At 41.7% G+C, this 288358-nt stretch overlaps 1 protein-coding gene across 1 annotated transcript; it reads right to left on the bottom strand.

The window, feature by feature from the left end:
* Positions 1–172485: 172485 nt before the first annotated feature.
* Positions 172486–276141, bottom strand: FUT8 (fucosyltransferase 8). The gene is made up of 10 exons (XM_063117539.1): positions 275805–276141; positions 252696–253089; positions 239246–239361; positions 238958–239123; positions 226795–226909; positions 211706–211943; positions 185478–185724; positions 183391–183567; positions 180943–181093; positions 172486–173937 (listed from the first exon to the last, which is right to left on the bottom strand). The coding sequence occupies exons 2-10, from the start codon at positions 252896–252898 to the stop codon at positions 173620–173622; spliced, it is 1731 nt and encodes a 576-aa protein (XP_062973609.1). The 5' UTR covers positions 252899–253089; positions 275805–276141; the 3' UTR covers positions 172486–173619.
* Between the last annotated feature and the right edge of the window lie 12217 nt (positions 276142–288358).

Below are 288358 nucleotides of genomic sequence, written 5' to 3'. Positions count from 1 at the left end.
TAAAGTTAAAGGTCAGGGAGGGGAGAGAATTCCAATTTCTTGGGTGAATTACACATCCAAAGGGCAGAGCAAAGAGAATTTTAATTTTGCACTGTGTGGTGTTGCTGCATAGATATGGGTATATGTTCCATTGCTGCTGAGGAAATCTGTGAAGGTGAAGCTATGGAAATAATGCTTTAAAAGAGTCTTCCTTGGCCCGGTCCCCCCTCCCAGATGTTTCAAATTGCTGGCACTGACTGTCATAAATAGCTTAGGCTCTGTACACTTAACTCCCCCCCCACTATTGCCTCCCATATGCCTTACTTTCCAGACTCTTATCGATTAGCTCAAACATCTTCTGAAACCATTCACATGCAGTACTTTCTCATTAGCTTAACATCAAAGCTTAGTATTGGTATTTATTGCTGTTATTAGTTTTATTCATTTTCACTGCTGAAAATTCGCAGCAAAACTTATTTGGTGTAAAGCAATAAAACACAGCTCTATTATATACTTTGCTCTATGTAGGATCATGGCTATAGCCTCACAGTATTGCTGATTGACTTAAAAAAAGGGAATTGAAAATAAAATGAATAAAATGAATAAAATGATGTAGGAAATCCATATATAATAACAGAGGTTTTATGAATGACATTGCCAAGAACATATTCATAATCAATACAGATGATGCATTCACAGCTATGTGCTTTTTAAATGACCAAATGCACCCAGAGTCTCAGACACCGCAGTGATGCTGAGTTCGGCTTCCTTACAGACCATGGATGAATCTATTAAAACATCCAATCCATCAAGCACAGTTTTTCCTTAATCCGGCAAACTTGAATATAGTAGTGCTCTAGGTTATTTTACAGCCAGATTCTACAAGTCTATTTCAGTTTATTTATTTTTTATTGTATTTCCATACTGCCCAATAGCCGAAGCTCTATGTGCCAGCAGGTTTTTGTGACACTTGGGCCTTTGCTAGACCTACCTGGAAATCCGGTCGTGGGGAGGGGCGAGGCCGTGCTACAACTATCGTGGGCTGTCGCCCTAGTCTTCATGTCAGACACAACAGGCTAAAGGAAAGCCTCATCGGTCCGCCATTTTTTAAAAAAAAAATTAAAGGGCCGGGTGTGCAGGAGAGCACAAAGGAGAAAAGCTAATGTTTTTGTTTTTTTTAAATGATTTCCCCGCTCCACCCCATCCTGCCCCCGATGGGCACAGTGCTCCTGGGGAGCGCTGTGGATTGTGTGTGGCTTCTCCCGACTCCTCACGTGTAATCGCTGAAGCTGGGAGAAGCTGCGGAACAGGCCACACACTTGCGGTCTCAGGCTCAGCCCGAGACTGCGGGAAATATCGGGCTACAAGTGGTGCCTGTTATCCTGTGGCAAGGGAGGGTTCATCCCTGCCTGAGCCTGGGATCCCCTGTGTGTCATCTGGATGCACAGGGGCAATCCCGGGTATCAGCCTGGGATAACCCTTCGTCTAGCTAAGGCCTTGGTCTAACTTGATATTCTGAGCTAGGCGGTGGCATAGTCACAGCATTGTGCTCTCCCTTGCTCCTGAAAACTTGTACAATGCCCCAGACTGGAAGGAATCCTGATTCCACAGTCCATACAGGGTCACTTGAATGATTCTCAAGAGCCCATGCCATGGTACCACCCCCATCCAGCCCTGTCTTAACTTCTAACCCACTGGCACAGCTAAACTAAGCCTCCTAGACAGTGGCTAAGAGAGCTTGGAGCAATACACAGGTGCATTGGCAATGGGCTTTAATGGAGTGGTTGTCCAAGGCTGTCCATCACTCAACACAGATGTTCTTCCAACTTCCCAGGGGAGTCACAAGTCTAACATGACCTCATGCCTTCTCCTCTGTTTCATTGATCTCCTGTGGTGTCTGACGAGCATAGAAAAAAGCAGTCAAATAGTCGAGTGTCTCAAAAGTTTCTCTTAGAGTGTTTCATAATAAAGCAAAAGCTTGAGCTAAAAAAACAAAAACTATCCTTTACTAGATGGTCATAGCATTTTCCTATTGGACAGACAAAAAACACAACAGGATCTAAAGGATCTAGCTTTCCCTAAAGAACGGATTTCCATACTTAAGCCAACAAGAACCACTCTTGAAAAAACAAACACTGCTACACACACATTTTTGGCACATCGTCATCTGCAGGGTTACTTGGGCCTCAGTTCTATTGCAGTTTATTTTTTAAAACATGAGATTCTGACTGCTTTCGGAATCAGTGAATGAGTGGGCTTGATTTGAAGATAGAATAACAATCATGCTAACACAAGTTCTTTTGGAATATCCATGTATATAACATTCTTCCCTTTCTAATGTAATGTCAAACTGCAAATCCATGGTACATTTCCAGTTCTGTATTTACAAATTCGGGCTGTTGCATACAGTCACACCCATGTGTTCTTGGGGTTCAAATAATGTAAGATGGAGACATGTGATGTAGGATGTACCTAATGAGTGTTTTTTTTTAATGTACAGAGGCAGTTGTGGGCTGAATGTAGAGTAGGGCTGTGCACCGCCTTGGCCCAAATCCCTGAATTTCAGCTGAGGCAGGCTGATTTGGCCCACCTTGGCCTGAATCCAAGGTGGTTCTAGGTTGGCCCAAGGCACCCTGAGAATGAAATGGGTTGGCACTGAAGCCTCAAAGTCCTTCAGGCTGATTTGAGGCAGTGCTGGGCTGCTCTCCTCACCTGTCTGCCCGGAAAAGCTGGCACAAGGTTGGCCATGAGTTCAGCTGAGTCCATTGGACTTATTGGAATCACGTCCCTCTCCTTCCCCACTCACCATGGTCACCTCCTACCTCCTGCTGCTGCCACTGGGACTTAACTTCATGCACGTCCTCCTCAGAGCCAAGCCACAATTTAAAGGAAGATCGCAGGGACTCTCTCTTTTGAGTAGCTCTATGGCCGCAACCTACAGTGGTCGTAAAGGGCCATTTCTGGTATTTTGTGGCCATAGAGCTATTCAAAATAGAGAGCCCCCATGATCTTCCTTTTAATTGCAGCTCAGCTCTGAAGGGGACACATGTGAAGGTAAACCCCAGTGGCAGTTCCAGGTTCAGGGGAGGGACAGAAGGAGCAGGAGCAGGCAGATAGGGAGTCGGGAGTCCAATGGACTTTCCTGGTTGGTCCACTGTGGTTACGTGGCCACCACCCAAGAACTTTGGAAAGGCTGAATTGCCTTGGGCGCCCAAATCCTGTCTTGAAGTGAGGTGTGCAAGCCCCGAGGCCACCCAAGGTGAATTGGGGCTGTTTTAGAGCCTCCAAAACAGCTGTAATGTAGAGGCTAGGCTTGATGGTGCCAACACAGACATTTGCCTTTGAATGCTGGTGCATTTAGCATAGAAACTTGATGCAATCAAGTCAGAATGCTCATTCAAGTAAGTACAGTGAGCATTGTACTGCAGTGATCTTGAGCATCAAATATTGATACTTAGATGTAACCCAGCTGTCCTTAAATTATTCAGAACCAACAAGCAGCAAACAGAGAAGGAGAAAAGTCAGACACGTTTCAAAATGCCCTTTCAATTCTCTTGTAAGATATAAAAGTTGAGAGAAACCCAATACAGACTTTTCTTTTGTCTCTCCAAAATGAATCTATTTAAATACCCACCAGTAAATATAATCATAATTATTTCCTAAGCTCTTAAAGGCAATTATGTTTCAGACTGTTTCTGTCAATCCGTTTTTTGGTAAGGGAGAGACGTTTCTTCCTCATTTGTTTTCTTAAGAAATATATGTATATATTTCTTCTTCTTTTACACCTTCAATCAATACCAATCAATAATCCCTGGAAATTGGAGGAAAGACTGAGGGGAACTTAACAAATGAATGTTAAGTGCAAACTGTCATTCTCATGAAAATGTAGCCTAAAATTTGACCTCAATCTGAAAAATTCAGATCCCCTAAAATCTGTTAGATTTAGGGCCAAACTAGAGGTGATGACAATGCATCCATCCTTTTGTGAATAACATGTAAGGATCCCTCATTCTGAGGGCAATCCATGCCAGGGCCCCAATTTGGCTCTGGCCTCCCCCACCCACCAGCTGTTTGTTAAACACAAATCACCTGTGCAAGGCCAAACACTATATGACAAACATCACTCCTAACTGAGGTTTTCTAGTCTGGCCATAACTGTGCCAGATTGGCATTAGAGACATCAGTGTTCAGGAATTTATTATTTATTTATTTCATTTATATCCCATCTTTTCCCCTCCAAGGGGCCCAAGGTGGCAAACATAATCCTCCTCCTCTCCATTTTATCCTCACAACAACAACCCTGTGAGGTAGGGTGGGCTGAGAGTCTGTGACTAGCCCAAAGTTACCCAGTGGGTTTCCATGGCCGAGTGGGGACTAGAACTTGGATCTCCCGACTCCCAGGCCAACACCTTAGCCACTACACCACACTGGAATATTGCAGGCATGGCCAGTGGGTGTGGTCCTACTGCCCAATCATGCATTCACTGAACACATGAGGACATTCAGGTGAACAGGGCTTGTGATCAGATCGATAGGCCTCTGAATCCCAGAGCCCGTCTACACTTGTCTAGATGAAACGTAACAAGTTGGCAGAGATGACATCAGCAGTCACGTGATGCTGTTGTTGTTACGTTTCTTCTGACTTTTAAAACCGTTCCACTTTCTGTTAAAATGGTTTTAAAACTAACAATGTGCCCCAACCTTTTGTTGTATTAAATGCCGTCTTTCAAAGTCATGTCTCGTGACCATGGTCTTTGCTTCCTGATTAGGACAAGTGAGGGCTTTTCTAGGGGAGGGAGAGCTGGCACAACGCGACGAGGGGGAGGGGGAGGGGGAGGGAGGGCGGTGAAGGAGGGGACAGAGGCTTAATTTTTTTAAAAAAACTGCTTATCTTTCGGGGCGCACGTGGCCCCTTTAAGACGCTGCAGGGCTTCCCTTGTCCCTACGCGTCGCCCTGCCTCCCTGCCAGCTTATCCGGGCAGGTCTAGCTCAGAGTCACCGGAAGAAGGAGGTTTACTTCAGAGCCGGTATGAGCATAATGAAGAACATTCTAAAGAAGAGTGTGCCGGGGTAAAACGATAGAAGAAAAGGTATTTCGATTGACTGGGCTCAAGTTGCATTTTGTAACGTAGCAAGGGAGGACGCAACAATGCACTTAAACAACGGTGTAATGAATAGTGTAGATCCTGCCCCAGTTACTATGGGCAAACAGTGGGAGTGGACTGTTGCCTTCATTTTTTCTATTTTAAAGAAATAATTCTGCTTTTCCTAAAATATAAAACCAAATCCACAGGATGCATTAAACAACTCTCAGAAAATGCCAATATCACAAAAACCCCAAATTTCTAAAAACAACAAAACCTACAACCTCTCCCCCCACCAAAACAAAGAAATAAGTAAACTAACAGAAACAGACATTTGTGAAGAAAGGAAGGGTGTTGCCCTAGCTCCCAGCAGCAAAGCCAGGGACAAAAGGCAGGAACACCAATCCTTCAAGGTAGGCTGACACCATCCATTACATTCAACTCAGCCTGAGCCAGGGAAACAATAGGACACCCCTAAAGCTTATGACATAGGGGACAAACTAGCACCTCCTATTTCCAAGGCTGGAACTTTAAACAGTAGCAATAGCCAAGAAGACTCAGAATTTAGTACTGAGGAAATTTAGAATGAAGCACAAAGACATCCAGCTTTTAGAGGTAGTAAGTTTATTGGGAAAAGGGAAAGGGGAATAAAAGATACATGAGAACTAGTGTACATTGGGAAACAATACTTCAAGGGGAAAAATACAGAGCTACCTAAACTTATCTATATGTATCTAGGCATGGGTATTCAAATTGGACAGGAATACTTGGAGTCCAAAGCAACGGCAAGACGAAGATGAAGACACTGTATGCTCGAGCCCCTGCCAACTCTAAGGTTATCCCTGTTAGCCAATCACAGGCTGGCTGGAATAGTTTTCTCAGGCCCCTAAAGGGGGTGAGAGTCCCCACAGCAATGCAGCTGAGATCACTCAGTCCAGTTAACTGGGCCTTGTTCTGACCTTGCTGCTAGAGACATTATACCCACTATGTGCAGCCCCAGCACTTGCAAAATGGGAGATTGCAAACTGCTAGGACACAGAAAAAGAGTTCTTCATAATATTCATAATGAGAAAAGTTTTTCAGCTGAAACCCTTCCTAAACATTTAGGGGTTTTGTTTTGTTTTGCCAAATGCTTAAAACCATAAATTTATGCATGAATGTTGTAGTTTGCCAAATCAGAACTGGGAGAGTTTTCCACAGAGTGGATGCCACCATCAAAAAGGCCCTCCTGGTTGTTGCTACCTGCCAACCATAAGATGGAGAGGATTCTAGAACCTCAGATAATGAGCAAAGTATGTGGGGTGGAACATATGGAAGCCGACTACCCTTACGTTCCTATCTATGGTCTTATTATCTCAAGAAACCACCCAAATGTGTGGACACTTTTGCATTCAGCTGGCAGAAGCACTAGACTATCAAGTCCAAAGAGGAAGTTGTGATTTGCATTTGACAAGTTTGCACCATCAGCTGAATGGGGAAGTGACCACACAATTGTCTAGCTGCATCTGATTGTCATGTCGGAAGACAAGCTCAGGATTATGCTATTCCCAACACCCTGGCTTGTCCATTTTGTGTTAGGTCATAGTTCCCAAGCTACTTTACTTGTTGAAATTTGCAAGTGAGCATGATACCCAGGCAGAGAGTGCAAAATAGCTATTGTGCTGGTTTCTGGAGCTAGAAGTATTTATTTATTTAAAATATTTTTATGCTACCTTTTAAGGCAAACTCTCCTTAAATCGATTCCCAAAGTAACATTTAAAAAGATTCAACTAAAATACCAGCATAAAGCAGGGTCAGACTTGGATGGGCAGACGCGTGTTCAAATCCTCACTCAGCTATGAATTTCACAGGGTGAGTTTCAGCCAGTCACCAGCTCTCAGCCTAAACTGCTTTTTTCAGCTTCCGTATGTGAAGCTGAAGAAATCTATGGCAGTCCAATTAGTAGGGAAAGTTCTATATTATGTTTCAAAGTGTTCTATAGCAAATCTGCAAAATGCTGATAGTTTTATTGGAGAATGAAACCCCATAGGCGCAAGGCTGTGGCTTCCCTTCAGTTCTCAGCTTCCCCTGGTTTGATCATTTGGGAAAGGTGGTTGTTGTTGTTGTTGTTGTTGTTGTTGTTGTTGTTGTTGTTATTCAAAAAGAGCCCAGAGCTATTTGAGAAGTTTCCTTTAGTCTTGCCAAGTCCATGCTCACAAAAGCTAGTCCGTTACTTCTGTCGGATTTAAGTTTTGTTTTTCTGTGCTGCAAACCACTTCGTTAAGAGGCTTATGTTTACTTGGGATTGCTTCTTTAAGTCAATTGATATTGGAACTCATAGTTGCTTTGGGCCTTTGGAAGAACAGATATGGGGGGAGAAAGAAAATTAAAACTGAACAAGAGACTGTCATGTCTGAGTTGGCACATCTTAGCAAATTTCCAAAGATTACTTTATCCAAGTCCCCAAAATACCTTCTTCTTCTTCTTCTTCTTCTTCTTCTTCTTCTTCTTCTTCTTCTTCTTCTTCTTCTTCTTCTTCTTCTTCTTCTTCTTCTTCTTCTTCTTCTTCTTCTTCCTCTTCTTCTTCCTCCTCTTCCTCCTCCTCCTCCTCCTATCACCCAACAACAACAGCCCTGTCCTAGATTTGGGTGGTTTGTGGCAGTGTGTCAAAAGTGAAATTTAGAGTGTGAAAGAGCATGCACTGAAATGGTTATAAGAACAGTATGCTGGCATACTGTTCATTTCGGGTTTCTATATTTGACGAATGAGGTAGTAGTAGAGAGAGTTCAAAGGAGAGCCACACAAATCATCTAAAGACTAGAAAATAGCCAATGTGACAGTGATGGGAGCTTGTTGAGAAATATGACGGGTTACTGTGAAGTGCTCTATAGATGAGACATACAGTGTGTGGATTCCTGCATAGCAAAAACCATCTCATAAAAGTGTTCCTCTCTGAACTAGGGAAATTATCACCTGAACAGGACATATTTTTCTTGCTGCCACTAGTTTGGTAACATTTAATAATCAGGTATTAAGGATTCTGGATTCATGCCCACATTAGCTATTCAGCTGCTGTAAATCTAAAGAAACCTTGCCCAACTTCATCATCCAGGCAGCCTTATGTTTTATTGGGATTACCCTCTTCTTGGGTCCAGGCCAATCTACTAAATGCTTTCAGCATTGGAACATCCTTCAATGTTGTAATTTCTGGAGGCACTATACAGAAAAATAACTAACGCTTGCAGCTTCAGAAAAAACTTGGTTCAGTCTGTCACAGGTCTCCTCAGGGGGAAATGGTTGTAGTGGGATGACTGGCCTATCTATAGTTCTGTGGTATGGTAACTCAATGAAACCTCTGTGATGGAAGGGGACATAACTCTGATGATCAGAAGCTGGCCATCTGAAGTACATGGTGGGGCATCTATTCATCCTTACACCAACCAATGTTCGTTCTCACAGCCATTTTCTGTCATTTTGCCTTTTGAGCCAAGGCTGAGTATACATGTTCAAGAAAAATCTGTGGTTTTTGGTTTTAAGACTACCAATACTGCAACACTAAGCAAAATATGTGTGTGCAGGAAGCTGAACATATACGTTCAAGACTATCAACCCTATGAGTCAGTGTGACCACAAATGAAAAGGCATGCATGGCATCACCTAAGATATCGACGTATTTGTATTATTCAGAAAGCAATGGAAAGCACACACACAGGAGCTGGACCATTTCTTTTCAGCCAATGGCTTTTCCAGAGCAATCTGTGGAGGGAATTGTCAATGGAAGCTCTCCTGTAGGTTTTGCATCTGGCAAGCACCCAGGCTGTATAATTATTTTTGAAAAATCAGGATGAACCTAAAGAATAATAGTTAGGATGCATTGCCTGGGTGTTTGTTTGTTTTTTACTATCTTATATAACATTTCCAATCACTTGCCCAGCGTGAAATAAGAGCCAGCATTTCTAGCTGTAAAGAAAAGTAAATCAAGCTCAGTTAACGCTGCTTCCATCCAGCAAAAAGGAGTCTTTTTGTCGATTGGCTAGCTAGTAATTATGGCAGTTCTTCTGAACTAAGGGAACAAACAGGATATGGTTCCTTTCAATACCTGGAAGATCTTAGAAGGTTACTATTAGCAGAGCTCAGACTTCTTTAAGCATGAAGGATTAACAATAGCCTACTAATAAGAGGAAGGCATTGAAGCTAGGTTTTTTTTAAAAAACGAATCTTCTTCTATATCCTTGTGAGAATTCTTCTCTTAACTATAATGGATCAATGGCCAGTAACCAGTGCCATTTACAGGAAAAGAATATAGAACTGCTAAGAAAAAGAATGTCTCGATCCTATAAGGTGAGACACATACACTTAACCAGGGACTATATGGCATCAAGTGAATACTACTTTATATTCTGTTTCTGAACTTTTAAGGAGAATGCCTGCCATTATGTGGCCAAAACAGCAGTGTCCACGCACAAGAGGGAAATACCAGCAGACTCAGGGGGAACTCTGAGGTTTTTAGATGTACAAAAACAACTAGCAAAACCAAGATAGCCACATTGGTCCATGGGAATGCAGGTAAGGATATAATATGTTTGGATGTTTTTCCATGACAAATACATTCTGGATATGGACAGTTAACATGGCTTTCTACTGGGCCTTCTATTACTAGTAGTCCTGATGGCTATATGTCACCTCAAGCATCAGAGGCAGTATGCCTGTATACACCAGTTTCTGGGGAACATGAGCAGGAGGGTGCTGTTGCATTCATGTCCTGTTAGGGTTTCCTGTGGGCCACTGTATGAACAGAGTGCTGGACTAGATGGACCCTTGGTCTGATTCAGCATGGCTCTTCTTATGTTCTTCTCGATGTTACAGTGTTCCACATCCATACACTGTGTCTTTGCTTCTAGCCTTAAGTGCACTGATATTCTGAAACCTTTCTTCATTGTATACTCCTAATATTCATTGTATACTCCTAATATTCATTGTATACTCCTAATATTCATTGTATACTCCTAATATTCATAAATTGTAAGGCAGACACCTTTACTGGCATCTTTTACTCCCCCCCCCAGGCTAGTGATTATATTTATTTATTTATTTACAATATTTCTATACCATTCCCTATCCGATGATTTCAGAGTGATGAACAAATGAGGTAAAAGAATAAAAATAGAATAAAAACATGATCAAAAATACATTTCAAAAGAACTATAGTATTAGTAAACTATCCTTGTTTTGATAGTCCGTACTAGAGAACTCAAAAGGTTATTCCCAATAAAAATATGACCATACTAAGCTTTTAGATTTTTCTTCTTCCAATGGGCCAACACAACTACTTAGAGATTTTCTATCATCTAATATTTCTCTTTAGTCCTATTTGTTGATGGAATATTAAAATGGTGGGGAATACATTTCAGAAGAATTGAGACCAAAGCTTGAAAATCTAATTGTTGAAATACATCATATTTGTACTCAGGGCATGCTTGTTTTTCTGTAACTTTCTTTTGCCTTGGATTTCAAACTTCTCTTATCCTTTAATCCATCATTAGGGGCTCACGTGGCTATGGTGCCAGAGAACAGCATCTTTCATCTCCACCTTGTGATGCTGTTTTGTCAGAATTCTCTTTCTTAAACCAGGTTCAGGCTGGGTTAATACTGTGATCTGAGATCGACAGGGGAAGCACAGAGGGTTGCAGGAAATAGCCTGGTGATTTAATCCGCCGTGCTTTCCCTTCTCATCAGCACCAAAACGATCCAGAATTGATTAGAAGGCAGAGTGGGGGGGGGGGGGTTGGATGTGCCCTCTTTCATCCGAGATGTGAAATTCAGTCCCACGGTTTGGGCCCATTAAAGATCACAAGCTGTACAAGACTCTACACAAAACAGGGCGTAAGAGATTGAAACGGCAAAGTGCCAAGGAGCTCACTAGTCTTGCTGCATGTGGAGCCTGAGCACAGCTGTAGCTTGAAGTAGTTGAGTCCCATTCATGTCAATTGGGTAAGGTTAGGAGCCGCACAGATTTAGACTTTCTTGTATAAGATGAGCAACCTTTTCCCTTTCTTTGCAAGTGCCAAGCCTGAGCCCTTAAACCAGCCTTCATCTGGCTGGGGATGATGGGGCATGTAGTCCAACACATCTGGAGGACACCTGATTAAGGAAGGCTGGCTTATGCCCTGACATAATTTGAAGTGGCAGAGATATTGATGGCCTTTCCCCCCTATTTCATCTGGACGTACTTTCCCTTTCTTTTCGCCCCCCCCCCCCTCCAGCTATTGCTGCTCTTCATTGTGACAGAAAAATCCTTTTTATGGAGTGTAATTTTGATTCTTGTCTTCTAGCAATCCATTCTGACTCCCAGGATGCCATCAGAGCAGGCTGACAGCATTACACGCACAGCCTGCTTTGTTTTGCAAACATGCCCTCCTCAGTGACAATTTTAGCAAACGTGGATTTCAAAGTAATTATTACCAACTGTCCTCTTGTCTAGTAGACGTCACTCCTTCCTGTTGCTTATCAAATGTGAATGGCCTTCTCTGGCTGATCCTTTACCCTTTGTCTTATTTTAATGACCCATTTCTCTGTGGTAAATTGACAACTGGAGTGTTTTAATTTCATGTGGAATCTGCTGGGGAGCCCTGCGTAACAGCTATTAACATATTAAGGGAATCTGAGCTTCAAATGAAGCATTGTCACTGACAGAGGAAGTATTGCCACGTCTGGACCCTGGGAGTCTTGATTATGTAGACCTCGTTTGCACAATCACAGGATGGCTAATAACTTATAAGCCACAGACCCTGTTCAGACGTCACGCTTAAGTATTTTAAGCTAAACGTTATGGCTTAGCATGTCATATGAACCATGATTTGGCGTGTCGTGTGAACTGTTCCTAACCACGGTGGCTACATAGCCATGGTTTAAACATGCTCACTAACCATTTGCTGCAAAAGGGTTAGCGGCCTAACCATGGCTTAGTGTGTTGTCTGAACAGGCCTGTGTGCTGGTTGCGTGCCAGCCAGATTTACATACTTACCATTGCCGGTGTGGCCTGTCATGACGTCCAAACATGGCGGGGTGGCTGATTTGAGTAGTTATCAAACCACCCAGAACCCATGGCCTGCTTTAGGTTTCTGGGTGGTTTATTAACCACCCCAGCCATGTTCAGACATCCCAACAAGCTCTGCCAGTGAGGGTAATTATGTAAATCAGGCTGGCATGCGACTGGCACACACAGGGTGATTATTCAACCACTGGGGTTTATTATCCACCTTGCAATCATTTGAACTGGCCCATTGGCTGATCCCAGGGGTGCTTTCAGATGGAGGCTCCTAGTGGTACCAATTAGAAGGCCTTGCCCAGCTATTCCATCTTGTTCTCTTTAATGGATTTTCTGTGGTAAGAAAAAAGATAAAAGAGGCAATGGGGAAACATGAGAGGATTATCAATGGAAGACAACAACATCAGATGACGGTGCAGAAAGATGGTGCAATTAAGCCTTGTTTGGAAGCAGTACGAGTTAGCATCTTAAAGTCACTCAAACCACCTGGGCATTGGTTGGCCCATGAGCCCAGTAGCTAACATCTTCCTTCCCTAATATCCTCACTGAAAAGAAGCTTTTGTGCCTAAGGGAAAAAGTCAGATTTCACCCACATAGAACCATAGAATAATAGAATAGCAGAGTTGGAAGGGGCCTACAAGGCCATCGAGTCCAACCCCCTGCTTTATGCAGGAATCCGCACTAAAGCATCCCTGACAGATGGTTGTCCAGCTGTCTCTTGAATGCCTCTAGTGTGGGAGAGCCCACAACCTCCCTAGGTAACTGATTCCATTGTCGTACTGCTCTATCAGTCAGGAAGTTTTTCCTGATGTCCAGCTGGAATCTGGCTTCCTTTAACTTGAGCCCATTATTCCGTGTCCTGCACTCTGGGAGTGCACTCTGGGATTGGATAGCTGTTCCTCATAAAGAACCTGAACCCAGTAATTTTGGCAGCAGCTCACACAATTAGGGTAAGCAAAGCACTGTTCACAGTGGTTCATCCCATTCCTGCTCATGAACATTCAAGTAGGAATGTTTGCCCATGCTTGCAACCCCCCTCCCCAATTTGGTGCCCTCTATATGTGTTGGACTACAACTCGCAGAATGCCCCAGCCTGCCATCTTTCTAATACATCTAGAGGGCACCAGGTTGGGGAAGGATGCTCTAGTATGATCACCTTTCTCGTTGTCAGATTCAGGAGGCGAATGCTGGGAATAGGTTCTGCTGCGGTGTGTTTTGGCTCTCCCTGTTGCTTTTGAAGGCCCAGGAGCTGAGGTGGCTGGTGAGGCGATTGGCTGTTGTGAGGCAATTGGGATGGGTGGGAGGAGAAAGCTTGTCATTACTGGACATGAGGCAGCAGTAGAGGCAGGGTGTGTGTGTTTCAGCCAGCTCAGTGCAAGGAGCTCATGATACTAGTACCCCCCACTATAGGTGTGGCATTTTGACATCTGTGAAGGCTGCTAGCCAGGCTACAATCCATAGAGGCTGGTGGCTCTGATGTCAGTGGGGCGGTGAATCTGCTCTGGGTTTCAGTCAGAACCAGTAAGGACCCTGAAGGAGCTATCCAAGGTGCTGAAAGCTCCTTTAGAGTTCTTGCTTAACTCCATAAGTTAAGCAAGTCACCGAACTTTTTAAGCTTAGAAAAAGGCAAATAAGGAGGGACATGATAGAGGTATATAAAATTATGCATGGTATGGAGAAAGGGGATCGGGAGACATTTTTTGCCCTCTCTGAAAATACTAGAACCTGTTGTCATTGCACAGAGCTGATTAGTGGGAGATTCAGGACACATAAAAGGAAATACTACTTCACACAGTGCATAGGTAAACTATGGAATTCGCTACCACAAAATGTAGTGATGGCCATCAACTTGGATAGCTTGGAAAGGAGATTTGACAAATTCATGCAGGATAAGGCTATCAACGGCTACTACTCATAATGGCTATATGCAATCTCCAGGATCTGAGGCACTATGCCTCTCAATATACCTGTTACTTGGAAACATGAACAGGAAGGTGTTATTGCATTCATGTCCTGCTTGTGGGCTTCCAGTTGGGTCATCTAGTTGGCCACAGTGGGAATGGAATGCTGAACTAGATATGCCTTTAGTCTGATGAAGCATGACTCTTCTTATGTTCTTAAGATCTAAAAGAGGATCTATCAAAATTCCTGTCTGACAAGTTGCTTAGATCAGGGATGGGCAGAAAGTAGACAGCAATGTTTTGGACCTCAACTCCCAGCATTCCTGACAATTGATCTTGTTGACAGGGGCTTCTGGGAGTTGAAGTCCAAAACATCTAGAGACCTAGCTTCTGCCCATCTCTGGCTTAGATAACCAGTGAGTGAAAGATAGGAAGTTGTGTGCTGTGAAGTGGTTGCTGTACATGGTTCGACCTGAACGCAGGTTCAGATAGTGCAAGCTGTCCCTTGGGTGGAGTGACTGTAATTCCCTGTCTTGCTTCAGAGGATTCATGAATTGTAGCACCACTTGTGACTTGGTGATGCACAGAGTAAGACTCTCTGGCTTCTTCTGTGGGAATCACAGTTCAAGCTCTGCGATGCCTGACAAATACAAGATAGTTGCTTTTCCTGTCATATATCTGGCAGGTTTAGGACATAGCCTAGTCATCAAAAGGATTTTTAAAACAAAAATCAGGACACAATAGCAATTTTCTGAACTTTCCTGGCCACAGTCAGGAAGGCTAGACAAAAAATCCTTTAAAAACAACCCTTTTCAGTCAGAAGGTCTTGGCCTTTATTGAAAATGTGCTCTCTTACTAAACATGACATCGTAGTTTCAGTGAGCCTTTCTACAAAACTAACAAGTAAACAGAATTTATAGCACTATTTATAAAATTGCTCTCTGGGCTGACGGCCAATATTTTAACTGATTGGAAGACAGTTTCTGCCACTATTGGATTCTCCCCCATGCCATGCACTGAGATATGGCTCCTATTTGTCTTCATTATGTCCAGAAGGACTGAGCATTCTCCACTGCAAGAAAAATGCGGCAACTGGCATTTCCTTCTAGGATATACCTGTATTTTTCACCTGTGGGGCTAATAGCAGCTTTGGGAAGGGGTGTGCGTGATTTAGATTGTGGAAGGATGACACACCTCTTCTTTTGAAGGTTAAGCACCTCCTTTTAAAGTTTTAAAAATATATCCTGTAGAGTGAAAACCTTGAGATTACATGGTGATTTCAAGGAACAAGCCTCCATGCAGGACAAGAATTGCCTATCCTTTCGGCTAGGTGGGAGGCAGTGAGTGTCTGTAGTCACTAGCTTAGCCAAAGGAATGATCTAGCATCAGTTGTTGGCACAGGATGTATACCTGCTAAGTGTGGACATGAAGTGTGAACATTTATTCATGATGTTTAAAATAAATAATGCATAGCATGCATGCATCTAATTTAAGCATATCCATAAACCCCAGTGGTCCAGATGATGGAGGCTGCCCCAAACTCACACATCATGTAGTCAATTTCTCAGTCCGTTACCTCCTCTTGTTAAGATTCTATAAAGGATACAATTTGAAACTCACTAAATTCATTTTGGTTATTCTTGGTACAGCTGTTTGGAACTGGTTAGGCCTCTTCTTGGGTACTGTGTCCAGTTCTGGGCACCACACTTCAAGAAGGATGCAGGCAAGCTGGAAGGGGTTCAGAGGAGGGCAACGAGGATGATCAGGGGCCTGGAAACAAAGCTCTATGAGGAGATACTGAAAGAACTGGGCATGTTTAGTCTGGAAAAGGCTGAGGGGAGACATGATAGCACTGTTTAAGTACTTGAAAGGTTGCCACACAGAGGAGAGCCAGGATCTCTTCTTGATCTTCCGGAGTGCAAGACACAAAATAATATACTCAAGCTACAGGAAGCCAGGTTCCAGCTGAACATCAGAAAAAAACTTCCTGACTGCTAGAGCAGTATGACAATGGAGCCAATTACCTAGGGAGGTTGTGGGTTCTCCCACACTAGAGTCCTTCAAGAGGCAGCTGGACAGCCAACTGTCAGGGATGCTTTAAGGTGGATTCCTGCATTGAGCAGGGGGTTGGGCTCGATGGCCTTATAGGCCCCTTTCAACTCTACTATTCTATGAATATTACAGAAAAATTGGAAGAAATCATCAGGACCCAGATACAACATAGATGAAAGAAAAGAAAAACATTCTTCCAGAGCTTCATGGAAAAGAGGTGCAGCAGTTATGCAGCATAATGCTCAAATGCCTCCTTCAGCACTTTATTTTGCTTGTTCACATTTTACCCCATTTTATCCACAGGGTAACAGTACTTTGAAGACCTCTACAGCATGAGATAAATCAGTTGCAATCTGAAGTGGAAACCATCCAATGCCTGCTTCATTCCAAGTATTTGAAAGACTGCACAGCAACTAAGAAAGGGTTTGGTGGAAACAGGTTTGAGGGCTTTGAAGCACGGTACAGCCTTTGTGCCTTACATAATCAGCAGGACTTTCTTGATTGGTCTTGATATTGTGATGGGATGTAGAAAGTCGCCTAATAGGTTCAAGTCACTTGAACTCTTGAAGTAATCCCCACCTGAACCAAAACTGCACAGAGGCAATTCTGCCTGGCAAACGGGTTGTGTGGAGTGAGTGGCACACTTTACCATCTCAGCTACTTCAACCACACTAAGCAAAACATCAGAAAAAAGAAGAGTAATGTGGCAGGATTGAAATCACTTGATCCATGTGGTGGTGGTGATCTACTCCACATAAACTATTTGCCATATGAAGTCTCATCCTCGTGGTTGTATTTCAAGGGGCAAGAATTATATTGCTATATGCACTGAATAATTTGTCCTTCAGTAAGTTATGTCTTTTTTTTGCCTGGAAGGCTACAGTCCAGGATTCTGTTCTAAAAGTTGTAGGTCAATATTGGTTCCCCCTGGTATATTCACAAAAACATTGGAGTATGCCTTTTGTGTTGTTGCCTTTGGAACAGATGCTTCGTATTCCTTTTCTTCATAGGAGTGAAAGTAGGGATTCAGCGGTGTTCCACTCTTTGCAGGTCTGCTATCGCTGGCCTCTTGCTCCAGATTGTCTAGCTTGGGTGTACCCTTGTCCTTTTTTAGATCTAACCCTGGTTTCAGAAATGATGGACATGCTGGGACTGCCTCAATCTGTCACTTTACATTGGACTTTCTAGGCAAGAATGCCACTTGTCTGAGGACAGGCACAATAATTTGTGACAGTTCATTAAGTCAGCAAGCTGCTGATTCAGGCATTGAGCTCCAAAGAAGCACTTTGTTCAAGCTCTTTAAAGGCATCTCCTCTTTATCCTCTGGGGGCACATGGGATGAGAGCCTGGGGAGAAAGTTCAGAAAATTGAAGAAAGCTGGTGGATGCCAGTTTGAATGAAAATTAAACCTGGAAATAAGTGTCATGAGTAAAATTCAGATGGGTTTTAAACTACATGCGCAAGAGGACAAAAATAATGAGGACTGGCCCCAACGTCTTGGATAATCATCAACTTGGGCACTTACTAACACAGGATCCAGGTATTTTCTCGGTCTCCTGAAATGGGAGATTCTAAGAGATTAAGGAAAGAGTTTGCCCAACTTTGGCCAGGATGGGAAATATCTTTTTAGAAAGCCAGTAAAAGAAATTGCTGGGTAAGTAGCATGGGAAGGTTTAATCACACCCCCTTCACAATATTAGACCTGGGGTCATCCCATGAAGCTGAGTGATGGGAGATTGAGAACAGACAGAAGGAGGGACTGTGGTGTTACACCCCACAAGTCAGTTCCCTAATGTATGTCTGTATTGGTAAGTCTGTGGTGAGTTTAGAATGTTGACCTGAGTGGGTGGGATTAGGATGTCTTGGGAGGGGGAGGAGTGATATATAAGGGAATGACTGAGGAGATTGTTAGCACTCTCTGTGTGTTAGCTCTTGGTGTTTAGAGTACTTATAGGGTGACCATATGGAAAGGAGGACAGGGCTCCTGTATCTTTAAAGTTGTATAGAAAAGGGAATCTCAGCAAGTGTCATTTGAATGCATGTAGCACCTGGTAAAATTCTGTCTCCATCATAACAGTTAAAGCTGCAGGAGTCCTGCCCTCTTGACCAGATACAAAAGAGAGGAGTGCACTTGCAGCTTTAACTATTGCGATGAATAGGGAATTTCACCAGATACTGTATGCATACAAACAACACCTGCTGGAAATCCCTTTTCTCTACAACTGTTAAAGATACAGGAGCCCTGTCCTCCTTTTCCTATGGTCACCCTAAGTACTTGGGTTCTGGAGAATTTGAGGTTCATTGTAGAGAGTGGTGTCTTTGGAGTGTGGTGTGCACATAGTTGATGAATATTAAACAATACTGATAATAAAGAAAGCTCAAGAGTGATTGTGTGAGAGAAAGGAAAGTGTGTATGTGAATGGGTGAAAGGATTGGATGAAAGGTTTCAAAAAGGTTTTTAAATGTCTTATTTTGAAACAAAGCTTGTGAACTTTTAAAATAAATTTTAATTATTTTGTTTTTAACTACCACAAAAATCCCACGTGTCTGTTTGGCATTTATCATCTGAAGTTGATACATTTAGCATCCACTCTGACAATAATTCACCTCAGCACATATAACTCACAGTGTATTATTTTATATATTGAAATCCTTCTCCATTTAACCCCTTTCTCCACATAGTTTGGAGAAAAGTGGTGTTTGTCCCTCGCCTCAGGCATATCAAGCGGTAGTGCTTGGCTTGAGCAGGGAGTAGCTGTGGCCAGGTCTGTTGTTCAGAGCCTGTGTGGCAGGGACTTCTTCATATAGCATGTAATTAAACTATGAAATCTGCTACTGCAAGATGTAATGATGGTCTCCAACATGGATGGCTTTGAAAGGGGATTAGACAAATTCATGGAGGAGAAGGCTATCAATGTCTACTAATTATAACGACCATATGCTATTGCTAGCAACTGAGGCAGCAGGCCTCTCTGAAGACCAATTTGTGGGAGACAATCATGGTAGAGGGCTATTGCCCTCATGCCCTGCTTGTGGGTTTCCCAGAGGCCTCTGGTTGCCCACTGAGGAAAAACAAGATCCTGGACTAGAAGATAGACTTTTTGGCTGTTGTCCTATGTGTGGCAGCCCACAATGTTGTAGTTTCAGGCACATCTAAATTTTATAATTAAAATGTTCAAGTGGCTATAATCATATGACAAAGATATTGGAACACCCCCAGGTCAAAAGCAAATGTCATCCTGCACATCGTGACATTTCAGCTCAAGCCCTGGAATGTGGGCATTTATAGAAAGTCCATTTGGCCTACCAAAAAGAATAAAATTGACATAATAGAGAAACTTCCAATCCAGGAAAATGTCTCACATTCGAAGTGGAAGTTTGGCACGCTGCCACAAAGCTTGGCAGAGGAAGGCCCTCAGAAACAGTGACAAGAGAATGCAGCTAATCAGGCCCAACAATTCACATGCAGCCAGTTAACCTCGCAAGCTGAGGTTGTGTGATAACACCTGAGCTGGAGAAAACGTTCAGAAAATGATCCGGGGAATCGCATGAGAGACCGGTGGCTGTTATAGCTGGCTGGTCCAAGAAGTCCAGGCAAGAACCTGGATGGGAAACCCTCAAAGAAAGAATAAAGAGAGAAATTCTGAAAACTGTAAAGGTGTATTTCTTCCGTTGGAAAAAATGGTCTCGACTGCAGCTCTCTTCACAGTCCATCTATGTGAAGGTCAAAGGGTAATGGGTCTGCCATGTTGGCTCTGCCCTCAATGTTGTGCCCACTTGCATGGCCTGAACTCTATGCATTGAGTGAAGGTCAGAAGGGGCAGGTGCCTAGACACATGGAGGCAGGTACAACCTCAAAAGGTAAATGGGTTCGATGAGTAGCAACATTTCTCATAAGGGTTTAAGAAGGAAGATTTAGCTGTACAGCCCATGCTACAATTTAAGTGATGGATTTTGTCTGAAGGAAATGGTTTTGCTCATGTACTCTTGTTCAATCAACTATTTGCCTTGCATATCAGTATTCATCAAGGGGAGAACATCAAAGCATCTCTGCAATTTGTAGTTGGAAAGGGAGTGAGGGTGAAATATCTCCCAGGTTCTTGTTGGTCCAGTGGCTAGGTAACATTGCGATAGTCATATGGAATATGCAATTCAACGTCTTTACCAGGTAAATTTCCAGCACAACTTTACTAAACCAATTTCTTTCCTTGAACTACAAGAGAATCAGCAAAGAAAATAAGAAAGAGATTTGAATCTCCAGTTTCCATGAAAACAAACAACTAACACTGAGTACCCAGAACAGTATTTTTTATGGGGAAAGTGTTCACAGATTGAAGAATAGACTTTACTCTTCAGCAGGGTTGATAAGATGTGAGGAATCAAAATTGACTCAACTGTAGAGTGCTGAGGATCACTATAAAAGCTGTATTCCTATTAAACCGTACAGCAAATGCCACTCTAGGCTGGAAAGGGCTCTAGCCTAATGCGATTCTAATAACTGTATCCTTAATAGGAGTGTTCAGTTCTGCTATCCACTTCTCCCAGAAAGTGGAAGGCCGGGCAGAAGCAAGTTCTTGACAAACGGAGAGGGAAGCGCAAGATTGCTATCCGATGACCACTGCAAGGAATTTGCCACCTCATTTGTAGCAAAAATGATTTATATATTTCACTTGTATATTGCAAGGTACTTGTTTAAATACAGAGTCAGGACCAATTCGTGAGTTAGAAATGTGTTTAATTTGTGTGCCTTTAATTGCTCAGGCAAGTGGTCTCCCCATATGGGCTGGGGTAAGAAATGAGATAGAAACAGTAGTTTCTTCTGAGAGCAAAGTATAGTTGTGAATGGAAAATCCTCCATGGTTGCAGTGCTTAAATTAGAGGGGCGGTGCGATGGGGGGAGGTAATGAATTCTATAAGGGCCATCTATTGACTTTGCCCCCACCCCCAATTTTTGACCCAATCATGCTCCCCCATAGCCTTCTAAAAATCATAGTTAACATGGCCACCTGTCCAGCCCCCCTTCTGGCTTCCTTCTGGCTGCAATTATGTTTCTGAGCCTGATTCAAGGTGCTGGTCTTAACTTATAAAGCCTTACATGGCTCAGGACCACAGTACTTGATGGAAAGCCCCTCCAAGGGAGGTTTGGAAAGTGGCAACAAGGGCTCCTCCATGGTGGCCCCACAATTAGGGAATGAGCTCCTCACTGAGGCCCACCTGCCACTGGACTGTCATCTTTTCAGCACCGTGACCAGGTAAAGACCACCCTCTACAACCAGGCAGTACATTGAAGGTGCTATATAAATAAATAATAATAATAATAATAATATGAGACACCTATGTCTGCTGTTTTAGAACAAGCATATTAGGAAAAAAGCATTGCTTATTTAATTTTTTTAGCTGTTTACATTGTTTTAATTTTTCTATGTTGAAAAATAGACTATTTTTATGTCGTATTTTGTATTTTTTTATGAATTGTTATGAACTACCCAGAGAGCTTCAGCTATGGGATGGTATAGAAATAGGAGAAGGAAAAGGAAATGGAGAAGTACTGCTGTTTGGTGACATTTAAGGCAGCTGAGATCAAGGCTTGCCAATCTAATAACTTCTATGCTTATTTTATTCCTTTGTATTTGACTCTTCCAAAATACCTGGTAGATTTACCAAATATTAAAATGAGGGTAGCTTTCACTCAGGCAAGATTAAATGTTCTCCCATTGGCAAATTGGGTGGGTTGGCAAAAGGGGGTTCCTAAGAAGGACAGCATACGCAGTTGCAATTTTGTATCAATTGAAGAAATTATTGGTGTATTGCTAGAATGCTCTATCTATAATGATCTTAGAACCAAATATATTCGCCTATTGTTAAGATTGTTAACATTCTGATTAACAAACTAGCTAAAAATGGACTAGATGGAACAACTATTAGGTGGATTCACAGTTGGCTACAGAATCGGACTCAAAGAGTACTTATCAATGGAACCTTCTCAAACTGGGGGTAGGTAACAAGCAGGGTACCGCAGGGCTCAGTCCTGGGCCCAGTGCTCTTCAACATTTTTATTAATGATTTGGACGAGGAGATGCAGGGAACACTTATCAAATTTGCCGATGACACAAAATTGGGTGGGATAGCTAATACCCTGGAAGACAGAAACAAACTTCAAAGTGATCTTGATAGGCTGCAGTGCTGGGCTGAAAACAACAGAATGAAATTTAATAGGGATAAATGCCAAGTTCTACATCTAGGAAATAGAAACCAAATGCACAGTTACAAGATGGGGGGTATTTGGCTCAGCAGTACTACAAACGAGAAGGATCTTGGAATTGTTGTAGATCACAAGCTGAATATGAACCAACAGTGTGATATGGCTGCAAGAAAGGCAAATGCTATTTTGGGCTGCATTAATAGAAGCAAAGCTTCCAAATCACGTGAGGTACTGGTTCCTCTCTATTCGGCCCTGGTTAGGCCTCATCTAGAGTATTGCGTCCAGTTCTGGGCTCCACAATTCAAGAAGGACGCAGACAAGCTGAAGCGTGTTCAGAGGAGGGCAACCAGGAAGATCAGGGGTCTGGAAACAAAGCCCTATGAAGAGAGACTGAAAGAACTGGGCATGTTCAGCCTAGAGAAGAGAAGATTGAGGGGACACATGATAGCAGTCTTTTTTTTTAAAAAAATACTATTTTTATTTATTTTCAATTTAGGACAAATACAATAAATACACAGAGTAAAAGAAAACACTCAACAACAATATAGATGTTCCCATAGCACCACTACAAAAAAGCATGGGTGTTCATTCCTTCAATAAACACTTGGTACAGAAAAAGATGCAGGTTAAGTTAGAACCTCTGACCAAAAGGATTCCTGAGTCATTGGGGGTCTAGGTTCGCCAGGATTCATATTAATAAATGTGAAAAAGTCCAACCAGTTTTCCACAAATGTGTTTGATGTTATTTCTCCTCTTGCTAATCTGCTATGTTGTGTCAATTTATCATTTAAAGCTAGTTTCCAAATCTTATCAAACCAGCGTTGATGGTCAAAAGGTCTGTCACTTTTCCAGAATTGGGCAATTTCCCACCTGGCTGCAACCAGCAAATGGGTGACCAAGGCTTTGGGAATAATGTTTCTATTGGCATTCCTAAAAATAGAAAGTAGAGCCAGTGCTGGGTCAGTTTCTATTTCAACATTAATAATGTTTGTAATGGTTTGGAAAACCCTTGACCAAAAAGTTTTGACCTGTTGACATTCCCACCAAAGATGAATATAAGTGCCAGGAACGGAGCAACCACGCCAACAGTGCAGGGATATATATAGCACTAATATGGTGCAGTCTAACAGGGGTGATATACCACCTGTGAGTGATTTTCAGAGTGAGCTCTTTAACTTTTGCTGATATTGTTTTATAGGGTGCTGATTGCCACAAGCTTTAGCAGTCTTCAAATACTTAAAAGGTTGTCACACAGAGGAGGGCCAGGATTTCTTCTCGATCCTCCCAGAGTGCAGGACACAGAATAACGGGCTCAAATTAAAGGAAGCCAGATTCCAGCTGGGCATCAGAAAAAACTTCCTGACTGTTAGAGCAGTATGACAATAGAATCAGTTGCCTGGTGAGGTTGTGGGCTCTCCCACACTAGAGGCCTTCAAGAGGCAGCTGGACAACCATCTGTCAGGGATGCTTTAGGGTGGATTCCTGCATTGAGCAGGGGGTTGGACTCGATGGCCTTGTAGGTCCCTTCCAACTCTGCTATTCTATGATCCTATGATTCTATGATTGCTGAAGGGAAGGCCATCTCTTGTAAAGGTTTGTTTCTATTGTCTAATGCTGACAAACCCGTATCTTTCAGTACATCTAAATTTCTTTATAAAATTTAAAGGCTGTATGAAAAATTATTCAACTTTTGATGGTCTGTTACTAGAGTTTTAAATTGTATAATGGGTTTTCACTCTAATTGTGTATATTGGCAATTTGTTAAGATACAACCGACTTTGCTTTACTTTTTCTTGGATTCTTTGGTGGCTGAGGTTATCTTCATTCTCTTAGGAGGGGTAAGATATTCAATGGCATTCAAGTTGCATTCATTCTTACCCTTATAAATAAAAAAGGGGGGAGAATCATAATCTGGATTCTGATTTTCCTTACCCCAGCTATTTCCTATCCAATTTACAACTGTATGTTATTAGTTGAGGATGCCGTAGGAGCTGTTGCCCTGTGCAGCTTTGGCACTTTTAGATACCACTTGGTGAATATTTGTTCATCTCTGTTTTGCTTGGCATGAAATTGACACTGAATATGTGGCCTTGTCGGGTAGGTACCTCTGTCTATACGTTAAGGCATTGTACTCTTCTGATCCTATTTGATCGGGGTGGGCAACTTCAGGAAGTCTGGGGCCAATTCCATTCCCACCCTGGACTTGCCATCCCCCCACCCCTACCCACCATTGCTGCGCTGCAATAAAATGGGAGGGAAGAGTTGCAGTTTGCCATTGCATTGCAGCAATGGAGTGTGACTTTCCCCTCTTTTTTTCTAGGTAAAAAGAAATAAGCAGGCCTGGCATGTGGCCCGCATGTGTGTTTCCCACCCTGTGTTAGATCCTTTTCTGTTGCCATTGATACTAGTGATCATCACATGGTGTTGATAACGGGACCAGGATATCTGAGAGAGTACTTTCTCCCTTACCAACCTGCCAGGTCTCTGATGTGATCTGAGAGCATGTCAGTGGTGGTTCCACATGGACCTATGATCCGATTGGAGTCCACCAGGAGAAGAGCCTTCAGTGTGGTGACCCCCTTCCCATGGAATTCCCTGCCATTGGAGGTCAGGCAGGTACCAACGTTGTGTTGTTTCTGCCTCCTCCTGAAAATGTCATTATTTCAGGAAGCTTTCCTTGAGCCACAGTTATACTAGAACACTGGTTTTATCAGAAATCTGTTCTTTTAAAAATAGTAATTTTAATATTGTGTTTCCATTCTTTTATTCTATCTGCTATTCACTGCTCTGAAATCTTTTGAGATGTGGAGCAGTATATAAATATTGTAAATAAAAATAAATAAATAATGCAACAACAGACCAGGAATGCTTTCACAAGACTGCTTTGGAGTAGTGATGGGTGAACTTACCCCAGGTGAATTTGTTATTTCCTTGGATAATAATAAACTCACCCATGTAACCTTGGACAAGAGTTCTGACTTAAAACGGGAGAGCTTGGAAGGCTCCTTTAGAGTTCTGCCTGGTTCTGACTGAAATGCAGTGGATTCACAGCCCCACTGATAACGGAACCACCAGCCTCCACTGGATTGAAACACCTTCAGCAGCAAATGGGTTTGTTCATAATTAGCACAATTGGCAATCTTATTTAGAAGATTTATGGTGGCCTAGATAATGGTCACAGATGTGCAGAGTTGACCTTGATTTAGAAACAAATAATTGTGGTACGAAATTTTGAGTGCCATTTAAAAAACAAAAACAAAACACACACACACACAACTATAATAAATAAATAAACCTAGAAACATCTTACTGTTTGAAATCTGAATCTAAGCCTGGAGCTGAGCAGCAGCACGTGGGTGGAAAAAAAAGCATGCATTTTTTTTTAAAAAAGAAGAATTTAGCATGAACATGTGCTGACACTGTGCATTAGATGACGTTCCTAAACCATATCTCCATATATTAAATATATATACTCAAATCCCATCGCCACAATCCTCATTTCTTTGGGTCCAGAATCAAAGGGATTGAAACTTATAATTAAGACACCAGAGGAAGGAATGATCGGTTATGCTAGTGCAAATTAGTTCAGCCACAGTTCTGTTTGCTGGTTAGGGAACCCCATTGGTTTAATCTGATTTGGGAGAAAAATCATTTCCCTGAGACAAAGAACTAATATAAACTTCAGGAGGGAAGGGAAAGAGAAGAAGCCTAGTGTGCCTTAGCTGTAAATACAAAATGTAACACAACAGCAAAATGCAACACCATAGCAAAATAAGTAAGAGCCAAGTGAGAAGAAAAACACATCAGGCAAAATAGTAGAAATGATGCCACATTTATTCCTAATGATATGGATAGTATCACTTAATGGAGAATGTTCTGCATGTATGCAGAAAACGTTGGGAGATGCGATTTGTTGAGAAAAATGACAAACTGAAGCCTCTCAGCATCCCCTTGAGAAATCAAGATAATTGTCGCCTCGCCCACCCCGCCCCCATCCTAACCTTTTGCCATTCGGAGGCAGGAGAAAATACATTTCGTTGACGTCTTTCTATCCAAACTAGCTTCATTCCTTTCATTTTCCACAAAGGACAAGAACATCCTAATCTAATATTATTGTACCAGCCATCTCTCTTTACAGTCCATCAATAAGTTAGTGAATGGTTTCAACAGAGAGCAGTCATTTTGGGAGCTTGGCTTATGGCCCTTTGATAGGGACCTGCTCTTTGCAAGGTGAACAATCTCCACTTTGGGAACTGATCGCCTTTACAGAATCTGTCGAGTAAGAGCTTAACTACATTTATATGGCCCACTTGCACCTTTAAGCATCCAAAATAGAATTTTAAGACAATTTTGCTCCAATTGTGACATAACATAAAATGATACTGTTGGAAAGATATGATGAGATTTAGGGGAGACAAGATGATTTCTCTGCTATGTAATAGCCAAGCTTTACAGGTCGAAAACAGCACTTTTATAGTGCTCAGAAAGCTCTAGAGTGCCAGCAATGATGTATTGGTTCAATGTGTGCTTAGTAGTTCACACAGAAAGCTACCTTATACCAGCTCAGAGAACTTGTCTGTCTAGGCCACTATTATCTACTCCAGGGGAAAGCAATTTGTGGTCTTCCAGATGTTGGTCTACAGCTCCCAAATGAGCCAGCATGGCCAACAGTGCGGGATTATGGGAATTGCAATTCAACAACATGGAGGTCAACATGGCTGTGGCTCTGCAGCATCTCAGACAAAGGCCCTTCACATTGCTGCCTATTAGTTTTTTAACTGGAGATGCCAAGGATCCTTCTGCATGGCCAGCATGTGTTCCTCCACTGAACTATGATCCCTCCCTCCTTATTACTAGGAGGACAGGCTGCCATGAATGTCAGCTTTTGAAAGATCCGCCGCAGCAGCCCATGGATAACACTGTATTTCTCATTATTTACTTATGATAGTTTTAGGGTGCCTTTTAGGGTCAAACCCTTGCAGGGCCAACATCCAACTTGTAAAAATACAGCCAACACCAAGAAGGATATAACACTTTTAAAATGGTATGAAAACAGTATATGTAATGTCCTGGGCCTGAACACTTCTCATAACCCTTATAAACCGTTATAAGCAGTAGTGTAGATCCTGCCACTCAAATTTAACCCAAAGTCAAACCCACAAATGATAGTCTGGATTTGAAGGTATTGAGGACATTCACAGTCGATAAAAATTAAGGCTCAAATCTGAGTTAGTGCCCCATGCTGGGATATCAAAACTAGGACATCCAGCTGGCAAAACAAATTACATAGCCTGGCCCTTTCCCATACATTTCAAACGCTGCAAATAAAATCGGCTTAGGATGCAAAAACAACAGGGCATGATTCTCTTGGAGAAAAATAAATACACTTGCAGCATATTGAAATGATGTCTGAGAAAGATCTTCTAGACTGGATGTTGTTTGAGGTTCTCATAGGAAAACGAGAGAGTCTTCCTGTATATATATGTCTACCTGTATGGTGCTGATGGGGGAATATATTGATAGGGACTTCACTCATGTCATTTAATCATTGCCAACTCGGACTTTCCCCAATAAATTTGTTTTCTTGGCCTCCAGCTTTTGGGCTATCAATCTAAAAACTACTAATTGGCGGAATGCATTCTTGGGAATACTGTGATCTTCCTTGAAGTAACACAGTAGAAGAAGCGCATACTAAAAGTGTTTCTCATCCTTGCAAGGAGAGAGAAAAGCAAATCACGTTGTTGACAGTCTTCAATCAATCTAAAAAATCATCAACAAGCTGAACCAGTCCTATCAGAAGTGTTCGCACAGCAATGGGCATGAAATGTATGAAGTTCATGACTGCTATTAGTAAAAGGTATAATAATGCCATCTGTCAATTAAATATTAAAGTTGCTGCTCCATCACTATCCACACATTTGTTTCCTCCAAATAACAGGAATGCACAAGGAATAATAGCTTGCAAATAAATCGAGTTATGTCCTGGGGCAATGTCATTTCTGACATATATCGAAAAACACCATCAAATTGAAGCCTCAAAAATGGGACAGAGTATGCACAGTTGTTTTTTTGCTGTGTGTGTTTAACATTGACGTTATTATTTCAATAATAATTGCAATTATTATTTCAGAACACTGGCTACTGAAAATGAAAGATTTCCTTGCCAATTATATATGTTTTGCCAAAGATTTCATATATGATTATCCAATATAATGATTGTTTGGATATAATGATTATCCAAACTTAAGATGAGAAGACCATGAGACTTGCAAACACAATCAATCAAGGCCAAATAGGTGTACATACAATCTAACATAGTAGAACATATGGATCTACACTAATGCTATCTCTACATAAGAAAAGTACCATGTTTTGAACTCACTTTGAAAAGCTTGCGTTGTTTGCCCACTCAGAAGGGTTGCGTTTTGGTTATGGAAGAAAATGCCCTTTTAGAATTCTCAGTCCCTTATGGATATTTTTTTTAAAAAAAACTTTAAAATGTAGTGAATTGCAATACAGTCTTTAATATTCATGCATTTGCGGGGGGAGAAGAAACAAGATCTTCTTCATTTTCATAGGCTCCCCATTTTCATAGGCTCCCCATTCACAAGAGCTTAAATGAGCAATCCTAACCCCAGATCCACTGCCTGGAGGGGTTCAGGGTAGCGCAGGGGTGCCTCCCCACCAATAAAGAATAACTCTGCCAATGGAGGACTTTCACCATGGAGGCCCCAGTTATGCCCATGGAAGCTCTGTGGCTATAGATTTGCTGTTGGTGGCATTTCTTCCAGTGTCAGGCCCCAAAACGGGGCTTTCTGGGGGTGAGGTTGGGGTGGCCTTAGATCTTCTGGATTAAAAGAACTGCTGGATCCCTTAATTGCTCTGAGAAATCCCAGATTGGGCCCCTCCATATGTCAGTCTGGAGTTGGCATAGTGATAGATCTATCTGCCACTTCACTCTCCCATCTTGGCTAGGACTGCTCTGCCCATGTATGATGGGCCAATTACATACAGGCATCTGGATGTGGGGCAGAGAAGCAAATTGCGGACTTGCTTCCCCTAGTACTCTGCTAGGGATGGGGAAGAATTTTATTTTTGATAAGAATTTGCCAAAACACATTTCTACATTTTTGAGATAAGAACGTTATCTTTGAACAAAAAATAAAAAAATAAAATTCGAATGCCTTGACTCTTAAAAACTGGTTTTGAGTCCTTGAGACTTAAAAATAAAAATAAATAAAAACTGAATGCAGGCAAAAGCAAAACAGACAGATTCGTCTACCCCTACATTGTGCACAGGCTTTTGCAAGCCCCAAGTTTTCAGTAAACCTTTATACAAGGGCTCTGACAGCCTCTCCATTCATTCATTTTATTTGGGGAGGGGGGAAGGGTTGCATATGAATCATGTAAGGAGAGCATGCTCAGTTATGAATGCAGGCAACCATCAGTCATAGAAAGCCTTCTGTGGGTGCGGCACTGCGGCAGCTTCTCTCTCGCACCATGTTGACCATTAAGAAAAACTGCATGTACCCTGGGCAGGATCTAAACTTTGAAGAGTGCTGACAACTGTTGGGGCCCTTTGACACTTTCCATATACTGTTTTCAAACCACTTTCAAAGTGTTATGTCCTGCTTGGTGAAGAACTAGCCCTGGATAGAGTTCATTATTCTCTTGTTATAACTCAGGGAAGTCGGTTCTGGACCAAAGTAATAGGAATATTTGTTTTCAGGATAGCAATCAGCATCTGAAAGTGTTGGGTTTAATACAATGCCTAAGGAGAAGGGCAGAGATTACTTCCAGCTGACTCCATTCATTTCCAAGCTACCCAAAGGTTTTCTGCTAAGTAAGCCAAAAATCATGCAATGTTTTATGAAACGGGGTGACGTAATGGGGAACACCATGGATATGTGGCTCAGCTAAGGCTCCATGTTGTGTTAGGGCAGATGGGTCTGGGTCAAGGAAGATGTGTCTGAAGGCACCTTTGAAGTTCAAAACTAGGGTGACCATATGACCGGATTTGCCCGAGTTTTTGATGGCAAATCCGGGAGGGGGAGGGGAAATCCGGATATTTTTTTTAAAAGAGCAGATCTAATGGGAATTAACAAAAATGCTCATAACTCCATCGTTTTTTAAGATAAAGACATGAAACTTGGCACAATGGTAGCTCTTAGGAAGGGCTTTAGTCATACCAAATTTGAAACAGATCCGTTCATCCATTGATTTTTTAGGAATTTTTTAAAAATTGAGGTTTTAAAATTATTATTTTTAAAATTGTCATTTTAAAAGATAAAGAGATGAAACTTTGCACCATGATAGGATTTAGGTAGAGCTTTAGCCACACTAAGTTTGAAACAGATCTGTTCATCCATTGATTTTTTAGGAATTTTGTAAAAAATGAGGTTTTAAAATTATTATTTTTAAACTGTCATTTTTAAACATAAAGAGCTGAAAGTTGGCACCATGATAGCTTTTAGGTAGAGCTTTAGCCGTACCAAATTTGAAACAGATCTGGGGCCAGTAGCAAACCCTGTTAACAACAACAGCAGCTTGCAATGAGTGAAGATACAGTCAGAAAAGATATTTGAGGGAAGGGGAGAATGTAACACACAGAGTATAGCAAAAGCTTCAAAGTACAGCAAAACCTACAAAAGTAGGAGTGAGTGAAGTTAATTTCAGATACAGTGAATCTCTCACTTCTTCTTTATTACAGTGATTTTAACATTAAGATGTTATGTAGAACAGATTTGTCTTAAATGTGTGCTGTAAAATCAGACACGTAACCAAGGCTATGTTTGGGTGGGCACGCCCCCTTGGTACTGGACACGCCCCCTTGGGGGCGAGCATGTTGTCCTCCTTTTTGGTTTCCAAAATATGGTCACCCTACTAAATGCCCAAAACAGTAACATGTGATCAGAATAGCCATAGAGCAGCCTTCAAGCTGGCACTCCCCAGGTATCTTGAGTACAGCTCCCATTATCCCCAGCCAAGAGCCATTCGCAATGCTGGCCGAAGGTGATAGGATTTGTAGTTCAACACATCTAGCCAGTGTCAGGTTGGTTTGACATCCCTCTAGATGTGTTGGTCAGGTTTGATACCTGATCATCTGATTCACAGGTCATGGTCTGTAAATTCCCCCTTTTATTTCTGCGAATGGAGCGAATGTTGATCTTGATATATGACAATCTAATATTTTTGAGCTGACCTTTTGCTTAGAGATACTGGCTTGTAAAAATTCCCCAATGTAATGTGTTTGGGGTTTTTTTCCCCTTCAAAACTCTCGATCTGGAAGTATCAAGGTCATTGCAAGCGTAAGCCAGCTGTGTTCATTCTGCCTAGTCCTGAAGCCATCAAAAGTCAGGTTACACAAAGTTCTGAGCTGAGCAGATGCTCATCCCTGTTCACAATGATTTCTAAAGTGCCCCAACTTTAATCACATGGCAGCTTCCTCAACTCTACGAATAGCTTTTGTACCTCATTTATCTAGGGAGCTATTTTACAACTTTGATTTTAGACTTCTGTAAACGGAATAGAATGCCTAAAGAAAGCTTCTGAATCAAAGTCTCCAATGATAGGAAGAAAGTAGGTAAAAACTGGAGTTTAAATATCAGTGCACTGGAGTTTTAATTGTTTGGGTCTCAGGTGGGCTAATTTTAGCACATTACATCCCAGTAAGCTACCTAAGGGATGTACCGTTAGTTTAGTAGGCAAACGTTCTGAGCCATGGGCACATTTGGCAATTTGAGAAACTGTCCTGGCCACATCCACAAAATGGCTGCCATGGAAGGTATGGCGAAGGAGGTGGGGCTTGAGCCCCAAGACACGAAGCAACTCCTTTGAAATCACAGTTTTCAACACCAACAGTAATCTTTTTCTCAGCAATCCCAGCTGCTGGTAAGAAAATGTGATTGTTTGTTTTTTAAGTTAGAGGAGTAGAACCATCTTGGCAGGCATCAAGAAAATTTCTGAGGGTGTATTGGTGCCTATGGGACCTCAATTGTCTACCCCAATTTAGTCTATAAGGCAGGTTGAATTCACTTGTACGAGAGCCATCTGATAGTACCTTAGAAACATAAGCCTTGTTTAGACATTCACCCCCACATGTTCTCAGATTGCTTGAGGGGAGGAGTGCAGCTGTGCCTGCTAGCCCTGCTTCCACCCCACAGCTGCAGCCTCAAACTTTCAAAATCTCACACAATCATTAAGCCTTCCGGATTCAGGTTCGCATTGCATAGAGGATTCTAAGTGTGTTCTGGTGAACGTGCAGAGATCCCCCCTTCAGTTCCTCTGCCCAATGTGCAAAGGTCTGATGCTGCAGCTGGCATGGATGGCGGCATTGGTGTGTGTGTGAAATCCATCTCGTGTGCTTCGGGGATTGTGTGGTGTCATTCTTTCCAGTGTCCGTTCACAGGCAGATTCAGGTTTTTCCCTCGCTCTGTGGAGAAATATCCAAACAATTCTGTAAGAAAATCACATTTTCAAAAATGTTTTTAGCCTTTATGGCTGCAAAAGTAGGTTTGACAGTATTGGAGCAAAACCTGGTGAAATCTCCAAGTCCAGAGGGAAGGCTGAATGAGGTTTCTAATGGTCAGAGGGATGGGGCTTCAACATTGTGCCTCTATTTATCCCTTCCATGGCTTGCAGAAGTAGAATGATGTGAAATAAGCAAGTAGGCTTATAAATGAATGAATGAATGAATGAATGAATGAATGAATGAATGAATGCAGTCTGCCAGGTAGTTTTCTACTATCTGGGCAAAATCTGGCCTATCAGGTCATATGACAATCCTAACAAAAAGGGATAAAGAATTTGGACAGCCTTGTTACAGGGTAAAAATAGCTCTGCCTGAGAGATATTTTTCTATTCTGCCATAAACATGACAACAGCAACATGTGACGTTTGTCCCTGTTTAGGGATTTTATGAGATGGGATTTTTGTATTTAGCTTGATTATGGACCAGCAGTTAACGTATTCCACTCCATTTCCCAAGAACGAAGTGCCATGAGGGAAATGGTAGATTTATGGAACTCTTGAGATCAGGCATGTCTTTTCATCTTTTACTTCAGAGCCCTAATTAATCTTTACATGAACACAAAACATGATATGAGTGCACAGACCATATACAAAAAATGCTGTTCTTGCACACATTTCAAAAAGCTTTTAAAAGAATTGTTTCAGGATCATGCCTTTCTTAAAAAGATTAAAATGTCTTACCCACAGGACATTTCTGAGCTGTAGCAAAAGGAATATAGAGGTCAAGATGAGGACACATGTCTTCATCTTGAAGTCTCTCTGCTTTGTCTCTTATATTTAAATGATTTCTTACAAGCTACTTATGTGATGTTTTAGAAAGAACAGAACGTAAGCTTAGTACACTTTAATAATTAGCTAATTTTTTCCAGCCAGGATTTGATTTCATATTCTTGTCAGCACTGCTGAGAATAACACATTTGCTTCGGTTCTCCAAAAAGGATGCTTGATGCTAAGCCATAACTGCATCCCCCCACCCTCCTGCAGGTTCTTTTGTCTTTGCTAGGTTACCTCTGAAATGTTTCTTTCTAGTTCTAGTCAATTTCCAAAAATGTATCATATCATCTTTACTCATTTACATTATAAGTAGAACATATGAACAACACTATTTTAATACTTCCTTCAAACTCCTCATCTGTAGCATATGTTGCTTTTTCCTAAATTTAGGTGGGAAATGTTTTTCCCACCTTATTTTTCTCACCTTGTTTTTTCCAAGTTACCCAAATTAAAAAATAACAGACTCAGAAGTCAGTGAAAAGTTACAGCATCTCAGTGTGAGTGCTTCTGCTAGAATCAAATTGATTCAGTCTTAATATGGGGATATATTTTAATATTTCATATGCTCCTTTATGAGAGTGGTAGAGACCAATATATATTTCTCTAGGATGAATATTTGCAAGGTCACCCATTATGCAGACTGGTGAAAGAGTCAGGCAAGATGCTTAAACTGGAATGCAAAGACTTCTGGGCAACTATTTGGCACAAACTACTACCACTTCAAATTATTATTATTATTATTATTATTATTATTATTATTATTATTATTCAAGAGAAAACATGGGCAAAATACAAGAACATTGCTGTGGAATCTTAAAGGTTAACAGATCTATGGCCATTCTAGAAAAAAACCCTGCTGTCTTTAAAGTGCCACAGGACTTGTTTTTGTGTCTGCTGCAACACAGCTACTCCTCCGGAAACTGCAATATTTTTTCTCGTTGAGTGAGTGAGGTTGATTATATCAACTTGGGATAATAGTACAAGGGTAGAAAGATAAGAAGAAGATAGATGAGAAATGTTATGTATAGACAGAGTTGATGTTGCTCAGCTTCATTTCTCTACCACCCAGCTTTTCCCCCCTTCCCTGCTCTTTTAGGAGCAATTTTCCTGCTTCCAGAAACATCTACTATGTTGAACACACAAAAGTTACTGTGAAGCAGAACCAGAGGCGGGTGGGGTAATGACCAGTTACTGACAACCACAAAAGCTTCATTTTTCAAGAGTATAGGTTTACAAATCGATATATCTGTTTGTGAGATGTGTCAGCTTTCACAATCTAAGACCCCCCTGAGCTCCTCTTTTCAGACAGGAAAGATAAATAGTTACTAGGGGTGTGCACGGACCCCCCGCTCCGCTTCACTTGCAGATCCGCCATTTTTCGGAGCGGGTCGCTCCGCCCCGCCCCCGCTCCGCCCACTTCCGCTCCGCTCCGCTCGGAGCTCCGGATCCGGATCCGGAGCTCCGTTTTTGCCCCCCCATAGGGTTGCATTGAAAGCTAAAAAAGTAAACAACTTTTTTTCCGTTGAAGTTAGAAACCTCACGTTTGGCACCATGACACCTCATGGGCGTATACACACACACGCCAAGTTTCAAGGCAATCCCATCATCCCCTGATTTTTGGCGAATTTTTGAAAATCGGGCACCCCACACACAACATCCCTGCGAGGTGGGCAGGGGAGGAGGGAGGGAAGGCAGGCAGGCATGCAGCTGGCATTTCTGGGGGCATAAGGAAGGGAGCCAAGGATAAGCCAGTAATGCATATAAAATGGAATAAATCAATCAATAAACAAAGGAGGGGTGGAATTAAAAGCAGCAGTGTTGCTCAATAAACAGCAAGAAGAATTAAAAAAAAAAGGCTATATCTGTCTTTTACCAGCAATAGGGGGACGTGCCCGGGGGAGGGGGAAGTAGCTGCCAGTTCAAGACAGCCACCAACAGCTCTGAGAAGAAGTAAAACGCTCACTTCAACTCATAACAGGCATTGCTCCACCACTGAAAAGTGACCATTCACTTCAACTCATGATAGGCATTGCTCCACCGTTTTACTCTCTTTGGAAGGCTCTATGGCCTTCCAGTGCAGGAGAGAGTGGGGGCACGTCCACGATGAGATGCCCTAGGGGAGCTCATCCCCTTGCACCACATCGATTCAGTTGTTCACCAAGGTTAGGGTGGGGAGCAGTGCTGTGTTTTCTATCTCTTATTCTTGGCTTAGTATATGATTTCAGGTTGTGTTTGTGCATTTGGTGGGGCTACTGTGTTAAAAAACACGGGGAAAAGCCCGTTCAGATGAAGAAAGAGAAGTTTCCCAGAATCCCAAGTTACCTGTTTTGCCTATGCCCTCCTCCAACTTTGGGATCATCATGACCGGGAGCTGACTCTGCCCCTCAGCCCTTTGAAAAAGGTATTTTTCCCGCCGATTTTTAAAAAACTTCTAGCCCGCGACCCGTACGATGCAGAAAGTTGAGAGTGGTCTCAAAATGACCCCCATCCACGACTCTCTGTGCACAAGAATTTTCAGAACGATAGCTTAAACCCCCCCCCAGTTATCCCCGATTCTTTCCCTCAATGCAATCCTATGGGCGAAAAGCCGAAACGCCGTTTGAGCCCCGCGGTTGACCCGATTTTTAAAAAACTTCTAGCCCGCGACCCGTACGATGCAGAAAGTTGAGAGTGGTCTCAAAATGACCCCCATCCACGACTCTCTGTGCACAAGAATTTTCAGAACGATAGCTTAAACCCCCCCCCAGTTATCCCCGATTCTTTCCCTCAATGCAATCCTATGGGCGAAAAGCCGAAACGCCGTTTGAGCCCCGCGGTTGACCCGATTTTTAAAAAATTATTGCACGTGAACCACAGCACGCAGAGAGGTGAGAGTGGTCTCAAAATGACCCCCATCCACGACTCTCTGTGCACAAGAATTTCCAGAACGATAGCTTCAAAAACAATGTAGTTATGCGCGATTATTTGCCGCAATGCAATCCTATGGCGAAATGTTTTCAAGATGGCGACCGGAGCGCTCCGACTGAACTCGGAGCTCCGAAAAATGGTCGCTTCTCTTCGCCTTGCTTCTAGGGGGTCCGCGGTCCGCTCCTACTCCGCCTCTGGGTAAGGCGGAGCAGGCCAATCCGCTACTGCTTCTACGCTCCTAATCGGAGCGGAGCACATCCCTAATAGTTACATAGGTTTCTGAGTAAAGAGGAGAGCAGCTTTACAGGACTTCCAGGGATAGGAGCACAAATCCTGCTGGCAAGCACATGCACTGTCTTCCATTTTTATCAGACGAAATTGATTTTAGAAGGGATTCTGGTAACATTCTCCAGTAAATAGGAGCAAGCCAATCCCCATCATCAACACCACCACCACCTGCCATTTGATTGGCTAATGAAGAGTGCAATCCTATGCACGTTTACTTGGAAATAAGACCCACTTAATGAGGCTTTCTCCCAGATTTCAACCAAAATAGCCCAAATGTTTGTTGTTGTAACTGTTAGTAGAGTGCTAACAGATCCACACCAAGCAGGATATGACACCAAGCAGGATATGACACTGAAAATGGTTTGAAAACTGTATATATAGTGTGTCCTGGGCCCCAACGATTGTCACTACTGTTATAAACTATTTAAAGCACTAGTGTAGATCCATGGAGGATAAGGCTATTAATGGGTACCAGTCATGATAACTCTATTATGAGCCTGTTCAGTCAACATGCTAAGCTATGGTTAGGCCTCTAACCTTTTTGCAGCAAATAGTTAGTGAGCATGTTTAAACCATGGTTATGTAGCCACCATGGTTAGGAATGGTTCACACAACACACTAAGGGCCTTGCTAGATGACAGAGTAGCCCGGTGCAAGCCCCGGCCCAGGCCCTGTGTGTCCAGATGACGCACAGGGGATCCCGGGCTCAGGTAGGGTTAACCCTCCCTTGGCCCAGGATAACTGGCACCGTTTGTGGCCCGGTATTTCCCGCAGTCTTGGGCTGAGTCTGAGACCACAGGCGTGTAGCCCATTCTGCTGCTTTCCCCGGCTACCACATTTACTTGTGAGTAGCTGGGAAAAGTGGGTGATGTGTAGCGCACTGGGAACCACTCATAGAGCTTTGGCTATTGGGCGGTATAAAAATGTAATAAATAAATAAATAAATAAATAAACAATAAAATTAGGGCAGGGTGGGGAGATGGTGGGAAACCGGAGCGGGGGGGGATGGGGGGAATCGGAGATCACGTGGGATGGGGGGATCAGAGATCGCAGGGGATGGGGGGATCTCGGGTGGGGGGAAATTGGGGACAGAGGGAGGGGAGATTTTTTTTAAAAAAAAACACACACACCCTACCTACCTGCCGTCGCTGGAGCGCTCCTGCACTGCTGGCCGCTTTAAAACTTTTTTAAAAATGGCAGGTGCTACAGCTCTCCTCCAGAGCTAGTGACGCCTCACGTGTGAATGAGGGTGAGATCCTGCGATAGTTGCATCACGGGATCTCCCCTCCTCTAGCCCGGATTTACAGGTAGGTCTAGCTAAGGCCTGTCATGGTTCACATAACATGCTAAGCGATAATGTTTAGCTCAAAATGCTTAACCACTGTAGCTTAGTGTGTCATCTGAACAGGGCCAATATCTCCACTATCAGAGGCAGTACACCTCTGTATGCCAGTTTCTGGGGAACACGAGTGAGAAAGTTCCTTTCCATTCATGTCCTGAGTGTGGGTTTCCTATAGGCTAGGGTGACCATATGACCGGGGTTTTGATGACAAATCCAGGAGGGGGAGGGGAAATCCGGATTTCCCCCCCAAAGAGCAGCTCTAATGGGAATTAACAAAAATGCTTATAACTCTGTCATTTTTTAAGATAAAGACATGAAACTTGGCACAATGGTAGCTCATAGAAAGGGCTTTAGTCATACCAAATTTGAAACAGATCCGTTCATCCATTGATTTTTAAAGAATTTTTTAAAAATTGAGGTTTTAAAATTATTAATTTTTAAATCGTCATTTTTAAAGATAAAGAGATGAAACTTTGCACCATGAAAGGATTTAAGTAGAGCTTTAGCCACACCAAATTTGAAACAGATCTGTTCATCCATTGATTTTTTAGGAATTTTTTAAAAATTGAGGTTTTAAAATTATTATTTTTAAAATCGTCATTTTTAAATATAAAGAATGAAACTTTGTATCATGATAAGATTTAGGTAGAGCTTTAGCCACACCAAATTTGAAACAGATCTGTTCATCCATTGATTTTTTTAGGATTTTTTTAAAAAATGAGGTTTTAAAATTATTATTTTTAAAACTGTCATTTTTAAAGATAAAGAGCTGAAAGTTGGCACCATCATAGCTTTTAGGTAGAGCTTTAGCCATACCAAATTTGAAACAGATCTGGGGCCAGTAACAAACCCTGTTAACAACAACAGCAGCTTGCAATGAGTGAAGATGCAGTCAGAAAAGATATCTGAGGGAAGGGGAGAATGTAACACACAGAGTATAGCAAAAGCTTCAAAGCACAGCAAAACCTACAAAAGTAGGAGTGAGTGAAGTTAATTTCAGATACATTGAATCTCTCACTTGTTCTTTATTTCAGTGATTTTAACATTAAGATGTTATGTAGATCAGATTTGTCTTAAATGTGTGCTGTAAAATCAGACATGTGACCAAGGCTATGTTCGGGTGGGCACGCCCCCTTGGTTCTGGACACGCCCCCTTGGGGCCGACCATGTTGTTCTCCTTTTTGGTTTCCAAAATATGGTCACCCTACTATAGGCATCTGGTTGGCAACTGTTGGAACAGAACGCTGGACTAGATATGCCTTTGGTCTGTCTGGTCCAGCAGGGCTCTTCTTATGCTCTTATGGGTTATCTATTGCTAGGAAAATCAGTCAGCTTCACACACAGCAGTGTGTATGAAGGACTGCATTCAGGAAACCTTTCCCGCATCACACTGCAAGCAGCATTACAAAGCTTAACTTCAACAGAAAAAAAAACAGGAACAGAAAAGTAGAGAAGAAAGTTTCTTGCATATGAAGAAAGAAAAACAAACAAGCTCTAATGAAAGAACAAGATAGGTTACAACTCCATCTACGGTTGAAGCAGACCAATTGCACCCTTATTAATGCATTGAACTGAACGATCTACACATGTTTTCAAGTCTCTAATATTAAGGTCTGTTTCTCCTCCCCAGAAAACTCAGACAGAGAATTTAAATTTGTTGCCTATTTTAGGAATGGATATGAGAGAACTAATTTACTCTATGTCAAGATCAAGGTTCTAATCCTAATGTTTACATTATTTAGGCAGGTCTTTAGCTTAAAAGTAATTCATGGTCTTAATTTGGCTGTGTCCACGCCAAAATTATTAACCTTTCATTTCACAAGACTGACTAGCCACGGTGGGTTGCAACATGTGCCAGTGTGTGCTGGGTGACTTTTGAATATTAAAGGTGTGGCTACTATATGGAAGTCTGCAACAGGGCCCCATATTCTTCATAGGAGACTGTGGCTATCTTCTCTCTTGTATAGGTGTAATAAGCTTCAAAAGGGTTTCCCTAGGAATACTGAAGAAGCCTGTTGAACAAATTATTACAAATTAAATTGCACAGAGCAATTAAAACCAACAACACACTTTGGAAGCAATCCTGCCTTGACAGGATTGAGTCATTAACCAAACTGGATTAGCTGGTTTCAGAAGCAGATTGGTAGTATATTCATTTCAGCTTTATATAGTAAACTGTTTACTGTTTAACATACCCAAAAAATGAAATGGATTAAAAAAAATCCTTGAGCTGGCTGATCATTAGTCTAAGTCCATTACTTTTGTGATAAACAAGAACTTAATTAAATATGCTGTTTTAAAATGGCAAAACACACCAGCAAGCCTATGAGCACTGGGGGAATTCCCGGAAAGCTATTAGACACCAATGGTAAGCAGTAGAGCATTCCATCAATTTTACTCCAGCACAATAGTAAATGTATCTAATTGCAACCATTCCGGTGGGTTTAATTTGATTCCATCCATAAAGGTACCATTCCCCATGCAATCCCTACTTCCATTTGGAGAACAAGGGACATATGGGGAGTCCAAAAGCTGAAGATGTATGGTTAAGTTGGGACAGAGGAAATACAGTTAGCACCAAAGAAAATATATAGTTTGTGTCGTAAAATCATACATATTATATAAATAATTGTGTCTTGAATAAAGAATTAACATGTGCACATATATGATGTTACACCCAAATTCTAAGCAACTTCACACAAAACTAGAGAGACAAAACATGGCACATTTATATAGTCTCCACACTGGAGGGTGAAGGGTTTTAAATTTCCATGCATCATGCTGCTACTGGAAGGAAGTTTTGGATTTTCCAAAAGTTGGAGAGCGGTTGTTTCTCTCTCCACTTGAAATCTTAAAAATCAGTAAATTATCTGTAGAAGAGGAGTGAGTTTATTTAGTAAAAGAAAAGTAGGTATATTGTACATAGTACTAAGAGAGTACTTTTTGTAGAATTTGTAACTGGAAGTAATATGAAATGTTTGTTTCTTTATTTAAAGATCTACACCCTGCCTACCTGCCCTCCAGTGGCCTTCAAGGCAGCTTACAATACCATCAATTAAAGTGATTGTGTAACAACCCAGCAGCCACCAACCAAGATAAACTGTGTGACCTTCCTTCCTTACTACACATCTGTGAACTGTCTTCATTTCAAGTTTTCTTAGCAGAAATATCTCATTAACCCAGGTCCTTCCTTCAATGTTCCTTGCTCATGGTTGGGTGAAAATTCCATTACTCTCAGCAATTATCTCTCTCTACCCATAAACACAGCTGTTTTGCTTCCTTTAATTTCATACGTAACTACCTATTTTCACACAGAGCCCTCACTAATTTCTTTTGGGAATGAGGCAGTTTGGTGTGATCATGCACAAGCTCTTCTACATTTAGGGTATTTCTTATTGCTGTTGTTTTTCATGTAATAGGTTTCTGAACATGTCATAAACAACTTGCACACCCACATCTTTTCCCCAATTTTTTCAGCATTGCTAACTTTTAAAAGTTTGGAGTTCTTTAAAGCTGACTTTAATTTTTATTGATTAGAATTTCTATGCTGTGCTGTGCTGGTGTTCATTGTTTGAGTTGTTTAGTGATATTTGTATTTAGTTTTTAATTTTTACTCTTTTGTAAGCTGTCCAAGGAATGCTGTTTAGCCAATAAAGGGTGGAGTATATATTTTTTTATAAACAAATACATAAATCTTGAAACTAATTAGTGCTCCATTTCAACTGATTCACGTGTAGCTGTGAATGCTAGGACCTCAATAAATTGTACTAACTTTCCCCCACAGGTCCCAAACAATGCCTGGTATCTATGGACCATAGTTGGTACATGTGGACTGCAGACTCAGCTTTCCCCAAGCTGATACCCTCCCCCCCCCAAAGTTCTGGACTACACCTTCCAGTATTCATGGCCTTTGGCCATGCTGGATAAGGCTCATGGGAGTTGAAGTCCTAATCATCTGGAAGGCATCAGGTTGGGGAAAGCTGTTTTTAGACAAATGACCAAGCTGATCCTCATATTGAAAGTTGCTTATGAGCAGCTGCAATATTTAGTATGCATTGTAGATAGATCAGCAAAATTAGATTCACTTCAAAATGAAGAAGTAATACAGTTAAAAAATGAAGAAGGGATGGTTTGGCTGCTCCAACCATCTACGACAGGTATAACTAAGATGTTATGTTTTAAAGAAAGAACAAAAATAGAGGAGGATAAAAAAGACCAAGAGAAAATGTCAAGGGTTATTTAAAATGAAGCAAAGTGATGAAAAAGGACATGGATGTTTGTGATTTGTCAGAAGAACTGGCACAAAATTAAGTAACTTAGAAACAAAGGACAAAGACAGTCTCTAACTATGGATATTGCTAGCAGCAAAAAAGGTTTATTTCTCATTCTTATTGGAATCTAATACAAACGTATACCTAGACATTTATGAATGGAAGATGAATTCAGTTATTAGGCTGCAGGGAATCTGATGTCAATTTATGCCTTCATGTAAAAGCTAAACACAACTGGTATAGTGCAAAATGTCAAATCTAGGTGTAATATCCTGGTCTGGACAGTTATGAGATGAAACCTTTCCTTCAACTAATGAGAGTACAAGCTGGAAGGAGAGGAGGAAACCGAGGAATCAGAGAAAGAATATATTGAAAGCTTATCAGAGAAGGCTGTGGAAAAACAGCTGAAAAGAAAAGAATGGACAGCTAATCCATTAGGCAAAATGAGGAGCCCTGCCCTCTTTTCTATCTGGTCACTCTAGTGTAGCTTCTGCAGCTTTAACTGTTGTGATGAAGAGGGGATTTCACCAGGTGCTGCATGCATACACATGTCATCTGCTGAAATTCTCTTTTCAATGCAACTGTTAAAGTTACAGGAGCCCTGACCTTTTCATATGGTCACCCTACAGAATATAAAAGTACAACCAGAATAAAACCTAGCAACAGTGTGGGTGTGTGGATGTTGGTGTCGGTGTGGAAAGAGAGCACTCCAAGGTACTCCAAAGAAAGGAAGGCTTCTCCTCATTCTGGTGTATAAACTCCCCAATTCCCCAGATGGAGGGGAAGAGTAAAGAGGGAAAGCAGTGTGAGTCAATAGTTGGGGTGGCCCTCCAGTCTCAACCCCATTCCAAGCGGCCTTCTGCTCAGCGTAGGTGCTGACCATGGCCACTACTCACCTCATATTAAATTATGCATTTCCTGCATATTACTTTCATGTTACAACCTCAAAGTACTTTATAAATATTCATCCTGGCTATTACTAATAGATGAATAAATAAACTAATCAAATGATATGGGGGCTGTGTGGAGCTTTCAGTGTAACCCAGCCAAATCTGATAAAGAATTAATGGTATACAAATATCACAGGCAAGACGAAAGTTTCAGCTGAAGAAGCAATTCCAAAATGATTTGATGTGAAAAGATGCAAACTCTCTGGCCTTCAGAATCAGAGATGGCAAAATACAGTGGTACTGACAGTAGAAAAACAGGCCACAGGTAAAGAGGATTCCCAAGGTCACACAGCTTCAGACACTGGAGCATTATTTTTTATTTATTTATTTTTATTTATTTATTTATTTATTTATTTATTAAATTTATATACCGCTCCATAGCTGAAGCTCTCTGGGCAGTTTAAAAATAATAAAAAACAGTGAACATTAAAAAGTATACAAAATTTAAAACCATCAAAAATATAAAAACAACAGTATCCATTTTATCATGTGTTCTCACTCCTGTTTGGTTTAGGCTTGTCATTTGTTCAGGCTAGAGAGTGCATCATCTGGCTGGGATCCTAACTTTTTATTTTCATTAACTAAACTTCCAGTCTATATAGTTGTGTGGGGGGAGGCGACAGGAAACGTTGCAGGTTGGTGGGACTCAAATCATAATTCATGCTGCTCCCTTCACACTTCTTCTCTACTGTCGCCAATGGAGAGCAAACTCTCTAGTCTGAAAAGCCCTTCTGCCCCTCAATTATAGGACTGGGGCTAAGACTATGGCCCTTTCTACACCTAAGGATTATCCCAGGAAAATGGAGGGATTGTCCTTGCCTGCTCCCAGGGTCCCCTGTGTGTCATTTGGATGCACAAGGATGATCCCACGGAAAAAAACAGGTGTAGAAATGGCCTATGATGCAGGAAAATGGTTTTATCCTGCGTGGTTTTATCCTGGTTGTGCTTTTTATACTGTATTTTGTATTTGTGTTTATAACATGTTGGTTGTTTTATTATGGTTTTAATTTTTGAGAACCTCCCAGAGAGCTTCAGCTATTGGGTGGTATAAAATTATTTAGATTTTTATACTGCCCCGTAGCCGAAGCTCTCTGGGCAGTTTACAAAAGTTAAAAACAGTGACATTAAAAAGAAATATACAAAAGTTAAAACCATAAAAAGCATAAAATACAAAAAAAAGTCTTCTCCAACCTGGTGTCCTCTGGATGTGTTGGACTGCAACTCCCAACATTGCAGCTAGCAATGCTGGTTGGGAAAGATAGGAATTGCAGTGCAACACATCCGGAGGGCACCAGGTTGGAGAAGACTTTTTTTGTATTTTATGCTTTTTATGGTTTTAACTTTTGTATATTTCTTTTTAATGTCACTGTTTTTAACTTTTGTAAACTGCCCAGAGAGCTTCGGCTACGGGGCAGTATAAAAATCTAAATAATTTTATACCACCCAATAGCTGAAGCTCTCTGGGAGGTTCTCAAAAATTAAAACCATAATAAAACAACCAACATGATCCCATGTTGGAGAAGTTTGTGTTGAGTGTTGTGTGTGGACTAGGAACACTTGGGTTGAAATCCTTGTTCAGCCATGAAGCCTTCTCTCAGACTCATAGGGGCTGCTGTAAATGGGGATAGCCCCATGCACACTACCTGGAGCTCCTTGAAGGGAGTGTAGGATTATAAAGAAGTCAACTGATAACTGTCCGGGAGGGGATCTACACTAGTCAAGTTAGAACGTGGTATAAAATGAAATAAATAAATAAATAAATAAATAAAGGAGGAGGAGGGAGATCTCTGAGTGCCCTTGACAATTTGCTGCCTGAGGTGAAAGACAAGATGGTGCCCCTTCCCCTCCCCCATTCCACATGCAGAAGCTGACTAGATTGGCAGGTGACTCTTACTTCAACACTGGTGATGGGACCAGTAGTGTAGTGTGGAGCCAGGGCTCACAAGGAAACAGCACCTACACATTTTGATTAGCAGGGGTGCTGACATCATCTGCCACCCCTTCAGACTTCCCTGTTTCTCCTCAGCTTAGCTGCAATCTTGACAAAAGCTGAGGGGAGGGGACAATGAATTTTCCCCAGCTTGAAGTTCAGAGAATCACCAATGGTATGAATTCACCTTGGGCTGAATTATTGTTCCACATAATGCTGAGAATATAACTCCCAAGCCTCGCAGATATACTTTGAGGGTGCAAAAGATGGGGATGCTTAAAAAAGGCAAGACAAAACAAAAACGAACAAACAAAAACCGAACTAACATTGCAATTAATGTGGTGTTACAAATACTAAAGGCAAACAAAAGTGTGCCTGCATGCTGGTGCCTGCTTTGGACACAAGAAAAAGCAATAATTAGAGAAGTTGCTCCACATTGATATGAAGTAATAATGCCTGATGATCTTATATTTAAATACAATGGAAGATTTTCAATGTGTTCCAGAAACAGAAAAGACTAGTGATCCACCGTGAGCAAACAGAAGCAGCAAAGTGAGAGTTTTTCATGGGAGTTAGAGAAGAGGCTGAGAGAGGGGGATAATTTTGTGGCTTTTCACTTGCAGCTGCTTGGGTTTGGGGGAACTGCTTAGGTTTGGACCGCATGTCCCTTTGTTTGGTTGACTGTTGTTTTGCCTAGTTGCTGCTATGTGCACATGGTTCTGGCAGGAGCGGCTTCTGTTGCTTGAGGTAAGACACTGAGGTAGTTGGGGGCACAGGGGTGGGGAGCAGCTCCATGGCTCTACAAAGAGCCTGAGGGCTTTGCTAGACCTGCCGGGATAAACCGGCAGGGAGGCGGGGCGACGGCGCGCTAACTTTAAAGCACGCTGCCCAGCCTCCTAGACGGCCAATGCGTAGGGACAATGCAAGCCCTGCAGCATCGGCCATGTTTTTTTGTTTTTTTTAAAGGGGCCATGTGGGGCCCAAAGCCGCCGGAGAAGGTAAGTTTTTTTTTTATTTAAGCCCCCCCATCCGCCCCCCCCTCACCGTCTCCCGGTCGTCGCCCTCTGCCATCCCCTCACCGTCTCCCGGTCGTTGCCCTCCGCCATCCCCTCTCCTGCTGGTCCGGCCTTTCCTCCCCCATCTCCCCCCCCCGGATCACCCCCCCTGGCACGATGGGCACAGCGCTCGTATGAGTGCTGTGCCTGGTCCGTGGCTTTTCGCGGCTACTAAGCGAGTAGCCGCAAAAAGCCACGGACCTTCCTAGACGTTTCGCAGCCCCGGCCTGAGGCCGGAGCTGTGAAAAAGGTGCACCATAAGCGACTTCGCTTATGGCGCGTTAGAAAAGGCCTCAGTGCGGCCGGGCGCCGGATTCCCCTGTGCGTCATCTGGACGCACAGCAGGGAAACTGGCCCACAAAGCGTGCTAAGGCCTCGTCTAGGAAGGCCCTGAGAGTCCTAGGGTGCTTGTGATCAACCGGGAGGGTGTACAAGGGAATTGTGGAGGAGGACTAGGGAGGGAGGGTGAATTTTTGGCTTTTTCCTTGAGGTGTCTTGAGACTATTTGGATCATGCTTGACTGTGTGTCTCTTCATTTTGGTTGGTTGGTTGGTTGACAGATTTGTCAATCCCTAGGGAAGGTTACAAGAGCTTAGAGGAACAGTGACTAAAGGGGGTACATGACAGAGGCATCTAAAATTATATGTGGTGTGGAGAAAGTGGTTAACACACCATCAACACACTAAACAACTTTTTTGAACCCACAGTTCACAGTCCCCTTTATGTGTTTCCCTTCTGTTTCTTGGAGGCTAAGTGTATTGCAGAAGAAATGTATTGGCCTGCAGCCGCCCACCATCTTCATTTCCTAAGAATGTCTCTGAGTTCCACATGTGACTCAGAGGCATTCATGGGAAATGAGGAGGGCAGCAGCTGGAGGCTCTCCCTTTGCTTGGACATGATCCCAGCTGCTGGTAAGAAAATGAGTTAATTTTTTTTAAAAAAAATCTGTAGGTGGGGTGGGTCATCTCAGTGGGCAGTAAGAAAGGTGACCAGGGGTGCACTTGTGCCCATGGGCAGCACATTGCCTATTTTTATTTTATTTATTTATTTATTTATTTATTACATTTCTATACCACCCAATAGCCGAAGCTCTCTGGGCGGTTCACATCCCTGCTCTACCCAGCACGGAGGGCTCTATACCCCTTTGGGTGATGGAGAAATCCAGTCAAGCCCAAATGTCAAAATAATCAAGTCTGATGAAAATGCATCATAAAGAAAAAATAGGAGAGAGGTAGTGAACATGCATGATAAAAGAAAATAAAACAGTTCACTGTATCAATCCATACAGAGGGTCACACCCACTTCAGTGTTCCATGGAGCCTCTTAAGATGGTTGAGAAGTGATCGGAGCAAAATGTACTCCATGTTTTATGATATCTAATTAGGAGAGCCATGAGTGACAGCTGAGGGGCTAAACCCCCAATGGGGTGGGCTGCTTGGGGCTAGTTGCGAAGTGTACATAGGCAAGTAAAAGCCAACAAAAGAGGTGGTTAATGCCAGGAATCACACCACGAAGGTGAGAAGTAGGCAGGATGAGAGCTAATCCTTTCCTAACAGACATAAATGTGGATTTAGTTGTTTTCCTAACAGTGTGGATTTACTCTGCAGTATGTGACAATGAGGGATTTCTGTATGCTATTTGGTTATTCATCAAAAGCATGAGATTTCTTACATAGGTGTGCGCAAGGGGTGTGTTGGGTGTGCCAAGGCATACCCTAATGTCTCAAGCAAGAATGTCTGTCTGCTGGACACATTTCAAAGAGGCCAGGAGGAGGTGACCTGAAGACTAATATCACCTCGTAATACCCTTCTCTAGCCAGTGTCACCACAAAGCCCCACCACTGCTGGGCCTCGAGGAGTGTCTCCTCATTCCCTCCCCCCCCCCACTTGTAATGGCACTTCAGTAGTCAGGGAATTTAAATGCAGAGTAGGGCATCAATGGAACAGTGTTTAATAAATAAATAAATAAAAATAATAAATAAATAAATAAATAAATGTTTGCCTTTAAAAAATACATTAATTAATTCCCTGGGTGCACACCCTAATGAAATATGCTGCACATGCCTATGCTTTCTTAAAGAGGCAGGCTTTTGGGGGTGCAGGTTTGTGTCACAGCAGAAATCTGGTGCACCACCTTGCACAAGCAAAAGTGCTTTCTGCTAGTGCAGGCGTGGGCAACTTAGGCAGCATAGCCAATGGTGAGGGGAGTTGTAGGCAAAAACATCCAGAGAACCTCAAGTCCTTGCACTAGAGCAAAGCCACCAATGATTACAACTCTTTGTTCCTTGAAGCCTCCACTCAATCCAACAAAGTCAAGCAAAACCTAACAGGTGCCATGGGATGCTTAATGCACCAGCAAGAAAACCCACGGGCTACAAGTTGCCATGCTGCTGTGGCCTGATGTATTGTCGCATGGCCAACACTGGGAAGGTCTCCATACCTTGCCCTCGGCACAAAGAGCAGGATTACGTTCTCCATCGTCATCGCTAAGCATGGGCTAAAATGGCACCTATGTCTGAATTGGATTTTGGCCAGCTCCAGAGTCTTGTTGCATGCAAGTCTTCTCTCGGGGAAAGATATGCAGATCACATCTCTGCAATTCCTAAAATAATGTACAGAGTAGTGCCAATATGAGCGTAAATTCTGCATCCCATTTCAGGTTCACTGCAAGTTTCCCATAACGTGAAAGGAAATGAGTCCCCGGCAGCACACTGACTGCCCCTTTCACATAAGTTACTCTTGAACAGTTAGTAAATTGTGTCTGGAAATCAACATGTTATGGTTTCCAATTTAAAAAGATTTAATGGCATATTTAAGTTATAATTAAAAGCTTCGTTTAGCACTCCAGGTTGTAAATCCTCCAGTTGCCAGCACTCAAACCAACAAAATCTCCGAACTTAGTATGGAGTGGGGGAAACGCAAGTCTGTAATTACTATTATATACCAAGGGTTATTTTTTTTTAATTAAGAAGAGCAAAGTGATTTTAAAGAGAAAAAAGGGCAGGAACTCATATTTCAACAAAAAAATAATCCAAAGGGAGTTTAGGCACAGGGTGATCCCAAGGGGAGCATTTCTTATTTCATAAAAAAAAACAATAATGAGCAAAGCAATAAAAAGAACAGAAATATTTTTTAAACAACCCACTCTGCTTAATTATAGCACTAGTAAAGCGATGAATAGAGACAGCAAGAAACTGTAGCACTTTATTTTATTTATCTTCCAGTGAGGCTCTGCACCAGAGGCACACGCGAATGTTGGGTGGAAATTAATATTCACCCACTTCTGCAGCCGGCCACTGGGGGTGGGGTGGGGCAGGCTGCCACTGGGGACACCATAAGCCAGGATGGCTGTGTCAGTGCCATGAGGACTCATGGGCAGCATCCATTGGTGTCACTCTGCAAATTTACGTCTTTCTAGTGGAGCTCCACCAGAACTTTCCATCGCGGAAGTGGTTGCCCACGGGTTGTGCAAGCATATTGTGGTTTGTGCTTGCACAAACAGAATCTGTGACCTGTTGCACAACGGGTACAAAGCAATTGTATGACTGGTCGCCCAGCGCATTGTACAATGGGTTGTACAAAGGTTATGCAAAACTGCTTGCGCGACCACCGTTGCAAAAACATCACTTTCGTTGGATTCTTCTCTTGTGCATAGTTCAGAACCAAGCTTCCACTAGCACAACGTCACTTGCGCTAACGGAATGGCACAGCTGGATATGGCCCCATGATGGCAGAGTGGGCCAACGGTACCTAGTATCAGCTGGTGAGGTCCTTAGCTTTATGACATCAGAGGCGGGGTATTGCTGGCCAGTCAGGAGCTGTGTACCAAATAGTGCTGATCCAGCCATGTCCGCATCTGCCGTCCTTCCATGACGCCCACCATGAAGAGCTCCTTCTTTGGTAATGCTCATTGGCACTGGCTAAGGACTAGATTCTGCCCCAGCCTTCTGGCTGCCATTGCTCACCACAGAAGAACAGTCGTTCATTTTACCTGCCTTTGATGTGGGGGTGGTTTAACATTCCTTGTTTTGGAGTACTTTGTACTGTTTGTTTTTAATAACTAGAAGTTTTCTGAGGAACACAGGAAGCTGCCTTGGCTTATACTGAAATATTGGTCCAGGATTGTCGACACTGACTGGCAGTGGCCTCTTCAGGGTTTCAGGCAGTCTTCCTCCCTAGATAGCCATACCTGGGGACCAAACCTGGGACCTTCTGCATACAAAGCAGATGCTTTACCACACCGAGCCACTGTCCCTCCCCAATAAGTAAGATTTCAAGAGAGGAGTCTATATAGTGATGCACTTCGGTCATTTAGACCCTGGACTTAGGGCACAACCCCCATGCAGGCTGGGGAATGCTGGGATTTGTAGGGCTTTTCTCTGTCTAAACATGCACAGGATTGCGCCCTTAATGATTTAAGAGGGGAGGGGCTTTAGAGAGAGTATAACTTCAGTTGTGAAGCATGCAGCTAGCCTTTCTCTTCTTCTGCCCACCACTGCCATTTTATGCTTTACAACTGCTTCCACATGCAGAAAAACAAAACCCTGTTTGCCAACAACAACAATAACAACAGGAATACTCTAAGGGATTGAACCTGGGATCTTCTGTCTACAAATCACCTCCTCAGCCACAAACTATGACCCCCCTTTTTTATTACTGTTTATAATTACTTGATTGTAAGCTATTCCAGCTCTGTCCATCATCTCAGGTGACTGGGGTTGTGCTTGGGCTATATGAAGGAATTTTAGGGAAGCAGTGACCAGCAGTGTATCTTCCATAATCCTGTGATCACTGTTCATGCTCTGTGAGCCAAATCCAAGGCGCACAGCAGGTATGAGGAACATATGGACCTCCAGATGCTGCTGGATTACAACTCCCACATCCCTGACCATTGGTCCCGCTTGCTGGGGCTGATGGGAGTTGGTGTCCATCAATATCTGGAGATTCCCCACCAATGGCGTAAATCATTGCCTGCTTTACTAACATTCTGGAGATCTTGGGTCTGTTGGACAGGTCCACAGACCCGTCCAACCAAGCAAAATGTAGCCCATCATTATGGACGGTGGCCTGCTGGGTGCTCGACACCAGCGCTCCTGTTTTTTGCATTCTTAGGCAGACAACTAAAACTGAATTTATTATTATTTATTATTATAAATAATAATAATAATATTAAAAAGTTTTAAAGATATTTTAATGTTTTAGAGCTGTTTTAATCATGTATGGTATGTTTTTAATAAATTTTAATGTGTATTTTATATCATGTTTTTACTCTGTTTGTTTTATTTTTTTAAATAGTTTTAGTTTTTGTGAACTGCCCAGGGAGCAATTAATAATAATAATAATAATAACAACAACAACAACAGAAGGATTATCAACCCCTTTGGAGTACCGTATTCTGCAGGGATAGGTAACTTTAGTCTTGGGGGCCAAATCTGTTGCTCCTCGGGTCCCAATCCTGTTCTCTGGAGTTCTCCAGAAGACCAGGCACCCTCCTCTTGGCCCCTCCTCTTCTCCCCAACCACCGATCATTCAGTGGTTTCTTGGGATTGGTGCAGATTTTTCCCCCATTCTAAAAAGTTGAAAGGCTAAAGGTGCAATCCTATGTATGTTTAGACAGAAAAAAAATGCTACAACTCCCAGCATTACCCAGCCAGCACAGCTGGGAGCTGTAGAATATTTTTCCTGCCTAAACATGCATAGGGTTGTGCCCTTAGTTACTGGCAGTAAGAGCTTTATGCTATATAAGACGGTGTTATTTATTTTGTATTTGGCCCTATCAATTTGGCCTTGAGCTCTGCCCCTTTTGCCTTTGGCCCTGGCCACCATTGGAATGGGTCCCAATAGCTCCTCCGAAATTGAATTCAGCCCTCAGGCTGAAAGAGGTTCCCCACCCAATATATTGCAATCAGCTTTGTGGGCCACCATGTAGTCTTGCTGAGATGATAGGAAAGGGGCAGGCAGATATGCCTGCCTGCATGGGAGGAAATAAGTAGCCCAGAGTAATCACTCCAAGGAGTAGGGGAGACTTGTGATCACGGCCGCTTTGACTCCACTAATTAAAAAAACAAATTAACCCAGCTTTACCGAACAATAAAGGGCTGTTAGTTTGCACATTTCATTGTAGAGATTACGTTGACGCGTAGGGTGCCTTTGCATGTTCCGTTGGTAAGCTGTCGATTTATTAGTTGCTAATAAAGTGTTCAATCCTAAGTAGCCTTATTCTTAAGATGGCAGCACAGCAGGAGCAGACTCAATGTTACAATGGGTTGCAGATCAACTTGGATTCAATAAGTACAGGAGAAAACATTTTGTACGTGAGTTCTTGAAGGCTGTCAATGAGCGTCATCAGGGAACACAACAAATAAAGATAATTTTAAAATGAAGTATGGTGAAACAAGGCTGGAAACAAGGCCTATTATCATCTAATAAGGCTAGCACTTGGTTGTGTAGGTGGAGGGGGTGAGGATCAGCCAAAACATCTTGAGATGATTTCCTTAAAATCATCTCCTTTCCCCCCCATCTCCTCCTTCTGCCCTCTTGTTTTTCACCCCTGCCTCTTACCCACACTCTATCCTACTGCTCCTTGTCACTGCCATTGATGCTGGACACCATCCAATGGTGAGGAGAAGTGGTCAAGTGGCAGAGAAGCAGCAGCTGTTGTAGCTGCTGCCACCCACCCAGACACTCATTCACCCACCGTCTCCCTCATCAACACCAGTGCTGCTGCCTCATCCAGCCCTTGCTGTTGCAGCAGCAGTAGGAGCTGAGGAAGCCAAGAGCCAATGGCTCCTCCTCTTTACTTCCTCTTTGCCATCACAGCAGCCACAACAGATGGGGGTGGTGCCACCACCATCTCTCTGATTTTCCTCACTGCTTGCTGCAGCAGGCACCACCATGCCCTGGGTGGGAAGTCCACAGGACTACTACAGGCAAATGGGTACGTGGGGGGCAATGAGGAGCAACATTAACAAAGGTCTCTGGTTGGTTGGTCAAAGGGTCCCCTTTGATGCTGACCTCTGATGCCAGATTTGTTTTATAAATAAGAACAGTGTCATCAAGAGTATCATTCATAGGCCAATGCCATACATACTTGAAATAAAGCCCCACTGTGTGCAATGGGACTTGCTTCTGTGCTGAAATGTACATAGGACTGCAGTCTAAAAGTCTTTGAAAGAGAAAGGGAGAATATTTTTTGTAAGGAGTCCAAAAGCAAATTATGCGTAAGAAAACTTATGTGGCTGTTTCATGCTTAACAGTTCTACCAACAGTTTTTTCCCCCCCAGTGTGCATATTTAATACCATATCTAGTCAGGGTTGTTTTGCAAACACTCGTGGCTCTTCGTGCTGCACTAGCACCTTCCCAAATGTATCATTTTACATTGTAAGCTAATCTTTTCTTTGTGTTGTATAAAGCTCCAATACTTGAGGATTTCTGATATTCCTTTTTATTTCCTCAAAAAGCCTTTTCTTGTACTTTCTTTGTCCATTCCTGCATGACTTCCTTACAGATTAGAACTCTCAAAGGTTCACACATCTCCATTCGTGGATGCAAAATGTTGACAGGCACGTTACATTTCACAATGAATCTTTGAACATTCCATTTCTGGGATACGGCCTCTCAGGATGTGAAGGTTTCCAGCCTCATTCAGCCATGAGCACTGCTGAATGATTCTTTGGGCTTTTTTTGCGTCAACCAACCACATCTTTTGGTTTCAGTGATGGTCAAACTGCAGCTAAGCATCTATCTTCCCTCTATCTTCACCTGCTATCTTCCTGATAAGAATAAGCCACATCAGGACATAAATGTTGGTTGATATAGGATACAACCTGATCCCATGTATCAACCTGTCCATAAGGTCATTCACCTCTTCTCCAAAAGCTCCATCATCTGAAGTGAAGCCAGTGGCGACTAGAGAGGGAGTCATCTTGGTTCTTGCTTGTCAACTATGTTGTTACCCTTAAGACTTGTTGTTGTTGTTGTTCTCGTTCTCCAAAGCCTTTTCAATCTTTTAAAATGTAATCCTGTACCCAGTTTCTGGGAATAAGCCTCAATGAAATCAATGGGCTTTACTTTTGCTTATATTATATAGGCGTGTGCAAAGTGTTTATATGCTGCTTGGATTTGCTGTTTTATCTTTCTTGATGATTGATTGTTTTTTTATCTTGTATTTTTATTACTTTATTATGTTTGTAAACCATAATGGGAACTTTGTCAATGAAGCTTTTAGTTCATGCCACTGCATGTGTACACTGATTAAATCACAGTGGAAGAATAATAATTCTTCTGTGCTTGTGCAATCGCCACGAATAGTGGCAGTTCCAGATTTGTGTGTGTAACAGGATGTGGTGTGGCTTGGAGAAGATGCCCTCAGTGGGAATACCTCTTTGACTGGACCTAACACTGATTCCTATTTACTTGTCTTCTCCCTATGGGTCAAATCCACACAACTGTGCAAACAGAGAGCACTAGGCAACGATGCTGCTCCATCTCCTAACTGGTGTCATTGCTTTGATGCTCAATGAGGACGAGTGAACAATCAGCAACAATGAGGAGGAGGAGGGGGACAGGGACAACACCCCCTTTAGGGGTGTGTACTTCAACAGTTGCCCAGCAATCTCAACCACCGACATCAAGATTCCTCTTTGTTCTGCAATTTATCCAATGTATGTATGTGCTGAATTGCATCAGTAATCTGTTAAAAAGAGACATGAAATATAAATGATGGGAAACATGTCCTACTTTTAAAGTTAATTTTAGAAATGCTTCAAATTAAACGGGAAGGCAGGGGGAGAAGAATACAAGGCAGAGTGAACCCACCAAACAATAGAGCTGTTGGAAGCTGCTAGATTTATATAGGCCTGCATAGGGCAGAGGTTCTCTCTCTCTTTCTCTTTCTCTCTTTTGGCCAATCTGTATACATTTCATCGAATTGTGGCACTATTTTTAGGAGTAATTATTGGTCGTCTTACTGAATGCATCTTTTCCTTGGACTGATAGGAAAAGCCTTTATTTATGAAGAAACCAACATGCCAGACTTGGAGTTTAGCCTAGTTTCTAGTGTAAGGGAAAGGGGGAGGGGGGAAATCTATATTTTTTAAAAAAAAAAACTTTGGGGGAATTATGCCCAATGAACCTCCTTACAGCTTTCCAAGTAGGAATCTCATTGGAAAGGAATTCTGACCTTCAATCCATTCCTGCTTCATCACAGGTGTTCTTCCCTGTTCTACATTGTAATCCAGTCATTCATTTGGTTTCTAAATGAAAGATCCTTCTAAATCCTTCATGCATTCAACTAACACAGCAAACAAGTCCTCCAGGCTGTCTCTGAATATCATTTTTATCCTATGCATGTCGTCGTGTGTATCTTTTAAATCTTAATTGAAAGAAATTATGACGCTGGCAGAAGGCACTCATCTGTGCTTGGGCTGCCAGAGCAGCTCTCTCCCTAGTCAAGAGAGCAGGCAGTGTTTAACTTCTAATTGCTTCGCATCATTTTCTGGCATTTTTGAAATCTCAGTTTTGCTACTTTTCCACATTGAGTGAATCTATATGCAAAACTCACTAAGCTCTGTGCTTTAAACTTGCTCCTCCTGAATACTAAGCAACTAACATACAAAGCAAGCAACTCTTACGTGTCTGCTTATTTCTGCCCTTTGCCCGCATCTCAGGAAGATATCCCCAGAATCGGCCCTGGGAGACAGTAGCTTTGTGAGTCACTGCTTGGGTGGTCAAAATAAACCCGGAGAATGAATGTTTGTGAATGTTTGAGAGACTATCTCTTGTATTGGTATTACTCAAGCCCTTAAGCAGCTGGGGTTTGAGAGGGCTGTGAGGCCAAGGATGCAGATATAGAAGCACTCACTCCAGAGAGATGTAAAACCAAGCATCACATCACACTGGGTCATGAAATATACGTGATGCAAAAGGAGGAATTAAACCCTGCAACTTCATTAATGCACCAACAGAACCAGGAAATTGGGGAAATGACCTCAAGTATGAGTCTTTGCATCTTATACCAGAGTTAAGAAAAGCAAGAAAAAGAAAAATAAGTGGAAAATTGTCAGAGTCCATGGAAAAGCATGGTTTTTTAAAAACTATTTTCAGGAAGCTGTGCTGTAGTTAAATAGGCAAAAAGAACAATGGACAATATATGAAATTATGCTCATCTATACCCCGTTATTGTACACCTTTAGTATGAAACATAAATATTCAAAACAGTCTATATATAGTCCACTTGTGTAGGGTGACCAACTGTCAGGATTTCCCCGGATTTGTCCTGGTTTTTGTTCTTTCCATGGTGTCAGGGGGGATTTTCTATAATTTTCAATAATGTCCTGGAATGACACACCTTCCCCTTTAAGGCTGCCATTAGCATGGCAGGAGGGAATGACATGCTTTCTTGAGGCACATCATTCCCCCACCCCGAGCTCCAATTGAAGTCTTAAAGGGGAAAGTGGGTCATTCGTGGACATTACAGAAAAGGCCCCAATTGGAGTGGATGGTGGTGGTGCAGAATGAAATCCTTTCCCCTCCTCCACTCCAATCGGGTTCTTTTAAGGTGGCGGGGAAATAACGTACTTTCTGCAGGACTCAGAAAGCTGCTTCCCCACACACACACTAGGTGTCCTCTTTTTTGGTTTCCCAAATATGGTCACCCTACACTTGTGGAAAAATTGCATTATTTGCTGCATGCAAATGCCATCACCTATCTAGGTCACCTTTATGACCTTCTTCATTATCCTGGTAATTTACAGCACAATCCTATGGATCTTTATTCAGAAGTAAGTCCCACTGTTTACAGTGCAGCTTACTCTCAGGTAAGTATGCATAGGATCACATTGCACAACATCTGCATTTTTAAAAGTGAGTATTTTTAAATAAAAAAATCATATATATATATATATATATATATATATATATATATTTCTATCATGTAGCATATATATGATAGAATTCCTTTATTTCTCCCTTAATCTGCTGAAACAGGTGTTATGAAAGGTGCAATTTCCTTTCAACATAATATTCAGTTTAATTTTCTTTTAATTAAAAATGAGTTTTTGGTTCTTCCTTATTAGATAATTGAAAGACTCTGCAATACCCCAGTGTGGAAAACAATATTAAAATGATCATGAAAGCTCCATCCAACTTATCAGACTGTGAAACCTTCTCTAAAAAGCCTCCACCATCACAGAAGAATGGAAAGTAGTAATTACTAGGAAAGTACTAGGAAATTAAGTAGGCAGGGGACTGTGAGCCTGGCATGAGAATGCAGAATGAAGTCAGTTTATCCAAGAAGTGTTTAATAAGGGAATTAGTGAATAAAATGTTCTTGGGACGGAAGAGAAGATAAACCCAACTCCCAAAACAAGAGTCTACTGTAAAAAAAAAAAGGGAATCAAAGAAGTAAGCACCCATGATAACTGGGTCTGAATTAGAACCAAATGGGAACTGAGAAGGAATTGGAGGGCAGAGGAAGGGGGCAGAGGAATATCTTTATCAGTGCAGATTCCTTCTAGTCCAGTCCCCCACCTCAATTGCTTCAGCAATGAATGAAGAACGCAGCCTCCTGTGTTATCATGGAGCTCACCCTTGACCCATGTTTAGAAGTCCCCCTAGCATCTTGTCTCTCAATCTCTGTTTTGTCCAGGAAGGCTTACTAAGCAAATGTTTAGGATCAGCCAGGACAAGAGAGCTGGATTTGTATTTGCTGACCTCTAACTCAATTAATCAATGGGAGGGACTATCCGCAAGTATACCAAGTATGCGTCGTCATGTGAGATGTCTGGAACATGCAGATGCCATTCTGATCACCTAGCCATGAATCTAATCAAGCCACTTAAGGTACCGCCTGTCTTGGGTGATCCAGAGCCTGATAAGGGAAATACTCTATACCAGAAGTATTGCCATTACTGATAATTCACAGTTGTTAATGACCATTCAAGCTAAAGATCTCCATTCAGATTACCCAACAGAAACCCATCACACACCGTTTTGTACATCCATAGTGGGGGAAATGGGATTAGCCTAAAATATAGCTACTCCTATCCTCTTAGATTAAGAAACTTGGGTAAGTGAACATATACAACTATCTCCTGAAATTCAGTCTTCAATCTAGGTTGGTTAAGCTTTGGTCTGCTTGTTTCAAAGAATTGGTTTAGGGTGTGGGAGCTCAGACCCCACCTCCACCTTGTAATTTGTCTTTAGTGCAGATTATTTGTCCTTTGTCACACCTCCTATGACAACCATCTGGTGGTGGTGGCCAGGACTGTTTTTCAACTTGCCACATGTGCCCACAGCCCCAAAAGGTTGCCTAGCCCTGTTATAAAGGAAAAACAGGGGACCAAAATACCTCCAAAATGAACAGGCAAGAGTGAATGGTTCCATCACTCATAGTTCCATCACTCTAAGGCAGGATCTGCACTACTGCTTTAAAATGGTTTATAACAGTAGTGACAACTGTTGGGGGCCAGGACACACTCCATATACAGTTTTCAAAACGTTTTCAAAGTGTCATATCCTGCTTGGTGTAGATCTTACCACGGTCATGAAGACAGCCTTTCCTTCTTATGAGGGATGTTCGAGTGTCTCCCCTTTTTAATTCCTCCTAGATTCACTTCAAGGTGCATTGGAGGGTTGTGTCCCGGGTCTGCAGTTGTGGTCCTGCTCCCTTTCCCCACTGGCTGCTGTGGCTGGCTGTTGCCAATGCTTGCATTGTCGTTGCTGCAGCTCCACAATCCCTGCTATCAGGAGGGAAGAGGGAGAGAGCGCAGCCATTGTCTGAAGGTCAGGGTCTCCTTCTTCCTTCCATCCCTGGCAAACCACCTGCTCTCCACAGTTGGCTTTGGCTCTACTGTGGAGAGCAGGGCCAGCTGGCCACATCAAACTGGGATGGAGGCTTGGCCATAAACAACATCAGCTCTATTTTGCAGTCCCAAGGCTGGGTTGCATGAGGCTACAATCCCGCATCCTTACAGGGCTTCTGCTTCTGGATTCCTTGTGGGATTAAGATTGGCTCCTTCACGTGTGGTGTTCTCCGGGGTGGGTGGGGTGTTCTTTCTGGGAAAGTTCTGTATATTTCTTTATATGCCCACTAGATGGTGGCGTGGTATAGCTGCAATATAGCGGGATTTACCAGAAATTTTCCACTTCAAAGTGTGATAAAATCTCTCATTGCATTTTCCCCATTGAGAATAAAGCTGCTATAATGGCCAGAAAGCACGGGAGGGGCCCTGTAGGTTGATGACATTGTGTAAAGGACCTTGAGTGACCAACCACGAGTGCACAATAAAAGCCTCCAGTGGAGAAGACCCCAGTCCAGTAAGCAGTAGAGGACTGAGACAAAGCCAGCGGCAACCAATCATCAAAAATATTGACATATTTGGTTCTGTAAGTGCTGGATCTTTACATACTATAAATATCATGCTTTCACTACATGCACCTGGAATTAGATGTGGAAACAAGAACTTTTTGAACAAAGTAGTTAACAGGATAGCCAGAGAGAGAGAGAGAGAGAGAGAGAGAGAGAGAGAGAGAGAGAGAGAGAGAGAGAATAGGGATGCTTCTGTAATTCTCCTCATTCAGGTTTCTCCCTGGATTTTTGAGTTCCAAATTAAGTTGTTTTGAAAGTGCATTCAATTCTGAATTTTGTATAGAAGTATCCTACTTGTGCTCTTTCAATTCATGTATGTGTCCCACCCTCCCACACACACATTACAAATGTCTATTTTCACTTTGATGAAATAATACTGGGGGGAAAGCCATCTGGCTGTAATCATATGCCCAATTGCATCAATAATATTTTTATGCAGAGTTCTATTGATGTTCGTATGGATTTGTATGTATTGATAAAACATAGCAAAATATCCCACCCCCCACAACTACCACCAATTTTGTATATTGTATTAAGATCCTTTCTGTGTGGCATTTTACCTGTGTGCGGGAGTGCATGTGTATTTCAGTCAAACACTAGGGGGGCGGGAAAGGGGTCTACCTGGCACCATCATTGTCATCTTTGGGGTACCAGTTTAACATTCCTCTATTCCTAGGGGATGGCATAGGACAGGCTATTTAATGCAACCATTGAATTGTTTACATTTGTCAGTGATTGTAAGTTATTTTATGAGATGGTTGAATTTTAGTGGAAATTGTTTTAGGTCTTTTACATTTTGTATATTTTAATTTTGTCCCAAGTCATCCTTTTTTTTTTTTTTTTTAGAAAGCCATCTAAGAAATCTAAAAAATAATATAATAATAACAATATTTTTGATGCAATAATACATATGATCACATCATTATTGCTTTTGTAGAAAGGAACGAACTGAAAGGTAAGGAAAAATGCATCTGTTCTAATTCTGGGTTTAACTTTAGAAGGTCTAGACTTCTGAGTGGGGGTGGGGGGCATGGCTACAGGCATAATAAAATGACAGAATGGGAGAAATCCTCTTATCCCTGCTTAGAACATGCAGTACAGGAATCATCTAGAAATGTAAGTTTGTTTTTAAATACTTTATTGTTTGTTCACTTTCTTGTGCTTTTCAGGAATACTTTGTGTTCCTCATTTAATGTAGAGATTTCTGTTGTTACAAACACACACACACACACACACACACATCAAGAATTTTATACTGTGGGAAAAACTTGAATTGTGTAAGTTTTTATAAAGTGTTATTTGCAATGATGGGAGTTGTAGTCCAACACCTTTGGAGGGCACCAGGTTGGGGAAGGGCTGATCTAAAAAAAAAAAGTAGGTGGCCCTAAGTTGTTCGTCATCAGTTTTCCACAACCCCACAGTCACCTCTGCATATCATATTCTCCATCCTGTCCCCATGGTTTATCTGCTTTTGGAGAATGAGAATTTCACTTGCACTTTCTGCCTCCTTAGGGAGGATGTGATGTTAAGGCTTGTGAGCCTTAACTCCCAATTCCCTTGCTTTTTGGTCTTTGGTTGAAAACTGCAGAGCCTTAACGTTGTTTTGTAAACCGTAGGTTTTTTGTTTAATGAATTATATTATTGGTTACATTCTGAATTGCAAGTAGTAGTAATAATAATAAAATGTATAGTCTCCAGCTTTTTCGAAGTGGATTTGTTCAAAGAAGATTCCCATATAACAGTGACCTCTGCCTAATGAGAAACAGATTGAATTCCAATTTCTGCTTTTACCACTTGTTATGTAAGACAAGTAAAGTCATCAAGATCAAATCTATTCTTGAATAACTTTGTCTGGCACAGAATAAAATGTAACGTTCCTTGTCTTGAGATGTAAGAATCTTCAACACAGCCTATTAAGCCTAAGTGGCCCACTCCTTTTTGACAACTTCTACGTTGACTGTGTGTTCTCCCCTTGATTAAACTAGTATTACAATTTGATCAAAACGCCTTCCACCCACCTTCTGCGAACAATTATAAGCTATCAAAGAAAGGAGAGTAAAATTCTGAATGGCATTGTTTGGGATGCTACAGGCAGGCTAAACTTACACTGAATGAAAATCAGTTTCTTTTGACTAGTATAAATCCCCCATTTAGGTTAGGATCAGGTTTGAACTATACATTATGATTATGTTAAGGAGTTATTTTTAACCCTGTCCTTGGGGTTCCCCACATCTTTTTATTTATAAAAAGCATAGATTTGGGGAACTCCATTTGGATAGAAACTAGTGTGGGGGTGGGGGGTGTAACCCTTTCACCTCACACAGGCCACATTTATACCAAGCAGGATATGACACATTGAAAATGGTTTGAAAACTGTATATGGAGGCAGGATCTACACTACTGCTTTAAAACGGTTTATAACAGTAATGATAACTATTGAGGCCCAGGACATACTCCATATACAGTTTTCAACCCATTTTCAAAGTGTCATATCCTGCTTGGTGTAGATTTGGCCCCCCAACAGTTGTCGCTGCTGTTACAAACTGTTTTAAAGCAGTAGTGTAGACTAGATCTTGCCACAAACACCATTTCCCACCCTTCAACTTGTACATCTTCCTGCACTCCTGCAAAACACACATTTTATATAATGCAGAGTTAGTGTCTTTTAAGAAAAAGTTCAAATTAGGTTTATTGAACCAGGTACTGTCGATGTGTAATTGTATATCTATTTGCTCTCTCTTGAGGGATTGAGCTACTTTTCTGCATTGGGCCTGTTCAGATAACACAGTAAGCCATGGTTAGGCCACTAACTCTTTTGCAGCAAATGGTTAGTGAGTGTGTTTAAACTAGGGATGTGCTCCGCTCCGATTAGGAGCGTAGAAGCAGTAGCGGATTGGCCTGCTCCGCCTTACCCAGAGGCGGAGTAGGAGCGGACCGCGGACCCCCTAGAAGCAAGGCGAAGAGAAGCGACCATTTTTCGGAGCTCCGAGTTCAGGCGGAGCGCTCCGGTCGCCATCTTGAAAACATTTCGCCATAGGATTGCATTGCGGCAAATAATCGCGCATAACTACGTTGTTTTTGAAGCTATCGTTCTGGAAATTCTTGTGCACAGAGAGTCGTGGATGGGGGTCATTTTGAGACCACTCTCACCTCTCTGCGTGCTGTGGTTCACGTGCAATATTTTTTTAAAAATCGGGTCAACCGCGGGGCTCAAACTGCGTTTCGGCTTTTCGCCCATAGGATTGCATTGAGGGAAAGAATCGGGGATAACTGGGGGGGGGTTTAAGCTATCGTTCTGAAAATTCTTGTGCACAGAGAGTCGTGGATGGGGGTCATTTTGAGACCACTCTCAACTTTCTGCGTGCTGTGGTTCACGTGCAATATTTTTTTAAAAATCGGGTCAACCGCGGGGCTCCGTTTCGGCTTTTCGCCCATAGGATTGCATTGAGGGAAAGAATCGGGGATAACTGGGGGGGGGTTTAAGCTATCGTTCTGAAAATTCTTGTGCACAGAGAGTCGTGGATGGGGGTCATTTTGAGACCACTCTCAACTTTCTGCGTGCTGTGGTTCACGTGCAATATTTTTTTAAAAATCGGGGTTTGGGTTTTTTTTTTTTTTTTATTTATTTTTTTGGAAGCGATGACAGGCACATTCAACTCCCAATCCTGATGAGAATTGATCTCCTCAGAAAGCATCCTCCTCCAATCCCAGCGTTGGAGGGGGGACTAAGGCAGACCCACCCTGAGAACTTTCTGTTTTGTGTCTCTTTGTGGGTTGGCGTTCGTGGAGGGAACACTTACTTAGCTAGTGCTCCTGCTTTGGAGATAGATTAATTTAATATAGGTTTAGTTTGGCGCGTGTGTGTGTTTGTTTGCTTCTTTCTGACTTGTAGCTTAGTTTGCCCTGTGTTTTCCCCTTACTTTGATTTAATATAAACTTTATTTTTGAATTTTGGAGTGTGTGGTTGGGTTGGTTGCCCCCCCCTTCCCTGTATTAAAGCCTGACTGTTCTGCTTTTGTGAAAGCTTTCTTTTGAAAGCATACACACACTTTTTGTCCCATTTCCCTACATTTATATTCTTAAACATATTTTATTATATTCTTTCACATAGTCCATTAGTATATATTCTCATACATATTATATTAGTATTCATATTTTGTTCTTCTTATAGTAGTGGTTGGTTCTTTTCCCCCCTCCCCTCTCTTAAATCCTGATTGTGTTTCCTTCTATCTTCTATATACCAAATATACCAAAAAAATTGGATTCTCTTTTTCTTCTCTGTGTAACTTCGACGGAGTGGGCTGCTTTTGTCAAGTTCAACAGGCAGCCACAGATTGAGCATTTTGGGGAAAGCATACGCACACCATTTCCCTATTCTTAAACATATTATTATTATATTCTTTGACATAGTCTTAGTAGTCTATTAGTATATATTCTCATACATATTATAGTAGTGGTTGGTTCTTTTCCCCCCTCCCCTCTCTTAAATCCTGATTGTGTTTCCTTCTATCTTCTATATACCAAATATACCAAAAAAATTGGATTCTCTTTTTCTTCTCTGTGTAACTTCGACGGAGTGGGCTGCTTTTGTCAAGTTCAACAGGCAGCCACAGATTGAGCATTTTGGGGAAAGCATACGCACACCATTTCCCTATTCTTAAACATATTATATTATATTCTTTGACATAGTCTTAGTAGTCTATTAGTATACATTCTCATACATATTAGTAGTAGTAGTATTCATATTTTGTTCTTGTTATAGTAGTGGTTGTCCCATTTCTTGTCCCATTTCCCTACATTTATTAGTAATATTCTTAAACATATTATTATATTCTTGTAGATATTCTTAGTAGTAGATATATATATATATATATATTAGTATATTCTCATACATATTAGTAGTAGTATATTTTATTGTTCTTGTCCCATTTCCCTACATTTAAACATATTATATCTTCTTATACATATTCTTAGTAGTACCTTATACATAGTATTAGTAGTATTAATATTTTGTTAGTCATCATGAAAAGAGGAAGCAGGCGTGCTGAAAGCAGCAAGGCTCAGTCTGCCAGCAGTAAGCAGGCTTCCTCTCCTCCTGTGAAACTCAAACGGGCAACTCCTTGGCTGACTGCTCCAAAACAGAAGCAGGACAAGCAGCAGGCAGAGCCACTCTCTTCTGCAACTTGTGCCCGGCGTTCTCTTTTTGAGGGTGGGAATGGGAAAAGTGCCCGTTTGCAAGAGGCACGTGGCAGCAGTGCCATTAGAGGAGGAGGAGTATCCCCAACTCCTTCATTCTCCTTTCAGCCCACGAGCCCGATGATGGACCTAGACGAGGTCCTCAGCACAGTGGAGGGGGGGGAGGAGGAGGAGGAGGCGGTGGGCCTCCAGGATGTGGGGGCTGAGGAGGAGCAGCAGCAGGCCGAGGCTCTCTCCCCAGTCTCATCCCACACCCCTGTTTCTGTGGCAACACCAGAGAGCTCAGGCGGGCAATTGGTGGTGTCACCACGGAAACGAAAGACAAGCATCGTGTGGGACCACTTTGAGTTGGGAGCGGATCCCCGCTTTGCTGTCTGTCGCCACTGCAAACTCAGCCTAAGCAGGGGTTCATCGACAGGGCATTATGGAACCAGCAGCATGAAGATGCATCTTAAGAGGCAGCACCAGTCGGTCTTGCTGGGGAAAGAGGCGGGCAAGGCGACTGGTTCCAGGGGAAAGCCGAAGGCGGCGGCTGCTGCTGCTGCTGCTGCTGCTGCTGCTGCTGGCACTTCCAGTCTCAGCTCTCCATCTCCCATCCCCACAAGGGTTAGGCAGGCAACCCTGCCGGAAATGGGGTGGGGGAAGTATGGAACCACAAGATGGCGTTTTCCAACGCCCTCCCAGATCACCACGTCAATCGGTGAGATGGTGGCGTTGGACGACCAGCCATTCAGCCTCGTCGACAACGCAGGCTTCAAGAGGCTGATGGCGCTTGTGGTGCCATACTACAAGCTGCCGTGTCGCACCACCCTGAGCAGGCGGGTGGTGCCTTCCCTGTACCGTTCCTGCAGGGAGTTAGTGCTGGGTCGTCTGTGCCAGGCAGAGGCACGGATGGTGCACTTCACCTCGGACATTTGGTCCAGCGAGGGCGGAGTGCACGCTTACCTGTCCCTGACGGCACACTGGTGGGCAGCCGTGGGGCAGGAAGGATCCAGCACTACAGGGACTGGCAAGGAGGGCTACTGCTGGGCCCTCCTCCACACGCAAGTGATGGACCAGTCCCACACGGCAGGGGAGATTACGGAGGCCATGAACCGCATGGTGGATGGGTGGCTAGCTGGGCAGAAGGTCACCCGCGGTTACATGGTCACGGACGGGGGAGCCAACATGGTGAAGGCGGTGCGCGACGGCGGATTCGAGGGCGTCCGCTGCATCGCGCACGTCTTGAACCTGGTGGTGAGGGATGGCCTTGGGATGGGCAGCAGCAAGCCCAACCTCGGTCCCCTGTCCGGGATCCGTAACCTCCTGGAGAGCTGCAGAAAGGTGGCAGGCCATTTCCACCACAGCGTCAAGGGCAGTCGCTTGCTGCGGGAGAAGCAGGAGGAGTTGAATCTCCCGCAGCACAGGCTAGTGCAGGATGTGGTGACACGCTGGAACTCCACCTACCTGATGCTGGAGCGGATGGTGGAGCAACAGCGTGCCATCCACGACTTGTTCAGGGTCAGGGACATGGGCGTCCACCACCTGGGCAAGCAGCAGTGGGACGCCATGTCCCAGCTGGTGGCGGTCCTCAAGCCGTTCCTGAACGCCACCGAGACCCTGAGCAAAAGCTCTGCCCTCCTCAGCCAGGTGATCCCTGTATGCAGGCATCTCCAGAAACAGATGGGCGACTTTCTGGAGTACAGGGATCCCGTCACCGGCAGGCGCTTCGAGCCCGAGGTCCGCGAAGCGGTGACTAGGCTGAGGGACGGCGTGACGCGGAGGCTGGAGCCCATCCAAACCGACAGGGTCCACATGTTGGCAGCCATGTGCGACCCTCGTGTGAAGGATGGGCTTTGTGGGCCAAATAGCAGGCAGCACTGGGTGGAAACGCTGGTGGGCGAAGTGCGGGCGGCATGGGCCAAGAGGGTGGGGCAGAGTGAGGCAGAGGAGCAGGCCACCCCTCCCCGCAGCAGCACCAGCAGCACCAGCAGCAGCCTCACCTGCATCCCTCCCAGCAGCAGCACAGGCGAGGGGTATTGGGAAGAGGCTCTGCACACCGTGTTTGGGCAGAGACCCTCCCCAGCCACCAGCCAGGATGACGCTGCAACCACCGTGCAGCGTTACCTGTCAGAGCCCATTGAGGACTCCTCCATGGACCCCCTGGCCTACTGGTCATCCCGTTTTCAGATTTGGCCGGACCTGGCGCGGGTGGCCATGGATCGACTCAGCTGCCCACCCACCAGTGTTCCAAGCGAGAGGGTGTTCTCTATGGCGGGCGACATAGTGACCCCTCACCGCTCTCGCTTGGAGCCGGACTTGGTGGAGCAGCTGGTCTTTCTGAAGGGCAATCTCCCCCTGCTGGGATACCCCACCCTCAAGCCCTCGTGGGAGTGACAGGCAGGCTCCCTTTAATTCCACCCCTCCTTGGGTTGGCAGGCACACTACAGTTCAGGCAGGCTGGTTTTTTCTCTGTAGGCACTAGGCAGAGTTTGTCACCGTGCGTGTGTGTGACTGACTGTGAGGGCAAAGCACCGCACTTGAGTTCATTTCATTTCTGTGGCGTCCGGTACAGCTTAGTCAACTCATCCGGATAGTTTTCCACCCAGTTCCAAAAGACTCCATTTATTTATTTATTTATTTATTTATTTATTTAATTAATTACATTTATATACCGCCCCACAGCCAAAGCTCTCTGGGCGGTTTACAACCGTTTGTCCATGATTGACTGCACGTTTAGGTGAGGTGCAAGCAGGGGGCAAGGCAATGCCTGGCACCACCACCACCACTAGCCAGGCTGCCTCTCTCCAGCAGTCCACGGGTCGCCCTTTGGAGTGCCCTGGGAGTGGAAGACGTACTCCCTGATCCAGAAGTATGGTTTTTTGAGAAGCAAACAGGCGAGTCCTCGCCTTTGAGAAGCAACCTTTCACTTGAACTCATGGAAGTCATTGACTTCAGCACAGCCACTACATAGAGGCTGTGGACCTCTGGGTGACTCCATCAGTGTGCTGATTTTGAGAAGCAACCTTTCACTGAAACTCATTCACTTCCCCAATTGAGGGTGAGGGAGGTTACACTCCAGCAGTCCACGGGTCGCCCTTTAGATAGCTCGGGGATCAAATGGAGTCCTTGATCTGTGTGCTGATTTTGAGAAGCAACCTTTCACTGAAACTCATTCACTTCCCCAATTGCGGCTGGTACTCCAACAGTCCACCGAACGCCCATAGCACAGCCACTTAGTGCATAGGGACAGTTTAAGTTTCCTCCTGAGAAGTGAGCACTCACTTCAACTCATGACAGCCATTGACTTCACCACAGCCACTACTGCGGATGCTGTGGTCCTCCAGGATGTGGGGATAAGTAGCAGTCGCTGGTCGAGCTTCTCTCCCCAGTCTCATATGGAGCAATTTTGAGCTCTCACTTCGACTTCAAGTTCAGACACTTGAGCACAGCCCCTACGGTGGAGGCACAGCTGGCCGTGCCTCTCTCCCCAACCACTGACTGCACAGGGACAGTTTAAGTTTCCTCCTGAGAAGTGAGCACTCACTTCAACTCATGACAGCCATTGACTTCACCACAGCCACTACTGCGGATGCTGTGGTCCTCCAGGATGTGGGGATAAGTAGCAGTCGCTGGTCGAGCTTCTCTCCCCAGTCTCATATGGAGCAATTTTGAGCTCTCACTTCGACTTCAAGTTCAGACACTTGAGCACAGCCCCTACGGTGGAGGCACAGCTGGCCGTGCCTCTCTCCCCAACCACTGACTGCACAGGGACAGTTTAAGTTTCCTCCTGAGAAGTGAGCACTCACTTCAACTCATGACAGCCATTGACTTCACCACAGCCACTACTGCGGATGCTGTGGTCCTCCAGGATGTGGGGATAAGTAGCAGTCGCTGGTCGAGCTTCTCTCCCCAGTCTCATATGGAGCAATTTTGAGCTCTCACTTCGACTTCAAGTTCAGACACTTGAGCACAGCCCCTACGGTGGAGGCACAGCTGGCCGTGCCTCTCTCCCCAACCACTGACTGCACAGGGACAGTTTAAGTTTCCTCCTGAGAAGTGAGCACTCACTTCGACTCATGACAGCCGTTGACTTTACCACAGCCACTTCCTGGTGGATACTTTGTTCCACCACGATGTGGGTGAGGAGGATTAGTTGCAGCAGCTGGCCGTGCCTCTCTCCCCAACTACTGACTGCATAGGGACAGTTTAAGTTTCCTCCTGAGAATTGAGCACTCACTTCAACTCATGACAGCCATTGACTTCACCACAGCCACTACTGCGGATGCTGTGGTCCTCCAGGATGTGGGGATAAGTAGCAGTCGCTGGTCGAGCTTCTCTCCCCAGTCTCATATGGAGCAATTTTGAGCTCTCACTTCGACTTCAAGTTCAGACACTTGAGCACAGCCCCTACGGTGGAGGCACAGCTGGCCGTGCCTCTCTCCCCAACCACTGACTGCACAGGGACAGTTTAAGTTTCCTCCTGAGAAGTGAGCACTCACTTCGACTCATGACAGCCGTTGACTTTACCACAGCCACTTCCTGGTGGATACTTTGTTCCACCACGATGTGGGTGAGGAGGATTAGTTGCAGCAGCTGGCCGTGCCTCTCTCCCCAACTACTGACTGCATAGGGACAGTTTAAGTTTCCTCCTGAGAATTGAGCACTCACTTCAACTCATGACAGCCATTGACTTCACCACAGCCACTACTGCGGATGCTGTGGTCCTCCAGGATGTGGGGATAAGTAGCAGTCGCTGGTCGAGCTTCTCTCCCCAGTCTCATATGGAGCAATTTTGAGCTCTCACTTCGACTTCAAGTTCAGACACTTGAGCACAGCCCCTACGGTGGAGGCACAGCTGGCCGTGCCTCTCTCCCCAACCACTGACTGCACAGGGACAGTTTAAGTTTCCTCCTGAGAAGTGAGCACTCACTTCAACTCATGACAGCCATTGACTTCACCACAGCCACTACTGTGGATGCTGTGGTCCTCCAGGATGTGGGGATAAGTAACAGTCGCTGGTCGAGCTTCTCTCCCCGGTCTCGTCCCACCCCTCTTCCGCTGTAACCCTGTCTTTGAGAAGCAAGCTGTCACTTCAACTCATGGACTTCCCCTATGTGCGGGTGGTACTCCAGTAGTCGACCGATCGCCCATAGCACAGCCACTTAGTGCGTAGGGACAGTTTAAGTTTCCTCCTGAGAAGCAAGCTGTCACTTCAACTCATGGACTTCCCCTATGTGCGGGTGGTACTCCAGGTGTCCACCGATCGCCCATACCACAGCCACTTTGTGTGTACGGACAGTTTAATTTTCCTGAGAAGTGAGCACTCACTTCAACTCATGGACTTCCCCAATTGCGGCTGGTACTCCAACAGTCCACCGAACGCCCATATCACAGCCACTTAGTGCATAGGGACAGTTTAAGTTTCCTCCTGAGAAGTGAGCTTTCACTTCGACTCATGACAGCCATTGACTTCACCACAGCCACTTCTCGGTGGATGCTTTGTTCCACCAGGATGTGGGTGAGGAGGATTAGTTGCAGCAGCTGGCCGAGCGTCTCTCCCCAGTCTCGCAATTCAAGTTATCTGAGAAGTGAGCTTTCACTTCGACTCATGGACTTCCCCTATGTGTGGGAGGTACTCCAGCAGTCGACCGATCGCCCATAGAACAGCCACTTAGTGTGTACGGACAGTTTAATTTTCCTGAGAAGTGAGCACTCACTTCAACTCATGAAACTCATGAAAGCCATAGACTTCCGAAGCAACCTCTCTCTCCTCAGTCTCATCCTCTTCCTCTTCCCCTTCTGCTGTAACCCGTCTTTGAGAAGCAAGCTTTCACTTAAACTCATCATTCACTTCCCCAACTGAGGGAGGTAAAGTCCAGCAGTCCACGGGTCGCCCTTTGGAGTGCCCTGGGAGTGGAAGACGTACTCCCTGATCCCGAAGTATGGTTTTGAGAAGTAAGCTGTCACTTGAACTCATGAGCCTCTGTGCAAAAGCTGTCCTTGTGTGTGTGGTTGTGAGTGTTACTGCAGCTGCCTGTCTCGCTGCGAAAATGAAACAGGCAAGTCCTCGCCTTTGAGAAGCAACCTTTCACTTAAACTCATGGAAGTCATTGACTTCAGCACAGCCACTACGTAGAGGCTGTGGACCTCTGGGTGACCCGATCAGTGTGCTGATTTTGAGAAGCAACCTTTCACTGAAACTCATTCACTTCCCCAATTGCGGCTGGTACTCCAGTAGTCCACCGAACTCCCATAGCACAGCCACTTAGTGCATAGGGACAGTTTAAGTTTCCTCCTGAGAAGTGAGCACTCACTTCAACTCATGACAGCCATTGACTTCACCACAGCCACTACTGCGGATGCTGTGGTCCTCCAGGATGTGGGTGAGGATTAGTCGCAGCAGCTGGTCGAGCTCCTCTCCCTGGTCTCGTCCCACCCCTCTTCCGCTGTAACGCCCTCTTTGAGAAGCAAGCTGTCACTGAAACTCATGAAAGCCATAGACTTCCGAAGCAACCTTTCACTTCAACTCATTGACTTCCCCTTTGAGAAAAAGCTAAGCTCCAGTAATGCACCGTTTTTCCGTGGGACAGCTCTCTTTCGAGAAGCTGCACTGCATATGCAGCAGTGCCATGGCTTTGAGAAGCCGAGACCCATCCCAGCCACCGGGAACCGGAGGAAAACTCCAGCAGTCCACGGGTCACCCTTTAGATAGCTCGGGGATCAAATGGAGTCCTTGATCTGTGTGCTGATTTTGAGAAGCAACCTTTCACTGAAACTCATTCACTTCCCCAATTGCGGCTGGTACTCCAACAGTCCACCGAACTCCCATAGCACAGCCACTTAGTGCATACTAGGGACAGTTTAAGTTTCCTCCTGAGAAGTCAGCACTCACTTCGACTCATGACAGCCATTGACTTCACCACAGCCACTTTGTGTGGGATGCTGTGGTCCTCCAGGATGTGGGGATTAGTAGTAGTCACTGGTCGAGCTTGTCTCCCCGGTCTCGTCCCACCCCTCTTCCGCTGTAACCCTGTCTTTGAGAAGCAAGCTGTCACTTCAACTCATGGACTTCCCCTCAGAGAAAAAGCTAAGCTCCAGCAGTCCACCGATCTCCCGTAGCACAGCCACTACGTTTCCTGAGAAGTGAGCTCTCACTTCAACTCGTCTTGTAGTGCGCCCGCCGAGTTGAGCACAGCCACTACAGTGGAGGCGCCTGCCCGCCTGCCTGGGAGCCATCCTTGTGAGGTAGCTGGATCTGCTGGGACTGACTCCCCCACAGATCTATGGCTTACTTGTGCAAGGTACCAGCTTTTCTGGGCCCGCCAACCCATGCCTGCCTGCCTGTCTGCCCGCCTCCCCCGGGGTGCTGCTGTGGTGGGGCATCTGCCAGGACTGACTCCTCGCCTACTCTGCCTGCCTCTCTGCCCGCCTGGTGCCTGGTTTGCTCCCAATCGTCCTCCTCTGTGCCCCTCAAGGCGTAACTGCTGGCTTAGAAAGAAAGAACCAGCCATCTTTGCCTCACTTTGCGCCCACTTATGGGTTGGTTTGCTATGCGTTAGTGCTCAAGCCATCCTTGCGGCACTACAATGCATGCTGCCTGCCTGCTTTCCCTCCCTTCTCCCCTTCCCGCCTTGCAGCGATGGTGTATGTGTCTTGCTTTGACTAAGGGGAGAAGTCCTTCCTGCGCTCACTTAGACTTTATCAAATTCAATAATCCCTTTTTCAAATGTGCCAGAAGATTTAGGGTTATCTCGTGGCATGTTGGGATTGCCTTGGAACTGGCCCCATTGAGCTGTCTGCAATTGCAACTTTAAATCCCTGACATACTGGAGTGTTCAAATTTCAAAAGTTCCCCTAACATCAGGGGATGATGGGATTGCCTTGAAACTTGGTGTCCATGGGGACACATGGGTAAGCTGTCATGGGACCAAAGGATAGGTTTCTAACGTGCAAATTGACGTAGTTGTAGAATGGGACTTGATTTGGGGTGAGTTAAAAAGTTTAAGCCGCGCCAAAAATCAGGGGATGATGGGATTTGCTTGCAACTTGGCGTGCATGTGGACACATGGATAAGCTCTCATGGTGCCGAGTTTGAGGTTTCTAACATGCAAATTGACGGAGCTATCCCAAGGGGTGTGAATGGGGTGCCCGATTTTCATAAATTCCCCAAAAATCAGGGGATGATGGGATTGCCTTGAAACTTGGCGTGCATGTGGACACGTGGATAAGCTATCATGGTGCTGAGTTTGAGGTTTCTAACGTGCAAATTGACGTAGTTGTAGAATGGGACAATTTGGGGTGAGTTAAGCCATGCCAAAAATCAGGGGATGATGGGATTTGCTTGCAACTTGGCGTGCATGTGGACACATGGATAAGCTGCCCTGGTGCCGAGTTTGAGGTTTCTAACATGCAAATTGACGGAGCTATCCCAAGGGGTGTGAATGGGGTGCCCGATTTTCATAAATTCCCCAAAAATCAGGGGATGATGGGATTGCCTTGAAACTTGGCGTGCATGTGGACACGTGGATAAGCTATCATGGTGCTGAGTTTGAGGTTTCTAACGTGCAAATTGACGGAGCTATCTAAAGGGGTGTGAATTAGGGTTATGGGAGGTGCGTTAGAGGGTAGAGCCGCGCCAAAAATCAGGGGATGATGGGATTTGCTTGCAACTTGGCGTGCATGTGGACACATGGATAAGCTGCCCTGGTGCCGAGTTTGAGGTTTCTAACATGCAAATTGACGGAGCTATCCCAAGGGGTGTGAATGGGGTGCCCGATTTTCAAAAATTCGCCAAAAATCAGGGGATGATGGGATTGCCTTGAAACTTGGCGTGTGTGTGTATACGCCCATGAGGTGTCATGGTGCCAAACGTGAGGTTTCTAACTTCAACGGAAAAAAAGTTGTTTACTTTTTTAGCTTTCAATGCAACCCTATGGGGGGGCAAAAACGGAGCTCCGGATCCGGATCCGGAGCTCCGAGCGGAGCGGAGCGGAAGTGGGCGGAGCGGGGGCGGGGCGGAGCGACCCGCTCCGAAAAATGGCGGATCTGCAAGTGAAGCGGAGCGGGGGGTCCGTGCACACCCCTAGTTTAAACCATGGTTATGCATCCACCATCGTTAGAAATGGTTGGCACAACACACTGGTTCACATGACACAATAAGCCATAATATTTAGCTCAAAATGCTTAACCACCGTGGTTTAGCATGTTGTCTGAACAGAGCCTCTCTCTTAACAGGTTTGTTTAATCCTTGAACTCCCAAGGTCAACAGCTTTATTTATTTATTATCATCTAAATCAGGGGTGGGCAACTTGTGACCCTCCAGATGTTTTGGCCTACAACTCCCATCATTCCTCTATGCTGGCTAGGGCTGATGAGAGTTGTAGGCCAAATCATCTGGCAGGCCGCAAGTTGCCCACCCCTGACCTAGATTCTAGGAAACAAGAATAGAGTACAGCAAATTGAAGGGTTACAATCCAAATGATGTATTTGCCAGTCTAATTAATTGAGATAGATTCCCATCTATTCAAACTCAAGCTGTTCTGTAAAGTTTCAGGAACTGAGGCTCTTTGCTGGAGGTTCTGAATGATTTCCAATGTTTGAGATGTATAATTTATGGCTTTTGCTAGAATTTCTTCCAGTCCAACTGTCTGAGGAAAACTTTTGTGTCCTCCTCCTCCTTCTCCTTCTTTTCCTTCTAATGTTTTTGTTTGCTCTCCAGTTGATTTGCTGTTTGTTTGTTTTTTATCAATCTGTAAAAATATTAAGTTCTTATCATCTCTGTAAGGCTATTGCCATGTGCATTTTCAGAATGCGCACATTACTCCTTAGAAAAGAGCCTAAGGACATAGTCCTATCCAGATGTCCATCAGCTTCCAAACGCGGAGGCTGACAGGTACCCTGTGCAGAGCAGGGAAAGCGCAGAGGTGGTTGAAAGACCAAGGACTCGAAAGACCAAGGGAAACTGTGAGTGCATGGAGGCTAAGTTGTAAGCAAGCACAATTTGTGACTTTGCTCAACTTCATCACTGATCATGGGCCACTTCTGTTAAGGCATCAGCCTTAGTTAGCTTCCAGTTTCTTGGCTCTGTGGAGCTTGAGCCAACATAAGATCACCTTAAATAACTTCAACCTTAATTTGTATTGGTTCTGTATCTTTTTTTCATCTCTGTGTGTGTATGTGTGTGCGTGTGCGTGCGTGTGTCATTTAATATCCATCCAAGTTGAAGATCTACCATTATTTGAATTCACTATGAACTTAGAAACATATGGTGGTTGGCATACATTCCAGCCAACATTACCTAGTACCTCATTGTCAGCAAGGACATCCACCATTCCAAAAAATAAAAAAAGACTATCAGCTTCAGAATGTTTAATTACTGTTTCATTGTGCTTTGAATGTTGTTAGCCACCTTGAGAGCTACTCTGGTAAATGGAAAACTGGAATATAAATTGTTCAAATAAATAAATATCTGTATAGCTACCACGTAGACATCAAGGAGGAGGATAGCAGAATCCAAATAGTTTGCTCCTCAGAACATTTTCACTCGTAATTCCTTTTGTTCACTAAGAAATAGAGTCATAGCTGGATACCAGAAGAAGGCTTTCCCACCCAAATGACAGCTAGACATTTAGATGAAGGGAGCTATTCCTTGCAACTCTGAAAGAGGCACCAATGGGAACACTGTAGGCAAATTATCAGACTAGATGAGTCTTTATTCTCTGTTATCACCGAGTGCTTTGATTTCTGTGTAGGATAACACACCATTGGCTGCTCACTCAGGAAGGAGACATATTCTAATTTGTCTTTGTATGCCAAGTGTTTGATAAAGAGTACAAATGTTTCTTATCAACTACCCTTTCCTCTTCTATGCCATCTTCTTCACCCACGCTCCTATTTGCAGTTGTAGGTCTCCTGATTAAATAGTTTGTGTGAGGAAGGAGGAGCCAAGATGAATGGTATGTTTGCTACAGCCATCATGCAATCATCTGAAAATCTAATTTATCTCTTCTTTGTGCACACTAGCAGCCATCTGCTCCTCAGATATGCTCTAAGGTAACTGCCAAACATAGAACGGGCTTTCTGCTCTTGGGAAACTAATTGCTTTTATTGGATTGACACAGGCTACAGAGCTCATAGTGTAGTGTATTGCTCTCCTAAATGATGAAATAAAAACTACAAGTACTCTGACTTCTGTCTGTGATGAGAGATGAAATGCAATACAAGCCATTCATGACCCACCTGGGGAGGAATGTAAACTCAAAACATTGTCCAAAGCAACATTAGAAAAGCAGGTCTTTAGTGGAAAGATGGGGAAGTCAAAAGAATTCAGTGGTATTTGCATGATCTGACAATCCCATGCACACTTGCATGGGAGTAAATGGCATAGAAACAAAGTGGGACTTACATCTGAGTAAACATAGCAAAGATTGCAGTTCAGGTAATTAAAATGATGAAGACTTTGGGCATGTCTACACCTAAAGGTGTAGCAGGAGGGAGGGGGAGGATTGTGGGCTTACCTGCTTCCGTGATCCTCCCCCAGCATCTAGATGGCTGTGTGATGTCCTGGAAGGAAGAGGGATGTCACGGCTGCCATTAAAAAAATTATTTAAGAGGTGCTGGTCATGTGGAAAAAGGTAAAAAACAAAAAACAAAACATGCCCAAACATGCGTCATCTGGCCACACAGGGGTGAGCCTGGTCTAGGAAGGCCCTAAATGTTTTGTTAGTACATGCAGCAAAAGCAGTCTGTTTTGCCTCATTGAGGGTGTTAGAGTGACAGAAACTGTATTCAAACAACACGATAGTCAATGGTGGGATAATAATCAACTCAACAGCTGTTTATCTAAGGGGTACTTCCCACACAATGTGATACCTCCTGCTAGTATCCTGTCAGCCATTGCTGCTGAAAATCTATCCCGCAGGCTGAACTACAGCATCAGCCACCGCTTTGACAACTCTTGTCAAACTTTGCGGCTGACAAAATAACCAATGGTGCCCTTCACACAACATGATAACCAACGGTGATTCAAATAGCCAACTCTGCACACACACCACACAATGTCATGGTGGGTTAAATAACCAACTGTTGACTATTTAAACCACCATTGGTTATCATGTTGTCTGAACCCAGTCAGAGTGTTCATCAAAAATTGGATTTTTAAAAAAGGAGACCATTTTGCTAGAAATTATGTCGTTGCTGATAAATTCCACCAAATGTTTTGCTCTGAATGTGATCAGGTGTTGCTCATGTGAAGTATTTGTAGGAAGATTTGATATTACTAGTAAATATTCCTGAAGAATGGTCCATACACCTCAATGAGAAATTTCCAGAACCACGAACTTTTCCCAGCCAAATTCGGCTCTTATGATTTAGCAAACCACACTCATTTCACCCCCTTCAATAGTATGTAGTTGTTAAAACTGAAACAACTAAAATCCAAGGGATATATGAAAGCAGAGAAATGAAGGAGGAAGAAATGAAGATGCAGTGCCATGATTCAAGTAGCTGAGATACAGAATTAACACAAGAGCAATTACTGCTACTACGCATTCACCCACAGAATGAAAATAGGATCAGTGCACTTTTCAACCTGGAATAAGCTGGAGGATTACAGGTTCATAGCTGAAAAGAAAAGCCTTCCTGTATGCAAATGCCATGCTGTTTGGGCCTATGCTGAATGATAAATGGATCAAGAACGTCTAAGACAACTTAAATCCACTGCAAATTAGAAGGGGCAGGTAACAGGATTTGCAATTACAAAAATGCTTCTGTACCACAGGCATCCCCTTCTAATCTAGTTTACGGGGTTATGGGAGGCTGGTTTGGTAGATAGATACTTCAGCTCACCTAGACAGAACCCCCCCCCCGAAAAGGTATAGTTCATGGTGGTACAAATAAAACTGTTACACTTATTGTAGAGGGGGGAAATCCTAAACATGGTTCTCAGAGAAATTGGCCTTGCTGACATAATATAAGATGTGTGTGCAGCAACTCTGGGTTTACTGTGCCAGTATCAGATTCCCCATCATATTCATTCTATGATCAAAGTTGTGGAGAACACTCCTTAATGTAGAAAAAAAGGTTGATCTTGTCCAGGGCCAGATCTACACTAAGCAGGATATGACACTTTGAAAGCAGTTTGAAAACTGTATATGGAGTGTGTCCTGGGCCCCAACAGTTGTCACTGCTGTTATAAACCATTTTAAAGCAGTAGTGTAGATCCTGCCCAACATTCTGTATCCAACCAAATACCTCTGAGAATCCACAAGAAACACATGAAGCTGGTGACTAGCCCCTGTTGTTTCACCACAGTATCTGGTATACGGTGGCACAAATGCTTCCATACAGATAGGATCCATTAACTATAATAGTTGATAGCCCTTGATAACTTCTCATCCATGGATTTGTCTAGCCAATTTTGAAAAGCCATTTAAGCTAGTGTAAGGATGAGCGAACGACTGATGCTTCAGCTTGCCAAGGTAAGTGTAACACTTAACACTTAATTTTAACTCAAATTTAAATTATACTGTTTTAACTCTGTATTTTAACCTTATATCAATTGTGCTGCGTGGTTTTATCCTGGTTGTGCTTTTTATATTGTAATTTGTATTTGTATTTTTAACTTGTCGGTTGTTTTATGATGGTTTTAATTTTTGTGAACCGCCCAGAGAGCTTCGGCTATTGGGTGGTATAAAAATGTAATAAATAAATAAATAAGGTACTCTGAACATCAGCTCATTGTTCGTCTCTCCTTGATTTGCACTCATGTTCATTTTCTGCAATGAGGAAAGTTGTCCAAAATGAACAGATATCAAATGTGAAAGGTGCACAAATAATTCCCAGAGTTGCACAGATTTTGAAAGTTGTGCAAGTTTCCTCTATAGACTAAAGCTTAAAAGTCATTCTACTTAAGCTGATTTGCACTTGCACTAATGTAGATTAGCGCATTTGCCTAAACATGCATTAGCATCAATGCACACTTGTGCAAATTGCTAATTTGCATTAACTAATATGGATTAATGCATTTGCACAAGTACAAATTAGAATAAATCCCTTCACCCACCACTGGTCCACAAGTCCACAGAATCCACTTGACTTAGGAAACGTCAGTTAAAAACAAACAAACAAAAACACTGTGTAGATGATTTAGAAATATGCAGATTTTAAAAATTTGGGCAAAACCCAATAGGGAAATTATTGAACATGAGCATGTGTTTGAGAATTTGCAAACATTTTGGGCACATGTGTTCTCCTGCTCTTGCTCGTATTCGGGATTGCTGGCTGAGGGATGCTGGAAGTTGTAGGACTTTTTTCTCTCTCTACATCCATAGGATTGGCCTTTGAATAGACACTGGAGTGGGTGGGGGGGACGGATGGACCACAATCAGGGCCATGCCACATGTAGGGGTTAATTCTTTCCCTGCACATTGCAGTCTAGCCAAATACCTCCCTCAAAGCTGCATTAGTCCTTGGTGAATATGGCTTCCATTGCACCAATGGCATTAGCAGTTAAGTTAATAAATACAGTATTTCAGGCACAATTGAATGCATGCGTAGGCAAAAAAGAGGGCATGGTAGGTGATGTAGGCCTTTTCAGTCTCAACATGCATAGGACTGCATCTTTAATTTAAGAATTAAATTAGCATTCTGGGGCTAAGAGTAGCTGGGAGAGAACTGCAGCACATGAGGAAAAGGTTAATCCACCTTCCCTATGCTCCATGTTTCCAGTCCTGCTCAGACCCAATCCACCAATATCTACTTTTTAAATAAAAAACAACCCTGAATTATTAAATGCTGCTTACCTGCCTTTAACACCAAGGGCCTTGCTAGACCTACCTGAGAATTCGTGTGGGAGGAGGGGCCAGCCGGCACTAGAAGTAAAGTGGGTTGTCCCTCCTTTCCACACGTCAGACGCGATGGGCTGCATGGAAGCCCCGTCGTGTCCGCCATGTTGTTTAGCTCTTAAAGGGGATGGATGTGCATGAACGCTCGTGCATTAAGGTAAGCTGTTTTTTTTAAATAAAAGCGTTCTTCCCCCCCCCCCGGCTCCGATGTCCCCCCTGCCCCTGCCCGCTCTTCCCCCTGGCTCCGATGTCCCCCTCCCGTGATCGCCGATTCCCCTCCTGGCCCCAATTTCCCCCCCTCTGGCATTGATTCCCCCCATCTCTCTCCCCGGCTCTGATCTTCCCCCCGATCTCCCCCCCCCGGCTCCAATGGGCCCAGTGCTCCTGTGGAGTGCTGTGCCCTGTCCGCTGCTTTTCCCGGCTACTCGGGAGTAATTGCGGTAGCCGGGAAAAGTGGCAGACCAGGCTACATGCCTGCAGTCTTGGGCCCAGCCTGAGACTGCGGGAAATATCGGGCTACAACTGTAGCCCAATACCCCAGGGCCAGGCAGGGTCATCTGGATGCACAGAGCCTCGCCCAGGCCTTGCCCCTGGTCTAGCAAAGGCCCAATGTAGTTTGGCCCTTAGACAAAAGCTCAAATGTAGTTTACAAGCCCACCCAGATGCATACGAAGCTAGCCGTTTAGTCTTAAATTGGCTATGATTAATACTCCACAAAATGAAGTAATTCACCTCACAGCAGCAGTTGGCTTGCAAAGATACTTGCAAAGATTCATTTTTTTAATTATTATTTGTATAGCCCCTAACAATGTAGCATTTTATCATTAGAAGGATAACAGAGGCAAATAAGGACCCTGCCCGAAGTGGCCTGACGGATTATTACTGGGCGTCAAGGGAGAGAAACGCAGATGTGGAAAGACGTGGAGAATGAACAAATAATAGAACTCCAGGAGAGGACAGGGGGGGGGGGGAAAGAAAAGATAAAAGGTACAAAAGGTTACAGACATAGAGGAACAGAGGAGACTGAAGACACTTAAGTCATTAATCAACAGACCTTTCAGTTATATATGCTGAAGCAGTTGGTGTCGTCCTGGAGAGAACTGGTGATATGGGGGAAAGAAACTAGGTACTGTTTTTCAAGACTGCATAACACAAACCACAGCAAGAAGACTATTTCCCCAGTTTTATACTGTCTGTCTAGTCATGGCAATTTCCCTGCTTTCCCCATATTAATAATATAAGAACAAAAGAAGAGTCCTGTTGGATCAGACCAAGGGTTCATCTAGTTCACACAGTGGCAAACATGGACGGGGGAGGGAAATTCATTGCCATGTCAGGTAGGAAGTGTATTGTTGGAATGTTCTCTCAATTGCTTTTCCTTCCGCATTCTCAAAAAGAAGCGTGTGGTTTCTTTCCCTTTTGTAATACAGATTCAGTGGTGTTTTCTGCAGGGATGCCCCTACAATGAGGCAGAGTGAGGCAATTGCCTCAGGCAGCACATATTGGGGGGCAACAGTGGCAGCTCCCCAGCTATTTCTTCTGATCCCCCCAGCCATTCCCCTGTTGGAGGACAGAGCTCAGTATACCACACAGCTAACTCTGTACCACCTACAGTAGCGTGCTGCCCTCAGGTGCAGTGGAAGACACTGTTGTTTCACCAGTGTTGAAGTGAAATTCAGTCAAATTTGCTTCTGTGGTAGGAAGTGGGGGTGGGCCTGCCATCTTTGCCTCAGACAGCAGGCAAAGTTCTCTGGCTTCCATGAAAAACAGACTTATAAATGTCTTCTTATAAATGAACTACATCTGTTTATTTTAGTATAAACCACAATTGAGGCCTACAGCCCCGAACTACAATCAACCATTAACAGTGACAACGAACAAAAGGGGTTCTTCTTCTGACAGTACCCATGGGAGGCAGATGGTCCCAATAATAAATATGAACTCTTCACTCACAACAGTATTGTTGAATGTACTTTACCACATCCTCGTATCACCAGTTCTATTCAGGACAACATGGACTATCTCTGGCTTGGCTGAGATAGGTTCATTTATAGCTGAAAGATTCATCTATTAATGACTCTAGTTGAATATATTGTAAGAGAGCTTCAGCTACTGGGTGGTGTAGAATGCAATAAATAAATAAATAAATAAAGCGTAAAGGCAGTTTAGAAATGGCCAAAGAGGGTTAGAAGATGACAATATGGAAGTGGCTACGTAGAAATAAAATATACTTGCAGGATTTATGTCCTTGCTGAAATGTCTTATGGAATATGAATCATAGCAGCTGAAAGGAATTCAATGGGTTTTCTGTTCCAGCTCCCATTTATCTCTAAATGGTCCCTGAGATTTGTGTTCCCAACCATTCCAAAAATGATGATGATTATACAAAAATATATGTCATCACAGTGCATTATGCTTTACAAAGTATAAGAGGAGAGATCCCTGCTTTCAATCTAAACCATTGCCTTTGCATTTTTATTGCAGAGGTAAGGAAAGGTGGAGAGTTTAAGAGAAAGGAGAATAAGCTGAAAGCTCTCTGGGATCATGGAAAACTAGGGAGAAGTGTTTGTATTTTCAGGTGTAAATAGACATGGACAATGTATGAAACCATATCTTCCTTTTCCAATATGGACAATAAAGTTTCTGCTATTATGATTCTTTAACAACTACAAATCTGAACACTGCAAAATATAGTTCACCTACTTTCCACTATTGTGGTTGTTTTCCTTGCTGCATGCAAATGCCAGCTACTATGTAGTATATCAGCCTTCCCCAACCTTGTGCCCGGGAGATGTTTTGGACCAGGGCATGATGGGAATTGTAGTCCAACACATCTGCAGGGCACAGGATTGGGAAAGGTTATGGTATATTCTAGATTTGAATCTACAAGGAATCTTCATGTTCACCAGCTTCTTTGCATTTACGTGACTATTTGTTGAAAATACAAATGGAAGCTGTGGGGGGGGGGATAATTATTAGATCACAGCAGGCATGGGTGGCTAACCCTCTCTCCCTAGCTGTGTCCCTAGGGAAACACACTCTCTGAAGCTGCTATTGGCACTGGGAGGAAAATCTCCCATTGGCACCATTGGGCACAGCTGTCATTATCTTGATCAGGTGAGGTTAAAGTATTATCCAGCTCTGCAAATATGGCCAGATGAAAGTTATTAGCCACACTCACACTGTTGACTAGACTATCTGCCTGTACTAGCGGTGCAAACCTAAAGCTCAGGGGGTTTAGGTTCTGGCCCTCCAGTGTGCCCCAGGTGACCAATACCCTCCTTTCCCCAGACCACCTATTGCATGGAAGTTTCCCAGTGTTTGTACATCCCCACCCCAGTCTAAAAGGTTGAAATGCCTCTCCCAAGGCTTAGTGATTGGCGGTAAGAGCTTTCAACTAAAACATGTGGATATTTTTGATAATTTGGCCCTATCCCTTTTTTGCCTTTGGGCCAGCCCCCTTTTGCCTTTAGCTTCACCCACCACTGGGTGGAATTTTGCCCTTGGGCCAAAAGTCATTCGACTGCCTCGCCCCACCCCCCCGGCCTGCACATTTCAATTTTAGTCATTTATGGCAACCAATGTTCTCACACTTGCCTGTCTCATCACCTGAGCTGATCCTTCCTTGCAACAAACCTGCATCCTTTGAGACAGTGCTCCAAGGAATGAGCAAAGTTTCTTCAGTCGTTGTTTCCTCTCATTACTTGAGATTAAGCCTAAAAAGAGCGCTGCAGAATTTGGCCCAAATCGTTCTGATAACATTGCTCTGTGTGTCAGATTCTAGCTACAAGCTGTTCCCTTATGTTAAGCCAAAACTACCAGTAAACGTCTGCCAAAAGCACCTTTGGAACGAAGAGGAAAGCTGCAAGGTCACAGATGGAGCTTGTGTTGGAGACATTCCCAGAGGATGGCGTCCATTGGCACACATCACAAAATCTGCCTGTGAAGCTAAGCACCCTGCAAATGTACCATGGACACATGTTCAAAACAAATCTCTCCCCGCCAGCCCACTGGTGTGTTTTAAAGCCCCAGTCAATTAAGTTTACGAGACATACCAGCATATGTAAAAGGCCAAACTGAAGCTGAGATGTTGTGTCCTGCTCAGAAGTCACCACAGACTTCCACATTTCTGAAGACCAAACTGCAGGAGATGTCATTCATGCAATTAGCAACTGTGTGAATTGCTCAGTTATCTCTGTAATTTCTTTATGTAACTGGTCAAAATGAAATAAAAATACAAGAGCAATTAAAAAGTATATGCAGGCTGATCTGGGTCAGGAGGCAGCAGGGCTTTAACCTGTGATCTCCTGTTTATGATTCCATTTTGGATCATCCCATGCCTGCTGTTTGCATTGATGCAAATGGCAGCTTTTCTTCTAATGCAAATAGGAGGCGTAGCGTGGCTGGTCTGGGTCAGGACATTCATTGAGTGTATTCATTGTTTCCATTACTGATTCTCTTATAGTTGTCGTGCAGTTGTATTCTAAAGGGAAGAGCTATGGGAGCCTCATTCGTAGCTTGACAAAGTATGTGTGTATTTTGTACTTTGGTATCTGTACCTGAGAACAAAAAATCTCATATGAATATAGAGCCAGTGTGGTGTAGTGGCTAGAGTGTCAGAATGGGAGTTGGGAGATCCGGGTTCTAGTCCCCACTTGGCCATGGAAACCCACTGGGTGACTTTGGGCCAGTCACAGACTCTCAGCCCAATCCTGCTCAGTGCTGAGGTTAGAAATTGTTTTTATGAAGCTCTCCAACTGACGATGTCCTACATTGGCCCCATAGATGATACTGTCTTTTCTGATTTTCATCTCTTACTTATTTTTAACATGGCAATGAAATGTCTACACTGAGCAAAGGTTTTAATATAAACAAAACATGCTAAGAAACAATTAGTTACTTGTTACTGATCAATTATCTAGAGAGCAGCCATAGTCTTTGATCTGGCAATAGTATTAATAATAGTGTGTGTGTGTGTGTGTGTGAGAGAGAGAGAGAGGGAGGGGGGGAATACTCTTGTCTAAAATCCAAGTGGTTTGGTGTACTTTTCTGAATGCCTTCAAATATATCTTTAAAAACAAGAAAGCTGGGATAATTTGGATGCTGTGGTTGGGCTATAAGGTAAGCAGTAGACAAACTATGACCCTGTTCAGACGATACCCTAAAACATGATGATTAAGCATTTTGAGCAAAACATTATGTGTTGTGTGAACCATGACATAGGCCTTAGCTAGACCTAAGGTTTATCCCGGGATCATCCCTGGGTCATCCCTGCCTGCTCCCGGGATCCCCCGTGTGTCATTTACATGAATAGGGTTGACCCCAGGACGATCCTGGGATAAACCTTAGATCTAGCTAAGGCCTTAGTGTGTCGTGTGGATCATTCTAAACCATGGTGGCTACATAACCACAGTTTAAGCATGCTCACTAACTTTGCTGCAAAAGGGTTAGCGATCTAATCATGGCTTAACGTGTCATCTGAACAGTCCCTTTATGTTTTGCATGAAGAAGTTCTTAACCTTAATCCCAAACCAGACTTCCCCAGCCTGGTGTCCTCCAGGTGTTTTGGACTACAATGCTCAGTACTCTTGACCATTGACCATGCTGGCTGGTTGGGGTTGATGGGAACTGATGTTCAAAAGGTCTGGAGGGCACCAAGTTTGGGAAAGCTTCCTTAACCAGTTAAAAAGATTTGAGGTAAATTGGGCTAAGACTAGGGATGTATGAGAGTTTTATTCCTGCTTGCAAATCATGCAGACCTGTTCCTTTCTCAACCCCAAACACAAATGTGAGCAGGAATGCAGTTCTTGGGATATTTTGGAAATTTTCTGAAATTTGGTTCAAAAGTGCACAATTGTAAAAACATGTATGTGCACATTTGTGCAAATCCCCCCGAAACCCACATTTTCACACTTCAATCTACAGAGGAAAATGCTTATTTTTGGTCAGGGAAAGTGCACTTTTTTTTAGATGCTCACCTTCAGAAACACAGTCTAGGAGAAACAAACTACCAGGAAGAATTCAGAGAACCATAACAAACTTGAACATCACATGTTCGCTCAGACCTTCCTCAGACCTCTGGCTAGAAACCTGGAAAGCTGCTGGTATAAATCAGCTTCATATGCTTGTATATGTCCAGTCATATGCAGGCAGCTCAGATGATAATATTTGGATCAGGGCCTGTAAGTCCTGGGTAAGTGGTTACTAATAGGCCAATTATAATGGAACATTGCACCATAATCCTATTTACATTGACAACATGATGAGCTATGTTAGAAATGTTCTTCCCATACTATGTTGGCAATTTATGAGTAAGGTGCTGTTGATAGATTCCATTGTCAGGAAATAATCACTGCAGAATTCCCAAAGTAGTTTTAAGAGCAATGAGATTTAAAGAAAAGGGATCTCAATCAATGGCAAACTTAAAAGAATAAATAGGAACACGTTCTGCCAAGGAAGCCAAGGATATGTTTAAGCAAAGGACATTGAGGTGACACAGAAAGGTCAAATACACTCCACTGCCCACATGAAATAGCTGATGCTAATGGTGACCATGCAACCAGCAAAGATGGAGAGGCTATAAAGAATTAAAGAGCTATTAAGGATGTCAGGATACTCTTTATACCCTTTACATCTCAGAAACCTGCTTGCAACAGGAGAGGCTTTCAACTTGCTCCTTTTAATTTATTGCCAACACCTCGGCTGCTGGCAAGGACTCATCAGTGAAAATAGATGAGTTTTAACAGCTAGATGCTGGTGAGTATAGTTAAGGGGATGTCAGAAAACACCAGCTCATAAAAAGAGAGGTTATTTCACAACAACTACTATGACGACTGAGAGAAAGCAGTTTGAAATATGTCCTGATGATGGGATATTTTAACTTTGCTCCCGTCTGGGTGCTTAAAAATACTGCTATTTTACAAGGAGTGTGATTGGGCTGTAATATTTGTGTTTATATGATATAGAGCCCTATCCTATGCACATGTCTTGAGAAATAAGGCTCACTGACTTCAATGGGCTTTACTCCCAGCCATGTAAGTGTGCATGTTTTAAGAGTTCAGATTAAAAAAATAAAAAAATAAAAAATAAAAAATGGTTTGCCCAAGATATGTTAGACTTGTTATCTGTTCCTCCCAAGAGCAGGACTAGAACCAATGGGTAGAAATGTCAGCTTAAAGTTAGGTGCACAATCCTATGCATGTTCAGACAGAAAAAAGCCCTATAACTCCCAGCATCTCTCAAGCAGCCATGCATGCAGAACTTTTTCTGTCTAAACATGCATAGGATTGCACCCTAGGAGAAATGCCCTAACTGTGAGAGCTGATCAGCTGTGGAACAGATTGCCTTGCTATAGGGATTGGGCCCAGCACTTCTGCAGAACCGCCCCAAGAAGACATGGGAATGGACTGTGAATCAGATGGAGAGGGGGAGGGGAAGCTGCCCTTGAGCCACCAGGGTTGCAATTGGCTGGTGAGAAGAACAGTGCCAGAGAGGATGAAAGCCTAATCATTTGGATTAGGCCGGGGCCTCTGAATCTGAAGGAATGCAGGCTCCTAAAGATGTGGAGGAGGAGGTAGGAATAAGAGACCCAAGGGTTAGACATCAGATGAAAAGGAGGCGAAGTGTAGCGTCATATCACATTCCAAGAGACTGGCAGCCAGGGAGGCAACCCCCTGGAAAGATACACTTTGAGGGCAGGACTTTGTAGCCCACTCAGGTTGAGAAGAGAAGCTTTTAGTGTGGTAGTTTTGCAGCAATTCTCTTTCATGGTGCCTTAACCCAGGTGAATACCTGAACTCTGCATGTTCCTGTATTATGCAAAGTCTCTTAGAAAAGCCTGTCTCTAATGGATGCATGAGGATACTGTCTGTAGCCTGAGGCAATGACTGTTTGCTTGTAGTTTGCATAATAAAAGTAATTGACTGGAAATACTTTTCAGTTTAACTGACACAAAAGCCAAGGGCCAGGTGTCTGACGCTTCAGAGGAAGTGGAATACCTTCACTGCAGGTATTGAAGCAGAGACTGGAGAGCCATCTGTCAGGAATGCTGTAGCTGTACGCAGCAGTGGAGAACCTTCATTGGTCTAGATGACCTCCAAGGTCTCTTCAAAATCTATGATTCTACGATTTGAAGAGTGCTACTACATTACCCTCTTGCCCTTCAGCCTCCTCTTTGCCAGGCTAAACATATTTTCCTCTTAGGATTTGCTGTCCCATATTTGCTACCATCTTTACTGACCTCTGAACCCATTCCATTTGTCTACACCCTTCTTAATGTGTGTATGGTGCAGAGAACTGGACCCACTAGTCCAGAAGGGGTCCAACTAGTGTGGAATAAGTGGAACTATTATTTCTCGTGGTCTGTAAACTATGCTTCCCCAATGGGACATGCAACAAAACATTGCAGTATAGAGTGCTCCCATTCAGGTTTCCACCCATGTCCTCTACTAGGATATTCCATTCTATTCCCCCTAGTTTTCCATCCCTGCTCCTCCTTCCAGGAGCCAGTCAGCACTTTGTCCCTGAATTTGCTTAGTCCTCATTGGGCTGATTTTGGTTCCCCCCTTTAGGGATTTCTCCCTAATATTTTCTTGTACTTCTGCAAACTTCGGAGTTCCTCCAAGCCTGCTAATACCTCCCTCTTGTGTGTCGATGGTACTTTTTGGTGACATAAGGATACACAGAGAAAGGTGTAAGAATATATGATTCATACAGCTTAAAATCCCATTTGCCTTTTCTGGAGCTGCATCACATTACTCACACCAGGTCAACTGGTGATCAACCACATTGCAGAGATTCTTTCCGCATGTGCTACTGTTAAGCCAGTTCTCTACCAGCTAGTAGCCAGAGACAGATCTGAGTAGAATCAGCAACCCAAATAATTTGCCATACATATTTGCCATACATATTTAAATATGTAACTTAAATGCTTTGTAAAAAGTTGCACTTGACAGTAACTCTGTAGTGAAATTCCCACTTAGGTGGAGAATGAAGATATGAGCTCTCTCTTATAATAATAATAATAATAATAATAATAATAATAATAATAATAATAATAATAATAATCCCACCCAACATCTATAATGGCATGGGTTCCATAAGAGGGTTAGGTAAGGCTACAAGGTTCCCAGTAAGTAAATGTCATGGTGATATTTGCAAGAGCAGTTGAGTAAATGTTACTTATTTGTGCCAAATATGATTCTGAAGCAGATGTCTCCTACAATCTATTTTCTCAGCTGCATCAACATGAAATAGTTACAGTTTCAACCTCCCAGGCAATATTACCATTCATTGGTTTCTATAATACCAATTCATTACAGAACTGGAAGAACAATATCATTCTTTCCTTTCTGGTGTGCTTCAGCTTCTCTTTGGTGTCTCAAAAGAGGGTCGTATGCCTCACTCTAAACACGTAACTATATATATATTGTGTGTGTGGTCTTTCAGGAGGTTTCCTGTGCTTAGGGATGTACAGATTGTGCAGAATCTATATTCTGTCTGTGTTTCACAATTTGTCAGACATGTTTTGTTCCTTCATCCACGCATCGATGGAATTGGATTTCTTTTGTTTCCAAATTTGCGCAAATATGCACATACAAAAATGTGCATATCCCCCAAATGCATATTTTTATGCTTTAGTTACCCCATGGGGGAAATACACATTTTTACCATTTTTGTGTGTGTATTTTTCTATGTTGAAATACCTGGTGGTTAAAATTAACATTTTGCAGGTCCGCGGAATCCAGCTGGTGAGTGAGAAGCTGATCCGCTGTGGAATCCATGGGTTGGACTCTTAAAAATCCAAAATCATTTGATTCCATTGTGTATATCTTCAACATCCTTACCTGTGCTTAGAGGTTCTCTTAGTTTGCAGAATGCCCCTTGGAAGCTCAGGTAGCAGTGGTGGCCAGGAACATATTTTACGAGCTTCATCTGGCATGCCAGCTATATCCACCTCTGCAATATAAGGATCTGGATTCTGTCATTCATGCTGCCCAGGTAATCTCTCACTGGGAGTGCTGCAATACTCCCTATGGTCTTTCCACACTCCAGAATCTGTTTTATTGATGCTTTATTGTATTCTTTCTGTATTTTAATTTGTTGTATACCAGCCCAATATCTTTTGTTGTGGAGCATAGGAATATACAAGAATTTTGTTTCAGTTCACAAAGCACTTGCAAATGCCCCGTTTGCAACCCTGATTACAATCAGGAGCTCATGTTGCAAATTCCCAAACTTGCATAAGCCTTCACGAAATGTGCACTTTAAAAAACCACACACATTAAGAAATGAACACAGTCAGTAATGCACATTTTTAAACATTCCCATTGTCATGTTTTAGTCAATAGGGGGAAAGTATGCCCTTTTAAAAATGTGCACAGTAAGAAATGTACCATTTTTTAAAATGGACAATTTAAAGCATTTTAAAAATGCAGACTTTTAAAAATGAACATTGTCATGCTTTAGTCACTGGGGGAAAGTGTGTACTTTTGAAAAATGTGCACTTTCTCCATTCAAAATGTTCACTTTTCCCGTTCAAATTAACAAAACAAAACAAAACAAACAAAAACAGGTCACAAACAAGAATGGGAGAAAGCCAAACTGAGCTTTTTAGTGTATTTTAGACAGTTTCAAGCTTCCCTAGGGAGTGATTTATAAATTCTCTAATCAATTAATCAATGAAAGAGTGTAGAGGTCTCCTCCATTTGTCTGGGGTTACAGCATATTAGTTGTATATTGAAAGAACTTCAACAGCTCTCAATTTGTTTTGCAGCTCAGATCAAGGTATTGGTATTTTAAAAATATTGGAAGCTCTAAATAACTTGGGCCCCGTCTACCTCAAGGAATCTCTCCTCTTACATAAACCACCTCATTCCCTGGATATTCTGAAAGACAGAGTTCACTCATTCCTCCATTGTAGCTGAAATCCTTTACACACCCCAAAAGGACATGCCAGAAACCTGCAGGATCTTCTGGGATGGCATCCAATGAAAAGGTGTGCACACTGTCTCTCCTTTCACAGGACCATTTGTCCTTTGCAAAAAAGAAGGGGGTATGTTTTGATTTTTAGGGTGGGTGGGTAAATTTTAAGAATTTTCAGTGGAGGATCTTACTTTTAAAGATGAGATGGCAAAGGTTTTTCTTCAGTGGAGGCTGGTGGCTCCAATGTCAGTGGGGTGGTGATTCTGCTCTGGGTTTCAGTCAGAAACAATCAGAAATCTAAAGGAGCTCTCCAAAGGGCAGAGCTCCTTAACAGAAAAAGAAGCTGTGCGCAGCTGTCACTGCATTCCTGGGACAAAATGCCCTCGGGAACAACGCCATGTGGGAATGAAACTGCTTCATGGCCTAGCTACGTCATTCGTTTGGGGCATTCTGTCCCAGGAATGTAGTGGGAGCAGCCAAGCTGCTGCTTTAAACATTGGTAGCGCTGGGGGCGGGGGAAGTTTAAAAGGAAAGGAAAGGCCTCTACCACCTTAGCTTTAAAGCTAAGACACCCACCTCAAAATGGACCCCACCTAGGATTAACCCAATATTGGATGGGTTGATTTTATCCATTTTTAAAATCCCCCAATTTACCAGCTGTAATTTAGTGGGGCCTAAATAGGGACTGCAGCAGTGGTTGACTATTCTGTGGTGTATGCACAGATGTGTCTTCTGCTCTTACACAGGAAGTGGAGTGGGATGTTATCCCACTTCTTTCCAGCTGGATCTATAACCATCTCACGTCTTTTCAGGAGGACGCCATGAAGCCTGGCTGACCCATCCCACTTCCCTTTTTCTCCCAGATTAGGCGCTGCACAGAAGGAACACTGGATTCTAGTTATTCTCCTCCTTGTTTTTCTACCTATCACCAGTTGTTAGTGTTGTATCTCTTATGCTTTATCCTATGCAGAGCTACAACAGAATAAGTCCCATTGAACTCAATGGCACTTGCTTCCCAGTAAACACACATGGAATTGGGCAGCATATCAATTTTACAGGGGCATCAACTGAAAATTTAATTGTCAGCAGCAGAGACCAATTTTAATAAGCAAGGCTCTGAATTAGGACCACAGCTGTTTATTTTTCAAAGCCTCCTGGCTCTGGCATATTACATAATGAGGAACAGAAAAGAAAATATTAAAGAGACCTTTTCCTTCAAATGGCAGCTTTTATTCATTATATTATATTATATTATATTATATTATATTCACCCACTTCCTTTAATATTCTAAAAAAAAACCCACCCCACCTATATTGCAGTTTTTATAATATAACCATTAATTGATTAATCAATTACAGGTTAGATTAATCATCTTGAAATACTGATCCATTCTAATATTAATGAGGTAGCCAATAGGGGTGTGCAAAGTAGGTCTTCTCTGCCTTGACATTTGATCTGGAGCTCCATAGAAGTGATTCTCTGCCTCAATTTTGGAGCGTGCGCCCCTCTCCCCGCCTCGTCAAATGACCCATCAAAGAACCGGTCAGTATTCGGGTAACCAGTATTAACAGAAATGCTTACAGCTCCCTCGTTTTTAAAGATAAAGAGATAAACCATGGCAGAGTGATAGCTCTTAAGGAGGGCTTTAGCTGTACCAAGTTTGAACAGATTGGTTCATGCTTTGATTTTTTAGGAATTTTTAAATGGAAATTAACAAAAATGCTTACATATGCATATTTTTTACACATAAAGAGGTGAAACATGGCAAGGTAATAGCTCTTAAGGAGGGCTTTAGCCATGGCAACTCTGAATCAGGTCCAGTCATGCCTTGATTTTTTAGGATATTTTTTTAAAAAGAAACAACCACTCCAGCTTTCTCTAACCTTGTGCTCTCCGGATCTATTGGATGGAGCCCCCCGCCTGCACCCAGCCACTGAAATAAAGAGCCTGTCTGTGCCTGACTCAGATGTAGAAGCTTTCTCACTCACCCTGCCAGCCAGCCAACCCTGCAGCACTTTCAGACTGTGGAAATGTGGATGATTGACTTCTATGTATCTGAACAGAAACATGCTCTCTCCCTCCCTCATAGAATCATAGAATAGCAGAGTTGGAAGGTCCTACAAGGCCATCTAGTCCAACCCCCTGCTCAATGCAGGAATCCACCCTAAAGCATCCCTGACAGATGCTTGTCCAGCTGCCTCTTGAATGCCTCTAGTGTGGGAGAGCCCACAACCTCCCTAGGTAACTGATTCCACCGTCGCACTGCTCTAACAGTCAGGAAGTTTTTCCTGATGTCCAGCCGGAATCTGGCTTCCTTTAACTTGAGCCCGTTATTCCGTGTCCTGCACTCTGGGAGGATCGAGAAGAGATCCTGGCCCTCCTCTGTGTGACAACCTTTTAAGTATTTGAAGAGTGCTATCATGTCTCCCCTCAATCTTCTCTTCTCCAGGCTAACCATGCCCAGTTCTTTCAGTCTCTCTTCATAGGGCTTTGTTTCTAGACCTCTGATCATCCTGGTTGCCCTCCTCTGAACACGCTCAAGCTTGTCTGCATCCTTCTTGAATTGTGGAGCCCAGAACTGGACGCAATACTCTAGATGAGGCCTAACCAGGGCCGAATAGAGAGGAACCAGTACCTCACGTGATTTGGAAGCTATACTTCTATTAATGCAGCCCAAAATAGCATTGGCCTTTCTTGCAGCCATATCGCACTGTTGGCTCATATTCAGCTTGCAATCTACAACAATTCCAAGATCTTTCTCGTTTCTCCCTCCCTCCCCAGTCATGGCCTGAATCAGCAGCCAGTTAGTGTTTCTCACTCCCCCAAACACTGTGATTGGAGGAGAACACAGTGAGGGTCAGTGCAGTGGCTATTCCTAATTGGTTAGCCACAGAAGTCAATAGCAAAGGTACCCCTCACCCCACTCAGCGTCTTCCAAATATGAAGATATTCAATTTAGACACACAAACACACACACACAGAGAGAGAGAGAGAGAGAGAGAGAGAGAGAGAGAGAGAGAGCGCAGGAGAATTCCGGAGACTTTAGAAGGTCTGATTTGGCACATCTCCACTCTGATATTAATCGATGGGTTTGGAAGTGGCCAATCTCTGCTCTGGAAGATTGAATGCCCCACATGGTTACCAGATAATTCTGGGGTGGAGTGCACACCCCTAGAAGCCGATACCCAAGGTCAGTAGAATAAAGAACCTCTCACAAGCCTAGCTTAAGATGTAACAGCTCCTCATGTTTGGGAGCTGGGGTGTACTCTTCTGATGGTGTAGGCCTGACAAAGGAGATTGTAGTGCATGGCCTTTTGGTTCCTTTTAGTTCTGTAATTCTATGAACTCCATTCCAGAGTCTTTTGGCCTAAAGAGTCCCATTTTTTCATTGCCTGATATGTCAATGAAATATTTTGGCACAGTCAGCCACCCCACCCCATTTTCCCCACATAGCAAATGATTCAGAAGAGTACATGAATTGGTTGCTGCCTGTTACACCCAGAGATGGCACAGAGATTGGCAGAAGCAGGAGAAGGTAGACGAGCTTCAACTGCATAGAAAATATGGTAAAGAATATATATTTGGAGGAAGGGCAACAAAGATTCTAGTTATAGTTCAGTGCAGGAAGAAGAACTTTATGGGAGTGTTGTTAAAATAGCTGCTGAAGCTAGAGTATAGTATTACATCCTAAGCAAAGGTCCAGCAATTACAGAAATTTTACACACACAGCACAGTCCTATGCATGTTTACTTAGAAATAAGTCCTGCTAAGATATAGGTGTGCAAGTCCTGGAAGTAATCCCACTGATTTCAGTGGGATTTACTTCTAGCTATGTGTCCACAGGATTGTAGCATCTGCTATATTCCTTTCTTTATTAACTCACTTTAGTAGGCATCTCACTTTAATAATGAGGACTGCAGGTTTTGACATTTCGAAGGCTTATGGATAAAGAAATGTATTCTTCAGGCTTGAATGTTGCCCGTTTATGATGGTCTTTACTTTATCCTTCTGGCCTTTTCAAATGCATGACTGGATTTATCACCCACTAGGGGTGTGCGCTCCACACCAAATATCCAGGGGTCTGCCAGACCTCTGACAAACATCTGAAATTGTGGTGTGGTTAGAGGGCAGTTTTAAAACTGTGGGAAACAGTGCGGTTAGAATATAGTTCAGAGCCCTGAATGGATCCATAGGTCCAAAGATTTTTTAGGTGATGTGAGGGCACATTTCATGTTGATGGACAGCTAACTGAACACATTTTCATATTAGGAAGATGTTGAAGGCTGAAGGGGGAAGTTTTGAGATTGACATCTGTGGCTAACCAATAGCCCCAGTCTCCTCCCTGTTCCCCCCTCCAATCACAGTGTTTAGTGGGAGGGATTGCAAATGATATGACCCATTTTTCCCCTCCCTGGAATTCATTCATTTGCTAGCTTGTGGAGTGAGAAAGAGTCCAAGTTCCACTCCCCATATGCGCTATTGATGTTGGCTGAAAGGAAGGATTTCGGGAAAATGGCTCACATTATGAAAATAATGAAAACTATTCCATGTAAATGAGTTGTCCCAGGAAGTGATGATGACCAGCAGGCAGTGTAGATCCATACAGTCTCACAAGCCAATATTAGGATATGGAAAAGAATCTTGTGCCAAAGGCTGATCTGTGTACTGTAAGTATGGATGCAACTTGGCCGGGCATAAAGTCAAGAGAAGAAGGGGCAGCAAGGGAAAAGTTTGTCAGTACTAGTATATCTCTTGTTTTGTTGGGGTGGTGGTGGGGAGCTTTTGTGGGGGGCGGGGAGAGTTCTAGTGGGAAGGAAACAAGAATGTTGAGGCTCTGCGACAAGTATTTAAAATCCAGAGCACAGGAAGTTGCCTTATACTAGGTCAGGCTATTTGTCCATTGAGGCCCATATTGTCTACTCTAGCCTTCCTGAGCTAGTTGGGGATGATTGGAGTTGTAATCCAGGACATGTAATGAGTACTGGGTTTGGGAAGGCGGGCTTACTCTGGCTGGCAGCGGCATTCCAGGGTCTCAGATAGATGTTTTCAAGGCATTCTTAAAAGCCTGGAATGATAGAACATGGTGGACCCCAATGGCAACTTATTCTGGAGGTGTGGGGACATCACAGAGAAGGCCCTCTCACATGTGGTCACCTTTTTTAAAAAAATAAATAAATACTTAAACATACTCATACAATAAAAGAAAACAACATAATACATAAATGTTAGATAACCTTAATAACATATATTCTAGCTTAATCTGTTAACATAATCATACTTAACATAAAAGTGCACCCCCCACCACGGGATCTTATTCCTCTTTCCAAAATCTCATTGTTTCTTCTGGAGGTGGTTTCCCACTCCCCTTAGATAAAACAAATTCTAGGAAGTGTTTCCATATTCCCTCAAAATCATTCGTTTTTGTTATTCCTCGTCTCACTTTTATATTACATGTTAATTTATCATTAATAGCAATATCCCAAATCTCTTTATACCAATCTTCTATATGGTAATCCCCTTGAACCTTCCAGTTCCTAGATATCATTAACCTTGCTGCTGTTATCAAATTCGTTATCAATTCTTTTGTCTCTTTGTTACAGTTTAATTCTCCATATAATGATAACAATATCACTATAGGTGTCTCTCCAATCTCCATTCCTAAAATTTCTTTTATCTCATTAAACACCATTTTCCACAATTTTTGTACAAATTCACATTCCCACCACATATGTAAATACGTTCCTTTTTTTTTTTTTGACAACTTCTCCAACAATTTTCTGAGTTCAGATTATTTATTTTATTTAATCTCACCGGGGTTAGATACCACCTCCATATGATCTTATAATAATTTTCTTTTATCCTCACAGACATGTTTCTCAACACTCTTTGTTTCCATATTCCTTCCCAGCTCTGTTGCCCTATTTGTTCCTTCAAGTCAGTTTTCCAGACCACCTTACCCAAGCTTTTTGTCTCCCCCTTCCCAACTAATATTCTATATATTTCACTCGTTAACCCTTTTATTGATTTATTTTCCCTTTTCTCAATTTCTTTTTTTAAGATCAGCTCCTCAAATTTCGTAATCACTCTACACTCTCCCTTGTCCTTTAACCATTTCTTCATCCATTGTTCTAATTGAAAATAATTTAACCACGTTAAATTTTTCTCTTGTAATCTCTCCAATACTTCTTCTCGAGTTCTCATCTTTCCTAGCCAATCTTTTAACTTCATTACATTCCTCTCTATTAAAATTTTCGCCAACTTATCTTTTAAGTTCCCTGGAAAATTCCGCAACATTATCACTGGTGTTATTGGGGAGATACTTGGAAGTAAATCCTTTTTGTATACTCGCCATATTTCCCAATGATTTTTTAAAAGGGGGTTCTCTATTTCTTCCCCCCATTTTTTTGTATATTCTCTGAAAAATATATTTTCAAATTTCCATTCTATATTCTCTCCCTTTCTATCCTCCAACCAACTTAAATCTCCTAATCCTATCATGCTTTCTACTACATGTCTCAACCTATTAGCTACATAATATAATTTTAAGTTTGGGAGTCTTATATACCAACTTTTAAAATTTATTCTTGCTTTCCTATCACCATTACAAAAATTATTTAAAATATTTTGCCAACTTTTTAATTCTTTTTCAGATATTCTTATTGGTAACATTCTAAATAATAAATTTACCTTTGGTAAAATCCTCATTTTTATTAGAGCTATTCTTCCAAACCAAGACAAATTTAACCTTTTATATTATTCTAATTTACCCATAACTTCTTTTTTTAAACTATCTAGATTTTCCTTTTCTAAATCTTCTAATTTTTTTGTAAGTTTAATTCCCAAATATTTAATTATTTCTTTAATTTTCATATTCCTCTCTTTACTTTCCCAATCTTTCTCTTCCTTTTTACTATAATTAAATAACATCATCTCTGATTTCATCCAATTTATTCTTAATCCAGTCACTTCCTCAAACTCCCTCAGATGATGTTTTATTCTTTCCATTTTCTCCAATGGGTTCTTAATTGTCAACACTGTATCATCTGCAAACATATTTATTTTTATTTTTTTAATGCCTCCTGCTCCCTCAATGTCATCATCGTCTCTTATCACGTTCGCTAATAGTTCTATGACCAATACAAATAGGACCGGCGAGAGCGGGCATCCTTGTCTTGTTCCTCGAGCAAGTTGTATCTTTTCTGTAACTCCATCGTTTACCACTACTGAAGCTGAGTTTTGAGAATATAATTGTTCAATTAGACCTTTAAATCTTTCTCCAAATCCCATCTTTTCTATTATCATCTTTAGTGCTAGCCAACTCACTTGTGGTCACCTACATAACTGCATGCACCGGTGGGCCTTCTTAGTTCTCATTAGATCTGAAAAGGATGCCATTCCCATCACCTCTAACTTATGCCAAGGATTCTTCTGGCAAAGCACATGCTCTCCCACAGAGCTACAGTCCCTCCCCAAATTGATTGTGGCAACACTGGACCACTCACAAGGAGCTCCCTCAGATGAGCGTTTTATTGCATGCTCGTTACTGGGCAGACTCAGATTTTCATGGGTCCCACTCATGATGTTGTTTGCCCCCCGCACACCTCCTGCCCCTTCTAGCCTTCTTCATGCAACAAAAACAACAACAACAACAACAAACACCCCAGTAAGTCTAACTTATTTTTTGAGACAGAACTTGCTGCTATCCCCTGCTGTGTGCAGGAGAAGCCACACAATCAAAATGGCCCTCTGAAGGGGCCACGTGCAGGGACAAACATAAGGGTGGAGAAGCGATGGTAAGGAAACACGATTCCCCCTCCCCATGTGATGACGCTCAAGATAATCATATGAACAACCCCGAAGTGAAGAAAGTTATCTCAGGAGAGAATGGAGGGAAATCTGATACATGTGTTCAGGTCACCAGGAATCCATATGATCACCTAATCAATTGTAAGCATGTAACAAATTCTTCGCTCTGGCAATATTGTCATTTCTGGATGTAGTCTGGTAACTTAGAGTGTAAACGTTCCACATTTTGTTCAACATTCACCTGCAAATAGTCAAAACCTATCAAACACAGGTTAGACCTGTGAAGATATTTCTCCAATGCATAGAGTCATTCAAATTCTTACATGTTGCTGAATTTCAAATGTACTCTGAAAGCTTTGTTTCAACTGGAATGATTCATGGATAGGCATGCCAATTTTCATGTAAAAATGTGGGAAACAATAAGAGACTTGGAGATTGGCAATACAGCCACAGGGTTGTAATGCCCTCTGCAACAGTTAATTGCTTTCCTAGCGGCACTTAGAAAGAAAGATAAAGGATGGAGAGCAACTGTCTTAGGTGCCACTGCCTCACTTTCTTAATTCGAAATGTGTAAATCTGCACTTTCCTAATTTCTTTCCGAAGCAACTCTATTTGATCTCATGGCAGTTGCCATGACAACTGACGCCTCTGTCTCTCCTGCAAGAGTCCATAAGCAGCTTTAATGACAAGCGGCTTCTTCACTGCTACCTGGACCAAGGGCATGCATTAATTCACAGTAAACTTTCTGAGATTGTTTCCTGTGTCCAACTGAACTGACGTCGAGAGAGATACAGTGACCCAGAGCGTGTGTCACAAACACACGCACCACACAGAGCTGCCAAGGCAGCTTTCGTTTCTTCCAGAAAGAGCAAGAAGAATTTTGTAAGGCTTGCTTGGTTCAGCACACAAGAATCTAGAAGCCTAGCCAGTTGCAGCAAATTGTTAAAAATAAATAAAAATGCTGCACATTCTAAACAGCAATTGCGATTGATTTACCAGCCGCTGGGGAACATGAGCAAGAGGGTGCTCTTGCGCTCTTGCCCTGCTTCTGGGCTTACCGGTCAGCCACTGTGGGCATAAAATGCTGGACAAGATGGCCTTTGGTCTGGTCCAGCTCTGCTTATGTACATTCAGTTCCACACCCACAGAAGAAAACACGGGGACCATAAGATGGACAGTTAGTATTTTAATGAAATTGAGTGTAAGTTTCCTTCTTGCTTTTCTGCCCTGTGATTAAAGGAGATAGTTCATTGAAAGGTTTTGGGGTAAGGCCTCTTTATTACTGAAGAGATTCTGTGAATTTTCTGTTTTCAGCTTCTGTGGCTTCTTAGCAACCCTGTTCTATGATTATCACATGCATTGGGCAAAAGGCGGGGGGGTTCCTTCTCACACCCAAAGAATCTCTATCTCTATCCAATTGGATGTATGCAATGCCATTTGCCTGTAGCTGAAGGACAATCAAGTCCTGGCTGGCTGTGAGGATGTTAAGTGTGTGGGTGTCAGTTGCTAAACAGAAGATGCAGAAAGCTTGTGTAATGGAGGTATGAATAGTACAGAGAGCTTTTGCACATGCGACAGGATCAAGAAGCAACTGCTGCACGACTTATCCAGAAGAAATGCTCACTGTGATTTATAAACCCATAAGACATTGATGGCTTGAGATGACAATGGAGGCCAACTGCTAGCTTGCCCTCACTTCCCCACCACACTTTCCTTCCTCACAGTTGTCATCAACACTTGCTGGTAACCACTCAGTGCTCTATGAGGGATTCAAATCTCCAGGTTGACCAGTAGTAAAGAAGACATTTCTATTCACTTCATCGTCCACATCAGCTCAATGTGGGGGCAAAACAGAGAGCATCAGAAGCTAACCAAAATGGGGAAAGCAGAAAATGCCCCCAGATAAGATTGTCAACTTTTTCTTCTCTCAGGGCACTTACAAACTTTAGTTTTTGTGAACCGCCCAGGGAGCTTCAGCTGTTGGGCAGTATAAAAATGCAAATAATAATAATAATAATAATAATAATAATAATAATAATAATAATAATAATGATGGAGGAATTTTGAGAGGAGAAACTTTTTCTATCACCAGGTCTCCATGCTGGGTTTCGGAGTTCCCACTAGGCATGCAGCTAGGAAAGGCACAACAACCCAACTAGAAAACAAAATAGGGAACCCTAGAGCAGGGCTAGCCAACCTTCTGACATTAGGGTTCCCTCACCTTTATCAGTTGTGTAAATTAGAAAGTTTTGGTATGTGCAACATTTCAAACTCTGGCAGTTCTAGGATATGACAAGCTGGCCTTCTCTCTGGTAGCCACCTGATTTACTTCAGAGGATGGGGCACTTGCAGGAGGTAGAAAATTTACTTGATGAAAATCTGCACAGCTGTTAAAGGTGAGGGAACCCTAGTGATGAAAGAGTGGCAATCCTTGCCCCAATATGGGTCATATTCTATGCGACAAGCAGAAATTCAGCACATGAAACCTACTGCAGCATAGAAATGTAGTGAAGGATATAGGATGGGGAAGAAATTTGTTAAGTTCACATTTTATTTACTTTCGAACCAAAACTCAGTTATCCTTTTAATTTTGTAGTTCTCCGAATGTTGTAGTTCTCCGAATGTTGTAGTGGAGTTTTCCTGTCAAAAATGTATATAAAAATGCATGTATCAGGAGAAATAATGTTAAAATGCATTGTCTTATGGAAATTGCTTGCTAAAATGTGTATATTAGGCAAAATCCATCCAAAAGAAACATGTATTAGGAGAAATGTCCACAAAGGGTGCTGATGAATTTTACGTGAACTTTTGAAAATGCTTCTCAAAGTTCAGGATGAAGGAAACTTTAGATGGAGAAATGCTCAGAGTTTTAGATCAACTGAAGTTAAGATTGGAAAATGAGAAACTCGGAGAAACCAACAATGACAGATTTGTTCATCGCTAAGAAAGAGTCAGTTGTAGAATTTCTCCCAAGTGTGCAGCTATTAAGGCACATTGCTCTGCATCTTCTTGGTCCCCTTCAGTTCCCCATTCATTGTCTGGGTTGACATGGGACATGGGGTGATAACAAGTGCCTCCTTCAGAAACCTGCCCTTGCAGTGTAATTATTAATCATTTTGCATCACTAGTACTAAGTAGCTGTAGGCCAGATCTACACCAAGCACGATATGACACTTCGAAGTGGTTTGAAAACGGTATATGAAATGTGTCATGGCCCAAACAGTTGCCAATACTGTTATAAACCATTATAAAGCAGTAGTGCAGATCCTGCCCTAGGCCTCAGCTAGACCTACCTGGTCTAGCGCGATGGAGGGGTGAGGATCTTGCAATATTTTTATCGCGAGATCTCCCCCTCTGTTTACACGTGGCGACCTTGAACGAACAGGATGTTGCGCTCGCCATTTTAGTATTTTTTTTAAAGAAACAGAAAAGCGCACAAGCACTCACATGCTCTAAGGTGAGTTTTTTTTAAAAAAAATCCCCCCACCCCATGCACGGTTCCCAGCTCCTCACAAGTAACTGCGAGGAGCTGGGAGAAACCGCAATGTCTGCCCACACATTCTGCGGTCTCGGGATCATCCCAAGACCACAGAAAAAGCCAAAACTGATATACTTAGGCCGCAGCCTTCCTCAACCTGGGGCGCTCCAGATGTGTTGGACTGCATCTCCCAGAATGCCCCAGCCTGGCTGGGGCATTCTGGGAGTTGTAGTCCAACACATCTGGAGCGCCCCAGGTTGAGGAAGGCTGACTTAGGGTATAATCCTATGCATGTGTAAATAGAAAAAGGCCCTACAATTCCCAGCAAGGTCCAGCCAACCCTGCTGACTGGGGCATGGTGGGAGTTCTAGGATATTTTTTGTCTAAACATGCCTAGAATTGAGCCCTTAGAGGTTTCCCTTCATATACTAATAAGCTATGTTTGGTATCAACTATTCACTCAGAGAAGAGCTACTTCACATGAAATGCATAAAATTTTGATAATATACTATCTTTCCATAAGAAATGTTTTGGTAACTTTTAGTCTTCCTGTAATACATTATTGTCTTCTTCTTTGGTATTTGGATTTTGATGCATTATCCTCCCTTGTGGTTTCCCATAACTATTTGTAGTGTCATTCCTACAAATAGTCATTGTCAGGTGTCATTGTCAGGTATGACAATGTGACAACTCTGAAAGACAATAAACCTCAAAAGAAAAACATGGGTAGTAAAAATGAAAATTGTACCAAAAATATTGCATGTTTTATTTTATTTTTTGCATCAAAACTTGCACTTTTCACAGCGCCAACTTGTTAATCAATTTATTATTTATTTATTTATTGGATTTTTAGACCGCTCAATAGCCGAAGCTCCCTGTGCAGTTCACAAAAATCAGTAGTATATATTTATCATTCTTCTATCTGTAGTAAGTATTTTTATACTATTCTTCAATTATATTCCTAGGGCTGTTTACAAAAAGCATACAACAAGTAAAATATAAATACAAAAATATAATAAGTTAAAAAGCCACAAAATCATAAAACCAGCACAAAACCATCAGCAATATTAAAATTTCTTCCAAAATGCTCTTTGCCTGGTACTGAAAGGGCAATAAAATAGATGACTCTTTTGAAAAGAGCATTCTACAACTGAGGTACCACCACCAAGATGGCCCTTTCTCTGCTAGTCACTAGAGATGAGTGAAGATTTTGTTCATTTCATTATTCTGATTTGCAAATGTATTCATAAATGGAATGGAATTTGATTTTATTTTTTAAAAAAAGAATGAATGAATGAATGTGGGACAATGCAAAATGGACATCTTCACCCATCCCTAGCAGCCACCTGCATTACCTCAGATGGTGAGCATCTCCAGGAGGCCTTCCACTGAAGATCTTAACGTACAGGATCAGACAGATACATCTGGAGACAGGCAGTCCTTCAAGTACACTGGTCCTAAGTCATGAAGAGCTTTAAAGGTAAAAACAAAAACAATATTACCCAGCACTTTGAATTCGGTCTGGAAATGGACTGGAAGCCATTGGAACTGTCTCAGCACAAAGTGTAATAAATGATCACAGTTAGTAATCCATCAACTGCATTCTGCACTAACTGCAGTTTCTGAACACTCTTCAAAGGAAACGTAGTCTAGAGCATGAACGACGGAGGTCAGGCTATCTCTGTCATGGTAGGACCGTACCTGCCATACCACCCTAAGCTGGTGTGGAGAAATGCTGGGTATATAACTGTCTGTTTATATTTTGTGCTTGCTGTGACCTCTGAGATTGTCAGAGCATAACTGTCAAGGTTTGAGGCTTTGTATTGTTCTTATGTTGCAAGCCTGTTTAGCAGTAGCTGCTTGATGACAGGTTCTGAAAGCGGGGCGGTGGGAGTCGGGGGGATCCTGTCACTTTTAATATGTATAGACAAGGCCTGGATCAGATAAATTCATTTTAATTGGTCTGGGAAATGTCAGACTCTGATTGGCTGGAGGTTCTAGTCAGTGGGAAGGAATGGCAGTTTACTGACAGTTGACAGTGGAAATACTGTAGAGAATGCGGAGAGAAAGGGATAAAGTGGGAGAGAATCACTTAGAGGTCATGGTGTGAGAAAGCTGAGGTCACAGTGGATAGCTGAGGTCGGAATATTAAGTTATTTCTTCACGGTGTGATAATTATACTGTGCTGGTGAAGATCAGAAGAAGGGAGCAGGCGGCTGCGTTATGCCAGAAGGCTACCCTGAGTAATGGTCTTAAACTGTCTAAGCAACATCAGAGGTACATCAGGAGGACCTTTGGAGTCAGAGGTCAATTGTACCCACTAGCTGGTGGAGCTGGTTGTGAGTGAGTGGCTAGGGTTGAGGGTACGGGAATTTGACTTGAGGTGTCTGTGTGTATACACAGACACACAGACACAAACAGACACACACAGACACACACACACTTGTGATGGCCCCAGGGAGAGGTTTCATCTCTCTAATGAATGTAATGTGCCAAGGGTTAAAGATGGCGCCTCTGCCAAAGGGTGGCTACATGTGGCTACATGCCAGATTTGCATTCCTTAATGGTGGACCTCATGTCCTAGCAGACAAAGGGAAAAACTTTCGACCAATAGAGCATCCAATGTAACCTATGACTCATTGAGATTGTGCACCTTAACTTGAAAATTGAATGTAACTTAACTTGCTAATCCAGAACTGACCAATAGAAGGGTTAGAAAGAGACTAACACCCTCTTGTAGTCAGGGCCTATATATACTGTGAGATTCCTTTGTTCTGGGCGCCTCCATTTTATGAAACCGGGTGATGAATAAATAAATATATTATTATTATTATTAATAATAATAATAATAATAATAATGATGATGATGATGGGAGAAAATATCCATTTAACAAACTGTCTCATTTAATACTGACTCCAGTCTCACACCAAGGCATATACCAAGCTACTAGGAGGTTTCAAAGTATGCCAAGGGAATTATGGCAATGGAAAAGAGTTAAATTTGGAGAACACTGCAATGGAGTACCACAGCCCTGAAATTTAAATAACTTTAAAGGTATAACTATTTAAATGTGTTGTGTGTTTTTTTAAAAAAAAAAGTAGGACCAGAGGAACTGTTTCTCCACAGCTGTTAAAAGGCATAGAAGCAGCTTATGCTTGTGACACCCTTCCCCCCACCCCAATGGCAAACACGTTCCTTCAGGGAGTTTGGCACAGTTTGCTCCTTTGGGCAGAGGAACCTCTATCTTCAACACCTTTGTACTGTCTGGATTAAGTTTCAGTTTACTGGCGGTCATCTAGTCTATTGCCACAACCAGGTGGTGATTTAACACTGCTTCATTTTCATCACTTCCAGATGAAGTGGTGAAATATATTTGAGTGTCATCTGCTGACACCACCTCATGACACCACCTCATCCTGAAGTTGTGGTTGAGCAAGTGATGTGAAAAACAAACCCAGAATTATTCCCAGGTGGTTTCGAAGGCCAAATTCCCCAGGCTTTGTGCTGTGCAGTTCTTGGGCCAATCAAAGATTGAGGAGGCCTCCCCTTCCACTTGTCTCTTTGATGTTGGCTCCAGGACTTCATGGCCTTGTGTAAGAACAATGGGCAAAAGGGGAAAAAATAACATGTTCAGGAAGGGAAATAGAAAGTGATAGCCAAATTGGAACTGCGTGAGTGATTTTGGCTTAGCCCTAGTAAGAAGTATGAAATGGCATAGGAAGACGTCCTTGTTTCAGGTTCATTACTTGTAATTTCACCTTCAAATGATCATATCATGTCTTAAGAAATATTTTTGTAAGCTGCCTTGAGAGCCTTTTTGGCTAAAGGGCAGGATAAAAGTGTTATAATAAATAAACATCAAGTACTCAAGAGACATTCAGTCAGTGTCATAGAATTGTGATATCCCAGAGATCCTTCTGACCAAGGCCCTGGCCTCTAGAGGTCACTGGAGAAGTCTCCCATCCCAGATCCTGAGGCCAGACTTCACACACCCTTATCAAAAATAGACAGCTTGCTACCACCTACTAAAGCCTCCTCCCACCTGATGTCCTCCAGATGTGTTGTACTACAACTCCTATCATCCCCAGCCAGGATGGGGCTGATGGGAGTTGTAGCCCAATGCATCTGGAGGCCACCAAGTTGGGGGAGGCTGACCTACTGGATTAGGAAGAGCAGCAGGACTCTTCTTTTACATGCATGATTGTGTTAACCAAGAACAGAATGTGGGGTGAGAGAAATGATCTTAGAACCCACCCAGAACAAGATACTTCAGGAATGTAAATCAGTAAATATAAAAGTATTTATATAGTGTATAGCAACCAGAACAAATGGTCATTTGATAAACGTTTGATAAGTAGTGGTTCTTTCTGTTTACATAACCTGATATAATTGATTCCCCTTTCCAGGCTCCCACTGCCTCTCAATATACCCTCTTCTACCTATCGCTCTCAACACACTCCTGACCTGTCACTCACTCTGACGCTTCCAAGTTCCCACCATTCTGTTTCTCTTGCCTGCTGTTATTCTTCCACACATTTTTCTGCTACAAGAATACATACCTGTCAATGGAGACTTTGGGCACAATGCAGCAGAAATGAATCCTGTGTGAGCAACATTGAAATAAGTGGGAGTTGGGCAAGTGCTTGATCATGTGGCAAATGTTTGGCTTGTACTATGCCTGGTCTTTTCCTTATGTGCCTGCCCATACAGTCCCAACATTTAAGGCTAATTATGCAGGATGGGTGGGTGGGAATTTAGATGATACAGCAATAAAACAATAAGTAAATAAATAAGGCACAACAAATAAGGAATGCTTGAAACAGTAGTGATAGCAACTGTGCTGTACTCATTTCATAGGTTGATATATGTTGATAGATTGTTTTTCGCATTTGCCAGCTAACAACACTAGCAATAACATTCAGATTTATCAAATTATTTGCTTCCTTCAAACAGACCACCCAAGGCCAGAAAGGAGCTTTTATGTGGCACCCTGATCCTTAAGATAGACTGATAGATCTTAAAATAGTCCCTTGAAGATAAATACTGGGAGGGACTGGGGCTTTAAAAAAAGAACCCCATAAATGATCAGGAGGTAGAAGTAAACAGTGAGGTGGCCAGCAAATTATTCAGTGTTGTGAGACAAAAAAAGATTGTGAAGAACTCCAAAAAGATATCTCCAGATTGGGTGGCTGGGCAATAAAATGGCCATGCAGTTCACTTCACTGTAAGGGGATGCTCATTGGACAAAATAAATAAATAAATCTAAGGGTACAATTCTATGCATATTTAGATGTAAAAAAAGTCTTACAGCTCCCAGAATGCTGAGAGTTGTAGAGTTCCCCCCCCCCCATCTAACTATGCATAGGATTGCACCCTAAGGAATGCATTTGGGACACACACAGTGCGGAAGCCTCATATGTAGCCTTTTTGACATGTGAACATCCAAAGGTGGGCCAGCAACATGTCTAATGACCTCATGCACTTTGCAGTCTTGGCTATTTTATTTGCTTGTTTGTTTAAAACATTTCTATATATCACACAAGATTCCATGCCAGTGCACAGTATAAATAATAACTTATTTACTAGCCTAATATAATACAAAAAATAATAAGTATTTCACTTGTATTTTTCTCCCATGGATTTCCCCCCAGAGATGAGCTATTTTTTGTTTTATTGGATTTGTGATTTTTCATTTGTTCAGCACCTAGAGAACCTTGATTAGGGAGCATCTGGTACATGCAAGAAATGAATAATTAAAAATATTTTATGTCCAATTTTACTCCCACCCCAAAAGGTAGGTAGACCTACGAAATGCTTTGTGTTACTGGGAACTTATTCTCATTGTGTCATCACTGTGCCAAACAGCTGCTTGTATGATATCGTGTCAGACTACCATCTCCGGAGTAGGGTACATTTTAAAATTTCATAAGAGTTGCTGTTACAGTTTGTAGCAGTGAGATGACAAAAAGTGCTGTTTGCCCCGGAGGGGACTGCTTCACTGTGGCATGAGCTTTCATAGGCAATAGCCTACTTCATTAGATGCATAAAATCAACAGAGAAGGGGGTATGCATCGATACACATGGGCTGAAAAAGACAGTGGAGGATAAACCGCCAACCTGGTGAAAACCAAAGATGACAGGGATACAAATTGGTTGCCAGAGCACTGAATACATCATAACCACAACACATAACTAATGGGTAAATACAGGCCCTCGGGGTTAGGCTGCAGCCAGCGTAAGAACAAGCACACCGATTTGCAAAGAGATATTGTACTTTGTCACTATAGTTCATGCTTAACATCTGTGTCTGAGTTCAAGATCTAAGTCATTACCAGGCTTGGAGAGCAGCTATTCATGGTTAGAGAGATAAGCCATGGGGTTTTGTATGATGTAACATCAGTACATTGACTGGTATGTTGGACAAAAGTATAACCTGTAAGCACATGCACAATGGAAAAGGTGTGGTGTGGCGTGGGGAGAGTGTTTGGTTCATCTCCATTTTTCAAAGTGCTTCTCAGGGTGTCCATTTTATGACATCCACAGAAAAGCCTAGCACAATACAGGGGGTGGGGTCGGGTGGGGTTCAGAAATAGCGTGACCGTATGGAAAGGAGGACAGGGCTCCTGTATCTTTAACAGTTGCATAAAAAAGGGAATTTAAGCAGGTGTCATTTGTATGCATGCAGCACCTGGTGAAATTTCCACTTCATAACAACAATTAAAGCTGCGGGAGCCCTGCCCTTTTTTTTAATCTGGTCACTCTATTTTTTTTTATTTATTTCAACAATTTTATTATTTTTTACAAAGAGCAAAGCACAGGAAAGGGGGAGGGGAGAAAAAAACATTACAAAACATCACATACTTAACTAATATTATGATACACTACATCTAATAAAAACACATGTACATAACATATAAGGCCATATTCCATTTGAGGCAATCTTCATGTCAGACATAGGCTATCAATTATTACCCTTTAGCCAGCCCAGTGTTATGTAAAAACCACAGATTATATCTAGAATCCACAAACAAATAGATCATTCTTTTGCAACTCTTGTATATACTCTATCAGAGGTTTCCAGTCCAGTACAAATGAGGTTGTTGATTTTTCTCTTACTAACGCCATAAGTTTCACCATCTCCGCCAACTCCCAAACCTTGAGCAGCCATTCCTCCATTGATGGTACTTGTGTCTTTTTCCAGTATTGCACATATAGTAGTCTGGAAGCTGTTGTCATATACAGAAACAACAGTCTTCCTTTTTCTTTAAGTTGATCATCCATAAGTCCCAGCAAAAATGCTTCTGGTTTCATTTGTATATTTATCTTTAAAAATTTGCATTGATAAGTGAATCTGCTCCAACCATCTACGACAGGTGTAACTAAGACGTTATGTTTTAAAGAAAGAACAAAAATAGAGGAGGATAAAAAAGACCAAGAGAAAATGTCAAGGGTTATTTAAAATGAAGCAAAGTGATGAAAAAGGACATGGATGTTTGTGATTTGCCAGAAGAACTGGCACAAGATAAAATAACTTAGAAACGAAGGACAAAGACAGTCTCTAACTATGGATATTGCTAGCAGCAAAAATGTTTAGTTTTATTTATCATTCTTATTGGAATCTAATACAAACTTAAGTCTCCGTGTATAGCCAATTTTATTGACTTAAGGGAACTACATGTATTTTCATGGTTTTGAATGTATACCTAGACATTTATAAATGGAAGATGAATTCAGTTATTAGGCTGCAGGGAATCTGATGTCAATTTATGCCTTCGGGTAAAAGCTACGCACAACTGGTATAGTGCAAAATGTCAAATCTAGGTGTAATATCCTGGTCTGGACAGTTATGAGATGAAACCTTTCCTTCAACTAATGAGAGTACAAGCTGGAAGGAGAAGAGGAAACCGAGGAATCAGAGAAAGAATATATTGAAAGCTCATCAGAGAAGGCTGTGGAAAAACAGCTGAAAAGAAACAGAACGGACAGCTAACCCATTAGGCAAAATGAGGAGCCCTGCCCTCTTTTCTATCTGGTCACTCTACTATAGCTTCTGCAGCTTTAACTGTTGTGATAAAGAGAGAATGTCACCAGGAGCTGCATGCATATAAATGACACCTTCTGAAATTCTCTTTTCTATGCAACTGTTAAAGATACAGGACCCCTGCCCTCTTTTTCATATGGTCACCCTAGCTGCTGAAACAAATAGGCCAGAAACAACCTTTGCTACAGATTGTGTGAATCTCAGAAAAGATCCGAGAAGAGGGAAAAGACTGCAGAAATGAGGAGCTCAGGAAGATGTAAAAAACGAGGCTTTTGTAGGTGGTAATCAAGGAAATCACATTCTTATTTCTGACCAAGGATTGGTGATAAGAGCAATTTAAAGCCATTTAAATTTTAAATACCCATCTGGGTATTTAAAGCTTGAATGCCTTTAAATTTTAGAAATGAGCTGTGCTTTCCATGCCTGAAAGCTGCTGTACTGGGGGATATGTCTGTGTAGACATGCATGAAATCGGGCTATGCTTTGCTTGATGGGGAAGTGTCCAGATCGGTAAAGAATATATTTGCATATATGTGTGCATGTACACAAGCGCAGTCCCTGCCCCTGAAGGATACCTCAGATGTCCCCCTTGGGGCCAAAAACATTGACCACCCCTGCAACAGACTCTATAAACCAATTTACTTTTTGGTTTGCCAAAAGAAAGGTGTAATCTCTTTTTTTAGCCTTATGTGTGCATGTGAAGCTGGTAAATGCTCACTCTGCTTTGCCTTTTGTTTTTACTCTGCTAACTGCCTTTTTAGCAGGAAGCAGCAATACCACATAATCTCATCAGGTGTAACTAGTCAGAATCTTTACATTTATTATGATTATTTATTCAGAACAATCAGTGTGCATGGGGCTTGACCACGTTTCATAAGCCAAAAATGGGCAGCTCTCTGCCCTCCAAGAGCTTACAATCTAAAGTAGATAATATCCAATGTAGCTTGCCAACAGAGGGATCTTAAGTGGTTATGTGCTTATTTTGACAAATAAGTGGATATGTGCTTCTATTGATAAGTTATTCTCATGTATAACTATGAGTTTAGTGGTTTACGTTTTGTTGGTTTTATTGTTTCGATTATCGTTATGGCCTCTGGCTACAAAGGCTACACCGTTCTGAACAAATAAGGTCAAAATAGCTTTCAATTGATTTGGCACCAATATTAAATTGGACTGATGAAGCGTGTTAAAGAGGTATGGCAGCTGGCTTCTGTTACCAGCACTGCTAATGAATTCCTGTGTGGCCTGTGGCAAGGCATTTAATTTCAACGTTTTCATTTTCTTTACTTGCAAAACAGGGATAGAATGTATTTGTTTGGTAGTGGGAGTCAAGAAGAATAAGGGGGGAACCTAACCTAGAGGGGTGGGGGATGATATGCATGTTAATACAATTTTGCTAGGTCTAATGAAACAGTAGGAATTAATTTAAAATTCCATGCAGTTATTCAATAGCAAATGAACAATCTATAGAACTGCAAATAAGCATGCATAGCATTTGATGTAGAATTATTAATTACTACAGTACCTAAGGAAAGGCAGAATTTACAGAGGAATTTTACATAGAAAAATGTAGCCAAGTGCTAATATCAACTTTGAAGCAAATTTAGAAGAGAATAGTTACACTTTCTAGTGACCTACAACTTTGCTTTAAATAAATACTCCCTAATCTCTCCCAGCCACCTTGAAAAAATTATTATTTCTCTCTTGCTAGGCTGCCAGACATAGTGAGCATCATTCAGGGCAAATAGATATAATACAACTAAGGACTGAGATAACCAGACTGGGGCACAGCCAAGAATAGTTATTTATTAACTACTAGACTTGGAAGAAAGGCAAGAATTCAAGGTGCCCTTTAGATCAGGGGTGGGAAGGCTTTAGGCTTTTACTAAAATCCTAAGATCCACCAGTCAAAGCTTGGTGCAAAAGATGTAGAATTGAAGAATTCCGAATCCAAAAATTTGTTCTGAGTGCCATAACTAAATGGAGCACAAAGTCCTTCCATACATAAATCCACTACTTGTTACTATACACACACACACACACACACGTTCATCATTTCGGAAGTACAACTGGAGGGGGAGTATTTTGTTGCTGCTGTCGTTAAATCTACTGCCACTGGGGGAGCCACTTCCTCATAAGGCAACCCTATGCAGCTGAGAGACCGCATCTAAGTGACATAGCCATGTGAGTGGAGTTGATTGTGTGAGTCTTTCCGCAGAACCGCAAGGCCAGCTTCTCTGTGAAAGATCCACAAATCAGTCTCAGAAAAACTATTTTGTCATTTGGATGCAGCCCAATGGATTGAAGAGACAAAGGATGTTGAAAAAAGATACAGAGTTTTATTCCTTGAAGTTGCACAACATGTTTTAGCTCTATATAATAAATATGGGTCTTCTTTAGGGGCTATACCTAAAGCAGAAAGGCACAAAAACACAGAAGTATGCATTTTAAAATAAAATAAAAAATTGGGTTGAAAATCATTATATTAATCACACTGCAGTGAACCCTTTGTATACTCACTCAATATTTCTAAAAATGCCTGCAGAGATCTATGAAAAAGATTTGACTCCAAGATGTATGCTGTGACTGGGGACATTTTAAATATGCAATAGTTTTTATACATATATACTGAAATATTGCAGCTGTGTTCATGTTGTTCCTGATTAGGCTCAAGGTCTCCCAGTTTTGGACATACTCCATATTCCTAGGGAGTGTCTCAAAAGTCCTGAACTTTACTTAAAGAGGCAGAAGCTCTAGGGCCCAATCTACATGGCCAATTTAATGCAGAGGGAGAGCACATTGGGTTCATTTCTGACAGATGACCCTGTCGCCAGTCCACAACAACCCTGCAACTTCCCTCTGGAAAAGGCGCATTTTCACAGAGTCATTTTAAAGTGCCATTTTCCTTAAATATGGCTCCCAAGTGATTCCACTGCAGTGTGGCCCATTCCTCTGCATTAAAGAGATTTGTCAACTTAAAAGTCTTCCAGAATTTAAGAAAGCCATAAAGACTGATCTCTTCCGGCAGGCCTACCCAGTTGAATTTTAAGATGCCTTTTTAATAGGCATGTGCTCCGCTCCGATTAGGAGCGGAGAAGCAGTAGCGGATTGGCCTGCTCCGCCTTACCCAGAGGCGGAGTAGAAGCGGACCGCGGACCCCTAGAAGCAAGGCGAAGAGAAGCGGCCATTTTTCGGAGCTCCTAGTTCAGGCGGAGCGCTCCGATCGCCATCTTGAAACATTTCACCCATAGGATTGCATTACGGAAAACAATTGGGGATAACTGGGTTGATTTTTAAGCTATCGTTCTGAAAATTCTTGTGCACAGAGAGTCGTGGATGGGGGTCATTTTGAGACTACTCTCACCTCTCTGTGTCATGTGGTTCGCGTGCTATATTTTTTTAAAAATCGGGTAAACAAACATTACAAACAGGGACAGCGCAGGTCAAACGGAGGTTTTCGCCCATAGGATTGCATTGCGGAAAACAATCGGGGATAACTGGGTTGATTTTTAAGCTATCGTTCTGAAAATTCTTGTGCACAGAGAGTCGTGGATGGGGGTCATTTTGAGACTACTCTCACCTCTCTGCGTGGTGCGGGTCGCGCGCTAGAATTTTTGGAAAAATCGGCGGGAAAAATACCTTTTTCAAAGGGCTGAGGGGCAGAGTCAGCTCCCGGTCATGATCACATGATCCCAAAGTTAGAGGAGGGCATAGGCAAAACGGGTAACTTGGGATTCTGGGAAACTTCTCTTTCTTCATCTGAATGGACTTTTCCCAGTGTTTTTTAACACAGTAGCCCCACCAAATGCACAAACACAACCTGAAGTCATATACTAAGCCAAGAATAAGAGATAGAAACACAGTACTGCTACCCACCCTAACTTTGGGGAACAACTGAAAAGATGTGGTGCAAGGGGATGAGCTCCCCTAGGGCATCTCATCGTGGACGTGCCCCCTCTCTCCCCTGCACTGGAAGGCAATTAGAGCCTTCCAAAGAGAGTAAAACGGTGGAGCAATGCCTATCATGAGTCGAAGTGAGCGTTTACTTCTTAGTGGTGGAGCGATGCCTATTATGAGTTGAAGTGAGGGTTTACTTCTCAATCTCAGAGCTGTTGGTGAAGCAATGGCTTTCTTGAGCTGAACTGGCAGCTGCTTCCCCATCCCCTGGGCACGTCCCCCTATTGCTGGTAAAAGACAGATATAGCCTTTTTAAAAAAGTTCTTCTTGTTGTTTATGCCTATCATGAGTTGAACTGGCAGCTGCTTCCCCCTCCCCTGGGCACGTCCCCCTATTGCTGGTAAAAGACAGATATAGCCTTTTTAAAAAAGTTCTTCTTGTTGTTTATTCAGCAACACTGCTGCTTTTAATTCCTCCCCTCCTTCATTTATTTATTGATTTATTCCATTTTATATGCATTACTGGCTTATCCTTGGCTCACTTCCTTATGCCCCCAGAAATGCCAGCTGCATGCCTGCCTGCCTGCCTTCCCTCCCTCCTCCCCTGCCCACCTCGCAGGGATGTTGTGTGTGTGTGGCTTTGACTCAGGGGAGAAGTCCTTCCTGCGCTCACTTGGAGTTTTGGAAGTTCCAAATTTTGCAGGTTTAAGCCCCGCCAAAAAACAGGGGATGATGGGACTGCCTTGAGTCTCGGTGTGCAGCATATGTATCCCTGGATAAGCTGTCATGGTGGTGAGTTTGAGGTTTTTTTTTAACGTGCAAAATTGACGGAGCTATGGAAAGGGGTGTTGGATTTTCAAAAATTCCCCAAAAATCAGGGGATGATGGGACTGCCTTGAGTCTGGGCGTGCGTATGTATCCCTGGATAAGCTTTCATGGTGGCGTGTTTGAGGTTTCTAACGTACAAATTGATGGAGCTATGGAAAGGGGTGTGAATGGGGTGCCCGATTTTCAAAAATTCCCCAAAAATCAGGGGATGATGGGATTGCTTTGAAACTTGGCATGCGTGTGTATACCCCCATGAGATGTCGTGGTGCCAAACATGAGGTTTCTAACTTTCACAGAAAAAAAGTTGTATAATTTTTTAGCTTTCAATGCTAGCTTATGGGGGGGGGGGGGAAATGGAGCTCCGATCCGGATCCGGAGCTCCGAGCGGAGCGGAAGTGGGCAGAGCGGGGGCGGGGCGAAGCGGCCCGCTCCGAAAATCACAGATCTGCAAGTGAAGCGGTGCGGGGGGTCCGTGCACACTCCTACTTTTTAATGGTGTGCTGCTTTTAATGATGCACTGGTTTTAAACGTTTGAATTAGTTGTATGTATTTCATGGTGTTTTTATTTGTGTTGTATCCCTCCTCCATCCAGAGGGAGAGGCGGGTAACAAATTATTATTATTATTATCGTCATCATCATCATCATTATTAAATACTGGCTATGCCTAGGGGTGTTTCTGGGTCCTGGGTGAAAGGATGGCCTCCCCCTTTCCTCCTTCCCTCTTTTTCCCCATTTGGCATAGGGTGCTTTTAGACACAGTCTTCCTTTCCCACTTAGCACTACTTCCCATTCAGAAGCATCCACAATAGCTCAGTAGCCTGTTCTCCCATTCACAGTACAGAACCTCTTTCCCCCATTCACAACAGCACAGTAACCCTTTAAAAAAAAAAAAAAACCTTTTCACAATATCTCAATGGTACATGTGAAGGGAGGGGTGGGGTAAACTACAGGGGGTTCATTCAGCATTTCCAGTAAACTTCCCTGAACCGGGGAGCATGGACAGGGGCATTCGTTCTCCAAGCAGCATCCACACAGTTCATGACGTTCAGTTCAACTGGCAGGACTCTGCCCACCCAAACCCAAGGGAGGGTGGATTAAAGTGCAGCTGGACCTGTAAAAGAAGGTTCTTAGGTAGTATATACACAGTTGAGCTGCTGGTGGACCAAAGCCAATTCCATGAAAATCCAGATAAAACCAGAAATGCTTCTGAATGTGTTTCCATATAGATTGGGCATAGTTCTTAATTAAGGCCCCCAAGGCGCAGAGTGTTCAACTTAAAATGCATTTAAGTTATTTTTTAAATAGGATTTCATCATCATTTTATTGTGATTTATGCCATCTGATGCCCCTATAACAAACTCTATGGGGGAAACCATCCAGAGCTCTTAAACTACAGATAGGAGGGAATCTGAGCAATATTAGAAATAAGAAGTGGGGCACCGCTTTGGTAGGATATGTTATAGAGCAAAATATGTTGCAAAGAGGATTGAATGTGGGGCTTTACAAACACTTTCTGCAAATGATGATAGACTCTTGCTTTAAAAAGAATACTTTTTAAAGTTGAAATGTCTGAGAAAGAGAGCAAGGTAAGAGAGAACTTAGCAGTGAGGTCAGAGGAAATAAAATGCAAGAGATACAAACTCTGAGAATTACATTAAAAGCTCAAATGTAAAACTAATTACAGTGACAATCACAAAGCAGTGTTGATTATAACGAACAAGTTAATTAGCAACTGTAGTAGGATAAACCTATTATCTTGATTCAAGCTGCAGGTTTCTGATAGAATTGAATATCCTGATAAATTGTAATTCTGCACTTTCATGCTGGAGCCTCCCTTTGAAGTCCCTTTTGTTCAAATATAGTCAGTGCCAGAATATGCTAGGAGGCTTAAAATTTCTGCTGCTTTCTGATGTTGAATTGTCTCTATTTTTGCACAGAGATTGGCCTGTTTTGGGTAGAATGCAGGACGGTCTTGCTTGCAGATGATGGCATACCTCACCTTGGGAGGTAATTGAACCCCTGATGTTATGGCTGACATTAATGGAGTTTTGTTTGGTTGTTGTTGTTTTTAATAATCACAAATTTCATCATACATGAGTCTGAAAGAACTTGAGATTTATTTATTTTTAAATTGAATGTGAGAGAAAGCAAAACCGACAGATCCAGGTAAAGGGCTTGGAATTCTTAGCTCTTACATCCCTGTGTATTCAGCTATGCTTGTGGTGGTGGTGGTGGTGGTGGTGATGAATTAGGGTTGCCAACTTGGTCTTCTGACAGACTCATTTTGAATAGCTACATGGCAGGCTGGTACAACATGGCCCTCTCCATGCTGGGAACAGCTGTACCTGTCCAGTGCAGATGAGTGAGAATTTCGTTCAGCTCGTTGTTTTATAAGAACTTACCAAAATCCACACATTTCTTCATAAACAGGAGAGAGCAAAACTGACAAAGATTCATCTATCCCTAAGTATTAGGTCATATAATAGTACTGCCTGGGTAGTTATGGGGACAGAGTTCGCATCTGGGTTTGTTGCAGGCCCCTGTGTTTTTGTCTCTGTCAAGTGGCCTTTTGTTGCTGGTAACTACTGTCTTTGGTTGGAGAGCTGTCTGTAAGCAAGGACCAGCCTTCCCCCTAAGACCCATAGGAGGGAAGTATCATTGTCGAAGAAGGGACATAGATCATTGGTGATAAATGGTGATAGAGTGGTTTTAGTTGGCAGCTACAGCTGACAGCAAGTATTGTCCTGTTGCTTTCTCTTCTAGGCCTCTCCTGTAGAAGATCACATCTGGATCTGTCTTTGCAGTTCTGCTTATTTATGTATTTATTTTGTTTTATTTGTACCCCACCTTTCTACCAAGAAAAATAGTACTCAAGTGCCAAAAACGGCAATTCATTTCAGGAAATGGAGGGGGAACTGTACTCTAAGGCGGGATCTACACTACTGCTTTAAAGCAATTTATACCAGTTTTGACAACTGTTGGGGCCCAGGACACACTCCACATACAGTTGTCAAAACTGTTATAAGGTGCTTTAAAGCAGTAAAAAGCCAGCTTCTGCTCTAACAGTCAGGAAGTTTTTCCTGATGTCCAGCTGGAATCTGGCTTCTTTAACTTGAGCCCGTTATTCCGTGTCCTGCACTCTGGGAGGATCGAGAAGAGATCCTGGCCCTCCTCTGTGTGACAACCTTTCAAGTATTTGAAGAGTGCTATCATGTCTCCCCTCAATCTTCTCTTCTCCAGGCTAAACATGCCCAGTTCTTTCAGTCTCTCTTCAAAGGGCTTTGTTTCCAAACCCCTGATCATCCTGGTTGCCCTCCTCTGAACACGCTCCGTCTTGTCTGCGTCCTTCTTGAATTGTGGAGCCCAGAACTGGACACAAGACTCTAGATGAGGCCTAACCAGGGCCGAATAGAGAGGAACCAATACCTCACGTGATTTGGAAGCTATACTTCTATTAATGCAGCCCAAAATAGCATTGGCCTTTCTTGCAGCCATATCGCACTGTTGGCTCATATTCAGCTTGCGATCTACAACAATTCCAAGATCCTTCTCGTTTGTAGTATTGCTGAGCCAAGTACTGATGCATAATATACTCCAAAATGTCCTTGATTGTTATAACTTGGGCCACTGGACATGAACAGTGCAAATTGTTCTTTGTGGCAGTTATCTCTGCATGGCTGGCTGTCGGTCTGCTGCAACTTTGCATCAGTGCACCGAGACAGGGGACATTTTTAGGCCAGCACAATCCTTAAAAAATCCTTAAAATATTCAAAATTATTTGGAGAAAATCTGCTATTCCGTGTGACAAACAGCTGAACATGAAGAGCGAACTGCAAGTAGCCCGCCCGCCAAGTGGAACAATATAGTACAATTTCCTGTTTCACGTGGATGAATCCTTAGAATTACATTTGCTTGAACACCGTGAAAAGATTTGCCTACATGCCCCAAGCAAGAATAAAAATGTTTAGGTAAAAACTTTAAACCTTGCCCCATTTCAATATTGCTCATTAATGCTGCAATCTAACATATCAGCCTTCCCCAACCTAGTACCGAGCAGATGTTTTGGACTACAACTCCCATCATTCTTGACCATTTGACATACTGGCTGGGGCTGATGGGAACTGAAGCCTAAAACATCTGAAGGACATGAGATTGGAGTAGGCTATATCCACTTACATGAAAGTAAATCCCAGTGAGTTCAATGGTGTTTACATCTGAGTATACATATAGACAGGAATGCACTCCCAATATCCCTAGCAAGAGCAGGGCAAATGCATCAATATGAGTTAAGTTTGCATTTGAATAGCACAGCGTTTTTCATTATTATTATTCCCTTCCTCCGACTACTGCATTTGTTTCATTTTTCTTTGTCTGCATTACACAGTTACGATATTGAACTGACTGTATTTGTGGATTTATCTTCTTTTGTTGCCTGGAGGAGATTTCTGTGCAATTCAGATATATATTGCTTTTTTGTTTTGCTTTTAATGATCTCTTCTGAGATACACATTTCCTTCCTTCTGCAGCTTGCTTTTTTAAGATTGTACTATTCCACTTTTTGATCAATATTTTAAAGGGAAACCTCCTGCTTGCCAGGCACAAACTCTGACCTCTACCTTTTCTCTCTCAAAGATGCACATGATACTTGCAGAGATATTACTTAGGGGCTCTTGAGCCCTCCAATTCTTCAGGGGATGGATCCTGGAATAGATCAAAGTGAGGCAATAGAAAACCAGGCTGTCAGCCTCATACTCCCCGATGATTTTGTAATCTGAATGACAGCCAGAAAGTTAATTTAGTTCGCACCACTTCTCTTTGCCCAACTAATCCTATCCTCATCCCACCCCTACCTAATTCCTGCTGCCCTTTGTTGGATATTGTATTGAGCATGAACCTGAAAACAAGGTCAAGGTGAGCTCACATGTTCTGGGACGTAAGGATTGGAAAGCTCAAACTAGGAGCCCTTTGGGTCAGTGGAGGCTAGTGGTTCTGATGTCAATGGGGCATTGAATGTGCTATGAGTTTCAGTCAGCACTCTAAAGGAGCATCACACCTTGGATAGCTCCTTTAGAGTTCTGACTGGTTCTGAGTGAAAACTGGAACGCATTCCACACCCCACGGACATCGGGGCCACCAGCCTCCACTGCTTTGAGTGAGTCCCTGATCTTTCCTCCCTGTGCTGCCAGAGCTGCTGGGCTGAGAAGGGGACTGCAGCAGATAATTCAAACTGTGACACTATTATCACAACGCAGAATCTCCCTGGACCTGAGAATCAGGTGAGCCCTAAAAGCCCATCCTGTGCCACTGCCTGCTGCAAAGTTCGCTGAACTGCCACACTTCTTCCACCTGAGAAAATATGTTATTAATTGCTCTCCCCCAGGTACTTGCCAGCTTTGACTTGAGCAATTGACACAAGAAGAGAACTCTAGTCAAAATTATGGCCCACCTGTGGCTCCATTGCTATCAAACACACCAGACAGTGTCAGTAGTTATGTCGGGAGGTTGCTGCAGCAGCAACATTTCCTTGCTGTAATGTTGACAGTTTCCTTTCAGGGCAGGTTGACATGTTTGTTCTCTATTCTCCCAGCTGTGTGTCGCTGGTGAGTGGTGGCAACATACTACTCTTTTTACCCTGTCTACAGAAAAGCCAAAGGAGAGGTTATCTACAACCTCAGCCTCCCAAAGGCCCTTGGAGTGAGTTACTGTAGTCCATATTTTTTCCATTTTCTTTTTCTCTTTTTAAAAGCTGCTTCTATACTACTAACTTGACATCGCACGAGTTCCAACCAGTTTACATAAACACATACAATATAAAAATGAACTTAAGGACAGTATAAAAACACATTAAAAAAATTAAGAACAAAACAGTACAACAGAGCACTTCATGATTGATTACAAGTTAGGAAAAACCTGAGTGAACAAACATGTTTTCAAGAGGCTGCAGGTTCTCAAACCACATATGGAAGAATGTTTCAGAAGCAGTGGAGGCTGGTGGCTCCAATGTCAGTGTACCTTGGAGAGCTCCTTTAGAGTTCTGATGGGTTCTGATAGAAACCTGGAGCAGATTCACACCCTAGTGATATTGCAGCCACCAGCCTCCACAGTCCAGAGGGTGGGTGCCACTACTGAGAAGGCCTGCTTACATGCCAATGCCTGGTGACACACTGTTGGTCATGGAACAACCTATAAGGCCTCTTTGGAAGATATAGGGGCAGGCCATCAGTCCAGCCATTGTACCTGGGGAGAGGGCACATTCTACCAGACTCTTGAGATGATCATGGTCCAAATAGGGTGGTGGGCAAGTTCTGAAACAAACAAGGATCCAAAGGGACGTAAGACAGGGTGGGAGTCAGATTTCAGAGCAGACTAGGGGCTGAGATGGCTGTTTAGCACCCTTGCTCACAGACAAGTTGCACAGACTGGGGAGCCAACCCTGGGGGAGATTGTTTTGTATAAGGTCACCAGGGCTCCAATTGGCTTTTCAGGTTACTTGCTTCGTCTGCAGTCTTCCTTCATGCTGCTGTCAGGAGGGTGCTGTGGTGCTGCAAGGCTCAGCTCTACCTTTAAACCAGGGATGATGAACCATGACTTTTTCTTTTACTCCAAGATCACCATCACCTGACCACCATCTGTCAGTGATGACCTTGCTTTGGGCTGAGACTGGGGGCATCGGGGGGGGGGCAGAACAAGGCCACAGATAAGCCATGGTTTTTGTGGGAAGGCTGGGCAGAGGGCAGACTCAACAAGCTGAATAGCCACCAGAAAGTCCATGCTCCCTCCTGTGTGGAGATTTAACATTCCCACCCCATTTGTGAGAATGAGCAGCCAAAGTGGTGTTCGAAAGAAACCCCCTCCCCTGAGAAGTAACTTGGGGCATGTCTACACCTTAAGGGTGTAGAGGGAGGGAGGGGGAGGATCGCAGACTTACCTGCTCCCGCGATCCTCCCCCGGTGTCTTGACAGCTGCACAATGTCCTGGAAGGGAAGAGGGATGTTGCAGCCACCATTTTTTTAAAAGAGGAGCCGTGCGGGGCAAAAAACAAAGTAACCCCCCGCCATTCCTGGGATGCTGAAATTGTTGCTCCCCCATGGGCACAGAGCCACTCTATATGGTTCAGTGCCCGTTTCAGGCTCCAGGAGCGCACAGCACACCAGCCGCGGTGCTCAGTATGGTCCAGAGACCATGGCGAAAATTGGGATAACTGGGCAACCAGTTATCCCAGGAAAACGCAGGGGTCATCCCTGCCTGCCTCCAGGATTCCCTGTGCATCATTTGGACACAGAGGGATGATCCAGGGATGACTCCCAGAAAAAAGGGCTGGTGTAGACATGCCCATAGTTACATAATGGCTATTCTTGGGAACAGGGGAGCTGTGTGGAGATTTAACATTCCCACAGTAACACCTGCAGGCTACAACCCCCACATTGTTTGATAGTGCCAACATATGAACGTTAGCGGCCTTTAAACCCAAAGCAAAAACACCTCTGTCACAGGATTCTCCTTTGACTCATCTGTTTGTAATAATATAAATAATGTATAGCAGTGAAGTTGCTTTATAATATTCCCTCGTGCTATAAAAATCACAAAAATGTCTTGTTCTTTATTCAGTGTGGACCTTCTGAACGGAAAAGAAGAAATCCACTGTTCTTTATGGAAAACTACCCACAGAGTGTTAAGCCTTGGTGCTCCTTTGATGGGAATAGAATGACAGCTCTCAGGTTTAGAATCATAAAGTTAGAAAGTATCCAAAGGCCATCTAGTCCATTCCCATCGAAAAGCAGAATTATCTAGACTTAAGGAAAGGCGTGCCAGTTCCAACTTTGGCAGTGTAGGCATTTCTCTCACAAAATCCTTGTGCACAATTGTTCACCTTTTCAGCAGAGTTGGTTCTTTCTGCCCATTGCTTCTTCTGTGCCATTTTTGCCCTGGCTGCTTTGTCTTCCTCTTCCTGAATTAGTCACATGGGTGACCCCATGCATGCATAGTAAAAGGCATGCCATTGAAAGCTACACCTGACATGGTGACATCACTAAACATCCACAAATCAAATCACAGCCAAGCAGGTTTAGCTACATAATGATGCTACTGAGGGCGGATGAGAGCCATTGAGATGAAGGGGAAGTGATAGCAATTCAAAAATAGTAGAAAACAATTTTACATGGTGTGTGTATTTGTGTGAGTAAATAAATAAATGTTCAAGAATGACTTGTCTTTGTTTTTAAGGCAAAGTACTGACAAGAGCCATATTGCTCCTCCATCGTCACTTCATCAGAAAGGATGGCCTGCACACCTTTTCCTTCATTGAAATGTAGCAGCAGGAGTCAAAATCAATTCTAGAAGGATGATGAATGTAATGGACATTTATTTTAAACCCGTTCTCCACCCAATCTTCAAAACACAGGGCAGCTTATGAATTTAAAGATTAAACTGACCAAATAATGCCATACGGATAACAATAATCTTCACTTCCTCTGCCCCCCCCCCCACCCACTCAATAGAAACATAGTGCACTGTTGTACAGGCAATTCCTGTTCTAGTCAAAGCCTGGCCTAAGGCTCTACCTCAGAAGTATGTTACTATATATATATATAACCACCACAACAAAAGTTGAATACTGGAATGGAATCTGGAGAGAGAGCTGCCCAAAGTCAAAATATTCCATAATATAAATAGATTTCTACTACAGAACATTCCCTAATATGAATTTCATTCTATCTTCTACTTTTGTTCCTGAACTTCTGCATATTAATAATTCAGTGTGCTACATACTTTTTCTTCCAGAAAATGCCAACTGTAATTGTAGCATTATTAATAATTAAAACTGGGCAAAGTAGATAGGTTAAGAGAGAAACACTGGGGGGGGGGTGCCCTTCCTCTATGATCCAACACGACACACTTATTCTGCAGTTGCCTTTACTTAAATTCTGTGGCCCATCAGCAGGAGTGGGGGACCTTTTTTCCCATTTTGGTTAGTATTTCCTCTGTAGAAACCTGTCAGGGCCTGCCTTCCTGTGGTGGCCGTTGCTAGAGCCTAAAGTGGGTGGAGTTATGGATGTTACTCTTACTTATGTTCAGTATACAGCAAAAGAAATGGGTGTGAGAGAGAAGTTTGAATCCAGGCATTCTCCATCAGCTTTGTAGCTGGGGACAGAGCAAGATGGAGTAAATATCATTAACCCAAAGTAGGGCTGGTGATGTGGGGAAATGGGGCATGGTCAGAGGAAAGGGGTAACTGGATGAGAACAGGAAGTAAAGAGCTTTGATTGTCCTTTTTCTGTGATACAATATCCTATTGGAGGTGGGACACCTAGAGTTGCACAAAGTATTTAAATGAACAGTTCTCACAAGGGAGGGAAGAAAGCAGTGGGTTCCCCCAAGGATATGTATAGATATTGGGCCTGGTACTCTTTGTCTTGTTCAGAAGTCATCTGGAGTCAGGGGCAAATAGTGAGGTGGCCAAGTTTGCAGATGACTCAAGATTATAAGGACTGGAGGAAACCCAAACAGATTGCAGGGAACTCCAAACAAAACAAAACCCACTCTAAATTGAGTGGATGACAATGAAATGGCAAATGAAGTTCAGTGTAATTAAGCAATCCAAACTAAAAAGGTGTGACCTGACAGTGACTTAATAAGAATTATCTTGAACCCATGGTGGACACCTCAGTGGAATCATCTACTCAGCGTATTGACAGCTATGAAAAGGAAAATCCCATGCTAGGGATTATTAGGAAGGGGATTGGAACCTAAATTGCACATATCATGTTTGTGTATAAATCTATGATGTGGTCTCTTTTCCAGTATTTTATACAACTCCATATGCCCCACCTCCAAAAAGATATTGCAGCACTGGAAAAGGTGCAGAGAAGGATAACCAAAACAATTAAGGAGTGGGCAATTTCTATATGAGAAAAACATACAGATTTGATGGCTTTTACTTTGAGACAGGGGTGGCAAATTAGGAGGCTGCGAGGGCCAATTTCAGCCCCCAGAACCCACCCAGGGCCACTCATGCCCGCCAATGAAATCACTACATCACTGGATTTTGGTGGTGCTAAAAAGCTGCACTTCCCCTATAAAATAAGGTGTGCAGTGGCCATGCACCTTGTTTTAAAGGCAAATGGCACTCCAATTTGGAGATCAGCAGGACTGCAAATCAGGCTGGGGGTGCACCTTACATGTGCAGTGGGCCATACATTAACCTTCACTGCTCCAGCTACTCCACCACATCAGATGGAACCTCAGCTAGGTGAATATGTGAACCAACCCCACTGGGTAACTAATACCATGTGGTGAGCTGTTCATGTGCAGTATCTCTCTTCATAGTTTGTAGGGGTCCCCCCTAATGTCCAGAACCAATGGGAATATGGCTATAATGTGCTTGATGGCTTAGCATGAGGTAACAGCTGTCACATTGAATGGTTTAATGAGGCCTGAATAAAGGTGGGCTGTAGTCACCCTCCTGGCTATAAGAATATAAAAGTATAAGAAGAGCCATGCACCGTGCCTGGGTCCAGCTCCAGCTGAGAGCCCCCTCCCTCCTGCTGTCAACTGTAACTGCTGAACTTTACAACTAAGATTGTAGTGCCTGAATTTGCTTTGCTTTTCCCCCTCCTCCTCCTCCTCCTCCCTCCCAATCCCCTTTCCTTTTGTGTCATGTCTTTTAGATTTTAAGCCTGTGGGCAGGGACTGTCAAGAAATACTTTTGTAAGCCGCCGTGAGAGCCTTTTTTGGCTGAATGGCAGCATAAAAATCCTTAAATAAATAAATAAATAAATAAGGGTCCATCTAGTCCAGCACTCTGTTCACACAGTGGCCAATCAGCTGTCGACCAGGAACCTACAGGCAGGACATGGGTGCAACAGCACCCTTTCACCCATGTTCCCGAGCTACTGGTGTATATAGGCTTACTGCCTCTGTTACTGGGGGCAGCACATAGCCATCAAGCCTAGTAGCCATTGATAGCCTTCTCCTCCAGGAATTTATCCAACCCCCTTTTAAAGCTATCACTTCACTACATCTTGTGTTAATGAATTCCATAGTTTACATAACTATGCACTGTCTGAAGGATAAGCAGACTCTGGCCATGCCCACCTGGAATGGAATGCCCACCGTCTTCGCTTTGTTATAAAGCAACGTCCCATCTTCCCTCCGTCTGAATCCACTTGAATGCCACACTGCTTCTCTCTCTCCAGCCCTAGGCCACAATACAGACTTAACTAATTAACTGCTGGTCCTATCCAAGTTTTGTACAAGTAATCCTCTTCATATCCAAGCTTAAAATCATCTTCATAGCTCTGTAATAAGATGGGATAGAGATATGATTCGATATTAAGAAGATATGCATTTGATGGTTCCAATCCCTTGGCTTTTGTCTCCTTGTTAATTCTCCATTTCAAATAAGCAGCCCAGGCTCTGGTCTAGTGCTCAGCCCTTCCCTCCAGTGCATCAATTTATGCCACTGCACATTTGTGACTCTAGGCTAAAGGCCCACGGCACGTGTCACTCAGATACATGGGCACTATTAGACACATGTACACAAGGACACACAGTAATGTTGTGAAGGAATATTAAAGAGTAAAACAATCCTACAAAATCCAGACAGACTACAGAATCCTGAAAGCTCAGAGCAGCATTATGCATTATATCCATCTGGCCAGACAAAAAGGTCCCTATAGAGTGGCTGGTCATTACGTTCCAGCAAGCTAGTGCCTCACTGGAATAAGAAGGACAAAGCTGCTGATCAGAATTTACAACAAAAACAAACACTTGGGAACTGGCAGCATGGAAAATCAAGTCTTAATCAGTATTTCTGAGATTCATTCAATGTGCCTGTGGAAACATGGAGACTGCAACAATACAGGAGCTAAATCAAACTCAGAATCAGAATTTAAAAAGAAAACCTGTGCAGGTATGTAATTCAAAGGGCAACAAGTAAGAAATCAATGTCAGAAAATGTCAGTAAGCTTCCTGGTGACCTTGCTCGGGTTCCCGAGAAACTAACGTAGTCATCTTAGGTAGCAGCGGCCAACTTTTCAAAACTCCAAATCTTCCAAATACTTTTTTTTTACATTTTGACTGGCTAATGGGGGGGGGGAAGGGTTTTTCAACACACCACCTTTTAAATTTGGTTTGATTTCAAGTGGGCTAAACACAAGGTGAAAACACTTTCGTCAATTTAATTGGTGGGTCAATCGGTTAAAGCTTTAATTGAAGATGATGCCCCATGATGAGGTACGTATTATAAGGCACAGTTCTGTGTGGGCTTTACAGAAATTAAAGATTTATTTTTTTTCATTCTAACAAGCGATAGAATTTTTTTTATCAGATTTAAAAAAACCCACAACCTGTGCTGCTCTTCAGCCTGGCTTCCAGTGTGATTTACAAAAAACAAAACAAAATACAAAGAAAACAAACCACCATTAAAAAAAAACCCATTCAAATAGATTTAAAACCCAAGAGAATGAAAAAAAGAATTGCCTTGTGCCAAGAAGACAACAATGTTGGTGGCAGATGAGCCTCTCTGGAGAGGGTAGTCCACAAAAAGGGCATCACCACTGAGACAAATCTATCTGGTTACCACCCATCTTACTTGAGAGGCAGGTGGACTTGGAGGAGAGCCATTGAAGATAACCTCAATACATGGGCACGTTGGTATGAGAGCAGGTGTTCCTTCAGGCACCTTCAGGGCCGGGCAAAGCTGGTAGTAGGCCCAGGCCAGGTGGGAAATGTAGGCCCCATTTCAAACTGCTCATTAAGTATTTTTTTAATCGGTTCTAAATACATATGAACTAGAACGATTTATAAAAAAAGGTAATGGCAAGCACTTTTATTCAAGATGTATATAAGACATCACTTCTTCACATTCAGAAATGCTTTACGTAATTTTCTTTGGGCAAATTCATCATCAACAACTGAAAAATCAAGCAACTTTACTCAGAGTAGGCCCCCTCAAAATCATAAGCCCATGCCAACTGCCCCCCCCTCTGCCCAGCCCTGGGCACCTTGGACCTAAGCTGTTGGCTTTAAGAGTAACCACTAAGCATGTTGAGTTATATGTTACTTCCCACTAAAGAGCCATGTTGGATCAGATCAAGGGTCCATCTATTCCAGCATTCTATTCACACAGCGGCAGAACACAAGTGCAACAGCATCCTCCCACCCATGTTCCCAGTAACTGGTGTACAGGCATACTGCCTCTGATACTAGAAGTAGCATAGAGCCATTAGGACCTCCTCCAGTATCCTCAGAATTAAAGTTTTGGCAATGTGCAACTTTAATGGATTAAAAGCTAGACAATTATTCAACAAAGAGCAGTAACCGGTTAACCCTAATTTTAACATTAAAGAGAGGGGGGAGATCACAATAACTCATGTACAACCGTAGAGATGAGAGGGCTAGACATCCAAACAAGTGGAAACAAATGTTAAAGGATATATTTAATAGCTTCAGAGAACTTTGATTCAAGTGTGGTGTGACCTTTAATGTTTCAAAGCTACCGGTGTGAAAATCAATGAGAGTTTTACAGCTGCCTTCGCTGGGAACAGATTCAAGACCAGCGAGCAGATGTGAGCAAAGATACCTTAGCTTAATAAAGGTTACCTGATCTACCACAGACTTTGGTCATCTACTCTGTACTTAATTGGCTTCCTTTTAGATTTTCAGGAGACGTCTTTAGCTGCTGCCATGTCCTCTCAATTGTCCCAGCTTCAAACACATTCAAGCCTGGAAATTTGTTAATTAAAGGGGAGAGTCACCCGCCTGTAATTTTCATCTCTTCCCTTCACCAACTTTACTTTTCACACACAAAGAGAATACAACTTGACACAAAATGACTAACTTTTGGGGGGACAAACATTTCTGACAGAGCCCCCCCAAATCACTTTCTTCTATGGTGATTTTTCATCACTCTTCACAATAAATAAATAATTTACATTGCTGTCACTTTCAATTGCCACCACTTTCCCTTGTTTTTCCACTGAGTAGCCAGGCCTGCCTGGCTACAAAATACTGCAGTGCCATCAGTTTGTAAGCCCAGGTTGAGAGATATCATCTGTGTAGCTAATCCAGCAAAAAGAAGCAACTAGAAAAACAATGATGCCAAAAAGAATTGGAAAAAAGGTGAATATTTCCACAACTTAAGTATTTCTTAGGGTGGGGGTTGAATTTATACACCATTGAAGCTCAGGGATATTATATGAGGTTCTACTTTATATTTGGTTATTAAATTCTCAAACAAGAACAGAACTATGATAGATGACAACAAATTGAATGAGCTGTATTTTCCAAGTGCCTAAAGGATGAATTAAAGGAGCAAACTTAATTGGATGGCGGCAGCATTGCATTGAGTGGAATGTGATAGGGATGCCATAGAGGAGGAGAAGGAGCCACCTAGATTGCACCCTAACACTTTTACAAACTGTAGCAAGGATGTTCTATTATTATTTATTTGTTGCATTTCTATACCGTCCAATAGCCGAAGCACTCTGGGCAGTTCACAAGTGTTTGCATTGGCAGGGAAGCCATGAGTGGTAAAAAGAATACAGAACTAATAAGGGAAAGAGAGGTGCAGGAAAAGGAGAATAGTGTGGGTGGGTCCCCTGGAACATTGAACCCACCTTTGTCCATAGCCTCCATAGTCACAAGAGACCACCAATAAGTGCAGGCAGCTTTTATTTGTAAATCTTTGCCTCTAGTTACAGCACTGAAGCAAAGCAAGAATAGAGACTTCCAAATCAGGGCAAGGAATTATACCTTCTTCCCTCCCTTTCCATCTTTAAATTACAAAAATGTCCAAGTATCCCCCTTTTAAGTCCTGACCTGTCAGTTGGCAACTGTCCCCCCTTTTCTTTCAGAGCAGGTTGTCCAGGCAGCAGGTTGCGTTCTTCCAGTACCTCAGAGAAAGATGTTAAGCCTAGGCTTGAATACGCTTGAGGCCTTCCTGGCATCGCCAGCCAGGAATTTCCAAGTCTCCTCACAGCAGAAGTCTTGGGGGGGGGGGTGTGTGCAGGTAAGGCACTCTTCCAACATCCACCTTGGCAGAGGGTCTGTCTGTCTGTCTGTCTGTCTGTCTTCTTGCATGCTGCACTCCCCAGCCTGCCTTCCCTTTTTGCCTTCTCCTTCCCACCCTCACCCCCCCCAAGCTTTATAGCAGCACCTTGATGAGACCCAGCTGTTGCTGCTGAGGCGTCATTCTCCCACAGCTGAGCTGCGATGAGCCATAGCCCGTCCCAAACTGTGCTCCCTTTTAACTTTATGCCCAGGCTCACCTGTTTGCTGCCTCTCTGCCTGGGAGTCTTCAGCAATGGAAGAAAGATGACTTGGCCCAGCAGGCTGTTACAAGTAGAAAGAGATGGATGCTTTTTGCAATCAGATCTCTGTTATGGAGGAGGAGTTACATGGAGTCATGTGCACAGATAAAGAAGTCAAACCAAGGTAGCTATTCCATGGCTAAGCAGAGGGCTGTCTATATGTGGGGTGGCTCCGGGGTGTCACTGTGCTGCTATACGATGCAGCAGCCACTGCAGAGCCACCCTGGAGCTTTGCTCCGAAGTAAAAAAGACGGGGACTTAACGCTGACTTTTTCCTCCAGAGCAAGGTGAGGACTGCACATCTGCCATCTATCGCCTCTCTAGAGTCACGGTGGAAACATGGCCAGGTGGATGGTGAGCCCTGATTGGTTGCCATTCCCCTGGGGAGAGGGTGGGCTGGGGAGTGGAATGATTCCAGAACAACCCCATGCTTCCTCCGGCGTGGGAAGAAGTTCTCTGTGCCTTTGGTGGGGAAGCCATGCAAGGTAAGTGGGGGAGGTCAGGGAGGGACGGGTGGTGGTGGTGTGGCAACAGTGGTGGCACACACCCCCTGATGGATGTAAAACCTGCACTCGCTCCTTGGTGTGGGGGCAACCCCGCAGGAGTGAAACTGTAGGGCTTGGGGGGCTCACAGTGCCAATGTGTCATCATCAAGACAGGCCTCAGACCCATTTGGGAACTGATAGCCCCCAGCCGATCAAATGGTTGCTGTAGATTTTCCCAGAGTCTGTGCCTCTGAATGCAAAGAAAAGGCTCAAAGCAGTTTCAAAGTTAGCCAAGATTTGCATAATAGTAGCATTCAAGGAATGGGACCTTAGGTACTATTACGTTCTAAGAACTGAGGATGATTTTTATGGCGAACATTTATTTATTTATTTGGTGGGGGATTGCCCTAATTAATATTCACTGTTTAAAGAATTCTTAAGCCTGATCAATGGAGTGTTCCCCCCCCCCCCGCCTGCCGCTGCCACCTAAAACTCACAGTGCATGAAACAACTTGTTGCTTCCTCAAGGGCATATTTGATGAAGAATTTTAACTACTTTAATTAATACAATATTAATTGTACATTTTATCAGCTCTGCTAAGAGCTCTGCATCCCAAGCATGGGGCATTCCTAATTAGCAGTTACAAAGTGTCAGCAGTGAACTGGTTTCCCTGCACGATGTGCTTTCATCAGAAGAAGAACAGAAGGAGGTATTTACTTAAGCCACACAGTAAGAAGGAGGGAGGTCAAATTCTGTTAATCCAGACAAATCAATAACAATCCTTGAAAATGAGCACGTCGACTAATGGTGTAGTGCACGGGTTGACTGTGTAATCTTGTACACATCTACTTAGAAGTGAGTCCTATTGGATTTAGTGGGCCTTACTCTCCGGTAAGTGGGCATTGGGTTGCAGCCTAAGAGACTGTGAGGGGGCAACTCTATGCATATTTAGACAGAAAAAGTCCTATAACTCCTGGAAAAAAGTCCTGACTGGGGAAAGCTGGAGGTTCTAGGACTTTAGAGTTCTGACTGGCTCTGCCTGAAACCTAGAGTGGATTCACCACCCCATGGGATTGGAATCACCAGCCTCTACTGGTGGGGGCGAGATTCCTCAACAGCCCCAGGGACCCTGCTGTTTGCAGTTGGATGAAGGCGTGGTAAAGCTAAACAGGAACAAGGGGAGATGAACCAAAGGGTCTTTGGGGTGAATTAAAGATAAAGACACGTAAGAAGGGAGAGCAGGGGCCCTGGAAATTTGCCTATCAGCAGTTAGGCCAGGAGTGCATTTGCACAGTTAAAGCTAGTTTACCATGAGTCCAACCTCCTGCATTGAGCAAGGGGTTGGACTCGATGGCCTTATAGGCCCCTTCCAACTCTACTATTCTATGATTCTATGAGATGGAATGGAGGTGAGGAGTCAGTACAGGAGACATAGGGGAATGCTTAAACCAGGGATAGGTAACCTGGAGCCCTCCAGACGTTTTAGACTACAACTCCCATCAGCCCCAGCCACCATGGCGAAAGGACAGGGATCATGGGAGTTGTAGCCCAAAACATCTGCAGGGCACCAGGTTCCATATCCCTGGCTTAGACTACGGCTTTCAATAAGTGCAAAAGAAAGTGAGCTCTGGATGTGATGTGAGCTCTAGTAACCTCAGCAATAAAAATGTCCAGCCGGTCCATTTGACACTGGCAAATGAGCCAGAACCCAAAGGCTACGATTATAGACAATAGAGTCTGAAGTATAGACTCATCTGTCTGATCTTTATTGGAGATAACACAAGGATGGAAGCAACAACTCACTGCTGAGGGAGGGGCAACCCCTCGGATGGCCGAGAGCCAAAGATCCGCCAAACTCTATTTTTCAGTTGGCCTGTGGGCAAAAAGGGGACGGAAGCCCAGCCTGATGCATTGAGTCTCTGGTTCGCCGTGGCAGAGCAAGTTTCTGGCACAGGGCAGCGTGAAAGCCATGCCGCTCATAGTATTCTGCTCATGGCCTATTGAGTCGCACTGTCGCGTCCCATTTGTGTTCGCTCAACTTGGGTTACTTTCTCACCATGTCAGGCCACCCAAATAGCTGAAGTGGCACAATCATTGTTGCTGCACACCTGGGGCAAATGCGCCAGAAAGCTCCAGATTCCCTGCAGCAAGAAGCTGTCAGTGTGCAAACACAGCAGCATCCGTGAGCGGCACGTCCCCTTGGGACCAGAGGCATGACAGCAAAGACTCTTCGACCAAAGGCTCTGGGCGGGTGGCGAGCAGCGGTTGTCAGCGCTGCCGATGACAATGATGAAAAGGTTGGTTTAAAAATAAACGTTATGTTAATTGTGGGATTTCCATTGAATGTGTGGAACGAAAAGAGAAAAGGATACAACCCCGACAAGCTTGGGGCTGACTGAAAACTATGAGAATCGCAGGGATGCTCCAATGACGTAGAGGCAGGCCTGTGAGCTGTTGAGGCCCTGGCCCTGTTCAGAAGACACCTTAAACCACAGTGGTTAGGCTTTTTTGTGAACAAAAAAAGCCTCAACCATGGTGGTTTAAGGTGTCTTCTGAAGAGAGCCAGTGGCACCAAAACGCTGAGGCTAAGTTCTTTTGTTCACTAGTACCCTCCCCACTGGTGCTGCCAAGAGGCTTCAGGGACAGCCCTTCCATTTGACAGAGTGCAGCAGCCACAAGGGAGAGAAACAAGTTTTCAGGATGCAAAATAGACTTATTGACAAACAGCCTGACATGTTTCAACCTGTACTTTATTTTAAGGCCTTCAGGGGGCTGTAACATTAAGGTTTTATTGCGCTCTATTTTATCATTAGTGATAGAGTACAATAAAACAACACACAGAATTAAAACATATGTCTTCTAATAGGTTAATTAAGCACATCGCCACCAGGGTCTATGCATATATATTGGCATTAAAACCTTATAAACATGAGAGAGTGCCACCAAGGCCTATGCATATATATTAATATTAAAAATCTTATAAATCTAGCCTATTGCAAAAATATAACATACAAGTCCTTACTTACTAAAAGAAGTGTCTGCAGAATTTCTTCCAGCAAAAAGATTGTCTCCTGTATTAACCTATTGGCGACTGAAAAGGGTTCTCCTCAAATTCATTCTTATGTTCTTAGTCCATTTTTTCCCCTGGACTTTGCGAGGTGTTTCCATTATGATAAGTTCAAGGTCTCACAGCGGGACACTGCTGCTATAGTGTCTGCAAATTACCCATGAGTCACAGTAGTCTTAAAAATTCCAGAGCTTCACTTAGGCCAGATTTTTAGTTTCAAAATCCTCTCTATTTCCCTTTATTTGTACACTTGCGCTTAATCAGATGTGCTTTTGTTTGTACAGAACAAAAGTGTACAGGATGATAAACAACTGTTAAGGGAAACAGAGTGGAGTTTGAGCAGAGTAAAGATTTTCAAAATGTGTTCTGTTGTGTTGCTTCTTCTTCTTCTTCTTCTTCTTCTTCTTCTTCTTCTTCTTCTTCTTCTTCTTCTTCTTCTTCTTCTTCTTCTTCTTCTTCTTCTTCTTCTTCTTCTTCTTCTTCTTCTTCTTCTTCTATGCCCAGGTAAGTGCCTGGCTCTTCACTTGGTGCGGAAAAGAGCATGGTGAAGGTGCCATTTTTGCATTTTCCAGTGTAGAGGCCAAAGTGTCTTAAGCCAGCCTGGGGTGCTAGCTCAGTGGTGGCTGCCCCTGCCTTTGCTGCAATGATATCCATCTTGGGGAAGCAGGGACAAGGGACCCATTTGCCTAGAGATGTCACAGGCGCCCAAATAAATGAGGTGACAGGATTGCAGAGTAACAGAACGCCAACTCAAAGTAAGATTTGCCTTGCAGGATCATTTCCACGGCCCTATTCTGTTGCCAGCAGTGGTCAGCCATATGCTTCTGGAAGCTCACAAGCAGGGCATAAAGGCAATGGTTCTCCCCTGGCGATTGTCCCCATGATCTAGTATTCAGAGGCACATTCCTCCTAGATGTAGGGCTTCCATTCAGATATGACAACTGTCATTGACAGAGCAAGCCTTCATAAATTTGCCTGCCTAGAAGTGTGAAGCCAGCTGGGTCTGCCATGTCCCCTTGGCCCAAGAAAGGAATTTACATTGCAGGAGTCCAACCCAACCATTTAGCCATGCCCTCTTACAGGAGACCCCCAGTTTTCCATTCCCCCTGCCCAACAGTGAATCAGTATTCCATGGCCTTCATTAGTCCACCCACCCTTTCTTTAGGATTTCCCCCCTAATTTCTTTTTTGTACTTCTGCAATCCTTCAGGTTCCCCTGAGCCTGCTCATACCTCCTTCCTGTGCACAGATGTTGCTTCTTGGCTACATAGGGATCCGCCTGCTGAGAATGAGTTCATTCTTTGTAAATAGGATTGGGAGTGACACACCACTAAAGCTTCTAAAACTAATCCATAGCAGTGGGCTGTTACTTTAGATGCCAGATATTCTTTAAGACCTCATTCACACCAGGGATTGGGTGGAAGAGAAACATACTGTCTGGCCCCCTTTCCCCTTTAATCTCCCACCCAGTTGCCAGGATTGTTTGCGTAAAGGCCAAGATTTGAGGCTTCTTCCCAGAATGTTTAAGGTGGGACTGTAACGTCTGAGTAAAATATCAGGAGCATCATTTCCACTGAGTGTGCATGCTTGAACTTGGGAAGCCACACATCCATCCTAAGGTTGTGATGTTCAGCCCCGGCACACTATTTCACATGCCAGTGCATAGCAGATTGCAGAGAGCACGTGTGTGCTTCATTTACAACGGAGGCGGCAGGAAAGGTGTAGATCTGGCCCTGCGATAAGGCGGCATTCTGTATTTGCTTTCCTGTTTTGAATCTGGTCACATACATTCTAAGAAGATAGAGCTGTCTTATGTCTGACTTGTCCATTCAGTTCCCAAAGCATAACAGACATCTTGGTAGTGGCCTTCCCCTGGTCCAAGACAGAAAACACCTACATTGTGCAAATATTTGTCTTTTTCCCATTCTGATTAGACTAGCTTTCCCCTCCCAAATATTGCACCATTTCTCCCCATCCCACACAGCTACTGTTGTTGTTGTTTTCCTTCCTGGGTTAATCACATGGGTAATCCCACACAAACAGGGACAGCCAGCACATGGGATGATGTCATCATGACACTACTATGTAGCCAATCTGATATATCTTTGTGATTGATTTTGTAACATCACTTGGCTTTGTAACATCACTGAGGACAATTTAAAATATGGGCAATGTAAATTAAGAAGTTAATGTTCTTTCAAGGAATGCTGAGCTGTCAAAAGTGTAGGGATTTTTGACACTGCTGGAAAGGTTTACCCCACAAAGTGTAGCTACAGCTCAGCAATAATAGAAAACAGTATGCAGTTCCAGACAGGTACTTTGGTTGTAATCATAGTCAGGAAACAAATCAACCAAAATCATCTGAAATTTGTCTGCTTAGATCTATTCATTAGTTTGGGAAAGAGAAAGATTCATCCAGGAAAAAATAAATACATCCTGGTGTTAGATCAATGTTCTTTTCACCCAAGGACGAGATCCAAACAGCCCTTAAGCACGACTCCACCATTCCAGCGACAGAGGGTTCAAAAGCGCTTTATTGATTAGTAATCAAGGCCTGGTCTCTTCAAAGGGAGCAATCAGACAAAAGACATAGGGAATATGGTACAGTATTAAAGCTTTCAAGGGGCAGGGCCCAGTAGCAGCATTAACCAATCAGAACATAACACTGAGGCATAGCTAATTATGCTAAGTCCTGTAAACAATACCTTTGGCCTGACAGTAAGTTACAGAGAGTTAACTTGACACAGACAGCTGGAGCCAGGACTCTTGTTTATATTAGTAATCAAGGATGCAAGGACGCACACAAGGAGACATTCTCATACAGGGCATTATGACATTTTGCTTGGTGTGCAATGGAGATTTTACAGTTTCCTGTTAAAAATGGAGGTGGTTCTGCTAACATTTCCCCCCTTTTAAAGCAATTCAAAACTTAAGCTTGCTAGCTTCTTTTAGATCATCTGTGGCTAAGGCTTCACAATACAAATACATTTGCTGGTGGATTACAGACTTTGCAAGACTTTTCACAAAAGACAAAATACAGGGAAGGCAAAAAGCAAGGATAAACAAAAATAATTACAATGGAACAAAATACAATGCAAGAAATCCCTCTTTTAACTACTCCATATTGGATAACTAATACTCTGGAAGACAGAAACAAACTTCAAAGTGATCTTGAGAGGCTGGAGTGCTGGGCTGAAAACAACAGAATGAAACTTAATAGGAATAAATGCCAAGTTCTATATTTAGGGAATAGAAACTAAATGCACAGTTACAAGATGGGGGACACTTGGCTCAGCAATACTACAAATGAGAATTGTTGTAGATCACAAGCTGAATATGAGTCAATAGCGCAATATGGCTGCAAGAAAGGCAAATGCTATTTTGGGCTGCATTAATAGAAGTATAGCTTCCAAATCACGTGAGGTACTGGTTCCTCTCTATTCAGTCCTGGTTAGGCCTCACCTAGAGTATTGTGTCCAGTTCTGGGCTCCATAATTCAAGAAGGACGCAGACAAGTTGGAGCGTGTTCAGAAGAGGGCAACCAGGATGATCAGAGGTCTAGAAACAAAGCCTTATGAAGAGAGACTGAAAGAACTGGGCATGTTTAGCCTGGAGAAGAGAAGACTGAGGGGAGACATGATAGCACTCTTCAAATACTTAAAAGGTTGTCACACAGAGGAGGGCCAAGATCTCTTCTCAGAATGCAAGACACGGAATAACAGGCTCAAGTTAAAAGAAGCCAGATTCCGGCTGGACATCAGGAAAAACTTCCTAACTGTTAGAGCAGTGCGACAGTGGAATCAGTTACCTAGGGAGGTTGTGGGGTCTCCCACACTAGAGGCATTCAAGAGGCAGCTGGACAACTAACTGTCAGGGATGCTTTAGGGTGGATTCCTGCATTGAGCAGGGGGTTGGACTTGATGGTCTTGTAGGCCCCTTCCAACTCTGCTATTCTATGATTCTTTGTTAACTTTCTTTTACAACTAACGTAGGGCTCTAAAAGTCCTTGGGTAGAATCATAATATGTGTACACAATTCTGAACCTTTAATTATCTTATATTTTGGCTTGTGTGGTGATCACAAGCTTTTGCAGGGCAGGAAGATAAGCGTTTGCAAAGAACATTTGGCAATTGTGGAATGAAGCCAAGTCACTTATGAGTGGTAAAAGGCACAAATCCTTTCTTAAAAACATTTGCTATGGCAATTAAAGAAACACTTGGAACTACTTAAAGTAAGAATTATCAAAATTACAGCTACACAATCTTCACACACATGTAAGATAACTTTAGTGTCTTTTAAATGTTGGGTTGAGTACCTAGGTTGCTCCGTGCTGGTTTCTTCGCCTATGTTGCTGGTGGCTTCCGGTGCACCAGAAGGCAGATGATTGTTGCCTGTGTCCTCTGAGCTCCGGCTACTCAGGGGAGGCAGAGGTTGATGAAAATGTTTTATTCTAGAACAATGTGTCCATTTATGTGTCTATAATAATTTCACTTACAAGTACAAAGCAGCAAGGGCTTTCTCAATCCTGGGGTCCTACTTTTAAGCAGGTAGGCTGGAACAAGCAGGGTTCTTCTAACGACAATCTCTGGAAAGGTGCAGGTAACGATGGAGCTGGAAAAGAGAAAACTGCAGGGCAATTACATATTCTTGGAATAAAACATTCCCCAATTCCTATTTAATTTTTTTTCTTGTTCCCCCACTAAAGACTGAGAGGAAAAGCCAAACATTAGTTCAAAAGAAAACAATTTAAGACTTTTTCTGACTTTAACAATGCAATTGGAAATACATCCACCCATTTCAAGGAAATTTCTAATTTAATTTTTTTGCTAGGGTCTCTTTTCAGGGTCCTATTAACTCTATCTGCCTACCAGACTGGAATCTTCATGAGATGCCAGCCTATTTTTAGGACAAAAGTGCCATATTCTACACTACCTAAGAAGTAAAATAGCTTTCTAGATCTGATTCTATGGTTTCAGGCAAGAAAACCTGAACAAAAACAAGTAGGTGTTCAAAAAACTTTTACATTTCAACAAAGTCAATCTGGATTCTTAAAAAAAAGATAACAAGTCCATGTCTGCAGAGGCTTCTCTTTTGATGCATTTACAAATGAGGCCAGTAAAAACAATTCACTGAGCATTTATATTCCTTGGCTGATCATGGTTCTCAAAAAAGTCTTTCAGTGTCCATCTTGTGAGGTCTTTAAACACCTGGTCTTTAAACAGGGCGGTCATGATGATTCTTGGCACATCAGGGGTAACAACTACCATCTTTCTGGGTTCTTGAAAACTTATTGTGCTAATTCCAAGTCTTCTTTTTCATAAGGTGGATTCAAATACTGAGAAATGGGCTAGCTCCAATTATGGCAGCTGTTTGTAGACAAATTAGCCAATTCTTTTGGCAACATCAGGGCTTTTAACAGATCAACTGTTAATTCTCCATGGGTCACTGCTCCATGGGCAGTCACAAATCTTCTTTCTTTCCAAATCTGTCCATGTGATATTTTGAATCAGTAAATATAGTCTTTTGCCTGAAACAAGCATCAGGGCTTCTGTGCATACTACGAGTTCAGCTGCTTGTTGTACAATTGTAGCTGGATCCATCAGTAAACAACTCGAGGTCATCATATAGGTCTGGGCGAGGTTTGGTGCCAAGTTGCAAGACTTCAAGGCATTCATGCTCTGGAACTTCTTTTCTTTGTAGTTCAGGTATCAACGTGGCAGGATTCAATGAGGCAAGCCTTGGGTCCACGAGGAGGTTGATCTCATATCTGGACTGGCAGGCAGGGTTCAGGTGTTAGCTTCTTCCACTGTACTCCACTGGTCTGTGCCACGTTTTTGGCACAGCACACTTGAGGCTGGTAGTGCAAACACAGTAATGCAAGCTGGAGTTTTTAATTGCTTTAATCATTTCACAAGTCCATTTTTAAAAAGCAATAGCTGTATTCTTCTTCTGGCTTCTAATTTCAAAGGATACTGATGCAAGAACACAGGGGTGCTCTTAGACTTCAATTGTAGTTGCATTTAGGGCTCAGGCTCAGGGCTCAAAGCATTTCAAAAGTTCTATTAGGCCAAAGTTAGAATATCTCTGCCCAAAAAAAAAGAGCCACTGGGCAATTTTCAGAACACAACGTTCAAAACACACACAAAAATATAGCAATTCAGTATTTCCAATCTTCATCAGCAGAGGATGCAAGATTGTCCATTCACTAACTTTTTCAAGGCAGGGCTTCTTCACCCCCCTTTTCCTTCTGGTCAAAAACCATGCCACGTACACTAACCTTCAAACACTTTCCTTTTTCACTACATTTCAACTTCTCATCTTCTTCACCTCTGCTATTCACATACTTTACTCTTCTTCAAATCAACTTCACTTCAAATCAACATCTTTTCAAAACAACCAAAACAACCTTTTTTTAAAAGTCTTTCAAACTATCTCTTCTACACAGCCTTCTCTCTCTCTCTCTCTCTCTCTCTCTCTCTCCCCACTTTCAGCAACACTGGGACAAACTAGGGACGGGAGGAATAGTAAAAGAAGATTAACTTTATGCTACAATGGCAGCGCCAGCTTATGCTACCCTAACATCCCCCTGCTCTTGCCATGCATATCCATGTTTGCTTTAGCTAAGCAATTGAACGGGGTGGGGGGAGGTTGTTTTTGCATTTGATTTAACACTGACCTTAAGTAATCTTTGCTATTTAACTCTCAGGTCTTCAGTACGCATCTCTGTCCTGACAATGTAACCTTCTTCTCTCTCTTTTTGTTGAAGCATCTTTCATATAAAATATAACTCTAAATATATCTCAAAGGGCTTACATGTTTCCAGTGTCTCTAAAACTCAACATCAAATGTGCTCAGTTCACCAGAAAAGAAAGGAGATGTTTCCTTCCAACAGATAGCCCTGCTTTGAGAAACAATGGAACTGCATCTAATTACCATAAAATAGTTTCCAGAACTTTGATTATGTGTGTGTGAGAGGGGGGAGAGGGAGAGGGAGACAGAGAGAGGGGGGAAGCAACTAAGGGAGCAATCCTATGGCCCCTAGATATTGTCTGAGGTGCCATAGGATACTAGTCATTCTCCCCCTCCGAGGTCAGAGACAGTGCTCCAACATCAGAAGGGGGAGTCAGAGATCTGCCCCCCACTTCCTTGGCCCTATCGTAGCTGGTGGTGGAAAGGACCATGCCGGCTGGCCTCCAAGGTTGGAAAATCAAACTCAGAGAGGGGGGAAAGGGAGTGTTCTGGTGGGCAGGGTGGTGAGGAGACTGGAGAGGCCAGGATACAAGCTATTTTGAGCCTCTTCCTGCCTCCTTCCCTCCCACTCTGAAGCATCAACTATCCCCCCCGCCAAGGCCATCTAGTGAAATATGCAGGGCAGGAGGATGGGGAGCTGGAGATTGCCTCCACCCCCCTTCCCATGCTGCATTGGATGATCAGAAGCCTCCAAGTTGGGGGGCTCCAGATCATCGAGGGAGCAATTGAGAGGATTGTGCCCTAAACAGCACAGCAATCAGGCAAACCCTGGATCACAGAGGAATGCAGCCAGCTGCAATAAGAATCAAAGCAATTGGCAAAACACGGATAAATAGGTACTCTTTAATTTCTATCAAATGTTCCAGCTTTTGCCTTCATCAGTCACTGTTAGTATAAAAGCTGGATCACAGCCCCAGGGTGACCGTTATAGGAAGTAAGTGCTGTGGATGGGATTCCCAGGTTGCAAGAGAAGTACTGGAGGTGGTGTGTTCCTCCATATTCAGGCCATTTAGAGTCCAGTCTGTAACTCCAAAAGTTTTCCCTTGTTTCAAGGATTGCTGGATTAGATGGTTGTTCTATAACATGGTTGTTCTATTCATACAGGATTCAGAAATCACAAATCAGGTATAATAACAAAGAAGACAGAACAACCTGTGATTAAAGACTTTAATTCTGATGGGCACAGCCTTTCAGTCATGATAATGTTTCCAGCAGAAGAACCATCTACTTCAGCAATCCTTGTAACAAAGGGAAAGTTTTGGATTTATGGACTGGACACGTAGAGCTGGAAAAGGTGCAGAAAGGGGAAACCAGAATGATCAAGGGGCTGGAGAAACTCCCCTACGAGGAAAAGTTAGAAAAAAGGCAAGTAATGGGGGACCTGATAGGTGTGTATAAAATTATTCATGGTGTGAAGAAAGAGGATAGGGAGAAAAAACTTCTCCCTCTCTCCTAATACTAGAATCTGCAGTCATTCCATGAAGCTGAAGTTGGCATAAACGGAAGTTCTGGTGGACAGATAAAAGGAAGTCCTTCTTCACACAGCACTTAGTTCAACTGTGGAATTAATTACAAGAAGATGTACTTATGGCCACCAACCTGGGCAAATTTAAAAGGAGGTTAGACAAATTCATGAAGGATTAGGTTATCAATTGCTACCGTCATGATGGCTATATATTACCTCCGATATCAATTGCCTCTGAATACCAATTGCTGAAGAACATGAGCGGGAGGGTGCTCTTGCTCTCTTGCCTTGTTTCTGGACTTCCCAGAGGCATCTGGTAGGTTACGGGGGAATAGAATGCTGGACAAGATAGGTCTTTGGTCTGAATGGCTCTTCTTATATTCTTAATGTCCATGGTCTATTTGACTGCCCCTTAAAACATATCTACTTGTGAAGAAGCCTACGGCCATACTACCTTGAACTTGTGAAGAAATGGATTGTGTGAACCAGTGTTACATGGGTCCAATCTGAGTTCTGTGATGATGGCTACTCCAACAAACTACTGCCCTGATAGTATAAATCACCACAGAGTGTTCCAGAAAACTACCAATTTATGTGATACAATTCTTCAAATTACCTCAAATTCCAAAGGTGATTACCCAGAGATCAAGCACCAACATGAACTTGTGAACTGGCCCTAAGATTTTAACCGATTTGCTCCAGTCAAATTTTGTCCCCAAGAATGCAAAGCTGCTTCACCATCAGCTCAGAACCAATATTCCACTACTGTGGTCTGCAAAGTTTGAGAAAGCTGATTGAACAATGTTACCTTACAATGTGGCCACATGGTGGAGCAAGCCCACAGATATTCCGTCAGTCTTGGATGCATCATATTTGTTGTTGACTGGAATGCTAAACCAGGGTTCCTGGGTTATCTGCTCTTCCATGTGTGTTGATGGTAATGCCTTCCTCCCCACCCCTCAGATTTTTTTATATCCATTAAAAATATTTTAGGTGTAGGCTTATAAAATGTAATGTGAGAAATGCACCTAGCAAACATCCCAAACTGTACTTTATATTAACCTCAAAGGCATCTCTCATACTGCAAATGAAAAAGAAGACATCTCAGTGGTGACACCCACCACCTGGAACACTCTCCCATATGTGGTTCAACAGACAGAAGCTGTGACAAGTTTTAAATGCAGGACAAGTTTAAAAGCACACCTCTTCACATAAGTGAGAGACTCTGTTACCACCCTGTTTTATTGTTATGGTATTGTAATCTTTGTTTACAAAAATTAAAAGACTGTTGTTGTTATTATTATTATTATTATTATTATTATTATTATTATTATTAATCTTCTGTATTGTTATTTTGTATTTTAATGTGAAGCACTTACAGATTTTAATATATTTAGTGGTATAAAAGTATTCTAAACAAATAATAAATAATTATATTGGCATCACATCTCTGGATTATTTGATGTCACAGGAATGTGAGGAAGGAGCGTTCCAACCTTGGCTTCGTGTTCTGTACTCAATGGATAAGCCTTTCTCAGTCCATTAGTCTATTGGTCTTATTTCAACATCCATTTGTTTCTCTTTGATCCACATTTTTGGCAAATGACCGGCACCAGGTGCATGCAGAGAGTCAAGCCCAACCGAACAGTTTAGCCTGGTGTTTGGTCCAAGAGTTAAATTGCTACAACTGCAAAGCCTGGCTGGAAAGCAGGAGAATGGCCATTTTTAAGATGCCAATAAGGGAAATACAGAAATCAATGTTCAGAATTCAAATGCTAAACTAACAGCGTGTGTAATTGCCATGGCTGAGAAGAACAAATATTTTTAAAGCAACATTGCCACAGGATGTTGTGACAGCCACTAACGTACAAGGGATTGTGTTTGGATTTGTTTATTATTAAAAGGATTGCTTTAGTTTGTAGAGGGAATCTATCAATGTCTAGTCAGGAATTAAACCTTCATGGTTTGCATTAGATTGAAAACAAACAAATTCCAAATGTCGTTAAAACAGTAAAAAAATGTGGTCTATTTAAAGAGGTGGCAACTATGATAATTTTGTTTTGCTGGCTGCTGCTTCCCTCACTCACAGGACAGTTGGGCTACAGGCTCCTGTGAAGAAGGAGGGGCCTAATCCTAGCTGGCAAAACAGCAGCAGCACATGGAGGTGGCTCAATTCTCTATTAATGATTTATTCATTACATGGATAGCCTGCCTTTTGTCCACAGAGCTCAAGGGAGACTACATGGTTCCTTCCCACACTACCCTGCCTGCTGGCAATGTTGTGTCCCTCCAGTTTTGCTTCTTTTTTAAAGACCACTTTCCAGGAAAAATGAGTAGGGAAAATGGAGTATTATTTCTGAAAGCAAAAGAGAACATATATTTCCTATTGTGTATTTGAATGATTCTGCTATAGCACAGCACCACCTAGAGGCTTTGTAATAAAAAAAAAGCAGGAAAGGAAAAGCTTTTTGTGCAGAGCTCAGACCTCAATTCTGCAACAAAACCCAAAGTAGATACAGCGGATTAACAGCCTTGCATAGAAAAGCACTTTATCTTCACAACTCTGTGGGGTAGGTTAGGGTTAGGGTTAGCAACTAGCCCAAGGTTTCTATCTCATGACTGAGTGGGTTTTGTTTCATGGCTGTGTGAAGAACCTAGTTCTTCCCCCCACCCAATCCTAGTCCAACATTCTAACCACTACTGCACACTGCCTTTCCCCTCTTCTTCCCCATTTTGGTTTTATTTTGGGATTTGTTAGGTAATATGTTTTCTTACCAAATGCCTTGGGATTCTCAGGCTGTAAGAACAATGTGAACAATACTATTGTTCTTTAAGTAAATCCAATAGAAAGCACAGAGAAACCCAGCAGAAATGTACTTCATACTAAGCCTCTAATCTATCCTGGATTGAATAGGTAAATAATAACAGAAGCGAGGAGGAGGAGGGGGGGGGGAGGAAAAAAGATTTTTTTTTTAAAAAAAAAACGCACACAAAAATAGGTTAATTGCATGATGTGGCAATGCTGGAGTGGCATTAAAGAAGTGGGGGATGGAGGCGAGACGAATTCGCCTGTCACACCTTCCAATATGCTAGTAATTAAAAACAGCAGACTTTACCTTGTTGTAATCTCCGAAGTGCCAGGGCCGGATTGCACTGAACACATGTAGCACAGAGACCACCTGCCAAGAAATGAATGCATCAGCTGCCTGACATAGAAGGTGGGGGGTTGCTGCTGTTTGGGCACACCGCTTTGCCCCAGAAAGCTGTCGTGTAACCCTATAGCCTCCAAATCATTTTCCAGGGTAGTTTTTAAAATGCACTTACTTGCCTGTGTTGACTGCTTGGGTGTAATTGTGGAGGTCTGTGCATCCGAACAACTGGAGTGAGGAAAACACACAATTGAATGCTAATCATCAGTTTGCTTTCCTTTGAAATCATCCTGCACTGGAATGACAGCATCAGCCATTTGCTCATTCCCCAAATTGCTCAGAGCGGGTCCAGGGAAGAATAAGGATAAATGTCCTTCTTCTCCCTTGTCTCCCAGTTCAGTCTCTCAAGGTTCTGGAGTGGGATGTGCCAGGGACAGATCTTGCTCTTACCTCTTGCCCAGCACCTGGCTGATGAACTAATATTTCACTTTAATGTAAAGCAGATATGCCTATTTTAATTGGGAAAATGCAGCAACACCAGTGTACCAACAAAATAAAACGAAGAGGAAGGTTCATAAAGCTAATGTTGGGGAAATGTCAACCTCTTTGCTTTAATGCTGGAGTCCATATGGGGGTAAAAAACAACCCCACGTCCCACCATGATTCACGCAAGAGGAACTCGTTTTGAACATTTGCCAGTTTTAAAGAAACATATTTTTTTTATTTAAAGGGCCCACACATAAACAATCTAAAAATCAAAATGCTAAAGGCAATTCCTTTCTTCCTTTTGCATTTCTGGAAATGAGATTTTGTCTGGTTCTATTATTTACTCCCTTAGACCATGCAGAGGAAGATTTCCATAACTGAGAAATACAAAGAAAAGCCACAGATAGACATGATTTTTCTGGAACCCAATCCAGTAAGAGAAATGATGTTCTTTTAAATAAAGAGGGCACTTGAAATAAATACATAAATGCTGAGATGTGGCATGAATTGTGCACCTTTTAAAGTGGAGCCCTATTTCAAATTTCTCTCTTTTCCTTACTAGGCCAAATCCAGTCCCTTTTCTTCTGCTGCTATTCTTTCAGCATACACTCTGCAGGTAAGCCTATCATTTCTCATGGGCACAGAGGGGATACTTGAATGTCAGAAATAAAATCCTGCCAGACGTCAGTCCCATGCTGCTTTCTCTTGTAGTAATTATGGTTTCCAGTGTCTAGATCTGCCGCAGAGCAGAGAAAAGCGGGGAAAGATAAGAGAGGAAACTCAGCAGGTGTTTATTATACAAGACACAACTCTTGAAAAAGGCAACTAAAATGGCCAACTCCCCTATGAGGAAAGGTTACAATATTTAGGGAGCAATCCTATGCATGTTTAGATAGAAAAAAAGACGCACAACTCTCAGTGTGCTCCACCCACCTGGGAGTTGTGGGCCTTTTTTGGGGGGGGGGGGTCTAAACATGCAGAGGATTGCACCTTTAGCTCTTTAGCTTAGAGAAATGGTGAGTGGGGGAGGCATGATAGAGATGTACAAAATTATGCCTGGTGTAGAGGAAGAGGATAGAGACAGATTTTTTTCTCTCTCTTTCATAATATTAGAACCTGGGGTTATCCTATGAAGCTGATTAATGGGAGATTCAGGACCAATAAAAAGAAGTCCTTCTGCACACAATGCATAGTTGAACTATGGAATTCACTTCCACAAAATGTAGTGATGACCCCCAATTTGGATGGCTTTAAAGGGGGATTAGACAAATTCATGAAGGTTATGGCTATCAATGGCTACTAGTCCCGATAGCTATATGCTACCTCCAGTATCAGAGGCAGTGTGCCTGTGTATACCAATGGCTGAACAACATGTGCTACTTATGGGTTTGCCGCAGGCAGCGCTGATTGGCCATCATGTGAACAAAATGGTGGACTAGATGCAAAATTCCGAACTAGATGGCTCTTTTCAAGGAGATTAAAGTTACAATCCTATACACAATTTAGTTGGGAGTAAGGACCACTAAATACAGTGGGGCTTACTTATGAATCAACATGCATAGGATTGGGCTGAATATCGATCTGGCTCTAGTCTAGAAGAAAAACAAAGCACCCATCCCCATTCCCCTTCCAATGATCCAATATTGATACTCCAGAATCTATGGCAGTTCCCTTCATGTGTTACTCATGCTAAGGGAGTCCACATGTAGAAAGGAGCTGCACTGCTGGTCCCACCACAGTGTTGCACACCATCCCCCACTATCCACACGTTAGACCTCTATGTATGCAATCATGAAGAAGGGGGGGGGGGCTTTGATTAAGCCAAGTGAGGCAGCAGATATTGGGAGGGGGTTGTTGTTCCCTTCTGTCGGAGGACAGAGCTGTGGTCTGTCCTGGGACCCTAAGCTAGCCTGCTCCTACACATGTGGTGGGAGACAGGATCCCATTATCAGAGGGGAAATAGGATTCAACTGCTAGTCCAGTCAGCTTTTGTACAAGGACTGGGAATGTCCTTCTCAGGCAGCAAAATGTCTTGGGCAGGCCCTGGTAATCATAGGCATGGATGCTGGGGGGGGACGATACCTTTCTACATGTGGACCACCTTCATACAAGGGGGCTCATATACACCCAAAAACCTAGAGGCAATGAACAGAATATACCTCTACACTAAGCAGGATATGATGCTTTGAAAATGTTTTGAAGACTGTATCTGGTGTGTGTCCTGGGCCCCAACTGTTGTCACTACTGTTATAAACCGTTTTAAAGCAGTAGTGTAGCTCCTGCCCTGCCAACATCTGGAAGGCACTAGGTTGGGGAAGGCTCTGCTACAAAATAACATAATTCCACCAATAGCATAGAAGTAAAGGTACATTTACAGAACAACCATATGCATGTTTACTTAGAAGTAAGTTCCATTGTGTTCAGTAGGGCATCAAGTAGGGACCCAGTGGGGGTTGGTGGCTCTGATGTCAGTGGGGCTTTGAATCCGCTCTGGGTTTTAGTCAGAACCAGTCAGAATTCTAAAGGGGCTATCCAAGCACCTTGGATAGCTCCTCTAGAGTTCTGATGGGCTCTGACTGAAACCCAGAGCGGATTCAAAGCCCCACTGACATCAGTGCCACCAACCCCCACTGGGTCACAGTCTTTACCAGAGGAGTTTAAAAGCATTTTAAAGGGGAGCCAACTGGTCAGCCTCACCCTTCACCTTAGAGGCTTGAAGGAGATCTCAAACTGCAGAGGATATTCCCTGCAGTATATTTCAGGTTCCATATCATCAATTTTTAGGCAGCCTAATCAAGCTGGAGGGATAATTTATGCATCAGTAATAAAATGCAAGCTTGGAAGAAGCTTGCTGGAAACCCTTCAGGAAATGCAAATGGGCAGCAAAATATCTCTATGGAGAGGTGTAAGGGGTAGCAGTGGACCAAGAGAGAAGTTTCTTGCAAACTGCTACACCACAAAACCGAGGGCAAGGCCTTTCCCTCCCTGCACTCGTCAGATGATCTGCATAATGAAGCAATAAGTTCCCCGTACTAAGGCTGAAAAAGCAGCTTTTGACACTTGGATAATGCGCTCCAGGGTACATGAAGAAACGGCTCCCCAGCTTCCTAATTTGTTCACCGATGCTCCCCCGAAGAACTCCATTTGTTATTTAGAGTCTTCAATAGCGCAAAAGCCACAATGAGCAATTGGATATGAAGAAAAACTTATCTCCTAATACCATAACCTGGGATTATCCAATGGAGGTAACTGCTGGCAGATTCAGGACAGATAAAAGGAATCACTCCTTCATACTGCACACAGTTACTCTATGAAATTTGCTGCAAGGTGTCGTGATGGCCACCAACTTGGAGGGGCCTAAAATGGAATTAGATAAATTCATACAAGATAAAGCGACTTGTCATGATGGCTATATATTCCCTCCAGTATTTGAAGCAGGAGCAGGAAGATGCTGTTGCACTCATGTCCTACTTGAAGGCTTCCCATCGGCAGCTCAATGTCTACAGTGGGAAGACAAAGCTGGACCAGGTAGGGCCTTTGGTGTGATCCAGCACAGTTCTTCTTAGGTTCTTAATGTCAGTGGTATATTTAACAGTGCCTTGAAACTACAGGGCTTGAGGGCCTAGTTAAGCATTTAACAGTGCGATCCTCTACATGCATATCTACTCAGAAGTAAGCCCCACTGACTTCAATTGAGTTTACTTCCAGGCAAAGGGTGGTATAGATTACAGCCTAAGGGCCTTGCTAGACGAGGCCTTAGCGCACTGTGAGGCCCGGTTTCCCTGCTGTGCATCCAGATGATGCACAGGGGAATCAGGGGTCAGGCCGCGCTGAAGCCTCCCCTAACGCACCATAAGCGAAGTCGCTTATGGCGCGCCTTTTCTGCAGCCCTGGCCTGTGCCCATCGGGCCAGGGGGGATCCTGGGAGGGGGAAGGCCGGACCCAGCAGGAGAGGGGGGGGAGAAGGCCGGGCACCAGGATGGCATCAGGGAGAGGGAGGACGGGTGGCACGGGCATCGGGGAGAGGGAGGACGGGCGGGGAAAGAGTGGGCAGGGAGGCATCGGGGATGGCAGGGGGGGATCAGGAGCGGGGGGGGCTTAATTTTTTTAAAAAAGGCACTTACCTTGTCCGGCGGCTTCGGGGCGCACATGGCCCCTTTAAATTAAAACCAAAAATGGTCGACGCTACAGGGCTTCCGGAGTCCCTGCGCGTCGTGCGTTTAGGAGCCGAGGCAGCGCGCGCTAAAGTTAGTGCGCTGTCGCCCCGCCTCCCTGCCGGCTTATCCGGCATGGTCTAGCAAGGCCCTAAGTCTCATTAACTTCAGGGCTTCTCTGAATTGGATCACAAATCCAACTGTTTAAGTATTGGTCAAAAAAACAAAACAGTCATGCTTTATGAACGCAGATTATATATTTGTTTTCTAGCAATTTTTCTGGAACAAAACAGTGGAGGCTGGTGGCTCCGACTTCAGTGGGCTGGGTTTCCTTTCTGTGTTTTAGTCAGAACTAGCCAGAACTCTAAAGGGACTGTTCAAGGGGCTGAACCCTATCCCAAAATAGGTTTGGCTCCTTTAGCATTCTGGCTGGTTGGACTGAAACCCAGAATGGAATCACAGCCCCACCAATACCAGAGCCACCAGTCTTCACAAAACAAACTCTTCTGCGCTTTAAAAAAAAACTGGCTCAGACGGACCAAGTTTTGCAACTCTGTTCTCCCACACTCCAAGCGACACAACTGGCAGGATAACAAATGTGTACAACCCCAGATTATCAGCAGCTTGCCTTCCATGCTCCACAAAATGTGTGTGAAGCAACATTTCAACTCCCTCTGCTCACTGACTTTGGGCACTGAGCAGTCCTGTTCAAACAGCTTCTGTTATCTCAGCACTTTCCTGGAGAACAGCAGCTTCATTAGCACATTGCAATGAGAGCTGTTAATGAAAAACGACTTGAAGGAGCCTTCCGGATTTCACAGCTGACTTGACTTTGGAAAATACGGGAAGATGGAAGCCGGAAACATGGACTCATGCCGAGGCTTAACAGAGACGTCATCACAAGGCAGCTCGTCTCCGGCCCGCAGTAGCAACTGCAGACTCCCAGATGTAAACTAGATCATGAGAGTGCTGGGATGCTGCCCTTAAGGGCAACGCCAGCTCCAGGTTCAGGGACTCCTTGGACCTGTTGCCCATACAGTCGCCTCTGGACCCAATTTGCGCAACCACCCAGAGGGAGAGCACAAGGGGAGGGTCTTCCTCCATCTCCTCACGCTTGACACAGCTTGTATGCTTGAAAGGGCAGGTGAAGAGACAACAGCAGCAAAGGGGAGGAGAACCAAGATGCTCCATGGCTCCGTAGTAGGCCTCCTGCAGGGGCATGAACCTCAGCAGGGATCCCATGATGCTGACTCCTGCATACATACATACATAGAGTGAAGCAGAAGCTTGGAAAGCCAGTGATGGAAAGTCCCTCTCTACTCCACCACCAGTGGCATGACAAGAAGGTCCAGCTGAAGACAACAGTTACTCTCAACCATCCACAGTGTAGTTTCTTGGATATAGGAGTAGTGCAGGATGAGGCAGGGGGAGACCCTGACCATGGTGCAAAGACTGGGTTTTGTACTGGAATGTGAATGCATTTTGTGGGCAATGTTTCTTCATAAAATGTGTACTTCAGAGAAACGTGCCCTTAAAAATGGGAATGTGGGGGGAAATGCACATTTTCACAGAGAACCCTGGATTAGATGGGTCCTTGATCTCATCCAGCATGGAGGACAGGGCTCCTGTATCTTTAACAGTTGTATAGAAAAGAGAATTTCAGCAGGGGTCATTTGTATGCATGTGGCACCTGGTGAAACCCCCTCTTCATCACAACAGTGAAAGCTGCAGGAGCCTTGCCTAGCATGTCCAGATACAAAAGAGGGCAGGGCTCCTGCAGCTTTCACTGTTGTGATGGGGTGCCGCATGCATACAATGACCCCTGCTGAAATTCCCTTTTCTAAACAACTGTTAAAGATACAGGAGCCCAGTCCTCCTTTTCCATATGGCCACCCTATCTTTGATCAATGGGAAAACCATTCCTATAAGTGGGAACAATGTATACACCTCTGTCAACAAATGTGGATTTACCCACCCCCCACTTTTCACATGGGGGCAGCTGTTGTAAGTGACGGGGATGGGGGGAAGGCTTCAGCCAACATGCATTTATCAACAGTTTAACCAGACTCTAACAGGAGAGTGAAATAAAGTACATGGCTGGCTCACTCCCTCTCTCCAGCTGAACGCTCTTCACATCCCTAAAAGAGATTCACACACCAAATAGCAGTAACGACTACAAATGGGAAGAACAAGGGAATGAACTGAAAAGAGAATTGTCCCACCCCAATTAATGTGTTCCAGTCAAAGCTACAAATCAGTCGATAAAGAAAATAAAAAGGAAGGAAAGAGAAGAAGTACTACTTAAAGGCTTCTTGGCCACTCAAAACACAGACACGGTACCATATTTTGTGAGCTGTAATCACTGGACGGTTCAAAAGTACAGGCAAGATTAAAAACACTCAAGTGTAAAAGAGAAAAGAAACGACTAATATACTGGAAGGAGCGGTATACACATGAGATATTTCTGGTGCATTAGGCAAGGTCAAAGACAATCTGACATAAGCACTTTGCAATGCACAGCCATTAGAAGTGGTATTCTCAAATGCTCCGTAATGGAAAAGACGTGAAGCCTTTCACTATTTTGTCGACCACATCTTTGACAATTTCCCATTGACTTGGGGAGAAACCAAGTGGCCTGAGTATAGCAGGGAATAGTAACTGCTACATGCATCAGGTGCTGGAAATTGTTGTCTTTATGACAGCAATGCTCTCTCCACACTCCACTGAACTTTCATGTTTTGGGAAACAAGTCAGCTCAATATGCCTTGGGGAGAAATACCCAGGAAATCATAGCTGTGTGCTTTAGAGCCATTAAAGATATAGGATGTGATGGAGGTAGCAAGCTCAGTCCTATACAATAAATTGGTATACTCCCCAAAAGAAATTTTAATTATAATTTTTCAAGTAGAATACACACACACACACACACACACACACACACACACACACACACACACACTTAAAGGGGGAATGCCACCCCACACTTGATTTTTTTTAACATGTTCTACTCTTATTCATGATTTAAGCTGCATACACAGGAGTAATTCCATTGCCACGCTCTTGAAAACTTGAATGAACCCTTGCTTCTATACAGGGATCCCAAATGAAAGTCCAATGAGAGTAGAATATGAAGATATATAAGGAGAGACAACATAGTATAGTGGTTAGAGTGTTGGACTTGGAGTGGCTATGCCATGAAGCTCACCAGATGACTTCTAGCCAGTTGCTGATGCTCAGCCTAACCTACCTCACAGGTTTATTGTGAGGATAAAATGGAGAGGCAGAAGATCACATATGCTGCCTTGGGTTCCTTGGAGAAAAGGCAGCATATAAATGTAACCAATAAATAAATAAGGTGTTGTTCTCCCGTTCCCACCAAAAGATCCATCCAATGAGCGTTTTATTTCACACTCGTTACTGGGCACTCACAGAGTTTGCTCAGGTCCCTCACATGATGTCGTCTGCCTCCTGCACACCTTCCGCCCCTTCTGGCTTTCCTTTCACAACAACAACAACAAAAAAACCTAGTTAAGTTGGATGTATTTTTAAACTCAGAATTGCGCCATTAGAAGAGCAGACTCAACGGGCCAGGCCTCGTGCTCATTGGGTACTTCCTCTTTTGAAAGAGGAAGTTACTGAGGAACGAAAACATGGGTGGAGAAGCAACGTTAGGGAGCATGTTACCCCCTGGTGTGATGGTGCTCCAAGCCTTGCCCTTGAACATGAGTTCATCACAGGCATGCCTTTGGCTTGGCTGTTTTATGAATAGTTCAAAAATAATAAATAGAATTTGAGGAAAGTCAGTGATCGAATTGTTGCAAAGTGATGTAGGGATACCTCAGAGAAGGAGCATGTGTGGGAATGCATACCTGGTGTTGTTGTGGGTCCTTCTGAGGGGTAGGGTTTGTTTTGACATGAGAGGCTCTTGGTAGATATTGTAGGAAGGCCGTTTAACTGCAAATGTCACCCTAGTGAGCATTTCAATGTCTTGCTGGAGATGGACAGATCTCTCTTTATCTGGCCTGAGTTCGTTCATAAATCAATTCTGTCCAATTTCTGCATTAATCCACAGGATTTTTTTTAAAAAAGCCACAGGATCCATATTTTTTTTAAAAGTATTTCGAAGGTAGTTTTGAACATTTTTTCTCACAAAGCATGCATTTCTATAAACCTATTTCATCCTAAAATATATGCATTTTGGTATGTTTTTTGAGCCAAGAACTAGATTGCAAAATCTGGAAAAGCGTGAAATCCAAAAGGGAACTGCAGTCCAAACTGCAGCACATTAGTCTGGGAAGTGTGGATCAGGCTGGGTCATGTGGGAATTTGCAGATAACTAATTCCTCAAGCACCCCTGCTATGCTTTGCACGGCACACGCATTGGGACATAGAACGCTGGAGATGATTGGATTCCCATCCTGCTGTTGCCTTAAAGAGACTTCAGTGAAGAGGAAATCGCTTCCGGACTCCAGCCTGCTTTTGTTCTGTGCTAGTCCATGCTGGTAAGAAATGCAGCCTGTCTACTTGAAAGGTCTGTGTCTGCCCAACAACCTTGTCCAGCTATTCTGGCTGGCTCTTATATGGCAGACATGGTTTTAAAAGCACGTTTCGTTCACCTATTCTCCAGGCTGATAATCCAGCCCCCAAGGTTCCAAGTGAAAACATGGCTTTTTAATAAAGCCTTTGATGGTTGAATTCACTAAGATGGCACATCATTTAAATTGTTTTAACTGCTTTTACTGCTTTTAAATTATATATTTGTTTTTAGCTGTGTATATTCACTGTTTTATACTGTATGCTTTTATCTGTACGCCGCCCTGAAATCTTATTGATATAGGGCGGGATATAAATGTTTTAAATAAATAAATAAATAAATAAATAATAAACCTGGCAGCATTTGAATCATAGAAACACAGAGTTGGAAGGAGCCATGTATGCCATGGAGTCCAACCCCCTGCTTAGTGCAGGGATCCAGTTTAAAGCATCCCTGACAGATGGTTGTCAGGTCTCTGCTTGAATACCTGCAGTGATAGACAACTTACTATCTCCCTAGGCAGCTAGTTCCATTGTCTGATTGCTCTGACAGTTAGAAAGTTTGGATGTCTTCCTAAATTTATGGAGATCCTTCTGTTTGCCCTCTAGACATTCTGGGCTCAGAAACAGGGCTTTAATACCTTGAGAGTGGGGATCAACAACAATACCTAGAGAGGGGGGATTCATAACAACAAATATTAGACAGAGGATCTTTTTGTAAAAACTAGCTTTTTGTAAAAACTAGCTAGCCATGATGCCTTGAGCACATACACCAGCAACATTTGCTCAATTGACCTGACCTTCAGAAAGGCAGCTGCTGTTTGCACTACTATATTCGTATGAAGCTAAAAAATAAAATAAAAATTATACGAATTTTACAATAAAACATCTAGGTCACCTTTCCGCTCCAAAACAAAGGGGACCTTTAAGGCAGTATACAGCAAACAAACTTTTTAAAAAAAAAAATCAATCAAATAAACTGAACATTAAACTGCTGTGGCAAACTCTGCAATGGCACAAACTCAGGAAAAGAAATCAACAGCAATCAATACCAAACATAAATCAGGGAGGCAACTGAACTGTCACTTGAAGGTATGTCTTCTTCTTTTTTAAAAAATAATTAATTGTTATTGTTTAAGAAAAACAAAACAAACAAAAAAGAAACAACAGAAACAACAACAGCAAAAAAATAGAAAAAAGGAAAAAATCTCATGGTTTGAAAGTCTGTTTCAATTATTATAACATTCTAAAAAAGAAAAGAAAAAACCAAGTAGATTATACATAAACTTCAATAAAAGCAGACCAGATATCCATATATAGGTCCATTCGTAAGTTGTGCCTATATGCCACTTTTTGAATGTTGCTAGTACTGTTAAGTCTTCAATCCATTGTATTATAGGAACTGGGCATTTATCCCTCCAGTATTGTAGTACCAGTCTTTTGGTGGTCAAAAGGGCATGAAAAACTCACTTACGCTGACCATGCCTTAACTTCCAGTAAGCAGGTAACTAAATTAAAAGGCACATCTTAAAGAATAGTCTTCACTAAATGTCAGAAGGTGGACAGAGAAGGGGCAGACATCCCACCAATGAGAGACAGTTCCATAGTCTAGGTGCTACAACCAAGAAGGCCCTTTATCCCACATTCCCACCAAACACACTTCTAAAGATAGTGGGACAGGGAGGATGTTCTCCCTGAAAACCTCAACAGTTGGACACAATCATACAGGAGCCAGCAGACATTTAGATAGGGTGACCATATTTGGGAAACCAAAAAAGAGGACACCTAGTGTGTGTGTGGGGAAGCAGCTTTCTGAGTCCTGCAGAAAGTACTTTATTCCCCCACCACCTTAAAGAACCCGATTGGAGTGGAGGAGGGGAAAGGATTTCATTCTGCACCACCACCATCCACTCCAATTGGGGCCTTTTCTATAATGTCCAAGAATGACCCACTTTCCCCTTTAAGACCTCAATTGGAGCTCGGGGTGGGGGAATGATGTGCCTCAAGAAAGCATGTCATTCACTCCTGCCATGCTAATGGCAGCCTTAAAGGGGAAGGTGTGTCATTCCAGGACATTATTGAAAATTATAGAAAATCCCCCCTGACACCATGGAAAGAACAAAAACCAGGACAAATCCGGGGAAATCCTGACAGTTGGTCACCCTACATTTAGATAGTCTAGTTCCAAACAAATTAGGATAACCAACATGTTGAACCAGGCCCAGAAACAAATCCAAGAGCTCATCAAATAATATTGGAGGAATATGCTATGAAAAATAGACTGTTGCAACAACATTCTGCATTCTTTATTAATGGGGGATCAAGGATTGTTCCTCAAAAGTGTTAATTAATTAGATTTTGCATGGAGCTTTATCTTAGGCCACAGAGTACTAAAATTCTAGTGACAAGGAATAAAGTTTGAAATGAAGGATGGAGAAAGTGGGGAAAATGCTAACACATGATATGATACCTTTATTCTACTTACAGAAAGGTTGCAAACATAATTAGCATCACGTTTGGAAAAAAGGTCTCCTGAGATTCTCCTCCAAATCTTTGGGATAGATGCTTGTTTATAAAGTATGATTTTTTTTCATTTGTGTGCTGCATTTAATATACTTACTAGCAATTGAAATGGATTAACATTTAGTCTATTTAAATGTGAGTCACCAATTGCTAAACCCTGCTGAATATAATCTACTACTTAAGTTCTTCTGTATTTCAAGTTTATATTCAAATGTGCCCTTTGGGCATTATTTTGCTTTTGAGTGTATTTATTATGTGAATGATTGTCTATTAGCCAGAACACCATCACAATAAGTTGATATAGACAGATATTCTTCTGTTTTAGAGATAATTAGGAACACACAAATCGCTGCAGCAGCAATTTACATGGCTAATTCATGGAAGAGGTTCTACAGCTTTGCTTATACAGTTGCCAGATCTGGCTGTTGTACTCTCCAGTGCTTCATTTTCAATTGTTCACAAATTGCCAAGGCATTTCTCAATTATTTGCATGGCTCTTGAAATAATTTAAATGGAATTGATTGTGGAATTCACAATATAGCATCTGTATTTAGATTCTATACTGTTCAGACAACACGCTAAGCCATGGTTAGGCCACTAACCCTTTTGCAGCAAATGATTAGTGAGCATGTTTAAACCGTGGTTATGTAGCCACCATGGTTAGAAATGGTTCACATGACACGCTGAGTCATGGTTCACTCGACATGCTAAACCATAATGTTTAGCTCAAAATGCTTAACCACTGTCCAGTGCCTTGGAAACCACAGTGGCTTAATCAGCAAGTTGTCTGAGCAGGGTCATTGTAAGGTCAGGTAACCCCTTTTTCCCCCCATAGCACTCACTGTTGATCTATGTATGTTCCTACTTACCAGCACTTCTGAAATAGTGTCCTATAGAACCTTAAAGTTATCTGATTTGAGTGAAGTAAGGTTTTGCTTACAAAGACCAGATCTACACCTTCAGTCAAATCATTACGATTCTATCATGGTAACGCTATATCCTTCTTGTGCATTTAGGACACACAGTGACATTTGTTGTGGTATTTTGGATAATGTGGAATAAAAAGCAGGAAATAAAACCATGAAAATGGAATGTGTAATGTGCCCCAAGAATTATCACTGCACTTCAATACCCCTAGAAAGCAGTAGTGTAGACCTAGCCAATGACTCATGCCAAAATGAATTTGGGTACAATCCAACCAAAGTTAAAGGCCACACATGCGTAAGGATGGCTGTCTAAGCACATTTACTACAGAGTACATCCCATTAAACTGAGGGGGACTTACTTCTGAGTAAATATGCTTAGGATTGTTCTATAAGCTTATTGAAATCAGAGGGTTTAAGTATGTTTAATTCTGCGGTGCAATACAGGCAAACGGTTAAGCTTCATTGGTTTCAATGGAAGAATTATATACATCCATAATCCTCTCACACTTAAATCACTGAGACTTTAAAAATGTTTAACTTTGCCAGTGGTGTGTGTTTTGACTGTAAGATGCTACAGGGATCGTTGTTTTCTTTCCTGCAGCGGATTAACATGTAAAAACTGGCATTTGTGATTTGGATTCCAGTTTGTTGGCACAACTAGACATAAAATTGTTGCATGGAAACAATAAAATGTGCACTTTTAAAAAATAAATAAATTGAAAAATAGTTGCTGTAGGGAGTCTGAGCAGGATTAGGACCACAGCATGCTGGAAAGTCTGTTTATATGACTATTTATTTATTTACATTTTTATACCGCCCAATAGCTGAAGATCTCTGGGTGGTTCACAAAAATTAAAACCATCAAGAACATAATAAAACATCCAACAATCCAAATACAAAATACAATATAAAAAGCACAACCAGGATAAAACCACACAGCAGAAATTGATATAGGATTAAAATACAGAATTAAAACAGCAAAGTTTAAATTTAGGTGTTAAAATACTGAGAAAATAAAAAGGTCTTCAGCTGGCGATGAAAAGAATACAGTGTAGGTGCCAGGCGGACCTCTCTGGGGAGCTTGTTCCACAGCCGGGGTGCCACAACAGAGAAAGCCCTCCTCCTAGTAGCCACCTGCCTTTCTTCCTTTGGCAGGGGCTCACAGAGAAAGACCCCTGTGGATGATCTTAATGTCCGGGCAGGCACATATGGGAGGAGGCGTTCCTTCAAATAACCTGGCCCCAAGCCATTTAGGGCTTTGTTTGTTAGTACCAGCACTTTGAATCGGGCCCAGATCTGGACTGGCAGCCAATGAAGTTGTAAAAGGACTGGCATGATGTGATCTCACCAGCCAGTCCCTGTTAATAAACTTTATATGTCATAATAAATAAATAGATGAAATAGAAAGATGGCCAAAAAGGCAATCTGGATAGTATGTGGATAATGTAACTGATGCACTATAAACTCCAAGAGAATGTTTGCATTCTTCCTCACTTCAGCTTCAGCAGCTTGAGAAGGTACAATGGAAGCTACCAATGATAATCAGAAGTAGAGGCAGTATCTCACTCTTATGTACTAGAATTAATAACACAGGATGGGAATCTCTCCTGCTGCCAGTGATATAAATGAAATAAATAAGTACAACACAGTGAAGCCTCGTGGCTCTGATGTTGTTGGCTATAAATCCATTCTGTAAATCCCAGCTAATCAAAATGTTCTGATGCTTTGACCCTGCAAGCCCTTGCTCCACTACAACACTGGTTTTTAAGGAGATTGACGTTGTACCGGTGGAGGATGGTAGCTCTGAGCTTTGCGGCAAACCTTACAGAGCAAATGTTCATTTATAAAGGACAGAAAGGGGCAACTGAAATGATCAAGGGGCTGGGGCATCTCCCTTATGAGGGAAGCAGCTGGGATAGTTTAGCTTGGAAAAAAGGAGGATAAGGGGAGACATGATACATGGGGTGGAGAATGCAGCTAAGGAGACATATTTCTCCCCCTCTCATAATACTAGAACCCAGCGTCATCCCATGAAGTTGATTGGTGGGAGATTCAGGTCAGATAAAAAGGAAGGATTTCTTCATACAGCGCATAGTAAAATATGGAGTTCACTACCACAAGATATAGTGATGGTCACCAATTTTGATGGGTTTAGATAAATTCCTGGAGGAGAAGGTTATCAGTGCCTACTAGTCCTGATGACTATGTGCTAACTCTGGTATCAGAGGCAGTGTGCCTATATACACCAGTTGCTGGGGAACATGGGTGGGAGGGTGCTGTTGCACTTGTGTCCTGCTTGTAGGGCCCTGGTAGACGAGTGGTTGGCCACTGTGTGAACAGAATAGTTGTCTAGATAGACCCTTGGTATGATCCAGCATGGGTCTTGTTATGTTCTATAAGTGATGAGACTAAAAAAATTAAACCCCCATTTATTTCACAGTAGGGGCCGATGTGAGGCTGGATCCCGATCAGAAAAAGGCTCAGGCATTGTTAACTGCATGTCCATAGCACCTTTGAAACCCAACGTCCATGGTGTTTGCCTTAACCCCTCAACCAGAACTATATCGAGCCATCTAAAAACTCACATGTTCAACTATTAATGAATGCAAATAACATGAACTCTGCTCCAAAGGCAGTCTGATTTATCTAAATACCCGTCATCATAACTTACAAGTCACGTCATCTGGTGGTTAATTAGAATTAAATTATTATGTTGTGAAAATTCACTTTCCTGAAGTTAGCCATCCACTCACATTTTTGAAACAGACACAGATTTAAATGTGTGATTTATTTATGACCTTATTCAAAAGTATGACTTAACATATACGAGAAACAGAGGGTCAGAATGCATTCTTCTATCTCCAATTCTTTATTAAGCTATGTGGACGTGAACTGATGTTTTGTACATTGTGGAATAATCCTCCAGAAAGGAAACAAGTTTATAAACATTTTAAGAGAGCTCAAAAAACCCCTTAATGATTTGAATGTGCAGTCTATATAAATAAAGTGTTTGTTTGTATGTCCTCAATGGACTTGAAAACCGTACATCTGATTGTTTTGAAACTTTTAGGGTTTGTTCTACCACTGCTTGAGACAGTTTTAGGCATAGTGAAAATTTTGACCACAGTCTTGAACCAAAAAGGCAGCTAATCAAAATGTTCAAAAACATACAGCTTCAGTGCCATTTGATTGAACCAATCTTCCCATCCTGATTCAGCACTGCAGGGAGCAGATTTTAAGCACACAACATTCATGTTTTTCATGTTTGTAGACATTAACAAAAAGCCCCAAATATTGGAAGGGGGAACCATATAAAAGTATGAAGGGGAAAAAGAACAAGAAAAAAAGAACAAGCACAGTTTGAAGCCAGGGAAGATTAGCAGGCATATAGGCCTGCCCCCTCCCCTCTGCTATGGGGCAGCTCCATCTAAGGCAGGTGGAGTGGACAGACCCCTCCCAACTCTGACAGCCATGCATGTTTACTTGAAAGCTTCTCTGCATCAACCTAAAGGCAATTTGAAGCTGTGTGAAGCTGGGTCCGTTCACATGAGTGTGTGTATGGTATATATTTCAAAATCATGCTTGAAAAAAAGCTTATTGATGATCAATTATGCATTATTAAATGTAATATGTATGAAGGAAATTAAGCTAAGTCTTACCAGTGAGTACTTATTTTTTCATTTGAAGACAGAAGAGCATGCTACGTTGAAATCGTTTTGTCAGAAATCAGGAAGAAAAGGAGGCAAATTCTCTCTGTGGGGAAGATAATCTCCAGGAAAAGAATCAGATCTAAGGGGATTCCACACAGGCCTTGTTTCACAGTAATGAATTCTTACAGGTATCAGTAAGCACATAGGAAGCCTCTAGTGTCTCTTCTCAGGTATGGAAAACTTCTCTTTACATATGAGCACAACAAACTGCCTTATACTGAATCGGAGCAGTCAGCCCATCATTGTCTACTTGGCTGTCAGGAGCTCTTGTGGCCACCAGCAGAGTTCTCCTTTCCTATCACCTGCTACCCAAGATCCTTTCTAAGGCCACAGCTAGACCTAAGGTTTATCCTGGGATCATCCAGGGTTCACCCCTGCCTGAGCACTGGATCCCCTGTGTGTCACCTAGATGAACAGGTTTGACCCCTGGACGATCCAGGGATAAACCTTAGGTCTAGCTATGGCCTAAGTGAAGGATGGAACCTGGTATCATCCCTATGCAAAATCTGTGCTATGGCCTTCCCCATCATACTGCATCCACTCCCTCCCTTCAGATCCCAGATCTTGCATTTTTTCAGCTCTACCAACTATATCACATGAAATCACAATGCCCACAGTTATGTGTGGTTTTTGTGGATTTTTTAAAAAGAGATTGGCACCTATCACTACTACCACCAAATCCCAAAAGCTAGTATTATAGGTATATAGTATTTTCACTGGTAACACTACACAAAATGATCAGAAAGGCTGAGATTTCTCTTTGCAGGTACAGATAGTTGTTCTTCAACTAAGAAGCCAAGAAGAATGTGCAGGTCAGGCTGTCCTTTCACCTCTTTGCCTAGTATGTTGGATTTGACAATACTGATATAATGGATTTGACAATATTGATATAATGATATCATTGATATCATTATATCAATGATATAAAACGTCTGTGCATCACATAACCACCATCAACATTTCTTTTATGCACAAATAACAGTGAAAATGTGGTGGGGCTTGCACCTCTGAAGAGGATTCCATCCCATTACTTCAGGAATGTTGCCGTTAAAAAGGATACTTTCATTATCCATCCCTATTCAAGAGGATGGAAAGTTTCCCACAGCACCCTCCCCAACTACCAAAATGCCCATTATCACAACAGGCAGATATGAAACATAGCCAGTGGGAGAGCCTATTAAACGCTTGGCAATGCATCCCTCTCTCCCTCCCTCCCCCCTGCCCTGTGTGGGGTCTTTCTCCATGGATTCCAGGACCTTCAATGTGAGGAGGAAGAGGATTGTCAAAAATGTCACCGAGTTCAACACTGCCCTGGTCACCCCAATTCCTTGAGCAAAGGCAGTTGGCATTTCTCCCTAAATATTGCTGCTGATTTCATTAAATATGGATTCACTGGATATTTTTCAGTGTTTAGTGATTAGTTAGTAGAGAGCTCAATGGATGCCATTGTCACCTGAGCCTACCGCTATTATGTTTAACCTTAACCCCCTCAACTATATCAGATTTCCCCTACCTGGTGCCCTCCTGATGTGTCGGACTACAACTCCCAGCATCCCCTAGCCAGCATGGCCCACTGGGGATGATGAGAATTGTTCAATGCATCAGGAAGATGCCAGTTTGGGGAAGGCTGATATAGTCCTTCCTGAGACTCCGCTTCTTTGTCACAGTAAGATGTGACATGACAAAGAGTCAGTGGTTTGGTTCAATGGGCCCCTATTTCAGGCACTCTACTTTTCAGTTTGAAACTTGTACTATCAGTGACATGTTTAATGAATTCTGACTTCAGTTATACCTGCCCTCAGGGACATTTGGACAGGCACAAGAGATGGCAAAAAGGGGCGACGTATGATGACAGGAGGATAAAACGGGTAGGTTTAAAAGGATATATTGCAGCCTGCAGGCTTTAAAGACAGGGTTACAGAGGCTTTAAATGTGGTCTAATAGGTCGTATTGACAAGCCACTTAAAAATGCGTGACTAGCCTATCATAAATACATTATTTTTAAAATGGAACAGAAAAACCCAATGGCCTCAGTTGCAGCTAACGTTATTCATGCATGTGCCATTGATTTCAATAGGGCTATTAGTTATGACTGATTTGTTCCATTGATCTCAACAGTACTTAAGCATGAATAACGTCAGCTGGAACTGGGCCATGACCAATTTCCTGCCCATTTCATCTTAGCTGGGTTCTTGGGTATGGATTATTAATAAGTGCCACCCACCGCTACAAACGTTCCTCATGAACATTTAGAAGGCAAATGAACATATGCTGAAGAATTCCCGCTGTGTTTATGAGCTACCTCTCGTGTTTACTGCTTGACCAAATCAATAAAAACACAGTGGGCCTGTTCAGACAACACACAAAGCCATGGTTAGCCCAGTAATCCCTTTGCAGCAAATGCTTAGTGAACGTGTTTAAACCATGGTTATGTGGCCACCATGGTTAGGAATGGTTCACACGACACGCTAAGCCATACTATTTAGCTCAAAATGCTAAACCACCATGGCTCAGTGTGTCACCTGAACAGGGTCAGTCTTGTTGACTGCTGCAGTTTACTGGGAAAGGAACATATCTTAAATGTTGTTGTTCTAAAGCTGGCATAGTGTGTGTGTGTGTGTGTGTGTGTGTGTGTGTGTGTGTGTATGCATGCATGGGGGTGTACTCTGCAATCTAAAGACACAAAATGTATGATATGATTGCATCAAACCACAAAAATATCATTGTAAAGGTGTACACAGAACCCCCTAACCCAACACCCCCTAACTCAGCACCCACTGTCTGTAACCACTGCAGGTTAAAACAAGGGTCTTTTAGAAGTGGAATGCAAACTTCTCTCTGTGTGTGATCAGGTATCAAAATGGACCCATGAGTTCAGCATATGTGGTCAGCATTATCACACAACCCACTCAACCTGTGGCACCTGGGCCATAAACTAGACCAGGATAACCACAAAAGAAATACCACATGCTCAGAAGGTCATATGATTAGGTCCAGGGTCAATATGAAACACGACCATCTGGCTGCCATAGTTAAGTTGTTAACTATGTTAAGACTGAAAAATTTTCCCATAAACATTTCGAGGATTCTCATTCAATTTGATAGAAAAGGAATTGCTTTTAAAAAAAAAGTTTGAAGGAGAATAAATTTTTGGAGAATTTCTTATGGGTTTGGTTCAGGGTTCTTGCACTTATCTTACTTATCAGATGGCTGCAGAGTGTGTGTGATTGTCCTGTCTTTCGTTGTACAGTCATTTTCTGACAACCTGTAGCCTTCTTGGCTTCCCGCACTTCCTGCCCAGGGGAAGACACCTTGAATTTATTCTTCCCATAGGGCCCTTTCAGATCAGGAAGTGCAGGCAGCCTGGGAGACTGTAGAGCAATGGTGAGATGTGTAATAGAAAGAAAAATATAGACAGTACCCTCAGCCACCTCGCAGTGATTAGTTAAGGTCAAAAACACTACCAACACACATTCAAAATAAATTATAAAATGTCCTGAGAATGAAGCAGAATAATGGAAGCCCCTTTCTTTTCTTACTGCTTCAGTGCCATTTGATTGAACCAATCTTCCCATCCTGATTCAGCACTGTAGGGAGCAGATTTAAGCACACAACATTCATGTTTTTCATGTTTGTAGACATTAACAAAAAGCCCCAAATATTGGAAGGGGGAACCATATAAAAGTATGAAGGGAAAAATAAAAAGAAATAAAAAGCTTTTCAGATATCACACACACACACATTTTTTTCATTCTTATTTTTTGTGGTGGCTGCATTCCCTCTCCTCAATGCCCTGGGGGCTGCCTGTATAAGTGCCAGGTTGCTACCACATTAAACAAAAATCCCACACTTTCTCTCTGCAGGGTGGCAGCAGCAAATCCCAATGCAGACGGAAGGCACAGGGTTTTCGGTGGCCATTCAGCTCACCGGGCCTGCCAGGGCCTCTGCATGAGCAGACAGCGACCAATCAGGGGGCGCCATCCATCTGGGGAACACCTCTGCTGCGAGAATAGATGGCAGATGCACCATATTTACCTCACTCTGGCAAAAAAGTCAGGTTAATTCCCTGACGTTTTAAAATCACAGCTTCGTGGGAAGTCCACGATGGCTGTGAGGTGGCTGTTGCATCATATAACCGACGCAGCACCACTGCGCATCCACCACAGGGCTTGCAGAGCATCTAGGCAGCCCCCTGGAGTGATGCTAGATATATGGAGCATTGTGGGAAATGCCAAAGTGGGGTGAGCAGGCTGCCAACACAGTTGATGCTGTTGCCACTTGCAGCGGCAGTGCAAAACAAAACAAAACACCTTTAAGAAAAGAAAGAAGCTGTTCCACAACCCTTGACAATGGTGATGCCTACCTGTGAGAAATTGTTGGGAGCATTTCTCCTCCTCCTCCTGGAGCAATTCAATGAAATTGTCCGCTCAATTTTTCTACCCACAAATAAGGTGGAGAATTTTGAGACACCACTTGCGCACAGGTCTAGTTAAGACCCAGGGAACACGGCAACCTCACATCTGAAATTCAAAATTCATTTGAGCTCATTCAGCAAGAATAATTGTATTTTTCTTCTTCACTTGATGCTAGAGAGGGGGAAGGATTGCTCACAGTTGGGTTCACTCTCAATGTAACCTGCCTCCATGTGCTATGATGCATGGAGAGCAATTCCTTAGCTGGCGATTTAAAGTTTACTGGGAAACGAACATGTCTTAGGTTTTGTTGTCCTTAAGCTAGCATAGCATGTTTGAGACAAGCAGTCGACTTTCCTGCGGAGTCACTTACAAAAATAGTCTTTATCTACCTAAGGCAGACATTTTAAAGCAGGCTTGCACAACTTCTGACCTGTAAGTCTAACATAACCAATTGTTGGTGTTGTGTCAACAACAGTCAACAAGACTCTGTTTTTACTGATCTGGGCAAGCAGCAAACATGGGAAGGATATTGAGCCCCTGGTGGATTGTGCTTGGTTTAGGAAGTCATGCTGTGCTGGTCTGTTCTAAAATGCAAGGACAACCATCATCAATCCCCAAATATTGGGTGCTGCTAAAAAAAAATGTTTAGGGACTGGAAACACTCTTTTTTACTTAGCCATTATTCCTAAACCACAGACCTGAAAGGTGTACACACCCAGCATCTGAATCTGATTCTTTCAGTCCACCAAAAATGTAGGTAGCCATATCAGTCCATTTGACTCCCCCTCCCCCAGAGCTTTAGTTACTTGTTCTACAGATTGACAACTTGTGTGCTACTTCATAAGATGGGAGGTTGAAAAAGATTGTGACAGTCCCCCCACAGGCTAGAATAGATAGAACTTTCCATCTGCCCAAGAGCTCCTTTGAGACTATTTAGCTGATCTTGCCACTAAGAACAACTCCAAGTCAAGTCCAGACCATGCCAGGACCAAGTTACAGCCAGACTGAACATCAATAGACTTGAATAGATTTGCTATGAAAATGCCAGAAAGTTCAATTTTGCAATACATAGAAAAGACCAATTAAAATCCCATTGATTACAGCTGACATTTACAAATTAGTAAGTAATGAAATTCATGCCTAGAGTTTACTAAAGATGTATTAATAGCCATGTTCTGTTAAATTCCATGTAACTTGTTGATTTAATATGCTAGAGCATATTAGCTCTCAGTAGAGAATTCAGCTGATCTTCCTGGGTCTTTGGAAAGAAAGTGCTATGAAATACAGCCTCCACCGAGGTGTGAAAAACCTATTTATGCATAAGTATAAAAAGTTGTTACCACCTCTCCCCAAAATGTACTCTCCTACCGATTAAAATAAAAACAAATATCCATATATAAACTCTATTACAGACAAACAAACAGCAGTGTACAGTGGTTTAAAACAGTAGCATTTTCGAACTGACATCAGGTCCATGCATCCCAAGTATGTATGTTACTCTAATTTTAGCATGGGTCAACAAAATGTTGCATTTCCCCCCCCCCCCCATTCATTAATTGGATGTAACTTCCCATCACTGTATATTATTTGGCTGCAATCCTATATATGTTTATACAGGGGGTGGGGGAAGTCCAGCAGCTCTGAGCATGCCCCAGTCAGCATGACTAGCCGGGGACTCCTCAGAGTTGCAGGGCATTTTTTCTGCCTCAATATGCGTAAGACTGTGCCCTTAGAAAATTCCCAAATCTTTAGATATTATGAAGGAAGTCAGTGAGCTCTTCCACAGTTGTTCAAACAGTAACTTGGATGTAGACAGCTATTACAATGATATGCAAGAAAGGCTTATGTATCACCAGTTTTATATACTCGAGCAGAATATGGATGCATTGAGTATGAACAAGCTGATTAAAACAACAACAACCCTACAACATAAAAAGCTGCCTTACACATTGGGCAGTTCATGCATCATTATTGCCCTAGGAAATGCCTGGAAAAAAAAATACAACAACAGGCATGTGGGGAACACAGAGCTGTGAGGGGGAAGGAAAATATTATCCCTGCCATTCAGTTTTTCAGCAAGGCAAGGAATGCTTTGAGGGGCTTCCACTTGCCCCCCCCCCTAAATATCAAGCCTGGGATGCTGTTGGAGTGAGCTTTGTGGCTGTTTCTACACCAGCCTTTTCCCCCTGGGATTGTCCCAGGATCATCCCTGTGCATGCAAATGACACACAGGGGATCCCGGGAACAGGCAGGGACGATCCCTTCATTTTCCTGGGATAATCCTTAGGTGTAGAAAGGGGCTGTGTCTCCTCTGCTATGTAGAAAATTCTGGCTTGGATGCAGAATGAGCAAGAGTCCAAAGCTCTACACTGCCGTTAATGTAGTGTTTTTTAGCACTCTACCCTGGCGATGCACAAATGCTTTCAGGTTTGTCAAGTGCATCCAAGATGACATTGCCTTGGACTATCTACAATGATGGCAACAGCCTAATCGGTAAAACAAAAGAAGAAAGAAAAAGCAAGAATGAAAACCAGCAAGTCTATGAATAAGTTATCAGTACAAAATGAAACAGTCAGAGAGAGTAGTTTTAGTAAGATTGGCTCCTGAGAGACAACATGGCAAAATATATGAGACACACAATATGCTTTAGTGCAACACACCACGTTGGTGCTTAGGAGTTGGTTCCAATGCTCAGCTGTAAACTCTGTTCTGCAAATTGCTACTCCACACATCAGCAGCGCCAGATTTGAGAGCCATGTACTCAGTCACCCTAGATCACCACCCATCTTCTGTAGGAAAGGTTGTTTCCCAGGCACCCACAATAGCTGGCTCTCCCCCAGTTGAAACTATGCTAAAAATCTGAAGAATAATTCCCTCCCCAGAGCTCACTTCAGGACAGGCAGGTAGGTAGAGAGAAAGTTTTGATCTGAATGAGAGAGAGAAACCTTCTCTCTGCCATTCACCCACCCACTTACCTGACTGCTGCTATGGTGTCAGCAGGAACAAAAAGGGAGATGTGCACCTTTCTCTCTACCATCTCCTCTCTTTATGGAACACAATTGCAGCATTTTCTTCAATTCCACGAGCCCTGTAATTTTTCCAGCACAATCAGTGTTAGTATGGATGTCAACTATCTTAGGAAAAGTACATTTCCCAGGGATCCTGCTGTTATTACAGCATTCCAGGTATAGTGGGAGGACACACAGCAACCGTCCACACTGGCCACCACAGACACCAAGAAAGAGGTTTTGAGGGATCATCGCGGTGGCAATTCTGAATTACAAAATGAGAACCCTGTTGTGTTTTCTGCTCTTGCTCATAACTGTCAGCCCAATCTGAACTGAATCTGAAGGAACCACCCTAGGGATGTGCGAATCAGCAAAACTTGAGCTTAACAAAATTCTCCAAATTCCTTCTTGAAGCTTGTTCCGACTCTAGTCTTGATCAGATTGCAAGCAGCTTTGCATTAAAATCTGTGCATATTTACCCCAATGTACACAACAATTGTGTACACCTTTTTTCTTTTGATTAAATGTATTTATGCACATTCTTCAAAAGTATGCATTTTTCACATGTACATATGCTGTTGAACACATTTTTGTCCACAGACCACTTTGCAAGCTCAGAAATGTATAAAGTTTGAGCATAGATTATGTCTGGGTCTGTATTTGGTCCAGAAGGTGTGCACTGGGTAAATAAATCCTGATCAAAAATGAATTGAAATTAATCTCATACTTCCCTAATCCACCCAGCAATAATTATTTTGATATTGCAGATGCAAGTCTGAAGGTACACCAGATATCTATGAAAGAACTTGGCATCTTATGTGCAACTGCCATGACATATGGATCCATTGATCAAGAAGAACTGAAGGATAATCCTTGTCTTCTTGGAACCAAAATAGTTTATTACTGTGTTTTCAATATAACCTAGACCAAGTGGTTGCAACAGGATTATAGGCCCAAAGTCTGGTCTGCTCATCTTTTATTTCTGTAGCTGTTTATAGTAGCGCAACATAAAATTCTCAATTCATGCTATCCTTACAATAGTTCTGTTCAGTGAGCTTCATGGATGGGAAAAGTTTTGTCACATCAATCCAACAGAATCAGCTAAACCACATGCAGAAATTATGTGGATTGACTTGTGTATCTTGTGATAGAGTTTCTGTAGAAGCTCAGAGACCATTAACAGGAGCAGAAATATATGTGGACTTCATCTACCAAGATGATCTGTGTATAGATCAGGGTGTTACATTTCTCAAAACTGTGTTGCCACATATGCAATACACAATTGAATAAATCCAATTCCTAATAATACTTTGTGTTGTCTCCCTCATTTGAGAGAGTCTTTTAACAGTAGAAACTTGGCATGCAAAATTTAAAATGTAGCTGTATAAGATTTTGGGATACAGGGTTTGTTTTTAGTAATTGAGATGTAGAAATAAAACAACAAACTTCAGACCGCCTTTACACATAAATGCCTCTTCAAAAAGTTTCAATTGTAAACTTAATTTAATTTAAAAACCTTCTTTCAAAGTTTCAAAGTTTAAATGATAGTAAGAAAAAAATCATATTCAGGTTCCATTTTCTCTCAACTTTTCAGAGACATGGAGAATGGAGTTAAATAATTATCAGCACTTTATTTAACAAGGAGAGTAGCAATAAGCTCTTGGGATACATTAGGGTTAGCCAAAAGAGATTCTCACTACGATTGAACACTCTGGAAAAGGATGACAAAACTGTCTTTTTTTCTTGTTGTTAGTCTGGTGAATAATAGACTACATTAATTGTTTGTAAGTGGAATATAGGGTACATTTGTATGACTGCTCCAAGACATGCTAATTCAGTGAGCTATGCTAAGAATTAAAGAAGATGCATTGAACAAGGTGAATTTGATATGATTGGAAAACATCTGATGTGGAAACTTGTGGATTTTAAAACTGTAAAAACAAAGACTGTAAAAACAAAAAGTGAGAATCAGCAGTTTTAAAATGGTTCCACAGTTAGAGAGACAGAGGTCACACAGAGGAGGGCCAGGATCTCTTCTCGATCCTCCCAGAGTGCAGGACACGGAATAACGGGCTCAAGTTAAAGGAAGCCAGATTCCAGCTGGACATCAGGAAAAACTTCCTGACTGTTAGAGCAGTGCGACGGTGGAATCAGTTACCTAGGGAGGTTGTGGGCTCTCCCACACTAGAGGCATTCAAGAGGCAGCAGGACAACCATCTGTCAGGGATGCTTTAGGGTGGATTCCTGCATTGAGCAGGGGGTTGGACTCGATGGCCTTGTAGGCCCCTTCCAACTCTGCTATTCTATGATTCTATGAGAGAGAAGTATCCACCTGATGGGAAAGGAGCCACCAGAACCTTGTTTTCAGAGGTTTGTGGCCACTTCACAACTTGCAGAATTAGTAGTTACACCAAGTGTAATATCCTGTAACATCCAAGGAGATTAAGTTTTTCCCACCATACTCATGCTGTAGGGAGACTGGGCCAGTTGTAAGCTTCCTGGAATGCTGTTTAATGGCTACCCCACAGGTATATAGGATATATCCACTAGGTTGTAATGTATAAGAAAGTTTAAGATGTAGAAGAGTTCCTGAAGTAATACACTGCCTTTAAGTTAGCAACCTTTTTCTCAGCCGTTTGTTCTTAAAATATGAAGTTTGGATTATTTTAGAGACAGGCTCTCTACAATATACCCCAATAAAGTCCCATCAAAGATATTTAAAGTGATGTTTGTGTGGAAGGTTCTTGGTCTTGAGCAATTAAAATCAGGATAACTTCAAACATCATAAAAACATAACTTTCTTTTTTTTTTTAAAGGCTAACTCCAGAGTTAGGGATAATAGACTACAGAGTTAGGAATGGTGCCAAATAATCTTCCAGGCATTCAAAATATGCTTCTATACCACCATCCAAGAGGACGTTTTACAAAAACAGAATGCATTTATGTTGATACCATGTGTAATTCATGCCAAAGAGTATCTCATAAATATCTATACTGATAACAATGAAGGATATTACTGTAATACGCAAGACAAAATAGTATAGTGTTTGATGTTGCAAACTGCTCATGTTTTTTTAGGACAATGCAATATAATTGGCTTTGAGAACTTCCTTTCCCCCTAGCCCTTGCAGATATGTAAGCCTGACCCAAGTTTTAACGCTATGCAATAACTAGCTGTCCCAGGAATCAGCCCACTATTTGAGCTAAGACACAGCATTCAATTTTGCCAATGGAAATTACATATTAGGGATTAAGTTGAACAGCTGTGCAGCACTCAACTGCACCAACCAGAACCAGGAGTGTATAAATGGCAGCTGATATGGCTCAGCCTAAGAGCGTAAAAGGGTACACCCAGGTTTTGGACATTTGGATCCAAGGGAGAGATGGAAGAGGTGATACATAAAACACTAAACTAGCACCAGCATTGTCAATTTCCTAAGACCACTTCTGTTATTTGTCTGTTTTCTTCTTTTCAAGCTAGGCATATATATCTCGAGCACATAAATGTTCATTTTAATATCCAAAATTGCCTCATATGTCCCCCATCTCATATTAATGAATTGCATGCTTATGGTTTACATTTCATTAACTGCTCCAACTCCATCAGCTGACTGCAAAGGAGTGTGTTAAGCAATTCGATGTGAAACATTTTGTAACAAGAAACAATAAAAAAATATTCAGGGCCCTTATTAAGATAGCACAAATAACTACGATCCCAGCTTAACGCTATAAACTATTCCACAATGTTCTTGTGGTTACATGTTATTCTCAAGTGATTTTTTTTAAAAAAATAAACAATACCAGACTACAGTTAAGTTTAATAAACTATAAAAGCAAATTCACAAAAAAGGCTTCTTTGAACAACAGCTTCTCCCATGGCTGATTATGCATTGTGGCTGCAAAACAGAGGTGGGCAACCCCAGGACAACAGGCCATATGCAGCCCTTGGAGACTGCTAGTGTGGCCCACTGTGGGTGCCCAGGGCCACTGCTGCTCCCCGAATCTTCATCTTGTGTGTGCCATTGCCATTATGGATGAGGGCACATGGTGATGACTCTAGTCTGTCTCTTGGCCTCACAAGGAATCAACAGGTTAGTTGGCCATATCTCTGTTGCTTGAAAACACCAAAAAATCCTGTGTTGTCAAACTTCATGAGAGAGAATTTTCCCTAGTAAAGAAGTAAATGGTGTAAAAGATAGACACTTCTGACGATTCTTCAAATTCAAATTACTTGTAGAACTCCAGCTATTCTTTTTTTTAATTTATTTTTTGTTATCAAAGACAATGTCCAGAAACAGTACTAAAGATTCAGTTCATGGCATTGTTTTACAAAAGTTCCTACCAGACAATTATTTTATTGTTGGATGTACTCTTTATTAATGATGAGATGAACTAATCAATGAAATTGCTAACAAAACTCCTGTAAAGAAAGGTCTAGTCTGATTTTTGAATCTGTTGGTTGGAGCATGTTCAGTGGTCATAACAACATCAGTTAAAGGCAAGCATGACTCTTGCCTATCAATAGAACTAGGCATGGCTCTTCTAAAAGGTCACTGATCTTTCAAAGAGAGGCACCATGTTTTAAATTCTGCACATACAAAATATGCTCATGTCACTCAAATTACACAATGCAGCAGTGTTAAAAGTCTTATTATAGTCTATTAATGGCAAAGAAATGAGCTCACAGCTCATATATGACTCATGAGAGGGACATATCCTCAAAGAGACAAACAATATAAAACAACAGATTTCCTGTTGAATGTATATCAGTGTGCATGTGTGCGAGTGCATATAACAAAGTAAGTCCAAACAATGGCCCATCCAACTGTTCCAAGCTGAGTATCCAGTTTGAATGATAAAAGGCTTTCATTTTAACTGTACGTTAAAATGCAAATTCACATCCCACAAATGCCAACAGTAAATACGGTTGGTTGAAATAGCTTCCAAGTGAGACTTGCTTTGAATTTTCCTGCTTGTCTTCTATTTGTCAGCTTCTGGGTATGTGGGGTACTTGACTGTCTCAATTTTCTCTTTTACTTTGTAGGAGGGGTATAAGCCCGTTTTCCCTAATTTTCTATTGATGCCTTTTGAATAACCATCCCAGTGGTTTCCAGCAACACCAATTATATCTCCAGGTTCCATAGGAATTTCATCAGAAGTTCGGGGATAGTGAGCATAAACAGCAATCTGGTTGTGTGCATTTTGTCCTCCAAAATAATAGATATCATCTAAAGAGTGAAAGAAGGCAGATGCATCTGGATGTAATGTCTGCATGATTTCATAAGCAACCCGACAAACCTAGGAAAAATAACCAAAGAAGAACCAATTAGCAAACAGAATTATTTAGCCCATCCTAATACGTTACTTAAGCATTCCTGAAGCAAGTGTATTTTGTCAGACTGTTACTCCAAATATTATTAAAACACACTGCTTCAATACTTAACTGAGGGTTAACCCTTTTATTATCTTTACAGAAACCTAAGTGTTTATATATTTCAATTAAATGGGGAAAATCCTACATTTCTATTTAAGAAATTTTAATTTTCTTGAAACTGGAAAATGTGGCAGAGACAATTTCCTTATACCTTCACCAAATAATGTGTTTCTTAAAACACTGCTGTACTGGGTGAGAGAGGTATAGTCCACCTTAACTTGTTACTTTTGAGTGTGCGTTCTGTAGATTAGAATTCTGTTCTTCTAGCCATTGTAAATACTTTCAAATATTGCAATCTGATTTCCCGAGTTTCTGCTACACAAGTTCAAGCAAAGGGTTAAGTCATAGCCACTTAAAACTGAATGAATCCAGATGTACCAATGTGCCTTCATGACCCCTCAAATCACCATGCTAGGAGGACAGGACTGCTCAGACAACCCTTAGGATGTGGTCCAAGGAGATAAGGGTTGTCCAATCTCCCCCTGCACATTCTCTCAAAGCTCCTTCAGTGCCAAAGCTGCATTATGCAGAACCTTTCTCTGTGGCAAAGAGATGTCAACTTGCACCAGTGCAGAGAACCTAGGTACCACATCACGTGCTGCAGATAAAGTACCTCTAGATTATTTCTTCCACCTCCTTTATAGATGGCTATACAACACTTTGTCCATTCCTTAAGCATAACCGTTCACTTCAAATGCTTCAGATCAAAGCTATTTTTCTCTCTTGTTTTTCTGGGAAATCATAATCACTTCAAACTGAAATGGGGAGGCATGTCTCTGCCTGTCTTGCATGTTGTATACAAAATTTTATTAAATATTATTAAGAGATGCTGCTGGGCTTTTTAATTTCTTCTCTTGGAACATTCAGCTCAAATAAAAAGTAATCATCATGATCTCCTTCCAACTGAATGAATTAAACTCAGTTTGGTTCAGAATAAGCCCACCAATTAGTCCCTTAACACCCACTGCCCACTTACCTTGTTGCTACTGCTTGAGTAGCAGAAGGAGGTAAGGAAGAAGTATCTCCTTTTCTTTCACTCCTACTAACTGGCACAAGTGCTCTTATGGTAGCGAGCCAGACAAAGGCAGTACCGATCAACATTATTTATTTATTACATTTCTATACCGCCCAATAGCTGAAGCTCTCTGGGCGGTTCACAGAAATTAAAAACATTCAAAGTATAAAACAACAGTATAAAACCATAATATAAAATACAATATAAAAGTGCTCCCAACAGCCATCACAGAACTGGGGGGAAATACATTTCCCAGCAGTCCTGGAGCCTGATTCATTTCCACAAGAGCACCTGCACTAGGAATCAGGAGGAAGTGGAAGAGAGACCTCCCCTTCTTCTTGCAGTTAAAGCCATGGTAAGGTGGGCAGAGAGGGATATTGCAGGGGAGCTGGAGAGGGGTTAAGGATGTGACAGGGTCCAATTTAACAGAGTTTGGTTCAGAGTAAGCCCAGCAATTTCTGGTTTGGGAGTGTGCGCACATCTCAAGTCTTAGTAGACAGGAGCACATGTACCTTTCCCCAAAACATGACAATATTTCCACAATATAGTTCATCTGAGCAGCCCTGGTTCAACATTTAGAGCTATAGCAATTTTGCTGGATCAACCTAATTTACCTGTCAATAAAGTCTACTTAGCTTTGATAAAACCTATGACAACTGTAGATCATGTTTCATGTAATTAATGTCAGGACTTTGAAAAAAGAGAAAAGAGAGCGAGAGAGAGAGAGAGAGAGAGAGAGAGAGAGAGAGAGAGAGAGCAACATGTTTGCTAACAGCGTACATGGAACAAAATGGATATTGGCCAAGATTGCATTCAAACACTTGACCCAGTCAAAACATACAAACACTCAAGCCATAGATTCCTATTTGCATATCAACTGAATCTAAGGTTTTATAAAGACTTGTATACCAGTTCTCCGCATATATGTATAAGAATTAGATCTTCTAAGTTTGCTATCGGAAACACATTTACTTGAGAGTAAGCTCAATTTGACTCTATGGAATTTACATCAGAATAAACATGCAAGGATTGCACTGTAAATGTGTATTTTCCCTCATATAGTCCCATGGGGGCTAACAGGTTGGATATGAAGCCACTGTATTGTCACCTGTACAATAACAGGATTCTTGATTCTAATCTATCTATCTATCTATCTATCTATCTATCTATCTATCTATCTATCTATCTATCTATCTGTACACACACACCTATCTGGGATACTAAGAAACATTCATGATTATCAAGACCTGGCATAAATTTATATTATCAATAAATTGACTGCCGAAACATATTGTTAAAATCAATTACATGACTCTATGACCAGGCAAGGTGGAGAAAGATTAAGAAGGAAATATTTCACATTATATATTTTGATTGCTGAATTGGCTGTTTTCAATCTTTCCAATTCATTAGCTCTTCTGATAGCTTTTTGAGACGGAACAGTGGGATGTAAATGTATAAAACACAAATATTTTGCTATCTTTATTACATCATACTTCTTTTAAGGAGCTTGTCTTTGCATACAGTAAGAATGGCAACATTCCCATAGATTATGATGAGGCTGTGTTACAACCTTTCAACCCTTATGGTAAAGGTCTTAGTAACTGTTATGGGCAGAAAACTGGCATCATAAGACATACTGGATATACCAGTGTCAGTGATTACTTACTACCAGTAATTATTTAGGACATAGTAGTCTACACTTTACAGGCTCCAAGCCTAACTTACTGAATTCTTTTCAAACCTTAAAAATGCCTCATTTAAATAATAAAAAGCAACTCATCCTCCAACAGGAACATTAGAACCTAACAGTAGCTCAAAGGATATTTACTACATTGGTTCTACACCGGATTAAATTCAAATCCTTAGTATTACTCTGTAGGCTCTCTTCAGACGTGGCCCAAGGTACCTAGAGAACCCCTGCTCCCTCTAACTATGATTTTGCTAGGCATCTGTATTCTTCAGCCACTCCAAAGCTGTTAGGCTTAACTACAAGTCCTCGTACAGCTGGAGATAGGAATGTCTTGGCATCAGCCCAAGGCTTTGAATAATTGGAGAAGATTAGAATGACTAATCATCTCATGACCTTCAGAGCAATGTATAAAATCCTCTTGGTTTTCAGAGTTGCCACTAAATCGATTAAATGGAATATGAATAAGACGACATCAAGACCAAAACAGAGTAGCACTAGGAAAAAAAGGGAAATGAAAAATGGATAGCATGCAACTGCTAGTGAACTTTGAAAGAAAAATTAGGCCAATCACCATTTTTATTTCATCCTTATACTTTTGAATGAGGTCAAAAATAGTGATAAATGCTTTAATAAAAATGGTAGATGGATAGTTGGTAAACAAAATAAATTCCAATCTAGAGTGATCAAACATGTATCCCTTTTAATAAACTGAAAACACAGAGTCATTTATCAGAAGCCCAGATTTACATATTCCCCATATTCCCTATTCATCTATGCCTAACAAAACATTAATAATGTGTTATGGTTGTTATACATATTATTATACAACATTTTTAATGCATATATAGCTTGGTAAGAAAATAAGCAGTACTTTGGCTGCTACAGTTATGTGTCCATAGCAATTGATAAGAACTTTACCACCAGGCTAAAAGCCAGTGTGTAAAAAACCCCCAAATGTAACCTAGCCACATTACAATTAGTAGGGTTTGGTCATCCTAAAATTAGGAGGCAAATAAGGTGTTTGCCCCCATCCTTTTTAAAATATGGTAACTTTATAACCAATTCTGTTCTTTTTTATTTAGAAAGGAGAGGCAAAACCAATAGCTTCAACCATTCTTATATGATATTACTATGTCTCCACTATAAATATCAAGGACTCTGTTGTATAGCAGTGGCCTTATACCAACAAAATCTGTAATCCATCTTGGTCCTCTAATATCAGAAAGACACTTTCCATGTTGGGTTTGTTTGGAGTGGATATGTTCGGCTATGCTCTTTATAACTCAACCCATGCAATTCCTTATTCCCTAATAACTTAAACTTTGGCTAATGGTCTTGAGTTACCAGGCCAGAACTATTTCAATAAAGACAGACCAAAATATCCCAACCAGTCAAGATTTTGGTAACATATGCATTAATTGGCTATTTGCTACTACACTTTCATTTAACAGCAGCAACATGTAGAGGGTTTCTAATTCCATTCATCACAAAAACACAAGACTGGCTAAGGGGACGAATGGATGACAGAAATAATACTTCAAGAAGATCATCACTCCCCTTGGTCCTATCTGTAATTTTCTTTTCTTTAGTATACATATGTAAATATTATTTATTTTTTAATAATAAAGACTTGTAAAACTATCATAATTGTTTTTTAAATTCTTTCCATTTTCTTTTAATCTTTCTTTACAACATGATAAACAGACCTGAACACATTCATACAGGTTAGGTTCTGAGTTAACTTGGTGCTAACTCCTCCAACCCCACCACAAGATATATAGCAATGGATTTATTGTTAGGTCGAGTTTGAAATGTTTTACTGATAGTGAAAATATCTATGGCAGAACTCCACGATTTCCTATTCATATACTGTAGCATACTGTTGCCATGAGCAAAATGACAGAAAGTAACACATGGAAATCATCCTTAAGACTCACAGCTACGCAGATTTCTACAATGCCCGGCTATACTCTTGTTGCATATATATCACACTGATAACACTGAACTTAATATTCACAACCTTCTATAACATACTTTGTTCTTTGCTGAGTTTAAAGTTCTCAAATCTATGAAAATTAAAAGGCCTAATTGTTTTGACTCACTTATCAGCAAATCTGATCAATCATCATTTGAAGAAACAATACAAGGGCACTGAAGTAATAAGTAAAACCAAATATGTAATGGTTTAATTTTTAATACAATTCAATTGGCCTAGCTACAATAAAAGTAGATATTTCATCATCACCCTAAAGTGATTTCTGCTTTCAACAACTGTTATCTCTCCATATTAGATTATCTGTTCTCATACTATGTTGACATTTGAGTTGAAAAATGACTCAGCAATAAGTATCAGGTACTGAATGTAAGTACTCAGTGTAATCTTTATTTGTTTATTTCATTTCTAAAATTTCTTTTTTCATAGAGAAATGTTAGCATATACTTAATCTTTGATCTTTTTATACTATGATGCTCTGCATTAATCAGCATTTGAGATGGGGAATGTGAGGATGGGCAACTTGTAACTCATATGTCTTGCACTCCTGTCCACGTGTGGAAATTTGTTTGCAGGAATGAATTGCTGCCAATCAAGGCATTGGAGAGTTCAATAAAGCACTTGTTTCTGTTTTAAAAAATTAGAGATTTAAAATGTTAATTTATTTGCATGTTTAGACAAGAAAATGTCCATCTTGGCAGTAGCATGCTGGGAATTGTAGGACTTTTTTCTAACTAAACATGCATAGGATTGCACCTTAATTTATATCCCAACATTTGGCCCAGACAGACCACCAATATAACATTATGAATAAAATGCAAAATTAAAGCATTGAAGAGAATCCCTAAATGTCATATTGTAGTCTACAGAAACAGTACTGCTGCTATATAGTTCCAAATTTGAGGAAAGAAATACTATACCAAGAATCTCAAGTTTTATGCCCAACAGAAAGCTGTCTAGACTCCAAATTAAAAGGCTAACTGTGAAATTTAGAATAAAAAACAGGAATTTCTTACATTTTTGCCTTGAATGAGGTTAACGAATGGTTTGTCAAAATGTCGGTCTTTAAAAGTAATGCAATGTTTTATATTGCATATTGTTCGTTTCTTGGTTTTAAAAGTAACAGTTCACCATAAATTTGAACAGCATTGCTGAAAACACTTGTAATCTTTTATAATCCTATAATCTTTCCATCGTGCTTAACCATTGAGACAAATTCTCTGCAGCAAAAGGTAATTTAAAAACCATTAATTCAGGTAGCTAATCCATATTGTACCAGGTACTGCAACAGAAGAGGAATGCCTTAATACTGCTTAGGAAGTTTTAAATCTGTTTTGTATTGCAGTCATGGCAATGAAGCTTCTGACACTGACAGGGTGGGATGGAATGTTCTATTGCTTGAGGAACGGAACAGTTTGTAGTCCAGTTTCTGTCAGAAAGGAAAATGGTCAGTTTGGCTGAGATTAAAAACCTCGCACAGGGGCAAGATGAGAACTGGAATGCCCACACTTCAAAGTATAATTCCTTATAAGAATACAGGAATTGATTTCATGGATAATACGCAGGCCCATCTAATCTAGTTACTGGTCTCCAGCAGAGACAGTAAAGATGCTACTGGGAATTCACAAGCAGTATGCATTATCTCTTAACATTTGCCCTCAGTACCTGGTGTTCATAAGCAATATACTTCTGAAGACAGGTTATCTATTTAAAGACATCATGGCTATCCTTTATGGATCTGGCCAACTCTAATCCCTTTTTAAGACCATCTATATTAGTGATCATCACCATATCTTGTAACTGTGCATTCCACAAGTTAATAAAAAGTTATATGAAGAAATATTTCCTTTCGTTAGTTCTAAACCTACAGCCAATGAATCCTACTGGCTGCCCCCGACACAAATTCTATTGTTTTGACAAAATTAATTTCTCTATTCACTCTCCATACTTTTCATAATTGCATTGAACTCTACCATGGCTCTTCATGTTCTCTTTTTAAAACTATAAAGCTCCAGTCTTACAAACTATTCTCATAGGGAAAACCTCTGATTTCCAGTCATAAGACATGCAAAACTACATGCTGGTGTGTGTGTGTGTGTGTGTGTGTGTGTGTGTGTGTGTGTAACCCTTCTGGGTACAACACTTCACTATAATGCATACCAGCTTACCTGTGAAGAAAATGTACAGACAAGGAAGTCTGCCTGGGACAAGAAGTGTATATCAAGAATAACACCCCGCAGAGAGTTTTCAGTGTATCGATTATGGAGACCCGCTGACCATGATATGGAATTGTCACTAATAAATTCATAGTTTGGATACCTTGAAAAATGAAGCACAACATCAAACTTTCATATTTAAATTAAACTCATTTGTTTTCCCTGTTGGGAGGTTGCTATGTCTTCAAAATCTATAGCTCTGGTTAGAATTTAATTTTTGACGGTTTTTAATCTGTTTGTTCTAAATAGAAGTCAATGAACAACAATGATACCATTTATCGATATGCAGGCGATGCAATGTGCGTGATTAAGCACTCCAAAACAGAGCAAAACAAATGACTATGAGTAGCGCATTGTTTATAAATTTTATATATTTTTAAAATATTATAGATCTAAAAATCTCTCTTTCGATTTTAAAATCTAAAATATTTTTGAATAAAACACCAGCTTCAATTACTCACTGTGTTTTGTTTTGTTCTGTAATTATCATATTATATAATCTGTTTGAAAAGATTTTAGTAACAAATTTGAAATTTTCAGCAGCATTATATAAGGATTAGTATGAGTTCTTTCAGACAGAGGGCCCCTAGTGCTGCCAATCAGAACATATTGCGTAGCTATTCTGTATTTTCTTCCTAAATTAAATTTTTTTTGGCAAAGAAATAAAATGGAAGGAGGAGTGGAAAAACATAGGATTACAAATGGAAGACAATGATGTCTGGACCCTCCACAAAATTCTGTGAATGCGGCAGAGCAATTGCATGACAAAGCCTGCATAGCAAAAAAGGCTGTCTAGCTCAAATGCAGTGGGAGCCCAGCGGAGGCAAAGATCACCTCACTGCATCTCCTGCTCTGCATTACTCGTAAGCTAAGTTCAGAGGCTTGCAAGCATTAAGGGCACAATCAATAGGATTGTAACCTTAATTAGAAAGAATGGTCTACTAAAGTTCTAGTGTGAGAACTACTACAAATAAATTGCTCATCTTTATTTACAATCTGATTATACTTCTAGGAGTCTTTTGACCACAGAAAGAGAAATGAAGCCTCCAGAACAACAATGTACATATTCAGGACACTTTGCACTCTTTTTCTCAGGTCACAAATGTTTTCTATGACCTGGTGATGTTAACAAAGGTCCTTTAATCTCTGTCTATACGTGTGAAAAAGCCTATCAGTATTTTCAAAAATTATTTCCCAAAATCAGAAAGATAACCCCTTATTCATGTAGTATTAACAATGTTTATCTTCACAAACATGAAAACCAGGAGCAAGCAGTTCCACATGTTCAAGTGAACACTACCCCTAATGCCATGTAATCAAACGCTTTTGAAATTCAATAGAAATTTAAAAGCAACTTGTTATGTGGCAATGTGGTCTGTTGTTTGGGGGGTGGGAGTGGGGGGGGATGAGGGAGTCACTCACTGTGGCTGGGATCCAAAGAACCACAGAACCTGTACTATGCTCCCAGTGGGCCTTTTTCAAATATCATCCCCAAGACTACAGGGCAATCTGCTTTTGATGCTGAAGGGTCTTTAAAAAGCAGACTGCGAAATACGATGGGATCTCTCATTCAAAGTGTGTGTGTGGGGAGGAGAGAAGTAAAAATTCACACTGGGATTACACAACCACTTGGGTCTACCCAACAAGGGAGAGGGCATTTTCAGTGGTGGCCCCCCAATTCTGGAATGATCTTCCTGATGAGGCTCGCCTGGTGCCGACATTGTTATCTTTAAAGCGCCTGGTCAAGACTTTTCTCTTCTCCCAGGCATTTAACAACATATGCTAAGTTTGTGGGATTTTTTAATGGACCCCAGAACTGTTCTTGTTTAAATGGATACTGTTGTTTTTATATTTTTGATGGTTTAAAATTTTGTATACTTTTTAATGTTCACTGTTTTTAACTTTTGGAAAACTGCCCAGAGAGCTTCGGCTATGGAGCGGTATATAAATTTAATAAATAAATAAACATTTATTTATAAATAAATAAAAAACTCTGCATAAAGTTTTTCTCTGAAACAATGGTGGAGGCCAAGTAGATGTGGATCAGATGAATATGGCAACCTGGGAACTATACATATTCTGCCATCACTTCCATCATGGAAGAAAGGCAAGGTATAAACAGCATGAAATAAACTAAAACACTGGGGAAAACATATCACCTAAAGAGCCAATATTTTAAACTTCAATATCAAAGAATTTAGTGTGGTCAGAGGTCATTCATGGCTGACAGCATGAAATTATATTATGAGATTTCATTCTTATAGCCAGGAATGATCGTTGAAGAACTTACAGTCAGATAATGAGCAAAGCAAATTTAAATGTACATTAAACCAGACATGATAAATACCTATGCTTCACATAAAATCACTTTTGTACCTACTATGAAAAGGATGGTCTTACTTGGATTTTGCTTCTTGCAATAATGACGGATCATCTGTAGCCAAATAGACTCGTTTTTTGTCAATATGCATTCTGCGGGAGAGAAGTTGGAAACGTTCTTCAACATGAACCATATATTCTTCAATGGGATGAAATGCTGCTTCCGTTCCCACTTTGTCTGTTCTTCGGACATGAATACTGGAAGTTAAAAAAGAGAAAAGAAAGGATTTCCCTAATACATTTTTTATTTTTATTTTTTGCTTTTATTTGTAAAACAAATGAGCATTAGTAGACATGTTTATTCTGAAAATAATACCTCTGAAGCCGCAGGGTATGGATTGGTATATTGCTCCATGTAGAGAAAAACAATACTAATCTGCCCATGAAAACCAAATATAATTGCTAGACATTTTTTGAGACCAAATGCTAATATATTCTACTCATGTCACTGTAGAATCATAGCATTATCATTTTGCAAATACCTTTAAGCTGCTATTGTTGAACAGGGTCAGCCTGATCTTCCTTTATATGCATGTCCAACAGGTTTAAATTTAGTTCCCGCTTGTAGAATTTAAACTCGTGTGAAGAGACAATGCATATACTTTAAGGGCATGTTTATCAAGCTGTTTCCTAATTCTGTTTAAGTCGGGTGTATCCCTTTTCTACAGTATTTTTTATGAATACTAACTCATGTCTCCTGCACCAATACACTAGAATATAATTAGATTTTTAAGATAATACACAAATTCATTCAATTCAAAGTGCTGGTTAAGACCTTCAAAGCTCTATATGGCTTGAGCCTAAGGTATCTTAAAGGCCACATTCTCCAATATGAACCTTCATGCATGTTGAGGTAGCGGTAGACAGTTTGGGGAACTGTTCCATCCCCACCCAGAGATTTATATGGCCTTGCAGACCTTCCAACGATCTGTAAAAGTAGTTTATTGTATTGGCCCTTGCATCTAAAGAAACTGTTGATATGCTGGCTTTTTATTATTGCATGGCTCTGGATTTTTTGTTTGTTTGTGGCATATGTGTCACTTGTATTTTTCACCTGTTTTTATCTTGTAAGCTGCTTTGAAAGCTCTTGGGTAGAAAAGGTGCCTAGAAATATAAATATTTAACAAGTGTGTATATAATAGAGATATTGTTGAAAAGCTACCTATTAAAAGTTTAATTTTCTTTAGCAATTTATTCTTGATTTCAAAATAGGTGGTTGACCAGAACAGGTGCAAAACTAGAAGTGCCTATTATCTAGGCACATCTAATAAGCTGTCTAAGGTATTTTACTATCTGTAACCATATTATGCAAATAGCAGAGACTGACCATGTGGACTGTACTGAAACCCAAGGAGCTACCACAGATTGATAAAAAAAATCCCTAGTTTAGTTTGTAAAAGTATGGAAGATAAATAATATTGTAAAAACACAAAAGCAATCCTGTGCATTTAACTCCTTTGAGCTTTGCATCCAAGTATCATAAAGACTCTTAGGACCAAACGAGATGTAGCATGCCTGTCCCATTCATGTCTAAATCAAGGGAACGAAGTGGGCAGGCACCTTTATCGCTTGTATTCTTATAAGCCATAAAAGATTCAGTCGTTTGCTTTTAAAAAGGATTGGACTGTCAAAGGCTATTAACTATTTATTACATTTTTATACTGCCCAATAGCTGAAGCTCTCTGGGCAGTTCACAAAAATTAAAACCATGAAGAACATAAAAACAACCAACAATTTAAAAACACAAATTCAAAATACAATATAAAAAGCATAACCAGGATTAAAACCACACAGCAAAACTACAGTGGCTAAAGCCTCCATAATTAGAGGCAGTATGCTGGGAACAAACAAGGGAGGGCTTTCATGTACCAGTGTGAGCTTGAAATAAGAGAGATCAAAACAGCTGTAAGAAAGCATCCTTCATTCCCAACACATTATGAATTATCACCTTCCCAGAGGTGTTTGGTAGTCTGTTGTTCAAAACTGGATGCACAATAAGGTGGTGTGCTTTTATGTTTATTCAGAAGTAACTCCTACTGATTTCAATGGAAGAAAGCATAGCTATGACTATGGCTAGGAAGCCTTAATCACCTAAAAAAAATTCTTACCCAATAACTGGATGCTTAAAGCCAAGTTTCCTTGTAGCTTCTTCGATTTCCTTTTCTAACCAAGGCTGTGGACGAATCAGGTATTTGACAAACTGTGAGACCCACCACACTGCAGGATCCCCATGGACCCGAATTAGTCTGTCAGCGAGATCTTCCGGGATAGCCAATGGCAAATATGGAGGTCGTGGGTGTAGACTGTCAACTATGGGTAGTTCTATTACTTGAACATCTTTATCATTTGTTTCACCTGTAAAAAATATAGTGCAAATTAAATACTTCAAAAGTAGCTATATTGTATCTGATACATCTAAATAAGAGAGCATTTCTAGCTAACAATTTTGTACTTGTTTGATAATCACTAGATTGAGAATTAAAGAAACAAAGCTCTTCTCTAATAGTTGTTGTACTTCAACCTAGATATACATTACTACATACATTAAAACAAATCAAGAAAATAAGATGGCAGAAAAACATCAGCAATATTATTTTGCAGAGCATGAATTTATCAGGCTCAATTCAGGTGGAGGATCTCAGGAGTTTGAACAGCCTGAGTAAGCTTGGTTGAGTTGCCAAAGAACAGCCAACAGCAGACCATAGAATTCAATTTGCAATGTCTGAATGAGAGGAAACGTTGTGACTATATGCAATAGCAGTTCATATATGCTATATGAAGCTGACAGAGCGGAAGATTAATAAGTAACTTGGTTATCAAAAAATTACTGATGAAAGCTTGAATCCCAACATGTAAAATTTTCTGTTTCCCTTAATAGCATATTCTCACATCTTCGTTGAAAACATCTACCTACCACCATCCCCATTTCAATGAATATCTTGGTTGTTGCAATTGTGCAGAATTCAAGATTTGCTAAGAGATTCAGCATCAGCACCAGATATATTTCAGAATGCAAGGAGTATTCTATAGTTGAAACTAGCTGACATATTCACAAGTTCATTTTGCCCATCCTTAAGGGTGTGAAATATTAAAAGTATCTGCCAAAGATGACTAGCTATTAGTTTGGAGATTGTGGTCAACATGAACATTATCTACAATTAACATCTAATAAGAGTTGGAGAGAAATATACCTCCCACAAATTCAAAGACTTGTAAGTATTATACAACTATTATAATACACACACACCCCCCCCATATTATTCTCCTTATAACATACAAAGTCTCATTTACTTCATCGCATACTAGTAACTCTGGGCCAAACTAGACATGGCAGGTCATGTCAAAATCCATATAAATCGGGGACAGGACAATTTAAAGTGCAGAGGAAGAGGGCGGGGAGTAGCAAACAGTTCTTCCCACTGTTTACTCCCCTAAAACCACCACAACAGTTCTTTCCATTAAAAGTTATTTCTGATCTCTGAAGCTGCTCAAGAAGTAAAACAGCAAGGGAGAAGCAGTGTGTGTGTGAGAGAGAGAGGGGGAGGGAGGGGATGCAGGCAGTGGGAAAGGATTCAGCATCTTTCTGCTTACCCCTAATAACCCCCACCTTCAGTGGTAGACCTGATTCTGACATACAGGTCTGCCATTATCATGTCAAGTTTGACATAACTTAAAATTAGATATAGCACTTAGATAATGACTGGGAAAGATCCAGCAACAGTTCCTGCAAATTAGAAGTCAGTCTTCACTAACAGTTCCAGTAATTTCAACAACAAAATAAAGATTAAAAGGGGGAAACAAAACTTTTTTATTTGAAAAGTATGTGAAAATATTAAGGAACCACCTAATCTAGAAGTGAGAGGGAAATTTAAGCCAACGGTAAACATTTAAATTAATGTGCTGTAAGGTACATGTTATAATTCTGATGGTTTCTTTATAATGTGTTTCTCCTCTCTCTCTCTCTCTCTCTCTCTCTCTCTCTCTTTCTCTCTCTCTCTCACACACAGAGAGAGAGAGAGAGAGAAAGGGAGGGAGGGAGAGAACGTTAAATTTGCAAGCACAAAGAAAACTGAGAAAACCTGCAGGAGGGTTTAAGCTAATATGTTGAACATGTTGAATCCAGACTTCTTCGTATTTAGAGCAGATCCATTGCTTACAGGTAGGGCCTGCAAGTAACCCACCTGCAAGGAAGTATTATTGACTCCCAAGTAAGACTGCATTAAAACCTCATTTTAAAAAGATCAGCTATTTCAATTGATGAATAGTTACTTTCAAGTTTGGTTTCAACAGATTTTAACTAACTTCCAATAACGGTTCTCTTAAGCTAAAAGAAAATTGGTCATTATTTTAAAATCAAAATAGTACATTTCCTGAATGTAATATATGTTCACTTATTTTGGCAAGAAATCCAAGGATGAAGGTATATCTGCAGAACTAAGGTTTTAATTCAAGTCTTTTTTTTTAGTTAATCAAAACAAGTCCTTTCCCACATTTTGCATACATTACCACATTTTGCATACATTACCATAACCCTTCAAGATTTTTCTCAAGCATTTAAAGTCAGAGTATTCCCTAATTTTCATTTATCTCTTTGTAGGTCTACATTTGTGGATTCATGTTTCAGCAGTCTTTGTTGGATAAAACACAGCAATACTCAATTCAGAAAGCAAATAAGCACATTATTAATTTGTGCATAACATCACTGACAAACTGCATACAACTATTAATTACAACATGTTCTATTCTAAAGTGCCACAATGCTGGAAATGGTGGGGTGGCACTATAAAAATGTTTTAAATAAAAGAATAAATAGTAATATGGCAAAGCAACCAAACTACTGTTTAAAGGAATGAAGGTTATGGGCTCCAGTTAAACATTGAGAAAACTAATTTGGCACAAAACTCAACAGAAAACAACCAAGACAGACATAAGTAGGTTTAAAATTTTAATAATGCAAATCTAAATCATCCAATGTACAGAAAGAACTGGATTCAGACTTCCTTAAGTTACATAATTGAACTTAATGCCCAGGTAGCTCAACAATGTTGACTGACTACTCATAAATGTAGTAATTTCCATGAGAATTTCATGGGTGCGTAAGTGCCTTGTCAAAAAACACAAGACATACTAGCAGCAGACATCATGCCATATTTTTGGCAAAGGCTTAAAGCTACCCTTTGAGTACAAGGCCTACGCATACTCAGAATTCTGGTCTGTCAAAAGTGAACTAGATGCTCCAAAGACTTGCATGCAAAACTATTTCTACCATGAAAAGAAGGGGCAACTATTCATCCCTACACCAAAGTTTCACATAAAATTAGGTCACCTAAGGAAATGCCAATATAAAAGTACTTAGTTGAAAGGATAATTTACTGTCAGATGACCACCATTAAGTTTTCTTCACTTATGAAACACTCTGAATTATTAGCTGAAAAACAGCACACTTCTACAATTATTTGTTCTTTCTTGCGCTGATAATCAAAAATACTGGCCTTTCAGAAATGTAACCTATTCATTATATCACATTACCATGAAAGGGAAAAAATAAAAACTTAAATAGGCTTTGCCAGAAATAATTTATTATTTTTTCAAAGTATCTGGTTGAAATTTAAGTATTCTCTTTCTTGTTATTAAGTACTATCAATATAATTGATTTAGTATAAACAGTGATGGACTGGCCTAATGAGTTATGTTCTGATCTGGATGCTCTAGCTAAAACAATTTTGACTTCAATGTATTTCTCAACAGGAGTATTACTATTAGAAATAATTAAGATGGAACCCAAAACTCAATGCTATATACAGATGACTGTGCTCACAGTGTGTCGCAGTGCAAAGTGGGAGAGGAAGAATTACACCAAGGCAGGAAATGGATTTATAATGCCTACAACTTGTTAGCTACACAACTTACATAGACTTTAGCATGACGTAGGGCAAGGATCTAGATTTCTGACAGCCTGACTATTGCCCAAGAGAAGCATCCAGCCCACATGCTTGGAAAATGTTAACGGATGAAAAGGAAGTTCAGGTACATCATGGTGCAGACTGATACTGTGAACTATCACTGCCTACCATGGTGTGTGACAGATATGTCAGCTCCTGATCTGATCTGGGCCAGGCCTTGAAATGACATCCAAGATAACCTAAGGTGGTCTCACAGTGAAGACTGGGGTGCCTATTCCTGCAATGGATCCAGCCTAATGGATCCAGCCTAATGCCTTCTATAGAGGCATTCAAGAGGCAGCTGGACAACCATCTGTCAGGGATGCTTTAGGGTGGATTCCTGCATTGAGCAGGGGGGTGGACTCGATGGCCTTGTAGGCCCCTTCCAACTCTGCTATTCTATGATTCTATGATTCTAATGCTTCTGATGCCTGCACAACAGTTGTGATGAAAATACAGAGCAACATAACTACACAATGAATGGAGAACATTTCTACTGGAAGATATAAATCTTTATCATAATTAATTAATAATTAAAGTCATATGCAGGTCTTTAGCTGCAACCCAGTTACAACTAAAGTGGAGACAAGGGGCAGAATGCAATGGGCGCTTATGCCCTCACCGATTCCCTTCCACAAGCTGTGGATCCCACCCATTCCATTGCACAAATGGGACCCACTGCTTATACAAATCTGATAAGGCAGGGCTCCTGAACATGAGACCTCTACGTGTGTTCAACCAAATGTAGATTACTCTACAGATTACAGATTACAAACCAGATTTCTCAACATGCTACGATCTGTGACACTGCTGAGGGTGCAGGGACTTTGGGGGTGAGGCATACTCACATTTGTCCCATCCCCACTTTAGTTGCAAATGGGTTGTAACTTAAGTCAGTCACTAATGCAGGTAAGATTTCTTCTAAGGCCCATCAAGCAATGGTCCATAGCAAGATGATAAGCACTGCAAGACAGGGGAATGTGGAAAAGAAATGATAGCACTGACAAGGCCATTATTAGCCCCTCTTGGAAGTCAACTGGCACAGTCAAGTAGGTTCAGGGACAGGGCCTGAGCTGCAACAAAGCTGGATTGAAGGCTCGTCCAGACCACTACCAGACATGTATGGTTTTAATTTTGCATATTTCTTTTTAATGTTCACTGTTTTTAACTTTTGCAAACTGCCCAGAGAGCTTCAGCTATGGGGCGGTATATAAATGTAATAAATAAATAAATAAATAAAATAAAATAAGGAAGCAGCCACCCATCACACACACACACACACACCACAAATGGGGGCTGTTATGTGGGGGGACATTGATTTCTGTGAAGACACAGAAATCATTTCTCCCTTTATTGCTGTGATAACACTAATTCCAATCATGCCTGGTAGCTAGATTACCCAAAAATCCAAGGAAAGAAGGAGGGAGCCTTGCTTTTTAGGAGCAGGGGGAGTGAAAAATACACTTGATGCAACTTCTTGCTATAAGCATTTTAACACATTTACATTGAAATATTTTCCTAGTCTTGTGAGCATTTTAATATATTTACATTTAAATACTTCCCTTGTCTTGTGAGTCCCAATACACAATTGAGATAATTTCTTTTTTTTACCTATCTTTATAAATAGGGAATTGAAGATACTAGTTAGCTATGCAAGTGGTCCTTAAAAATGCATACCTAATTTGGGAAACCTTGATCTAATCTACTTCCCTGTAGACAACAGTGAGCGAGCAAAAAAAAAAACGTAAAACAAATGGAGACATCACTGGAAATAAACTGTTAAAATGTATGCACTTTTATACCTTGGAATAGCAATTCACCTGTGTCCAATTTGTGAATGTATCTTTCAATCAAGGGAAAAACTTTGTTTGGGAGAAGCTTTTTTATCCTATTAAATCAGCTACTGGGGCCTTGCTCCATAATTCTCACATCTACAAAAGTGGTATCGATATGGAAAGAGAGCAGGGCCTTCTCTACTGTGGCAACCATATTGTTGAATTCCATGCTAGAGGCATCTGGTAGGTTACCTCCTGATAAAATTCCCTGGCTTTTGATAGGGATTGCTTTTCAGCTCCTACTACTGGTTGTAGCTTTTAGTCTTTACAAGATGCTTTTTATCTTTATTGGGGTTTTTATATTGGATGTTATTTTACAGTTTTACCCCTTGATTGTAAGACAAATATACTTAGCGAAAAGTAACAAATTGTTATTTATTCATAAATATATAATATAATCTATTTTGTTCTTATAAACAAACAAATAAATGTCTAGCTCTGGTGTGAGTTTCTCCTTTTTGGTTAAATTGTGGTTATATAGCTGCCATGGTTAGGGAAGATTCACATGACACACTAACTCATGGTTAACATGACAAACTAAGCCATAATGTTTAGCTCAAAATGCTTAACCACCATGGCTTAGCATGTCATCTGAACAGGGTCATTATGTTCAAGATTGGGAACTGTGGTTTAATGTCAGTTTACTAACAAGGATCTTAAAACCACTGAGGTTGGTTTAAGTTTCTGGTTAGTAAACTGACATTAAAACACAGATTTAAATTTCTCTGGTTAGGTGACATGAACACTCAAGCTGTAATGGTGACAATGAGGGTCTTGAGCTCTGAGGCTTTCCTGCCCTTGATCTTCATTACTGGGAGCACAAGGCAGGCAAGTTCTAAGTTGACATTTGTAAGATTATTTCTTCTTTTGAAATTTTACTAGATATGTGTAAGATCGGGGTTATAAAACTTGGCACAGAATAGAGAAAGAAGCTTTTGGGGGCATGGAATGGGTTTAAATGGGGGTATAAGTGATAGGATAATGTTTTAATATTAAAGGGGCAAGTAGGCATACACACATAGAATACTGTATCAGGGTTTGGATGCTTTAGTTTGGATAAAGCCTGACAGAAAATGATTTGGAAATATGATTTGATATTGGTTCAGTGACATTACTCATGAGAACTTGCAACTTGGTATTGCTCAAAAGACATTAGTCATATGAACTTGTGACATGTACTAACTGTAACAGGAGCAAGGGTCCAGGGTGGAGGTTGTGGTTAGAAAAATAAGAGCCAGGCAACCACAAGAACAGGGAACTTGACTTTTCGTTGTCATAAACAAATACGTCAGAAAGGGGAGGAGGTTTTCAGGAGAGGATGGTCTAAATTAATGGCGTGGACCAATAGATTTAGTCATTTCAGAATAAATTAATATGTATTAGGAGAGAGGTCTTTGTCTTTGAAAAGAGTATTTAAGTTTGGACATGCAAGACAAAGATGTCTTCCCGTTCCTTCAGGCATGGTTTGGTCTTGCCTGTGAGAGATGGGAGTCCCTCTGTGGAGAAGAGCTCCTTCACGGAGTCTTTGTTTGTGTTTGTCTATGTTTGTCTTGTGGGGGATCCGCACGTCGATCCCAGAGCGCTTCTATGCGATCCCAGTGCACACTGAAAACGATAGTCTGACTTCCCTGTAAAAGAAACGAGGAAGAGCCGTCCATGCCGCCGCCGCTGCTGCGGAGAGCTCTCCGCTGGCGAGAAGAGCTCGGCAAAAGAAGGAGGAGTGAAGAAGCTCTCCACCCCTCCTTCTTTTGCCGAGCTCTTTTTGTCGGCGGCGGCAGCGGCGGCGGCATGGACGGCTCTTCGTTTCTTTTACAGGGAAGTCAGACTATCGTTTTTGGGGTGCACTGGGATCGCATAGAAGCGCTCTGGGAGCGACGTGCGGATCCCCATCAGTTCTCCAAATCTGCCAGACTTGTATGTTCTTTTAATTTGCTTTACCGAATGGAGGTTTTTGTGTCTGACTTTAACATTCTTAAATTGTTTTAATAAATGTTTTTTTTAAAGTTATAACAGTTTCCTTGTGATTGTGAGTCTGAGTAAAGTCAATCATTCTGAATGTCTATTTCCAGATCTTCTTTACACCTACTATAGTGGGGAATTTAAAGAGCACTGTTATAAGGTATTGCAGGAACCTGTGCCTATGTTCAGTACCTCTTAAAAAGACCACCAGAAAATTCCTCCAACACATTGCACTGAGGAAACCTGTGAGTTGGTGGCAAGATAATTACATAGGGTTTGTGTCTGTGCTTATGCAGTAGTTGGGAACTCACCGTTTTCCTCCAGCATAATCCTGGGGCCGATCTACACCAAGCAGGATATAACACTTTTAAAACGTAATGAAAATGGTATATGTAATGTGTCCTGGGCCTGAACAGTTGTCATAACCCTTATAAACCGTTATAAGCAGTAGTGTAGATCAGTTGCACTAATATGGACATCATAATTTCCCTCATAAAATGCAGATTTTAAAAAAGATGTAAGGAATCAGGATAACTGAAGGGCATGATTCCCCATGTCATGGGTCAGAAAATCATTTATTTATTTATTTATTACATTTCTATACCACCCAATAGCCAGAGCTCTCTGGGCGGTTCACAAAAATTGAAATCATGTCTGTCCTGGAAGAATCAGAACTATTGAAGCATATGCTTCTTCACTGGTTTTTTTAAAATGTTGTATGTAGCTTGAGCACCAGTTGAATCAATCCACCAATTATCCAGTCAATTCATTATTAATTAATTGTCATAGAACAACTTTTAGTTTCTTTTCAAGGAACAATCAGACCACAACTACTGGGTACTAATTGAAAAGTGTTTCATTCCTCTTCATACTTAATTGTAATTATTACATTTTACTATGACTGTAAATTCTCTTTGAATGCTGTAATAGGAACATTAATGCAATGGTTACTGCTAGGAGTACAACATTTCTCCCTCCAGTGCTTTTGATTCACTGTATGCAATGGAAATTTTGTCTTCTTCATGAAGTTCTAACAGTTACTCTATATACATCTATTAACAATTACATGGAGTCTTAACCAAACCAAGAGTGCTCCACGCACTCTTGGATTTGGATCTATTTCAGTCGGGTTTCAGGCCTGGTCTTGGTACAGAAACAGCCTTGGTCGCCCTGTACGGTGACCTATGTTGGGAGAAAGACAGGGAGAGTGTGACTCTGTGGATTCTCCTTGATCTCTAGGTGGCTTTCGATACCATCGACCATGGTATCCTTCTGGGACAACTGTCTGAGTTGGGAGTGGTAGGTACTGCATTGCACTGGTTCTGCTCCTACCTGACGTGTTGGCTCCAGAAGGTGGTGCTTGGGGAACATTGCTTGGCCCTCTGGATTCTCCAGTATGGGGTTCCAAAGGGGTCAGTCTTGTCCCCCATGCTGTTCAACATCTACATGAAATGCTTGAGTGTGGTCATCCGGAGTTTGGGAGTGCATTGTCTTCAGAATGTTGATGACACACAGCTCTATTTCTCCTTTTCATCTTCATCAGTTGAGGCTGTGGATGTGCTCAACTGGTGCCTGGCCGCGACAATGGACAGGATGAGGGCTAATGAACTGAAGCTCAATCCAGACAAGACTGAGATGCTGTTAGTGGGTGGTTCTGCTGACCAGGTGGAGGGTGTTAAAATTGTTTTGGATGGGGTTGCACTTCCCCTGAAGGAGCAGGTTCATAGCTTGGGGGTTCTCCTAGAACCAACTCAGGTGACCTCGGTGGCATGGAGTGCCTTCTACCAGCTTTGGTTGGTGACCCAGCTATGCCCCTATCTGGACAGGGATAACCTGGTTTCAGTTGTCTATGCCCTGGTAACCTCCAAGTTAGATTACTGCAATGTACTCTACGTGGGGCTGTCTTTGAAGATGATTCATAAGCTGCAGCTTGTTCAAAATGCAGTGGCCAGAGTGATAACAGGGACCAGAAGGTTCGAACATATAAGATCTACTCTGGCCCACTTGCATTGGCTTCCTGTATGTTTCCGAGCCTGATTCCAGGTGCTGGTTTTAACCTATAAAGCCTTATATGGCTTGGGACTACAATACCTGATGGAACGCCTCTCCCAACATGAACCTACCCATACAGTGTGCTCAACATCCAAGGTCCTCCTCTGGGTGCCAACTCCAAGGGAAGCTCGGAGGACGGCAACAAGAGAGAGGGCTTTTTCTGTGGTGGCCTCCCAATTGTGGAACAATCTCCCTGATGAGGCCCACCTGGCACCAACATTGTTATCTTTTTGGCGCCAGGTCAAGATTTTTCTCTTCTCCCAGGCATTTAGCAATATGTAATTAGCCTGGATTTGTTTTTTCATTTGTGGTTTTAAATTATATGTTTTTGTGATTTTAAATTTTTGTATATTGCTTTTAAGTGATTTTATCTGATGTAAACTGCCCAGAGAGCCTCATCTATGGGGCGGTGTACAAATGTATTAAATAATAATATAATAACAGTATACTTATAGCACAATTATATGTTTACTTAAAGAAAGTCTGCTGTGTTCTCTGGGCTTATTCTTAGGTAAGTGGGCCATAGGATTGTGATTTAAAGTATTCCCACACTGAGTTCCTGAGCATCCTAGAGGACCTTGAAGCATCATCTGCCACTTGCTGCCACACTGATAGCAGGAAATGCAGACATGACCTTCATGCTAAGACTAATCAGAGTATGAAGTTCAGCCAAATTATGAGACACTTCCCTTTTGTTAACATATACGATTGGCAGTTCCTCAGTAGCAGTTGAATGTTACTAATATTAATACTCTTGACACTTGTTCTTTAGAAAATAGATTAAAAAAGACTGGCTAATGGGAATTATTTCACCTGTCTGTAAATAGGTAGTTTAGAAGGTGAAAACAAAAACATCTGCCTTTTTATTCCATCTACAAAAGCATCTTGACAAATTCACGACAGTGGATAGCTAATATCTGAAACCAATGATCAACAAGTATCTAATTTACAACCATCTGTCAGGTATGCTTTAAGGTGGATTTCTATATTGAGCAGGGGGTTAGAATGATGGCCTTATAGGCCCCTTCCAACTCTACTATTCTACAATGCTATGATTCTATGATCAGAGTACTGAACTGAGGGTATGCACTATGTTGAAGATGACTAATAAATAGAGCAGTCCTATGGGGGAGAGGGAGGGAGGAAACTGAGAAGATGACTGATAAATAGAGCAGTCCTATGGGGGAGAGGGAAGGAGGAAACTGAGAAGATGACTGATAAATAGAGCAGTCCTATGGGGGAGAGGGGAGGAGGAAACTGCCTCAATTTTTGTGAATCGACCAGAGAGCTCCGGCTATTGGGCGGTATAGAAATGTAATAAATAAATAAAATAAGAAGCAGGAACCACTCCCCACCTCCTATGTCCTGCTAGTGAAACACATTTTTCTTTTCCTTTTGACCTTTTATGGCCATTCTTCTTTTTAAATTGTACCCTCCCATTGCTCTCAATAGGAGGGAAATAAACTACAGCACTTCTAGGGCCAGCATAGTTTCCCCCTGTTCTGGGAACATGTTGGGGACCAGGAGGAATTCTTTTAGCTCTCTCCAATGGTGCAGAGGGAGGTCTTATGTTCACTGGACGTAGTATAATATCTAGAAAATTTATATTCCCACAGCAGCTTACAACATAGTTATTGTTCTGCAAGGCTTGCAGAATGGCTCAATGAGCTGCCAAGTTAGATATTCATTTCCTCACAAAAAATTAACCAGTCAAATAAATAAAATTAACCAGTCAAATAACAGTCCTTCTAAGTTTTGATAGTAGCATATTCTGTTGCCATCTTTCAGCTAAATATGTCATTTCCTGACCATTAAATTTGAACATTTGCTTATTTAGCTTTAACCTGATGCTCTAGCTCTTTCCCTTTGCAACCTTCAATAATGTTACTCCAAGGTTTTCCTCCAATTAGGATCGTCAGTGCATTCAAATATATGCTGCAGATTTTTATGAAGGACTTCTGGTGCTGATTTTAACTCAAAAGGCTGCCTGCAAGCAATAATCATCAAGGGAATATTAAAAATACTAGTGGAATTTACTAAAATCCAGTTTATGTATCTAGTCTTAAACAAAAAATAGGATGCCAAAACATTTTTGCTCAGTAAGCATAGAATAGTGCTCTATTATTGTTGTTGTTATCATAGACACCTTTCTCAGGAAAAAGACTCAAGGCATCTTACAGCAAAAATTAAAACAATTTAAATCAGCTAAAGATAGTTAACAATAATATACTACAGCCTGATAAAACAACTAAATTAAGAAGCTTACCATATACTGTCAAATGCCTGGGAATAGAGGCAAACCTTAATCTGGCAGTGAAAAGATGACAACGTTGATGCCAGGCAGACATCACTGGGGAAAACATTCAATAATTGTGGGGTATGTGTGAAAAGACCCTCTCCCTTGTTTCCATTCTCCAAAAACTCCTTTGAAGAGACACTTAGGGCCTTGCTATACCAGGGGTTAGCGCGGTGCGAGGCCCGTGCTCATCCCTGTGCGTTCAAATGACGCACAGGGGATCTCGGCCTCAGCCAGGGCTCGAGCTGCCCTGGCACCACGCTAACTGGAACCGCTTGTAGCATGGTTCTTCCTGTGGTCCTGGCCTCAGGTTGGGCTGAGGCCGGGTCCGCAGGCGTGTGGACCGTTCCGCTGCTTTCCCTGGCTACCGCACTTATGCGCGAGTAGCCGGGAAAAGCGGCTGACAGGCTGCAGCACTCCTGCAGCACCCCCTTCCCCCGATTCCCCCCCCCGACCTCCCCTGGCCTCCAATCACCCCCGTCCCCACATCCATATCCCGCCACCCACCCTGTCCCACCTGCTGTGTCCTGCTGCCGCCACCGCCAATTTCCCAGCTGCTCTGTCCCGCCAATGTCCCCAGCTGCTCTGTCCTGCTGCCGCTGCCAATGTCCCCAGCCGGCGTTTCCTGTTGTCGCCATGTCCAGTCTGCAGGACATGGCGACCCCCATGTCCTGCAGAACGACAGCTGGGGACATTGGCGGCGGCGGCGGCAGCAGCGGGACAGAGCAGCTGGGGACATTGGCGGCAGCAGGACAGAGCGGCTGGGGGCATTGACGGCGGTGGCAGCAGGACACAGCAGGTGGGGGCAGGGGGTGGCGGGACATGAATATGGGGACGGGGGGATCGGAGGCCAGGGGAGGTCATGGGGGGGATCGGGGGAAGGGGTTCCTATTTTTTTTTTTTTAAAAAAAAAATCCTTACCTTGGTCATTGGTGCGCTCCTGCGCATGCGGCCGCTTTAAGTAAAAAGAAAATGGTGGACACGACGGGGCTTCCCTTGGCCCCATCGTGCCTCAGGTGTAGACGGGGCCTACAGGCCGCGCTACTTCTAGTTTGGCCTGGCCCCTCCTCACCGCCGGATTTGGCGGTAGGTCTAGCAAGGCCCTTAGAGAAAGGCCTCAGATGTTGATCACAGTGTATGGATAGGTACATACACCTATAATAGCATGCTGTACTTTGAGAATTCAGATACAGTAACAAAATTGAGTTTACCTTAATGATAACTGGGCTCCAAGAAGAGGCACTTCATCAGATATTGTGGACCCAAAACATGTTAAGACTTTATAGATTAAAACCACAACACTGAATTGGGTTCAAACATACAGGAACCCAGTGGAAATGGGCCAGAATTGCTATCATATGCTCAGACCTTCTGGACTCCACTATCAATGCATCCATGCATTTGCACAAACTGCAGTTTCCAAACCATCTTCAAAGGCAGACCTATTTAGAGTGCAATGCAATGATCTAACCGGGGGGTTACCAGAGCATAGACTACTGAACTCTATATCACTGTCTATATAGGCTCTTAGCTAGACTCCCAGCTGAAGCTGGTAGAAGGCACTCAGCCACTGAGGTTACCTGAGCCTCAAATGACAATGATGGTTCCAAGAGAATCCCAAAGCTTCTCTTTCAGAGGGAAGTAATGGTACTTCACTGCCTTCACAGTCCCTGAATAAGCTCAAGCATGGGCGCACACCAGTGTTTGATTGCATCCATTGGGAGTTTTCCTCCATCTACGTACAAGCTGGCTTCCTACCATTTCATCACTCTCAATTCTGGGATATATCATGGAGGGCCATTTCCACAGATCAACCAGAGGTTTGACAGGACAGGCAGCCATATAGTCCTAGTGCCTCTAGAAACCATGTGGATCCATTAGCTTTCAGGGGCAGACCATCTTAATAGATCCCCTACTCTTGCAGAGGGGAAAAGCTGCCAAAAGATGATTTGACAATATCAAAGAGACCAATTCAAAGTCCCACACTTTAGATCACCATCTCCATTTGTTAAACTGTTTTGCATAGCATCAATACACAGTTTGCCAAACTACATTGTTTCAGTAAATTTGGGTGAGTGGATGGTGGGGAATCAATTTTGTCTCCTGAAGGAGAGTAAATAATTAAATTGATTAGCGGAGGGAAGACTGCACATAGTGTTTTTCACAGGTACGTAGAGTGGAGAGCACCTCCCTTCTATTCCCCCCTTATCCCTGGGGGAGGAAACTATGCTCCTAGCCATCCAACCATAGCTCTAGGTGGAGCATCTTTTGGGGACAGGGAAATGGTGGCCCTTGCTGCACTCACCAACAGTGTTCACAGTCAGTCCAGCCTGTCAACTAGAAAGACTTTTAGCAGTATACAGTGCTGTTGCTGCAGTTTCACTAAGTACGTTACATCAGTGGGATCTACCACTGGTACAACAGGAAGTTAGTGCTTCTTATAACAAATCTGGAAATGAACCAAAATACTAGTTTCCTGAATAGGACAGGTCAGCAGAGCTCCATTCTGCTACCTCCACCAAACAGTTCTATTCCAGAAACTAGTGTTCCAGCTTATCTCTGATTGCTTTAGGAAGTGCTAGGTTCCTGTTGCACCAGTGGTGGGTCTGCTGGAACATGGACAGTATTGGATACTCCCTTATTGATTTATTGATTTATTTATTACATTTCTATACCGCCCAATAGCCGGAGCTCTCTGGGCGGTTCACAAAAACCGCATACTGCCTTGTATGTTCCTGGAGATTTCCAGAATTATCTGCAACCCCTTCTTCTATAGCTTTTTGACAAAAGTTTGTAGCAAAGTTGCTGTCTTAAAATCATGATTCACTTGGAGCCCAGTTATCATTAAGGTAAACTCAATTTTGTTACTGTATCTGAATTCTCAAAGTACAGCATGCTATTATCTAAATGAGGAAACATGGTACATTTCTTTAGACCATAGTTGAAAATACCAGTGTACAAAACCAAGAATGTATACTCTACTAAGGCTTCTCTTTTATAACATATTATTTCTACTGGAGTAGAATATAATAGCTTTTGGAATGTACTCAATTCTTTGCTTCATTACCCATGCCTAGTAGACTGCTTTATTGTGTTTTCCCCCCCAGGAAAAATGCATTTGTTGCAAGTATCCCTCCATAAGGTTAATTTATACTACCGTTCTATTCTTTCATGGAATTCCTCTGACTTTATGTCACATATTAAAAATAGATTCCAAGCATGTCCCCAAACATCATCAATTCAGAGTACCATTGGTGCAGAACAGAACTATCTAAACTCCATCCTCTTGTGACTCAGCCTGGAGATACACTAAGGCGGTAAGGCACAATAGAGGCGTTATTGTCTGTGGCATGCACATCCATACACCATCAGCTCTGATAAAACGACTTTTGAAGATTTTTTAAAGTGCTTCAAAAATTGCTTCTTCAAGCAGGTTTGCACCAAAAGAAATGAGTGCACATACAGCAGGAAAACAGACCTCCATCATATAACTTTCCTCCATCTGGAGAAATATTGTTGGCTTCCAGCCTTGGAAGTCAGCTTATGCCTTAGCAAAAGTAGTGGCCAGGCAGCTGAAGTATTATAAGTATCTCTTGCTTCTCCACTAAAGGTATCCATGGCAGGTAACAATAGTAACAATTTGTACAGATATTGCTGTGAATAACTGAATTGTACGTTGACACAGAAAAGAAAATCTTCAAATCATCATACATACGTTTTCTTCTCCCATTTACAGGTACAACTGTCGTAATGAGCAAAATAAAAATTAGCTTTAGGAAGCCATCCTAACAATTGTGCCCTCGCAAGACAGTGGCCACCAAGCTCTGTCCTCCTTCATGTCCTCCGATCACTGGGTTTTCACTAGATGGGATTTTTTATCTATCTAGCAACAGTGCTTCAGAAGGGGAGGGAAAGAGGCTGATAGAGGCTCAGGGTAGCTTGTATCTTGGCCTCTCCAGTATCTTTCCCTCCCCGCCCACTGGAATGCCCCCTTGTTCGCCCTCTTTGAGGTTGATTTTTGGATCTCCAACTCCACCTTCTGAGGTCAGAGCACTATCTCATACCTCGGGAGGGGGAATCCCCCCTATCCTATGGATCCTCAGACATTGAGCAGGTTGGACTTGATGGCCTTATAGGCCCCTTCCAACTCAACTATTCTGATTCTATAATAATCCTTCCTCCCTCAGTCTACAAAGGAAAAATAGGTGTTGCAAAAACCATTTTACAATTGCCTCCTCCCCTCCCCCACTTACTAGAAAATAAAGAAAATCATTCAAAGTATCCTATGAATCTACATGAAGTGCTTTGAGCTAAGTATTCATCAAGTGTTTCCCCTATCATCAATGTGCATAGTATTTGACATCTAACATCAGATATAGTAGAGCCTATCTGACCTTTCAAGAACAAAAAAATTCAGCCTGACACATAACAACATCAGTGAAAAGATCAGAGGAAAAAACTGACAGCTGTTTTGGTTTGCTTCTAGTATGCAGAGTGGAAAGATGGTGGGTTATGTTCACACAGTTTCTTAATATCCCTCATTAATGGGGATCTCACACTACAATGAGACAGTGAATTTTCTTAAGGCAACATGGACAAAAATATTTCAAAGAAGAAACTGACCCTAAGGTGTGGAGGGCTCTGTGGAATAAGAAACCTATGAAATCAGTGTTCATAAGACTTAAGAGGAAGCTCTATAAAAGTCGCACTATGATGGCACTTAACTCCCCTAGTTTTGAACAGACGGTTTCATTTCATTTATAAATATTTCCTTTCAATTTTGACCTGAAGTTTCAGCATGGGTTTCTGAGAAACCCATGAGAGCGGTTTCACTCCCTACCCGCCTAGCTACTTGGGCTTGTGTTTATCTATTTGTGACGGTCACAATCAGATTAGAAGCATGCACAACCAGTTACCTCATAAGGCAATTGTAGCACAGCAAACCTTTACACCTCTATTTACAATTAGCTGACTCTCCTCTGTGGAGAAGAATGAAAATCTTTGCAGCTTTTACTTGAATGGAAGGTTCAGTGACCCTAAGCTTTTTCTTTTCAAGTATATATATTTTTTTAAATGTGCATAAATTTTTAAGGATCTGGACCTTACAATAGTCAAGGTGAGGATGGATTGCTGATTTACACAGAAGCATTATTACATTTTTCTGTTTTCTATCCTTTCCCTAAAAATCCCTAGAATTAATGTTCTGGCCTGTTCTTTGCAGCTATACACAGAACAGATTATGATTCAGGAAACAGTCTACAATAAACATTAAGACCTGAGAGGCAAGAGTTATCTGCTAATGGCCACTTCCAATGGAGCACCATCATCTAATGCTATTTTCTGGAACCTACCCTGAAAAGTAAGAGCAGAATTACTGTAAAACATTGCTCCCAACTCAGAGCTATTTCAGAAGGATGCCACAATCAGTGGTTTCAAAAGCCATTGCATTCCCTTTGTCCCTCTCCCAAAGAAGGTCATCCATCAAAGCAACCAAAGCTGATTCTGTCCGGAAACTTGGTCTGAACCCATACTGGAATGGATCAAGATAATCAGCTTCACCACTTTCTTGAGCACCTTAGAAAGGAAGTATTTGTAACAGTGAAATAATTTTTATATCTCTGGGTCGAGGGAGGGTTTGTTCAGTAGGAGATACAGACAATGATGCATTCATCACTTCCCCACTCCCTCACCGGTCCAGCCAGTCAATACCCCATGACTAGTTTAAAGAAGCCATGATGGGAAAGGGTCAAGAGCATATGGGGCATCACACAGCATATGGGGCATGCTGCCTACCTTCTCAGGTTTCAAAAATGGAAAGTGATCCCACAATGCAGTACAAGACAATGCACTGGACAGCACAACAGACACAGTATTTATTTGGGTCACTGTCCTGCTTTAATGTAACTTACCCCTGCTTTTATCCAAAAGGAACTGTGTGACAACAAATCCAGCTATTTTAGACTGCACTTACCCTTGTTATAGCACAGGATCTTTTAAGCCAGTAGTTGCAGGATCAGAATAACTTCTTCTGGATTGGTGTAACTAGCTCCAGGATAATGCAAAATGCCCCTGGAGCAATACTTGTAAGTAGCTACAGGTAAGTAGCAACACAAGTAAGTATCTGCATAGTGATGTAAACTGCCATTAAGCAGCTGTAAGATCAGGATGATCTGGTACTAGTTTGCTGTAAAAATGGGTAAGTCTCTATTTGTCCATTTGTTGTTGAATTTTTCTGTCTGTATTGGAAAGTTCCCTCTACTGTTCCTAGCAGTACTCTGCTTCACCTCCTTGGCCTTCTAATATGCCAGCTTGTCCTTTTCTTTTCCTACTAACCCCCCCTTTTGTACTTTCAGGTCTTTGTTCCTTTTCGATTGTTCCTTCCAGCCACTTCTCCTGAGCCTCTTTGCTTCTGCTTTGTCTTTCTTCTTTTCTCTTTGTAGTTCCAGCATTCAAGCTTTTACCCTTTGCTTCTGCCCCACCTCCTTCAGAGTCCTTGAGCCATTTGAAGAACCCTTGTCCTTTTCCTCAACAAGCTCCTGCTGTGGCTGGCTCCTGTTACCCAGAAAACCTCACACCTGGGTTTAAACAATTTGCAGCTATCGTGTCTATTGTGATCCACAGGGTTAACAGTTAGATTGCAAAATGGCATGTCGGTGGTTCTGAACTGAACACAATACACAGACTAACTAGGCACAGACTAACTAGGCTCAGTAATGAAGGCACAGAGTTCAATTATACACTAGAAGATACTTTTACACTTGAAATCATAATTCAGTTAGTCTTAATATTCACACACTGATTGACTGGGTTTGGACAACACGATAGTCAATGGTTGATTAAATAGTGAACAATTGACTATTGTGTTGTCTGGTGAGCCTTTTCCACATCACAGTTGGTTATTTCCCTGAAATAACCAACAAAAATGATCAACAGTGTGCAGAGCTGACGATTATTTATTTATTCCATATTTATACTGCCCAACATCCAAGGCTCTCTGGGCAGTTTACAGATAAAACCATAATATACAAAAAAACCCCCAAGATTTAAAACTTTGTTGTTGTTTTTTAAAAGTCATAAAACCAGAATAAGTAATAAATAAATAAAACCATGATCAGCAGAAGGATTTCTCCCACAGCTTGACTTTTAAATATCAAGCTGCAGGAGAAACCGGGGTGGGTGGTAGGACCCCCTGTGCTGACCCATGTCTATGGAGCCCTGCTGGGCAAGAGCAGCAGGGGTTTCTGCCAATCTTGCCTCGTAACCCATGTGTGTGGTTCGGAAGCTACAGTAGGCATATGAAAAAGTCAACGGAAACTGCCACACAACACAATAATCACTCGTTGTGCAAACAGGGAACGATCTTGTCCCCAATGCTATTCAATATCTTTATGAAGCCGTTGGTAGTGGTCATCAGGAGATTTGGGGCAAGGTGTCACCAGTATGCTGATGACACCCAGCTCTATTTCTCTGCAACATCTGAATTGGGAGAAGCCATGCATGTTCTGAACCAGTTCCTGGATGCAGTTATGGCTTGGACAACTGCATCCAGGCACTGCATCCCATCTTATTGGGATAACTGCATCCCATTTTATTGGGATTCAAATTGAGGCGGAATCCCAATAAGATAGAGACCCTGTGGGTTGATGGTTGCCAGGTCCAGGAATTGGGATATTTGCCTGTTCTGGATGGGGTTGCACTCCTAAAGGAGCAGGTCCATAGTTTGGGGGTGCTCCTGGATCCATCTTTGTCATTGGAAACCTAGGTGGCCCGGAGTGCCCATTATCAACTTTGTTTGGCATGCCAGCTATGCCCATTCCTGTATAGGGATAGCTTAGTTATGTTAATTCATGCACTGGTAATGGTTCGGAAGCTACAACTTGTGCAGAATGCAGCAGCTAGGCTGCTCACTGGGATGCCTAGCTCTGCTCACATAAAACCTGTGCTAAAAGAACTGCACTGGCTGCCTGTTAGTTACCAAGCCACGTACAAGGTTATGTTATTATCCTAGAAAGCCCTAAACAACTTGGAACCAGGATACCTAGCAGACCACCTTCCCTTATATATACCCAGATGAGAATTATGATTGTCAGAGGAGGTCTTGCTCATCATATTCCAAGACAAAAAGACTGTTGTCACAAAGAACCTCAACAGCGGGCCTTCTCTGTAGTGGCATAAACCCTCCCTCATGCAGTTCGAGAGGCAGAAAATGTAAGATCCTTCAAACATCTATTGAAAATATAACTTTTAAGACAAGCTTTCCCTGGTTTTATTTGTGGTGCCCCACCCCACCCAGGGATGGGATGTGCACATCCCTGGGAACACGTGGGGAGCCGCCAATCATGGCACCCCAACTAGGGATGGCACATACATGACCCTGGGAACATGTGGGGAGCAGCTGATTATGGTGCCCCACCCAGGGATGGGACCATGCAACGGAGCAGGAGGAGCAGAGTTCAGGCACACCGCCAGGTACTGACAGTGGGAGGATCCTTGTGGGTGTCCCCACACCTTGGCATGAAGGGGGATGCTGATGGGAAGTGGGTCTTTAAGACCCTTCCTCCCACCCACCCACCACAAAAGAAACAGGGCACTTCCCCAGTTCTCCATAGGGATCTTTCTCTCCACTTTGCTTTTGAGAGCCGTCAATGCACACACAGAGACAGCAAGGGGAAACCAGTGCCGCTAGAGGTGGGGGTGGGCGGGGCATCACCTAGTCAATGCACAGTTAGTTAATAGTCAACTCACAGTTGATTATTATCATATTGTGTAGGGAGCACCCCCTAAATAGACAACTGTGGAGTTGACTATTAACACATAGTTGACTATTGCATTGTCCGAACTTACCCATTCTCACTCTAGAAATACTGATAGGCTCTCATAAGTACATATTTGTCTCATTGGATGTTTTATCCTGTAAAGGTGGTCAACAGATTCATCTTGGATGATAGCACTGTAATTCCTTTTCTGGTAACATCTCTACCCCATTCCAAATACCAGGCTTAAGCTAAAGGCATATCATAGGAAGTTCATAGGAACAATCCAAAGATTTTTTGGCAGAAGTATACAAGGAAAAACATTGCTGATTTATTAAAGGCTATGGGATTACTGTCAAATACCTTATTAGAATTCATGCTATTTCCCTTAATACTAGAAGTGATTTAATTAGTCTCTGAAATACACATGAATAGCTAGTGCATAAAAATAGAAAGAACAGCAACAATGGTGCTTAAAAATAAAAATCCTCTTAATTCACAGATAAACCTCTTAATTATTTTCACACTAGGTAACTATATAAATTGTTTCAGCCATCATAGGCTTTGAACAGATTAAAATAATTACTAATCAAAATTAATTAATTTTTTCCAATAGGGACAGTTCATTTCATTAGTATAAAGATAAATATACAACTTTAATTACACTCTGCTTGATAGAAACAAACAATTTAGTAACTGTTATTTAATGTCATTGACTGCAAGTTATTACAATGAAAGAGTACTGCATGATGAATATAAATTCTAAGAAAACATACTTTAACAGAATCCTGGAAATTTTTGTTTTACATACCTATTAGAATGAATATTATATCTACATAGTAAATGCAAAGGGAAAACCAGGGAAATGTGTGTTGGCATGGTTAGCTAGTTATAGCTATTCCTTGGATTGTGTAAGTACAGTTGGAAATCTTTATTACTTTGGGGGAAAAGGAATATTCACATTTGAATAGAAACCCTTCAGTTTCAAAAAGCAGGGATATTTATCAGATTTTTCAAGCCTTGAAGTTTTCCTTGCAGAAAACATTGCATCTTTATTCTTTATTTTAAGAATAGCTGCAGCATAATACTTTAGCAGGCTCACTGAAACTCTGCCTGAAGCAGGAAGTTAAGCGAGGAGGAGGAGGAGAAGGAGGAGAATAAAAGGGTGTTGCTAAGCATGATGAAAGAAAAAAACTACTCTACAGTTGGTAATGATTTTAAACGTCTTGCCTGAAACTGGTGAACAAACTTTCCTCCCCAGTGGCAGAGAGCATATCTCCCATACAGGTTAAGCACTTAACTGCCCATCTAAATAAGCTCTTCATTAACAAAGACTAGGCCGGGCACGGGCAACCAAAATTGGCAGTGGGGGCAGATGAATCCCCACTAAGCCCTCCATGAGCCAAATGATGTCAAAGGGACCAAGGCCTCAATCCTGACATAATTTGGTCTCCAGCAGGCACAAGGAGAGGATAATCCTCTCAGCACTTGCACCTGGATTGTCCCCTCCCCCCCACAGCGCTTTCTACCATCAACTGCCCTGTGGATGAATGCTTATAAGTAATTAGTTTTAATATTGTTTATAGTGGTTTTAATTGCTGCATTGTTGTCATACTTGTAAGCCATGTTAGAAGGATTTTAACACATTAATGCCCATAATGTGACTCTTTCCTTTTACCTGCGATGGGTGGGTGGGTAGGAGCTGCTCCATAGTGTTTGTAGTGTGCGTTCAAATCCTGGCAGCTCCCTCTCTTTTGCCTCCAATGTGACTCTTGCTATCCAAGCATTACAAAAGGCGAGTGGGGCCATATTTGCCCACATCCCCCCACAATGGGGCTTGAACTCACTTCTCCAGTTTCCCAACCTTCATCAGCTTTTTGGTGAGCTACTGAAGGCTGCTGCTCTCAGTATTTATTTATTTATTGCATTTCTATACCACCCAATAGCCGGAGCTCTCTGGGCAGTTCACAAAAAAGTATGTGGTCATGACTTCCTTTACTGCCTGACCTAGTCCCTCTCTAACTCTGCTTTGGCAATAGACTCTTTTCCTCCCTCATTGGGTCATGAATCATTGTTTCAAGGAGGACTGTGTGTCCTTTCTGCAGGCCTTCTCCAAGGGAGCTATTTGGGTGCTGTGTACATGGCCTCTCCTTCCTTCTCTTTGGTATAAGGACAACTGAACCTTTGCACGCAGGAAAGCCTAGAGCTCTTTGCTGCCCATGCCATAGTGGCTCACACAGTAGAATGCACTACAACTAACACCTCTGGGGAAGTAAGGCTAACCTCCCGAGGTCGGCCTTATTTGTTGAACTTTAGGATGTTGTACGACACATATTGAAGGCATATTCAGCTGGCATTTTTTTCTGCCTGCTATTTATAACCCATTTGCTGTAATAGTTTAAATTTGTTATAATTAAAAACATTATAATTAAAAAACATTTGCAGGATCTTTCATGAACAGAAAGACAGGATAAGATTTTAAAAAAGAAGAAGCAAAAAAAGAAGCACATGATGCCAAATTACTAACATGATGGAAATGTTCCAAAACTATGAATTCAGTGAAGCTGCCTCTTGTATTATGTCCACCCACTGGAAATCATCTTTAAAATTAAAATTATATAGATACAGTGTGTACCAACTACCTTCACATGTGCCGATTCTTTTCAGCTGGAGGATCCTGCAGTCTAATTCTGAGAGTCGAATTGAACCTGAAACCGAACCTGTAAACCGGTTCAGAGAGTGTTGTTTCAGAGAACCAGAGCTAGAATGCTTCGGATGCCTTGAACTCAAACTGACCTTCTGAAAACCAGTAACTGGTTCAAAGTAAATGTTTCAAAGTGGCAGAGAGATTAGGTTTCCCAGGAAGAATTTGAATAAGAAAAGAAGGAACAAGCAAGGTTTCTAGGACTAATAGGTCTCTGCTTTTCTTAGTGAAGGACAAAGAAAAGGCTGCAATTCATCTAACAAAAATGTAGGCTAATTTAGAATGTTAGTTTCATATTCTAGATAATGTACTCAATGAAACTGATTTTCAGTCAAACATCTGGTAGTTCTGATGATAACTTTGAGCTACTTTTCAAGTGAGAATTCCAAGAGGAAAAGAAACATTGCTACAGCTAGGTCTACAAATATACTGTTCTGTTCGCTAATTGCTTTATCAACAAGAGAAATAAAAATATTCTTCAGTACAATGAGAAACAAACAAAAATATGAGACTTCAATAAAGCTCAAATAACTAGAGCTTCAAGTATGTTTATCTACTATGGGTTGGATCCAGACATGCCTGCCTATGAACAGAAGAGCTTCTTCCATTCACAGGAGAAATCAGGATCCAATGGAAGCTTTCTGGTGAAGGAAGGGAATGGGACAGCATTTTTGCTGATTCCCCCTTTCCTCTGTAGCGTCCAGCGTCATCTCCCATGCTGGAGTTCCCCAATCCTTTAAAGCAGCTTTTCATGAACATAGTCTGCTGCAGAAATTAGCAAAAATTGTTGCCCTACCCTTCTCCACTGCCAGCAGAATTTCCTGAACACAAATCTGGATCCAATCCTATGCTTTATTAGACTGAGATTCCTACTGATATCTTTCTTAAATTGTTTATATATAAACAGCTTTCTACAGTTGGATTCTTCAGTGCCATAGTGAACCTTGTTTTGATACATAACATGCAGAAAAGCTCAATCCATGTCATTTTGGATCCCAGGCAATATGCCAAATAATCTATGTAATTAGATTGAGAATGAGGGTTGAAAACTGTCCTAGATACTAGTGATAACACAGCTGGCTAGCAGCCACAGTAAAAAAAAACCTGAGCCCTAATATTCAGAGGCAGAATGTATCTTATTTTCAGATGGTGTGAACAATGGAAGAGGATTATCTTTATTATGCTCATTTATGGGCTTCCAGGTCCATCTGATGGAGTAGAATTAGAGCACTTCACTACACGGTGTTATGATCCTGGCCCTTGGACACTCCGATGTGAAGTGGAAGATTCTGATGAGGCACAGGCTACATGCTCTAGGATAGGGCAATCAGCACCTTATGCAGGGCCCTCCTGGTCAGAGGACACAGCACTGCCATTATCCACTGTCTCAGAGGATTACTTCCTGGCAGAACGTCCACCTCCCCAGACTTCCAGAAGTCTCCGATTATAAAATTAGTTGATGATAACTGCCCTACAGGCCTTGTCAACCTATATAAGGTTTTATTTGGCTTCAGCTCCCAGCTAAGACAACATCCTCCTACTGTCTTAGTAAGAGAGAGTTTCAGCCAGCAGGACCTGCTATTCAACGTCCTGGTCTCTTCTGCCTTGACGTTGCCTGCCATGGCCTGACCTGTCTACTTGGACCAAAGTATATTTGTTTGACTTGATCATGCCTGCTTTAACCTGACTCTGCTTACTGGATGGGACTTTACCTGTCTTGATCTGACTGCTATCAGCTTATCCTGCAAGCCTCAAGTTACCACAGAACAGGACACATGGATCTTAAGTGTCATTCCAAATGTCAAATCTTCATAAAACATTGCTTATAGCCCAGTGATTCTTAACCCAGGAAGCAATCTACAAACCTTGCAGGGCATTCAGAACTTTAGGGGCAAATGGGAGCATTCAGGATTTTAAGAAGCTCTTTCTTTCCTTGTGTAATGGCTTTTGACAGCTATCAGAGGAGAATTATTATTGCTCACCCTGTTTGGAGGATAAAATCTCAGATGGCCCCAGACCTCATAAAAGTAGTGCTCAGCAAAAATGAAGCACTACCCACTTGGGCAAAAATCAACACAAATAACACTCCCCCATCTAGTTACAATAAGATTAAGTACTTGTCATGAGTTTCCAGAAAGAAAGCAGAGGGGGGACTGAAACAAAGACAAGGAAGAAACAGGTTCTCAAAAAAAATGCCAAATCAATAACAAATACACTTAACATTTAGAATTGGCTATAGTCAGCAGACATGAAAATCTCACTGAACGTATACCTGAGATCTGTGTTTGTTTGCATGAATTATAAATATACCTATATTGTAAGAATAGAGTTGGCTTGTCTGGAGTGTTTTGTTTCCCCATTTTTTGCTTGTGGCGGGTGGGCATTTGATGATAATATTGTGTGTTTGGTGGTTGGTAGTGGATTAAAGGTTCAAAACTGCTGTCATATAGCCTTAATCTACTTTCTGTCTTCTATTTTCATTTTATATGTAGATTATAGAATTTATATTAGCAGAATGATCTTGATGTTACTTCCCTGAGCATCTGGTGCAACATATCAGATCAACCAATTAGAAGAAGAAGATAAAAACTGGAGGAATTTGTACACTGGATATTTTTTCCCTCTGTTTTTTTTAAATTAATTTCAGATTTAAAAATATCTGCTACCTTTCATCAACAATGGAGAGGCACAGTGTGTTCAGTCTTTGTAACTAAAATGTTATTTAACAGATTTGTATTTGAGTATATCTACTGAGTAATAAAAGAAAAATAACTATATCGTTCACTGAGACTTACCTGACCAGTGCCCCGTGGTACTTCCTGATCTGTCAGTGCATGTCTCACTCACTGGCCTAAAAACAGTCTCCCAGCCTCCAGTAGCATAGCGCCAATTCTGAGACTCCAAAATTAGCGTCCTTTGAGTGCCATATGCAATCATGAAGCAGTAGACTACGTGATGAAGCTGACAACCATAACCACAGCCTTTGTTGATATTACAAACTAGTTTCTTGGCTTTGCTGCAATCCTTGGGATTCTACGAACAATAAAGTAGACATGAAGAAAATACAGACACAAAAGAAATTCTTTTCCCTTGGAATAAATCAGTATCATCATAAATTATATAGAGATTTTGATAATTCGTATGCAGATGAAAGGGGAGACTTCTACTCCATCAAAATTTTATGCACATTCTTGGCAGCGAATATGAAGAGTTATTGCATATTCTTCACTAATCTAATATAAAATAAAATGCTTTTATGGTTTTAGATTACTGTTTTATTTCTGAATCTATCAGAAGGACTTTTAGTCTTGAAGCCCACATGTCAACAGCATTGCTGTGAAAGTGAAATATTCTTCATTTCTACTGGCTATGTTCCAAATTCGTTAGCTTTCTTCAGTGAATGTGCATAACATTTTCCCCACCCATGTAATTCTGCCTGTTTATTCAACACCAAATGAATAATTACTTCCTATATCAATTTTCTATATATCAGGTACAAATAAAACAGATGTATGAATGACAGGACAGATCCATGATAGTAGCAACAGACACATAGACATATTCCTCCCCAAAATGATATATATATATATATGTATATTTGAAAGGATTCTAGGGAGCACCTTCAAGAGAAAACAAATGAACTTTAAGGATCTATTGTTTGATAGAGTATAATTCTTAAATTTGTGGTACAACAGAATGCAACTACCAGTGTAAGATAATACAGCGTTTGAGTTGGATTAAGGAGCCCAGTGTGCTAAATTCCTATCCAGTAAGTGCTGCACTGAAAGTTCTGCGAGAACATATGATTGGAATTTGTGGAGGAGGTGAAATTTGTCTCCCCAACACGTGGGTGATTGGAGATTCTTCAAAATGTTTTGGGGGTGTATCATTTATAGTGGAAGTGGCAGAGATCCTCTCTTTTTTACTATTTAGTGCTGCTACCTGTGAGAGCATAGCTGGCTCGCATTATGTTACCCAGAATGCTCAGACATAGTGTTGCCCTGAGGCATGCTTGTGGGCAGATGGAGAACAGCTAAAATAAAGAAAAGGAAAAAAATAATTTGACACCATTCCTGTCACATTTTATATGCCCTCCTGGAATTTTGATTCCCCCCCCCCACATCAATTGCTAAAATCCCCACCCCACCCCAATTTCACCACCTGTGAATTGGACAGCATTTTCAGTCAACTTTACTATCCAGTCATGAAGTCCACTGCTTGACTTTGGGCTAGTCACCATATCTCAGCTTAACCCATGCCAAAGGGTTGCTGTGAAAATAAAATAAAATAACCAAATGTGCACTCCTTGGAGGAGCAGAACCTGTGTGATGCATAGAGAACATGAAGAACAAAACAAATTACAGGTGGAACTAAGAGGAAAATGTGGAAGATTCCACGGTAGCCATAGGCCTATTGTCCTTTCCAGTTCTTTCTTGGTGAACCTCCAGTCAACTGTATTTCATTTTTGTTTTTAACATTGATCTGCTTCTCCAGCAACCACATATTGCCTTCAGGCTTGGTTCTCCTCTGAGGCATAAGGCACTTTGCCTTTACAATCCCTCTTCTATAGCCTATTCAAACCACCTTCACTCACCCATCCCCCCCTTGTGGATTTGGCAGCATGAGCTGTTATGGTTTCTACATCCTCATGGTTACAAATGTGCAATACCTTTGCCTACACAAAACCACTAGCCTATATAAAACATGACACGATTTTGAGAACCATAGCTCAAATGTTAAAGTGCATGCTTTGTATACAAGAATATGTTCACCTAGGGTTTTCAAAGATTGTTAAAAATTATTCTACTAGACCTTTCAGGGACAATTATTGCTGGTTCTGCTTTGCATTTATCTGACGGTTTATGCTAGATTTTTTTTAAAAAATACTGAGGTTATTTTACAATTTTGTTGTATGTATACATATATATATATATATATATATATATATATATATATATATATATCTTTGGTCAGTCAATGTTTATTTTATTAATTATAGTACTTTTATTCTGCCCTTCAGCCAAAAAGGCTCTCAAGGAGGCTTCCAAAAATATTTCTTAAGACAGTCCCTGCCCACAGGCTTACAGTCTAAAAAACATGACACAAAAAGAAAGGGGATTGGGAGGAGGAAAAAAAGAAGAAGCAAATTCAGGCACTTGATTCTTAGTTGCAAAATTCAGCAGCTGCTTCCTTTACCTTTGATGGCCTTAGCAGTGACAGTTGGTAGCCGTTTTAAAGCATTACAATTTTTAAAGTACAGAGGCCATGCAGTCAAACACAGAATCATGTGAAAAATCATTCCCACTCATTCTATGACTCTTTCCACAAATAGCTGTAGTATATCATGATCAACTGTCATTAATTCTATTTATACAGAGCTTTTACAGCAAATAGCACTTACATTTTAAGAAAAATCCTTCATCTTCCAAACCCTGCTGCCATATTCTCACATGTTTTCAAATAAAAAGGTGTTATCACATTTGAATCAATGTTTTTGAACACACCATGATATCCTCAACCAGTCACCTTCTGTCCCTATATGCAGCAACATTTAAAGTAATATATTGAGTTTATTGTTAAGATTAAAACTTCAAAAAGAATTTGGAAGTCTGTCCTTAACTCACAATACAAGGGATTGTAGCATGATCCTTGAGGTGGTTGTGGGAGATATGCAACTCTAGAGGGGTGAGGGGTGCGGGTAAATTAATTTTTTTAAAAAAAAGACCTATCTCAAGCGCACAAGAGTTTGTGCACTGCTTCTCCTTTAAAAATAAAAAAAATGGCAGGCGCAATGCTTCTCTTCCTGAGGTCGTCACGCTTCACGTGTAAATGGAAGAGGGATCTCGCATTAATCACAACGTGAGATCTTCCCTCCTCCATCCTGGATTTTCAGGTAGGTCTAGCTAAGGCCTGAGTTTCCCATTTATTTTGATTCCTTTCTATAAACTTACTTTACAAAAAACCTTTGTAATTTCAGAAGATTTACTTTTACAGTTCGGGGATGTTACTATTGGCATAGTTACACTCAAAAACAAAACAAAACAAAAACCCTATTAATATGACTTCAGTTACATGATGGTGCTATATAAATAAATAAATAAATAATAATAATAATAATAATAATAATAAAAATAATAATAACAACATGTATGTAATTACCATGGTTGTTGAGATAGCTGCTGCAAAGTAATGACTGGCAAGCCATTTTGGAAAATGCATCTGCAGACTTATGCCAACCTGCTCATTCGTTCTATCCGTGCTTCTCTTGTTCCAAATCGTTACTTTGACCTCAGTACAGAGGAAAACTGCTGGAATGTATGAAATTCCTATATCTCATCGAACTGCAACTCATTTGAAGTGAGCTTTTAAGAGCCCCTACAGTATTATCCTGGCTCAGGAGAACTTTGCCAGCATCCTGTTTAATCCGAGTCAGGATCATCCAGTCTTTGTCATCCCGACAGACCAGTTTCATCAATATATGTTGCTATCAATCTCTACTCAGTTGAAGTAGATGTTGAACTTTGCGCTTTAACAAGGATTTACATTTACCTAGAAATTTCAGACTACACCCTACAACATTCAATATATAAACTGCTACTGCATTCATCTGACTGTTGTCCACCCAAGTTTTCCTTTAGAGGTGATAACAGTAGTAGACTAGAAGTAACTATAAGTAATAAGGAAGATATGCATAGATCATGTTTTGGACTACAACTTCCAGGTTTCCTGACAATTGACCATGCTGGCTGGGGTGATGGGAGTTAAAGCCAAAACATCTAGAGGGCACCAGGTTGGGGGAAACTGACAATAATCCACATTTGCTAAGATCCTGGTTGTGGAATCCTGATCACCTTGGATGTAGGAAAATAAATGAGATATCAGCTACAAGAGTTTAGTCAGTTGAACTACATTCACTACTGACTATAAACTCACCACAAATTTGATCTAAATATTTTATTCTTAAAATATGTTTGTAAACAAGGAAGAAATATACCACAGTAAAACAACAAAATCAAATCCAGTTAAAACAAATAGGAGTACAAAAAAAAAAAGTTCACAGTGTTGTGATCCTACTCTTTTAGTGCCTATCTTGTCCACGATAGCACAATGACTACTGGTGCTGGGCATCTGGAACAGACTGCAGCATCTGTAGTGCACAACTCCCTCCCTGGATAAGATGTTCCAGGGCTGGCCCAACCATTAGGCTGAATGAGGAGACCTACTCAGGCAGCTGATTTTGGAAAGGGTAGAAAATTGTTATTTAATTGAATCACTTGTGGGATTCTTTGCCTCAGCTGCCAAAATAACTTGACTAGCACCATGCACCATACAATGCACCATGACTTGGGGGGAGGGGTTTGCTGCTTCCTAGGTTGCAAAATGTCATGGGTCAGCCCCGTCTTCAATGTTGGGTTTGAAGTAGCCTAAAGTTACTATTCTAAAAAAACTTCAATGTAAACACCACAAAGCTAGAATCAGCATGAACCTCCTGGCCTCCATGACAATCAAGGGCTTATTCCCTACAATTACAAACATGTTGCAGGACACACTCTGAAATATCCAGAAACTAGTTCTTCAGTAAACTAGTTCTTCAGTACCACAGGGGCACTATTTTTATAGTCAGATCATTACCTTCTCAAAGCATAGATCCCCATACTCCCTAGGCCTCCATAAGGTGGAACCACCAATTAGATTGGTTTATCTTCAGAAATTCAAGAAGCCATACCCCACGAATCTCAGGGAGGGGGGCCGTGCCGACCTTGATGCTGCCCTGTAGATGACCTTGCATACCTGTGGAACATCAGGCTGATTTTAGCCATTAACACTGTAGTTCTAAGGCATCTTCCCTCCCTACTTCACAGGGTGTTACCCAAAATATGTTCTGTACTGGGGCGGGGGGGAATCTGCTGCTCTATTTTTCTATGGAAAACCCTTTCTCAAAATAAATTGCTTCATTAAATTAATTACTAACATAATAAATGGATACAAATCAGTCCAGAGCTGTGGAGTCGGCACATAAAACCTCCGACTCCTTTATTCATGGCACCTCTGACTCCGACTCCTTTAATTATATATCGATATAGGAAATAAATTTTCTATATATTTCCTACATTGACTGCAAGCATGCAACTTTTTAGAACCCTAACCTGTTAAACCCTAACCCTAACCTGGTCTAAAGATTGTATCTAAGACATTCTGGTTTTTTATTTTATTTATTAAAGAAGCCCAAAAATGAAAACAATGAGGTTATATTTTCTAAAATCCAAATAAAAATCTCCTTTACTGTGTTACATGATATGCTCTCATTAGACCTGTGTACAACTTGCAGGAATCTTTAGACATTGGTCATAGAGCGTCTGTGGCTAAGTAAGGTGATTCTTATCTAAATGAATTGCTTGACCTAGCCTTGTGATTGCTCTCAGCCCCATTCCTGAGTTTTTTTCCTCATCTCTGTTGGAGACGGAGGGGTGAAGACACCTTGACTGTTGGCTGCCTCAAAATGGAGTCTGTACTGCTCACTCACAGGAGACCTACTTTGTAACAACTGTATTTTATTCAGTTAAAAGTGAAAGTTTGTTTTTGTGCTTCCTTTCCTTCCTCCCCAACTCCCTCCCTCATACACCCCAAAAAACTCTTTCTTCCCCCTCAAACAACCCCCAGCCAAGATTACCAAACTCCTTCTTGTGCTTGGAACTCACATGCAGCACCTGAGTCATGGTGACTCATCTGAGCCTGCCTGTGAAGAAGCAGCGGCACTCTGGAAAAGGCGGCACACTGATATGTCTTTTTCTCTGCTGCTGCCGATCCGCTGAGGGGGTCTGAATTTTCCAGCTGGACTGCGAATCCGGGATTTTTGACCAACCAGCCAGAATATTTTGGAATTGGCTGGAATACAGGACAATCTTGGTTTTTAGGGACATATCGCAACTCTATATACAATTTGAATTTATTAGGAGTCGGAGTTGGTACATTTTTACCGACTCCGACTCCAGTAACCCAAGAATTGCTTCCGACTCTGACTCCACGACTCCGACTCCACAGCCCTGAATCAGTCAAATTGGGCCATTTCAAAGTTAAAGTGAACTTCTCTTAGATGACTATACTTAAGAAATAACTGTTTAGATCTAAATAAACTACTCATTGCATATGCTAAAATTAGAATGTTAACAGTTCTTAATTTTTCCTTCTTCAAAACTATATAAGAAAGTTTTAATTTGAAATGTCTCAAAATATTTAAAAGAATTCCAATAAATAATTTCCAAGAAAAGCTTTGAATTTCTATGAATATAACTTTTAATCGAAGTGAATTTACTTTGAAATGATTCTCTCAATAGTGAAAAGCAGTTGAGCTCAAATATTTGATTTGTTAAAACTAAGGAATTTAAAATAATGGAAATTAACATGCAATAGATTATATTAAGTAAATAAAAACTATCATAGAATCAGAGATGGGAGGGACATCAAAAGTAATCTAGTTCAACCCCCATCAATGCAGGAAATACACTACTACAGCATCCCCAACAGATCATCACCAGCCTCTGCTTAAAACCTCTAATAAAGGAGAGACTACCACTTTCCAACGCAGTCTTTTCCACTGTTGAACTGCCTGTAGTATCAGGATTTTTTCCCTAATGTTTATTCTAAACTGTTTTCGTGTAATTTGAACTATTGGTTTTGGTCCTATCGTCTGGAACAACATAAAGTCAAATAAAACATGCTTAAATCAGATACCAATCTATTAGGACACTGGAAATTTTGCAGATGCAAAATTTCCCAGAAAATCCACATCATGTACACATTTCCCACAGTCTGTAGAGAAACTCAAATAAATGATAAAAGAAGTGACACTACTAAAACGCAACTGACACTCCACTTGTGCCAAAGTCAAACAAGAAATTTCCCCCCAAATCAGACACCTCATGGAACTCCCAATTTTCAAAGCTTTGCAGATTACCCAACATAGCAAATTTTGCATTCTTTTATTAATGATGCAAAAGGGGAGAAACCAAAACTTAATTTCTCTTTTTATTTACCCTATGTACTGAAAAATTGTTGTGGGATCAACATTTGCTCTATTTAATATTCTCTTTCTTGTCAATGTGCACAAAAGTGTCTAAAGAAAGATTATCAAGGTAATGTTCTAAATAACATTATACTTCCTCTATTTTGAGTCATCCATAAATATATTCAGGTTAGCGCTGCAGCTTCACAACCTGTTAACGGATTAAGATCTGCCAATCTTCATTTTAATGATGGTGCTTGCATGGTGTTTGCTTCAATCCTAGGCCAAATTTTCTGACATACATATTATCCAGAATCTTCTGCCAACTTTTCACCTCTTGATAATCAACAAAGGTAGCACCATGAATAAAACTAAAAATTTGTGGAGAATTGTCATCTTGATCATGCTGATTCTGGTTTACAAAAACAACTTTTTATTTCAATTTAGCTATATCCTACAGAATTTGAACAAGAGATTCATAATTGATTTTTGTAATTTTAGTTAGGTCTGCTACTTATTAGATACCCAAATATCTCAGTCATTTATTAAGTATTGTTATATATATTTGGCCCTATTTAATTGTGATGAATTCTCATTTTGTTTGTTTTTGTACCCAGGAATAGCACTAGAGTGCTCTATGATACTTTAACTCGTTCCATAGGTTTCGTACACATTCAGCAGTATTTCACCTTGGGCTTTATTTACATTAACTCCAAAGATTTGCAGTTCACAACATATTGCAATGGTTAAAGTTTTGATCACTATTGCAAATAACAGCCTTATCAAGTGCCCCTCTTTAAGCATCATGGTTTTTGGTCTGTCACCACTAACCTTGCTAAAGGTATGGAATAGATCGTCTTTATCCACCTCAAAAAATGGGGAGCGAGATTTAATGCAGTAATGACTACAGAAAAGTAAGCCATTCAACTCTTGTCAAATGCTTTAGGGACATCTAAAAATAACAACAGTGTGTGCCATGCTGATCTGTGCATTAATATTAGAAGTTTTTCTTCTGTTAAAATATAATTGCTCATCCTTGACAAATCTACTTGATCAGGACATGTGTAATTTCTCTTTACATCATTCAGTCTATTTACTAGAATTCCTCCCACTATATTATAGCTTTAAACTAGTCTATAAGAATTTACATTGCTTCTTTTAATATGAATGCTATGTTTTGCCTGACTCAAGCTATCAGCTATTGCTTCTTGCCATAAACTACAACTATATAACTTTCATGTGTGGCACCAGTTCTCAGTTAAATGACTGATAAGATTCAGCCCTAGGTCATTTATTCCTGGGGCCTTATTTTTCTTCAATATATGAATATATCTCATATCTCTTCTTTTATTATTTCACTCACTTTGAGATTATCTGATAGTGAATATATGGGTAACTGCATTTGATCAAAGAATTTACTAATATCTACTCTATTTATTTATTTAAGGATAATATACAATAGGATGATATACAATAAAAATACCATTAAAAACTTCACTTCATAAGACAATAAAGGCTACAATTAAAACTTTAAGTCCCTTTAAGTCCCTTTCCCTGAAGTTCTTAATATCCTTTGCCAAGCTGGTAAAAAAAATCCTAAAGTTGGTTTATTTGGTGCATAAATTGATACTACAGTGAGGTTTATAAAAATATTCTTTAACTTACCACCATGTATTTTTCTTCATTGTCTAAATATCTTTAAAGTCCCTTGATTGTTTCTGTAATGATTGTGTGCTGATTGGGTTAATTGACTTGAGTGAGTGTTCTAGTGATTGTATAAATGCATTCACCTGACATGGGAGAGGCATTTTTTTGTATGTATGGTGACTCACTTGAAATAAAAGTTTTTCTTCGTATGCCAGCTGTAAGAAGTTCTTCAGATATATGAAACCATAAATACTACATGGTGTCAGAAGTAACCAAATGGATCAGCTAAAGCCTCCAGAAAAGCTTTTGTTTGAAGGTAATGTGGCTGAAAAGTGGAGAAAGTGGAAGCAAGCATTTGAACTGTATTGTATAGCAAGTGGAGCTGATAAGAAAAGCGAGAAGCTTCAAGCTGCTTTATTTTTGCATGTAATAGGCGAAGAAGCAAGAGAAGTATACAATTATTGTACTTGGTGATTATTAGGTGCATTTTATTGCATTCCGCCCCCCACCATAATCAAATATTTTAGTTCACCTACTTCTGGTTATTGGAAAATACTTTAATATTTATATAGCATTCTTTTAAAATTAATATGGCAGACGTTTTAACTGATGCTTCTGAAATAAGTCGAGCATACATGCTAAATCCGTTTTTAATCTATTTAGGGTAGGAGAAAATTTTCCAATGTAAAGGTTTCATGACAACCCAGATCACTGGCTACATGCAAGACCATGCTGATCACAAAAATAGAAGTTAGGAGAAAGAAGGAGTGTCTTTTGCTTACTGGGATATAATACACCAAGACTGTCTGAAATCTATGGCTGTCCAGTCCATATGCAAAGTAGAATCAAAATCTGGTTGCAGCTTATCCAATCATCTACTGCCTTGTTCTCAGACTTTCTTTTCAAGCACACCTAAACAGTATCAATATTCCCAAGAAACCTAGCTTTTGTCTTTGTAGGTCTGATCAGCATGGGAACCTATAGAAGTAGGCTAGCACTTTTGGTATTTATCAGCAATATCAACTTATGTACTAAGAATATCCTATGAAAACCCGTCTGTAGCCCACAGGTTGCAGGCAGTTCTGTCAAGACCTAATCCAGCTGCCACCAAAAAAATATTGCTCAATCCCCAATTTTCTTCTCCCATCCACTGCCACTGCTACCATTGCTACTAGCACTACTGATTCCTATGATTTGGACACTCCCTACTGCCGATCACTCCCTCCCCACAGCTCACCTCATAGCTCCTATCTCTTCCATTAGCAAAATCTTCCTACTTCTGGAAGGATACTCTAGGATCGGCAGTTGGAGGACAAGAACCGCAGAGGGTGGCTATGAGAGTGGCTGCTAAATCATCACTGCAAAGCAATAGTGCACAAGTGAGAGAGCTGGCTGCCAGAACATCTCTGAGGAGTCTAGTCTGACAGAGCTTTATAATTCCTGTTTGCCAAGTCCAGCTGTGGCTCTGTTATCTGAGTGCTGAGGCTGTTACTGCTGCTGCAGTTGGAATGCACTTTTCCAAATTAAGTGGTGAAGCTGAGCACAAAGCATCAACTGGATGTGGAACGGGAAATTAACTGAGAGAATTAAATGGGAACAGAAAGGAATTCAATTGATCAAAGCACTAGTGTAATAATCAGTACATGACATCAGCAGTTAATGAAGGGATGTACATGGGAACAGAAGGGAAATTAATTGATCAATATATCAGTGCAGTGAGGGTTTCAAACTTTGGTGGGGGGTGAGGTTTAAAAATAAGAACATGACAAGCAATTAGTGAAGTGAATTAAATGGGGAAATTCTGTACCTTTCAACAAACCATCACAATTATGTACAATGTGGAATGCTGAACTCAATACAGCATTGAACACAGGCACATTTGGCTATAGACACACTCATGTATGTCTATGGACATGTCCACTTTTCTCATGCAGCTCCTTGCAGGTCACTCTACACACAATATAGCCCCTGACCTGAAAAAAGTTATAGACCCCTGCTGTAGCCAGAAATATTACTGACCCTAAAATGTTAGTGGCACAAGCCTGGGACATGAAAAGTGACTTGTTGCAAAAATAGTAACGAGCAACCAACAAACACTTCTAGAAAGTGTTTGCTCACAAAATGATATACAACTTTTTAAACGTCACATTAGAGAAAGTGTTCTATCTCCTTAAACAGGTGAGGTCTTGATTATTCTATAAATTTTAATCCAAACGATTTCAACCCATTCCTAAAATTGGCAATAAAGCCCCAAAACAAACATCTGTACTGAAAATACTATACTTGGGAACTCCTTAAGTGTTATATAAAAAATTATCCAACAGCATGTTGACAGCAGGGAGATAAGAAAACTGTAGAACAACTCATTCCATTGTCTGGAGGGGAACTTCTAAGTTCACACTGAATAAAACAAAGCAGTCTTTGTTGTTGTTTCGTTCAGAAGGGGAGAGGACACATGGTTTCAGGTCATTTGGTGTGGATAGCTTGAAGCCTCCTGTTCGGGCAGCATTCAGAGCTACAGTATTATCTTATCGGTCTACCATTTGTATGACCATTTGTATGACCACTGCAGTTCCCTGCCATACTCAAAAATAGTTGTTTTTAGTGGAGACTTCGGCCCCTTTGCAATGTATTTATTATCATAACATGTACACTCCTTTACTGGTACATATACTATAGGAAGGTTTGGCAAAATTTATAAATTGGTCTAAATACTGCAGTGTCCTATGTAAGCAATTATTTATTTAATTTATTTATTTATTACATTTTTATACCGCCCAATAGCCGAAGCTCTATTATGCTGAATGTGTTATATACAATGTGTCTGTATGCATAGGCTTGTTTACTTTTGGGCATACCTTTTATACACTAGATTATGTCCTTTGTACTAGACATCTGAGGAAGACTGTATGTCAAAATACATTTGGTTTATTTGGTACTGGTTATCTTTGGTATTGTTAGGCATTTACAACACTACAGCACAATAACAGTGTATTTTCAAACAATATTTTAAACCCTGTCTTCTAGATCTCAGGGAGAAGTTCACACTTGCACATTGATCTTCTAGCACCAAACTTCGCAGCAGAGACAGAACCATCTAGTGCTGTGTAGAAAATCCTCCCCCCCACCCCAACCCCTCAACCCCCGGCAGCACACAGTCTTTAATGGGGCTATTTGCAGGCTATGAAATAGGGACTGGATGTTTGGCAACTTTCTCAAGTGATGGGCGAAAATCAACTCAGTGGGGGAATTTACCATGGCAAAAGATGGCATCAAAGGTGCCCCTCCCCCACATTTTTCTTATTTTAAAAAAATAATTCCCAATGATGAAGAGTTGTAAGAATTATCAACTATTTATATTAAAACAGCAGGAGAAAAGTGAATATACATTAAATAAACTGTAGAAAAGGAGATCCAACAGAAACTGCAGGAAATAGTCTGTTGTTATATTAATGCAAAGGCTCTATACATAGGCCACATGTCTACCTTAGGAGTACTACCATCTAATCTGTTCCCTCCTAGCTGAAAGTAACTCCTTGGTTCTCTTCTGCCTTTTATTCTTCCTCTTTCTTTCTTGTTCCTTTGTAAGATAGAATGAGAAACAAGAGGGAGTGCTTTAGAGCTTCTATCTACTTCCTGAAGTCAAGTAGGGTAGAAAAGTCACATTTATACTTAAATTTATACAACTCAAAGATGCCTTCTCACAAGGATGTATTAACATCTGTATAAATTCTCATCTCTTTTTAAAAATAACAGTTGACAGACACTCTTGCCATCTCTTTATTCTTATTTTGTTTTTAGACTATTTTCTTTAAAAGTTTATAATTTTAGAATAATCTTTATCTGTATTACCTGAAAGAGTGGCTAGTGGTCTATTTATAACACTCTCAAACCAAAGTGATTCGAACAATATGAAGGTAAATGGAGATGCTTAACTACCACAATATCCCACGTAAACTAAAATGACTAGGGACTGCTTTCTATATTATTTTCTGAGATTACGTTCCCATATCAGAAGAAATATGCAGTCCATAATGTGAAGAATTGTGTAATACTTCATCTTGCTTTGGGAAGACGCTACCTTAATTGACTTCTTAATGTGTTCCTCCAAAACACTTGCTCCCCAGCCTTATAAATCATTCATACTTTCTAGAGAGAACCAATCTCTATGTTAGAAAAGTGCTACATGAAGTGTCAAGGACATGGGTGCTTCCTCCTCTTTAGCAATGTAGTGCCAGGAATTCCAGAGGTGTCCCCAGAAAGTTACGTTTAGCACGGGGTCAATCAAGCATAGCATACTGGATAGTGTGGACAGTGTGTCCTTTAGCCACAAGGATAACTGGCAGTTCAGTAGAGGCTGAAGGTTGACTGCACTTGGGGACTGGCTGTTCTGCATGTGTGATTCAATTCCAAAGAACATCCCAACAGCTTTCCCTAGAAGCCTAAGAAATCAGTAACACAATTTTGTCCAAACCAAGGAATGGACAGTCACTCAGAAAGTTACTTTAGTAAAAGCAACAACTACTAAAATGTGGGCGATGAAGGGTACTGCTGGATCAGGTTACTGATAAATATATTTGTCACAGAGCATGTCTATACCATAGGGTGTAGAGAGAGGGAGGATCGCAGACTTACTGGCTTCTGTGATCCTTCCTGGGAGTCTTGATGGCCACCATGTCCCGGAAGGACATTACGGCTGCCATTTTTTAAAACAACAATGGAAAGGAGCACACTTGTGCTCCAGCACAAAAATAAGTTTTTTTTTTAAAAAAAAACCTGACCCAGCAACTCAACCCCTACTTCCAATGGGCACGGACTGTTGCCAATGCAGCTCCATGCCCATTTCAAGTGCCCCGCCACTTGTGAGGATGGGACAACCTGGGAGCAGAACTGTGGAAAAATTGGGGTTTCTGTTGTTCCTGATATCCCGGAGAAAGTCCCTAGTCGTCGCAGGTTGCCCCTGGGATCCCCTGTGCATCATTTGGACGCACAGGGACTATCCAAGGACTACCAGTTACCTAGGGAGGTTGTGGGCTCTCCCACACTAGAGGCTTCAAGAGGCAGCTGGACAACCATCTGTCAGGGATGCTTTACGGTGGATTCCTGCATTGAGCAGGGGGTTGGACTTGATGGCCTTGTAGGCCCCTTCCAACTCTGCTATTCTATGATTCTATACCCTGGGATATAGGGCTGGTCTAGACATGCCCATAGCTAAATGTCAGGAAATGTACTTCAAGAATGAGAGGAACACAAATTCTTAATTAATTTTAATAGATCTATAAAGCTTACTAAATGCTCTCATTTAATGCCCAACTACATATCACATTCCATCCAACATCACATGAGTACACTTCCACTTGTGCATCAAGACATAGAATCATAGAATAGTAGAGTTAGAAGGGGCCTATAAGGCCATCAAGTCCAACCCCCTGTTCAATGCAAGAATCCACCCTAAAGCATCCCTGACAGATGGTTGTCCAGCTGCCTCTTGAATGCCTCTAGTGTGGGAGAGCCCACAACCTCCCTAGGTAACTGGTTCCATTGTCGTACTGCTCTAACAGTCAGGAAGTTTTTTCTGATGTCCAGCCAGAATCTGGCTTCCTGTAACTTGAGCCCGTTATTCAATCGCAGCTTTTAAAGCTCAGCTAAAAACTTTTCTTTTTTCTAAAGCTTTTAAAACTTGATTTTGTTCTGACTTTTATACTGTTAGTTTTACTCTACCCTGTGCCTGTTTGGTGCATTCTCTTCCCCTTCTTATTGTTTTATTATGATTTTATTAGAATGTAAGCCTATGCGGCAGGGTTTTGCTATTTTATTGTTTTACTCTGTACAGCACCATGTACATTGATGGTGCTATATAAATAAATAAATAATAATAAAAATAATAATTCCGTGTCCTCCACTCTGGGAGGATCAAGAAGAGATCTTCCTCTCCTCCCTCCTGCACCCCATATCTGCTCCAGAGAGTCTCCCAACCCTCCAGAGTAAATTTGTGGGGAGGCATGCAGCGGGTAGGGTGAATCCATTGTGCCAGCAATGTCAATTCCGGACAACTGGGTACAACTCATTAAATGAAATACTTTCATTTTTTTATTCACTAAAGTTGCTTTAACCTTCATAAATACCTTTACTTTTCTAAAGCCAGTGTGTGTTTCTCACATTGCCGTATATTAGCCTAAATATTCCTTCAGTAAATGTCCTTTTATATAAGTGATCTTTCTACAGAATTCTTACCTGAAGATAAGTTATTCTCCTTTGTACCAGCTCTGTCAAATCTTTGGCTTCTTTTTCTCGCCAATCACCTGCTCCATCTGTTTGACTGAGGTAGTACAGATCTGTCATGACTGACCTGGTTTTTTTTAAAAAAAGAAGAGTGACATAAATAATCTTTGTGGCTAACTTATCAGAAAGTTAAAACAAAATTAAAACAAAAATCTTCAGAAATGAAGAACATATCTTAAAATAAGAAAAATATTTTTTCTACTTTATTGCTAGAGCCAGCTACTTGTGTGTGTGCGCACACAACCAGCCCCTAATACATTCAACCTGCCCCCAACACATTCAGCTGTCTCAAATCCCTACTTAAGTTCTAATATTCTTACAGTTGATGCATGGGAAAATGAACCCCAGTCTCCCACACACTCTCAATGGTGCAGCTAGGGCTGGACCTTTGGGCCAAAACCGAGGGCACTGCAAACCAGGGGCCAACCAAATGATCACCCAGAGATAGGGAGGTGATGGGGGCAGCAGAAACAAAGTCTATTTTATTCCTGTAGTCTTGATGGTCCTATGACTTAAGTGAGTTTTAAATGCAAATTGCACATGCTCTAGAAGCCAGACACAGCAGGAAGTACTGGAAACAGAGGGGGGATGGTAGATAGCATCTGTTTCTGTTTTTAAAGAAGTTTAGGAAAATCCCTAAACCTGTTCCTGTTTGTGGGGTGGAGCTTAGGGAAATCTGATTTGAAGGAAAAGCTATTGAGATTTTATTTAGCTGGGAAAGACTCCATTTAGGAATAGTAAGCAACCATATTTAATGTAAGAAGCTTTAAGTAATCTTAACCTATTATTTGAAGAATGATATTTTATTCACTTTTATAAATAAATTAGATGTTAATAAACATCTAGATGTTATTTGTTGTTCATTTTGAAAGGTCGTCTATAGTAGAGGTATCAATCCTATGCCTGCACCATAGGAACCAGGCTATTGAGTTTCTTTGAGAGGGATAGGGTTTATGCTAGTGGCAGCAGATAAAAGATTGTATAGCTGAGGCACCATTCCCTATTATTATTATTATTGGATTCAAGGCGGATTTACAAATTAAAACATGTATATTTAAAACATATACAAAAATTAAAAATATAATTAAACATGCTACAATAGTAAAACATTTAAATAAACACAACACATAAACAACACATAAGCAAAGGTCCAGACTACTCCCCAAAGGCCTGCCTCTGGAAGTACACCAAGAAGGGAGCAAGTCTCTGGAAAGGGAGTTCCAGAGCACCGGGGCAGCTACCGAGAAGGCCTTCTCCAGCATTTCCACCAGGTGTGCCTGTGATGGTGGTGGGACCAAGAGAAGGGTCTCCCCTGAAGATCTCAGGGCACAGGCAAGTTCGTAAGGGAGAATATGGTCTTTCAGATAACCTGGACCCAAGCTGAATAGAGTTTTATAGGTCATAACCAGCTCTTTGAATTGTGCCTGGAAACAGACTGGAAGCCAGTGAAGCTTCTTTAATAGGGGAATTGTATGCTCCCTGTAGCCAGCCCCGGTCAACAATCTGGCTGCAGCTCTTTGAACTAGTTGAAGTTTCTGAACACTCTTCAAAGGCAGCCCCACATAGAGCGCAGTACAGTAATCCAAATGGGATGTAACTAAGGCATGTGTCACCGTGGCCAGGGTGCAGCTGGCGCACTAGCTTTAACTGTGCAAATGCACTCCTGGCCACTGCTGAAACCTGGGCATCCAGGCTCAGGGCTGAATCCAGGAGTACACCCAAGCTGCAAACCTGTGTCTTCAAGGGGAGTGTAACCCCATCCAGCACAAGCTGAATCCCTATTACCTGATCTGCCTTTCAACTGACCAAGTGTACCTCTGACTTGTCTGGATTAAGCTTCAATTTGTTTGCCCTCATCCAGTCCATTACTGCCAACAGACACCAGTTTAGCACTGAAACAGCTTTCTTGGAATCGGGTGGAAAGGAGAAGTAGAGTTGGGTGTCATCAACGTACTGGTGGCACCACACCCCAAAACTCCGGACAACCTCTCCCAACGGTTTCATGTATATGTAAAATAGTATGGGGGACAAAATGGAACCCTGAGGGACTCCACAAGCCAACGGCCAAGGAGTTGAACAGAAATCCCTCTGCACCACCTTCTGGGTCTGTCCCTCCAGGAAGGAATGGAGCCACTGTAAAAGTGCCTCCAAGTCCCATCCCAGTGAGGTGGGCTAGAAGGATACAATACTCAGTTAGACCTAACAGTGAGGTCTAATGAGAACTTTATTAATAACTGTGGCAGTGAGTTCTATAATTTTTTAAAAATGAAACATAGATGGGATAGATGCTATTCCATTGAATCTGTTGACAGTGGCCGGTTAAACTACAATGTTTTTTTCTCATGTGTTTTTACATTAGAACTACATTGATTGCTCTAACCAGAACAAGCCCAGAAATACAGAACAAAACCTAGACTGCCAAGAATGCACATTTTATTCTATACAATGATATGGTGACTCTATTCACAAGCTGAGAAACATGACTTGGAGCAGTCCTAAATGATTTTCAATAAAAGATATGTTAGATCAATACTTTTAATAATAAGTAATGGAAGAAATAACTATGCTGGGAATCTTACACAGAGGGTTACAAAAACTTTTCCCCATGGCGTCATTATTTCCAGACATTTTGCATCTCTAATCTTCCTATAAAAGTCTGCTTATTACATAGTTTTTTAGAAATCATCTGGGGGGAGTAAAAGGTGGGTAACAAAATATAAATGCCTTGTCTTAAATTCTAAAAGAAATTATTTCATAATCCAAAAATGTTAAATTTTTCATATTTTTGGGGTGGGGGAACCCAAATATGTTCCTTTGACAAAAACGGAGGAGAAATGTGCCCCCCCCCCCAAAATCCACTTTTATTCAGGACCTTCAAGTCTCTAGTCTAAAGCTACCCTCACTCCCACACATTTAAGACCTTTAAGTCCAGGGGCAGAATCCAATGCTTTCTATTCGCTAGCAGAGCTGGCTGCTGATCCTGGTCCGCACTTGGTCAGCCCTCCCAATTCTGCGACACAAGCTGCTCCTGCCACTTGGGGAGTGACAATTTAATGGTTCTGGGGACAGAAAAGAGTGTTTTTTGAAGAGGGGAAGGTCGGTGGAGCTACCGTATATAATCTAAACCAACCTGTCCCTCTCCAAAAGCAAGGGTTTCAGGTTGCCCCACAAGTGCCCCACAAAAATAAATAATAATAAGTGCTACATCGCCATTCTGCATGTGTTAGTGGCCGCTTACAGAACTGAATTGACAGGGCTCACCATGTGCGGACCAAAATCCACAGCCAGCTCCACCACCAGGTGAGCAGCACTGCATTCTGCTCCTGGGTATAAAATTATTTAGCTACAGCATTACACTCTTCTCTCTCCCACACACACACAGAGATTTTTTTCTTCCTTTATGCACCAGAAACAATATTCATAATAAAACAAATCCTCGGGCACAGGCAGACTGCTATAACAATCTCTACTGAAATGAATCACTGCCATGAAACATTAGAAGAAAATATATAAATGTATTAAAATAGGTTTGCTACATAGTTTCCTTGCTGTTCAAAGAATTTTTAAACCTCGTCAGTTTGCTGACACCAGGCAGAGATGTAGGCTAAAAACAGGTACTCTGATCAGACCATAATATCAAGGAGAGGAATTGGCAAGGAGAATTAATAGATTCCCCCTCTATCAATAGAGTTTGATTAATTGCTCAAGAATTTTAAAGAAACAGGTCAATCTATACACTCAGACTCTCAAAGTCCAAAGATTTTAACAGAATGCAGCCATCCTATATCTTCCCGTTTACTTCATAATGTGGTGTAACAAAATCGCCAGCTCCTAGAACAACACAACCATATTTGGGGGGGGGGCTGGAATTTGGCCACTTCCTCCAATTTGACACTTAAGAAAACATAGGTTCATGATAGAAGTTGTAGGCATTTAGCTAATCAGTAAGCTCTAACTACTTCAATCCTGCTGGAAAAGACATGAATCAACCAATGCATAATAATGTATTTATTCCTAAGTAATACCAGAGTTAAACCATTCAATACATCTTTAGGGAACAAAGCTAGACTACAAATGTGTATAATTACACCCACTAACTAGTATCCATTCTTGTTACTGTTTTGTTACCGAGGATACTTTCTTAACTATATTACTGATGGACTGAATCTAAATGATCAAAAGAACAATTAGAGAGGACTGAAACTTCCTTCTGCAGTATGCTCACTGAAGCCTGAACATCTTTTAGAAATGCTGTAGGACCTTACTGTCTGGGCTAGGCCTTAGCTAGCCAGTAGTGACATTAGGAATATGGGACACTATCTTATACTGAGTCAGAGACCATTAGTTTATTTAGCTGTGGAGTCTTGCTGTTTGCTTTCTTGAGCAGTTTCAGAGAATGTTTGGATTTATTCATTACTCAGGAACTACTCTTGGTTCTCTAGTTCATATTGAGGGCAAAACGAGGGGAAATGTTGACAGCATAACTGACAACTAGAAAGTGGGTGTGAATTATCTGTTAGTTCCAGATTAAGTTATATTTTGTGTGTATGACTAAAGACAGGGAAAGATCACAAGTGATGAATTCCCTGTCCTTGCAGAAAAACAATAAGTAGTCAAACCAATCTCCATGAAATTCTGCACCTCCATGCTGAACTGGACTGTGCGGTACCTAGATCAATGTTTCACATATGATACTTGGAACCACTCATCAAGGCAAGTGCCAGTATGTGGTAGATTGGACTGGGTATAGGAAAATGTCTGATATGAATTTCACCTTCAACCAATACAAACCCTCACAAAGGCTGAGGGACATAGATGGCTGAGCATGCTTAATCAACCTCCATCCCTAAATACATTGCAGGGTAGACGTTGGCTTGGGAAATATAAAATAGGAGAGAACTAGACATCATCAGCATACTAACACTGCTGTACTTCAAAATGCCACACTACACATCCCGTGGCCTCCTTATCAATAGGGGCATAGCAAGAGATTTTGCAGAGGAGGGAGAAACAGAATAAAACCCCAGTGAGATCTCATAAATATCCTAAGGTAATAGCAAGTTTGTTACAACTCTCAAATTCCCTGGCTAACAATATCCAGAATTATTCAATCACAGTCCCAGTATCTCATGGTATATTATATCATAATACCAAATGAGGAGAACAGGGTAAAATATTCCCTATCACTCTCTTACTGAAGATGGTCAGGCATGTCATTAGTACAATTACATTTCTGCTTCCAATCTAAAAGTGAAAATATCATCATCATCTAAGTACAATAGAACAGGAATCCAATTGTATTAATTTCTGTGGAGATGAACATAATAATAATAATAATAATAATAATAATAATAATAATAATAATAATAATAATGCAACCTCACAACCTTCATATCTGATACTGTGCTATTCAAACAACAAACATTTATTTAATTCATCCATTCATTTATTAGAGAATCCCTGTTTATTCTAGGACGATTAAAATAATGTATGCAGTCCAAATTTCTCTAGGATAAGATTATGATCTGATCCATCTCTTGCAGCTATAGCCACCTGCATGAAGAGATATAGGTAATGAGCTCGAAAGGGTCTTATTTGGCCTCTTTCCCTCATCCCCGTGGTGACGGCCCTAAACGTGGAAGAGGATGGGACCGGCCTCACCTGCAGCTTGGCCAACAACATTGTATCTCAGCTCTGAGCCCCGGATACTTGGGTCCCAACCTGGCTCCTGTGGGCTGATGCAACATCTAGAATTTGGCCTAAATTAGTGCACTGGGAGGCGAACAGTGTACTTTATGCAGTTGCTTTAACTCTTTCGCTGTTGGCTCTGTTCTCTTGGGTATAAACAGCTTGCAATAAAACTATACTGGGTGGTCTATTTTGCTCTTGCTTGTGTTTCTAGCTCATTAGATGTAACAAACAGTTTAGCCTTTGATAGGTGGCGTAACTTATCAATGCCATGTTTCTCGCCTGCCCAAGGGTCTCTACTTCCCTTGCTCGGCTTCGTCCATTTTCTTCTGCTGCCCCTTATGCCTGGAACACTCTTCCAGAACATTTGAGAACTACAAGTTCAACCGCAGCTTTTAAAGCTCAGCTAAAAACTTTTCTTTTTCCTAAAGCTTTTAAAACTTGATTTTGTTCGGACTTTATACTGTTAGTTTTACCCTACCCAGTGCCTGTTTACCCTACCCTGTGCCTGTTTGCTTTCTCTTCCCCTCCTTATTGTTTTATTAGAATGTAAGCCTATGCGGCAGGGTCTCGCTATTTACTGTTTTACTCTGTACAGCACCATGTACATTGATGGTGCTATATAAAATAATAATAATAATAATAATAAGTGCAGCCCTCAGGAAAAAAGGACCATAGTTCAATGGTTGAGCACATATTTTGTATGCTTCTGTATAAATGGCTGGATCCATGTGGGGATAGACAGTGCAACAAATCTGCAAAACTTAAGGCATAATCCTTTGTATGTTTAAAAAGAAAAAAGTCCAGCATTCCCCTGCCAGCCATGCTGGGAGTTCTAGGACTTTTTTCTATCTAAACATGCATAAGATTGCGCCCTTAGAGATTTAAATATCTACACCACAGGCAAGCTTCCAACTGTACTTCCTTTCAATGTATACTGAAATTAATGTATAGTGAAATAAAACAAACAATTTTATCCTTTCATTAAAGGCACTTCGAGTGTATTTAATATAAAACATTACAGCCATCAACATTAACAGCAAGTATTTCTACCAACTCAAGAAATTTAATCTCGCCTCTTAAGCCAATCGCATCAACAAAAATCTTGTAAAATATTATTTTGCCGACGGTACCTGAAGTATCAGATTTACAGAAATGAACAGGGACATAAATAATTCAAATGTTATTAACTTTAATGTCAGGTCTTGATAAAAGGCAAATTTAATATGTTCCAGTTGTCAAAGTAAGGAAACGTAGTTATTGAACATCCAGGCTAACAAATTAATCTAGTTAGAAGTGATATTGGCACACACAAAAAATCATCTTTAGTATAGCAATCTTGGATTTGGCTTACTATAGCTTGCATTGTGGCAGTTATTTTCATGATGAAATAAGATCCCAAGATCTCCTCTTCAGAAGTACATGCATCCAAAGAAATAAATTTAGTTTAGGCCATCAAACAGAAGAGACAGCTTCATTTCACTTAAGTTCTAAAATGCTATATATATATATATATATATATATATATATATATATACACACACACACACACACATACATACACACACACAACTGACAAACCACATACAGCATCTCTAGCATACATGTATATTTCATGCATAATAATAACAGGGCCAAAAAAGAAGCTCCTTAGTGTACTTCTATGAGATCTCAAGACATTTGAGAACTGAAATTATCTTCTAACTCCAATTTCATTTTCACTTATTCTATCCATGAGCATGCTGTTCCAGAACAAATTTCAGACAAATCAGTCTGTCAGGGAACATGAGGAGGAAAAAATATAATTGGCCAAGCCAATAAAACAACAGGAAATATAGACTGACAAGGACTATGTAGCTCAAAGGGAATGTATGACCTTCAGAGCCACTTCTGTTTGAGACATCTTTCAATAATTTATTATTATTATTTTATTTTTTACTCAATTTGTACTCCACTTTTCTACCAAGGAAAATGGCACTCAAGGCAGGGTACAATCATAAATGAAACTTGATAAAACAGTAATAAAACAATAGATTAAAACACAATTAAAACAACCACAACTACAACATAAAACATAGTATCCAACCCAGCAGACCTGGTTACACACCAAAGGTCTGTTTGACTAAAAGGTCTTGGCCTGCTGGCGGAAGGACACATACGAAAACACGTATGCATGTATACAAAAACACGAGTAACCCTGTGTCAGTCACTTTAGCATGCAATTGCGGAGGGGGATGAGGGATAGTCTGTTGGACATTGACTCAGAGTCAAGAAGGAAAACGCAATACAGTCTGTCCTTTCTCTGTGGAGGCATGCCGTTCCGGGAGGATGATAGTATGTGATATTGACTAAATTTAGAAATATATAAAGGTATGCTTAATCACAGTTTTAAATTGTCAAGACTGAAATCTCTGGTACAGACCGAAGTAGTTTAGGAGTGAATCTAACAAGTATTTGTCAATACTCAATCTTCCCATGAGAACAATTGTAACAATTTTACAAATTATGTACATCTTAAATTTCCTTAGAAATTTAAAGCAAGGAAATTTCCACCAGTCAACATGTAATACCATGCAGGGACTTTAAACCCATAGATAAAAGCAATGCATTACAATGGCTCAGTTCAGGCAACATGTTAGTCAACGCAGTGTAAAAACTCCACTCAACAGTTGAGCTTTTAGGAGGTACCTCCCCGCACAACATGTTCTAACCCCACTGTTGTGTGACTGTGCGCTATTGTGGAGTTGAGTAAAATCCATTGTGACATTTGATTGACAGTTCCTCCGCCCTCTCTTCTCTTCTGGTTCTCCTCATGGTATCCCCCCAGCCATTGCTGGGGGGCGGGAGGGGGGGACAATCCTGGAGCCTCTTCTAAGGCAGCACTCCCTTCTTTCACTGCTCTTTCCAGGGAATTCTGTAGCCAGTGAGAAAAGTCAACTCAACACAATGGAAAACTCCATGGAGCCTGCTACACAACTCTCTTCTGCACTGTGTGGATATTCTGCATGGAGTTTTCCCACCAGGCAACACATTTCTCAACGGTGGTGTAAAAACTCCACCATGGAGTTCTAAAACCACAGCTGAGAAACATATTGTCTGAACTGAGCCAATGTAGTTCTATGCAGGGACAATAAGTTTCATTGTATTCTATCATCATATCCATCTCTGTGGCACATCAGTGACCAAACATTTTAGGAAATATGACACAGTCTGAAATATAGTGAACATTGCACAGTACATATGTTGCTATGTGAGCCTTGGTGTGATTTTACCACTTATCTATGAAGCTGGAGATCAAGCATTAACACAGCGTAAGAGAAGGAGGAAGCAGTCCTGGCTCTGCCATAGCCTGGCTCTTCTATTCATAATAATAATATCCAGGAGTGTTACATACCCCTGCTGTCTGTGTGAACTGTTGCATCTGTGCTGCAGATTGGCTGCAGATGTATTATTTGCTGGTCATGACAAAACTTAAGAGCAACAACATCCATTCAACATTTGTTAATATTTCAGGGGCAGGTTGGGGGAGTATGAAGCAGTTCTTTGCCCCCCCCAAAAAGAGTTGACACTTGGGACAACAGCTCTTTTGTTGTTCGCAAGTAACACACAGGGCATGTCTACACCAGCCCTATATCCCAGGGTTGTCCCTGTATCATCTCTGTGAATCCACATGACACACAGGGGATTCTGCAGGCAACCATGGACAACCCCTCAATTTTCCTGGGATAACTGTTTCCCCAGTTATCCCAATTTTTCCCGCAGTCCTGGGACCATCCCAAGACGTGTGGGCACCCGGTCCTGCCTCATGCCTGCTTACTCACAAGTAAACACAGCAACAGAAATGGCCTTGGAGCCACACGGTGCAGCTCCATGCTCATCAGGGGAAGGGGTGGCAGCAATTTTGCCACCCCTGGGATGGCAGGGAGGCGGTTTTGGGGCGGTTTTGGGGTTGTTGTTCTTTTAAAAAACTTACATTTTCGACAGAGTGGGGCCTCGCATTTTTGCGTGACCAGCTCCGCTGCTTCCCCCCCAAATATGGCTGCCACAACATCTTGCTTCCTCCCTGGACGTTGCGTGCCGTGTGTGAATCCAGGGGGAGGATCCCGTGATCAGGATATCATGAGATCCTCCCCCTTCCCGCCCTAGGTGTAGACCTGCCCACAGTAACTGCTATCAAAAATTTACAAGTTATATGTTTAAAAATATTCCATAACATTATTTTGCTACCTCCTGCTACCAACTGTCTCTAGAGAGGCCACCAGTGAGGGAGGAAGCAGCAGCCAGGCACCTCTCCACCGTGCCTGGGTCCAGTTCCAGCTGAGAGCCCCCTCCCTCCTGCTACCAACTGACACTGCAGAGGCCACCAGTGAGGGAGGAAGCAGCAGCCAGGCACCTCTCCACCGTGCCTGGGTCCAGCTCCAGCTGAGAGCCCCTCCCTCCTGCTACCAACTGTCTCTGGAGAGGCCACCAGTGAGGGAGGAAGCAGCAGCCAGGCACCTCTCCACCGTGCCTGGGTCCAGCTCCAGCTGAGAGCCCCCCTCCCTCCTGCTGTCACCTGTAACTGCTGAACTTTCCAACTAAGATTGTAGTGCCTGAATTTGCTTTCCTTTCCCCCCTCCTCCTCCTCCCTCCCAATCCCCTTTCCTTTTGTGTCATGTCTTTTAGATTGTAAGCCTGTGGGCAGGGACTGTCAAGAAATACTTTTGTAAGCCGCCGTGAGAGCCTTTTTTTGGCTGAATGGTGGCATAAAAATACTTAAATAAAATAAATAAATAAATAAATAATAAATTTTGGCTACATTATATTCTGTATTGAAATACTACCAATTACATATTTCAGTTTCTTATGACACACTTAGGCAAAGGGATATGCAACTGAGTATACATGACTAAACCCGCCCAAACAGACACACAAAGTTTTGACTAAAATCTAGATTAAACAGAAGGTATTTTTGACTAAAATTTTAATTACTTCAAAGTAGTTTTAAAATCAAACGATGTGAAAGTCTTTCATTTACTTTTTTAAAAAATTCCTAACATCTTAGTGAACGTCTATTCTTTTGCAAGTTATAAACAAGAGCCTACAGAAAATGAAAGACTACCAAATTTATTGTAAGATGGATCTATATTCATTTTGATCTACATTCTACTTCATTGGATGCATGAACTTGTCTAGAAGTAGTGATGGGTAACCTGTCCCAAGCTCACATTCATCTCAGAGCTCTACAACGTTCTGAAAAGAGGCTTGTGAAAACGCAGAACTGATTTGTGTGACTGCACAAACACCTTGAAGAGCTACTTCTGTGATCCACTGGGGCTTATGTACCCTGATACTCTGTTACCTAGGGTAACAGAGAGATGGAAAAGGAGAGAAGGAAGAGAATAACCACTCTCCAATCCTGTCCTTAAATGTTACTGCTGTTGATCCTGCTGTTTTTGTTGCTTAAAAGGTAAGGAGTGGGGAAGACAGGAGTGTGTTTTGGGGTGTGGGACTGGCAGGGAGACTTTTTGGGAAACCAAGGACTAGTGGGAACGGAGCAGGAAATTCTACTCTGGCTTGGATTTTAATTTAAGCAGGAGAAGAATTTCTGGACTTTAAAAGCTTGCCTTACATTTGAGGAGGAATTTTAAGACCCTCCAAATAAAAAATAGTTATTATTATTATATCCCACCTTTTGCCCAATGCTGGACCTCAAGGCGACATTACAAAATTTAAAACATATACATTTAAATCCTATAAATAGAAATATACAAAAGTTAAAATTATATTAAATATGTTCCAATATTAAAACATTTAAACATTTTAAATGACAATTTTAAAAGTCCTTGGCTCTAGCTATGAAATACCGTGCCACAATAAATGTGTTGCTAGATACCATATTTGGTCACCTCTGCTAACATGAATACTCTTCTGTGTAGCATGAACATGGTAAAATAAGTCTAAACATAGTGAATTTATTATTTATTTTATTTGATCAATTCATATACCATTTATCATACGTCTAAAAAATAATAAAATAATATTTGCTGTATATAATTAGTGAGTTTTTTAATTCACTTGTATTGCTACAAGATATGTCCTATGGGAAAAAATGAAGATGAAGCTAAGTTGTTTATACAGTGGTATCAGATCCAATTTAAGAGATCTGCTGAATGGTTCTGGTGTCTACATACCAGCCAGTTTCCACATTTGCAAGAAAATACTGTGTAGAGGCAGAATATGTCAAGCAGCCTACAGGAGAACAGAGGAGGACATGCTTGCATATTATGTATTAGTGCATTTATAGTTAAGCTGATGCAATTAGCCATGACATACTTCATTTATCACTCAAACAAGAAAATCTAAAAAGCAGATGTGATTATTTTCCATTTTACCTAGCTTGCAATCCTTATTACAGCAAACATTCATCAGTAATAGTTATTAGTACCTTTCATGATTACCCAAGTCAGATAGAAGTTCATCAATGTGTCTTTGGAATTCATTTCCTTCCAAGTTTTTTAGTTTCTTCAGTTCACTCTGGAGAAAAAACCAAAGCTCCTTGGCTCCATTTTCAATCTTCCTTCTCAAAATTTCATGGTCTTTTCCTAAGCCCACTAATAAAATAGAGGGAAAGGAGAGTGAAGAATTATCTACGTTGTTTATTTCTGAACACAAACCCCACATGGGTGGAATGATATATCCATTCTAATGTAGAAGAAAATATTTATATACAAACCATCTCCTGTTTGTTGCTTATAGTTTTCCATCTGTTCTTTGGCCTTTATTAGCTGTTCTTCTAAAGCATGTACTCTTCCTGCAGCAGGGCCCTGATCAATAGGACCTTCTGGTATCCTACAGTAACAGTGAAAGCATGCAACAAATAAGTTTGTATATACCATAGTATTACCGATAGCTCTTGGTAGTATCCAACAGTAGCCAAGTACCAGCGAGGCCCACCACTTACACAACAGGGATTTAGCGCTTCGGATGGGAGCCAGAAATGAGCAGGTCAGTGAAGCTTGCATAATAGAGCTCCACCAAACTCTTCCGATCCAGAAACGAGCATTTCTGCCCATTTCAGGGCTTGCTTTGTGAAGTAGTAAAATCTCGTTGAACAAGCACTGGGATTCACTTGTGCAACAGAAACAATGGAAGTGCAGTGCCCCCGCTGGATACTACCCTAAGTATGTTAATGGTAATAAGATTTGAGAAAACTACATTTCCCCAAGGTTAATAAAGTTATAGCATAGTGTAACCATAAGTTGCAATATAGAAATACACTGTCACAAGAGGGAGCAATTTGTTAAGCACTGAAAGCTGTTTAGCATCCTATATACACATTTCTTTCTAAACTATAACTACAGATTATGGTCTGAATCCTAGCCTAAGGCTTGAATCCAAAGGGGCAAGAGCAAAAAAGAAATAAGTATTCATGTAGTTCTTCATTTGGATGTGCAAGCACAAGAAGATAGCAGGATAGCTGCCACTTTTAATCATAAATATATGCATACACACTGAATAGATCTTGTTTCCTTGTAAAGGTTTCCATCCCAAGCAGTTTGTGCATGGAAACAATGTTCTCCTGCGAGTGGCTATCAAAAGCAAAATAATATATTTTCCAACCTCCACTTTAAAAAAGGAAAGTTTGAAAGCTAGTATACCCAGAACTGCCACCCATGATCTTGTAATAATCTCTGTCAACTCACCAGTTTACATCTAACTATGAACTGATCTACAGTCCACAGCAATGTTTCTGTTTGTGACACATGTCTCTCCAAAATATTATTGACAGTATGCTCTATTTCTATGTATAACAGCTTTTGGGGGCCAAGTCCTCATCTTATAATGTCACCATATGTCACTAGTTCACTTTTATGTATGCTCTTTGTTCGAACCAAAATCATTAAATAAACTGATTGCTCTAAATCAAAAGATCTAAAGAGATCTTCAAGTCTACTCTTTCAAAGAGACTAAATGTATGTATACATTTAATGTGCCTGATTTTTTATATTTAAAATAGCTACAGCTATTTCTGTAAACCGCCCAGAGAGCCCTGGCTATGGGAGTAATAAATATATTACACTTATATTATATAAGTGTAATAAATAAATAAATAAATAAATAAAGCCCGGGGGGGGGGGGGGAGGAATCAGATTCGTGAATGTGTTGCACAGGAAAGGGTCAACTCTCTCCTCTCAGCAACCCTAATCACTGCTGTTGGCGAAGCTTCCTCTGTGTGTGTGTGTGTGTGTGTGTGTGAGAGAGAGAGAGAGAGAGAGAGAGGGAGGGAGGGAGGGAGGGAGGGAGGGAGGGAGAGATTTCTAGGGATGACTGAGAAATTTGTTCTATTAGTACTACTACTACATTTAGATCCTGTCTTTTTTCCTCTTGCAAGAAACCCAACATGGCTTACACAGTCCTCCTCCTCTCCATTTGATCCGTATGATAGCCCTGCAAGGTAGATTAGGCAGAGAGTCAGCAGCTCAGTTCAGGCAACACGTTCCTCAATGGTGGTTTTAGATCTACACGGTGGTTTTTACACCACCATTGAGAATGTGTTGTCTGGCGGGAGAACTCCACACAACGGTGGAGGGTTGTGGGGTTTTTTTTGGAAAACACTCCATGCAGAATATCCATGCTGTACAGAGGAGAGTTTCTGCACAATTGTTGAGTGGCGTGTTGTGTGGCGGGCTCCATGGAGTTTTCCGTTGTGTTGAGTTGACTTTTCCCACTGGCTAGAGAGTTCCCTGGCAAGAGAAGCAAAAGGAGTGAGTGCCACTCTAGGAGAGCTGCCGCAATTGGGTTTTTTGCAGCAATGACTGATGGGATACCAGGGGAGGAGAGAGGGCAGAGGAACTGTCAATCAAACATCACAATGGATTTTACTCAACTCAACGGCAGCCCACAGTGACACAACGGTGGAATTAGAACATGTTGTGTGTGGAGTACCTCCTAAAAACTCTACCGTTGCATGGAGTTTTCACACTGCATTTTGACTGAACTGAGCCAGTGACTGGCCTAAAGTCTCCCAGTGAGCTTCATGGCCAAGTGGGGGGGACAGGACTAGATCCCAAATCTCTTGAGTCCCAGTCCAACACTCTACTACAGCTGCTTCTAAAAGAAAGCCCCCCCCTGGACCCCCTCCTGGACCTTAATAATTACAGACCAGTATCAAATCTTCAATTTTTGGGCAAGGTGATCAAGAGGGCAGTTGCCTTCCAACTCCAAGCAGTCTTGGATGATACTAATTTTCTAGACCCATTTCAAACCAGCTTCAGAGTGGAATTCAGAGTTGAGAAAGCTATGGTTGCCTTAGTGGATGAACTCCACATCAGTATTGTCAGGGGAAGTGTGTCCCTGCTGGTACTTTTGGACTCCCAGTGGCTTGCACAGTATCCTTCTAAAACACCTGAGGGATTTGGGAAGCGGAGGCACTGTGCTCCAGTGGTTCCGGTCCTACCTCTCGGGTAGGTTCCAGATGGTGATGCTTGGGGATAGTTGCTCCTCAAAAAAAGAGCTGTTGTATGTACCACAAGGCACCATCCTATCCCCAATGCTGTTTAACATCTACATGAAACCGCTGGGAGAGATCATCTGTAGGCATGGGGCAGAGTGCTATCAGTATGCCGATGACACCCAAATATATTTCTCTATGCCTTCAATAACAGCGTCAGATAAGGATTGTGTGTCTCCTCTGAATGAATGCTTGGAGGTGGCAAGGACAAGAATATTGCCGCAACATTAAAATTAACCCACTGGCTGCCAATTAGTTTCCGGGCGAATTACAAAGTTTGGCCATTACCTTTAAAGCCCTACATGGTTTGGGTCCAGGTTACCTGCCAGGAGAGATTCATCAACTTAACAGTCTTCTGGAATGTTAAGACTGATCTCTTCTGGCAGGCCTACCCAGTTGAATTTTAAGATACCTTTTAATAATGTATTAGTTTTGTTTGTTTTTAATCAGTTATATGTATTTTATGTTACGCAGAGGACCTTTTCTTCTGTCGCCCCCAGATTGTGGAATGGCCTGCTGGAAGAGATTTGTAAACTTAATTCTCTCCCTCTCTTTCTGAGTTTAAGACAGCTATTCAGACTAGCCTCTTCCAGCAGGCCTACTCAGATGCATTTTAAACCAAGTATTTTAAGATGTCTTGATGGATTTTTGATAGTGTATTCGTTTTATATGCTCTTTTAATTAATTTTATGTATTTGATTTATATTCTATTATAGTACTAATATTGTTCCCCACCTCGATCCAAAGGGAGAGGCGGGTAAGAATTATTATTATTATTATTATTATTATTATTATTATTATTATTATTATTATTATTCCACACTGACATGATTTAAGAAAAACTTACCAATTTGGCAAAATTTGCCTTAATGATATAAACAGAATGTAAGACTGTGGAAGAAATCAAAACTGATGGGATTTGGAAGGTCCTGTCCTTTTGTAGAAGACAGGAATGGGATCCAAACCCATAGCTTACATTGTTATCAGGGTTGGAACAGAAGGGAAGACTTGTATTGTAAAAAGAAAAGAAAAAAGAAAAGAAAACTTCTTTAATATTAAAAGGAAGCCACTCTTTGCTATTTTTCAGGAATTGCTGCAGAAGGGCTGTGGAAGTGCCAAGTGTTAAGTGATCCTTGATTGGCTATAGGATCACCTATCTGAAAAGCATTTTAAAACGGACTTCATTTGCCTGTAGCGAAATAAGTACATAAACAAATCCAATTGCTACATAGCACTGTGATGTCATTATGTCCAGTACATAATCCCTGATTAACTGGGGTCATTCAAAGAGGAATGAAAGAAAGAGGAAATTGAGCCAAACCAGCAGCAGAAAAACCATGCCTGAAAGCAACTGTGAACTGTTAGGCAGGAGAGATAGGATTAAAAGGGTTTTCAGGAGGGGAGATTTGCCATTTCCCAAAATTGCTACTTTTGAAGTCAAAAGCAAACTGGAAGAGCATTCATCTGAAATCTAATCATTACCGCCAACAGTTTTGGTGTGGAGAGAGTGCTAATACTGGTGTTAAGGCATTATTAAGAATAGGCAGCATAGAAGGAGGATGAAAATAACCTGTAACTACGGCTAAAAATAAATATTAGTGAATATTAAAAGTTTCCTAATTTGCTACCTTTCAGGGAACCAGCATTCTTTGGAAGCATATTAAAGGATTCTTGATAAGTTTCCAATGAGAAGAACAACAATGGCGCATAAGCTTCCCTAAAAGGCAACTTGCGTATAAGCACTAATTTTCCTCTGGAATAAGCAGCCAAGATGAAATATTGGATGTGTTCTAGGGCATACCCAAATTTCATAATGGGCAACAGTGAGACCCAACTCTGCAATATTTCTGCAACAGATGCACAGGAGTTCTTTGGAAGACAAATTAAGTGTTTCTTAGAGGTAGCTATCCAGAGAACCTTCTCTTATGGCACAGCATACAAATGTAAATTAATAAAAAAAATGAGAAGAAAGTTTGAGATGATATATTATACCGTTGTGTATCAGTTACTGATGCAATTGTAAGTCAGCGATCAATTATCAACTGTTCTAATACCAAAATCAAGTCTCATTGGTATCAAAAACTGACATTATATATTTACGAAATATTAATGTGTTCAAAGTAGCACAATTTTTTAAGTCAGCATTTCCAGTGATATAAAAAAAATTCACTGAGCAGAAATACATAAAATAAACATTTCAAGCAGTACAGAACACCTTAGTCAAATTAAATACCCTATAAAAGTGGAGGGGGGGCACCTAAAAAGAAGTTTGACAAAGCATGTAACAATCCTGATAAGGTCACAGAATTTCATGTTTTACAGACATGGACAGACTTGATGTGTTATGTAGATTAGGTTAGCAATTTTTGGCTGCAAACTCTGCTTTCAATAACGTATTGTTGTCATTACATGTAGTAAGAGCAGCTTGGGCTTACATGGCTCAAGAGGACTTAAGAATTCCCTAATTATGGAGAGTAGGAAAATTTATTGCAATTTGTCCAGGACACAATAAAATGCCTCATGAACATGCTTTAATACTAACTGCAATAAAGAGGTCCAACCAACTATTACAATGCCAGTGATTACAGGTAGTTCAGTGGCTAAGAATGCAAGCTGAAAAGTCCACAGTTCAAACCTCAGCCATAAATTCAACTGTGTAGTATTAGGCAAGCCACTATCTCTCAGCCTCAGACCCTAAACAGCAATATGATAAAGAATACCTTGCAGAATTATTCTAAAGGATTCTGAGATCACGTATACAGATAACTTTAAACCCTCAAGTACCATATTATACTACTACCACCCATGGAAACAGGAAATGCTACCATGCCATTTTATCCATTGAAACATAAATGGAAAATATACAAATAAATGGTGTGTGTATGTGTGTCCATGTAGTCATCACCAAAATATTTTCCTAGTGTTTAACATTCATACTGAGGAAAGGAGTGCCTTTGTCCAAGGTAGACTGCTGCAGCAACTACTACACAGATTCCTGGAGATTTCAGATTTGGCTGGGAGTGACACATACCTTAATTACAACACATGTGGGTTACTTACTGCAATGCTCTTGCTGCCTTTGAAGAAGGGACAAAGAAGAACCTCCAGCCCACCTGCCTGAGAAAACCTGCAGGGAATCCCTAGAAGCTTTATCCTCCGATCCTGCCTCGGCCCCTTCTGCCATGGAAGAAAAGTTCTTAGCACTGATGGCTGTTGTTGTTTCCCCCACACATGCGCACACACACCAACCCTGTTCACTTTGCCTGTGGCAATGTGGTCCCTCCCCACTCTCCCTCCCAGAGCATCTTCAAAATAAAATCCAGCCATAGGGCCAAAAGAATGTTTCCAACCCGCTTTGAAGAGTGCTTGTAAATGACAACAGGTCCAGAATGCTACCTACAGGCAGGAGAGTGTAACCTCCAGCCTAAGAGTCTAAACTGCACTCCCCAAGAACCATATTCATGATCATTTGGCCAATGGGGGGCCTGTGGAAAGCTGGGTGGGATAAGTGATTTGCTCCCTACCTAAGTTTGGTTGCCCTCCCCTACTATAATGAGTATATGACTCCCTTATTGAAACAGCTTCCAGCTGCCAGAAAGGTAGCCATAGTCTGTTGTAGCAAAAACAGCAAAGAATCGTGTAGCATCTTATAGACTACAGATAAGCAACTTATGGCCTTCCAGATGTTGTTAGATTGCAGTACCCATCATACCTCACCATTGGCTATACTGGCTAGGGCTGACGGAAGCTGCAGTCAGCAAGTTGTTTACTCCTTTTATATATTAATAAATTTTCTATGCAGAACCTTAAAGACTATATTATGGAATAAGCTTTCATATATTACAACCCACTTCATCAGATGTAGAAGTTCCTGAAGTCCCAAGTGAATATATAACGAGGCTTTTAATCCTATATGGAGACACACGCTCCAACGAGGCTCGCCTGGCGCCAACATTGTTATCTTTTCGGCACCAGGTCAAGACTTTTCTCTTCTCCCAGACATTTAACAGCATTGATTAGCATATTCTGAGTTTTTTAACTGACCCCAAAATAGTTGTTTTAAATTGGTATTGTCTGGTTTTGTTCGTATTTTATGCTTTTTATGGTTTTAAATTTTGTATATTTGTTTTTAATGTTCTCTGTTTTTAACTTTTGTAAACCGCCCAGAGAGCTTCAGCTACTGGGCAGTATAGAAATGCAATAAATAAATAAATAAATAATAAACACAAGGTTGGCAGTGGAGATTGTAAACAATTAGGTTAGAGGGACTTGTTGGGAGATAGCATGGATATCTTTGTATTTGTGAGCTGATTAACATATGTAGTGTAATATTTTTTAAAAATCAAACCAAAACCAAAACTTTGTCCCTAATTCAAGCTACAGAATAAATTAGAACCTCTTGGTATTTATTGTTGAAATTTGCCTCTGAGTTTCTTTGTTCAAGAGGCTAGAGTGTTTGTTATGGTTCTTCATATACTTCTATATCATTTACAGCTTTTTGTGTTTATTATTGATGTTTAAATTACCGTATTTTCCGGCGTATAAGACTGGGCGTATAAGACGACCCCCAACTTTTCCAGTTAAAATATAGAGTTTGGGATATACTCGCCGTATAAGCCTACCCCTCTTCCAACGGGGAATGTGCCTCTGTGGCCCCCCTTCAGCCTCCCCTCCCCGCCTCGCCTCTCCCTGCTCTAGTTGTGTGCCTGCAGCTGGCGAGAAGCGGCTGCCTGAGCTGAGGAAGGCTAGTGCTGCTTCGCGCTCTCATTCTCTCCCGGTTTACGAGTCTGTGTCTGTGGTGCGCTGCCGGGCTAGACTCCGTCAGGAGTTGCTCGCTGAGCCGCTTCTCCTCTCTCCCTCGCTCGGTCGCTCTCCTCCCCCCCCTCGCTCTCCTCCTTCCTTCTCTCTCTCTCTCTCTCTCTCTCTCACACACACACACACACACACAGAACTCAGGAGCTCGTGGCTTCGGTTGAAGGCGAGCGGCTCGCGCTCCCTTTGCCTGCCTCAACCACCGACACCCTCAGAACCCAAACAGTAAAAAGGGGGGGAGGAGAAAAAGAAAGAGGCGGAGGGGGGCAACGGTGTGCGTGTATATATATAGGCAAGCCTTAAACAGAAGGATGGGGATTTGAACCATATGCGGCGACCGCAGATTCTCCAGTCCAGCTCGGAAGTTACAGCACCCGCCCTATAAGACGACACCCAGCGTATAAGACGACCCCCGACTTTTGAGAAGATTTTCCTGGGTTAAAAAGTCGCCGGAAAATACGGTATTAAGTTATAGTTTGAACATGTAGTTAGCTGCCTTGAGCTCACTAATTAAACAGGGTATACATGTAATAAATGAATGAATAAATAAAAATATTCACATCTGAAATTAAATGTTACAATTTCCAGAGGAGTAGCTGTGTTAATTGAGAATGGGGAGGGGGAGCACTATGTACACTTGTCCTGAGCTCCTTGGAGGAAGGGTAGGATTAAAAGTCATCATGAAGATAATCAGGAAACAAGCATAGAATTTATAATAGATCCCTCCACTCCTCGCCAAAAAACTCCCAAGATTACCTAATGCAGTTCTGTGTATGGATGTACAAATTAGATATGTGAAACAGCATTTTGTATATGGGACATCTACATCACCTTGATTTTTCTCATCCTAGATTCTGGTGTAGACTGCATGTCTCTATCTGACCAGCAGATAGATACACACACAATAGTGTTTCCTCATGTAGAAAAGGACCACTGAACTAAAATAACTGTCAGTTATTTAATAACTGTTAAATAACTGTCTCTTTTTTATTCCATCCCTGCCACCCACCCCATCCACTTGGGGTCATATTCAACTATGCACTTGTATGCTTTACCCTTGACTCTCTCGGCATATTACTGGTCTGACTGGGTCTGGAAGATTGTAAATTCCTCTTTGACAGAAGGGGTACTACCAGTCTCTTTAAAATAGTCGGGGTTCAGGGCACTGATCCCTAATCTGGATCCAGATGATGAAAGTGACTATATGCTAGTTGCCAACATCCCCCTTCCTGGGCAAGTTGCTTTGGTAAGTGGTCACTGATTAATTCCTTGCACTCTTAGACAAAACTGATTTTCTAGATCCATTTCAATCTAGCTAGATTCAGGAACAAAATCTGCTTTGATTACCCTTTGGAATAACCTGTGCAGGGAGGGGAACACAGGGAAGGCGACTCCTGGGCCTCCCAGCGGCTTTCAATATCATTGACCATGGTGTTCTTCTAGATAAACTGTCTCAGTTGGAATATGGAGGCACTATATTGCAGTGGTTCTGTACCTACTTGGATGGCCAGTTGCAGAAGTTGATTGTTCTACCCCATTATTGCTCTACCCCAATGCAGTTCCTCAGGATCTATTTTATCCCCCATGCTTTTCAACATCTAAGTGAAATAACTCAGAGGGGTTATCCAGGAATGTGGGTTGATGTGTCACTAATATGCAGATGATACCCAATTCCTCTTCTCTTTTTCATCTAACAAAGGTAGGTCAGTTGTTCTGAACTAATACTAGGGCAGGTTAAAGGATTGGATGAGGCTCAATAAACTGAGATTAAATCCAGACAAGATGGAGATACCGTTTATGCATGGTTTATTTCTCTGATTAAATGGTGTTCATCCTGTTCTGGAATGGGTTGCTTTCCTCCTAACAAATCAAGCTTATAGTTTGTGTGTGCTCTTGAATCCATCAGTATAACAAGGGACCTCAGTGGTCCACATTGGCTTTTTATCAGCTTAGCCCAATAAACCAACTAAAAACCTACATGTATTGAAATAATCTTGTGAAAGTTATTATTATTATTATTATTATTATTATTATTATTATTATTAAATTAACTTTGACACACATTTTCAGATACGTACTTAAAGAACAAAAGCAAATGTAACAACATGGATTTCAACTATAGTCACAGTTTACAAATATTGAAAAGTAAAGGAATTATGGTTATGTCTAAGATGGCAGACTTTGCATAGTACTTGTGACAAGTTATTCACGCCCTGGTAACCTCCTTTTTGGATGATTGCAATGCATTACACATTGGGCTGCCTTTGAAAGTGGTCCGGAAACTTCAATCAGTCCAAAATAGTGCAGCTACACTGATGTGGGAGTGATGTGACTATGCCAGTTCTTTGCCATCTGTACCAGCTGCCAGTCCATTTCCAAGCCCAATTCAAAGTGCTAGCTTTAACATTTAAACTCTGAAATGGGCTTGGGGCCAGGTTACTTGAAGAAGCATCTCCTCCCATATTTACCTCCTTGGACCTTAAGGTCATTGTTTGATGCCCTCCTCCAGGTGCCCTGTGAAATGAGGTAAGCTGCAAAAAGTAGCTGCAAAAGAGGAACTTTTGAGTGTTGGCACTTTGCATGCAGAATGCCCTTCCCAGAGAGGCTCACTTGAGGACTACATTACATATTTTTCAGCGCCAGGTGAAAGCCTTTTTATTCTCCCAAGTATAGGTGTTTATATATTATTCAGTTTCCCAGAGGACCTTTTCTTCTGTCGCCCCCAGATTGTGGAATGGTCTGCCAGAGGAGATTCGTAAAATTAACTCTCTGTGTGATTTTAAGGCAGCTTTAAAGACTAGCCTTTTCTGGCAGGCCTATCCAGATCAATGTTAAATCATGAATTTTTAAGATGTATTGATTCCTGTTCTAATGTTGTTCCTCGCCTCAATCCAAAGGGACAGGTGGGTAAGAAATAAATCTATTATTATTATTATTATTATTATTATTATTATTATTATTATTATTATTATTATATAGAAGACTTTTGTATGCACATTAGAGTTCAGTAGTTTAATTATAGTAGGTACAATTCATGCACCAAAATGGACAAGTCTACCCAAGTTAAATGTGTTGCTACATGGGCCTGGAATGCATACACCTTCAAGATTCTCTGCACATTATTTTTTTATGCAAGTCCATGGCAGATCCTGGACTAAAACCCAAGTTGGCAGGCTTCAAACTCAGTCCTATTCAGACATTTGTGAAAACGTGTGTGGTATTAAAGTGAGGAGGGAAGACCAATCCCCCCCATGAATGAAAGCTCCACTTTAGTTCTTTGCATGTTCAGAGTAAAGGCCTGAAAGGCTTTCTAAGCTCATTAACATATGCTGATATTACAAAGTTCCAATCAAGGGGAAGCTTTGAATGTGTTCAACAAAACATAGTTCAGCTGGAGCCAGTGTGCATGAGATGTTGAAGACAGGGCTTGCATGCATTCCTCTGCCCCCTCCCTGATTGAAGCCCACATGAGTTCCTTGAATGCATGAACAGAGCTGAAGTGGGAAGATAATGCCCATCGTTCCCTTCAGCCACCGATTTACTAGTGATACAGGAACAAAACAACCATAAACAAAGATGGTTTAAATATAATCTCCTATCTATGTGCTGTTTGATATATTGATTTGTATATCACTACTAATATATATAACCCTTTCATCTCAAGCAGCCCCAAAGCATACAATAAGAAACGATATTAGAATACCAGAAAGAAACAAAATAAGACCATGCACACCCGAAGTCCCTCTGCTATCTTTAGTATTCCACTGATTCTACACTACCTGGAAGAAACACAGCCGAGATGTACCTTCCCAGCACCACATATCCCATGCTTCATCCCAGTCTCCTTGGACTACTGTGTTTTCTCCTATCAACCTGAGCCCTGTCCCTAAAACTGAGTTAGACTAACCTCCCCCAACCTGTTGGTATCCAAATGTTCTAGACTACACTTCCAAGGTTTTCTGACCATTGGCTATACTGGCTGGGGCTGGTGAGAGTTGAAGTCAACAGCATCTGGAGAGCACTGGATAAGGGGAAAGCTGAGCTAGAGGTTCCAATGTTTGACTTGTACTCCTTTTGCTCAAAATAATTCAGCGTCAACAGAGGACTAGCAACTTGTGTATAACTTTGAAACGACAAGAATAACCCACACACACACACACACACACACAAACAAGCACAGTTTAAAGTATTGTTCTATGCACCCATAGACCATCTCTAGTGGAGATCTTCTTGTACCCTGCCTTCCCTGCCTTGTGTTTACAGAACCCAAAATATCTGCACATCTGTATATTGGGCCACCTCATTATTCAGTCCAACTGCTAATATGTTCAGATTCTAATATAGGCCCAGAAAAAGGGGGAGTGTAAATTGAGAACTTATTGATTTCTATGTTTTTCATTCCATGTGTTAGCCAGGTGCAAGTCCATGAGACGTGTTATCATATCCCAAGACTTTGTCATACATAGCCCTTTCAACTTTTAAGGTATCTATCAATTTTATCTAGCAGGTAAGGGAAATAAAATCAGGTATGCTCTGAGAAAAAATATTCTCTCACTCATCCCAACTTCCCTTGACCTCAGTATTGGGATTAACTCAAGAAAAAAAGAACACTGTGTTGCTGCCCTCAATTTTTCTCAGGAACAGAAAGTAAGGCACCTGGGAACACATCCTTAAACTGTTTCCTGGAGCGAGATAAAGGCCAAGTACTAACAAGAGTTAGAATCAAGCATGCAATGTTTTAGTTGTAGCCTGATATTGATGCAAACTTTTGTTGTTGTTGTTTATTTGTTCAGTCGCTTCCGACTCTTCGTGACTTCATGGACCAGCCCACGCCAGAGCTTTCTGTCGGCTGTCGCCACCCCCAGCTCCCCCAAGGTCAAGTCTGTCACCTCCAGAATATCATCCATCCATCTTGCCCTTGGTCGGCCCCTCTTCCTTTTGCCTTCCACTTTCCCTAGCATCAGCCTCTTCTCCAGGGTATCCTGTCTTCTCATTATGTGGCCAAAGTACTTCAGTTTTGCCTTTAATACCATTCCCTCAAGTGAGCAGTCTGGCTTTATTTCCTGGAGTATGGACTGGTTTGATCTTCTTGCAGTCCAAGGCACTCTCAGAATTTTCCTCCAAAACCACAGTTCAAAAGCATCTATCTTCCTTCGCTCAGCTTTCCTTATGGTCCAGCTCTAGCAGCCATAGGTTACTACGGGGAATACCATTGCTTTAACTATGCGGACCTTTGTTGTCAGTGTGGTGTCTCTGCTCTTAACTATTTTATCAAGATTTGTCATTGCTCTCCTCCCAAGAAGTCAACGTCTTCTGATTTCCTGGCTGCAGTCAGCGTCTGCAGTAATCTTTGCGCCCAGAAATACAAAGTCTGTCACTGCCTCCACGTTTTCTCCTTCTATTTGCCAGTTATCAATCAAGCTAGTTGCCATAATCTTGGTTTTTTTGAGGTTAAACTGCAACCCAGCTTTTGCACTTTCTGTTATTTTCAAGTCTTCAACATGAACTTTCATAAATATTGTACTCAAAGCCAATTACCAGCCAGATATCCACCATTAAGTTGTTTTATATTGTTTTATTGATATGTGTGTACCCTGCCCTGGGATCATATGATGAGGGCAATCAATTAAAATAAATAAATAATAAATTATGTTTCAACCCCTGAAAGAATACATGCTAGGGGGAAAAAACTATATTCTAGAAGAAATAGTAGGCCACATGTGTGTACCTCCCAATATGGTGCTTGTGGAAGTTACCAGAAAATTATTTTATTATGAATTGTTTTGTCTTGTATGCTCACATAGAGAAAGTGAGACTCTACAAGAGTGCCCAGATTCTGAGAAAGATTGTAAAAGCCTACCTGAGAGATTCTGCCATTCTTCTTAAGTCTTCATTTTGCTGTTTTAACCGTTCAAGTTTTGCTAGTATCTTTGATAGTTCACGACTAGAGTGATCTGGATGCTCATTGTCTCGTACTAAGTGTCCACCTATGTAAAACAGCAAGGTCCCCCAAGCAAAAAGGATGAGCATAATCCAACGCCAGGAGCCAGTCCATGGCCGCATTTTCAGATTGCTGTCCACTATCAAATAGGTTTTGTTCACAAAGCAAACATTGTAACTCCTCAGTCAGGACAAAGTTTCCAGGGTTTCTGTCCTTCACCACATAACGCTTCTCACAGCATTTGTCCTACTGCAGAATGTAAGGAGAATGGATAATCCACGTTCTACTGTCACAGGTGTTTTGATTTTATAGTCTATGGGAAAGAAACAAAATGAAGTTAAATTCTGCAATTTAAAGATAGCAGGCTACATTGAGGTACAGTTTAAATCATTTGGAATTGAATTGCAATCAGTTAATAGCATTACAACCCTTCAGCAACTCACAAAAGAATAATTGTTTTTATGTTATGTTTTAATTAAGTTTCTATTTTTAATCTGAATTTTATTGTTTGCTGTCCTAAGTGCATTTTTTTGGCCAGAAATGGAGGATATGAATTAAATAAATAACTTACATCTCTGTATCATTTATGTCTATATGAACAAAAAAACACCACAAATTTAAAAAGGTAGTACATCAATTTGTGCATTACTTTGTGTTTTGTATTTTAGTCAATTGTACAATGTCTAAATCAGAAGAAACATTATGCAATAGATGTATGTAAGTACATGCGCCTGACATTGCATCTTAATAGCAACTATCTACCTACAAACATGCAGAGTTTGGAACCATGAAACAAAAGTGCTAGATTTTTTGCCAACAACAAAAAGACCACTTTATTTAAGAAGGCCTTTAGCCTGTAAGTGGATTTCTTAATATTATTTTTTTCTGTAACTTATATTTTTATTGTATTTTAATGTATTGTTTTAATCAATTTTAATTCTTTCTGTAAGTCACTTTGAGTGCCATTTTTGGGTGGAAAGGATTTCATTCTCACAAGAGGCTGAACTTGGGGGAAAGACGTAGAGCTCACACACTACTAAAAGCACAGAAGGAAATCTAGTTACAATTAAGAGCTTGATAATAATAGCTTCTGAAAGTAGCTAACTCAAATAGTAATCTAGCTCAATTTTAGAAAAAATTATTGTTGAAGCATGAACCAAGGTTTCCAAAAGTGCCACCTTCACATAAGAGCTGGGGGAGGGGGAGCGTCGGCTGATACGTCTCTCACATTTCACTTGGTCCTGTAATTGCATGAGTGCATTCACTATGCCTTAAATGAAGTTTTCTATACAATATAATATTAGGATGTTTTATCTCTAAACAGGGATAGTGAGGTAATGAAGGACAAATTTAGGAGTACTCTTGAAGCAACTTTAACCACCCTCAATCATATTATCAAATTAAATCAAGGTGTGTTAAAAAAAATGCTCCGTTTTCTCTTGCCAAGGAAAAGCAGTGCTAAGAATCATTTTGTAGCTCATATGTATTTTTTTATATTTCCCTTGAAAAGATCTTTCAAGAAACACATTTGTGCCTCTGACACACACACACACACACACACACACAGAGATAAATAAAATATATGCAGAAGGCAAACCAACAGGTGCAGGAGTAATTTCTCCCTAGGCTAATTTGCAAACCATTTTAAATATAAGAGCTGCTCTTCTGAGGAACAATTATAATATGTAAGTAAGCTTCTAAGGCCAGTGGAAATGTAACTCTAATTACTGAACCATGGTTAAGCGATTGCGATGTGGACTATAGGATGCACTTCCCCCCACCCACCAATTCTTTCTACAGTGCAAATTTCCTTCATTGGTCTTAACAATAACAGTTAAGCATTTTATCAACAGCCACATTAACTGCTATTATAGTAAACCAGGAATTTAACTTTCAAACCTCCAGTAATCACCATTTTTCTAGCCCTTCTAGAAGAAGTTTTGATCTGTCATAAGTCCAGGTAAAAAAGGGGCACAGGTCCCAATTGTATTATTATGGCACACTGTAAGACATCATTCTAATTTCTCTCTCCCTGCACTAGCAATGTTCAGAAAGGATACCCTCTAGTATTCAATAAATTCAATCCAAAGGTAGACAAGCAGAGTTCTGCTTGCACAACAGGACTTTCTCTCTCTCTCTCTCTCTCTCTCTCTCTCTCTCTCTCTCTCTCTCATACACACACACACACACACACACCAAAAGACAGTCCTGAGGGTTGAGGGGGCTTTATAATGGGGCACGGGGGCTGGAGCAGGTCAGAGAAATTAGAGAACTTGGCAAGGCTGATTTGCACAAGCAGAAATGCCTTTCAGCTCATGTAAGACGTCTCTGGATTCAAGTCAGTGTCTACTCTTGTAACCTCTCTGATATAGCAAAGCCAAGCTGTGTTGTCTTTTGCTTTGTCTTCAAACAATAATGATGAACAGGCAAAACAATGTTTTTTCTGAGTTTACTTTTATTCAGAAACGAATTTTCACAACTACATCTGGTAATTTTGCAGTTAAATTAAGAGATTGGATCCATGTGTCAAGCTGCGTAAACAAAATTTGTTGTATTTAAAGAGTTCAGCAAGGCAGCTTTTTTGTTGCATTATTTGGGCCTCAAAAACACAGTGATGAAGTCCAAACTCCTGACTGAAGCTTTCTCCTCCAAGATATGATCTCTTACTAAATTCATCGTCTCATAAAACAGAATTAGAGTTTCCCAGGATACTGGTAATCCTCCTCCCCTCTCCCCCGGGGCCGCCAAAAAAACCCAACTATATGGGATATTATATTCCGCTGCAAAATTATTTGTTACTAAAATTATTCTTAAAATTGAAACAAAATATAACTTTAAATTATTTCAGTTTGGCATTTTAAAGAACACTAAGGAAAAGATAACTCACATAAAGCATGCATTAGTTCTGGATGATATGGACTTTTAAAATTATGCACGTTTGTTTTAAATTTTTAGAATAACAGTCAGAAAGTTCTTGGAGTAGGGATGACATACTAAAAAGGAAAAGGAAACACTACTACCTACACCATTTTACAAGTCAGATTCAGTTTGCAGTTTTCCTGATTGGCCACTTGGAGCCACTATCATACCACACATTCTATCAGGTGCCTCCCCCTCACCAGTGCCATTCTGCCACAGAATAAGATACTACTCATTGAAGTTATTTGACACTCCCATTCTATAGATTTGACTCCATCTTCCAGTATCAGCTTGTTACCACAATATCCACTACAGGGTTGGCAACTAGTATGACTGAGATGGAAACCTACTCCACCCCACCTTTCAGATGCAATACAAGCTGTTGGTTTTGATCTATAAAGCATTTGGGCTCTTAGGATACCAATCCTTCATACATACCAGCATTATCCCTACAGACAACCAGGCAGAGCTATGACATACTCCTTTAAGGGTGCAATGCTATGGTTCTGGGAGAGCATCCCGGGGACCATAGGATATTTTTGATTCCCCCTCCCAAGACCACAGACACTCCTAGGACCTCAGGAAAGGGAATCTAACATCAGAACCCTCCTTCACCCTTCACAACCATTACCAAATGCTTTTCAAGTTTACAACAGTAACCTTAGTGACCTTGTAGAAGTTGAAAACGGGGCGCTTTGAGGGTGGGGAAGGAAGGTAGAGAGAAAAGGCCAAAATCCGCAGAATCCTATGACCCCTCAAATCACTTGTCCCCACCCAGTGAGGGTTCAGAGGCCCATCTAGATGGTAGTTGCAGGGGGAGGGGGAGCAGCAAGCAAAATTGTCTCCATCCTCCTTCCCTGAGGGCAACAGCCTGTCACCTCCAGAGAGCTCTTATGTAAATGGACTACAAAAAATGTGCCCTGAGGCATGTTAGTGTGGTCCAGACAGCTCATAGACCCCATTCTCTGGATGTGAGCCAGACAAGCATTTCAACAAGGAATGGGTATAAATAGCCTTTCTGCTTCAAGCATGCCACCAATGGCAGTATCTTGGTGAATACTTTTGGTGCCACTGTAAGCCTGAAAGGCTTCACCTTGTACTGGTAATGCTCACAGAGGTAAGTACATCGTAAATATCTTCTATGTTTGGGTCTGACTGGTACATAGAGATATACCTCAGAGAAATCTATTGGTGTTATGTAGGTAGTTGTCCTTTGCCATGGCTGCCACTATGAATATCAGGGTTTCCATTATCCTTAGAGAGGCATTTGTTCAGCCACTTCAAGTCTAGTGTTGTTCTTATGTTTACTTATTCTTTTTTAGTATTAAGGAAAAAATGGCAGTATACTCCCAGTTTCCTCTGGACTCAAGGGATGTGTTTAAAGGCCTGGATGTCCAGGAAGTGTTGCATGATTTACCTGATCATTCGGTGTTTACTGCATTTGGGGACTTTGGAGCAGTCCAGGACGTGTTTCTCAGTTGATGTGAGAATTTAAGGGCATAGCCTTGTAAGAATGACTCCATCTCAGGTGGCCTTTGGCCATACATGGTCAAAATGGAGAGGTCTGCCCCGTACAGATCTCTGGACACCAATCTATTCAGTATAAGGAAGAGTGTGGATTCTTCATCCCTCTGAAAGAGGCTGTCAAGCTAGATGCTGATTGAATCTGGGTTTTATGCATGTCTCTAGAGCAGAACCACCACTTAGGTTTAGGATTTCAGTATTCTTTTGATGTAGTCATGGTCTTGTAGGTGTGAAAAGGCACTGTCCCTTTTTGATGTGGGAAGGGCTTTCTTTTTGACCTTTTCCTCTATGAGCACCACTTCCATAAACTCCTTGAACAGCTTGGCCCCAGCAAAAGTATAGCTTATGATCCTCGGTCCACATTGAAGTTTCTCAGCTAGATGGTTCTGCTTGTCACAACACTGGCTACCATAACTCTTGACAAGTTGACCAGTAAATCTGCTGAGTATGAAATCTTCCATCCTTCATCTGTTTAGAAGAGGGGGTCTAATGCTACCAGGTCCTCTGCAAGGTATACTACCATGGCAGACACAGAGTTTGTCAGTGATGCTTTCAAAGTCACTGCTAATGCTTCAAAAACCATGTGGAGAGCAAACTCTATGAGTTTGTCACGTTTGTTTCCTCTTTACTTGTCTGTTGGATCACTGTGTTGAACCATCAGCGTCATCGCAGATGCATCTACAAGGAGGACCTTGAGGTGGTCCATTATTTCTTTGTGAAGCAAGTATAGTTTGTTGGCTATATTATTAATCAATCTGTTCTTTAATGTATTCCAGATCTTGTTGAAAGCATCTGGGAAAGGCACTATATTACCCTTAACAAGCTCTGTAGCAGAGCTTGTTTATCAGGTTGGCATGATCATAATGTCCCCAGGTAACCTTGCATACCTGGCCAATTTCCTGTTTCTTGTCCTTGTGCCCTTCCTACTGACCAAAGAAAAAGGGGCATTCCCAAGGCTAAATAATCAGAAAGCCCTCTGGGCGAAAGTGGCAGACCTATGTTCAAACTCATGCTCAGATATGGAGTTCATCAGATACCCTTGAGCAAGGCACTTTCTCTTGTCCTTATTTACTGCACAAAGTTCTTACAAAATCCATATGGTGCTCTGAGCTCCATAGAGAGAACAGAAATGCATATTTTAACATTATTTTTATTATCAGTATTATTAATGTAATGAAGATTCATAACTACAGATGTAAAACTTCCAGAAATTTTAAAGCAATGGGAGAGAGAAAAAATGGATTTTTCCATTTTTTTTAACCTCAGCACTATTTGTTTATTCTTTATTTTATATATCCCACTCTATCCCATGCATTCAAAACATTTTGCAGCAGTTTTGCTTATAGTCCTGTCCTCAAGATACTCACAATCTAAAGGTTGTATGTCGGTCATGCCTCCCTCTGATTCTTCCAATGAAGAGGAAGGGCAGGTTGCAGACCAGGGTGAGGGTCCTAGCACAGAAATAGCTCCAGAGCCCTCACCACCAGATAATAGCCAATGCCCTGCCACAGCCCCTGTCTGATTCATAGGACCAAGTTCTATTGACTCTTGCAAAGCAAATGAGGCTTAATGTAGGAGAACAACGGAGACGAGTGTCGGCCTGTTTAAGGAAGAAAGCCTGCCAGAAGACTGGGGACTAATTACCAGCAGCTGCTCCAGGATGCTGGATATAGAGCTGCTGGAATTCCACAGGTTGGCACTGAAGTGCAACTTCAGATTAACACACTAACTCACCTCTGCCTGTTCTGAGACCCTGAACCTTGCCCCACCTGGACTTCCCTGGATTTTGGACATTGGACTGGAAAAAAGACTCTTCTCTGCCTCAGTGAATTGGCTTCGAAGAACCAGTAACCTCACAAGCCCTGCTTTGTCTCATCTCGCCCTCCCTTCTTCCCTTGCCTTGACAGTTTTATTGTGGGTTACTTGCAGGAGATTTGCGGCCATTCCGCATAAGTCAGCATTGGTCAGCTGACAAAGCCTGACATTGTCTATGGTCACCAATATAAATAATGTCATTTTAAAAGTTAATGTCATTTTAATGTCACCAATATAAATAATGTCATTTTATCTATAGTATGAAATGTGGTAGCTGTAACTATAGTATGAACAGAAACATTCAAAACTGACTCCATCAAAATAGTTTTGGTATTTTCTCTCACCATAGAAAGCTGAAATTTGGTGCATGCATAATCAAAGATATCCGTGTTAACAAGAAGAGGGGGGATGTGAAAAGACATTTTAATTTTTTTCTTTTAAATCTCATGCATAACAGGCAGCATTGAGCAATTCAAATCATACACTGAACAGTTTTGTTGCACCATCCAAAGTTCAGCATATTTCCCATAGCAACGAATTGTTAAGCATACTTCCCATAGCAACAAATTTGTACAGTAGTAGTCAAAGTCACCCTGAAAATACTTTTTAGAGCCTGAAAATGGTATACTATCTTTCCATTGAAATCCAGGATCTGTGGACACACTGGCCAGCAGTATAGCACAGAATAAGCCCAGTCACATATGGAATGTTATGATGGGCTGTGGAACTTCCATATCCCTCAAATAGGAAGGGGAGGGAGGAAGGGTCAGGGTAGAACTTCCTCAACTGCAATTCCATTATAGCTATCTCAGTCAAAAGGTAGAAGGGAGGGAGAAAAGAGAACCAAAAAGACATGACCAAGCAAAACATACTACAAATATTACTGTACAAGTGTTTTAACTGATCAAGATCAATATTCTGTACTTCATGTATATTGAATGCCTTCCCAGTCATTAATTTTAATAACAATATATATCAAATGGGTAATTAGAAATTAAAACTGTATCAATGCACTTGAAAGTATCTTGCTTACTTCATGTTGCCTGATAAGACTGGGGTGGGGAGTGGAGAGAGAGAGAGAGAGAGAGAGATAAGGGGATGGCTCTGACCAAGCCCCTGAAAGCTCTCACTTGAGAGAATGTCACCCTGGGGTGGGGGGGGTGGGGGGGTGGGGAAGGTTTCCCACCCGTGTTGTAAACGCTAATTGCACATTATCTCAATTTGTGCAATCCTTTCCACTAAAACAAGTTGTGATACTTAAGCCTCCACATGGAGTATCCTTCCACATGTTCAGTCAGGTACATGGTAAATGGATATGCCCATTTGCTGACCCAGTAAACATCTGAATCATATCAAGGCAATCAGGCACATGGGATTTTTCTTGCCCAATATTGTTGCATATGAAGTATTAAGCAAATACCCCCCAGTGTTTTACTGTACAGAAGTCAATTTGAAGTTATCCATATGTATATGCAAAATATGAATAAACATATTTATAACTATTAACATGAAATAAAAATAGGTCTCAGCTGTTATTCTGACAAACAAACACAGCATATTAAACTAATACATCTTTTTTCCTCTTCTGTATTCATCGCTCAATATTCAAGCAGCATTTGAAAAATCCCTTAGTTAAGTTTTCTTTTGTAAAATTAACCTTTGATAGTTCTGTGCAGATCAGTCAACATGCGAAGACAGAAACTAGACTTGCCTAAAGACCATCTATACTGAAACATAAGTTCAGTCAAGGCAAGTTGCAATCCCACTTAATTGAAGGAGTTCTGTATGGGCTATCTTGAAACTACCTGCAAGAGTGCCAGCCCTTCCACATAATGCCCCAAGGACGCTAGAACATTACATCAATTCTGAATGCACAGTGAGCCCCATGGGGGCAGAGTCTGAGAACAATGAGGCAAGCATGTGTGAAACCTGGCTGGCACACACCCAAAAACTCTGCACTGCAGGTCCTTAGAATAGCTACTATGTACAGTTGTAATGCTCTCATGTCTTATTGGATGTAGTGACATCTAAGTTTAAGTGAAATGCTAAATCATAAGGGTAACATAAAGCATTCCAGCAGTAGAGTACACACAGACTCTCCTCTTCTTATACAGCTTCACCTGCCAAGGCAGATGACAGGTAGAGGGGTTTTCTCCAAACTCTTGATACTATGTTAGGATTTTCTCCACCAAGCAACTAGCGCAACTGTGTTCAGTATAATTTAGTACACAGAACCAGCATAACAATTGCCAGAAGGAGCAACTGATTTATTTTAGTAAAAAAGATGCCTCGGTAATGTCATTTAAACATCTCTCCTCAAGTGCTTGGAAAAAACTGACTAGTAAAGTCTTATCCCTTCAACCTCCTTTTTTACTTTCTCCACTTGTATGCATGTGTGAGCTGTCTGGCTGGATGATTCTGCAGAGATTTATTCTTCACGAATGTGTGTATGTATGTGCACATACAATGGCTGCTTTTAACTTAAAATGGACATATATTAAGAGACCCAGTCATGGATCTTACCCTTATCTTGTCTGTTCTGACCCACAGAAAGGCAGTGTAAAACTCAATTACACCCCACCATCTCCAGGACCATACCTACAGTCTTAAAGACCTTTAGAGCAAAACAAACAATATATAAATTTAGACTCAAGACTGGCAGCATTTCTTGGACCCCCATGAGACCCTCCAGATATTTGGGCCTACAACCCCCCATCATCCCTCACCATTAGCTATACAGGCTAGGGCTGATGGGGAGTTGTAGCCCTCCAGATGTTTTGGCCTACATGTTGCCCAGCCTTAGTTTAGAGTAAAAGTAGATTAAGTAAGTTATATTTTTATTTGTTTTATTTATTGATAAATTTATGAGTCACATTTTGGCTCAAATAGGACACCTGTATGTTACAATTAAAATGTAATTTTAAAACTTTACAAAAGCAATCTAAAGTTTATTGATAGTATGTTATAAACAAGCGCAATTTATACAGATACAAATTTACTAATAAATGCAACCTATTACATCAGCTTAAAACATTTTTTACTAATGTATTAGTTTGGTTTCAGGTTGTAGAAATTATTAACAATGAAAAATCCTTTGAATTGTTCTGCTTTTGATATGACATCCATGAATTGAGTCAATGGTGCTTTGCCAAATCCTGCCCATTTTGAGAAATTTCTCTCCCTGCGAAAGATGCATTGGTTTTTCTGCCTCTTTTGCAGGTGGAGGGTGGGATAGAATTTCAAATAGTTTCCTCATTGGGTTGGGGAACAGGACTTCCACATACCTTTTTAATTTTGGGAGTTGGCTGGAGGATCCTCTTTCTATTTTCTTGGACAGGGGTGGGAGTTACTTGAAAAATGCCCCCAGCCACAAAACTCTTTACAATCAGGCTTTTCCAGTCCAGCAGCACTTCTTGAACTCCTATGAGACCACATCACCTCACCCTCTCCTATTGCCATTCAGGAAGAACTCCTACGCCACAGAAGCTTCTTTGCAAAGAGTCCCAAGTGCTGCAAACAAGAACAAATGGGACTTTTGGAGCCTTAGAAAAACCCTTATCTTGCTTGTTCTGTATTGCTGCAAGGAGGAAAAGAGTTTTTCTAAAGCTGCAAAGGCCTATTTGCTCTTGCTTTGCAGAGAAGCTTCTGCAACCCAAGGGAGCTTCATGAATGCCTACAGGGGTCACGTGGTCTCATGGGAGTTGCTGGGCTAGAGAAACCTCTCTATAAAGAGACCTGGGCTGCACAACATGCAGGGGATGTTTTTAAAGTAGAGAAAGAAAAATAGAATCTTCAGCCACTACTTACACTTTAAAAAGTAAAGGGAAATCCTGTCCTCCTCATCAAAATTCTCACCTCCCCAGCCTCTTTTGACAGAAATTTTGTTTCACTCCTTACCCCACAAAATGCCAAAAATGAAAGAACTGAAATATTCAGCCCAGCATAATTCTTCCACCTTTACTTATGCTGAAAATGAAAATCTGATTTTATTTTATATATATATTCTGGCTATGCAGTACAGACTGGTAAAGAGCTGCAAAAGAAAAGGAAAATCCACTTTCAGCCTGTGAAGAAAGCCCTCCCTAGCTGATGGTAGACAGGTTGCTAAAGGGCCATGAGTTAGTTAACACCAACCTTCTGAGGCTCTTTGGTGCTTGTCAGGGCCTCCCTTTCCTTGGGAAATAATTGCTGGGGCCTGTAGCTACCTGCTAAGTTATAGGTTTGTCACAGGTACTTATCTATTCAGCATCCCCTATGGAAGACTGCAGAGGAAAAACAAGTTGTTTATGCTGCCATTGTATGATCTTCTCTGCCGTTACACATATGTAGCCCCTGTACTAGCAACCAACACAGAAAAATAATAAAATCTTTTGTAAACCTGAATGTTGGTGCTACAGTCTGGGATAGGTTCATGTTCTCAGCAAAAGGCAAGAAACAGATTTAGCTCCTTTTTTAGTCTCTTTTGATATGACCCATGTTCTGACTTACACATGAGAAACTTAAGAGGAGGATTCTCGAACAAACTAGCTTTGTTATATAATTCACCTTGCTCACCAGCAAATTTTAGCTAAGTTCAGCTCTGAATCCACTCCACATTCCACACAATACTTTTCTGAAATATTGCAGCAATGCAATAGAAATTAATACAGGAGTGTCTGAAACCATGATCCAGAAAGTCTTACTTGAACTTCTTTCTATAACCACACACCCTCATTTGTGGAAATATGTATGTGTCCACCAACATTTTGTGAAGCAATGAGTCCAATGCTTCAATATTATGCTCTAAGTTTGACAATTCAGACTCACCTTCAGGATACTCAGATTATTTTGTGAAATGCTTTGTGCAAAGTCCCATACGTATTATGAGGGAGATGGATCATGGCCTTGATTCTTTAACAGTAATAGCCTACATATTGCGTGTGTCATGACCAAAAAGCTAACATTCAATCCCCAGCATCTCCAGTTAAGAGACAGGTCACAGGAAGTACTCTGTCTGGCCTTGGGTAGCTGCTGTCAGAAAAAGGGTATAATGGGTTACATAAATCAATGTAAAGACAGTTACACATGTGCTTTGATCCAATGGCTTCATGGCCGCTTTCAGCCATTTCCTATCTTAGAATCATAGAATAGCAGAGTTGGAAGGGGCCTGCAAGGCCATCGAGTCCAACCCCCTGCTCAATGCAGGAATCCACCCTAAAGCATCCCTTACAGATGCTTGTCCAGCTGCCTCTTGAAGGACTCTAGTGTGAGAGAGCCCACAACCTCACCAGGCAACTGATTCCATTGTCGTACTGCTCTAACAGTAAGGAAGTTTTTCCTGATGCCCAGCTGGAATCTGGCTTCCTTTAACTTGAGCCCGTTATTCCGTGTCCTGCACTCTGGGAGGATCGAGAAGAGATCCTGGCTCTTCTCTCTGTGACAACCTTTTAAGTATTTGAAGAGTGCTATCATGTCTCCCCTCAATCTTCTCTTCTCCAGGTTAAACATGCCCAGTTCTTTCAGTCTCTCTTCATAGGGCTTTGTTTCCAGACCCCTGATCATCCTGGTTGCCCTCCTCTGAACACGCTCCAGCTTGTCTGCGTCCTTCTTGAATTGTGGAGCCCAGAACTGGACGCAATACTCTAGATGAGGCCTAACCAGAGCCGAATAGAGAGAGACCAGTACCTCACATGATTTGGAAGCTATACTTCTATTAATGCACCCCAAAATACCATTTGCCTTTCTTGCAGCCATATCGCACTGTTGGCTCATATTCAGCTTGTGATCTACAACAATTCCAAGATCCTTCTCGTTTGTAGTATTGCTGAGCCAAGTATCCCCCATCTTGTAACTGTGCCTTTGGTTTCTATTTCCTAAATGTAGAACTTGGCATTTATCCCTATTAAATTTCATTCTGTTGTTTTCAGCCCAGCACTGCAGCCTATCAAGATCACTTTGAAATTTGTTTCTGTCTTCCAGGGTATTAGCTATCCCACCCAATTTGGTGTCATCTGCAAATTTGATAAGCGTTCCCTGCACCTCCTTGTCCAAATCATTAATAAAATTTTTGAAGAGCACTGGGCCCAGGACTGAGCCCTGCGGTACCCCACTCGTTGCCTCTACCCAGTTTGAGAAGGTTCCATTGATAAGTACTCTTTGAGTCCAATTCTGTAGCCAACTGTGAATCCACCTAATAGTTGTTCCATCTAGCCCACTTTTAGCTGTCATGTGGTACTTTGTCAAAAGCTTTGCTGAAGTCAAGATATATGACGTCCACAGCATTCCCACAGTCCACAAGGGAGGTTACCCTATCAAAAAATGAGATCAAATTAGTGTGACAGGACTTGTTCTTGACAAATCCATGTTGGCTTCTAGTGATCACTGCATTGATTTCAAGGTGTTTACAGATTGACTTCTTTATAATCTGCTCCAGAATTTTCCCAGGGATGGATGTCAGACTGACTGGTCTGTAGTTCCCAGGTTCCTCCTTTTTGCCCTTTTTGAAGATAGGGACAACGTTAGCCCTCCTCCAGTCGTCCGGCACCTCACCCGTCTTCCATCATTTTGCAAAGATAATAGACAAAGGTTCTGAGAGTTCTTCTGCTAGCTCCTTCATTACTCTAGAATGCAGTTCATTGTGCCCTGGAGATTTGAACTCATTCAAGGAAATTAGGTGTTCTTTGACCATTTGTTTATCAATCTCAAACTGTAATCCTGCCCCCTCAACTTCTGATTCACTTTTTCAAGGGGGGTCATAGACCTGCTTTTGGGAGAAGACTGAGGTAAAGTAGGAATTGAGCACTTCAGCCTTTTCTTTGTCATCTGTTATCAATTTGCCATCCTCATTAAGCACTATTTCAAGATGTCCAGAATTTGTTGCTAGTGCCATGGGACTTTACTTAGTCCTTAGCTATATTTATTTATTGTTTTCACTAGGCTATATGTTACCCCGTTTCATGTTATTACTGGCTGCTATTAATTTTAATCTTATTACTCTGCTGTATTTTATCATGTTAAAATTTATTGTTTAGATATTGTAAAGTTCTATTTTAGAACCCACCTTGAGTGGGTTTTACGCTAAAAGGCGTCCTACATACATTTTAAACAAATAAGTAATAAAATGAACCATTGTATCAATTAACTCGCAGAATGTGGTGTTTTTTTTAATTAAATACCAAAATGTCACAGTTCTCCCTGCAACAAAGAAATCCACATAATTTGGTCCCAAATATTTTAATGACTAAGAAATAATTTAGGATCACAAGATATTGAACAATGCCAACTTCAACACACACATAAAGCATTTCAGCCTCCTCAGTACAAGAACTTACAGTGCTCTTGACCACCACTGCACAGGTAAAATTCTTCAAGGGCAATGGTTTCTGTCCTCTTGGATCATAAAGCCTGCTGACCTTTATTAGTTTAGTCATCTGCAATATTTGTTTTATACTATGGGACTGTGGGGGGGGGGAGTTGGAAGTGCATGGTTTTATCTGAACTCTTATTAATGTTTTGTTATTGATTTTATTTTCAGTGATTGAGATCTTAGTTTTTGATATTATTTATAAACTGGATGCAATGCTGAACACAAGAAATATGAAGTGACACATGGAGATCTTTGGTTCTGTAGCTGGATTTTACAGAATGTTTTCCCTAAAATATCTTGTATATTTCTTTCCATTTGGGTTTCATGCTTAAACACAATGGGGCAAAACACAAGGTTGTATGAACAGACTTCCCCTTGCACAATGGGAGTTTCCCCATCTGCCCCCTGAAGCCCCTGTAACTCTCAATCTGTTCTAGTAGTACCCCATTCCTAAGGAGATTTTGAGTGTGCAAGAGGGAGAGGGAACTCCCTGTTCATCTAGTGAAAGCTGGCATCATGACCCCAGGGTCAGCAGCTCAGCGGCACCTTGAGGAGGATCCAGTCTGATAAGCCACTTCAGGGAGAACTTCGGCACCCTATCATATACCTTCTAGACTTGAGGACACAGCCCTCCTCTCAATCTCAGAGGATGACTCCCCCATGGCTGCTCCTATTCTTTGGCCACGCAGAAGTATGGAGCTACAGAAATAACCATGGACCCTTTAAGGGCCACAGCCAGCATGAAGAAGGGGCAGAACCTCTGAAAATTCTGGGCCTGCAAGCCTTCTTAAGGCCACAGATGTCTGCAGTCCCTTGCTGAGACAATAACTCTCCCTGAGAAGAAACACTCCAGTCACTATCCCTTGGAGTATGCCATCCAGGTCTTGACAGTTCCCTACCTGGACACGACCCCTTCTCTACTTGATGCTGAAACATCCATGAGAGCATGTGCAATACACTCATTCCTATGGGCATCAAGCCAAGCCAGGACAGGTAGGAGCTATTGGATACCATCCAATAGCCTGTTTAGTAATAGCCCTAAGGTCAGATAAAGATGAAAACCCTCACTTCGTATATTCAAATAATGTGATACATTTGAAGATTGAAATGTCTTTAATAGGAAATTGCGAGTTAATTAAATTTATAATATAAATTCAATTAAAAGAATTTATATTTAAAATCAGTTAATAGGATCAGATGATGAGATTTTCATTTTCAATACTGTGGCACAGATACTACTTATCATCTAGCGCTGGGTGGCAATAGTTTTATTTACAGTATTTATATACTGCTCCATATCTAAAATAGATTCCGAAGTGGTGATAAAGCAGTAAAAACACTAAAATATTAAAAAAGCAAATTAAAATTGTTAAATTTAAAAGAAAGGACCAATAAAAACTGTAATTCAATTATAGCACCTTCTGGTGCATAGATATAGGGGCATCAGTGATTAGTTATTAGTGCCTCAACACCTCCTACACTACTGGAGAAATTAATTGGATCTTTACAGAAAGCTAAGTCAACAATAGTAGTTTTCAAATGTCTTTTGGAATGTAATAAAATGGATGTTCAATATGTTAAGAAGAATGGAATAGAGAACTGGAATGTTCGATACAGCCTATCAATAGAAAGTTGCCTTAGCTTCCATATTTACTATTTCTGTAGATTTAAAATTGAGATTGATTCAACAAAAATGATGTTTTGTGTAAGCCCGACATCACAGAGGATGGATAAGAAAAAGCTGACTAGCTCTGCTAGATGCTGGCAATGTAATGCAGACAATACATTGCTGAGAGGCATATTTGTGGTCATGCCCTGGTGGCTTCTTTCTGGAAATATTTTTTGTTCTTGAAAAATAATTTTTGTTCTTGAAAGATCTCTGGAAATTGTGGTTGCTCATGTGCTTTAAAATTTATCCCTGTGATGTGGGGATTAACACTGGACTCTGAGAGCCCTAACAGTTGCAAAGAGATTTATGCTCCAAGCCTGGAAGAGTGTTAATCAATGGCTGGAAGATCTTACTGCTCTTGCTTCATTTGAACAAACATCTTACAGTCATCAATTTTGTCTCGATTCTTATTTAGATATATGGACTGCTTATATTAATGTATATATTTGAAACAGAAGTGTCAAATCCTGTTTGTTTAACTAACAGTGTGGTGAAGTTATTGTGAATGGATATGGTTTTTGGTGTTATGTTCCTGCTATCGCTGTTTGTAGCTTCTTTCACACACACCTGTTTTTGTTTTGTTTTGTTAATATTTAAAATAAAATTAAAAAACAAACAGAAGTCTTTAGGACAGTAAATTCTTCTGGAAACAAAAAAAGTGGGAAACAGCAACAATACACAAAGCAATGCAGGCAGACCATCTTGACACCATAGCAACAGAAGGTGGAGCAACCTCACCATAGAATACAGCCACTTCATTGCAGCACAGTGACTTATCCACATTTTCCTCATGGTAAGTTTGTTGTCTCTTTTCACCCACTGATCTTTCTAATTTGCTGAAAATTAGTTAGTGTTAAGCATTCCTTGAATATGAAAGACTTACATGATTTTATAAGTTGTCAATAGAATATATCCTCAACTATGACTGTTACATTTCAGAATGTTTGAATAATTCCTTTATTTTGATCTTAATTCAGACAGCTTCAAGATTGCTACAGGAAAAGTATTTAATTTCTAAATTTGAAGTTGCTATAATCACACTTAGGGCTCATCTACACCAAGCAGGATATTGCACTATGAAAGCAGTATATAAAAGGCAGGAGCCACACTACTGCTTTATAGCAGTATTGAAGTGCACTGACAACTGTTGGGGCCCATGACACATACCATATACCGCTTTCATACCACTTTCATAGTGTTATATCCTACTTGATGTAGATGCGTCATGGGCCCCAACAGTTGTCAGTGCACTTCAGTGCCACTGTAAAGCAGTAGTGTAGATCCTACAGTGCACTTCAATACTGCTATAAAGCAGTAGTGTGGCTCCTGCCTTTTATATACCGCTTTCATAGTGGAATATCCTGTTTGGTGTAGATGAGCCCTTAGAGAGGGCTGTAGCTCAGAGGTAGAGGGACCTACTTTTAGATGAAGTAGGTTCCAACTTCAGTCATTGGCATCTTCAGGTTAAAGACTCCTGTCCGAAACCTGGAGAGCTGCTAGTAGTCAGTGTAGAGACAATACTATGCTAGATGAACACTGTCTGACTTGGAATAAAGCAGCTTTCTGTGTTCAACACAATAAAGCGGCCTAAGTTACAACAGAGCATGAAAGCTTGTTACATTTCCATTGGTCCTAAGGAAGGTATTGCCCAACTATAGTCTTTGAAATTTTCTAATGCACCAACATGACTTATTCTTTTTTTGAGCAACACTTCTATCACTATTCTCTGCAAGAAAACACTTAAAAACCCTTTGATCAGCTGTAGAGCTACTGAATCTAGACAACTTTCAAACAGAAAACTTAAAATGATGCTTCTAACTAATGTTAATTGCATGAGGCGACTCCATATATACAAAGGGGCAGCAGGGCCCTACTACTGTTCTTTCTTCAATGTTACATGTCTTCCTCAATCACAGTATCCATACATTGAGTCTGGATGCCTATATAGGTAAGGCCTATACACACGTGCTTCCCCAGTAGCCAGGCCCTGATCACACAGAATTCCAGGTTGCATAGAAGTCTACACACATAAATTTCATCTACACAGATTAACACATGGATGTGAAGGATATGGACAAGTAACCAGCCTATGCAATTAAGGGGTGTGTGTGTGCTAAGCTAGTGGTGTGGTCTCTCACTGCCTTTTTATGCACATAGAGCCCCTCTTCACTTTGTTGAGCAGGGAGCGTTTAAGTCTATTGTGCAGGGAGAACTTTCTCTGACTGGAGGGACATTTTAAAGTTATGAGGGAATGCATAATAAAATCTATTGTGTTAAAAGATTCTTGGACCCTTGGAAGATGAGAAATGGGATATCAGAGAAGTAACTTCAGAATCAATCTACCCTATGATGAGATCCAAATATATACCTTGTGTCAACTGTTTTCTTTAAGGGCAAGTTGTGTTTTAACACTTACTACTAGACTTCCATAGCACTTTACTGTGGTGTCATGCAAAGATACACACATGTTAAGGAAATACAATGAAATATCTTTCTACAATCAATCTAAAGAATGACATAGCATTAAGTCAATAATATTTCTTTTAAGTCAAGGACACAGAGCTTCTTTACATTTTAAAAAATTCTGCTGCCTTACCAGGGCTTTCTGCTTCCACTTTCTTTCTGGGATTACAATCCATTCAATTACATGGGCAGCCATGTAGTTTGTATCAAATACTTCCCCTCTCTGCATGTTCCATTCACTTTCATTGAGACAGCGTTATCTAGTAGCAGAATTATTGTACAACACCAGAGATACAACTAGGAGATCCCACTTTCCCCAGATATTACCACATAGGGCATGTCTACACCAGCCCTAAATCCTGGGGTTGTCCCTGGATCACCCCTGTGTGTCCATGTGATACACAGGAGATCCCGGGGGCAACCCCTCAATTTTCTCAAGATAGTTATCCCAATTTTTCCCGCAGTCCCGGGACCATCCTGAGTCTGCAGGAGGTGTCGGCACCCATCCCGCCTGGAGCTGTGCTTACTCATGGTACCGGGCTCAGAGCCGCACCGTGCAGCTCTGTGCCCATCAAGGGATGGGGTGGCAGCAATTTTGCCATCTCTGGGATGTAAGGGAGGGGTTTGGGGTTGTTGTTGTTTTAAAAAAACATTTTCGATGGAGTGGGGCCTCATTCCTGCGTGACTTGCCCCACTGCTTCCCCCCAAAATGGTGGCCGCAACATCCTGCTTACTACCTGGACGTCGAGCGCCGTGTGTGAATCCCTGGGGAGGATCTCACGATCAGCATATTGTGAGATCCTCCCCCTTCCCTGCCTAGGTGTAGACACCCATTATCTGTGGTAGTGGGATTTCCAGGGGATAGTGAAGGAGATTGATAACGCTGTGTAATGGAACCCGCAAACCCATGAGTGGCCAAACATGAGCATTCAATAAAATGTTCATTTAGAGGAGTTCATGGAGTATCACCACTCAGCCTAAGTCTTTTCCCACAAAATCAAGAAATGGGCCAGCCACCACAGAGTAGCATGGGAGAAAGCCTTGACAATCCAATTACAAGTCATATGAGTTGTACTCCCTATCCCTGTTCTAAGGTTTCTGCACTAAGCAGAGCACAGAACAGTTAACTTAACAGACACAGCTACAATTTGAGAACTTGCAGTGAAATCCTATACATGTCTATTGAGAAGTAAGCCTCACTGAGTTCAATGGGATTTACTCCTAGATAAGTGAATAACAGACTACAGCCTTATTATTGCATTTTAAAAGTTTGCTGTTTACCAAGTCATGATAGAAAGGTACTAGGCTGTGCCAAACTTCCACAATATTCAGCTAAAAAATAATCTTTCAAAAAGGCAAAATTGTTTGCTGAAAATCCCTGGATGAAAAAATAGACTTCCATCCAAAAATCACTGACCCGCTTGATGACTTCCTTCCAAAAATATTTTAGTGCAGCAGCAGCTTTTAGGATAATATTTCTCATAATTCAATCAATAAGCCATGTGAAAGCCCGTAGACTTGAGCATCAATTGGGAAACATGGACAGCAGAGCTGCCACCAATGGATTTTGGGTTGTCATGATATGAGAACTCGGAAATGTGGGTTGTTTTGCCAGGCTACAGAGCTGTCAGGCAAGAAGACGAAGAAGAAGAAGAAGAAGAAGAAGAAGAAGAAGAAGAAGAAGAAGAAGAAGAAGAAGAAGACCAATCACTCTACATGCCAGTACTGCAAAGACATTTGGGATACAGGTGAAGGAGGAGGGAAACAACCCAGAGATTAAGTAAACAAACCTCGGTTTGTTCCATCATCTGTCAGGCAAACTTTGGATTATATAAAGCATGTTAAATAAAGGATCATTATGCACAAATTAGGTCTGAGTGTTGCAACTAAGTCATATACAGCAGAAGAGCAAATCACTGATACAGACATGCCACTACACAAACATATAATTAAATGATGTCACTGTGTTTCACTGAAGGCCTACAATAAATATTGGAGAGGAAAGCCCCACCTAACCCAAAAACCCCAAGAAATCAGTTTGAGGAGATTTGGAACAAAACGAAAAGCAGTGAGAAGTTTTGGCTCAGGCCTAAATTTTATCCACTCCTCCAAGTTCCTACACTATCACTTCCAACAGGCTTACCATGTATTCCATGTATGTTCATTCAGAAGTAAGTCCCACTGTTTCCAATGGGGCTTACTCCCAGCTAAGTGTAGATAGGACTATAGCCTTAGATTAACAAGTCATCATGCTATAAGACCAGTGCACAAGAACTTGAATTTAAGCAGATACTAACAGCTTCCTATGCCTGTATAGTCCGAAATAAGTCCCACTGTGTTTAATGGGGCTTGCTTTTTAGTAAGTGCATTTAGAACTGTAGCCTAAATTAATTTAAATCCAAGTACTGAAATTTAGCTAGATTATGAATCAGGTTACAAAATCAATTCAACAAAAGTAGCTTTAAACTAAGAACTTTTAACTGGAAATTGATAGTTATGATAATGAACATAACATGAGAAATAAAATATTTGATTTATGATATACCTACAGACATCTGTAGACCAAGCACACAATTTATGCTCTGTTGGTGGTACATATTGATATGTGAACTTTATAAACCTATTTTGCTTAGTGTAATGTAATACAGTACAATAAAAATAGTTTTATTTTTCTCTCAAACATTTTTATAACATTAACATGAACAAACCAAAATCAAACTGGAAAGTGTCCTGTAAGGTTTGAAAGACTCTAGCATAAATTTACATTTTGTTTTTCTTTGGCACTAGCTCCCCCTCCAGACCAACTTAATGCTGTAATTACTTATTTCATGATAAATATACTGCTACATAAGACACAAATTTAAACTTTATTTCAAACCTTCAAGTGATAGACTGCCACTCTAAAAATGATGGCGAAGACTTTTTTTTTTAAAGGAAGTTAGTTGAATCACCCACAGCTACAAAACAGTGAAATCTATTCTACTTAGTACCGACACTCATTATAGGTTTGTTTTAACAGTAAACATTCTGCTTTCAGGCTGAAGAAATACCTACTCATTTTTCTTGTATGTACACTAGTCTGGTAGCCTGTATGCTTAACAAGATCATACACTATTAAGAATAATCAAGAAATACATTACTCCCAAGTTGTTATTAAATAGCCTACCTGACTACTGAGCAGGGTTAAGACTAACCTATCATGCATCCAACCTATATTACTCTTCACCATTCTGAAGTAAATCAAAGCAAGTAAAAGCTATAGAAGTCTGACACACATACCCCATCACCTCAAAATCCCTAACCCTCTGTTTTTATCAACTGCTAGTAGCTTCTGATCTCTAGAAATCTACATTTCTGGAATTAACACTTTTGAGAGATCAAGTGTCCAGTGACAAATAATTATACTAAAAGTAAAAGAAATAAGTCTGTGCAATTAAATATCTCACAAGATACAATCTAATGCTACGATCCTGCACACAGTTAGCTGGGGGAAGTCCCATTGAACTAAATGGATTTACTAAGCATGCATACACTATAATTGCCCTATAATTGCACTTTCTGCTTTCACATGATGCAAGTATGTACATCTGCAGCATGCAAGTAAGTTAATGCATTTTTAAGGATGCATAATCAACAAAGCTATTACTCAAAGCTAATCCACATCAATTCTTAACTGACAGACTGCACCAGTTAACATCCTGTAATAATGTTATAGGAAATCTCTTAAAAACAACCATGGGGAATGATCTGCAAATACCTACTTCTTAATATATATATATTTAAAACAGAACTCCCTTTGAATTACTGAAGTCTGAATACATACTAAGATTCCCGGAAGTACAAGACAAGAGATAATTTTCTAGAAACAAATGCTCAATATGGCATTAACATAGACAGGCCTTGATGAAAAACAACTGAAATTATTATTTCTATTCCAAGGTCAAAACGTATGGAACCTGACAAATTTTTGAACCACATAAGTACTTTAAAGGTTCTGGTTCTCACACACCCTCAGTTTTATTACTGCCAATTACCCACTTATAAAAGGGACCAATCCCAGAAGTTAAAATGTCAATAGTCAAGTTTAGAATGCGTGCAAATATTTGCAGACTCCAGGCCTAGAACAAATTACAGAAGCTATACAATACCATATTCACCAGACTAAAAGACACAGAATATGTTATGTTAGAGATCTTTACAATTTGCTTTACTATTCTCCCATGTCTTTTATTTTTTTTCTGATGGGGATCATCCTTGAATGTTAGGAAAGGATATAACAGCAGGTGTTATTGAAATACGCACCATTCAACATATTCTGACAAGGCTGCACAAATTAAATTGAAAGAACTAAATGTCAGATGGTCAAACAGCGTTTGTGTAAAACACGAAGACGTCTTGTTTTACTTAATATGTTGACTAAAACAGATACATTAACAATGGTTGAGCTCAGCCTACGTTGACAATCACACTCTCTGAACAGTGGGTGGTCACCTGAGAATGTTTCTTAACGGTGCCTATGAAAGAGTAACTACCGTTTGCTTAGCTGAAAAAACACGTCCACCTTCATTAAGCTATCGGGCGGACATCCTGACTCGGAAGTAAACTTTAAAGCCACCACTTTTAAAGCGAAGGGTGCGGGTGAGGGGGAACAGAGAAGGTAAAGGGGATGCGAAGAAAACAGAACACTTCCACAGATCTTAATATACGCTTTCTGTCTATTCGACGGCCCACTTTCAACCCCACCTATTCCCGAAGTCGCAATCTATCTCCCCACCCCGCTGCCTGCTCCTGCTGCATTTGCACAACTCGCCGCGACTCTGGCGGGCGACTCTGTACACGATGCTTGGGGCTTGTGCACGTTCTTTCCTTCTTTGCATCAGTCTCGCTATTGCTGCCGCCGCTTTTTTCTCTCATAGCAACGCTGGGGTACCCCAGCAAGCGAGCCACCCTAGCTACCCCCCGCCCTTCGGCCTGAGGCACCCTCGCTGTCTATCCGGGGAGCCCAGGCCCTGGCCGGCATGACATCCCTGCCTCCTTCCCTAAGGATTTTGTCCCGGGCGAAGCTGAGCCACCCCAAGCGTCAGGAAGCCTTGGCGGCGGAACAAGCCCTCGCCTTTCCCTCGTTCGCTGAACGGAGCTTCCTCCCACCCCCCACCGCCGCCTTCAATAGCTGCAGCTGCTGCTGCTGCGCCAGGCCCGTAATGAAGGATGGGGTTGAGAAGCCAGCTCAGTTCCGAGCGCAGCATCCCCTCAAGTTCAAGTCCCCCGGACACCCCACACGGCCTCGCCTTACCCGACTCTGTACCGGCGTTGGCCGCCCGTAGCCTCGGGTTGGTTTCTGGTTACCGCCGGTCTCAACGCCGGCGCTCCTGAAGTGCCGGGTCTGATGGAGGCGGCGCGCGAAGGGAGAAGAAGATGGAAGCGGGTGGGGGGGCGGAGGTAGAGTGGGATGAAAAGACGGAAACAGGAACCCACCGCCGTTTAACGAAGCCTCCAACGAACAGTCTGGAGGAGCGCGAGACACTGACAGAACGCAGAGGGAGGGGGCGGCGGCGCGCGCAAACTCGCTCCCACGCGCGCACCAAAGCCTGAAGGGAGGGGAGGAAGTAACCCGAGCTAGGAACTACAAAAAAAACGAGGGCGCGCTGGCCGGGGAGGAGTGCGAGCCATTGGCCCTCCGCGCCTCCAAGGGCGGGTAGAGAAGCAAGGGGGTGTGGCATACACGCGCGTGCTGGAGGAGAGGCAGCCAATGAGCGAGAACTCGTGTGAAATCTCCATGCGGGCGGAACGTTAGCTTCGCAAAAACAGCGATCCAGAAAGCGCATGCGTGTTGCGCGGCCCTTAGCCGCCGCTTCTCTTCGTCGTTTCTGATTCTATCCTGGCTGCATTTGAAGCCGAACACGTCTGGTAGCGCCCGAGGAAGACGGCGCGGAACATGCAGCAGCCATAGCGGGTAGGAATATTGGTGGAGCCTGCTTGACTCCATTGAACGTGGGAGCGAGCTGTCAGTTTCCTTGGCCCTGTAGTGGCCGTAAAATGGGGAGTCACAACAGGAGTATCCTATCAGGGCCGGGGCGACATCCTAAGAAAAACCCCAAATCCAACGATTTTGCTATATGTGCTTTATCAAATGTTGATCATATTATTAATACTAAAAAAAAAAGTTTACACCGGTGTTAAACAAGCCACGCTTTCAGTCATACTGATATCTCTGGAGGAATCGTACACTAGTTGCTGGGGAACATGGGTGGGAGGGCGCTGTTGCAGTCCTGTCCTGTTTGTGGATTCGCCTTCAACAGCTAGTTGGCCACTGTATGAATCGAATGGACCTTTGCTCTGATCCAGCAGGGCTCTTCTTATGTTCTTATACTATGACATTAACTTCCTGGGGTTCCTTGAGAAGCTAAGGCTGCTGTGGCTGCACATGTAGCCAATGTGATGCTGTGCTGTGCCCACTGTTCCTTGACTAGGCTGTCTCTGCCTGTGAGTGCTACTACAGCTTATCCCCACATTTACCACATGGGAGAAGAATCAGGCCCAGTTCATAAGTGACAAGTGATGTGGGACTGAGAGCCACTTCCCCATATTTTGCTATGATAACATCTTGATGGAGAAGCCCCGTGAGTACGGCTAATGACAGTTTCTTCCCAAACCACCCCCAGGCCCAAATTTCGTTGGCCCTAGTAGATTCTCAGGTAGATAAGATTGGGATCACAATCTGGGGAAGTGACTGCCAGTGGTTGTGGGTGGCCTGGAGCATCTTTTATGAGCTTTACCAGTTGCTGGAGACAGAGATGTATTTACTGTGTAATTCATTCCTTGTTGTCTTCAGAGTGGCCTGCTCTATTGTGCTTTATGTAAAGCTGCGTCTGAAAATGGTCCAATAACTTCAGGTAGCACCCACCCCCAGAATGCCAAGGAGCAGTAATCTCTGGGCCATTCTCAGGGGAAATGGCAGCTACCAAGAGGTCACCAGCGATAGAAGATCCACTACTGTCATCTGATTTAAAGGTTTTTAAAAAGGGGGGGAAAACACACCTGCTGCCTCCATAAAAAATTGCCACCCACCAAAATTGAGAAGGCTCCCTCCTTGAAAACAAAAGTCACTGAACTGGCACCTGGTTTATACTTCTGTGATTTCTCATTGGCAAATTTTCAGACCATCCAATGTTTCAATGTTGATTTGAAGGGCTGGTGGTGACCTGTAAATATCTACTGAGCCTGGGAACTGACCATCTGAGGAAATTTCTTTTCCAATATGAGACATCTCTAGGGCAGGAGAGGGAAAATATGAGAGCTCCAGGGACCATCCCCCCCCCCCCAAAGCCACATCCACTGCCAGGATTCGATCATTTTTGTCTGTCTCTTCTGCCAAGACGCTTGTTCATGCGCTGGTTATTTCACGGTTGGACTACTGCAACCTTCTTCTCTCTGGCCTTCCTTCTTCTCACATCAGTCCGTTGGTTTCTGTTCACCACTCTGCCGCAAAGATCATCTTCTTGGCTCGCCGCTCCGACCATGTTACTCCGCTTCTGAAATCTCTTCATTGGCTTCCAATTCACTTCAGAATCCAATATAAACTTCTCCTGTTAACCTTCAAAGCTTTTCACGGTCTAGCGCCTTCCTATCTCTCCTCTCTCATCTCACACTATTGCCCCGCTCGTGCTCTTCGCTCCTCTGATGCCATGTTTCTCGCCTGCCCAAGGGCCTCTACTTCCCTTGCTCGGCTTCGTCCATTTTCTTCTGCTGCCCCTTACGCCTGGAACGCTCTTCCAGAACATTTGAGAACTACAAGTTCAATCGCAGCTTTTAAAGCTCAACTAAAAACTTTTCTTTTTCCTAAAGCTTTTAAAACTTGATGTTGTGCGGACTTTATACTGTTAGTTTTACCCTACCCTGTGCCTGTTGGCATTCTCTTCCCCTCCTTATTGTTTTACTATGATTTTATTAGATTGTAAGCCTATGCGGCAGGGCCTTGCTATTTACTGTTTTACTCTGTACAGCACCATGTACATTGATGGTGCTATATAAACAATAATAATAAATAATAATCAATTATGTTTTAATGGTCTCAAGAGCAGATACAAAGCACTAAAAGGGTTTTAAAAGATTCAAAATGACCACACCAAATGCCATTTTGCTTTTGGTTTTTTAAAAATGTTTATAATTGGGGGGGTTGAAGAGGCCACTTGCGGTCCATGGGCCGCATGTTACCCATCCCTGCACTAGGGTTTTAGAGTCAGTCTATAGGCTCTAACCAACTGCCATCTTCTGAGGAATTCTTATTGGGGTAGAGACTTTTCAGTTGTATCTTCAAAACCATGACATACACTCCTTCAGGACTCCCATCCACCTAGAGCTCATTTTGAAGAAGTTCTTTCAACAGGCATTTGAGATTTAACTGGGGGGCTCTCTATATGCTCTGAAAGCCCCAGGATGGCTCTGAATCCACGCCACGTCGGGTATATGACACAGCCGCCGATTCAGAGCCACCTTGTGGCAAAGATCTAAAGACCTGCAGCAGATTTCCTGCCTGAGTGAGGTCAGCACGGCTCTTCCCCTTCTGTCCTCACTTGGGTGATGCAAAGCTGAAGCGGACATATATTATTGTAAGTCTGGTTGTGATGTATTTGAATAAATCTCCACTATATAGCATAAAAAGATAACGGTTCTGTTTTTCCTTGGATTAGAAGCAAATCATGAGTTAAATCATGAAGAAAATCATTTTTTCTGATATTGCCACTGACCATATATTTTGGTACCATGCCAATAAGTTCAAATTGTTCAATTTTTTCCACTGCTGTGTAATTGTCTGGCGAGCGGCAGTTAGTAAAAAATAATAATAAATCTTTACATTTCAGATTTACATTAGATCCTTTGTATATTGATAATAAAAATCATTCTGGATCATATACAATCCTTTCTCTAGTAATAACCATCAATTCTTTATGTACTAACATCCAGAATCTCTGTATATGTGGACAAGTCCACCATAAATGAAAATACATGCCTTTTACTCCACCTTCCTCCATGTAAATAACTTGCCGCCACGCCGCACCACCAGTGATATCATGGAGTTTGGTGGTGGAGCAGTGCCAACTCAGCGCCATGAAGACAGCGCCCCCCCCCATATCTGTGTTTTATTGCTGCTTGTTTCTAAATTGTTCTGTTAACATGTTTTATAATTTTATGTATACTATTTTAATTGTATGCAATAAAGCAGTCTCCTTTAGGAACATATGGGCTAAATAAGTAAATGTGTTGTTGACATGACTGGAGGATCGTTGCCTGTGTCTATGGGATTGTTCTTAGAAGGCCCAGAGGATGGTGATGGACAGCTGTTCACCTTCTTCTCAAGACCTCCACTGTCCTGTCTCACTACTATCTGTATTCTCCCCTCTTACATTTAACATATGTATGCAAGTCCACTGCAAAAGAAGTGCGGACTTCAGGAAAGTTATCTGGGTGCTACTCAACAATGTAGTAACAGTTGCACAAAAAATGCTCTTACATGTTCAGCTATATTACTTTGTTTTACATAATGTATAAAATATGTAAAGCACCTGTTGCAGGTCATGGAGAGGAAGATTACATGCCAACAATAGGAAAAGCAAAAGAACAGAGAAGAAATATCACTCCAATCCTCTCAAATGTTCTTCTCATGTTCCTGAGTTCCCTTTGCGTCTGAGATTGATAATATCATACCTATAAAAATACAAACACAAGTCAGCTAAAGCAAAACTGCTAAAAAATGTTGTTAGTTCTGTACTTCACACATTGATGAATATTTGTTTACTGCAATGTACTTTTTTTATTGGTTTCTTATCAGACTTTCCTATCAGAATTTTGTGAGTACTAGAGATATCAGTGAGAGTACCTTTAGGCAAAATGCCTTAAGACCTGAGGAAGGATTCTTGACAGCCTGTAATAATCAGACTACTTATCTCAATGGAAGCTGAGATGAGCCAAGAAGGCAGAGATGACGAATCCTTATCCACCCCATTAGGCAAGAGGAAGGCTGAGGAAAATCTGTGCATAAACAGGAAGCAAAAACGACATGCCTGCACTTTTGGAGTAGGACTGAAAGAGAGATATGGCTGAATTGCTCTCTGCAGTAATCCTACAGTGTCGGTGGTTCCCCTAGAAATCTGATGAAGGAGCAGTATCTGTTGTGATATTAAGCTATTAAACCTGTTTATGCTCAGCATCCTCATTGGCAAACACTACAAAATTCCATATGCCTCCAGTGACTTTAGTCAAAGGAAACCAACACCCTGGCTAAATACTTGCATTCCTGGGGCTTGTCTAAACACCATATTTATCCCGTGGTGGCTGCACACTGATGCTGCATCCGTTATACGACACAGCTGCCAACTTGTAGCCATCGTGGGGCATTTCCTTGAAACTGCATGGTCATGGACTTACCGCAACTTTTCCACCTGTTGCGAGGTCACCACTGTCCTTCTTCTGTGGGTCATTGGTGACCAAATGGTTGCCAGAAGCATGGGGAGGCTGGCCAGGGGTGGGCTTGGTGAACCAGATGGAACCGGAAAGCCCTCGTTCCCTCCTGCTGTGGGGATTTCCTGCACATATCTGCGGTACCGCGGGGTTTCGCCAGGAAGGAACAGCAAAGCAGTGCTGTGAAGACACTTCCCTGGAATTCTCACTGCTCAGAGAATGAGGTGCAAAGGTGTAACATACGCATGTGGAGAAAAGCCCTATGTTTAGCTAGAATGCTCCTCCTCCTTCATTTTCTGTTACTCTGTTTTTGACTTCTGAGTTACTTTTCTCATGCTGCAAGAGACCCACCTTCTTGTCATGAAAAGAGCATCTATGGTCCCAAAAGTGTCGTGCCTTACAAGGGCAGCCTGGAAGTAGTCTAGAAAAACAGGACACATTTCCACCTCTTCTCTCCCTCATTTTGATCCTTAGGATCTGTCAGGTGCATTAAGTTTCCAGGTACATATCTGGTCCTATTTGCATAACAGCAAGGCCTCTAAAAGGTATGGCCCATGCCAAAGGGCAATGGGAGAGCCTTTTTTTCATTGGCCTGGGGCAATAGCCACCCACCCAACTCTTCTTCCTAGAAAGTGCCTTCTTCCAAGGCACTTTCCCTCCGCTCCCCCTTTCTCTAAGTATCAGAATTGAAATTCTCTATTCTTCTGTCCCATGAAGATTGTCAGCTGTGTACCTGTAAGTTTAGGACTTACCTAGACTATTTTAAGATGTAGGAGAAGGAGACAGAATCTTTTTGTTTATTTCTTATGCTGTCTGTTGGATCCCATTTCTTTTCATTTCCCTGTGTCCTGTGGGGAAACCTCTTAACATGAGTAAATGAATTTGGACTGGTGAAGTAGCAAACTCAAAAGCAGGCTTCCCCTACGCCTAGCTGTTTGTCCATTCTACAAGACTGTAGGGCAGGAGACGAAACAGAAGGAAAGTCTCTAGTCAGTGGCAACTGGAGTGCTTTATTAGCTTGCCCACAGCTCTCTCTGCTCTAGGATGTGGTGGCAGCATCTATCAGTTACTGAGGAAAGGTAAGGGGACTGAACCCAGCCCAGGGTTTTTTCCCATAATCCCCCACAATCCATCAAATAGATGTTGTTTCTTACAAAGTTTTCTGCAGTGTGCACCAGGCATCTTTATAACATATCAAGTAGCAGGGTTGCAAAAATCTGTGTTAAACAGTATTTTCATAATTAAGTACCAATTGCAGAATCTTCTATTAGAGTCCGTTGGAGCATGGTTTGACAGACTGCTCTCCCTTCCGTATATACTTCTTAATGTTTACTATAAATGTTTGAACAGGTGAAGTCACATTAATTTGCCCACTGAACCATTGTACTGACTCTCCAGCATTTTACTTCTGGCTCAGTTTGTTCCAGAGGCAGCTTCTTGGAAATCATAATATGGATTAGAATCATCCAAGGCTGAATTATTCCAGCCACTACCAAAGGCAAACAGTTGATGCCATTGCTATCCAAAGCAGCTGCTTCCTGAGGCCAAACTGCATGCAATTATTTCAGCTTCAAAAATGTTAATGTTAAGATACTACTTCTGGACCTGCTCTACTTCTAAAGAGTACCTTGCTGTAATTATTTGGTATGTGAATGTTTACAAGACAACAAAGAGAACTGAAATCCTCCAGCAGAAAGCATCAAAAGGGAAAGTCGTTACGTTACTTACAATACTGACATACAATAATATGAAAATGAGCTGGGCAAGAATAAGGCTCTGTGCCTCTTGATCCAGTGTGCACTGATCACTGATCCGCCATGCCGTACTCCGTTTGTGGCCTTGGGCAAGTCACTTGTCTCTCAGCCTCCCTTATTTGTCTGTTGTGCCATGGATGTTGCAGCAGCAAATGTGGGATCAAAGGAATGGTTTGGTGTTTGTAGCACAGATAAGCAGTGCATGAAAGCAAAGCAGTCCCATCCCGTCCCCTCGTTGTTTGTCCCTAGCATCTGATATTCAGAGCTCCCCATCTGAACATAGAGGTGACCTTTAGGAATAACAGCTGATGGAAGGGGCAAAGAAGATAGGAGGAGCTTTGGGGGCGTGGGCCTAAAAGTGAGGGCTCTAGAAGTCCCACCCAACTTGCTAAGTGTTCACATCTTCCCTTTGGTTAAATGTTCTTGCCTAATTGCTAAGATTGTCTTTGGAGGTACTACAGTGGTGTGACAAGTGATTACCAAGAGAAGATCCTTCTCTGTAGTGGTCCCCATCTGTGGAATTCCCTTCCCAGGGAGATCCACCTAGTGCCATCTTGTATACATTTAGTTGCCTTTCCTCTTGTAAGTAGACATTTAATCTTTAATGTTGCTCTGATTATTGATTTTATTGCTGGCTCCTCAATTTTTTAAATATTTTAAAAATGCTTTTAATGTTTGACATTGTAGTATTTTGATATTTTTATTATTGTATTTTGTTGTTGTTTTGTTTAATTATTGTAAATTATCCCAAGGGCATTTGCCAGTTGGGAAGCATATTAAATAAATAAATAGTTCAGGATGGGGAAACTCAGGACTGTGGAGCCTCCTTGAATTTGTCCAGGGCTTGGGGCTTGGCCACACCAATTTACATCATACAGCCCATGGGGGGGGGCAATATGGCCACCAGCCCGATGCATTTCTGCCCCCCTGCCTTAGGTCTACACCCCCAAAGCTCCTCCTTCTTTCACCCATAAGGCACATAAGAAGAGTCAGCCTCATGTGTCCTGGTTCCAGAGGAATTGGGCTACCACCAAATTGGGATCCTGATTCTGCTGGGAAAGATGTGTGCAGGGATGACTCTCTAGATGTGCCCTGTTTCCTACCAGAACCAAGTGTGCTGGGAAGGAAGGTGCATAAGGAGAGTCATCCCCACATGCCTTCTTTCCCAAGAAGATTGAGATGTTAGCACCTCTCTGCTTCTCCTCCTAGAGAACTGGATTAGGATGCATGTGTGTGCAAAGGAGCAGGGAAGGAAGTGAGGGAAGGGGTGGGCTTTCTTTTGGCTCAGGTGCTTTTTGTGTCCAGAAAGGGCACTGTAGATGTGGCTGAAATTTGGGGACATTTTCTAGTACCATACAGTTGGTAATGTCCTCGAAGGACCACATTTAGGCCTGCTTCAATGTCAATTCTATGATGAAAAGTGCACCCTGGAGTAAAATTTACTCCATGTTGTTGAATGTAATATGTAATGTTGTTGAACATAATGAGTTTAGTAGAACACTGATGTAATGAGTTTAATAGAATCGCATTGTGATCACATTTCCTTTCCCAGATGGTTCTTCTGGATAAACTAAGAAGAACAGTGGCTTGGAATTCTTAAATGTCACTGAAAAGAGAGAGACAGAGAGACGTCAGGTCACTCACTTTACATGGGAAGGCATCTGAATAGCTTCTGCACAGGCATTCATCAGACAAGTGGTCTCAGCCTACAGAAATGTGTGGGCAAAAAGAAACAGAATGTTTGTGCCTTGTTCAATTGTGTTTCTGAGTCTGTAACATTAAATGCATTCAAAAGTGTTGTGTCATATCATAATGGCTGCACTATGCTTTAGGCATATTGTCTTCAATCATATAATCTCACATCAGTCCGCTGGTCTCTGTCCACCACTCTGCCGCTAAGATCATCTTCTTGGCTCGCCGCTCTGACCATGTTACTCCACTTCTGAAATCTCTTCATTGGCTTCCAATTCACTTCAGAATCCAATATAAACTTCTCCTGTTGACCTTCAAAGCTTTTCACGGTCTAGCTCCTTCCTATCTCTCCTCTCTCACCTCACACTATTGCCCCACTCGTGCTCTTCGCTCCTCTGATGCCATGCTTCTCGCCTGCCCAAGGGTCTCTACTTCCCTTGCTCAGCTTCACCCATTTTCTTCTGCTGCCCCTTACGCCTGGAACGCTCTTCCAGAACATCTGAGATCCACAAGTTCAATCGCAGCTTTTAAAGCTCAGCTAAAAACTTTTCTTTTTCCTAAAGCTTTTACAACTTGATGCTGTTTGGACTTTATACTGTTATACTGTTAATTTTACCCTACCCTGCGCCTGTTTACCCTACCCAGTGCCTGTTTGCATTCTCTTCCCCTCCTTATCGCTCTACTATGATTTTAATAGAATGTAAGCCTATGCGGCAGGGTCTTGCTATTTACTGTTTTACGCTGTACAGCACCATGTACATAGATGGTGCTATATAAATAAATAATAAATAATAATAATAATAAAGCTGTGGACCACTTACCATGCTCGGTAACTCATACAAATCCTACACCAGTATCTAAGAAGGTTGTGCTTCTGCTGGGGCCCCAGGCAGTGCTTTAACTATGAGGGGAAAGGTAAATACCTATAATGAAATCCACAGACCCCACCCTACGACGATCTACCATTTTAGCCACATCATGCCTCCCTGTCCTGTTACGGTTGGGTCAAGTTCAGTCTTGGGGCAAATCTGTTCAGCAAAATCAGAAGCCAGGCAGAGATCAGAAGCACAGTATTACTGGTCAAGAAGGGGGGCATTTCAAAAGCAGGGTCTGGTGTAAATCCAAAGTCAAGTATAGGCAAGTAGTCCAAATCAAGCACAATCCAAGGACCTGGGTCTTGTCAGGGGTCAACAGCCCAAAAGGTCAGTCCAAAGAAGAAGCATAGCCAGGAAAATGAGGTTGCAATGTACCGGGAGCTGAAATAAAGATGTTCCAGCAACCAACACATCTCAACTGATGGCATATATATTCAAGTCCGAACCCAGGTACAGCTGCAAGGTGTTAGTTGTGGCTTCAAAATCTTCCTATTTCAAAGGAAACCCTTGCTTTTGACTAGGGCTTTACTCTCGAAGAGCCTGTTTACTATGGGTCTTGAGGCGTGCACTTCACCTCTAAGTGGTGGCCTGTGCCTCCATCTTTGGGCACTGTCATGCTCTAGAGCTAGGAAGATGCTTGGCCTCCTTCTCTGACTCCACAGGTGAAGTATAGATCTTGAAGGGGAGGCTTCCTCAGGGTCCATCATTGCTGAAAGGCCCAATATACCTTCTCCACAGCTGCTGGAAGTACCTGGGATATCACTGGAATCAGAGGTCCCACAGGTTCTTAAGGGACTTCAATGTCAGGGTCTTTCTCCCTGGTTCTACATCAAGCATGATATTCCCCCATAACCATCTAAAAACAAGAATGAAAAGTATTGGGTGGGCTCCTCTGGTCACCTGAAGTTTGAGCACTGCTCAGGGCCCTAGAAGGGGCCCTATTGAGGTAAGCCTAGATTGGCAACTCCTAAAGCATCTTTCTTTTGATTGCCCTGTCTTCAGAACAGCAAGGGTGAGTTGTGAACCCTTTTTGCTGGGGCAGCTTAATCTACCTAAAGGCAAAGTCATTGTCAAGGCAAACTGAAATTGTTCCAGCAGTGAAATTAACCGAACGGGACCAGGAAGGTTGTGCTGTCCCCAGTCCTCTCTCGTACTACCTTCAAACTTCCCAGCTGTCCATTGCTAATTGTAAGATCTGAGCTTGCCCCCTTCTCAAGTCCTCTATGAAATGTAAAGAATTGGAAAGAAGGGATATTTTTCACTTCAGATGGTGGTGAGGTGGTGGAGGACAGAGATGTGTGTGCTACATGGCTTGGCCATTACTCCCCCTAAGCTACACAGCTGCCCTCAGGGTGTAGTGAAGGATTCTGCCCTGTTGCCATTGTAGAAGTAAGATTCTACTGCCAGGGAGATCTTCTGTATGTGGAATAGGAGGGGCCACCATTTTGTCCAGGATTTAATCCAAGATAGAAGCAGAAACAAATTAAGGACCACCTTTTCCATATGAACCTATCCATATGTGAGGGTCATCTTCAGAGGCCCTTCTTCAGGTGTCCCCACCATCTAAGGTTAGGTGGATAGTCGCCACACAGGGAGTAAGCATTTTCAGTTGTGGCGCCCCACCTCTGGAAAGTTCTTTCAAGAGAGACTTGGCAGGTGGCTACTTTATTGACTTTTTGACAACAGGCAATGACCATTTCTTTTGTAAACCGCCCAGAGAGATTCGGCTATGGGGCGGTATATAAATGTAATAAATAAATAAATGGCCATTTCACTTTCCTGTGTTCTTTAAATACCATCTGAATTGGTTTTTATCCTGCTGCCATCTTGCTTTTGCTGTTTTAACTTGAATTTGTTTTAAATTTTTGTTTGATACGTTGGTTTTATTGCTTGATTACTTTAATATTATCCACAAGCCACCCTGAAATACTGAAGGGCAAGATAAACATTTTTACAAAAATAAATATAGTGGAATTGGTCCTAATGAAGACATTGCCCAATTGTGGAGTTTGGGGTTTCCCTCACCCCCTCATGGATCAGCAGAGCTATCTTTGCATTGATATGACTGGACATGTTTACTTTTTTCAGGAGCCATCAGGACTAAAACCAGAAACCAGGCCCAGCATCAGTACCCAGTACTTTTAGGCAATTGGCAGAGTCCACTGGCACTAATACCTGCCCTGGCATCTGAATCAGTGAGCCACTATTTTAATTTCCCACAATGACCCTGATGTAGTGTCACTCCAGGACATTGTGGGAAACTCAAATGGCTGCCTGCTACTCTTATCACTGCAGGCAGGTAAACCGAAAGTTTAGGAAAGGGCCCTCCTGGCAGGGTGCAGCAATCCAACACCACTCCTGATCTGCTGCCTGTTGCAGATGATTCACCTCGCCTCACGGGAGGTCCCACCATGCTCGTCGATGCTCTGGTGTGCTTTTCAGCTCTGATTCACTGGCACAACGCCTAGCTCCCTGCTTCTGCATTTCCTCTGACAGCTACCTATGGCTCGACCCTGACAACCTTTGTGTTGCTGTCCTCCAGCTAATTACCAAATTTCTTTTGTACATTTCTCATGGCACCAAAGCCTTTGTTTGCTTGCTTTAAAACAGGGGGTGAAATGATAGGACTAATTTTCTTCTCATTCCGTTTTAAACCTCTGGTTCTGTTTCAAATTTTCCAAAATAGAAATGCTGCCTATGTCTGGGGCTCCATCTGCAGATTTAAAACCAATCAATTTTGGCAAATTTGTAAGAGCTGGAAGTGAAGACCTATAATCTCAGCTATAGGCATCACTAAGTGTTCTGCCTAAAATTATAGTGAAGGCTCTGTGGTGAAATGTGGCCTGAAGGAAAGTGCTTCTGCTTATTTTTCCAGTGCATGATCAAGCTACTAAATTCATGCCAAGGAGTCTGGGATTACTTGATAATGAAAAATAAAGTTGTTTGGAAGTATCATATGAAAGTGCATATTCACATCTCCCATATTCTGGGTGGAATATATACAGATAAACTCTTTAAAATGTCCAACATCATCGATGATGATGATGATGATGAAGTAAATGGATTAT

Source organism: Elgaria multicarinata, chromosome 2, assembly GCF_023053635.1.
Source record: "Elgaria multicarinata webbii isolate HBS135686 ecotype San Diego chromosome 2, rElgMul1.1.pri, whole genome shotgun sequence".
Taxonomy (NCBI): Eukaryota; Metazoa; Chordata; class Lepidosauria; order Squamata; family Anguidae; genus Elgaria; species Elgaria multicarinata.
The sequence above is the reverse complement of the archived record's forward strand: the minus strand, read 5'-3'. Positions and strand labels throughout refer to the sequence as shown.

What these genes read in the sequence shown, in the direction of transcription:
- FUT8 (XM_063117539.1), bottom strand. Translation starts at nt 252,898, where the DNA reads ATGCGGCCATGGACTGGCTCCTGGCGTTGGATTATGCTCATCCTTTTT. An exon ending in TAAGCAACAAACAGGAGATG is followed by an intron (nt 239,124 to 239,245) that starts GTTTGTATATAA and finishes CTATTTTATTAG; the next exon opens with TGGGCTTAGGAAAAGACCAT. An exon ending in TCTGTACATTTTCTTCACAG is followed by an intron (nt 173,938 to 180,942) that starts GTAAGCTGGTAT and finishes TATTTTTCCTAG; the next exon opens with GTTTGTCGGGTTGCTTATGA.